Raw genomic sequence first — 262,120 nt, 5'->3', positions numbered from 1 at the left:
CAGGGTGAGAATGAAGGACGGGGGGCTGCACAGAGGAGGACAGGGGCTGCACAGAGATCGGGGGCTGCACAGAGGAGGAAGGGGGCTGAACAGAGGAAGTCGGGGGCTGCACAGAGGACGGGGGCTGCACAGAAGAGGACGGGGGCTGAACAGAGGAGACCGGGGGTTGCACAGAGGTCGGGGGCTGCACAGAGGAGGTCGGGGGTTGCATAGAGGAGGACGGGGGCTGCAGAAAGGAGGTTGGGGGCTGCACAGAGTAGGTCGGGGGCTGCACAGAGGAGGTCAGGGGCAAATATTGTTTTGCAAAAAAAGCCCTGCATATCGGTGAGTCATAAGCACAACCAGATTGTTCAAGTTAGTATCTATATGGCTCAAACTGACTAGTTGCAAACCCTTTGAGGCAGTTCTTGCTTGTTAAGATAACTGTTTTCTCACACAGGTCTGACTTCTTTCCACCATTTTCATTGTTTTTACCATCCATTTTGTGAGTATTCAGTCTATTTGCACTTTATTTAATTAAGCATTGCTTTGCAATTTGTCCTGACCTGAGTATGCTGATACCCCATATGTGCCGGTAAACCACTGTTTGTGTGCTTGGTAGAGCTCGGAAGGGAAGAAGCACCAATTGACTTTTCAATGCAAAATTGGCTGGAATTTAGATCGGATGCCATGTCTCACTTGGAGAGCTCCTGATGTACCTAAACAGTAGAAACCACCTACAAGTGACCCCATTTTGGAAACTAGACCCCCCAAGGAACTTATCTTGATGTGAGGTTAGCACTTTGCACCCCCAAGTGCTTCACAGTAATTTATAATGTAGAACCGTAAAAATAAATATTCTAATTTTTTTCACAAAATTATCTTTTTGCCCCCAATTTTTTATTTTCCCAAGGCTAATAGACTTTGCACCCCAAAAGTTCTTGTGCAATTTGTCCTGAGTATGCTGAAACCCTATATGTGGGGGTAAACCACTGTTTGGGTGCATGGTAGAGCTCGGAAGGGACGAAGCGCAGATTGACTTTTCAATGCAAAATTGGCTGGAATTGAGATCGGACGACATGTCGCGTTTGCAAAGCCCCTGATGTGCCTAAACAGTGGAAACCGCCCACTAGTGACACCATTTTGGAAACTAGACTCCCCAAGGAACTTATCTAGATGTGTGGTGAGCACTTTGAACCCTCAAGTGCATCACAGAAGTTAATAACGTAGAGCCGTGGAAATAAAAAACATATTTTTTCCAAAAAAATGATTTTTTCGCCCCTAATTTTTGATTTTCCCAAGGGTAAGAAAAGTTATTGTGCAATTTGTCCTGAGTATGCCAGTGTAAAGGGGTTAAGTAAGATGTTCAATGTTATATTTATTACTCATTGCTAAATGGTACTGCTACATGTTCACATGTATTACCACACATATAAAATGGTACTGCTACACCTTTCTGGGTATTACCATTGTTCGTATTTATGTTCTATTGTCATTGTTGCTTTTATTTGCACATACAGTGCCTACAAGTAGTATTCAACCCCCTGCAGATTTAGCAGGTTTACACATTCGGAATTAACTTGGCATTGTGACATTTGGACTGTAGATCAGCCTGGAAGTGTGAAATGCACTGCAGCAAAAAAGAATGTTATTTCTTTGTTTAATTTTTTTTTAAATTGTGAAAAGTTTATTCAGAGGGTCATTTATTATTCAACCCCTCAAACCACCAGAATACTGTTTGGTTCCCCTAAAGTATTAAGAAGTATTTCAGGCACAAAGAACAATGAGCTTCTCATGTTTGGATTAATTATCTCTTTTTCCAGCCTTTTCTGACTATTTAAGACCCTCCCCAAACTTGTGAACAGCACTCATACATGGTCAACATGGGAAAGACAAAGGAGCATTCCAAGGCCATCAGAGACAAGATAAGGAGGGTCAAAAGGCTGGCAAGGGGTACAAAACCCTTTCCAAGGAGTTGGGCCTACCTATCTCCACTGTTGGGAGCATCATCCGGAAGTGGAAGGCTTATTGAACTACTGTAAGCCTTCCACGGCCTGGACAGCCTTTGAAAGTTTCCTCCCGTGCCGAGGCCAGGCTTGTCCGAAGAGTCAAGGCTAACCCAAGGACAACAAGGAAGGAACTCCGGGAAGATCTCATGGCAGTGGGGACATTGGTTTCAGTCAATACCATAAGTAACGTACTCCACCGCAATGGTCTCCGTTCCAGACGAGCCCGTAAGGTACCTTTACTTTCAAAGCGTCATGTCAAGGCTCATCTACAGTTTGCTCATGATCACTTGGAGGACTCTGAGGCAGACTGGTTCAAGGTTCTCTGGTCTGATGAGACCAAGATCGAGATCTTTGGTGCCAACCACACACGTGACGTTTGGAGACTGGATGGCACTGCATACGACCCCAAGAATACCATCCCTACAGTCAAGCATGGTGGTGGCAGCATCATGCTGTGGGGCTGTTTCTCAGCCAAGGGGCCTGGCCATCTGGTCTGCATCCATGGGAAGATGGATAGCACGGCCTACCTGGAGATTTTGGCCAAGAACCTCCGCTCCTCCATCAAGGATCTTAAGATGGGTCGTCATTTCATCTTCCAACAAGACAGCGACCCAAAGCACACAGCCAAGAAAACCAAGGCCTGGTTCAAGAGGCAAAAAATCAAGGTGTTGGAGTGGCCTAGTCAGTCTCCTGACCTTAACCCAATTGAAAACTTGTGGAAGGAGCTCAAGATTAAAGTCCACATGAGACACCCAAAGAACCTAGATAACTTGGAGAAGATCTGCATGGAGGAGTGGGCCAAGATAACTCCAGAGACCTGTGCCGGCCTGATCAGGTCTTATAAAAGACGATTATTAGCTGTAATTGCAAACAAGGGTTATTCCACAAAATATTAAACCTAGGGGTTGAATAATAATTGACCCACACTTGTATGTTTAAAATTTATTAAAATTTAACTGAGCAACATAACTTTTTGGTTTGTAAGATTTATGCATCTGTTAATAAATCCTGCTCTTGTGTGAAGTTTGAAGGCTCTAACTTATTTGCATCTTATCAAACCTGCTAAATCTGCAGGGGGTTGAATACTACTTGTAGGCACTGTAGTAGGGCAGCACGGTGGCTCAGTGGTTAGCGCTGCAGCTTTGCAGCGCTGGGGTCCTGGGTTCGAATCCCACCAAGGACAACATCTGCAAGGAGTTTGTATGTTCTCCCCGTGTTTGCGTTTCCTCCGGGCACTCCGGTTTCCTCCCACACTCCAAAGACATACTGATAGGGAATTTAGATTGTGAGCCCCATCGGGGACAGTCATCGGGGACAGTGATGAAATGTGTGCAAACTGTAAAGCGCTGCGGAATATGTTAGCGCTATATAAAAATAAAGATTATAATGTTTAGTGTGTTGCAAGGTTTGTCATTTACAGAATAGGGAAAGTGTAGTGCTCCCTTTGGACACTAGAGGGAGCACTCTAGGATACAGAGCTTTTAGTAGGATAGGGTTAAGTGTAGGAGGGGCTTCTGGGAGTTAAGGTTAGATGAGAAGGAAGTTAGTTCAGACGGGGCCAGGGTGCCCAAAGTGTCCACATTGGCTATAGACCCAGGACGGCTCGGCAGCCATGCAACGTTAAGCAGCGACAGTTGAAGTTATCAATGCCTATTGGACATCAGTATATTGGTTAAAGCAGTAGAGAAGATGACTTGTAGCCAGGGCTGTTATGAGTGGGTCCTCCGAGGAAAACAAGACCAAGCTAAGTCACAGAAAACCAGAGAGGTTGGTAACTACGCGGATTGCAGACCCCTGATCATAACCACACAACTAACAGCAGCCGTGGAGCGTACCGCGTACCTATGATGATTCTAGACACCTCTTCACAGCTGGAGGACTAAATAAGCCTAAAGCAAGAAAAGGGGAAATCTAAACTGCCCCAGAGCAGACCCCAAAGGAATAGACAGCACCCACACATGTATTGACGGTGAGACAAGATGAAAGCACAAACACAGGTAGGAAAATAGGCTGAGCAAATGATGGGGCCCACACTAATTAGAAAGGACAGGAAAGATACTGTCTGCAATCACGCCAAAAAACCCTGCAAAAATGTCCAACACTTCTGATATCAAAAAATACCCTGAATTCACTAGACTTCTCCCACTATATCAGCACTCTGGCATATTCTGAGAACAGAGCAAAAAGAGGCCAATCTAATAAGGGACAAAAAGCAAACTAGCACATACAATGACATAAGAGTGGAAATTCAGCAGAGCCCCAGCCGGGGCTGGCTGACCACACAAAAAACTGAATAGACCAATCCAAATCAAATGTGAACATAAGCAGAGAACAACTTAGCTTGAGAAGGCAGGAACTGAGCTGGAAACTAAGACCTCAGGAGGCAGGAAAAAATCACCAGCATGGGAATAGGGAGTCGGCTGTCTTAAATCCAGTCTGAGACTCCAGATGTCCACTCCTCATCCTCATTATCAGGTGACAGTTCTCTGTTAATTAGATCAGCTTCATTACCTCCTGCCACCACAAGAGGGAGCCCGGAAAGAGAACTCACAACTCCTCTGTCAGCACAACCAGCTCCTTCGCCAGAAACCAGAGGCAGACCAGAAAATGAGTTCACAATACTGGGCGGACGCTCTAAGGGCGGAAGTCGGACAAAGTGAAGAACAGAAGTATGCTGTAACTTCGCAGGAAGTGATAGAGATGAGTCGTATGCTTTTCCAGAGGCAACCAAACCAGGTGGCGGATGATTTCAAGTCTGGGGTGAAACAGGCAGAAGGAATGGTCCGGTCCAGGTACGTGCCGTATAGAAGCGTCAGCAAAGTAGGGAAAGCTGATGAAGCAAGAAAAGACTAATGTGTTATCTATAATGTGCCAACTGTGGATATATTGTGTGAAGTTGTCAGTAAAGAAACCGTTCAAGTTAATATGGACTGTGTCTCAACTACTGGGAGTCACCTCGGAGAGGGGCCATCGCCACTTGGGAAGTACCCAGGGGGACCCGAACCTGGAGATGCAGGTACACCGAACAGTGAATTGTAATTTTCTGTGAGGGAAGGCCTGGACACTGATGCTTTAGTGTCTCTGGCCACAACAATAGTCCTGGCTGACCCTTACACCGATACCCCATATGAAGGGGAATACTACTTTTGAGGCACAGTGCAAGACTCAGAAGGGAAGAGGCGCCAAATTGGAGTTCAGATTTTGCTGAAATAGTTTGAGGGTGCCATGTCACATTGGCAGAGCTCCTGAGATGCCAGGACAACAGAAACCCCTATATGTGAACTCATTTTACAAACTACACTCCCCAATGAATTCATCTAGGGGTGCAGTGATCATATTGACAACACATGTGCCTCATAGAATTTTATACCACTGAGCAGTGAAGAAAGAATAAATTACATTTTTACCACTATAATGTTCTTTTAGCCCCAAGTTTTTATTTTGTCTAAGGGCTAATAGGAAATTGTTTTACAACAAACTGGGGTCTATTTTTTTCCTGAGTGTGTCAATACCCTACACGTAAATCGAGAAATATTTTTCAGGCACAGTTCAAAGCTCAGAAGTAGTGTTGAGCATTCCGATACCGCAAGTATCGGGTATCGGCCGATACTTGCTGTATCGGAATTCCGATACCGACTTCCGATATTTTTTCAATATCGGAATTCGGCATCGGAATCGGAAGTTCAGTTGATTGACAGCCTGACGTCATCATGATGCGCGGTGTGTGCGCATCATGATGCGCCGTCATTTCGGGCCTTCCGGGGGTCTCTGCCGGCCTGCCGGGGGGCTGTGCCGGCCTGCCGGGGGGCTGTGTGGACTGCCCGGGGTCTGTACCGGCCTGCCGGGGGGCTGTGCCGGCCTGCCGGTGGTCTGTGCACCCTGTGGGGGTCTGTACCGGCCTGCCGGGGGGCTGTGCCGGCCTGCCGGTGGTCTGTGCACCCTGTGGGGGTCTGTACCGGCCTGCCGGGGGGCTGTGCCGGCCTGCCGGTGGTCTGTGCACCCTGTGGGGGTCTGTACCGGCCTGCCGGGGGGCTGTGCCGGCCTGCCGGGGGGCTGTGCTGATGTCCGGGGGTCTGTGCAAGCATCGTCCGATGGGACTACAAGTCCCATCTGGCGATGCCTGCTACCATGACAGTGATTGACACATTAGCCAATGATGGGACAGTAGTAGTCCCATCATCCGGCTAATGTGTTAAATGTTAAAAAAAAAAAAAATACTACATACATACTACATGCATGCTACATACATACTAAATGCTACATACATACTACATATATACTACATACATGCTACATACATGCTGCATGCTACATACATACTACATACATACTACATGCATGCTACATGCATGCTACATACATACTACATGCATGATACATACATACTACATGCTACATACATACCACATACATACTACATACATACTACATGCATGCTACATACATACTACATGCTACATACATACCACATACATACTACATACATGCTACATGCTACATACATACTACATATATACTACATACATACTACATACATGCATGCTACATACATACTACATACATACTACATGCATGCTACATACATACTACATGCATGCTACATACTACATGCTACATACATACCACATACATACATACTACATGCTACATACATACTACATATATACTACATGCATGCTACATACATACTACATGCTACATACATACCACATACATACTACATACATGCTACATATATACTACATGCATGCTACATATATACTACATGCATGCTACATACATACTGCATGCTACATGCATGCTACATACATACTACATACATACTACATGCTACATACATACCACATATATACTACATACATACAATACATTCATACAATACATACATAGACATACAGTACATATAACATAGAGTAGCATACTTACCAATACTTGTCACATTGTTCCCCGAAGCCATTGTCTTTTCCGGAATAAATATTAACATAACAAACCACAAAAATACTCACCCACGATCCGAAGCAGTCCACGAGTGTGTCCCACGACGATCTTGGGTAGAGAACTGCAGCATCAGATGATGCTGCCGTTCTCTACGGGCTGCAGGAATCCAATGACGGAAGGTAGGTATCCTTCCGCACTGTATTCCTCCGCCACTTAAAAAAAAAAAAGTCCCTAGTCTCACTTTATGCCATTGCTGTGTGGGAATTTCCAGGCAAAACTCACAGCTGGGGGCTGCAACGCTCAGCTTCAGCAAGGTTGGTTATCAAGAATAGAGGGGTCCCCACACTGGGCTTTTTTAAAATTATTTAAATTAACAATTTTTGACAAATAGGCTTGCTAGAGCTCACAGCTGGTGGCTGGTATTCTCAGGTTGGTAAGGGGCCATGGATATTGACCCCTCCATCCTAAGAATAGCAGCTCTCACCTGCCCAGAAAAGGCACATCTATAAGATGCGCTAATTCTGGCGCTTTGCCCAGCTCTTCTCACTTACCCTGTAGCGGTGGCAAGTGGGGTTAATATTTGTGGGGTTGAGGTCATCTTTGTATTGTCAGGTGACATCAAGCCAATGGCTTAGTAATGGACAGCGTCTATAAGACACCTATCCATTACTAATCCTATAGTTACATGGTAAATAAAGGCACACCCAAAAGAATGGTTTTATTTCTAATAAAAGACTAACATTTTTTCTTTTTTATTTAAAAATAAATCATTTATACTCACCAAATACCTATTCCACCGAAACCCTCGTTTTCCTGTAATAAAAGTAAATAAAAAAACAACAATATACCATACCTGTCCGTAGTTCTGTCCCACGCTGTAATCCATATCTGTGGGATAATTAGTTATCAACCTGGACGGTGCCAAGATGCGACTGTCCATGCTGAGAATCACTGGTGAATGAGCTGCTGGGAACGCAGCATCAGTGACCGGAGGTGACGTCGCTTTTTTATTTTATTTTTATTTCAAGAGAATGAGGGGTTCGATGGAATTAGGCGAGGTTGTAAATATGGTTTAATTAAGATTATTAAAGGAGTCTGTTATTTTTTCAATTAAAGGACTTTATTGTTGGTGTGTGTGTTTTTATACAATGTGACTATGGAGTTAGTAATAGATAGGTGTCTTACTGACGCATCTCCATTACTAACCTTGGGGCTTGATGTAACCTGACAATACAAAAGTAACATCAACCACTCAAATATGAACAACACTTGCAACCACTACAGGGCAAGTGGGAAGAGCCGGGCAAAGCACCAGAATTGGCACATCTAATAGATGTGCCTTTTCTGGGCAGCTGCAGCCTGCTGTTTTTAAGCTGGGGGGGGTTAATATTGATAGCCCCTTACCAGCCTGAGAATACCAGCCCCCAGCTGTGAGCTTTAGCAAGGCTGGTTGTCAAAAATGGGGGACCTCACGCCGTTTCTTTAAATTATTTATTTAAATAATTAAAAGAACAGCGTGGGGACCCCTCTATTCTTGATAACCAACCTTGCTGAAGCTGATAGCTGAGGGTTGCAACTCTCAGTTCTGAGTTTTGGCAAGCCTGTTATAGAAAATACAGGGGTGTCCACGCCGTTTATTTCATTTATTTATTTATAACACAGGCAGCGGCTGATGAATACCTCCATCAGCCGCTCCTGTGTTCACTATTATTAGCAGTAGCAGGGGTAGGCTGATGAAAGTAATAGTACCATCAGCCACCACCTGCTGTCTCTTTTATCACTTATCATCGCCGGCAGAGCAGGGGAGAATGATGAGAGCCGTGTTCAGCACTCGGCGCCAGGGAACAGCGCTTACTGCAACGCTTCTTCCCTGGCACATGTCCGTGTGCTACTGATGCGGCAAATGCATGCCACGTGTTTGCCACAAGAATTACAGACACAGACACTGACAGCTCCAGTACCGTAAATATCAGGACATGTGAAAGAGACCTTATAGTGGGTTTTTTATTTGGCTGCTGTCACACACTAAAAGACGCTTTTTATTGCAAAAAGTTTTTGCATCACCACATTTTGAGAGCTATAATTTTTCCATATTTTGGACCACAGAGTCATGTGAGGGCTTGTTTTTTGCAGGACGAGTTGCTGTTTTTATTGATACCATTTTTGGGCACGTGACTTTTTTGATTACTTTCTATTGCGATTTTTGGAAGACAAAATGAACAAAAACCAGCAATTCATGAATTTCTTTTGGGGGGGCGTTTATACCATTCCGCGTGTGGTAAAATTGATAAAACAGTTTTATTCTTCAGGTCAGTACGATTACAGCAATACCTCATTTATATTGTTTTTTATGTTCTGACACTTTTATACAATAAAAACTATTTTATCGAAAAAATAACTATTTTTCCTCCCTTTATTCTAGGAGCTATAACTTGTATTTTTTCAGTGATGGAGCTGTATGGCAGCTTGTTCATTACGGGACAAGATGACGTTTTCAGCGGTACCATGGTTATATATATCCGTCTTTTTGATCGCGTGCTATTCCACTTTTTGTTCGGCGGTATGATGATAAAGCATTGTTTTTTGCCTTGTTTTTTAAATTTTTATGGTGTTCACTAAAGGGGTTAACAAGTGGGACAGTTTTATAGGTCGGGTCTTTGTGGACACAGTGATATCAAATATGTATGCTTGTATTGTTTAGATTTTTTTTCAACTATTTATTTAGAGATAGAATATATATTGATTTTTTATAAAAAATTTTTAATATTTTTACAATTATTTTAATTTTTTTTTTACTTTTTTCTTTCTAAATTAGTCCCACTATGGACAATCATTTTTTGAAGGCTGGTCGCTTCTACAGCATGCAGATGAAGCAGCTGTCAGCGCTGCATTGACAGAGAGACTTGCAGAACATGCACTGCGTATGATCAGCAAGTTTGCTAAGTCTGGTGAGCCGGATGTCGTCATAACGATGTCGGATCTCCATGGCAACAATCGGGACACCGCATCACGCCGCGGGGTCTCTAATCCAAAGGCAGAGGGGCTGTCAGCCCTGTGCCGACTTCCAGAATGATGCGATCGTGTTCGATCACAGCATTTCAGGGGTTAAAGTGCCAAGAGCGTCTGTGACCATTCCTGGCACCTAGTGCTGGGTGTCAGCTGTCAGAATCAGCGGCGATCGCCCACGCACCCTCGGTGTGCGCGGCAATCGCAATGACGTAATATTCCGTACCTGGTCAGATAGGCCCAGGTCACATGGACAGAATATTACTTCAGATGTCAGAAAGGGGTTAAAGAGGGGGGGCAATCACTTTTTCACACAGGGTCCTGTAGGCTTGGATTTCTTTTTCACTTAATAATAAAGACCTTCTTTTAAAAACTGCATTTTGTATTTACTTGTCTTATCTTTGCCCAATATTTATATTTGTTTGGTGATCTGAAACATTTAAGTGTGACAAACATGAAGAATAGGAAATTAGAAGAACGGAAACACTTTTTCACACAACTGTACACAACTGCTTTCTGTGAGTGAAATTTTCCAAAAGAGGACAGCTCCTTTAAGCTTGGTGCTGTATTAATGATGGTTCTGGTGTTTTATTCCTGTACTACTGATGGTTCTGGGGTTATATTTATGAACCCTTTGGGCTCTGACAGACATAGTGACCCCTGAGCATTCCAATATCTTGGGTTTTTTTAACTTGGCATATTCCTGGGCATCTTGTAAGGCCGAGTCATATTGACTTCTGGAGCCCGACAGTTAGATAGGGGCCAGAATTTCTATGCCCACTGGTCTGGCCGTAGTTTCTCTTGCTCATCTACTCGCTCAAAAACGCTTCCACATCAGCCCCCAGGGTCATCTTTTGCATCGCTTGTCTTACCGATTCCTGGACGTACATGTCATCACCTTGATGTGGGGGAGGGATGGTTTGGCACCCATCTCTGTAGCACCACAAAATGCCTGCGTGTGATATACTTATATACAGTATGTATTGCCAACTTGAAGGCTGGTTTCTCTGATGGGAAAAACTGCATTCACACATTTTACCTGATCCCTTACTGGAAGATTGTGCACTTTTGCCTGAACCAGGAAGTGTGCATCATCCCTCAGGGGGGAGGAGGTGCTTCTGAGAGGTTGCAATGTGCTCAGCAGTGAAGATGCAGGAAGAGGTAGGAACATGATTGTCCGCAGACAGAGGAGAGGTGTGTGCTCTCCCTGTCAGGACAAGCTGCACAAAGCAGAGTATCAGTCCCTAGAGCACCAAGACTTCCAGGGTCCGGGCTAAACTGAAAGACTGCTCGGTTTCATATGACAAGCAGGAGTGCGCTTTTGCCCAGGTGCTCAGCAGCAATTAGAATCAGGGACAGTGCTGCAAAAGTGTTTTCCAGAAGACTTGAGCTGCCTGCTCACTGGAAGGGATCACAGATCCAGCAACTGTTTACTTTGGAACCCTGGGGTCCAAGGAATCATTTACCAGAGGTATAATTAGCAGCAGGAAGGCTACACTACATCACAGCAGAGAAACTGAACTCTTAGGCCAGGTTCACATTGTGTTAACACAGCCCGTTCAACGCATAGCGCTGACGGGCTGCATTAACGCTATAGCATAACACAATATGGTTAGGTTGTTGCTACATTAGCATTTTTGTCTATCATGTGTATCCTACCTAACATTTCTAGTTGAATTCACATTTTTCCAAGGTTGAATAAATGCAGTTATACTTTTTTGTAACAATTATACTTGTGTCCAAAATATATGCAAAATAAAAAGGTGAACTGGCAACAGACGTATAGTGGAATTTTTGAAAACAAAAATGTGGAAGCCACTAGCAGCAGCAGCAGCACCGGCACGGCTGGCACCAGCCAACCTGGCAATAGCTGTACCAAAGCCAGGTCACACTTGGTCTCCTTTGCCTTTAACATGCAGACTTGTGAGCAGGAAGGAGGTGTAATGGAAGTAGAGCCTGCTTTGTGCTGTCATGTGCAGGAGAATGTGGGCCGATCGGTCAACTTATCTTTGAGCTCCAAATTGTACTGCATCGTACTGGAGTAACAGCTATAGGCAGGGACCATACATGAATTTCACTGCCAACTTGGTGAGTGTTTTGAGTGGCAACGCAGCACCCCTGCAACTGGGTCAGATGGTGAAGCTTTTTAAGTTCACAGAAGAGTCCAATTAATTCACAATGTTAAAAAACTTATTTATCAACCTAAAATTACCAATCAGTGCAATCAACACAGTACCATCACCAATTAATCAAAAAGACACAAAATAGAGAAGGCGGAAGTGTGCCTACCCCTACTCTATATCTATATCAGACCTACCTATCAGCGGAGGTGGGCACCCTACTCCTGCGCATTTGGCACCCCCCACACCACTACGACATTCTGGTCTCCACTGCTGAGAGACTTCATGTCATGTGCAGTGATGACCAGGAAGTCTTTCAGGTCAGTGTGCAACTCCGTGCAGCGCTGACAGCTTCTATAGCATGCAGATCTGCATGCTATATAAGCGATCAGCCTGCACAAAATGAGTGTCCCATAGTGGGATACAGTGTAAAAGTGAGAATTAAATTAAAAAAAGTAAATAATTGTAAAAATATTTAAAAAAATAATAAAAAAATCAATATGTATTCAATCAATAAATATTTAAATAAAAAAATCTACACAACAAAAGTACACATATTTAATATTGCCATGTCCGTAATGGCCCGCCCTATAAAACTATCCCACTAGTTAACCCCTTTAGTGAACACCATAAAAAACCAAGGCAAAAAAACATTGGTTTATCATCATACCACCAAACAAAAAGTGGAATAATACGCGATCAAAAAGGCGCATATATATAAACATGGTACCGCTGAAAATGTCATCTTGTCCCACAAAAAAAAACAAGTCCCCACACAGCGTCATCAGCGAAAAAATAAAAAAGGTACAGCTCTCAAAATGAAGCGATGCAAAAATAATTTTTTATATAAAATAGTTTTTATTGTATAAAAGCGTCAAAACATTAAAAAATTATATAAATGAGGCATCGCTCTATTCGTACTAACCCGAAGAATAGAACCACTTCATCAATTTTACCATACGCAGAACGGTATAAACGCCAACCCCAAAAGAAATTCATGAATTGCTGGTTTTTGCTCATTCTGCCTCACAAAAATCGGAATAAAAAGTGATCAAAAAATGTCATGTGCCCAAAAATGGTACCAATAAAAACATCAACTCATTCCGCAAAAAAGAAGCTCTCACATGACGCTGTGGGGCAAAATATGGAAAAATTATAGCTCTTAAAATATGGTGATGCAAAAACTATTTTTTGCAACAAAAAGCGTAGTGTGTGACAGCTGACAAACATAAAAACCCACTATAAAAACCCATTATAAATAGTAAATCAAACCCCCTTTATCACTCCCTTAGCTAGGGAAAATTAATTAAGTAAAAACATGTATTTATTTTCATTTTCTCATTAGGGTTAAAGTTATGGTTGGGGCTAAAGTTAGGGTTAAAGTTAGAGTTACGGTTAGGATTAGGGTTGTAATTAGAGTTAGGGATGTGTTAGGGTTAGGTTTGTGGTTAGGGTTATGATTAGGGCTAGGGTTAGGGGTGTGTTGGGGTTACGGTTGGAGTTAGAATTGGGGGGTTTCCACTGTTTAGGCACATCAGGGGCTCTTCAAATGCGACATGGCATCTGATCTCATATCCAGTCAATTTTGCATTGAAAAGTCAAATGGAGCTCTTTTCCTTTTGAGCTCTGCCATGCGCCCAAACAGTGGTTTACCCCCACATATGGGGTATCAGCATACTCTGGACAAATTGCACAACATTTAGGGTTCAATTTTCCCTGTTACTCTTGGGTAAATAAAAAATTGGGGGCAAAAAGATTTTTGGGAAAAAAAATAGGATTTTTTATTTTTACAGCTCTACATTATAAACTTCTGTGAAGGACTTTGGGGTTAAAAGTGCTCACCACACATCTAGATAAGTTCCTTAGGGGGTCTACTTTCCAAAATGGTGTCACTTGTGGGGGGTTTCCACTGTTTAGGCACATCAGGGGCTCTCCAAACATGACATGGCGTCCAATCTCAATTCCAGCCAATTTTGCATTGAAAAGTCAAATGGCGCTCATTCCCTTCCGAGCTCTGCCATGCGCCCAGTGGTTTACTTGCATATAGAGTACTCAGGACAAATTGTACAACAAATTTTGGGGTCCAATTTCTCCTATTACCCTTGGTAAAATACAACAAATTGAATCTGAAGTAAATTTTTTGGGAAAAAGTTAAATGTTCATTTTTTTTAAACATTCCAAAAATTCCTGTGAAGCACCTGAAGCGTTAATAAACTTCTTGAATGGTTTTGAGCACCTTGAAGTGTGCAGTTTTTAGAATGGTGTCACTTTTGGGTATTTCCTATCATATAGACCCCTCAAATTGACTTCAAATGTGATGTAGTTCCTAAAAAAAAAAAATGGTGTTGTAAACTGAGAAATCGCTGGTCAACTTTTAACCCTTATAACTTCCTAAGAAAAAAAAAATGTTGGCTCCAAAATTGTGCTGATGTAAAGTAAACATGTGGGAAATGTTATTTACTAACTATTTTGTGTGACATATTTCTCTGTTTTAAGGGCATGAAAATTCAAATTTGGAAAATTGAGAAATTTTAGCCAAGTCATATCAAAGAAATTTTACCTCTATCATGAAGTACAATATGTTACGAGAAAAACAATGTCAGAATCACAGAGATCCATGGACGCGTTCCAGAGTTATTACCTCATAAAGGGAAAGTGGTCAGAATTGTAAAAATTGACCCGGTCATTAACATGCAAACCACCTTTGGGAGTAAAGGGGTCAAGTTTAATCTTCATTTCCTAAATATTTCATTGGATAGGTGACTTTTCTACCATACCCACCCACCACTGTCTATGTACTTAGGATTTATTTTCCTTTTACCATTGTCTTAAATAAGTGACCTTAGAAACTATACTCTTGTTGGATAGAACTAGGTTCCCACTACTGGGCACAATGTTGCTATTTGTTTTTTGTTTTTTTATTTCTCTATTTTAGTTTTATGTCTTGATATTGTCTTGATATTAAAAATCTTTTTTTTTAATCTTTATAATGGTTCTCTTCTTCCGGCAAGCTATTTGTACTAGATCTGTCGTTATTCATTGTTTGAAGTGCCATAGTTGTTTTACAAGGACATTACTGGATAAATTCATTTTGTTTGTACTTGCGTATAATTGTTTGTACAGATGAACGAGCCACCTTCAGGTATCTTGAAATTATGCCCAAGGAAGAGCCAGACTTGTTCAAGTCCAAAATTCTATTCCTGATATCTAGACTTTCCCACGATGCTACACAATGAAGCAGTGTTTCAGGTGTGCATTAAAATACATCCACAGGTGTCTATAATTAAGTCAGATATTGCCAAACACATGACATCATCATATGGGCAGTCCATAATTGTTTAAAGGCATAGTAAACTTAGTGTATGTAATGTCATGATCCAGTCCCGGGATTGTTTCGGATTATTCTCGCCCCGGGATGGTCATGCGGGGGTTAATCTTCTCTGCCTCGTTTTGGTATCTGTCTGGCTATTTCAGTCTGCTGTTACCTGAAAGCTGTGCCAGTTATAGTTCCTGTCTCTGGCTTGAGCAGCTGACGCCGTTATACCCTGATTTGTCCTCTGCCCGTTTACCTAGGTCCCGTTCCTGTTTTCCCCTGAGACTTCACTCGTCATAGTACTCGCTCTCTCTGTTTTGACCTCTTGGTATTTGACTCGTCTTGTCTTCTGACCTGTTTGACTGTCTTCCGTCTCTGACTTTCCTACTCCCAACCAGCGCTGACTTCTTTGGCTTGTTTCTGACCATGTGTATTGCTGTGACCTCTGGTACTTCGTTCCCTCTCTGTTGCTGACCCGGCTTGTCTGACTACTCTTCAGCCACCTAGTGGCTCTTGCCTGCTGCTCTGTGTTTTCACTGTGAGTGTACCTTTTTTCCTTCACCCGCACCCCCTGGTGGAGGTTGTGTGCTACTGCTCTCCAGTAGGCATTACATGTAAATTTTTGACTTTGCATTAAGTAATAAAAATGCCTTAAAACATTCTCTCTCATTATTCTGGCATTTGGCAAATATTACTAACTATGGTAATCCTAATTGACCTAAAACGGGAAAAGTTTGTTCTTTTTTCATGTCAGATATTGAGAAAAACATGCATGTGTGTCTTTTTTCATATATTGGATATAAATTTCCGGTTTCAACTGTACATAGATATTTTATATACGGACTGGAATCACCTTCAATATATACTGTGTAAATAGAAGTCACTCAAGAGGTGAAATGATATAAAAGTCACTTTAATGACATAGAAATTCAAATGGTGAAGAAGGCCAGGACTTACATCAGAAAAAGAATAACGGTTATCATGTCACAGCACCGCTCGGAACAATTGCAGTAAATTTTGATTTTTCCTACTAAATGGCCACCTCCATTGTTCTTAGGCACTTGGGCCACACGACAAACTTTTGTTTAGACAATTCCAGAAGTAACAGACAATATTCCACGTAGAAAGGTCCAGAATCTGAATTAAAAAAAAAATCCAAGATGTGTTTTGGCAGCGGAACGTGTGAAAAGGAAACATAATAAACATCGTAAAACAAAAAATGCATAAAAACTAAAATATACACAAATCCAAGCCACTTAAGCAGATTAAAGGAAGCCTGTCGGCACAAAATGACTGTTCAAACCAAGCACAGATGCTTGATTTCAACCACAATTACTTGTTTCCCATCTATCCCCGTCATTCTCTCCCTCCTGAAGAGCCACAGCTGTCAGTCAACACAGAGGAGGACAGAGACAGATGTAAAACAAGCAGGTGGGAAAGTGAACGGTTTGGCCACACCAAGGGGGAACCAAGCGCTGTGGTTGGTTTGAACAGTCACTTTGTGCTGACAGACACTGAGTCACTGTAGAGTAAATTTATATTGACACGAGAAGTTTTATTGAGATCACAATAAAGTATGTATAATTTAAAGATAACATTTGTGAACTCCTCAGGTCTTATCTAGTTGAAAAACAAAGCAAAAAGAAAAACACTACTCACCGCTTCCAACCCGCGCTGATCCAGGTCAGATACTCAGTTGGTCCACCACACATGTAACCCCGCCAGCCAATCAGTGGCCACAGCTCTCACATGAAGAGCTGCTGGCACCGGTGATATGTGGTGCTAGGCACATGACCACTGCAGCTACTGATTGGCTGCAGGGGTCACATGCTGGTTGGCCCGAGGAGAACCAACAGAGCATCAACGCTGCCGACTGAAGAGGTATTTTTGGCAGCATTTTTTTGCACGTGTTATAACAGGAACATAGCGGGTGTGTGTAGCTTTTTCCTAGCACACCTAACTAGTCTACAAATTATACCACTCTAAGGCTGGTTTCACACTTGTGTTTTTTTTGCGGGATTTTAGGCCGGTTTCACATTAGCGCTTTTTAAGCGCACGCACGGCCGGGGGTAGCTCCGCCCCCGAGCCGGCTCTCTGCCCGGCGTGCCCGCCCCTTGCTTGTAGCGCCGCCTACTAGCGGACAGCGGCGCCTGCGATCGGCGCACCCTATCTTTAGCATAGGGTGCGCAGATCGTGCGCAGGCCGTGCGCTAGTTGCGCTTTGACCTGCGCTGCGCACTTTTGACGGTGCGCCGTGCGCGCCAAAATCCGAAAAGTTTGATTTTGGCGCGCACGGCGCACTGTCAAAAGTGCGCAGCGCAGGTCAAAGCGCAACTAGCGCACGGCCTGCGCACGATCTGCGCACCCTATGCTAAAGATAGGGTGCGCCGATCGCAGGCGCCGCTGTCCGCTAGTAGGCGGCGCTACAAGCAAGGGGCGGGCACGCCGGGCAGAGAGCCGGCTCGGGGGCGGAGCTACCCCCGGCCGTGCGTGCGCTTAAAAAGCGCTAATGTGAAACCGGCCTTAGCGCTAAAAAACGCATGCGTTTTTTTTTCCTATATTTTGCATGGGATGCGCTTATGTGCGCATACACATGCGTTTGTATGCGTTTTTTTGCGGTATGCGCTCGGGCGCACAAAATGCATCCTGTTGCATTTTTTGGGCGTCCGACTTGCCTCAAAAAAACGCATGCGCGCGCAATGCGTTTTTTTACAGCAAGACACCCATTATAAGTCTATGGTGAGCATATGTGCGCATTGGCATGCTTATGTATGCGTTTTTTTGCACATGCGTTTTTTTTTTTACTATTAGTTAGACAATGGAATTTAGGGGTTTGGGTTAGAGTTAGGGTTAGTTAAGGGGGTTTAGGGTTAGGGTTGGGGTTAGCTAGGGTTTAGGGTTAGAGTTAGGGTTAGTAGGGTTTGGTTAAGGGTTAGGGTTAGTATGGTTTGGTTAAGGGTTAGGGTCAGGGTTAGGGTCAGGGTTAGGGTTAGGGTCAGGGTTAGGGTTAGGGTTAGTAAAGTCATGGTTTGGGTTAGTGTGAGGGGCCACCTAATGTTGGAAAAAAACGCAAACGCGGTAAAAACGCACTAAAAACGCATACAAACGCATAAAAACGCTGCGTTTTTTTCATGCATGCTCATAAAAATGCTTGAAAAAAACGCAGCATCTGTATGCGTTTGTATGCGTTTTTTCAATGCGTTTTTTTGCGGGAAAAACGCGCTGCAAAAAAAAGCAAGTGTGAAACTAGCCTAACCTGATTTCCATAACTCTGGTTAAAGACACTATAGAAATGCTCATGCGTTCGAATAGTGTCTAATTATAATTTAATTAAAGGGTTATTCCGATCTCAACAGATCTTGAGACTGTAGCACCTATGGATACGTTAAAACTTGCTAGGATGGAAACAAAAAACACTTTTCATTAGGACTTTTAGATTTTTAAGTATTTAATCAGAAAATGGACTATTGTTTAAATCAGGTTTTACGTTAGGTGTAAAAATACATTTAATAAAAACCTAACAAATGGGTCATTTTCTTATAACACATTCACTTTGAGTCATCCGTACAGAAATTCAGAAAGTTCATAAACATTTTCTCACAATTGCTATTTGCGATTTTTTTTTTATCTCGCATTTGGTGGCATTAATGGGGAAGAAGATTCCTAGAAACCAAGACAGAAATACGGTAATCTGTATGGTTCAAGGCCGGATTCATACATCTCTGTGTGTTACGATCCGAGTATAGATCACGATGTATGGACTAATCGCAGGTCTCTTGTCACGAAGTTGACAGCCTCATATATGCCTATGAGACTGCTGAGTTCGGTTAAGGAGGCTCGGGGACAGTCCGTGCATCATGCAGTTACATATCGGTGTGTTAATGTAGTTTAAAGGGAATCTGTCAGCAGGTTTAGCCATTTTTGATCGGAGAGAAGCATGATTTACGGGCTGAGACCCTGATTGGAGCGATGTGTCACTTACTGGTCCACATGCTGTCACTGATACAATCACTTTTTTCTCTGCTGTAGATCTAGCAGTGCTCAAATGATGAGTTGTATAGCTCCACCCACACCACTGATTGGCAGATTTCTATGTAGAATGCATATTGACAGAAAGCTGATAATCAGTGGTGGGGGCGGAGTTACATGGAGAAGTTGACTAGGAGGCACGAGACACCTAGTCCTGTAGTGATAATCTCCCGCTGATAAAACACTGATTTTATTTAAACAGTAAAACAGCCCAGTATGCGACACATTGCTGGAAACAGGGTCTCAGACCCTTATCGTGCTCTCAGATCACATAGCAGAAACCTTCTAAAAGATTCCATTAAAGGTTGTGACACGGTAACAAGCACCTTGATGCCACACATTATCTGTGACCTGACAGACAATACAGAAGTACCTTCTAAAGAAAAGCTCAGCACACACTCTCCTTCCCACCCATGACTCCTCCATAGCAAACATAGAAATATGAAAAAATAAGACTTATCGGGTAATCCATCTGTAATTTGTAGACAACATGTTCCCTTTACGCAGGTGAAAAGTTTCAGCTCTAAAACTAATCACAAATGACTGGAACGAGGTATTCAAGGTATCATGAAATCAACAGCTGCCTGCAAACTTTTTGAGGTTTTTTCATCTGGCTGGTCCAGAAAAGTCACATTAGCTCACCAGCGGCGATTTAACAGACTAAAGTACACTGTTCATTATTGGGTTCCTCCCATCATAAAAATTAATGGCATATTACTAGAAGTCATCACTTTCTGATCGGTGACTGCTTAGAATGAATAGTTCTCTACTGAGCAATCAATATTCCCTCCATTTCCTGTATCACTGGTGGTCCGAGAGGTTGAACTATCACTGTTCAAAATACAGAGGAGCAACAGGATTTGCACTACCCTGGATTGGCAACTAGTTTGGTCTTTTATGGCAGCCAGATCGGGGCAATGTTCACGTCTGTGCCAGAAACCATTAAGTACATCTTCATTCCTGGAGTGATTTCCCTTTCCCCTTCTTCAGGATCATTTGCAGCTTTAGAGATTCTGTCCTAACCTGAATGTTCCCACCTTTCTTCTTTCTGACTTCCTGTATACAACCTGGTCCCTCTGCTTTATATAGACATGAGTGAATCGGCTGAAATTTGAATTGGGAGGTCTGCTTGAATTTGGTTAGAAGATTCGATTTACATCAAATTTATTCAATGCAAAGTAAATGTTCCTTATTATCCTCTGAGGCCTGTCTAAACCTCAGCCAGAGAAAATTAACACGGATTAAAAATTTGTTTAAAAATTCTACACACCTCTCCCTGACCCCACCTATCCAACCAAGCAACCCTTCTCCCGTCCACGTTCTGCTCCAGTCATCACTCATCTCCTCCTGCAGAGTCATGGCACCTTTGGTTCCTTCAAACGGACTATGCCTCGAAACGTCAAGACGTCAGGATGACTCATGACATTACAGGGCGACGTCATGATATTTGAAGGCAAAGTGTATAATTTTTTTCAGGGCTATTCGGCATGGAGGGGCCGAAAACGCAGTGGTAGAAAGGTGCAGCAAAGCTAAACATGGCCAAAAAAAGGTGGGTAGAATTAAGCAAATTGCATAACATTTGGATTCACCTGAATGCACAAATTTTAGGAAATTCTAAATTAATCGGATTTAGTTGGAATCAATTTGCTCACCTCTGGCTCTCTATAACAGTGAAAGTATGTGCAGAGTTTTTGGGTCTTCCTTGGCGTCTTTTAGTTCATTTTCTCAGCGGCCAGGCCGACAGCGTCTTTTTCTTTAATTGTGTATATAAACTACTCAGCAGCTTCCAAGCAGAAGAATGGACCAGTCACGTTTTTCGAAACCTGAAGGGGTTTAAAAAGCCCAAAAGGACGAAATGTGCGCACGACAAGTCGTTTTGACATTGCAGTGCATAAGGTAATTTGTTTTGTAATATTTTTTAGGGCTTTGTCAGGCGAATTCCAATCCGAATCTCTTTGATAAAAACGTATGGCGCACATAAGGAAAAAATTCCCAAAAATTCAAAAAAAGCACATTTGAAAGGTTGACTCACCAAAACCCTGACTAATGCACTAGCAGGATGCAGCAGACCTCCATTGGTAAAGGCTGGGGCAGCACAAGTGCATTCCACTGATGAGGACAGCCAGTAACCCAAGAGGGTCTGGCTGCCCAGTGGAAAAAATGCACTCAAATAGGGCTTGCATAGGACATCAGTCACACAGATAAGTGTGGTGCAAAGTGTCTGAACAGCCTATTAATGACGCCCATAGTATTAGCAGGCGGGCCGCTCAGCACTGTATACATGCATCACACAGGAAAAACCAAGCCAACATGAAGAGGTCTAGCTGCATCCCGCAAAAATGATAAAAAGTGCAAAAAGATGAAAAGATATGGGGTATTAGTTACTATTTTGGCCAAAGCAGATTAGCCAGGGTTTGGTGAGTCAACCTTTCAAATGTGTTTTTTTTTTTAATTTTTGGGAATTTTTTCCTTATGTGCGCTGTTCAGATTTAGTGTTAGGGACTCACAAAATTTGGGGACCCTTGACGTTGGGTTGTGAGCTAATCTGCTTTGGCCAAAATATGTTCCCTATGAAAGAGCCTCTGCCAGCCTGCTTTGGCAGTGTCTTATGTAATAATGAGGACCACAGCTATAGAAGTGTGCTCTCACGTGAGACGAGCCATAGTGGCATGTAACAGTAAAACAGCAAAATCTATGTAAATTGGATTAAATTTTTTACTTTTTGCTCAATTTTTTCTATTTTTTTTGTAGCAATTCTCACTTTGGTAAATCCAGACTGCAGGAAACGTGAAGCTTGGTGCATTGCGTACTCTGTGATATAAAACAAGGAATTAATCTACAGCAATGCACAGCTTCAGAACAATGCACAGCTTCAGAACAATGCACAGCTTCAGAACAATGCACAGCTTCAGAACAATGCACAGCTTCAGAACAATGCACAGCTTCAGAACAATGCACAGCTTCAGAACAATGCACTTTAAGAAATAGACAGCATTTCACAACAAAAAGAAAAGATACAAATGAAGGTAAAACTCAGGAATGGCACAGAAGATACTAAGCTTAAAAACAGTTTAAAACAGGACCGGCAGGACCAGAACTGACGTCGGACCAAACAACTGTTATGTGGATGAATAATATTATCTGTACATTGTGCGACTTATCCTCCTCAGTCACCACGATCCTGGAGTGACGTCAGGAGCGCCGAGGACACGAGATCTCACTAGAATGGCACAGTTTACTGTATGTCCTGGGAAGCTGGTTCAGCCGAGGCTACAACGTGTCCCAAGAGTGACGCAGCCTTCAGCAGTTCGGCCTGGGACGCTGGGGAAATCCACAACACGCTCCTCAGCATTAAGTTGGCAGCGGGTCATCATCTCCTTTACTGCATTTACATTTGCAGCACAAAACAAACGGTGTGGCCAGTAAGAGGAAGGGGGAGGCTACTAAAAGAAGGAGGCCGAATCCCGCAAATATTCCAACCACCTGTGGAGGAAAGATGAAGATTAAAAGAGGTTTAAAGGTAAGTCAGTGACATCTAGATATGTCATAATATCTATCTACATCAAAATATATCGTTCTCTTTCATTTATTCATCTTTCTACCATCTGTCATCCATCTATCTCTATATATCTATGTATTTATAATCATGTGTCTTATCTATTATCTCTCTAGATCAAGTCTATCAATTGTATCAATGAATATTACTGTATCATCTCTATTTCAAATCTAGATAGATAGATATGAGATAGATAGATAGATAGATAGATATATGATGGATAGATAGATAGATAGATAGATATATGATGGATAGATAGATATGAGATAGATAGATATGAGATAGATAGATATGAGATAGATAGAAGGATAGATATATGATAGATAGATATGAGATAGATAGATAGATATATGATGGATAGATAGATAGATATATGATGGATAGATAGATATGAGATAGATATGAGATAGATAGATAGATATGAGAGACAGATATATGATAGATAGAAGGTTAGAAGGATAGATATATGATAGATAGATAGATAGATAGATATGAGATAGATAGAGATAGATAGATATGAGATAGATAGAAGGTTAGAAGGATAGATAGATAGATATTAGATAGATAGATATTAGATAGATAGATAGATAGATAGATATGAGAGATAGATATATGATAGATAGATAGATAGCAATGTAATAAATAGGGAATTCAGATAACACTGCATGAACCTGTCACCAGCCACTATCTGCACAGTACAGATATAAAGAACAATTACAGTAAGTGCAATAAGGGGGTGTAAACAGATGCTATGAGTGATCAGATTTGGAAGAAAATTTTGGAAGTGCAGAACTGGAAGAAAATCACTTTTTTATTTTCAAAGAAAAAAATATTAAAATATCCAGCGCATGGCTATACTATGATCAAGAGCACAGTACGTGCTCGAAACGCGTTTTCCATGTGTTGGATTTTTTTATATTTTTTTCTTTGAAGTGCATTCCAGTGAATTGGCACAGTATGTGAGAAGTCATGGATACGGGAGTTCAGAGGTTGAGATTATTGAGAATGTTAATCTTAGGTCATTAGCAAAACGGAGGGCACAGGTAGAATAGCAGAATGAGATGAGGGGACGAAAAGCAGAGGGGTGCTGAACCGTGGAGCACTTTGTGTGTGAAAGTAATACGTTTATACGTTTATATTAGACTCTGTAGCAGATGGGCAACCAGTGCAAAGACTGGCACAGGGTGGAGGCATCGGTGTAGCGGCTGGAAAGAAATATGATCCTGGCTGCTGCATTCAGGATGGATTGAAGAGGGGAGACTTTAGTGAGAGGAAGACCAATTAATAGAGAGTCGCAATAGTCCAGATGAGAATGATTACGAGCGACAGTCCAACAGGAGCAGTATATAGGGAGAAGAGGAGGGGGCCAGGGAAGAACCCTGAGGAACCCCGACAGTAAGAGGAACGGAAGATATTAGATAGATATATAACAGATTAGACACATAGATTCTATCGATCTAAATATTTATTTTATGTATCTTTAGGGCCTGTTCACATGTTGCAGATTAGCTGCTTTTTTTTCCTGCACAGATTTGCAACAAAAACCTGAAGATTTTCCTGACGCCAGCTGAGTGAATGAGAATCCTGCAGTCTCTTGCACATATAGCTTATTTTTTCCTTGCAGATTTGGTGCATCAAAAACACTCCTATTTTATGCTGCATTTTTTCCTGCCAGGAGATGCAGAAATGGTGCAGAACTTTCTGCACCAAATACTTAAAGGGGTATTCCCATCTTCAAATTCCTATTCCAATATGTAGTAGGTGTAATAATAATATTATCAAATACCTTCAATTAGAAATGTAGGATAGTTCTTCTGATTTGCTTTTGTTACATTACTTACCGTATGTACAGGGCATTGAAGTAGCTTAGAAATCCATGTTCACAACCACTAACCGCTAACTAACTGCCAGTATACGAGTGACCGTAAAAATGGAAAATTAAGCTACTACAATGCCCTGGGGTAAGCAACATGGTGAATCAGAAGAACTATACTACATTTCTAATTGGAGGTACTTGCTAATATATTACTACATACTGGCATATGATCTTGGAGATGGGAATACCCCATTAACATGTGCACATACCCTAAGATTTACACTACTTTATTAAAGTACGGTAATTCATTCTAATAGTCGTTAAGTTCATTAGGAATAATCAGTGTTAGCCTAACATGAAATATTAATGATTTAATACTTATTTTAATTAAGCATTCATCTATATTTCATGCATCGGTCATTAGTACAATCTTCAATTATCAGCAGCTTTATTGACCAGAACTACTGCTGTTTCAACACCAGGGGGCAGAAGTTACATAGAAAATGACACACATCCTACTATGACACACAGAAATAGAAGATTAAGGTTTTCCTTCTTGTCTTTAATTCTAATCTTTGTTTTACCTTTGATATGTTTCTACAACGCAAAGCTTTAACCCCTTAATGACCTGAGAAATAAAATAATAGGGCCCAGCGACAGGCGAAAATGCAGTGGGTTCTAGGTATATACGATAGCTGACACTATGTTGCTACGATATGTGCTAGCACCGACATTGTGGCCATATTGCTCCCATAGACGTGGCTGTCAATAGCGACAGTGGCATCTACGTGGTTAACAGAGGAAGGGTGCTCTTCCCTTAACTCCATCAGCAACCCGCAATCGTGATTTTATAGTACAGATGGTTGCCATGGCAACCTGATGCCAAAAACTGTCCTCAGGGACTGCGAGTTATGGTGATCTGCTTAACAACAGTTTAGTGGGAAAAAAATTAATTTTTCATTCTAATCATTCCATTTAGCGTTAATTTCTTTGCAGCATCTGAAGGGTTAACAAGCTGCCTAACAGCAGTTTTGAATATTTTCGAGGGGTTCTGGTTATAAAATGGTATACCTTTGGTGGGGTTTACAATATATAAGCACCCCAAAGTCACTTCAACTCTGAATAGGTCCCTAGAAAATAAGTTTACAAATTTTTTTTTAAGAAAAATTAAAAAGTTGCTAAATTTTGAACCCTTCTAACACTGTAAGAAAATTAGAGGACATTTGCAAAAATGATGCCGACGTAAAGTAGATATACAAGAAATGCTATTTCAGAACTTTTTATTCTGTACTATGACTAGCTGGTTTAAGGGTAAAACATTCAAAGATTAAAAATGGCTATTTGAAATTTTCAGCAAGTTTCCATTATTTTCACAAAGAAGTGCACTAACATAAAGTACAATGTGTCACAAACAAAAAAAATAATCTCAGAATCATTGGTGTACGCAGACGCGTTCCAGAATTAATACCACTTAAAGGGAATCTGTCACCCCTTTTTTTGACTATCAGCTGCCGGCTCCGACATCAGGGGCTTATCTACAGCATTCTGTAATGCTGTAGGTAAGCCCCCAAAGTAACCTGAAAGATAAGAAAAAAAGAGTTAGATTATACTCACCGGAGGGGGCGGTTCGGTCCGATGGGTGTCGCGGTCCGGCGCCTCCCATCTTCACACGATGACGTCCTCTTTTTTCCCTCCTGTCGTGGCTCCGGTCTGGCGCCTCCCATCTTCACACGATGCCGTCCTCTTCTTTCCCTCCTGTCGTGGCTCTGACGCAGAGCAGAATAATGTAGTGCGCAGGTGCCAGACCCGGAGCCACGACAGGAGGGAAAAAAGAGGACGGCATCGTGTGAAGATGGGAGGCGCCAGACCGGAGCCACGACAGGAGGGAAAGAAGAGGACGGCATCGTGTGAAGATGGGAGGCGCCAGACCGGAGCCACGACAGGAGGGAAAGAAGAGGATGGCATCGTGTGAAGATGGGAGGCGCCAGACCGGAGCCACGACAGGAGGGAAAGAAGAGGACGGCATCGTGTGAAGATGGGAGGCGCCAGACCGGAGCCACGACAGAAGGGAAAGAAGAGGACGGCATCGTGTGAAGATGGGAGGCGCCAGACCGGAGCCACGACAGGAGGGAAAGAAGAGGACGGCATCGTGTGAAGATGGGAGGCGCCAGACCGGAGCCACGACAGGAGGGAAAGAAGAGGACGGCATCGTGGCATAATATGGGTATGTGGACACAACGTCTTTTTCAGGTGCATTCCGCCTGAAAAAGCGCCGAAAAAAAAATCACGTAATGTCTATGTTCAGTCCTTTGTTACTTCTTTTAATCGCTTTACGGTTTGGAAACTGTAAAGCATGTAAAAGAAGAGACCTGCTCATACACTTTGTGCCGTCATAGTTGAAAACACAGGAAAAAGACACCGGAAACAGAAAAAGAACAACGACGGAACTGTCAGCGAAGCCACATCAGGAAAAAGACTGTTAGCTTTCTCCTCAAGCATCTTCGCCTAAGAAAATCTCACCGGCTCTTCAGTCGGAATTAAGATGCGGTGTGCACATATAGCAGAGACCTGGGCAAAGTGCGACCCATGGGACAAATCTGGCCCTCTGGATGTCCCAGTCCAAGCTGCAGACCGAGACAGCCAAGGGGCTGAAACAGTGACCCACTGCCCGCACTGTGCCCTCCCCCAACCACTGTCACGGCTCTCCGAAACCTCTGGATGCAGATGGCGGTGAGTTAACTGGTGGAGATGCTGGTTCCATCTTCCACCAATCAGCGTGTGAGACAGCAGTCGTGATGATGTCATTTCATAGCATCAGCTGTGCACTGCGGAGAGACAGTGCACAATAGACAGCAGAGGTAAAGCTCTAGGGTAATGGAATCACGGTAAGGGTTGTTGGCCTTTTCATGTGTATGGGACTATGGGATATTTGTATATGACTAGAGGTCTGTGTGGGGCTAATACTGTATATATGCCTGGGTCGGACTCCACCGAGCCGGGGCATAATGGACGCCAATGATCACAGTGGTCTCACCGGCTGGCAGGTCGTCCTCAGCAGACTAAAAAGGGCAAAGTTGTGGAATGGATGCAGGATCATTGTCCAGGTACGCTGTTTTACTGGAGCAGTTGATGATTACAGCATTCCACAGTTATTGAGTACACTGAGCCAAAAGCCCCTCATGGTGTGATGACCCCAGCTCTTTTCTGGCAATGTGTAGCAGCTCCTCACTCCCGCTGATTATAGCACTATACGTGCACTAAAACTTCTCCCCTCAGCCTGGACCTTGGCATTCATGACTCCTCAGGCTTACAGGAAAGTACCCCAGCTCTCTTCCTACTGCTGACAAGTAAGGATCGTATCGAAACGTCCGTCTTCTAATCCCTAACGGATGTCGTCTGATAGTTGGGCACTTCTTGAACCGTGCAAAACACTATGTCCCATGTGGCTGCACAGATGTCGCTGGAGTCCCGACAGCGACTATAGCAAAGGTACTGGCTGGTCTCCTTGATCTCCAGCATCACTCAATCCCAGTGGTGCATGGTTGCTTCTCCTGGGCTCGGTGGATCTCCTGCGGTGGGGCTGCTACCCACCTGACTTCACAATAGCCCTTACGATAATTACATGTGTGTGTGTAAATATGGCTGAAGAGCAGGCTTCTCACACCATCAGAGTTCACAGACATTTGTGACGCTTCACTTTACACGGCGCCACACATAGAGGCTATGTGCAGCCCTTGCTATATATAGAGAAGCTATGCGATGCTCATACTGTATAAAGGGGTCTACGTGGGGCACACGCTGTATAAAAAAGGCTATGTGAGGGCTAATGCTGTATATTGTGGCTATGTGGGTCATATGCTGTATATAGCGGGCTACATGGGGCAAGTGCTGTATATAAGAGGCTATATGGGGTACATGCTGTATATTGGAAGCTATGTGGAGCACATGCTGTATATCAGAGGATATGTGGAGCTCATACCAGATCTGGGCAAAGTGCGGCCTGCTGGCCACATCCGGCCCTCTGGCTGTTTCAGTCTGGCCTGCGGACTGAGACAGCTGTGGGGCTGGAAACCTGAGGTCCACAGGCCGCACCGTGCCCGCCCGCTGACTGCCTCCCTAGGCGCAAAAAGCATCGGTGGAGGCCTCCGGCCACTTCCTCCACCAATCACCGTGTGAAACAGCTGACGCGATGACATCATTTCATTGTGTCAGCTGTGTACCGCCGGACAGTCAACGCATCAGAGACGGCAACAGAAGCAGAAGCAGAGCGTCTGGGAACGGGATGGAGGTGAGTATGCAGTGTTTTTTTGGTGTGTTTTTTTTCATGCTTATGAACATGGGGATTCTATGGAAGTGAATATGGGGATTTCATGGGGGTGAACATGGGGATTCTATGGTGGTGAACATGGGGATTCTATGGGGTGAACATGGGGATTCTATGGGGTGAACATGGGGATTCTATGGGGTGGACATGGGGAGTCTATGGAAGTGAACATGGGGATTCTATGGGGGTGGACATGGGGATTCTATAGGGTTGAACATGGAGATTCTATGAGGGTGAACATGGGGATTCTATGGGGGTGAACAAGGGGATTCTATGGGGGTGAATATTGGGATTCTATGGGGGTGGACATGGGGATTCTATAGGGGTGAACATGGAGATTCTATGAGGGTGAACATGGGAATTCTATGGGGTTGAACAAGGGGATTCTATGGGGGTGAACATGGGGATTCTATGGGGGTGAACATGGGGATTCTATGGAGGTGACCATGGGGATTCTATGGGGGTGGACATGGGGATTCTATGGAAGTGAACATGGGGATTCTATGGGGGTGAACATGGGGATTCTATGGGGGTTGACATGGGGAGTCTATGGAAGTGAACATAGGGATTCTATGGGGTGGACATGGGGATTTTATGGGGGTGGACATGGGGACTATATGGGAGTGAACATGGGGATTCTATGGGGGTAAACATGGGGATTCTATGGGGGTGGACATGGGGATTCTATGGAAGTGAACATGGGGATTCTATGGGGGTGAACATGGGGATTCTTTGGGGGTGAACATGGGGATTGTATGGGGGTGAACATGGGAATTCTATGGAAGTGAACATGGGGATTCTATGGGGGTGAACATGGTATTCTATGGATGTAAACATGGGGATTCTATATGGTGAACATGGGGATTCTATGGGGGTGAACATGGGGATTCTATGGGGGTGAACATGGGGATTCTATGGGGGTGAACATGGGGATTCTAGGGAAGTGAACATGGGGATTCTATGGGGGTGAACACGGGGATTCTATAGGGGTGAACATGGGGATTCTATGGGGGTGAACATGGGGATTCTATGGGGGTGAACATGGGGATTCTATGGGGGTGAACATGGGGATTCTACAAAAGTGAACATGGGGATTCTATGGGGGTAAACATGGGGATTCTATAGGGGTGAACATGGGGATTCTATGGGGGTGACCATGAGGATTCTATGGGGGTGGACATGGGGATTCTATGGAAGTGAACATGGGGATTCTATGGGGGTGAGCATGGGGAATCTATAGGGGTGAACATGGGGATTCTATGGGGGTGAACATGGGGATTCTATAGGGGTAAACATGGGGATTCTATAGGGGTAAACATGGGGATTCTATGGGGGTGGACATGGGGATTCTATGGAAGAGAACATGGGGATTCTATGGGGGTGAACATGGGGATTCTTTGGGGGTGAACATGGGGATTGTATGGGGTGAACATGGGAATTCTATGGGGGTGAACATGGGGATTCTGTGGGGGTAAACATGCGGATTCTATGGAAGTGAACATGGGGATTCTATGGGGGTAAACATGGGGATTCTATGGAAATGAACATGGGGATTCTATGGGGGTGGACATGGGGATTCTATGAGGGTAAACATGGGGATTCTATGGAAATGAACATGGGGATTCTATGGGGGTGGACATGGGGATTCTATAGGGTTGAACATGGAGATTCTATGAGGGTGAACATGGGGATTCTATGGGGGTGAACAAGGGGATTCTATGGGGGTGAATATTGGGATTCTATGGGGGTGGACATGGGGATTCTATAGGGGTGAACATGGAGATTCTATGAGGGTGAACATGGGAATTCTATGGGGTTGAACAAGGGGATTCTATGGGGGTGAACATGGGGATTCTATGGGGGTGAACATGGGGATTCTATGGGGGTGACCATGGGGATTCTATGGGGGTGGACATGGGGATTCTATGGAAGTGAACATGGGGATTCTATGGGGGTGAACATGGGGATTCTATGGGGGTTGACATGGGGAGTCTATGGAAGTGAACATAGGGATTCTATGGGGTGGACATGGGGATTTTATGGGGGTGGACATGGGGACTATATGGGAGTGAACATGGGGATTCTATGGGGGTAAACATGGGGATTCTATGGGGGTGGACATGGGGATTCTATGGAAGTGTACATGGGGATTCTATGGGGGTGAACATGGGGATTCTTTGGGGGTGAACATGGGGATTGTATGGGGGTGAACATGGGAATTCTATGGAAGTGAACATGGGGATTCTATGGGGGTGAACATGGGGATTCTATGGGGGTAAACATGGGGATTCTATGGAAGTGAACATGGGATTCTATGGATGTAAACATGGGGATTCTATAGGGTGAACATGGGGATTCTATGGGGGTGAACATGGGGATTCTATGGGGGTGAACATGGGGATTCTATGGGGGTGAACATGGGGATTCTAGGGAAGTGAACATGGGGATTCTATGGGGGTGAACACGGGGATTCTATAGGGGTGAACATGGGGATTCTATGGGGGTGAACATGGGGATTCTATGGGGGTGAACATGGGGATTCTATGGGGGGGAACATGGGGATTCTATGGGGGTGAACATGGGGATTCTACAAAAGTGAACATGGGGATTCTATGGGGGTAAACATGGGGATTCTATAGGGGTGAACATGGGGATTCTATGGGGGTGACCATGGGGATTCTATGGGGGTGGACATGGGGATTCTATGGAAGTGAACATGGGGATTCTATGGGGGTGAGCATGGGGAATCTATAGGGGTGAACATGGGGATTCTATGGGGGTGAACATGGGGATTCTATAGGGGTAAACATGGGGATTCTATAGGGGTAAACATGGGGATTCTATGGGGGTGGACATGGGGATTCTATGGAAGTGAACATGGGGATTCTATGGGGGTGAACATGGGGATTCTTTGGGGGTGAACATGGGGATTGTATGGGGTGAACATGGGAATTCTATGGGGGTGAACATGGGGATTCTGTGGGGGTAAACATGCGGATTCTATGGAAGTGAACATGGGGATTCTATGGGGGTAAACATGGGGATTCTATTGAAGTGAACATGGGGATTCTACGGGGGTGAACATGGGTATTCTATGGGGGTGGACATGGGGATTCTATGGAAGTGAACATGGGGATTCTATGGTGTTGATCATGGGGATTACATGGGGGTGAACATGGGGATTCTATAGGGGCGAACATGGGGATTCTATGGGGGTGAACATGGGGATTCTATGGGGGTGGACATGGGGATTCTATGGAAGTGAATATTGGGATTCTATGGGGGTGAACATGGGGAATCTATGGGGGTGGATATGGGGATTCTATGGAAGTGAAAATGGGGATTCTATGGGGGTGAACATGGGGAATCTATGGGGGTGGACATGGGGATTCTATGGGGGTAAATATGGGAATTCTATAGGGGTAACATGGGGATTCTATTTCTATAGGGGTAAACATGGGGATTCTATAGGGGTGAACATGGGGATTCTATGGGGGTGAACATGGGGATTCTATGGGGGTGAACATGGGGATTCTATGGGGGTGGACATAGGGATTCTATTGAAGTGAACATGGGGATTCTATGGGGGTGAACACGGGGATTCTATGGGGGTGGACATGGGGATTCTATGGGGGGTAAACACGGGGATTCTATGGGGGTGGACAGGGGGATTCTATGGGGGTGAACATGGGGATTCTATGGAAGTGAACATGGGATTCTATGGAGGTAAACATGGGGATTCTATAGGGTGAACATGGGGATTCTATGGGGGTGAACATGGGGATTCTATGGGGGTGAACATGGGGATTCTATGGGGGTGAACATGGGATTCTATAGGGGTGAACATGGGGATTCTATAGGGGTGAACATGGGGATTCTATAGGGGTGAACATGGGGATTTTATAGGGGTGAACATGGGGTTTCTATGGGGGTAAACACGGGGATTCTATAGGGGTGGACATGGGGATTCAATGGGGGTGAACATGGGGATTCTATGGGGGTGAACATGGGGTTTCTATGGGGGTGAACATGGGGATTCTATGGGGGTGGACATGGGGATTCTATGGGGGTGGACATGGGGATTCTATAGGGGTGGACATGGGGTTTCTATAGGGGTGAACATGGGGATTCTATAGGGGTGGACATGGGGATTCTATGGGGGTAAACATGGGGATTCTATAGGGTGAACATGGGGATTCTATGGGGGTGAACATGGGGATTCTATGGGGGTGGACATGGGGATTCTAGGGAAGTGAACATGGGGATTCTATGGGGGTGAACATGGGGATTCTATGGGGGTGAAAATGGGGATTCTATGGGGGTGAACTTGGGGATTCTATAGGGGTGAACAAGGAGTTTTTATGGGGGTGGACATTGGGATTCTATGGAAGTGATCATGGGGATTCTATGGAAGTGAACATGCGGATTCTATGGAAGTAAACATGGGGATTCTATGGGGGGTGAACATGGGGAATCTATGGGGGTGAACATGGGGATTCTATGGGTGTGAACATGGGGATTCTATAGGGGTGAACATGTGAATTCTATGGGGGTGGACATGGGGAGTCTATGGAAGTGAACATAGGGATTCTATGGGGTGGACATGGGGATTTTATGGAGGTGGACATGGGGACTATATGGGAATGAACATGGGCATTCTATGGGGGTAAACATGAGGATTCTATGGAAGTGAACATGGGGTTTCTATGGGGGTGAACATGGGGAATCTATAGGGGTGGACATGGGGATTCTATGGGGGTGAACATGGGGATTCTATGGGGGTAAACATGAGGATTCTATGGAAGTGAACATGGGGTTTCAATGGGGGTAAACATGGGGATTCTATAGGGGTGGATATGGGGTTTCTATGGGGGTGGACATGGGGATTCTATGGGGGTGAACATGGGAATTCTATGGGGGTGAACATGGGGATTCTATAGGGGTGAACATGTGAATTCTATGGGGGTGGACATGGGGAGTCTATGGAAGTGAACATAGGGATTCTATGGGGTGGACATGGGGATTTTATGGAGGTGGACATGGGGACTATATGGGAATGAACATGGGCATTCTATGGGGGTAAACATGAGGATTCTATGGAAGTGAACATGGGGTTTCTATGGGGGTGAACATGGGGAATCTATAGGGGTGGACATGGGGATTCTATGGGGGTGAACATGGGGATTCTATGGGGGTAAACATGAGGATTCTATGGAAGTGAACATGGGGTTTCTATGGGGGTAAACATGGGGATTCTATAGGGGTGGATATGGGGTTTCTATGGGGGTGGACATGGGGATTCTATGGGGGTAAACATGGGGATTCTATAGGGTGAACATGGGGATTCTATGGGGGTGAACATGGGGATTCTATGGGGGTGGACATGTGGATTCTATGGAAGTGAACATGGGGTTTCTATGGGGGTGAACATGGGGATTCTATGGGTGTGAACATGGGGATTCTATAGGGGTGAACATGGAGATTCTATGGGGGTGAACATGGGGATTCTATGGGGGTGAACATGGGGATTCTATGGGGGTGAACATGGGGATTCTATGGGGGTGAACATGGGGATTCTATAGGGGTGAACATGGGGATTCTATAGGGGTGAACATGGGGATTCTATAGGGGTGAACATGGGGATTTTATAGGGGTGAACATGGGGTTTCTATGGGGGTAAACACGGGGATTCTATAGGGGTGGACATGGGGATTCTATGGGGGTGAACATGGGGATTCTATGGGGGTGAACATGGGGTTTCTATGGGGGTGAACATGGGGATTCTATGGGGGTGGACATGGGGATTCTATAGGGGTGGACATGGGGTTTCTATAGGGGTGAACATGGGGATTCTATAGGGGTGGACATGGGGATTCTATGGGGGTAAACATGGGGATTCTATAGGGTGAACATGGGGATTCTATGGGGGTGAACATGGGGATTCTATGGGGGTGGACATGGGGATTCTAGGGAAGTGAACATGGGGATTCTATGGGGGTGAACATGGGGATTCTATGGGTGTGAACATGGGGATTCTATAGGGGTGAACATGGGGATTCTATGGGGGTGAACATGGGGATTCTATGGGGGTGAACATGGGGATTCTATGGCGGTGAAAATGGGGATTCTATGGGGGTGAACTTGGGGATTCTATAGGGGTGAACAAGGAGTTTTTATGGGGGTGGACATTGGGATTCTATGGAAGTGATCATGGGGATTCTATGGAAGTGAACATGCGGATTCTATGGAAGTAAACATGGGGATTCTATGGGGGGGTGAACATGGGGAATCTATGGGGGTGAACATGGGGATTCTATGGGGGTGAACATGGGGATTCTATGGGGGTGAACAAGGGGATTCAATGGAAGTGAACATGGCGATTCTATGGGGGTGACGTACAGCACATGGGGATTATATGAGGGTGACATGCTGCACATGAGGAGGCTATGGGAAGGCTGTATAAAAATTATATAAATTAATTATAATTAATATGTGAATATTATTAGTGAGCAGAATTTTAGACTATTGGTTTTGCACTCCACACCAGTCACCGTGTTTCATGTGGCCCCTCGTGAAAATTAATTGCCCACCCCTGCTCTAGCAGCACATAGGGTGTGTGCACACGCTGCGGATTCTGCTGTGGTTCCGCAACGGATTTGGCCGCTGCGGATCCGCAGCAGTTTTTGCTGCAGTGTACAGTACAATAATATCCTATGGATATTAAAAACTGCAGTGCAGACGGTGCGGATTTTTCCGCGCGGTTTTCCTGCGGTTTCTAAACCGCAGAAAGAACTGACATGTCAATTCTTTCTGCGGATTCCGCTGCGGTTTGCCATCTGCTCCATTGTGGAGATGAAAAACCGCAGGACAAAACCGCAGAGCAATCCGCAGGTAAAACCGCAGGTCTTTTGACCTGCAGATTTACCTGCGGATTTTACAAAATCCGAGCGGCCAAATCCGCACCCCAATCCGCAGCGTGTGCACGTACCCATAAAGTCCTTGACACATCATTGTTGTTTCTCCAGTTTTCTGGACTTATTTGCTCCTTTTTAGCATCTTTAGTATTTTTTGTGTTTTAATCATTTTTTAACGTTGTCTTTCTTTTATGATTTTTCCTCGACAACTTTGCCTAATGTTTAATTTTTATGGAACATCTCACTCCCGTATCTGCTCGGAGCAAATGTTTCTGGTGGAGATATTCATTGGTCGCCTTTTTAGTCACAAAAAATACGGTTAAAGAGAACAAATAAAGAACATTTTACAACTTGGGCCAATTTCATGAACGCTGAAGAATTTGGCGCAAAAAAAAACTTCAAAAAATACAAGTAAAAGAAAAGAGACTTAAAAATATCACAAATGACGAATCTGGGCCAAAGTTCTCACAGTTGTGTCATATGGAACGACAGGAGACAACATGTGCGCAGTACTGTACCCGGGCACAAGGCCTTGCCATGTGCATGAGGCTCTATTGCTTTGTCTGCCATGCACAATGCAGTATATCAATAGTTCCCTGCTGACAAGAGGCACTTGCAATATGTTACCAGACGTCAAAACAGCTATTTAATGGATCAGCTATAACGTTTCCACCTACCTGTGTCCTGTGCCATATGACTGATGCCCTGGAATGACCTAACTTGTTTCGACACGGTCCCTTATCATAATGTATAAGTAAGAAATCGTCCTGGTGAAACAGAAATATACATCAGATAAAATTTACAAGACCTTTGGAAATGATGGCAATGAATCCATAAAAATTGGGGGCAATAGGGAGGATACGGGAGTGGAGTGCTGCTGCAGGCCGCAGGCTGGGATGACGGGGTGATGTGCGGTGCGCCGCTGCGGGTGTTCGGTGCTACGGGGGCTCTGCCGACATCTTGTAAAAGGAAAAGCCCACAGCCCTGGCAGTTACATAGTTTCCTACGCAGTGGACTGGTCTTCGGGAAAATGGCTGCCGGCCTGGGGTGTCGCATTCGCAGATGGAGATCTTGGCACCAAGGTCTCAGGAGATGATATCTCAGCTTTCACAAGATGTTGGCAGAGCCCCCCGCGGCACCGAACACCGCAGCGACACGCCGCACCGCACATCCGAACACCCCCTCATCCCAGCACGCAGCCGATAAGGTATATCTGAATTATAAGACACACCCCCATTTTCTCCCCAAATTTGCGTCTTATAATCTGAAAAATTCGGTCATTGATCTGTGCACCATTCAAGCTTCGTCAATTTTTTCCACAGAGATTATTGAAGTCAAAAATATGGTCATATGAACGCAGACAATATGTGAATTGTTTTCTGCACAGATTTTGTGGTGGTTAGCGGTATCCAGATTAGGGACATTGAAAGAGAGTAATCCCCTAGTGGACCAATAGTAGTTTAATGCCCCACTCCAACGTTTGATTTTGATTTCAGAGCTGGAGTAGTACCAATAATCTAAGTATGATAATTACCAGCTGCCGTCTTCAGCTCTTCCCAGGGCCACTCCGGTTCTGCGCTGCCATCTTGTTACCGCTTCTAACTGAACGGAAATCAGAGGTAACGGTCACGAACGAGCGCTCAGTGTAAGTCTATGGGAGCCACGTTCTGGCTCTCATAGACTTACATTGAGTTGTGACTTCTGGGTCGCCCAGCAAACACTGGAGAGATCCGGCACGTCACAACCTGCAGAAGATGACCAGAGCGGCACTGAGAGCAGTAGAAGTATTAGTGGTAAGTATGAGAGTAGGGGCAGGGATCTTATATTAGTGATACCAATAAAAAAAAAAAAAGCTTGAGTGATGCTTTAGGGCTCGCTCACACAAGCATATAACATGGTCGAGTGCTATCCGATGTTATACTATGGGGCAGTGGCGACTAGCACTTTCTTTCGCATGTCGATTCGGCAGGAGGAAAAAAAAAATTGAGTGGATCTGATAATCAGACCATGTGTCTATGGATGTGGGTAAAATATTGGACTGCACTTGGATGTCAGTCGAATGCAGTCAGACACAGACAATGGAGAAGATGGAGAAATTAAGTTCCCCGTCTTCTCCGCATTTGTCATACGATTCTCTCATGCGAGGGCATCGGATCACACTAAGGTGTCATTTACATAATTTATCTAGTTGTCTCGCACAGGAGAATCCTCGCTCGTGCCAGCCTTAAACTGCAAATTTCCTTCTTCTTTCTGAAGGGGATTTTCACTAAATTTAACATACTTAGCACTACAAGATGGAAAATACAATTCTTTGTGATATATAAAAATGTCATGTTCAACTTTCTCTACAGGCAGTTCGATAACTGCGATACCAAATTTATAGGGATCCAAGGGGTAATGTTTCCCCATGTGGAGAGTGAAAAGCCAGGCCTGGCATGTCAGAGCGATGACACTTATATGCCATGCAAGTGCCTCCTGGAAATTAAATATGTAAATTGTCTCTTCACAGAGAAAGAATACAAGAACTCTAGCGCCACCTATTGCAAGTAGCAATATTAAGTCTAAGTCTATGAATTACACCCAGAGTACTGAAGGAGATAGCAGAAAAAATTTTTGAACCCCTCTCCATAATCTTTGAAAATTCTTGGAGAACAGGAGAAGTGCCAGAAGACTGGAGAAGAGCAAATGTTGTTCCTATCTTCAAAAAGGGGAAGAAGGTGGACCCAGGCAACTATAGGCCGGTGAGTCTGACTTCTATACCAGGAAAGATCTTTGAACAAATTATTAAACAACATGTATGTCAATACCTGGATAAGAATGAAGTGATTAAACAGAGTCAGCATGGGTTTGTAACTAATAAGTCATGTCAGACTAACTTAATTTCCTTCTATGACGGTATCACTGATTGGGTGGATCAGGGAAATGCTGTAGATATAGTATATCTTGACTTCAGCAAAGCATTTGACAAAGTATCTCATACAATCCTTATTGAAAAAATGACTAAGTATGGAATGGACAAGGCAACTGTTAGGTATATTCATAACTGGCTTAGTGATCGGACACAAAGAGTGGTCGTAAATGGCTGCACATCCAGTTGGAAGAATGTCTCAAGTGGGGTACCACAGGGCTCTGTCCTGGGCCCTGTATTGTTCAACATCTTTATCAATGATTTAGATGAAGGAATTGAGGGTAATCTGATTAAATTTGCTGATGACACAAAGCTAGGAGGGATAGCTAATACTAGAGAAGAGAGAGAGAGGATTCAGAAAGATATAAATAAACTGGAGCAGTGGGCAGCAACTAACAGAATGGTTTTTAACAGGGAAAAATCCAAAGTACTACATCTGGGCAATAAAAATGAAAAAAACATATACAGAATGGGAGGAATAGGGCTAAGCAACAGCACATGTGAAAAAGACTTGGGTATACTAATAGATCACAGACTGAATACGAGTCAGCAGTGTGATGCAGCAGCAAAAAAAGGCAAATGCAATTCTAGGATGTATTAACAGAAACATACAGTCTAGATCACGTGAAGTCATTATTGCCCTCTACTCCTCTTTGGTCAGGCCTCATCTGGAATACTGTGTCTAGTTTTGGGCGCCACATTTTAAAAAACACATCAACAAACTGGAGCAAGTTCAGAAAAGAGCAACCAGAATGGTGACCGGTCTGCAAGCCCTGTCTTATGAGGAAAGGTTGCAGGATTTGGGAATGTTTAGCTTGCAGAAGAGAAGACTGAGAGGAGACTTAATAGCGGTCTATAAATATCTCAAGGGCTGTCACATTGTAGAAGGATCATCTTTATTCTCATTTGCACAAGGAAAGACTAGAAGCAATGGGATGAAACTGAATGGGAGGAGACACAATGATTAGATATTAGAAAAAACTTTTTGACAGTTAGAGTGATCAATGAGTGGAACAAGCTGCCACGAGAGGTGGTGAGTTCTCCTTCAATAGAAGTCTTCAAACAGAGGCTGGACAGACATCTGTCTGGGATGATTTAGTGAATCCTGCTTTGAGCAGGGGGTTGGACCAGATGGCCCAGGAGGTCCCTTCCAACTCTACGATTCTATGATTCTAAGTCTCCTCACTCTGACATGCCAGGCTTGGCTTGTCACTCTCCACAAGAAGAAATGTTAACCCTTAGATACCAGTCTTAAACCTCTCATCTAGCGAAATCAGACCTCATACTTTTCACTGATGAGGGGCAATACCCTGAAACATATGTTTGTAAACTGAGATTTTAGCAAAGGATGAGGCAGCAAAAGCAAAGACAAAATGCAATTGGTACAGTGGGGAAAATAAGTATTTGATACACTGCCGATTTTGAAAGTTTTCCCACCTACAAAGAATGGAGAGGTCTGTAATTTTTATCGTAGGTATACTTCACCTGTGAGAGACAGAATCTAAAAATAAAAACCATAAAATTACATTGTATGATTTTTACATAATTAATTTGCATTTTATTGCATGAAATAAGTATTTGATCACCTACCAACCAGCAAGAATTCTGGCTCTCACAGACCTGTTAGTTTTTCTTTAAGAAACCGTCCTAATCTGCACTCATTAACTGTATTAATTGCACCTGTTTGAATTTGTCACCTGTATGTAAGATAGCTGTCCACACACTCAATCAATCACACTCCAACCTCTCCACCATGGGACAAAATTGTATACCTGGACAAGGCTGAGCTGGGCTAAAGGACAATAGGCAAGCAGCTTGGCGAGAAGGCAACAACTGTTGGCACAATTATCAGAAAATGGAAGAAACACAAGATGACTGTCAATCTTCCTTGGTCTGGGGATCCATGCAGGATCTCGCCTCGTGGGGTAAGGATGACTATGATAAAGGTCAGGAATCAGCCCAGAACTACACGGGAAGATCTGGTCTATGATTTGAAGAGAGCTAGGACCACAGTCTCAAACATTACAGTTAGTAACACACTATGCCGTCATGGATTAAAATTCTGAAGGGCACACAAGGTCCACCTGCTCACGCCAGCACATGTTCATGCCTGTTTGAAGTTCGCCAATGGCCATCTGGATGATCCAAAGGAGGCATGGAAGAAGGTCATGTGGTCAGATGAGACCAAAATAGAACTTTTTGGTATGAACTCCACTAGCTGTGTTTGGAAGACTAAGGATAAGTACAACTTCAAGAACACAGTCCCAACCGTGAAGCATGGTGGAGAAACATCATACTTTGGAAATGCTTTTAAGCAAAGGGGAATGGATGACTGCACCATATTGCAGGCTATCAGTGTGGTCAACATCCAACTTCCCTCAGTAAGAGCATTAAAGATGGGTTCACACTTGAACCCATTAGAAAATCTTTGGAGGGAGATGAAACTCAATGTTGCCCAGTGACAGCCCCAAAACCTGAAAGATCTGCAGAAGATCTGTATGGAGGAGGGGGCCAAAATTCCTGCTGCAGTGTGTACTAACTTGTTCAAGAACTACAGGAAACGTCTGACCTCTGTAATTGCAAACAAGGGTTTCTGTATCAAATATTTAAGTTCTGTTTTTCTATTGTATCAAATATTTAATTCATGCAATAAAATGCAAATTAATTATGTAATAATCATACAATGTAATTTTCTAGGTGAGGTGTACCTACGATAAAAAATTACAGACCTCTCCATTCTTTGTAGGTGGGAAAACTTGCAAAATTGGCAGAGTATCAAATACTTATTTTCCCCACTGTAAGTGCCGGCAAGTAGATTACAGTCCAGTAACTAATATAAACACTTGACAAACGCTCTTTGTAGACGAAACGTTTCCGTCTTTGCTCACATGGCAAATTAAATGTTTGTTCACGTTTTTGATACTCCTATAGTGTGCTGCCTGCTTTTTTTTTTTAATAATTTTTATATAGAGAGAGAGGCTGAGAGAGCTGGTATACTGTATGTGAGAGCGGCACATGTGTGGTGTATGATGTTAGTAATTAAACAGTGTATGAAATAATCACATTGACTATGGCACGACGTTAAAAAGGACCATTTATGGCACCATCCAATGAAAAGCATGCCTTGCTCCTAAAAACTTACATCTGTCTCTAACTTCCACAATAATATAATCAAATTGCCTCTTCAGACGGGAAGAGGACTTGAACGTCACCTGTTGGAAGCAGCAATCCTACAAGTCACTATCGACCCTTTAACAGGCCTTGAAATATGACTTAGGATAAAATCAAAATTGGAATCTCAATTTGCAGACACGGTGTTTTGTGGTATTGCCCCTCATCAGTGCAAAGTATGAGAACTGATTTGCCTAGGTGAGAGGCTCTGGACTGAGGTCTAAGGGGTAACGTTTCTCCTTGCAAAGAATGACATACCGGCTCTGGCATGCTTAGGAAAGGAGGCTTATTCGCCATGCCATGTTCTTATGGGAAATTTAATATGAAAATTGCCTCTTCACAGAGGAAGATGACTTGAACTCTATGGAGCTATCTGTTGGAAGCAGCAATCCTACAAGTCACTATCGACCCTTTAACGGGCCTTGAAATATAATTTAGGATAATGTCAAATCAGAATCTCAATATGGAGAAATGGTGTTTTGGGGTATTGCCCCTCATCAGTGCAAAGTATGAGAACCGATTTGGCTAGTTGGGAGGTTCTGGACTGAGGTCTAAGAAGTAATATTTCTCCTTTTGGAGAGTGACATACCATCTCTGGCACGCCAAGGTAAAGAGACTTATCCGCCTTGCCATGCTCTTCTGGGAATTTTAATATGTAAATTGCCGTTTCAACATGACATTTGCGTGCAGCCCAATATTGACCTACATGACTGAGTCCGGGTGCGATCTGATGTGTTGTCGGATCGAACTTGGACCAACAATTTTGACGTTTGCCCGAGCCCTAAAATGCTTTCAGGCACTATGGGATAACCTGCTTAGGCCAGGTTCTGATTGCATTAGGGCAGTCTGTTCAACTTATGCATTAAACGGACTGCGCTAGTGCAACTGCCTTTTGTGGAACGCGTTACGTGATCCCGCTAGCGCTTCATCTGCGCTAGCAGTGACGGACCCTCGGACGCTGCAGACCGGGTCCGAGTGTCCGTCACAGAATGACGGCACATCGCTAATGCATGCCGATTATGACATGTGTTAGCGATGCGCTCGTCTATAGCAGTCTATGGATGCGTTAATGCCGCTATGTAACGGACGCGTTAAATGCTGCCCACAAACACAATGTGGACGAGCCTCAGAAAACACAAAAATGTTAAACTCACATCAAGTGACTCTAGGCAGTACCAGCAGAAAGCGTGCTTGCAGTTTTTACACATCATTTGCGCGCAGCCTTCATCTCTTTCTATGTAGACCTTACACTTAGGGCACCGTTTGATCGGAATGTCGTCTTCCACCATTTTTAATGCTGAACTGAAAAGACAAAAATAGTCTGACTTGTAATTTCTATTATGAATACAGTTCTGTATTTCTTGGTATATAAGAACATCTCGGTATCCCACAAATATGGGATCAGGCACCTCTAGAAGAAATATGAATATGCCCAATAAGGTTTACCCAATAAACTGGCAATGGAAGGGCACGTCTACATGGGATCTAATATCAACCACAGATTGCCATCAAAATCTCCTGGAGAATGTTATTGCGGATTCTCCACAATTTTTACCCAATTTACTGAAAGGGGCGACATCCGCACTGAAAAATCCGTGACCTAAACTTACATGAAAACTGCGCCGTGGATCAATTTCCACAGATTTACATTCTGAATCATGACTTCCCTTGTCTCCCTTTCAGCAACACAACATTGGGGATGTAGCGAGAAGATCCCCTATATGTTGTCCTCAAAATTGACCGCCCAGGGGTCGTCTTGACTGAGGATCCGTTCTGAAGTCTATAATATGTAATAAAAGCATTTGGAAAAATCCAGTACGCAGTATTACAGATCTGGGAACGGACACAGAGGAGCGTTCACCTACGGAGGTACACGCAGATCACGTAAAGAAGACCCTGATCCCAGAAGGCTCGGGAAGATCAGAGGAGGTATAGGCAAGGCAAATCACTTCATTTATCTTCCGCCTTTCATGCCTTGAAAAATACGCCATAAGGTGAGATGAGCAAATCAAGCGAAATTTGAGTTTTTCCCAGGAAATTCAATTTGTTAACAAGTTATTCTCTGCAATTGTAATGTCTCTCCCCGGAACATAAGTATTATAATATGCAAAATATTAAAAAAATAATACTTATACTCACCTTACTGCTCACCTCACCAACTCTCCACTCCTCACCATCACCAGATTCACGTGTGCCAAAGGTCAAAGCGTCAGGACAAGCTCCATGACCTCACACACGTATGCACAGAACCCTCCCAGGCCTAATCATAGCTAGAAGACCAGGCCACGCATGAGACCCCAGGGGAATTTAACGCGAGTAACGGTGATCAAAAGAGCCAAAACAAGGATCATGTAGGAGAAGGTGAGGAGTGGAAACCCTGATTTCAATGATACATCACTTACTGGGCTGCTTGATGTAGTTTTGATAAAATTTCTGTTTTCTCTGCTATATATTTAAAAGTTCTCTGAATGCTGAGCTCCGTATAACCCCTCCCACCTCACTAATTGGCTGCTTTCTGTGTACACTGTGCATAGACAGAAATCTGCTGAACAGCGGTGTGGGTGTGGTTAGATAAAGCTCATGAATATGGAGGACTACATGGCATCAGGTTTACTAGTCCTCCGGTGATAATCTCCTACAGATAGAACATTGATTTTATCAAACTACAAAAAGCAGCTCTGTAAGTGATACATTGCTGGAATCAGGGTCTTTGGATATACATTATGATGCTCTCAGATTAGGTAGTAAAAACCTGGTGACAGAATCTTCTTAATAAACTCAATTTCCTTAGGATGAGGTGGGTGGGGTAAGACTTTCTAAGGGGTCTTATACGGGATTGTGCACGATTAAAATTTTCACAGATTGTTCCAGGTAACACTTTTCATCCTTGTGCTGACATGACGAATAGTCTGTACCTTGACTCTCCTGGGAGAAAGGTAATCGGCATATTTTCCTGACAGCCTTGTCCTGGGTGCCAGTTGGACTTGCATGACGAGCAGAACTCTATGTCACACGATGTGCACTGGACCAGCTGTGGATTCTGGGGACCTTTCTCCTGTAATTTACATACTGCTTGGCAGGAGGAGGATGGACACCAAGTTCTACAAGGATCCAGAAGAACTTCTGAATAAAAAGAAAAAAGTATCAGGAAGTTATCCAAGGTGATTTACAAGTCGGGACATTGCTACATCTGGTGACATTTTACATCAAGTATGTCTTTAAAGGGAATCTGTCATGTTAAATATTGTATATGAGCAGCAGGCAGTAAAGTATAAAGCAGGAGAAGCAGAGTGCATTAATATATAGTATTATAAGAAGAGATCCTGGATAACCTGCATTCCATTAAAGGGAATCTGTCACCAGGTTTGGCCGATCTAAGATACGGCCACTGCCTTTCAGGGCTTTTCTACAGCATTCTATGATGATGAGAAAGGGGGGGGGGAAAGAACACAAACCGACCATAGAGTCCAAAAATTAAAATTTTTATTAATTATAGTTGGTAAAAAAAATACAGGTAGCAATAACAGGACAAATACAATGCATTAAAAATCTTCAAAAGTCCAATAAGGGGAAGCACACCCCGGTATAGATATTGCAAGATAAAACGGGGGTGAAATGTCCAAAAAGATGCTGTCAAATACACTTACACAAAACCATATAATAAAAACGATGAAAAATAATTACCAATCAATAATATGAGATAGAAGTGAATGAAAGTGCAGGTGCAGTATAGCTGGTCGGTGTTACTAACCAGCAACAGCAACCAGTATAAGTATTTACCATGTACTAGTGAGAGCATAAGAAACATAAGACAAATGTGTGCAGAAAAGTATGAGCAGAGGATATTTTGTGTAGATGGTATAAAAATATACCATAAGTTGGTGTGAACAATGAATCACAACCTAGCTAAAAGTGTACTGCGGATCAGAGAACGTAGTGAAAAAGTAAAATGATGAACAAAACGTGGGGACATACTCACAGTGGAGATGTGGATCTCTGGCTCTTGGACGGCGTCTACCCTGACGCGCGTTTCGGCATGTTGCCTTCGTTGTCTTTTTATAATAGTCTGTAAAGATTTGGAAAGTGAGGAGACAATTGCTGGAGTTTTGGGAGAGGATTGCTGTCCCCTTCTTGTCTGATGTAGGACTCTCTCTGCTTCTAGTCCGGGTTTTTTTGACCAATTTTTCATTTCATAATGAGCCAAATGTTTTTTCTTGGTGAATGGTCCTGACAGCAGGTGGCCAATTCATCAGCCAAACTCCTCTTCTGGGAAGCCATGCTGTTGTGATGGATGCAGTATGTGGTTTACCATTGTCTTGCTGAAATATTCAAGGCCTTCCCTGAAATAGACAATGTCTCTATGGAAGAATATGTTGTTCTAATCCTTTATATAATAATCAGCACTGATTGTGCCTCTCATGTGTAAGCTCCCCATGCCATAGGCAATGTAGGCCAGACCATCAGAGACTGAGGAACTGTGCGCTGATACCATGCTGAATGTTCCCTATTCTCGAGTCCCCAGGACATGGCGTCTGTGGTTTTCATAAAGAATTTCACATTATGATTCACCTGACCACAGAACACTTTTCCCTCTGTGCATTTCAAATGATCTTGGCCCAGAGAAGATGGCATTTTTGGATGACGTTTATATTTGGCTTCTGCTTTGGATGATAGAACTTTCTCTTGCATTTGTGGATTGCACGGAAGTGTATTCACAGAAAATTATTTCTAGAAGTATTCCTGAGACAAATGCAGGGATTTCCAACATCGAATCATGTCTGTTTATAATGTGATGCTGACTGGTGGTCGATAGATCACAAGCATCCAATATTGACCGTTGGTCTTGTCCTTTGTGCACATGGATTTCTCCAGAATCTCTGAATTTTTTGATGATATTATGTACTGTAGATGGTGAGATATTCAATGTCTTTACAATTTTATATTGAAAATTTTTCTGAAATTGCTACACAATTTGATGCGGTTGTTCATTCCATTGCTTCTCGAGTTTCCATGTGCAAATGAGAATAAGAATGATCCCTCTACACTTTGACATCCCTTTAGATATGTGTAGACAGCTATTAAGTCTCTATGCTTCTCTTAATACATCCCAGAACTGTGTTTGCCTTTTTTTGCTGCTGCATCACACTGTTATCTATTATAACAAGTCTTTTTCACTCGTGCTGTTGCTTAGTTCTATTCCTCCCATTCTGTAGATGTAATTTTTGTTTTTCTTGCCTAAATGTAGAATTTTGCATTTTGCCCTGTTAAATACCATTCTATTAATCGCTGCCTATTGTGCAAGCTTTTCTAGATCTTTCTGAATCCTTTCTCTGTCTTTTCTAGTGTTAGTTATCCCTCCTAGCTTTGCATAGTCTGCAAATTTGATTAATTTACCTTCAGTTCCCTATCAATGTAATTTATAAAAATGTTGAACACTGGATCCAAGACAGAGCCTTGTGGTACGCCACTCTTCCAATTGGATGTGCAACCATTTATTACCACTTTTGAGTAGATCATTGAGTCAGTTATGAATTAACCAGTCATGTGACTTAGTTGAAAATTCACCCTTCGGTTGCTTTTCGTTAGTACCACTTTTCCAGCCTTTTGTTAAGCGTCACAACTTTTTTTCTCCTGAGAAGTGTTGCTGCTCTAAATGAGTTAATTTTCCTTCCCCTTCCTGATTTCCTATTCTTTTGCATATTTGTCATACTTACATGTTTCAGATGACCAAACAAATATAAATGACAAAGATAACACAAGTAATCACAAAATGCAGTTTTTAAATGAAGGTCTTTGTTATGAAGGGAAAATAGAAATCCAAACCAACAGGGCCCTATGTGAACAAATGTTTGTCCCCTAAACCTAATAAGTTGTCAGGTCATCCTAAGCAGCAACAACTGCAATCAAGCATTCAATGAGTCTTTTACAACACTCTGGAGGAATATTGGCCCACTCATCTTTGCAGAATTGTTGTAATTCAGCCACATTGGCGAGTTTCCGAGCATGAACCGCCTTTTTAAGTTTATGCCACATAATCTCAATTGGATTAAGGCCAGGACTTTGACTAGGCCACTCCAAAGTCTTAATTTTGTTTTTCTTAAGCCATTCAGAGGTGGTCTTGCTGGTGTGCTTTGGAATATTGTCCTGCTACATAACCCAAGTGCACTTCAGCTTGAGGTTACGAACAGATGACCGGACATTCTCCTTCAGGATTTTTTGGTAGACAGCAAAATTCATGGTTCCATTTACCACAGCAAATCTTCTAGGTCCTGAAACAGCAAAACAGCCCCAGACCATCACACTACCACCACCATATTTTACTGCTGGTATGATGTTCCTTTTCTGAAATGCTGTCTTACTTCTATGCCAGATGTAATGCGACATACACCTTCCAAAAAGTTGAACTTTTGTCTCATTAGTCAACAGAGTATTCTCCCAAAAGTCTTGGGGATCATCAAGATGTTTTCTGGCAAAACTGAGATGAGCCTTTATGTTTTAATTGCTCAGCAGTGGTTTCCGTCTTGGAACTCTGCCATGCAGGCCATTTTTGCCCAGTCTCTTTCTTATGGTGGAGTCATGAACACTGACCTTAACTGGGGCAAGGGAGGCCTGCAGTTCTTTGGATGCTGTGGTAGAATTTTTTGTAATAATAATAATAAATTTTATTTCTATAGCGCCGATATATTCCGCAGCACTTTACATTTCAGATGGGACATGTACAGACAATAGACGTTACAGCATAACAATAATCACATAGATCATAACAGATACCAAGAGGAATGAGGGCCCTGCTCGCAAGCTTACAATCTATGAGAAAAAAAAGGGAGACACGAAAGGTGGGTGGTAACAGTTGCCCTGAATGTATGGACCAGCCATAATGTTAAGTGTGTAACAGTACAGATGCAGAGGGCTAATGGATGCATAAAGCATGTGGGAACATGATGCGGGGAACCTGGTTATGTGACCTCTTGGGGAAATTTTGGTTGGTCAGCCACTCCTGGGAAGGTTCACCACTCTTCCATGGCTTTATAACCTTTTCCAGACTGTTAGATCTCAATTACTTGGCTTCTCATTTGTTCCAGAATTTCTTTGGATAGCACCATGATGTCTAGCTTTTGAGGATCTTTTGGTCTACATCACTTTGTCAGGCAGGTCCTATTTAAGTGATTTCTTGACTGAGGACAGGTGTGTCAGTAATCAGGCCTGGGTGTGTCTAGGGAGTTTGAACTTTGCTTCCCAAAGATGTGATAAACCACAGCTAATTAATGTTTTAAAGGGGGGCAACCACATTTTCACGTTAAAGGGTTTGAGTGTCCTTATAATACTGATAACCTATCCCAAGGATCTGTCATTACCATCAGATCAATGAGGGTTTTGGATATCGGATAGGTCATCAATATCATTTGTGGCACATTTGAAATAGTAAATCAGACCCGGTGATACACTTTTATTTTCATTGCTGCAAATTTTCATGGACTCGGTCAATAAAAGACTGCAGCGTGAGCAAATCCAAGTAGGAACACTACGAGTCCTTAACATGAGACCTTTCTTGGGCATCACCGTCATCACTTGGAGTAGTAGCGCCCTCTAACTACTGGTCTTGAATGTTACTTATGGTAAGTAGAAGATTTTGCTGAAAATTTCTCACGTAAGTGAATTAACCCTTGAAATAATGCTATTTAGATCAATATTATATCATGCCCTGAAAAGGTTTACTACTAAATCAATTACTTTTTTTTTCAACACAAAGATGAAAGGACAGGCTGGCACAATCTAAGGGCCCCGTCACACATAGCGATCTCGGCAGCGAGATCGCTGCGGAGTCATAAGTTTTGTGACACAACAGCGATCTCACCAGCGAGACGCTGTGTGTGACACTTATCAGCGACCGGCCCCCCTGCCGGTATCGCTGATCGTTGATGGAAAGCCCTGGACATTTTTTTGGTCGCTGGTCTCTCGCTGGCCAGCACGCATCGCTGTGTGACAGGCGGGAGACCAGCGCGCTGGTAACTAAGGTAAACGCAGGGTTTCTAAGCACTGGGCGCACTCCCCTTAGAAACCCGATGTGTACCTTAGTTACCAGCTCCCTGCATCAGCGCGCTGGTAACTAAAGTACACAGTGACGCCGCGCGCTCGGCGTTGCTGGTGCTGATCGCTGGTGAAGCTGTTTGACAGCTCACCAGCGATCATGTAGCGACTCACCAGCGATCCTGACACGTTGATATCGTTGTTGGGATCGCTGGTGAGTCGCTATGTGTGACGGGGCCCTAAGACCTGGCTGGTAATTAGGGAGATAGGTTTAGATGCTTGTGATTTCCTAATCTTTGATGTGATTCTGGCTGGAAAGACAATAATAGAAAACCTTCTGCGAGGGAACAAAGCTTCAATTCATGGCTTCCTTGCTTTGGTAATTATTATGCAATTGTTCTGGTACCAAGGCACAGGTTTTCAGATAACGAGGTACCTATTAAAGTCCAGAAATGATGTGCCGTACTCATCACTGGTCAAGACGAGAAGTTAATCAAAACTCATTCCAACTTTCCGCTTTGTTTTGGTCATTAGCAATGAACCCAGTAGCTTAAAGCCTTTTTACACCTTTGCAGATATTTTTTTTTAAATGCTCATTTGCTTCCTAAGTGCAAAGTTCAGCAAGACTGTCTTCACTAATCTTCATTAACCCCTTCACACTGTGGCCATTTTCCATTTTTTTTCCTCTTATTTTCCTCCCTTCATTCCAGGAGCAATATCTTTTTTATTTTTCCATCAATATAGCCATATCTGGGCTTGTTTTTTTGGTTGGACAAGTTGAACTTTTGAATAACACCATTCACTCCTTCTACATCATGTACTGGAAAACGGGAAAAAATCAAAGTGCGCTAACATTGCAAAAAAAAGTGCAATTTCACAATAGTTTTTAGAGTTTTTTTTATTTACCATGTTCATTAGTTGATAAGAATGACTGGGTAGTATGATTGTCCAGGTCATTGCGAGTACGCAGATACCAAACATTTATATATTTTTTTATTTAAGTGATGAAAAAAAAAAAAAATTGGAAATTTATAAGAAAACATATTTTGCGTTTTCATTTTTCGGGATCTGTGACTGGGTGATGGCATATTTTTTGTGCCCTGAACTGACATTTTTACTGATATCATTTTGGGGTAGATCTGATGCTTTTATTCATTCTTATTGCTTTATATTGCAATAGCCAAAAAAACGTAGTTCATTTTGATTTTTTTTTACATTACACTGCTTAATGATCAGATCAATTTATTCTATATTTTTTTAGATCGGGAAAGCGATACCAAATATGTGTATTTTTTATTTAATATTTTTTAAATTGTTTTATTTTTATGGCGCAAAAAGGGGGTCAATTTGAACTTTTGCATTTTTAAATTTATTTAGAAACATTTTTTTTTTACTTTGGATTGCATTTATTGGTCCCCTTAGGGGACTTGTAGCTGCGACCATCTGACCGTTTGTACAATACATAGCCGTGCATTAGCATGGCTCTGTATAGAGAAAACCACAACCACAGGAGAATCATAATGACAATTTTTATTAGAAATGGCTGTCATGACGCGAGGTTTGACAGGCAACCTGTCTGTGTATGTTAACTGCTGTTGTCAGAGACTGACAGTGGGATTCAACAGGCTAAGAGCCGCAGGGACACAACATATGATGTATGTTTAAAGCGGGTTCTCCAGGCTTTTTGTATGTTTTGTATGTGTACCTAGGATGCAGAATTCTGACAGTTTGTAATATACTCCCTGTTAGTATTCTGCATGGTGTCCTAGATACACACACAGTCATGTAAGTAGCTGTGTCCTGATTCTAACAGAAGGGTCATAACAGCCCCCAGTCTCTGCCAGACCCTTCCCCTCCTGCCTCCTGTGCAGCACACTGTGCAGGAAGCAGGGCAATGACTCAGCTGACTGGAGGAACCAGGAAGGAAAAGGTATCTACATAGGTGAGTATAATGGGCTGTGTGCATCCTTCCCTCCCTCATCCATGTGTCCATCCATCCATACGCACATTACTATGCACTGAGGTTCTGCAGCAGCTGAAGTGTATTATGTGGTATATATGTAGATATACACACACATCACAGTAGACTTTTTACAGTACTAGTATGTCAGGAGTAATGTGGGGAAATGTGATGCTCTATCACCACTGTGGAGGTGGTGTGGAAACATGTGGAGCTCTGTCCCCACTGTGGAGGTGATGTGGTGGACATGTGGAGCTCTATCACCACTGTGGAGGTGATGTGGTGGACATGTGGAGCTCTATCAGCACTGTGGACGTGGTGTGGAAACATGTGGAGCTCTATCACCACTGTGGAGGTGATGTGGTGGACATGTGGAGATCTATCACCACTGTGGAGGTGATGTGGTGGACATGTGGAGCTCTATCACCACTGTGGAGGTGATGTGGTGGACATGTGGAGCTCTATCACCACTGTGGAGGTGATGTGGTGGACATGTGGAGCTCTATCACCACTGTGGAGGTGATGTGGTGGACATGTGGAGATCTATCACCACTGTGGAGGTGATGTGGTGGACATGTGGAGCTCTATCACCACTGTGGAGGTGGTGTGGTGGACATGTGGAGCTCTATCACCACTGTCGAGGTGATGTGGTGGACATGAGGAGCTCTGTCACCACTGTGGAAGTGGTGTGGAAACATGTGGAGCTCTGTCCCCACTGCGGATGTGATGTGGAGTGCAGTGATTGTGCTGCTTTCCATAGATGAGGTCACTGCTGCCCTTTCCAATACTGGAGTGATGACAGAGATGAGCGCAGGGGCAGATAGTGACAGCCAATCAGTGTGCAGAGGGCGGGGCTAGAGATTGAAGCCAGGCGGTGCCATCTCTGGCTGTCAGGTTAGATAAAGCACAGGGAGCTGTCAAGTTTGGTAGAGCCGCAGGTGGACAAAGTGGGTGCAGGGAATGAAATAGAATTCAGGAGGAATAGAAGGCAGAAACCCCAAAAAATTCTAGAGGTGTTGTATATCACAATACATCACAGATTATCTTAAAAAAAATTGTGCTTTTGTGGTCGGACAACCTTTTTAAGTCATATGTCGTGAAGGTGGTAAAAAATTTTATACCATCTGCTGCAGAGTGTCTGTAAAGGTCCGCATACATATTCAACTAAAGTCACCCGAATGTGCAAGAATTGGCAGAATTGTCCGTCAGTCTAATGTAAATAGGAACCTCCAGACTCTTCCTCCAACACTATCTCTACAAATGAAGAAGCTCTTCCTACTGTGGCTCTCTACACCTTTCTCAACTCTCTCAGTGTTAGAGATAGCAGCAGGGACCGGAAGGGGTTATATACAGAGTTCCATTGGCTGAAGAAGGGAGAAAGCATTTCAAGGAGGGCAAATACAACTGGCTTTAGTAACGGAGAGAAGCACAATTTAGCGGAAATTGCAGGACAGAAGCTGTGACCATATATTAGCAAGTGAAAAGCTCAGCGCCCTGGAGACACAGACCTCATCTCCAGCCTGTACTACTGGGAGGGGCACTCCCACAAGAGAACATTCTGAAACTTGGATCAGGCTGCAAACTGCATTCAAACAAGGAGAGAGAATTGCAGACCGAAAATTAGCACAACTTTATTAACTAAAAGGTACACACTCACAGTGTTAGAGATAGCAGCAGGGACGGGAAGAGGTTGAACACAGAACTCCACAGCGTCTCAAGGACGGTAAATAAAATGGGCTGTAGTAAAGTGGTCAAGCACATGGAGAGAAAATTGCAGAACAGGAACTATGATATTATACAATATTAGCTAGTGAAAATGTCAGAGCCATGGAGACACAGATCAGCCTGTACTACTGGGAGGGGCACTTCCATAAGGCCAGGTTCACATAGCGTTAATGCAGTCCGCTCAACGGGGAGGACTACCATTGCACTTCTAGGAGGAAGAATTACCTCAGGGCAGAAGCAAAGCACAGTGCTGAAGAACAAATATTCAGACTTAATAAAATCAGAGGTTACTAAGATCTGCCTGTCTGAAGGTACAAAGCAATCATCAACCATGAGTGTAATCCTGTACCTCAGTTTCCCGCTGTTTGTAAATAATAATTTGCCCCATTACCTTCAGTAAAAAGACTTCTGTTTTAAATTCTTATAGCTGCTTCATGACTAGGGCTCAAATGCACCAACTACTACCACCACCATCATCATGTTCTGCCTAGAGGCAGTTACTGTGCAAACATTGCATTGTGGAGTTTCCTGTGCGTGTGTAATTTGAGAAGGAAAGACTCTTCTCCTGACAGAAAGCTTGGCCACCATAAGATACGTCATACCCTTTCAGGAGTACAACCCTCAGCCATACACCACATGAGAACGCCACACTTATGCAAAGAGAAACCCCTAATGTCAACCTAATAGCCACATATGTATAGAATGCAGCATGTGCAAATGAGGGTCCTCATTAGAGCCTCTCACACAGATAGTGTGCCCCTATAGCCAGACATGTTAATGGTACAACATAGTGCTAAAGTGCATGTGCTTAATTGCAATAGTTCCTCTGACAGGGACACACCCCCAGAAAGAAGCATGAGCAAAACGCGCGTCGGGGTGAGGAGATACGGCGTGCCACTCGGTATTTACTTCTGGAGCACTGCAAACTCAGGTTATATATGCAAGTCTTTATTGTGAGCATGACAATATGAAGTCTCAGTTTCAATAGTTGCTAGGGTTGTCGTCTATCGTTGGTACATTGTCCCTGTCAGTAATAAGTCCCTGACCATAGTAAGCATCACTTATTGGGTCCAGTGACTCATCATCTGCCCCCCGCTGTACCTGAGGTATGGACACCTACTCGCTCAATCAAACTCTGATCTATTGGAACATTTTTTATGATTGGCTATAAAAAGATTTAGAATTAAAAATCAGTTACCTCTTTCGAACTGTAATTTCTTGTATCTTTGCATTATTTCCACTGCAACCATGCATTCAATCTGTGAAAAAATAAAAATATATTAAGTAAAGGAAGCCATACATCTGAAATAGCCATCAGCCAAAGAGCTATTCTTCCTGATTCTATCCCATATAAACATGCATGCCCGGCTCAACAGGGAGAGGGGATTGAGCCTTCGATAGACCTCTCTGGTCTGACAGCAGCTTAATTCCTTTCAGAATAATGGATAGGGCATATTGAAATCCAACATGCCCAATCCTTCTTTCCATCAACATCTGCTGGGGAGAGCCACAAGGAGAACATACAAACTTCTTGCAGAAGTTGTCCTTGGTGGGATTTGAACCCAGGTCCCCAGCGTTGCAATGCTAACCACTGAGCCACCGTGCTGCCCATCGTTTTTCATATAAGAGGAGAAACAATTGGCTGAAACACACATCCGAGAATAAACGCCTGCTGTTACTGACAGACTTACAGATGAGAGGTCACTTAGGCAAGAACCTGAGTAACTGCATTACTAACGCAGTTCTGCATCACTTTTGTCTCACCCTCTCATATCAGTTAAATTTCAAAATTCTTGTTCAAACGAGTAAATTTGTAATATACCTCTTATTAAAAAATTATTTCCCTTCCTAAGAATGAAGGATTTTTCATTCTATTGTGCCCTGGCCATTGACTAAGTTACAGGCCAGCTCTGCAGGCCATCAGAGGAGACTAGACTCTTAGCGGGGGCTTATTTTAAGGGAGTGCTCTTTATGGGAAAGTTATGGATAGATATATGGAGGGGTCCTGCCATGCTAATAGGGTGGGCTAGACGTGCACTGAGCCCTGGGCCATGCCAGGAGAGCTACAGACAACCTAATTCCCATTTTGATTAAAAAGTGTTGTATGGACACTTAATGGAAGGGTTAATATGCTAGATGTATGCTTTTTATGGGGGCTAATCCACTTACATAACTGTTAACTGTGCACCCAGTTACACAGAATGTGTCAGCAGGTTTTCGCTACCTAATCTGAGAGCAGCATAATGTAGAGTCAGAGACCCTGATTCCAGCGATGTGCTTTAGTTGTGATAAAATCACTGTTTAATTAGCAGGAGATTATCACTAAAGGACTAGTAACCCTGCTGCCATGTAGTCCTTAATATTCTCAGTAACCCCGCCCCCATCACTGATTGGCAGCTTTTTCCTATGTACACAGAAAGCAGCCAATCACTGGTGTGGGCAGGGGTTATACACAGCCCAACTGGTAGCTCTACAGCAGATAAAACAAGGATTTTATCAAAACTGCAACAAGCAGCCCAGTAAGTGACACATTGCTGGAATCTGGATCTCTGCCTCTACATTAGGCTGCACTCAGATAGGGCAGTAAAAGCCAGGTGACAGAATCCCTTTAAATTTGTATTTAGGTGGGGAGGATGACCTCTAATGCATGCGTATCCCAGCTGCTCTTTGCCTGTAGTCGCGTTATGCTCTCTCTATATACAAGCAGGGGAGATGCACTGTATATAGTCATTACAAAGTGCAATGCCGAAGCCTGAATCTCGTATTATTGCATCAGAATTATGTCTGGAAATTCTGGCAGGCTTAATGACCGGAACTAGTGGCGTCGTAGGAATCAGAAGATCTGCGGTGTGGCTGGGACTTGCAGCCGTAGTGCTAAGTTTGTATTAAGTGCCTACTTAGTGACTTTTATTGCCCATTTTAGTCTACCAGAATTGATTCCCTCTATTTCCACCAGCAAATTACAAAGTGCGGAAAGTTTTGGAGACTACTTGCCTCGTTCTCTTGTAAATGGCCTCTCTTCGGACAACCGGCATCAGGGCAGCTGATAGCAGTCTCTAAACCTTCCTTGATCAGAAGTTCTACGTATTGTTTTAAACACTGTTATAAGAAAGAAGAGAAAAGGAAAACAACTTCATCTCATTACGTGCTGTGATATTAGTGTATGTATCAAATATAAAAGCTAGGAAACATCTTAAAGAGACATGTATTAATCAGGGGTGACTTGGACATTGCTGCTTCAACCAGGCCCGCCATCAGGGCATTATTAGCCTTACTGGTGTAAGGGGCCCGGGGGCTGGAGGGGCCCGCGGTCAGAATTTTCATAAACCGGAGCGCTGTGTGTATGGAGGAGAAGGAGTCATTGTGACAGACAGGTGGGAGAGGCAGCCAGTGCTGAGCAACAGGAAGGCGGGACTTTCCAGCATCCAATCCTGGCTGAGCGCGGGCTTAGTGTAGTTACAGTATTCTCCCCTGTCACACAGTCAGGAGTGAGTCACTAAGGCCTGTTTCACACATCAGTTTTTTTGTCAGTTAAAATCCGCTAAAATGGGGGATAGCGGATCCGTTCCTGTACTGACCACAACGTTTGGCACCGGACCGTTATTTTAACGGATCCATCAAAGGAAGAATTTTAAAGGAACCGCTGCCTGGGGAAGGAGAGAGAGAGAGAATTTTTCAGCCGCCAGAACAGAGTTTAGGGTTAAATTTCCGGCTGAGTGAAGTCTTTCGGGCATGCGCAGTGAGAAATGCGGATCTGGCCGCCCGAAAAAACGTTGCATGGTCCGTTCGGGCATGTCGGCGGACCTCAAAATTTTGGCAGATCCGCAAAAAAACGGATCCAACGGATGGCCATCCGTCAAGATCCGCCGGTAATGCAAATCAATGGGGAAAAAAACGGATTCGCTAAGAAAAATGGCGGATCCGTTTTTTTGCAAAACGGCGGATTTTGACTGATGGACACAAACGGATGTGTGAAACAGGCCTAAGCAGCAGGAGCAGCGTAGCCCCATAGTGAGTGTCTGAGCCTGTGTTGTTTAATGTATGGCCGGTCTCCTGACAGGTTCCAGTCCAGTCCCTGCAGCCCAGCATCCTCAGTGAGCCGGCTGTGTGCTCAGTGACAGCGGCAGCCATACTATCAGCACACCAGCCGCTCACCGAGGACACTGCTATGTCCTGAGTCTGACCCCGGTTTGTATCAGCTATAGAAAAGAGCAGAGCTGAGTGCCCCCTTCACCTCCTGCAGAGAAGCATAAGACCGCTGAGCCCAGCCTGCCCCCTGACAGGACACAGCAGCCCCCTCTCAAGATTCCCTGCATTTACTCTCCAAACTTGTCTAAAAAACTTCAGTCTTCAAAATGGAGCTGTGGTGTCCTGTCAGGGGGCAGAGGGGGCACAGCAGCCTTATCCTTCTCTGGAGGGAGCAGGGGGCCAGGACACTGCTCATCACGATTTATAGCTGATGAATAGCCTCACCTTCTGGAGATGTTATGTAACAACCACACACTACATATATATATATATATATCGTACATATTAGGGTATGTGCACACGTTGCGGATCTGCAGCAGATTCTGCTGCGTTGTACAGTACCATTAAAGTCTGTCTAAAACCAAAAATGTGGTGCACATGCTCCGGATTTTTCCACACGGATTTTCTGCGGATTTAAATTGGCAGCATGTCAATCCTTTGCGCGGATCCGCAGCGTTTTGAGACCTGCTCCTTTATAGGAATACGCAGGTGTCAAAGCGCAGGGGAAATCCGCACTAAATCTGCAGAAAATCCGCAGGTGAAACGCAGGTCTTTACATGTGGATTTAGTCAAATCTACGTGGAAAAATCTGCAGCAGAATCCGCAACGTGTGCACATACCCTAAAAGTATGCAAAAATTCCACAGTATTACAGAAAAGTAACTAAGGCCAGACTCCAGCATGAGAGGCTAATGAGAGAAGATCTGCAGGGGGAATGAAGAGTCTTAGGGCCCCGTCACGCATTGCGACGCACCAGCGATCCCGACAACGATATGACCTTGTCAGGATCGCTGGTGTGTCGCTACATGATCGCTGGTGAGCTGTCAGACAGGCAGATCTCACCAGCGATGATCACCAGCGACATGTGGGTAACAAGCGACGCACGTCGCTTAGTTACCCACTGTGTACCTTAGTTACCAGCGCGCTGGTGCAGGGAGCTGGTAACCAAGGTACACATCGGATTTCTAAGCGCTGCGCGCCGCTTAGAAACCCGGTGTTTACCTTAGTTACCAGCGGCAGCTCGCTGATCGCTGGTCTCCCGCCTGTCACACGCACCGATGTATGCTGGCCAGCGGGAGACGAGCGATCAAAAAAATGTCCTGGCCATTCCAGGACGATCAGCGATAAGTGGCAAGGGGGCCGGTCGCTGGTCAGTGTCACACATAGCGATCTCACTGGTGAGATCGCTGTTGCATCACAAAACTTGTGACTCAGCAGCGATCTCGCTAGCGAGATCGCTATGTGTGACGGGGGCTTTAGTCCTTGCTCACAAGAGCGTATAACACGGCTGAGTGCTGCTATGTAATGTTTTATTGCAGAACACTCGGCACAGTGTTACACTATGGGGCATCACAGATCTGTGATTTTTTTCTACAGACTGAATTCGTCTGTGGAAAAATGATCTGCAGCACGCCGTGAGTGGCTCTGGCATTCGGATCACACGGACCCATTGAAATCTATGGATGTGTGTGAAACATCAGGCTGAACTCAGACAATGGAGAAGATGGAGAAATGAAGTTCCCTGTCTTCTCAATGTGCTCCGATTATCTCATGCAAGAGAATCAGATGACACTCAGATGAGAGTTTGGGCCGAGTGTCAGTAGCATAATTGAGCCGATTCTCTCACATGAGAGAATCATCACTCGTGTGACCCCGGCCTTACACTTTTTTCAGCTGGACAATTCTTTTATATACTTTAATTATCCCTAATATTCCAGAAGACTTTATAATATAAGTATCCTTCCCAAACCCACTGACCTAAGCAGGGCCGCTATCAGGGCATTACTGTCCTTACTGGATGGGGCCGGACGAGCAGAGGGGGCCCCGGTCACTATGTGGTGGTAAAATGTGGTCTGGTCATGGCGTGATGGTATTTCTTCCTTGTACTGTATGTGGGATTTTAGTTCACCATGTGGTGGTATTTGTCACTTGTATGTGGCATTATTGGTAATTTTAAAAATGGAAAAATTTACAAAAATATACCAACATTGTATTGGATATCTTAGCAACTGTTTAGTAAGTTACAGTAGAATAGGGCCCGGCCAAAAGAGTCTACTTTGTCGTGGTGGTGGATTAAAAACTCTTTTGGTCAAAACAAAAGCTGCCTGCTATGTATGTGGTGATGGGAACTGTCAATGTGTGATTGGTGAGGACATGGTGCAGAAGTGGAGTTGTTCCAAGAAAGGGCAGTGGGACTTTGAAAGGTTCGAGGGGTTGAGGCGGAGCTAGGGTGGAGCCTGGGCGGAGTTTCAAGGGGCCACCGAAAATTTTGCCAGTATGGGGCCCCGAAATTCCTAGTGGCAGCCCTGGGTTCAACCACCGATACCAAGACTTCAGCAAACATCCAAGTCGCCTGTGTACATGTTACTCTCAGGTCAGAAGAGATGACGTGAAAAAGTAATATATGAGATCATGCCAATCGGTGACAAACAGCGTTTCAGCGAAAAGTCATTTTTAACCCCTACTTGCTTTTTAATCGCGGTATATACTGTAAAATATATAAAAATTATGTATATGATGCTAAGGCTGCATTCACACCACCTTATTTTTGGTACACTGAAAAAATTGACCTCACTAGGACCAATGTCATTCAATCGAGCTGTTCAGATTGCAGTGTATGTTTAACACCGAGTGAATGTACACGTGAAAAAAAATATTTAGGCCAGGGAGGATTCTATAAGAATACGTTCATGCTTACAGCCACCTGCACTTCTATATGTTGCCAATCGGCTCTACATGACCAACAGTACAATATCTAAGGCATAATCTTATAAGCAAAATAGTACAAGTATATAATCCGTAGATAGAATGTATAGTTATCTGTTAGGCGTCGGGTTCCTGCAGCGACTCAGCAGGAATCCAGAGCCTCACATTCTGCGCTCTCTCATTATCTATCGACTGCAGAGGAGATTGCTCAGCAGTCTCAGCGTCCCAGATGCTCTGCCCAGACCTCCTCTGTGGGTCTGGCTCTAGCTGCCACCTTTGGGTCAGCAATAGCAATGCAGGCTGCTTTGCAGCAAAACGCTCCAGAGGCTAAGTCCTCTCGTCGCGCTACTGGTCATGCTCACGAGACGATCTCTCATTGGAGATCGGGAGTCACATGCTCAGGTCCTTCTCCTGATCTCATTGGTCCATCTCAGAGATCTGGAAGGTCCCGGAAGGGCACGGCTATAAAAGGTCCACATGGCCGCTTGGCCACGCGCTAGTATAGACTCTAATTGCTACTGTGTGAATGGTGATGGATGTATGGACTGCAAATGACTCATTAAGATTCCCCTCCCTCTGATATTACGAGTGCATATAGGGATCTAGTTATAGAGTCAGCTCCAGTCAGTGGCAAGTTACTGGCCACACGGCACATCCTCCACAGTACTAGCGTCCGACAGTGCGCCCCTCTTGGGCACTGTCGCATTGCGGCTGGGTCAGTCGCCGCGCTGCTGTAGCAGCACTAGTTGGCGTCCGCGGTAGCGACGCCGCACGCACGATATGTCTAGACGGACATCGCCCCGAGTCTTGGGTTTAGTCCTGTGACCACATACCGTGCGTGCACTCCGCTGAGTCCTGTGAGGTCAACAGGCTCGGCATTTATGTTCATGCCTTAAACGACTCTGTGAATCAACAGAGTACGCCCAGCACACATCGGGTGACGTTATAACCCATGTGTGCTATACCGTCATATAGCGCGTCTGCCATTGTCTAGCAGCAGGTTTAACTCTTACTGCACGGTGGACCCCGGGCGGCGAACGCACTTTCTATTATTTAATATTTAGTGCGTTCCACCGTCCCTAACAGTTATCTACAAACAAATAACACCAATGGGTTCAAGTCCTTGGATGGACATGCTCCCACCCGAACGCGCGTTTCAGCAATGATTTCGTTAAGGGGGGACGATCATAAGAAGAAAGGAGGATATACAGTTGTGGTCAAAAGTATTGACACCCCTGAAATTCTGTCAGATAATACTCAGTTTCTTCCTGAAAATGATTGCAAACACAAATTCTTTGGTATTATTATCTTCATTTAATTTGTCTTAAATGAAAAAACACAAAAGAGAATGAAGCAAAAAGGAAAACATTGATCATTTCACACAAAACTCCAAAAATGGGCCAGACAAAAGTATTGGCACCCTCAGCCTAATACTTGGTTGCACAACCTTTAGCCAAAATAACTGCGAACAACTGCTTCCGGTAACCATCAATGAGTTTCTTACAATGCTCTGCTGGAATTTTAGACCATTCTTATTTGGAAAGGGTGCCTTCTCCAAACTGCCATTTTTAGATCTCTCCACAGCTGTTCTATGGGATTCAGGTCTGGACTCATTGCTGGCCACCTTAGAAGTCTCCAGTGCTTTCTCTCAAACCATTTGCTATTGCTTTTTGAAGTGTGTTTTGGGTCATTGTCCTGCTGGAAGACCCATGACCTCTGAGGGAGACCCAGCTTTCTCACACTGGGCCCTACATTATGCTGCAAAATTTGTTGGTAGTCTTCAGACTTCATAATGCCTTGCACACGGTCAAGCAGTCCAGTGCCAGAGGCAGCAAAGCAACCCCAAAACATCAGGGAACCTCCGCCATGTTTGACTGTAGGGACCGTGTTCTTTTCTTTGCATGCCTCTTTTTTCTCCTTAAACTCTATGTTGATGCCTTTGCCCAAAAAGCTCTACTTTTGTCTCATCTGACCAGAGAACATTCTTCCAAAACGTTTTAGGCTTTTTCAGGTAAGTTTTGGCAAACTCCAGCCAGGCTTTTTTATGTCTCGGGGTAAGAAGTGGGGTCTTCCTGGGTCTCCTACCATTCAGTCCCTATTCATTCAGACGCCGACGGATAGTTCAGGTTGAAACTGTTGTACTCTCGGACTGCAGGGCAGCTTGAACTTGTTTGGATGTTAGTCAAGGTTCTTTATCCAACATCCGCACAATCTTGCGATGAAATCTCTTGTCAATTTTTCTTTTCCGTCCACATCTAGGGAGGTTAGCCACAGTGCCATGGGCTTTAAACTTCTTGATGACACTGCGCATGGTAGACACAGGAACATTCTGGTCTTTGGAGATGGACTTGTAGCCTTGAGATTGCTCATGCTTCCTCACAATTTGGTTTCTCAAGTCCTCAAACAGTTCTTTGGTCATCTTTCTTTTCTCCATGCTCAATGTGGTACACACAAGGACACAGGACAGAGGTTGAGTCAACTTTAATCCATGTCAACTGGCTGCAAGTGTGATTTAGTTATTGCCAACACCTGTTAGGTGCCACAGGTAAGTTACAGGTGCTGTTAATTACACAAATTAGAGAAGCATCACATGATTTTTCGAACAGTGCCAATACTTTTGTCCACCCTCTTTTTTATGTTTGGTGTGGAATTATATCCAATTTGGCTTTCGGACAATTCTTTTTGTGTTTTTTCATTTAAGACAAATTAAATGAAGATAATAATACGAAATAATTTGTGTTTGCAATCATTTTCAGGAAGAAACTGAGTATTATCTGACAGAATTGCAGGGGTGTCAATACTTTTGGCCACAACTGTAAAAAAGGAACTCCAACCAACAGAATCACAACGCGGACCGGAAGTGACGTTTGCGTCACCATGGTAACTGGAATGCCCCCTATACATACAAGTTCAGTATTTTCAGTTGAGGAAAAGAAGTAAGCTCAGGAATCAATTTATAATCCCTGATAAAAATAAACACATAAAAATTTGGGGATGACTGGAAGAGGAGTTTATCCACTCTCCGCACTTTCTTATGGAAGGGTGATCAATGTCTGCTCATCAGGAGTCTGTCAGCTGTATCCCCAACAGTCATCTAGAGCACATGTCCCAATTAGAGATGAACAATCTTGTTCGGAAAACGATCGCTAAACATAAATTCGGCACGAATATGGCACATCTAGATTCGGCGACCGTTTTCAGATAGAGTTCGCTCATCTCTAGTCCCAATGTTTAAAGTTGGGAATCTTGAAGAACAACAACCCCCCCCCCCCCCTTGAAAGTACAATCAATGATTAGGGGAATTAATTGGCACCTGACAACTCTCCCAGGTAGTCTTCTCTTTTTCCACGGGTCTACCGGATGCTCTCAAAGTTCATGCTAAAACGGGGACAACCTCTATTCCTCCGTTAGTGATTGACAAGGAGGGGAAAAAAAGAGTAATAGCAAATTATACCTTTAGTGACTGTCATATTTTTTTTTTCTAAAGAGTCTCGAAAGATGAAGTTGAATTATACAGCGCATCCCACCTACGTCCTAGGAGTGGACTATGGACAACTCCAACACCAGACTTCGTCCATGAAAGTCTAAGCATTGTCATAATGTATTACTCTAAAACAAAAGAGCATGGACCGCGCCTCCAAAAAAAAATCATACAATGATCTAATGCTGCTAGGCGAAAATATATACCGTAAAACTGAATATGAGGTTCATGATCACAGTGTTAAACTAAGAGCCTCATGTTCAATTTTATATATTTTTGCCTAGCGGCATTCGATCAATGTATGATTCTTTGGAGGTGCGGTCCATGCTCTCTTTTTTTTTTAGGATATTGTCATAATGCATGACTGTAAGAAAGTGCTTTGTGATTGCTTTGTACGCCAAGAAAAACTTGGCCGAATAACACGAGGTTTATTATCCTGGCACCGAGAAGTGGCAGATTCCTGGAGATTAGCACCACAGCTCATTTATATACCGCTTGTGCCTCTTGCAAGTCGGAGTCCTGCCTCAAATCTCATGGCAACCAAAATATAAGTAATTTCCATATGATTAACCAGAGGCAACACATTTAGACTCTACCCGGTCAGTTAAATTACTATTAGGCCCCCTTCATACATCCGAATATTACCGCTAGTGGAAAAAAACAGTACCGATGCTATCCGTGTCCATGTGTGTGTGACATACAATGCCGATTTTGCAAATTTTCCCACCTACAAAGTAGGGTACAACTCTGAGAGACAGAATCTAAAGATAAAATCCAAAAAAATAGTAAGATTTTTAAATAATTAAATTGCATTTTATTGCATAAAATTGCAAAATTGCAGCCCCCCATGGGGGCCAATATCCATGGAGCCGTTCTATCCTATTAATATCAGCCCACATTTATCAGTTTAGCCTTTGCTACTTAGTAAATATAGTCATTTTTGGGGGGTTCCCGCCCTATAATAACTAGTGAAGGCTAAGTAAACAGCCGAGTGCCGAGGAGCAGAGGGAATAAAAGTCACCAACGCTCTGCTGACTCCATAACTGCACAGTCCAAACTTACTCAGGTATTAACATCAGCAAAAACACTGCGCCCCCGCCTGGAGCTTCATGGCTGGAGAGCTTCATTGCCGAGCAGCTCCATGCAGCCTTACATCACCAAACACAATGTCAGTGGTCGGATGGAGTGGTGTAAAGCTGCCGCCACAAAGCAAGGGTCATAAAGACATAGTTGGGTGGGTTTGGTGTGGAAGAACACGACAAGACGCACAGAGCCCCAACCTCAACCCTATCTAATACTTTTGGATGAAATAAAACGGAGGTTGTGAGCTCACTGACTCTCAAATGCTCTTCTGCATGAATGGGCAAAAATTCCCACAATCACTCATCCCCAAGTCTTGTATAAATAAAGTCTTCCCACAAGAATGGAAGCTGTTATAGCTGTAAAGGGAACAACTTTGTGTTAAAGGGGTTATCCACTATTTTCCCCCTACTGGAGCCATTCCATGATGGAACGTTTCCAATAGGGGCATGTTTGTGTGACAAACAGACACCTGGAAGACGTGAGACCTGCTGCTACTTTCTCACTTCCCCGCAATATCAGTTACGTCTGGAGAAAATGAGAGTGAATCGACTGCTGATAGCCAATGACAACGGAGAGGAGCAAAGGTTGTTATCTCATTCATTTTACTCCCTTGCATAGCACCATTATTTCCATAGAGTGTTACAAACAATAGCAGTGTCCCCATTGGGGCTCATAATCTACTGTACATTCTCTATCGGTAGGTCTTTGGAGTGTTTAAGGAAGCCAGAGGAAACTCACGGAAACACGGGGAGAACATACAAACTCCTTGCAGATGTCGTCCTTGGTGGGATTTGACCCTAGGACCCAGCACTGTAAGGGTACCGTTACACTTAGCGATGCACCAGCGATCCCGACCAGTGATATGACGCGGTCAGGTTCGCTGGTGCATCGCTAAGTGGTCGCTAGTGAGCTGCCACACAGGCAGATCTCACCGCGACATCGCTGGGGTCGGGGGTCGCTACTTACCTGTCAGACGCGGCAATCCTGACGTCCTCCCGCGTCCACGCGTCGCTCGTCAGCGCCACAGGAAGCCCAGCAGGAAGCTGACGACGAGAAATGATCCAGGACCTTCTCGCGTGACCAGCGATAACCAGCGGGGGAGCCGGTCGGAGGTATCAGACACAGCGATATCGCTAGCAATATCACTGTAAAGTCACCGATTTTGTGTAACGGGGGCTTTAGGCTGCAGTGCTAATTACTGAAGGGGAATTTATCAATTGAATCGGGGAAGTCTGAGTAGTGGGCAACCCCTTTAATGTCTATATATGTAGAGTGGGAGGTCATAAAAGCTCCTGGAAGTGCGATATGGGGGGATCCTAATACGCTATGTGGAACAAAGTATGATTTTCTATAGGAGCTGCAAGGTCCACCCAACAAACCCTGACAGAGATCCAAGCCAGCAACATCTCTGACTCCCCCACCCCCCACTAGTAAGAGCTGAGAATGAGAAAAGCTTTGTGTATGGGACAATTAGCCCTGGGAACCGGCCTGTTTACCCTGGTTATCAGCCTGGCCGGCATGCCAAACAGCATAAGAGATTGGTGCCAGGGAGAAGTGTTGACATGGTGTCCAGGGTTGCCTGGGAAGTACAGATTACTTCTTAATATGCAGCGAGCGAGCGCTGCGGAGTCTGTTCCTTCGCTGATCCAGCTGGAAATTTCGTCTCTGTCCATACAAGCTGCACGTCCTCGGTGAATTACTGCAATTAACCGTAATTAACGAGTGAAATCTATTCAGGCCGGTTACCATACAGGGGAGATATATGGGGTCCCGCAGATTTCAGCGTCATCTGCCCCATGGAATATAGGCTCCCCATATTTCTATTATGAATGTGTGCAGCTGTCCTGCTCCGAAAAGAAAACAACATCAGGGATTCTCTGTGAGGGAAAAGAAAAAAAAAAAGAAGCAAAAACAACTGGCGCCTATACAAAAAGAGATTATTTCAGGATATAATTGCTGCGATAAGAGAGCGGACATCTGCCAGATGATGCCCATTGATTTAGAGGCGCTGCCAGACTCTCTTCACGAAGGAATCCTTTTTTTTGCAGTCAGAATTTCTGAAGAGCGCTCGTATAGATGGGGGCAGTAATGGGCGCAGCTAAATGAAGGCTCCCCATGACTGCGTTGGCAAAATGGGTTTTCTTTCAAATGAAGAAGTCTGAGGTTCGGATTAGTTATAAGGGTGTGGGGGGGGGAGTCTTGGGGGGGTGCTGGATTTTGTTGTAAGGGAAAAAGTGCGGGAAAATCGGCAGTTAACCTCAGGAAGTTGGAGAAGACAGACCCACCCACCATCCCTCTTTTTTGGATGGGTATGTGGTGGGTTTCAATGTTTTTGTTTATGGGATTATACTGTAGGTACATTTTGTGTATTATAGATCATACTGTTGTCACAGCGGCAGGTTTGGCAGGGGGTGGGGTTCTTGGAGTTGACGCTGATTTATCGGGGGAAGGAACTGTATGTTAAATTCTGATAATCTGAAATTATTTGGGGCTGATTTGGCTTTTGGTTCGGGCTCTGGACGGGGTTTTTACCTCGGGAGCTTTGGTGATGAGTCTGCCCTAAAAGGGTTACATGGTGCCCTCAAGCTGGTGGTTACAGCTGAGGGTAAAGGTGGTGGTTGATATTTGTTGGTGTTTTGCTATTATTATTCCAGATCTTTGGCTCCAAGCACCCTCCCCTCAGGTTTTTGCATATCTATTTATACATGTTTTTATGCAATTGTTTGTTAATAAACTGGCCGCTGTGGCCAAAATTATCCAAAGAATAAGGAGTTGTGTTTTTATTGTGTGAAAGGGGGTGGTGTTTTTGGTACAATATGGTGGTAAAAGAGTGGTGTCAAGGAAAAACACATACGCGGTCAAGGCACTACCATGTCCGTCATATAATAATACAAATATAGCAGCTGCTCCCGGGCTTCTAAAAAGCTTCTAAAAGGATGCAAACTGGAAAATAATGATAATTGCAGTCAAAATAATCTATACAAGTTTCTTTAGCTTAAAAAAAAAACAAGAGGTGGTGAGTTCTCCTTCAATAGAAGTCTTCTAACAGGGGCTGGACAGACATCTGTCTGGGATGATTTAGCGAATCCTGCTTTGAGCAGGGGGTTGGACCAGATGGCCCAGGAGGTCCCTTCCAACTCTACCATTCTATGATTTTTAAAAAAAACTGCGGACTCCTTTTTTTTTACGGACAGGGCAGATATGGCCCTATTTTTACGGACTGTCCTGAAATTTCTGGCAACCAATGGTGAAGATCATGTGGCTGACAAACCAAAGCCGTAGGTTTCCATTTTTTCCCTACAAACTTTTAAGCGCACCCACTAAGAGAAATGGGTTCTCCAAAGGGGTTGTCCACTGCTTTGCTTCAATTAAAAACAGTCCAATGGTGGTTTTAACATAAAAAAACACAAATATTCACCTATTGGATATTCCGCTGTATGGCTGCCGCTATCCCCCGTTGGTCTCCTGCCTTCTTTTTTCAGCAGGGACAATAGATTACTGCTGCAGTTAATCAGTGGTTACCGGTTACGTTCCTCCTGAGCTAGACGAAAACATTCTCCTACATCTTTCTTCTTACTCAGACGAAAAATGAGTGCCGCGTTCAATCACTAGTTGTTGACTGGCTGCAGTGGTGGTGCCAGAAGAAGAAGCCAGGATACCATTAGGAGACATCAATAGCAGTACAGAGGATTGGTGGTGTGTGTTTTCTGGGGGCATATGTGTTGCTTTATGTTATTTTCACCATGCACCATTTTTTTCAAATTAGGTCAAATTAGTGCAGGGGGCATTTATGCACATGTAATCTAAGTAAATGTATCAAAGTACTGGCAGTTATACCATGGCAGTTAGACAGGGCTTGAGACAGGTAAGACATTTATATACATCTACTCCCTGTACATTTGGAGTACAACAAATATATACCATATGCATTTGTGTAATTTATATCCTGGCCGCTGCGTTCACACACATCCACCGCCCTGGCATTAACTCTCTACACTCCATCCATATCGGCCCCTCACTTCTTTCCTCTCCTATGTATAGCACTCACGCTCTTTTCACAATGTTAAATTGAACAGATCCAGTCAGTCCCACCATTCAACATAAGAGACGCTCTCACAAATCACTTAACCATCTGCTCACTCTTTCTATCCTTCTCCTCCTAGTCGCAGGAGACATTGCTCCCAACCCTGGTCCCCCATGTTATAGAAAGTCAAACCCCCCAACTGCTACACTCAGAAACCCCTCTAATCTTATTAATATTCCCTGCATGCCATCTGTCTCTCTTAATTGTGCATTTTGGAATTCTCGCTCAGTGTGTAACAAACTCTCCTTCACTCATGACTTTTTCCTTTCTAATTCTCTTAACCTCCTGGCTCTTACTGAAACCTGGATCCAGCAGTCAGACACTACCGCTGCTGCTGCTCTTTCATATGGGGGACTACACTTCTCTCATACCCCAAGATCAGACAATAAGAGCAGGTGGAGGCGTTGGTCTGCTCCTATCACCAAAATGTACCTTTCAGATTATCCCTCAACTACCCTCACTAGTCTTCCCTTCTTTTGAGGTCCATGCCGTCAGACTCTACACCCCCTTTTCCATGCGAGTGGCGGTGGTATATCATCCTCCCGGCCCCTCCCATCAGTTCCTGGATCATTTTGCCACTTGGCTTCCACATTTTCTCTCCTGTGACATTCCTACCCTCATTATGGAAGATTTCAACATCCCCATTGCTCTTTCCCTCTCCCCATTTGCTACTCACCTTTTATCTCTAACCTCCTCGTTTGGCCTTTCGCAGCTTACTAATTCTCCAACGCATGAAGATGGAAACTCCCTCGACTTGGTCTTCTCTCGGCTTTGAACAGTGGATGATTTTGCAAACTCCCCTCTCCCGCTCTCTGACCACAATCTTCTTTCATTCTCTATCAAGAACTGCCAGGCCACTCGGGTCACCCCCACTGTCCATACTTATATAAACATACAGGCCATTTACACCCAGAAACTTATGAAGAATTTGCTGTCTTCATTGGCCCCTATCTCCTCCCTCTCATGTTCTGATTCTGCATTGAAGCATTACAATGAAACACTTCAAAGTGCCCTGGATGAATTTGCACCCCCTATAAATAGAACACCACAACACAGACGGCTACAACCCTGGCACACCCTGCAAACACGTTTCCTGCAGCGGTGCTCCAGGTGCGCCCAACGTCTGCGGAGAAAATCCAATCTACACGAAGATTTCATCCATTATAAGTTTATGCTTAGAACATACAACACTGCCCTTCACCTCTCCAAACAAACCTATTTCAACACCCTCATCACCTCACTTTCCAATAACCCGAATCGTCTCTTTGACACTTTTCATTCTCTACTCAACCCAAGAGTACAGGCCCCAACCACGGAGCTCCAAGCTGACGATCTGGCCAATTACTTCAAAGAAAAAATTGACCAGATTCGACAGGAAATTATCTCCCAATCACCTCATACCATGCACCGTCCTTCCTCCCACACTGCATCTAGCTCACTTTCTGATTTTGAACCAGTCACAGAAGAAGTAAGCAGGCTCCTTGCATTTTCTCGCCCAACCACTTGCACCAGTGACCCATTTCCGTCACATCTCCTCCAGTCCCTTTCCCCTGCTGTCACCCCTCACCTAACTAAAATATTTAACCTCTCTCTTCTGGTATCTTTCCCTCCTCATTTAAGTATGCCATCATACATTCACTACTTAAAAAACCATATCTCGACCAAAACTGTGCCGCTAACTATAGACCTGTCTCTAACCTTCCCTTCATCTCTAAACTCCTTGAATGCCTGGTCCACTCCCGTCTTATCCGCTATCTCTTTGATAACTCTCTTCTCGACCCTCTCCAATCCAGTTTCCGCTCTTTACACTCTACTGAAACTGCCCTCACTAAAGTCTCTAATGATCTACTAACAGCTAAATTAAATGGTCATTACTCCATGCTAATTCTCTTGGATCTCTCTGCAGCATTTGACACTGTGGATCATCAGCTCCTCCTCACTATGCTCCGTTCCATTAGCCTCAAGGACACCGTTCTCTCCTGGTTCTCCTCCTATCTCTCTGACCGCTCCTTTACTGTATCTTTTGCCGGTTCCTCCTCCACTCACCTTCCCCTTACTGTTGGGGTTCCTCAAGGATCGGTTCTAGGCCCCTTCCTCTTCTCCTTGTACACTGCCCCTATTGGTCAAACAATCAGTAGATTTGGTTTCCAGTACCATCTCTATGCTGATGACACCCAATTATACGCTTCTTCTCCTGACATCACGCCAGCCTTTCTAGAAAACATCGGCGATTGTCTAAACGCTGTGTCTAACATCATGTCCTCACTATATCTGAAACTGAACCTGTCAAAGACTGAACTCCTTGTGTTTCCACCCTCTACAAAATGTACCTATACCCGATATTGCCATTTCTGTGTGGTTCCACTATTACTCCCCAGCAACATGCCCGCTGTCTTGGGGTCATACTTGACTCCGAACTTTCCTTTGCCCCCCACATACGATCACTGGCTCGCTCTTGTCATCTGCACCTCAAAATCATTTCTAGAATTCGACCTTTTCTTACTTTCGACTCTGCAAAAACTCTTACTGTTTCTCTTATTCATTCTCGTCTCAACTATTGTAACTCTCTTCTAATCGGTCTCCCTCTTACCAAACTCTCCCCTCTCCAATCTGTCTTGAATGCTGCAGCCAGGATCATATTCCTCACCAATCGTTACACCGATGCCTCTACCTTGTGCCAGTCATTACACTGGCTACCCATCCACTCCAGAATTCAGTATAAACTTATTACCCTCACCCACAAAGCCCTCCATGGCTCAGCACCACCCTACATCTCCTCCCTTGTTTCAGTATACGACCCTACCCACGCCCTCCATTCTGCTGATGACCTGAGGTTAGCATCCTCAATAATCAGAACCTCCCACTCCCGTCTCCAAGACTTTACATGTGCTGCGCCAACTCTTTGGAATGCACTTCTCAGGTCAATGCAATTAGTCCCCAATCCCCACAATTTTAAGCGTGCGCATTTTTTCAGACTGGCCTATCGCCTCAACACATTAACCTAATCTATCCCTGTGTGGCACAGCCAAAAGTTTTACCATAACCAGGTTCCCCGCATCATGTTCCCACATGCTCTATGCATCCATTAGCCCTCTGTGTCTGTACTGTTACACACTTAACATTATGGCTGGTCCATACAATCAGGGCAACTGTTACCACCCACCTTTTGTGTCTACCTCTTTCCTCATACGAGACTATAAGCTTGCGAGCAGGGCCCTCATTCCTCTTGGTATTTGTTATAATCTTTGTGATTATTGTTATGCTGTAATGTCTATTGTCTGTACAAATCCCCTCTGAAATGTAAAGTGCTACGGAATATGTCGGCGCTATAGAAATAAAATTTATTAGTATTATAAATTTATTAATTAGTGCAAAAGCCCTTTTCACAAGTTCACACAATGTCTGCACCAGGAAAACTCCAGGGACATAAATTAAATTAATCCATAGGACCCAATTGACCAGACTGGACTCAAAGCAGGTTTCCGTCTATAAGGCTTAAGATGGAGTGCAACATTATACGTCCTAAAAAGCCCAAGAGATCCTGATCCCATAGGTGATGGACAGGTCTTTGCATTCCTTTAGCAATACAGACCCCTCCATACTCCTTAAGTCACTGACTGAACAATGGTTTGCCCATTATTCGGCCGGCAGCTGTCTCGCCCCTCACTCTCCTACACAGGGAGTGATCGTTCAGCTGATGAGAGATAGCTGCCACTAAACATGTCTAGCGGAGACTTATCTCTGAGGCAACAAAAGAATTAGAAGTCCGAAATCTGGCATGCCGGATCCTTAACTTCCCAACAATCATCTGTTTGGGAAGCCTATATACATTTGATAGTTGGCCAAACGCATTGATATTGGCGGGTATATCTAAACCGACACCCCCCAATGGCTGGGTTACTGCCAATTGCTTAGACCTATACAAGCCCTAATCATTCACAATCATCTATGACCGCAGGACGTGACTTCAAATAGCACTGAAGTATTTACAGAAGTGAAGGAAAACTGATGATTTATGGCAAAGGCGTCTGCACTTGACTCTAAGGACCACATCTGTCAATGTAATCAGAGCTATATAACACAATCGTATTCTCTGTTCTCTCATCCTTCTTTTGTTTCCTGTACATATTGTGAGGAATTGTGGTTTTTACAAGATCTCAGCGCTAGTTTTCATGAAGACAATATACAGTAGCTATGAAGTTTTATTCCAAGGTTCAGAACGTTGACTCCTCGTCAACGCCCAGAATTGTACGCTTTATGTATTTCCTTCAAGTGCACACAACTAAATTCTGCAATTAATTTAAAGGGAAGCTGTCACCAGGTTTGGCCGATACAAGTTACGGCCCCCGCCTTTCAGGGCTTATCTACAACATTCTATAATACTGTAGATAAGCCCCCAACCGACCTGCAAGAGAAGAAAAATAACTTTTATTATACTCACCTGTAGGGCAGTCCGGGCCGAGGGATGTCGCTCTTCTTGGTCCGGCGCCGCCCATCTTCTTGCAATGTCGTTCTCTTTCTTTGTTCGTGTGGATGACGCAACCCTGCATCGTCCAAACAGGCTCCCCGTCATCGCGCTCTTGCGCAGGCGTGCTTCTCTGCTCTGTGGAGGGCAGAGCAAACTACTGCAATACGCAGGCACCGGGAAAGGTCAGAGAGGCCCAGCGCCTGCACACTGCAGGATTTTGGTCTGCCCTCAACATATCAGATAAGTACGCCTGCGCAAGAGCGCGATGCGGGGGAGTCTGCGTGGATGATGCAAGGTTGCGACATCCACACGAACCAAGAAGGAGGACGACATTGCAAGAAGATGGGCGGCGCCGGACCAAAAAGAGCGACACCCCTCGGACGGGACCGCCCCACACAGGTGGAGTATAATAAAATTTATTTTTCTGCTCTTCCAGGTTGGGTTGGGGGCAGATAAACAGCATTATAGAATGCTGTAGATAAGCCCTGAAAGGCGGGGGCCGTAACTCTTATCGGCCAAACCTGGTAACAGGTTCACTTTAAGGAGTTTGTAGATAATTTGTTATAAGTTACATAGCCAAGGTTCATAGGTCCAGGAGCTGGAAAAATCACAAACATACTAGACAATTGTGTCCCATTCCTCTAGACATAGGGAACCTTACATATATCCATGTATTAGTAGAAGTCTTTTAAAAACAGACATTAGTTGGTGGACCTGCGTTCCTGAGCAGGAAGACTAGCGGTGGACCTGGTTAACGCTTGAAGAGGAGCATTGGAGGATTGTTAAGGTGGGTACACAATTATTTTTAAAGCTTTTCTTTTTTTTTTTTTTTTTGTAAATTCAGGGGTGGACAACTCACTTCAAAATATAGGAGCCATCTCACTTTTAACATCTGTACCCATAAGCCTCCATGAGAAAGGAGAGTCAACTGCTGCCACACACCTCTATTGGTGTGTCTACTGGAGGCAAGAAACGATTGGTCACTAAACCCATATAATTCTTCTTTCCGACATCATTATATGACAGGGAAAAGTTGGTATATCTCACAATTTGTATGGTGAGCTGTAGACCCAATGAAATATGCTTTAGGTTGTCGGTACCTGACAAGTGTTTGTCTATGCCCCTCACTGATAACATTGCCATTACTTCTCGGCCTTTTGGCTAAGATCAAGTGTAGTATCTTTCAAAAAGGGAACTCCGGTCCAGCAGTTCTGGTAGACTGTTACGTTATGCACACTACATTTGGTGCAATGTTTATTATGTTGGGTGGCTTGGGTGGCTTGTATAGTCATCAGGTGGACAACATGGCCCCCAAGTAACTAAGCCACTAGATTTGAAACCGGTTTGAAAGCACAAGGTGCAAAGTGCCCAAGGAGTGGTGACCCTTGGGTGCCCTAATTGACTGGGATTTTGAACCCCATTTGAATTTTGGAACATTGCCTTTCAAATGTTCTCACTTTTTGAGCACTAACCCTTTTTAAGGATGGGGAACATTTAAAATTCCCAGTCAAAAGTACAACCAGTATTACACTGGAAAATCCTTCATTATTTATTTTGATTGTTTCACTGTGTCTCACCGTTTTCACTGTGTGTCTGTGTACTTGGATTTGTTGGATGCAGTTCCCTTATGGGTTCCCTTCTGATAGGTCCAGAAGTGTGTGGGGTGAGAGTGTGTGAGCATCAGGGTCCGCTCCCCCATGAACCCTATTTCTCCTGTCTAAGGAGGAGAGCTGACAGTCATCGGCGCATAGTCCTATCTTGGGTGGGAGCCAAGGCAGATGCTAGGAATGAGATTGGGTCTTTCTTGGCTTCAGCTAGGGGAGGCTACTTGTTCCTGACCCTCATTGTGGTCTTCTTTCTTGGAGGAACGGGAATTGGTCTTTGGGTGCCTTTCTTCTGTCAGAGAGGGTTACAACTGACCGCATCCATGTGCACTTTTCTGTGGCACCTTTTAGTCATCTTTTAGTGCACTATGGGGACACTGAACGATCTTGGGTTTTCAACAAAAAAAAAATTGCCATACGTTTCTGAGTTGCCTCAGGAATTGCCTCCCAAACACTAAAATACAAACGTGATATTGTGACTGTCATCCTACTAAAAAAAACACTGGCTAAAATTCCATGCCTGATTTTACCGTTCACCTGAATGGGAGAATTCTGTCCGAAAAACTGACCACAGTAGGAAAATACAAATTTTTAATGTGGATTATTAGTGAGGGAAAAAATGTCCATGTGAAAAGCCCCATATAATATTATGCACCATATAATATTTGCCATACAAGGAAAAACAGATAACACAAATGTGTGAATATGGCCTAAACATTCTTGTGCCACCATTCCTTATACAGAATGAAGATTGACCACATTTCATCCAAAGATACATCATATTACCAGACAGTGAGACATGACCGCAATATGGGAAAAATATTACCGTGCGTGACCAGCAGCAACAGGCGCTCATGGTAACCATACATGACACTTAAAGAATTTCAAAAAAGTTCACAGGGGGACCCAAAAGCAGCAGTGGAGAAAATAAACAAATTTGGAATATGAGTCTACATCCATGGACAAGTTATGAGACTGATACAAATTTTGATTTTCACTAAGTTTGCTGGATCAGTCCTTGTGGTGGCAGTCTGCATTATCTCTAGATTGTTACGAAGAATGAACAGATGAAATGTCATTATTGTCATGAAAAATAACTTAATTACAAAAGAAAATATTTCCACTGAAATCTAGCCCTACAACAAAATGACCTGCTTTCAGCATTTCAGTGATCTTCTTATTAACTCAGGAGAAAGTATTAACCCCTTCACCCCCAAGGGTGGTTTGCACGTTCATGACCGGGCCAATTTTTACAATTCTGACCACTGTACCTTTATGAGGTCATAACTCTGGAACGCTAACATGGATCCCGGTGATTCTGACATTGTTTTCTCGTGACATATTGTACTTCATGTTAGTGGTAAAATTTCATTCAAATAACTTGCGTTTATTTGTGAAAAAAATGGAAATTTGGCAAAAATTTTGAAAATTTCGCAATTTTCCAACTTTGAATTTTTATGCTCTTAAATCACAGAGATAGGGCACACAAAAAACTTGATAAGTAACATTTCCCACATGTTTACTTTACATCAGCACAATTTTGGAACCAAAATTTTTTTTTGTTAGGAAGTTATAAGGGTTAAAAGTTGACCAGCGATTTCTCATTTTTACAACACCATTTTATTTTTAGGACCACATCACATTTGAAGCCACTTTGAGTGGTCTATATGATAGAAAATACCCAAAAGTGACACCATTCTAAAAACTGAACCCCTTAAGGTGCTCAAAACCACATTCAAGAAGTTTATTAACCCATTAGGTGCATCACAGGAATTTTTTTGAATATTTAAAAAGAAATGAACATCTAACTTTTTTTCACAAAAAAAATATTTCAGGTTCAATTTTTTTTATTTTACCAAGGGTAACAGGAGAAATTGGACTGCAAAAGTTATTGTGCAATTTGTCCTGAGTACGCTGATACCTGATTTGTGGGGGGGAACGACTGTTTCGGCGCATGGCAGAGCTCAGAATGGAAGGAGCGCCGTTTGACTTTTTCAATGCAAAATTGGCTGGAATTCAGATCGGACGCCATGTCACGTTTGGAGAGTCCCTGAACAGTGGAAACCCCCTACAAGTGACCCCATTTTGGAAACTAGACCCCCCAAGGAACTTATCTAGATATGTGGTGAGAACTTTGAACCCACAAGGGCTTTACAGAAGTTTATAATGTACAGCGGTACAATTAAAAAATCATATTTTTTCCACAAAAATGATCTTTTCACCCCAATTTTTATTTTACCAAGGGTAACAGGACCCTAAAAGTTATTGTGCAATTTGTCCTGAGTACGCTGATACCCCACATGTGGGGGTAAACCACTATTTGGGCGCATGGCAGAGCTCGGAAGGGAAGCAATGCCATTTGACGTTTTTGGCTGGAATTGAGATCGGACACCATGTCGCGTTTGGAAAACCCCTGATGTACCAAAACAGTGGAAACCCCCCACAAATGACACCATTTTGGAAACTAGACCCCCTAAGGAACTTATCTAGATGTGTGGTGAGAACTTTGACCCCCCCCAGTGCTTCACAGAAGTTTATAATGCCCGGGCGTGAAAATAAATAATTCGGATTTTTTCCACAAACATGATCTTTTAGTCACCATTTTTTTATTTTCCCAAGGGTACCAGGAGAAATTGGACCCCAAAAGTTGTTGTCCAATTTGTCCTGAGTATGCTGATACCCCATATGTGGGAGAAAACTACTGTATGGGCACACGTCGGGGCTCGGAAGGGAAGTAGTGACGTTTTGGAATGCAGACTTTGATGGAATGGTCTGCGGGTGTCATGTTGCCTTTGGAGAGCCCCTAATGTACCTAAACAGTGGAAACCCCCCACAAATGACACCATTTTGTAAACTAGACCCCCCCAAGGAACTTATCTAGATGTGTGGTGAGCACTTTGAACCCCCCAGTGCTTCACAGAAGTTTATAACGCCCGGGCGTGAAAATAAAAAATTCGTATTTTTTCCACAAACATGATCTTTTAGTCACCATTTTTTTATTTTCCCAAGGGTAACAGGAGAAATTGGACCCCAAAAGTTGTTGTCCAATTTGTCCTGAGTATGCTGATACCCCATATGTGGGTGAAAACTACTGTATGGGCACACGTCGGGGCTCGGAAGGGAAGTAGTGACGTTTTGGTATGCAGACTTTGATGGAATGGTCTGCGAGTGTCATGTTGCCTTTGGAGAGCCCCTAATGTACCTAAACAGTGGAAACCCCCCACAAATGACCCCATTTTGAAAACTAGACCCACTAAGGAACTTATCCAGATGTGAGGTGAGCACTTTGAACCCCCAAGGGCTTCACAGAAGTTTATAATGCCAGGGCATGAAAATAAAAAAATCGTATTTTTTCCAGAAACATGATCAATTAGTCCCCAATTTTTTCATTTTCCCAAGGGTAACAGGAGAAATTGGACCCCAAAAGTTGTTGTCCAATTTGTCCTGAGTATGCTGATACCCCATATGTGGGAGAAAACTACTGTATGGGCACACGTCGGGGCTCGGAAGGGAAGTAGTGACGTTTTGGAATGCAGACTTTGATGGAATGGTCTGCGGGTGTCATGTTGCCTTTGGAGAGCCCCTAATGTACCTAAACAGTGGAAACCCCCCACAAATGACACCATTTTGTAAACTAGACCCCCCAAGGAACTTATCTAGATGTGTGGTGAGCACTTTGAACCCCCCAGTGCTTCACAGAAGTTTATAACGCCCAGGCGTGAAAATAAAAAATTCGTATTTTTTCCACAAACATGATATTTTAGTCACCATTTTTTTATTTTCCCAAGGGTACCAGGAGAAATTGGACCCCAAAAGTTGTTGTCCAATTTGTCCTGAGTATGCTGATACCCCATATGTGGGTGAAAACTACTGTATGGGCACACGTCGGGGCTCGGAAGGGAAGTAGTGACGTTTTGGTATGCAGACTTTGATGGAATGGTCTGCGAGTGTCATGTTGCCTTTGGAGAGCCCCTAATGTACCTAAACAGTGGAAACCCCCCACAAATGACCCCATTTTGAAAACTAGACCCACTAAGGAACTTATCCAGATGTGAGGTGAGCACTTTGAACCCCCAAGGGCTTCACAGAAGTTTATAATGCCAGGGCATGAAAATAAAAAAATCGTATTTTTTCCAGAAACATGATCAATTAGTCCCCAATTTTTTCATTTTCCCAAGGGTAACAGGAGAAATTGGACCCCAAAAGTTGTTGTCCAATTTGTCCTGAGTATGCTGATACCCCATATGTGGGAGAAAACTACTGTATGGGCACACGTCGGGGCTCGGAAGGGAAGTAGTGACGTTTTGGAATGCAGACTTTGATGGAATGGTCTGCGGGTGTCATGTTGCCTTTGGAGAGCCCCTAATGTACCTAAACAGTGGAAACCCCCCACAAATGACACCATTTTGTAAACTAGACCCCCCAAGGAACTTATCTAGATGTGTGGTGAGCACTTTGAACCCCCCAGTGCTTCACAGAAGTTTATAACGCCCAGGCGTGAAAATAAAAAATTCGTATTTTTTCCACAAACATGATATTTTAGTCACCATTTTTTTATTTTCCCAAGGGTACCAGGAGAAATTGGACCCCAAAAGTTGTTGTCCAATTTGTCCTGAGTATGCTGATACCCCATATGTGGGTGAAAACTACTGTATGGGCACACGTCGGGGCTCGGAAGGGAAGTAGTGACGTTTTGGTATGCAGACTTTGATGGAATGGTCTGCGAGTGTCATGTTGCCTTTGGAGAGCCCCTAATGTACCTAAACAGTGGAAACCCCCCACAAATGACCCCATTTTGAAAACTAGACCCACTAAGGAACTTATCTAGATGTGAGGTGAGCACTTTGAACCCCCAAGGGCTTCACAGAAGTTTATAATGCCAGGGCATGAAAATAAAAAAATCGTATTTTTTCCAGAAACATGATCAATTAGTCCCCAATTTTTTCATTTTCCCAAGGGTAACAGGAGAAATTGGACCCCAAAAGTTGTTGTCCAATTTGGCCTGAGTACGATGACACCCCATATGTGGGAGAAAACTACTGTATGGACACACGTCGGGGCTCGGAAGGGAAGCAGTGACGTTTTGGAATGCAGACTTTGATGGAATGGTCTGCGGGTGTCATGTGCGTTTGGAGAGCCCCTGATGTACCTAAACTATTGAAACTCCCCACAAGTGACCCCATTTTGGACACTAGACCCCCCACGGAACTTATCTAGATGTGTGGTGAGCACTTTGAACCCCCAAGTGCTTCACAGAAGTTTATAACACTCGGACGTGAAAATAAAAAAATCATTTTTTTCCACAAAAATGATATTTTTGCCCCCAATTTTTTATTTTCCTAAGGGTAACAGGAGAAATTGGACCCCAAAAATTGTTTTGCAATTTGTCCTGAGTAGGCTGATACCCTAAATGTTGGGGTAAAACACTGTTTGGGCGCATGGCAGAGCTTGGAAGGGAAGGAGCACCATTTGACTTTTTCAACTCAGAATTGGCTGGAATTGAGATCAGACGCCATATTGCATTTGGAGAGCCCCTGATGTGCCCAAACAGTGGAAACCCCCAATTATAACTCCAACCCTAACCCCAACACACCCCTAACCCTAATCTGAGCCCTAACCCTAGCCCTAACCCTAGCCCTAACCCTAGCCCTAACCCTAGCCCTAACCCTAAGGCTGTGTGCACACGCTGCGGATTTTGCTGCGGTTCCGCAGCGGTTTTGGCTGCTGCGGACCCCAGTACCATGATTCCCTATGGGAATCAAAAACCGCAGTGCAGACGGTGCGGAATTTTCCGCGCGGATTATTTGCGGTTTTCAATCCGCAGAAAGAATTGACATGTCAATTCTTTCTGCGGATTCTCCTGCGGTTTGCCATCTCCTCTAATGAGGAGATGAAAAACCGCAGGACAAAACCGCAGAGCAATCTGCAGGTAAAACCGCAGGTCTTTTGACCTGCGGTTTCACCTGCGGATTTTACAAAATCCGCGCGGATGAATCCGCACCTAATCCGCAGCGTGTGCACACAGCCTTACCCTAACGGGAAAATGGAGATAAATACTTTTTTAGTTTTATTATTTTTCCCTAACTAAGGGGGTGATAACGGGGGGTTTGACTTACTATTTATGGTGGTTTTTTTGTTTGGCGGCTGTCACACGCTAAAAGACGCTTTTTATTGTAAAATAGTTTTTGCATCACCACATTTTGAGAGCTATAATTTTTCCGTATTTTGACCCACTGAGTCATGTGAGGTCTTATTTTTTGCGGGACGAGTTGACGTTTTTATTGGTACCATTTTCGGGCACGTGACATTTTTTGATCGCTTTTTATTCCTATTTTTGGGACGCAGAATGAACAAAAACCAGCGTTTCATGAATTTCTTTTGGGGGGGTGCGTTTACACCGTTCCGCGGGCGGTAAAATCGATAAAGCGGTTTTATTCTTCGGGTCAGTACGGTTACAGCGATACCTCATTTAGGTCGTTTTTTTATGTTTTTGTCGGTTTTATGCAATGAAAACTATTTTATATAAAAAATAATTATTTTTGCATCGCTTTATTCTGCGAGCTATAACTTTTTTATTTTTTCGCTGATGATGCTGTGTGGCGGCTCGTTTTTTGCGGGACAAGATGACGTTTTCAGCGGTACCATGGATATTTATATGCGTCTTTTTGATCGCGCGTTATTACACTTTTTGTTTGGCGGTATGATAATAAATCATTATTTTTTGCTTCGTTTTTTATTTTATTTTTTAAGGGGTTCGCTAAAAGGGTTAACTAATGGGACAGTTTTATAGGGCGGGTCATTACGGACGCGGCGATACCTAATATGTGTACTTTTATTGTTTTTTTTATTATTATTTTCAAAAAATGAATTTATTGGGGAATATTTTTTTTTTTTTTTTACTAATTTATTTGGCGATTTTTTTTAATTTATTTTTACATTTTTTTTTTTTTTTTTTTTTACTTTATTACATAGTCCCAGGTGGGACATCACTGTCCTGTGACAGATCGCTGATCTGTCACATCACAGATCACTGTGACAGATCAGCAATCTGTCACAGGCATTGAAGCAGACTTCCTCTTGCCTGCGCTTTGCAGGCACTGAGGAAGCCAGCTTCCTCATGTCCCCGAAGGCCCCCGTCGCCATCTTGGATTCGGGGGCCTGGAGGATAGGAGCCCCCCGCAGCAGCGCTGCACATTGCACTGCCGTGGGGGGCTCAGGGAAGCAAGGAGGGAGCCCCCTCCCTGCCGATGCTTCCCTTTAACTCCCGGTACACCGCGATCATGTTTGATCGCGGTGTGCAAGGGGTTAACGTGTCGGGGGCGGTCCGTGACCGCCCCTGACACATAGTGCCGGGTGTCAGCTGTGATAATCAGCTGACACCCGGCCGCGATCAGCGGCGCTCACCACGTGGGCGCCGCTGATCGCGGTAGACATACTATCCCGTCCATGGGCATAGGGGCCTGGGCCCCATGGACGGGATAGTACGTCTGATGTCAGGAAGGGGTTAATGAGGACAAGCAAGCCATGTTGGAATATGTTTGGTGCAACAATTCCATTCCTGTATATGAGTGTTTAGTTGCTAGATTTGTATGCTGTTCATAAAGTTAGAACAAAAAAAATAAAAAACTCCAAGAGGCTCACACAGGGAGAACATGTGACTGTAGTTCCTGTTTTTCCTGTGTCTGTGTATGAGAGAAGCAGCCTGCTGTAGATGATGCACAGATACAGACACAAATGATTTACTGCTGATCTGTTAAGCTTATCATATATTGTTCCTGTTTGTTCCTGAATAAAGCTCTGCTGTCACAAGCTTGGAGAGTATCCTGAATAATCCGAAGCCAGCAGGTTATGGGCCCAGAGTGAAACAGAACCCCAGAGTAACACAGCAACAGAATCCCAGAGTAAAAGCAGCACAGAGCAACAGAGAAGATGTCCACTAGCAGCAATCCTGTCAAGTTCTCAGTGCCAAGCCTCACTAACCAGAACTACCAGTCCTGGAAATTCAAGGTGAAGATGCTGCTCATAAGAGAAGGTACGTGGAAATATACTCAGGAACAAGTGCCTCATCCATTACCAGATGATTGGATAGAGAAGGATGTCAAAGCACAATCTCCCTCAGTGTAGATGATAATCAGATTGTGCATGTATGCAAGTGTGCAACTACAAAGGAGATGTGGGATGAGTTACAGAAAGTGCATGAAAGATCAAATCTCAGCAATAATCTTTATCTCATGAGAAAGCTGTATCAGTCTAAGCTAAGTGATGTACAGAATATGCAGGACTATATAAGAAACACCCTAGAGATTGTGGAGCATCTCAGGGGTATTGGAGAAGAAATTAAAGATTTTCATATTGCTGCACTTCTATTAAGTGGTCTTCCGGAAAGTTATGACACACTCGTGACTGCACTAGATGCACGGCCAGATGATGAGCTGACACTAGAGAATGTTAAAGGCAAACTTGTGGATGAATTCAAGAGAAAAATGCAGTATGTAAGAAGCAGTAATGAATCCAGAGCATCTGCAAAGCATACATGGCATACAGATTCTGGTGCAAGAAGTCATATGGCAAATAACAAGGATTTCTTCACTGACCTTAATGAAAGCAAGTCAGAAAAGGTCATCTTAGCTAATAGTCACTATATGACTTCAGAAGGAGTAGGAGACTACTACCTCCACTGTCCAGTTTTCTCAGCACAAAGCAGAAAGATCCCAATAAAGGATGTTCTCTATGTTCCTAGCCTTGAAAGCAATCTTCGGTCAATAAAGAAGCTCACGCAAAAGAGGAATGTAGTTACTTTTAAAGATAACGGCTGCATCATCTCAAAGAAGGGTCACGCTCTTGAAAAAAAAAATCCAAGATGAACTTTATCAGCTAGAATGCAAAGAGAGAGTGTACAGTGCTAGACAAGATCTACATAAGAACTGTATCCATGTATGGCTATAGCGAAACTCAAAAGGGATACAGAATCCTGCACCCAGAGACCAACACAGTAACAATCAGCAGAGAAGTAGTGATTGATGAAAACTCTGTATCGCTCAAATTCCATGAAGTTACACCAGTTATTCAACCTAAGAAGCAAGAACAAGAATCTCAATAACCAAACCCTGACACCGAAAAGGAAAACACTGAAGTGTGGATAAGCTCTGAAGCCACCAAGGAAGACACAGAAGGAAGAACCAAGTCAACCTCTAATCAGTGCATATATGGGTGTGACCGCCCTCTTTTGAGCTGGGAAAACACTTCTTGCCTGGTCTAAGCTTTTACTAGTGAGTCAGTCACTCGATCCTTGTTCACATTCACGTCACTTGGCAAGTGAAAAGGTTTTAAATACTAGAGTAGGGACTGTCCCACAAGGGTTGCCGTGACGTAGCGGGATGGCTTGTACATTATTTTGATCAAAATTATGTTTACTAAATACCCTTATTATTATTATTACCTTTATGCATTATTTGCAGTTTATTTTTTACTTTTTAGCTCAGGATATTTGTGTTTTTGCTTTTTGTTTTCTCCAATCAGGAGATCAGAAAGGCCAAAAAAAGGTATCCCTGCTAGACGCCATTCTTATATGGTCAGAACACTTCCTGAACCAGACCCACAGTCATGGCAAGAGATGCAAAAGCTGCCTGTCCACGAGAAGCAGAAGTGGATAAATGTCACTAATGAGGAGACGGAGTCCCTTCACCAACTCCAGACATGGGAGCTTACTGAGCTACCACAATGAAAAGGGAAATTGCAAAGCTAGGTGAAATTCTCAACCAGCACTTTGAGACTAAGGACCTTGGAAATGTGACATATTATTTGGGAATTCAAATCCAGAGAGAGGAAGATGGGAGTTTTCTTCTCAACCAAAGTTCTAAAATTTCCACAATACTAAACCAGTTTGGAATGTTAGAAGCAAAAGGTGCGTCAACACCAATCGACCCGTCCTACTTAAAAGTTGAACGGAGAAGATCTGCTACCCAGCAATGAGAGTTACAGGCAAGCAGTGGGGGCGCTTCTGTACATAGCAACCACAACTCGTCCGGATATCACAGCCACACTCGGAATTCTCTGCCGACGTGTAAGCAAGCCACTCCAAAGAGACTGCAATGCAATTAAGAGAATTCTTAAATATCTTAAACTCAAAGGCTAAATCTTAAGATATCTGCATCAGGAGATCTCATTCTCGGAGGTTGTGGATGCAGATTGGCCTGAGATTCAAGTGATCGGAAATCAACAAGTAATTACTTTTTCAAGTTAGGAGAAAATTCAATTTCTTGGTCCAGCAGAAAACAAGTGTCAGTCACATTATCTTCTACAGAAGCAGAATATATGTCCACTGCTTATGCAAATCAAGAAGTAATTTGGTTGAAACAACTTTTGGAAGGTTTCGGCAAGCCATTAGCTCAACCAACAGTTATCTATGCGGACACCAAGGATGCATTAAACTTGCCAGCAATGAGAAGATTAGTGCAAGGACTAAGCACGTTGATTAAAAATGTCACCACTTACGTGACTTAGTGGAACGTGGTATACTTGAGTTTGTTTATTGCGAGTCTGACAAGATGATAGCTGATGATATGATAAAGCCATTATCAAGAGCCAAGTTTGTGGATTTCAGAACCGCTATGGGACTAACAGAATAAGTAGTTGTTGGGTGGGGATGTATGAATATGTTTGGTGCAACAACTCCATTCCTGTCTACGAGTGTTTAGTTGCTAGATTTCTATTCTGTTCATAAAGTTAGAACAAAAAAAAAAACTCCTAGAGGCTCACACAGGGAGAGCATGTGACTGTATTTCCTGTTCTTCCTGTGTCTGTGTATGAGAAAAGCAGCCTGCTGTAGATGCTGCACAGATAGAAACACAAAAATGATTTATTCCTGATCTATTAAACTTATCATATATTGTTTCTCATTGTTCCTGAATAAATAACCTCTGTTGTCACACGCTTGGAGAGTATCCTGAATAATCTACTGCCAACAAGCCAACTGCATTATAAGAGTAAGTTCACACTAGGCGTTTTTTCACTTTTTTTTCCTGCAGCAAAACATGATCTGTTGTTAGGAAAGAATCTGAAGAAGAAAAAAATAAAAAAAAAAGCATGTTTTCTTATTTTTTCTTGCGTTTTTGCTGAATTTTGTGTCCTTTTTTGCTGCGATTTTGGCATGCTAGATTTGTCACTTGCGCAAGCTGTTAAAAAAAGTCCTATTCTATAGAATCAGATTTTGTCACAAAAACACAGCAAAACCTGATACCTGCGTTTTTTCTGCGTTTTTTTCACCATCCATTCATTTCGATGCGTGAAAAACGCTGAAAAAACTCTGAAAGAAGTGACATGCTCCATTAGGCCTCTTTCACACATCCATCTGTCACCATGAGTCAAAATCCGCCGTTTTGCCAAAAAACGGATCCGCCATTTTTATTGGCCAATCCGTTTTTTTCCCCATCGACTTGCATTATCGGCGCATCTTGACGGATGGTCATCCGTTGGATCCGTTTTTTTACGGATCCGCCAAAATTTTGGCGTCCGCAGACATGACAGGGAGGACACTGCAATGTTTTTTTGCTGGCCGGATTCGCATTTGTACACTGCGCATGCCTGGAAGAATTGCCTCTGGCGGAAATTTAACGCTGAAAAAAATTCTCTCTCTCTCGCACACGTTGCTTTCAAAACAGTTGCGGATCCGTGTCCCGCCATTTTCTTGGATTGCAACTGATGAAAAAAATGTATGTGTGAAACAGGCCTTATGCAAAGCACAAAATCTTGATGATAAAAAAAAAAAAATGTGTGTGCGCCTGAGATTTTTGAAATCTCAAAGACTTTTCTGGTACTGTAAAACACAGCTGACTTTTTGCATTAAAATATGCATTAAAAAAATGCTGCAAAAACGCCCAGTGTGAACTTAGCCTAAGAGCAGACTGGTTACTTTAACAGGGGACTCAAGCTTGCAATCATTGTCCTCTTCTGTTCACCATGGCTACCATCAAGGAAACACATGCAGTCATCATTGCGCTGCATCAACAGCTTTACAGGCAAAGACATTGCTGCATGCAAAATTGCCCCTAAATTAACTATTTATCTGATCAACAAGAACTTCAAAGAGAGAGGTTCAATTGCTGTGAAGAAGGCTTTAGAGACCCCAAGAAAGGAAAGTCTCCTAAAGAGGATTTAGCTTCAGGATCATTTCAACACCAGGTCAGAGCTTGCTCAAGAATATCAGCAAGCAACTGTCAGTACATCGGCATGCTGTGAGGCAAAGGCTTTTGGAGGCTGGCCAGATTTCTAGAAGCGCAGCAAAGAAGCCACTTCTCTAAAAGAAAACCACTAAGGGCGGATTAACATACTGTAGGAAGTAAAGGGACTGCCTGCAAAGAACTGGGGTAAAATAATTTTCTCTGATGAAGCCCCAATCAGGCTGTTTGGGACTTATGGAAGAATGAATGTCCAGAGAAGAAATGGTGAGCACTACCAGTCCTGTGTCATGCCAATTAACCATTTTTCTAATTAACAAGAATTTGAAAGAGAGGGATTCAATTGCTATGAAGAAGGCTTCAGAGTCCCCAAGAAAGGACCATCTCCTAAAGAGGATGCAGCTTCAGGATCAGCTCAACTTACAAGTGCAGAGCTTGCTCAAGAATGACAGCAGGCAAAAGTCCGCACATCTGAATGCACAATGCAGTGGCATTTGGAGGCTGGCCTGGTGTCAAGAAGAGCAGCAAAGAAGTCACTTTTCTCAAAGAAAATCATCAAGGTTGGACTGCTATACTGCATGAAGTTAAGAGACTGACAAGCAGAGGACTGGGGTAAAGTTACTTTTTCTGATGAAGCCTCCTTCGGACTATGAAGGGGGCTTCATCACATAAAAATAACTTGACCCAATCCTCTACAATCCAATCCCTGTACTAAGCTATTTTCTGCGATTAAGCCCCATTCAGGTTGTTTGGGACAATCTGGAAGAATGACTGTCCGGAGAAGTAAAGGTATTACCATGAGTCCTGTGTCATGCCAACAATAAAGCATCCTGAGACCAGTCATGTGTGGGGTCACTTTCAGTAATGGAGTGGAGCTCATTCAACATTTTGCCGATGTACACGGCCATGAATAAAGAATGGTTTCTAATCATCTTCCAAAAGCAATTTCTCCCAAAGATCCAGGAAAGATTTGGCAATGAACAGTGCTTTTTCCAGCATGATGGAGACTATGTCACAAGGCACTGTGAACAAAACATTGAAGTTTTGGATACATGGCAAGGAAAATCTATAGATCTCAATCCCAATGAGAACCTGTGGTCAAACCCCACAAAGTGGTTGGATCAACAAAAACACAAAAATTGTGATAAACTCAGAGCACTGATGAGGCAAGAATGGGCGGTCATAAGTGATTTGGCCCAGATGCTGATACCCATCTGCCAGGGCGAAGGTCATCAGTCAGGATTTGCCAGGGCGAAGGGCAGAAGTCATGAAAAATAAGGGTCAACACCATAAATACTGAGTCTTTCCATAAACGATGTATTTGTCACGAAAAGTTTAAAAACTCTCACAAATTACTGTACTTCAGGAACCATAGAAACATCTTAGTAAAAGAACTAAAAAACACAAACAATAAACTCTGTGAAAACCAAAACTTGAATCAGTCTCAAAGCTTTTGGCCTTGACGGTATTAGAAATATATATATTATTTATTATATTAGGTGGAGAGTTTAAAGTGCAAAAATCCTGTGTTGGGCTGTATAGAAATGTAATATTTACATAAGCCATTGTTATTATAAGGCCAGTTCCATTCCCCTTCTCATAGAGAAATAATGCGAGGAAATCCATGCATACCAGAGTACAGAAGATGCATTGGCATTGTGATATTGTGGTCATTTGTTCCACTGGATACTCTCCAAGGCAAAGTTTGCAGGAAACTAGTGGGTCTAAAGCCAAATCCCACGTAGGCCGGTATCTTGCTGTAGTCATGGCAGGTTAATCTAAGAGCAAAAAAAACAATGCATCAGTTAAAGAACATCCATAGAAATAACAGTACAGCTATATGTATAGGCCGCAGAGAAGGATACTGTACTGCTACATGCCTGGCATCCCTGGTCCTGTATGTTCCAAAGTATTATTGTGAATATATAAGCAATGGGGCACTGATCTCATGAACTATACAAGTCGGGTTAGGACGATTTCTATAGGCAAAGACATACTGCAATATTGAAAACTTTGAAAAATATCACTCAGGATATGAGCCACCTGTATAAAATAGCCTTCCTCCTCGGTTAACAGAAGAATATATTGAATGAGGGACCCTTCTCTGATACTTCTAAAGTTGCCTTCCGAAATCAAGCCCTTGAAGAAAATGTGTCATCAGAAAATGAGCTGCTGTTTAAATCAGGTTTTTACGTTAAAAAAATTGTCCACTACTTGGCCAAACCCTTCTCACACCCAACAGCCCCGATAAAATTAAAAAGCTTATACTTGTCTCCCATGCGGGCGCCGTTCCGGCAGTGCCGGCACTCGCATTCCTGGGGCTCTAGAGCGGTTGTTATGACACGTGAGCCCGGCGGCCAATCAGCACTGGCGTCACTGTCCACGCCTTCGTACGAATTCATGAAGAGCAAGTCAGAGATCAGCCGCAGCCTTCATTTCCTCTTCATGTTCAATTTGAACGAAAGTAGGGACAGTGACGTCAGCGCTGACTGGGTGCCGGGCTCATGTGTCAAGAGAAATGCACGTGAGTCCCAGGAACGCGAGTGCTGCTGGGAATCTTGGGCATGCGCAGGCGTTCTCTGCGGCTCTCATGCCCAAGATTCCCAGCCCCGCAGTGTGAATAAATCATAAGCGACTGCGGGCGGGATCTCTGGCAGCGCGTCCACGCAGGTGCGATAGCCAGGCCATGAAGTGATGTGAGAACGGGCAGCGCTAACTGCGCATGCCCAAGAAAATATATTACAGGGCAGGCGCCAGCATTTGAAATTGAACAGAGGAGGCGGAGCAAAGCATAAGGACGAAATGAATGATGGATGCGAGGCGCCTGTGTCAGAGGGGGAAAGACCTGCCCCCCGGTCAAAATTCTGGTATGTCTGACCAATTTTATAAACGATTATTTCTGCGGTGGAAGGGGAGCTAAATAAAAGAGCCACCTAGACAGAATGCAGCATTTGTGCTGCACAAGGTGGCTCTTTTACTTTAAAACGCTTGGGTGGGTGACAGGTTCCCTTTAAGTATAAGTTTATCAGGGACAAACATTTAGATCAAGAAGGGGTTGTCCTAGTAATGGACAACCCCTTTAAATGTATTTTATTTTTATTTTTTTTCTCAACATCACAATCCGTACTAACATTTTCACACTACACCCTGCACCGGATTGTGATAGGTGCACATACAGTGCCCAAAACTCTCTTGGTCATCAGTGTCCAGTCATATCTGGAGATATCACAGCCACCACTGCACTCCATCACTAGTAATCTTTTGGCCCACTCTCCCTCACATAATCTTTGTCTAATTTTTTTTTTGAGTCATGTGTTTAAAGTTTCACCTAGCAGTACTTCCCTCTTTTCAAACTCCCCTGATGAAGCTGGGTGAAACACATGAAGGGGTGTTTCTTATCCTTAACTATTTAGCATGTGGTTTGTCAGCTATAGAATACATTGCAGCATATTTATACTTTCTTCTTTTATATCTTTGCATAGGGCCAGCGTCTTTGTGCTTTTTTTAATTGTGATTTATTTTATTCTGTAAATCCATAGCCATTTTTTTAATTTGGCTTTTATAATAAGTAGGAATAAAAGGTGTCACCGGTCATTGTATTCCTGCCTGTGATGAGAATGAGACATGTGAAAACATTTAGTACAAAATAGCCCTATAGGCCGGCGTAGAAAATGCAAGATTTCTATTTTTTTTCTTCAATACAAATTAAGATATGAAAAAAATGTCCAAAATATTTTTAAAAGAAATGTGTCGTCATTTTCGCTTGATACTTTCCCTTTTCATTAAAGAGGACCTGTCGCCAAATCAAAAGTAGCAAGATTTTTGTGCTGCAGATGGGCTGCGGTATGTAAACTTTTGAGCTCACCTGCATGTATACAGGGTCTTCACACACAAAATATATCATGATAAAGAAAGTTAACAGTTAATACAACACATCAAAATTAATTGAATTTATATAGTGTCGAGCTTTACGTGTATGCAATGGGAACGTTTGTCATTTTAAAGAAGATATCCTTGACTTAAAAAAAAAAAAAAAAAGGCATGTAGTTGCTAGCAGAGGTAACTATCTATCTGTTGTACCCAGCACCGGTCACTGACGGCTCCTGCCAAAGATTCAGCTGCTCCCTGTCAACAGAGCAGCAGTTTCTCTTTCTGTTGACTGAGCGGGACTACTAATGTCATGCTGACTGAAAGCCAGGTTCCCCCAATTAGGCAGCAGGGAGCCAGCTGTCAATCAGCAAGATACCAGTAGTCCCGCCCTGTCAACAGAAAGAGAAACTGCTGCTGTTGACAGGGAGCTGCTGAATCTCAGGCAGGAGCGGTCAGTGACCGGCGCCGGGGACAACAGGCAGGTAGTTGCCTCTGGATATCCCCATTAAGGCTACATCTGTAGATCTATATAACATGTATCTATATAATATGTATCTATACTGTAGAAAGTGAGTTACTTGGTAAAATCATTGCATGAGCAGATCTGAATTCAGAATTCTGCAAGATTAATAGGACTAAAATATCCTAGCATTCCCTTCTGGCTCAGTGCTTGCATAAAGCTCCTCTGTGTTTGGAGAAGTGGAGTTTTTACATCATGCATGGTGTGTCATGAAGTATTAGGTTAGAAAAATGTTTTTTGGACAAAATATATTTTGTCTGACACATAAACATGATCTTTCAGTAGAGATGAGACTATGGATTTGGAGGACCCTTGTCCAGCAACCAGGCCAGTTTTCCATGACCATTGGACGGGAGCCATGCAAACCACCTCCAATCTCTCGATATTATAGGTTGCTCTTTCATTAGTTAACCTAGTGGCCATGGTTGTGGCGTGATACATATGTGGCACAGCGTCAGGCCGGATGAAGAAAACAAAAGGAGCCAAGGATGGCAATAGGTATCGGGAAATTCACAGGGCTCTCGCTCAGTGGCCACAGAATACTGACCTGTCTGCGGGAACGGGGCCTTGCAAATTTATTTGCTTGTCTTTATTATTCAGGTTTCAACTGATTTTGAAGGACATTTAGTAAGTATGTGACAGTAAAGAAACTACAAAGGATCAGAGGGGTAGCAATCCAACACACTGTATTCCCCCTACTCAGTGTGATTATCTAAGAACCCCTTAACGACCAGAGAAGTTTTTGGTTTTGCATTTTCATTATTTGCTCCCCTTCTTCCCAGAAGCCATAACTTTTTTATTTTTGGTCAATATGGCCATGTGAGGGTTTGTTTTTTGTGGGACGAGTTGCACTTTTGAACAACACCATTGGTTTACCATGTTGTGTAGTCGAAAACGGGGAAAAAAAAGTGCAATTCCACACTTATGTTTTGTTTTGCTTTTTTACTAGGTTCACTAAATGCTAAAACTGACCTTCCATTATGATTCTCCAGGTCATTACAAGTCCATAGACACCAAGCATGTCTAGGTTCTGCTTTATCTAAATGGTGAAAAAAAAATTCGGACCAACAGGTGGCGCTCTCAGCAATCCGGCAGTGACAAGCATAGAGGTCTCCAGGAGACCTCTGGTAGTCATGCCAACCCATCGGTGACCCACGATCAGGTGACAGGGGTCACCGATGGGCGGATTTCTGGCACGATTGCTGGAACAGCATGCTAAATGCCGCTGTCATGAGTTTGACAGCGGCATTTAACGGGTTAATAGCCGCGGGTGGATCGCAGTTCAAAACAGCTGACATGTGCAGGGAAAGATCTTGGCTGGCTCACCGCCGAAGCCCACATCAAAGGGAGTACGACATTGCCGTAAATTTACGCCCGATATCGGAAAGGGGTTAAAGGGATTTTCCTGGTCAACTAATTTTTTTTATCACTATGGGCCTAAGAACCAACAAAGGCAGCCATGCCAGAAACGCGTTAGGATCACTTTGTATGTTTTAATTATGGATATCCCTGTTTTAAATAGACAAAATAAATGGAAGAAATACAAAACAAAAAAAGCCATTATAGAAAATATTTTTTGATTGCTCAAACATTATTCTATTTTGAGAAACCTTGTAGAATTTCAAGCGTAAATAAATCTCATACCAGGAGTGGGGTTTGAACCCACGAGGATACATATCATACCATTGGATCTTAAGTCCAACGCCTTAACCACTCGGCCATCCTGGTGAATAAAATAGTATTTGTCGGGAATCTCTGGAGTATATCACATGAGGGATCTGGCGCCTAAACGAAAGGGGTTTTCCAGTTTTGAAAAATACCTGTCAATTGGCTGCAGTTTGTTAAAAAAAAAGTTACTCACCCTCCCCTGGTCCAACGCTGAGTCTTAGACACTGGGGGCAGCGATAGTTATTGTCTGAATTGCTGGTGTCACATAGACAGCGCTGCAGACAATGACAGATCTCAGAAGCTCTGCCTGAGTTGATGACACAAGCTGCCGAACCCACAGATTAGCTGCTGACGTGACTTGGGTACTGCAGACAATAACTGGCACCAGAAGCAGCAGCGAAGACTCAGTTCTGGACCTGGGAAGGGTGAGTAAAGAATGTTTATTTTTTTTTTAAAAGGAATTGAAGCCAAGAATAAGATCTTTCTAAAACTAGAAGACTCCTTAAATTTTGCATTCAGCCCCTATGATAATCTACAGAATTGACAGATTGTGGTTCGGTTACATAGGACTCCGGTTTTGTTAAGAATGTTGACCTTCGGGATGTTCCAGTTATACAAGTATGTTCTCCGTGCCATTCAGTGCTCACAGATACATCATTGTCTGTAGAGGTAGAGTACGGGCATCACTGATACACAGCACAATACCCTATTTTCGGAGTCAATGACGATCGCCGTCCTTTATTGATTGCATTGCCTTCTCGGTTTTGACGCACTTGTCCTTCTCATTTGGGAAAGAGTCAAGGCTTTGCTTTGTATAAGGATCGGATGTTATGTGTAAGACAGAGTACAGTGAGCACGACTTGTGTGGATGAACCAACTCACATGATCTATCTGCAATGAGGAGTCGACGTACGTATGCCGAATACTAACCAGCCGTTGGGTGCAGTCATACGGAGCATCGCGGATGGTGGGCAGCTGTTTTCCCCCTACTGCTTATGTGACTGAATTAAAACCTACTCTTGAGATAGACTATCGATTGGTGGAAGTCTAGGCTCAGAACTTCCGAAAATCAGAAGAAAAAAACTGTTTATAGGGTCTTAGCAGCTCATTGTAAGAGCCAAGGTGCCTAGTACTTAAGCACCGCCACGTTCAACTAAAGGGAATCTATCAGCAGGTTTTTGCTACATAATCTGAGAGCAGCATGATGTAGGCAAAGAGATCCCGATTCCAGCGATGTGTCACTTACTAGGCTGCGTGTTGTTGTTCTAATAACATCAGTGTTTTATTAGCAGGAGATCATCACTACAGGACTAGTTGTCTCATGCCTCCAAGTCAGCTGCTCATGTAACTCCGCCCCATAACGGATTGGCAGCTTTTTGTACAGTAGACACAAAAAGCTGCCAATCAGTTATGGGGGAGGGGTTATACAGGGTTCATCATTCTGAGCTCTGCTAGATCTACAGCAGAGAAGACTGTGATTGCATCAAAATGACAGCATGCAGCCCAGTGAGTGGCTCATCACTGGAATCAGGGTCTCAGCCTCTACAGCATGCTGCTCTCAGATTACATAGCAAAAACCTGATGAAAGATTCCCTTTAATATCAGATATCTCCTTTACGAGCTCACAGTAGGCCAATAATGTCCATTTAGTTTCTTAGATTCACTTTTTTTTTCTGCATACACTCACACATTCATGCAGTGGCACAGTTTACTACCCAGTAATGCTTGGCTCTGTTATAGAGGAGATGTCATCACTGACTCCCTGTGAAATAGATGGAGATCAGAAAGTACATAAGAGTCCTGGGAAGGATGCTTAAAATCAAAATCTAAAGAAGTATCTAAGCCCAGAATCTTCCTGATGCTAATGACATTATGCTTGGAGGAATCCCCAGCAGAGAAGAGTGGAACATAGCTGTCACCAAAGGCACATCAGATTTGTCTGTACTGTAAGGGAGAGCACTAGAGAAGAAGCTGCACAGTACAAATACTGATTCTGTAGAGTCTGAAACGTATTAAGCTTTTCAAATGCAAGTACCAAAATACTCTGGTAGATATTATTCATCATTAAAAGGACATTGTAATTCATTAACCCCTTAAGGACCAGGGAAATTTCCGTTTTTGCGCTTCCATTTTTTTTTGCTCCCCTTCTTCCCAGAGCCATAACTCTGTTATGTTTCTGTCAATAGGGCCATGTGAGGACTTTTGTTTTGCCGGACGAGTTTTACTTTTAACAGCACCGTAGAATTTATCACACCGTGTACTGGGAAAACAGGAATAAAATTCAAAGTGTGGTAAAACTGGAAAAAAAGAGCAATTGCGCAATTGGTTTTTGTTTTTTATACCATGTTCACTAAATGCTAAAACTGACCTGCCATTATGATTCTTCCGGTTATTACAAGTTCGTAGATACTAAACATCTATAGGTTCTTTTTTAAATGGTGAAAACAAAAACTAAAGTTTGCTAATAAAAAAAGTCCCCATTTTCTGAGACCTGTAGCATGTCCATTTTTCAGGATTTGGGGCCGGGTAGGGGGGATTTTTTTTTGTGCACCGAGCTGATGTTCTCATTGATACCATTTTGGTGCAGGTACGATCTTTTGATCGCCCATTATTGCATTTTAATGCAATGTTGCAGAAGCCAAAAAAAAAAAAAAACGTAATTCTGGCATTTTGATTTTTCTTTGTCGTTACGTCGTTTACCGATTGGATTATTTTTATATACTGATAGATCGGGTGATTCTGAACACGTCGATACCAAATAAGTGTATTTTTTATTTTTTTTTTAAGTGGTTTTATTTTGAATGGGGCAAATGGGGGGGTGATCTGAATGTTCATTTTACTTTTTTAAAAACATTTTTTTTCACTTGCTTCAATAGTCTCCATGGTAGACTAGAAGCTGCGATCACTTGATCGCTTGTGCTACATAGAGAAGGGCTCTATGTAGCAGAAATGCTTACTTGCTAGGAGCGCCGAATGCTGGGAGGCGCTCATAGCGATCCAGCAATGGCAACGACAGGGGTCTTCTGCAGACCTCGGGTTGTCATGCCAACCTAATGTCAATCCGCAATTTATTCCCATCAGCATGGCAAGAAAAATTGTATTTTTGCCCTGCACATGTAGGATATACTAGACCGGCTACAATCCCTATAGTTCACTTAATGGTTACGGTATAACATAGAAGCTACGTTCCCTGTTGGTATCTCTCTTTTTTTGCCAGAATGTCAGTATTTACTGCAATTCTGGAACGTTATTCCTAAGCCACAAAAGTATGTGACGCCGTGGAATAGTTTAAATATTATATGCAAATAGTCAGAGGAGCATTACATGGCCTTTAAGTCTCTCTACTAGTGATGAGCGATTGTGCTCGGATAACGTCTTATCCGAGCATCTGGTCGTGCTTGTATATCATGTTCGAGTCCCTGCAGCTGCAGGATTCATGGCTGTTAGGGACCCGTCACACATAGCGAGAGCGCTGATTTTGTGACGCATCAGCGATCTCGCTAACGATGTCTCTGTGTGTGACATCCATCAGCGACCGGCCCCCCCGCCGGGTATCGCTGATCGTGCAGGAATGTCCTGGGCCATTTTTTGATAGTTAGTCTCCCGCTGGCCAGCGCTGCATGTGGCAGCAGGAGACCAACGATCAGCGAGCTCCCAGCGCTGTAAGCAGACACTGGGAGCTGGTATCCAAGGTAAATATCGGGTAACTAAGCGTGCGGCGCTTAGTTACCCGCTGTGTACCTTGGATACCAGCGTGCTCGTGCTGGGAGCTGGTATCCAAGGTACACAGCAGGTAACAAAGTGCCGCGCGTGCTTAGTTACCCCATATTTACCTTGGATACCAGCATCCTCGCTGGTCCTGATTGCTGGTGTGTCTGCCTGTTTGACAGCTCACCAGCGATCATGTAGCGATGCACCAGCGATCCTGACCAGGACGTATCGTTGTTGGGATCGCTGGTGCTGGTGACAGGATCCTTAGACACAACACATGCAGGGATTCCCTAACAAACAGGCAATTCCCACAGGTGTTGTGGCTGTCTAACAGCTGCAAATCATGCAGCTGCTGGGACTCGAGCATAATATATGAGCGCTACCAGATAATCGGATAAGACGCTATCCGAGCACTTTCGCCCATCACTACTCCCTACACCACAAGAAGAAACCTTACCCATAACATTTTGTAAAAATCTATTATTATATATTATAGGAATAACAATAAAAAATATTCTAGGAATGAAAAATAAAACCTGCTGCTCAACAGTAAGTAATGCTGCATTTATGGCTACAATCCAGAGAACCGCGACGGAACAGTTCATCAAAAATGCATTTCTCTTATCTCATTTCAGCAGAGTGGAAATTGTCATCTACTTAAACTGCAGAACATGAAATATTACTGAGACTTCCAAGCGAATTAATTACACAGTTTACGACAGACTTCTCCAGACAGCATTGATATATATAGAAAATACCTAAATACCCGTCACTGCTGTAAAGTTCCCTGACAAGAAATGATCAAATGCAGCTGAAGGTAACAAACTGTACAACCTAATCATTTATTCATTGAGTTATAGCCAGAATATGAGAGTGTTAAGTAAGTTTTTATTGGTTCTTTCGGGGCGAGGAGAGACCTGATTGGACAGGAAGTTGGAGCCCTTAAAGCCAACTCAACCGGCTGATCCCACACAAGAATGAGCAACTTGATGACACTCAAGATGGTGGTCAAGAAAGTTCAACCTGGTTCTCATTCACAATACTGACTCACAGTGACATTGTGGTAAAAGGATGAAAGTCCCCATACATCAGCCGACATCTCCTTACTCCCGACATTCCTCCCATACAAAGGAACGCTCGACTCAGCGAAGAGGTTGCGTTTTCTGTGAAAGAGCCGCTGTCAGACTCATCAGGCAATGGTGAATCTCCTGGTAGAACAAAATGATCCTTCCTCATCTGCTCTCTGATAACTTCATGATCCTTATTTTTCTGATCTCGTCTGTCGGAGGATAAAAGGGAGGCCCCCAAATACATTAGATAGCCAGCTGATCGCGCCTCCCCCTCTAATCTGTTTCCAGTAGGACAAAACATTGCTATGTCTCGCCCCCGTGGGTAATGGGTGGGACATCAGACAGCCACAAGCTGAAGATGGAACAGATCAGCAGAAGACTAAAGGGAGTCTGTCAGTACAGTTTGACCGTCCAAACCAAGTACATGCATTCGGTGCACCCTTGGTGTGGCCAAACAGTTCAGTGCACTTTCACAAGTATTTATTTTCCATCTATCTCTGGGAGGGAAGGTGCCCTGAACTGTTTGGCCACACCAAGGGTGCTCAAAGTGCCTGTGCTTACTTTGAACAGCCATTCTGTGCTGACTGACTCCCTTTAACCTTCAGGTCTGATGCAGGATTTCTACAAGACCTACTGTAAGATCTTACGTAGACTGTTTGTCAGCACTTTTGACCCGAGTGTGACAGCTGCATAGAAGTACATGATGTCACGATCGGGTCAGCATAGCCGACGGCCAGTCCGAGCACTGCGATGTGATCCTCGGCCGAGTTATAAGGCTGTCTGTCTGTGCTCTTATTCTGCAGCATTTTCTAAATGATCCTAAAATAGTGATGAAAACACATTTCTAGCATTATCTAATTTTTTTTCAGATTTATCATTTCATTTTATGTGAATACCTCTCAATTAGAGACTTTTTGATTTGTCAGAAATCCAAACGATTTGAGCCTATTCTCAAGTTCTCCTTTGTGGTGTCAGTAGTTTTCTGATGTTTATGGTAACGTGGCTTTTCCTACGCATTTTCACTGCGTCACACATACAGCGTCTTACGGTTCCAGCAAAGTGGATGAGATTGATAGAAAGCTCCTGCCCACTGTAATCCGCACATGAACGTATCAAAGTTTTGTCAAAGCCAAATACCAGGAAGTATCAAAAACAAAGCAGCTTTATACAGAACAGGACACACAAAGAGACAAAAAATACAGCGTCAAAAACGCAACAAAAACACAATATACTTAATAGCAGAAAATGTACAATATCAAAAACTTGCCACCAAATACTCATTGTGAGAAAGGTTTCAAAACCAGTTAAAGACAGGAAGAAAAAAAATAAAAAGATAATTTTGGTCTTTGTGCAAATACCTTGAATCACATACGCCCTTTTGATGAATTTGAAAAAAAAAAAACAGTTGCGTAAACCACCAGTCAAAAAAGAAAAATGACTTTAAAAAACCCCTGAAATGATGAAATCGGGATCTTAGTTTTTCTTTAAACATCATGACCCTCCATCTGCATCCTGAAGGTTCAAATAAGATAGTATGGCAGAGATAAGTCTAGTTGGAAAATGTGAAATCCAGTGTACCGTAAATTGTCCTGTGTCATCAAGAAAATGATAGTTGTCCATGCAGCCTGTATCTCCCCGGCTTCCGTCATTATCCCCTGTATGGAGGTGATTATCTGCTGCTATTACCCTGCACTGCCCTATAGTGTATATGGACCTTATCATTAAGGATCTCCAGGTCTCAGCTCATCCTTTCCCTTCCACATTCAGACTTCAAAGAAAATAATGTAGGTTTGCAATCTACTCATACATCCTGTATAACACCAGTGAATATCTCTATTCTCTTCCAATACCATCCTCATGTGGTCACAATAACTACCTACATTCATATTCAAGTTATACATGGCATGGAATTAACATTCATCTTCTTTCTTCACACAGGTAATCAACTGAGGCACGCTGCATGTATTTACTCCATTCACAGCTAGCAAGCAGCCTGAATGATACAACTTCCCACCTCTGCTGCCTCTATTTTCTGCTGCAATATATCCAAATGGTACAAATCCATACTTCTGCTGCTTTACCATTTTGCTGCATATTTTAATGTGCTTGCTAAAGCTTTGGTATAATTCATTTGTTGCACTGTATGTAATAGTAAAGGGCCCGTCACACTAAGCGATATCGCTAGCAATATCGCTATAACATCACTGGTTTTTGTGACGTAGCAGCGATATTGCTAGCGATATCGCTATGTCTGATACTTACCTCCGACCGGCTCCCCCGCTGGTTATCGCTGATCGCGCGAGAACGGCCTGGACCATTTCTCGTCATCAGCTTCCTGCTGGGCTTCCTGTGGCGCCGACGAGCGACGCGTGGACGCGAGCGGGAGGACGTCAGGATCGTCTCGTCTGACAGGTAAGTAACGACCCCCGACCCCTGCTATGTCGCTGGTGAGATCTGCCTGTGTGGCAGCTCACTAGCGACCACTTAGCGATGCACCAGCGATACTGACCGCGTCATATCACTGGTCGGGATCGCTGGTGCATAGATAAGTGTGACAGTACCTTTACTGCTTTAGATCCATGACTGGGGCCTCTCTAGATCTTATCAGGTGGAAGGTGCTAAAGCATATTGACACAGCCTGGTCTAGTGCCTTTGATCATCTAACCATCCCCTGGTGTGCTGGCCCCAGCTGCCAAATTATCCCCAACCAGCTCCCACAATCCCTCTCTCCTGACCCTGTAGTGTGGCCTATATATGTAGTAGTTCCTAAGGGGAAGCACGCAGTGTGGGGTGCAGCACGGAAGCATCCCATAAGCAAAGCATCACAGAAGCTAAGCATCAAGCAAAACGGCAGTTATACATGGCAGTTAGTCAGGGCAGGAGTCAGGTAACCCACACTTTCCTCTCCCCTTTAACCATGTGCTTTATTTTTATCCTCCTGTGTTCCCTTGCCATCCACATTCACCACCCTATCCCCCTCCCATCACGACTCATACACATCAGCCCCTCTATACTTCCCTTTCCAATGTACAGCTCCCATGCACTCCTCACCTTCCTGAGAAACCTCAGCCCATCTTGCTCAAACACATCGCAGAAAAAAACTACTTACAATTCCAACAACTATTTGCTCTTTATCTTCCTACTCCTACTGATTTCAGGGGACATCTCCCCCAACCCTGGTCCACCATCCCCCAACCTCAATCCCTACCTTACCTCATATCGAAACCATAATAATCTTATTAATATTACTTGCACTCCCTCATCTCAATCTTTTAATTGTGCCCTCTGGAATCCACGGTCTGCTTGTAACAAGCTTCCTTTCCTACACAACTACTTTCTGAACAACTCTTTTAATCTGTTGGCCCTCACTGAAACCTGGAGTCGGCATACTCCTGTCCCCACAATGCACTTTCCAGGTCATCCCCCCAGTTCCATCACTCTTATTCCCTTCTTTTGACTTTTGAGGTCCACACCATCAGGCTCTTCCGTCCCCTCCCCCTCAGGGTAGCGGTCATATACCGGCCCCCACGCTCACCCACCCACTTCCTTGACCACTTTTCAGCCTGGCTGTCGCACTTCATGTCCTCAGAACTTCCAACCCTCATCCTGGGAGACTTCAACATCCCCATTAACAGCCCTACTTCCACATCTGCATCCCAGCTTCTATCACTAACCACCTCTCTAGGCCTCTCGCAGCTTTCAACCTCTGAGACACACAAGGATGGTAACACCCTTGATCTGGTCTTCGGCCGGCTCTGTTCAATCTCCCACCTAAATAACTCACCGCTTCCACTCTCTGACCACAACATTCTCTCCTTCATGCTCACAAATCCTCGCCCACCTCAGCACACTCCTACCTACCACACAGTCAGAAATCTACAAGCCATTAACCCTCAGACACTTTCAGATTCCCTACACTCATCACTGTCCCCAATCTCCTCTTTTTCCTGTCCTAATCTAGCTGTTCATCACTACAATGACACTCTTAGAAGCACCCTTGACCAAGTAGCTCCCCTCACCCTCAGAACCTCCAAGCACAGAGTAAAACAGCCCTGGCTCACATCGCAAACTCAACTTCTCCTGCTTCTCCTGCTGAACGCCTATGGAGAAAAACCTGCACACCAGAAGACTTCATCCACTTCAAATTTATGTTAAGAACCTATAACGCTGCCCCTCACATCGCCAAACAGACCTACTTCACCACCCTGATCTCCTCACTAGCCAAAAACCCGAAGAAACTTTTTGACACTTTTCACTCCCTCCTCAGGCCAAAAGCACAAGCCCCTATCACAGACATTTGTGCTGATGACCTCGCCTCCCACTTTACAGAAAAAATAGATAATATCTATCAGGAAATCTGCTCCCAACCACCAAGTGCTGTGACTCCCATCCCTTCCTGCATCTCCCCTGGCTCACTTTCCACATTTGATCCCATCACAGAAGAAGAAGTCTCCAGACTCCTCTCTTCTTCTTGTCCGACTACATGCACTACCGACCCCATTCCCTCACATCTCCTTCAGTCTCTCTCTCCAGTCGTCACAACCCACCTAACTACAATCTTTAATCTCTCCCTCTCCTCGGGCATTTTCCCATCCTCCTTCAAACATGCATTACTAAAGAAGCCCGCTCTCGACCCATCCTGCACAAACAACTACAGACCAGTCTCCAATCTCCCCTTCATCTCTAAACTTTTGGAATGCCTAGTTTACTCCCGTCTTACCGGTTAACTCTCCACTCACTCCCTTCTAGACCCTTCACAGTCCGGCTTCCGCCCCCTAGATTCGATTGAAATTGCACTCATCAAAGTGACCAATGACCTTCTGACAGCAAAACTTAACGGTTACCACTCTCTGCTATCTGCAGCTTTCGATACTGTTGCCCATCATCTCCTACTCTCTAGGCTCCAGTCACTAGGCATTAAAGACACTGCTCTCTCCTGGTTCTCTTCCTATCTCTCTGACCGCTCCTTCAGTGTTTTGTTCTCTGGCTCAAAGTCATCTCCTCTTCCTCTTGCTGTCAGGGTACCTCAGGGCTCAGTCCTTGGCCCCCTTCTTTTCTCTCTCTACACGGCCCCAATTGGACAGACCATCAGCAGATTTGGCTTTCAGTACCATCTTTATGCTGATGACACACAACTATATACGTCTTCCCCCGACCTTACCCCCGCTGTACTACAGAACGCCAGTGACTGTCTGTCCACAGCCTCCAATATCATGTCCACTCTCTATCTGAAACTCAACCTCTCCAAAACTGAATTTCTTCTGCTCCCGCCGTCTACTAACCTCCCTAAATCTGACATTTCCCTCTCTGTGGGTGGTGCCACAATAACACCCAGGCAGCAGGCGCGCTGTCTGGGTGTTATGTTTGACACCAATCTCTCCTTCCCATATACAATCTCTTGCCCGCTCTTGCCGCTTACACCTAAAGAACATCTCTAGAATCCGTCCTTTTCTCACCATGGAAACAACAAAAACCCTCACTGTAGCATTGATCCACTCCCGCCTGGATTACTGCAACGCTCTATTAATTGGCCTCCCCGTCACTTGACTATCCCCTCTCCAGTCCATAATGCAGCGGCCAGGGTCCATGTTATATAGTTTTCATGCTAGGACCCTAATAAGCCCAGATAGCAAGGATAAGGGGAATGAGAAGTTAACTCCACATGTCAGTGGTGCCAGGACACGTAGTAAGGCAAAACAATATCTAAAACTGCCACCAAGACAATCAATAGTCGCAATGGAAATAAAGATACATGGATGCCATACCCAGGACCATTACCCCACGCGCATCGCCGTAACCTGTACGGCTTACTACGTGTCCTGGCACCACTGACATGTGGAAATAACTTCTCTTTCCCTTTCTCCTTGCTATGTGGGCTTATTAGGTTCCTAGCATGAAAACTATATAATATGGATTTTTGTTTGTGGTTGCTTTATTATGGGCTGGGCTTTGTTTAGGGTTATTTAGTCCTCATGAGCCTGGGTATAGGGAGGTATACTGCTATAGTGCTATAGTGTTGCTTGATTATGTGCTCACATTATATGTTCTTATACGTATGACATTTTTGTATTGATATGCATTTTAGGTACCATGGACATCATAGTTTTGTGATTTTATCATGTTTTTACTGTGTATAACTCTTTTGTATCAATAAAAATTACTTATTTCAGTCGTCACTTTAATTGGTGCAGTGTGCACTTTTTTTTGCAGTGGTGCTTTTTTCTTTTCCTGTTACTTACCTTTCAGACGCGGCGATCCTGACGTCCTCCCGCCCGCGTCCACACGTCGCTGGTCGGCGCCACAGGAAGCCCAGTAGGAAGCGCCCGACGAGAAATGGACCCGGCCGTTCTCGCGCGATCAGCGACAGACAGCGGGGGAGCCGGTCGGAGTTAAGTATCACACATAGCGATATCGCTAGCAATATCGCTGCTGCGTCTCAAAATCGGTGACGCTTAAGCAATATTGCTAGCGGTATCGCTATGTGTAAAACCCCCTTTACACAGTATGTTAAATAGCATATCAGCTTGCAAGACTGTCTTCTTGACCCACCAGACAAACACTTAAATCCACAAGCCAATATACAGATAAAAAAACAACTCCCCTTGGCTTGCAAAAACACAGTTGTCTGGGTAATTAAGATATAATCTGGTTTCTTCACAGGGACTAAAGGTGGTTTTACACATAGCGATACCGCTAGCAATATCGCTAAAGCGTCACCGATTTCTCGTCGGACGCTTCCTGCTGGCGCCGACGAGCGACGCGTGGACGCAGACAGGAGGACGTCAGGATCGCCTCGTCTGAAAGGTAAGTAACGACCGCTAGATCGCTGCTGCATCGCTGTGAGATCTGCCTGTGTGACAGCCCACTAGCGACCATTTAGCGATGCACCAGCGATCCTGACCGGGTCGTATCGTTGTCGGGATCGTTGGTGCATTGCTAAATGTAAAGGGGCCTTTAATAAGAGGGATGAAAAGGGTTTTGTCCAAGGAGTGGACAACCCCTTTAAAGGGGACCTTCTCTAATTAGTGATGCTTCAGTGATTCTGGAACAGTTTTTCTTTTTTTTAGTTCTAAAGTTGTCCTCCTTCCTCAATAATAAAAAAAAGTCCCTTCCACGAATTGGTCATTTGTCTTTTCCCCTCTTATGCTAGGGAATCAGAAGTTCTGTGCAAAACCCCTTCATCCAAATGGGTGTAATATGTTTCTTTATTACCAAGGGGCATAACTTTGGAATGGAGGGGCACAGCCAAAAAAAAACAAATAAACAAAACATAATGCTCTAGAATCAGTGAAACAGTGGAAAATGAGGAGGTACTAAGTTTACATTTTTAAAAATCCAGTGAAAGTTCCTCTTTAGGCTGACCATAAAAATTTGATTATTGAGTATATCGGCCTACTGGAATCTCATTTACAGATGTCTGGGAGAGAGGATTATGGTACTGTCACACTTAGCGATGCACCAGCGATCCCGACCAGCGATATGACCCGGTCAGGATCGCTGGCGCATCGCTAAGTGGTCGCTAGTGAGCTGCCACACAGGCAGATCTCACCAGCAACATCGCTGGGGACGGGGGTCGCTACTTACCTGTCAGACAAGGCGATGAAGACGTCCTCCCACCCGTGTCCAAGCTTCGCTCGTCGGCGCCACAGGAAGCCCCAGCAGGAAGCTGACGAGAAACGGTCCAGGACGTTCTCGCGCGATCAGCGATAACCCGCGGGGGAGCGGGTCGGAGGTAAGTATCAGACATAGCGATATCGCTGCTGCGTCACAAAACCAGTGACGTTATGGCGATATTGCTAGCGATATCGCTTAATGTGACGGGGCCTTTAGACATGCTTGATTTCAACGCCTGACCCTTTTGTTACCAGAGAAGATTAGACGTGTCTGCAGCAGTTAACTACCCTCTCTCTATTCAGAACAAATTAATTTTCGGTTCATCTAAGAATTAAAAGGAAACTATCAAAAATGTACCTATTCTTTAATGCCTTAACCCCCCCAGCGGTATTTTCATTTTTGCACTTTCGTTTTTCGCTTCCCTTCTTCTCAGAGCCATAACTTTTTTATTTTTCTGTCAATATGGTCGTGTGAGGGCTTATTTTTTGCAGGACGAGTTGTACTTTTCAACAACCACATTGGTTTTACTATGTCGTGTACTACAAAACGGGAAAAAAGTGAAACTGCAAAAAAAGTGCAATCCACACATGTTTTTTGTTTGGCTTTTTTACTAGGTTCACTACATGATAAAACTGACCTGCCATTATGATTCTCCAGATCATTACGAGTTCATAGACACCAAACATGTCTAGGTTGTTTTCTATCTAAGTGGTGAAAAGAAATTCCAAACATTGTTAAAAAAAAAAAAAAAGATGCACCATTTTCCAATACCCGTAGTGACTACATTTTTCGGGATCTGGGGCTAGGTGAGGGCTTTTTTTTTGCGTGCCGAGCTGACGTTTTTAATGATACCATTTTGGTGCAGATACGATCTTTTGATTGCTCGTTATTGCATTTTAATGCAATGTCGCGGCGATGAAAAAAAACTTAATTTTGGCGCTTAGACTTTTTTTCTCGCTATGCCATTTAGCGATCGGGTTAATGCTTTTCTAATTGATAGATCGGGCGATACCAAATATGTGTATGTTTGATTTTTCTCATTATTGTTTTATTTTGAATGGGGCGAAAGAGGGGTGATTTGAACTTTTTTACTTTTTTTATGTTTTCAAAAACTTATTTTTCTACTTTTTGTATGCTTCGATAGTCTCTATGGGAGACTAGAAGCTGCCATAACCCGATCGGCTCTACTATATACAGGCGATGATCAGTTTGCCTATATGTAGCTGAATTACTCACTTGCTATGAGTGTCAACCACTGGGCGGCGCTCACAGCAAGCCGGCAGTGACAACCATAGAGGTCTCCATGAGACCTCTGGTTGTCATGCTAACCCACCGGTGATCCACAATTAAGTGACCGGAGTCACCGGTGGGCGTATTTCTGGCACGATTGCCGGAATCGCATGTTAAATGCCGCTGTCAGCGTTTGACAGTGGCATTTAACGGGTTAATAGCCTAGGGTGGATCGCGATTCCATCCGCGGCTGTTCCGGGCACGTCAGCTGTTCAAAACAGCTAACATGTACCGGAAAAGATTTGGGCTCACCGACGGAGCCCACATTAAAGGAAGGGAGTCTGACATCGACTATTACTCCCGGTGTAGGAAAGGGGTTAAATCAGGTTTTTGTGTTACATGTACTTTTTTGGCAATGTTTGTGTTTCCTTATCACAATCTGTATTAAAAATAAAAAAACAGAAATCTTGCCATTTTCACATTGGTGACCAGTAGAGTTGAGCGACTTTGGTTGGATCGGGTTTCGTGAAACCCGACTGAAACAAAATTTGAGTCGGGTGAAACTGGTCCGACTAGTCAAGTCAACGGGGAATAAAAGTCGGCATTGAGTGGATGAATGTCATCCCTCCCTTTGATGTGGGCTCCGGCGGTGAGCCCAAATCTACCTCTCTGGCCCAGATGTCACCTCTTTGCTGTCCAGAATCTCAGAGTGTCTATCAATCACATCCTCCTTCTTCTCATCATGCTTCCTAAAGCTCAATGTGGACAAAACTGAACTCATCATCTTTCCTACATCTCATGTAACCACCCCAAAATAAATAATAGCTCACATTTTCTCCTGTACCGGATATCCTTGGAGTTACCCTCAACACTGACCTGTTCTTCAAACCACACATCCAAGCAACCTCCTGACGCTTCCAACTCAACAATATTTCCAGAATCCATCAGGGGAGGAGAGAAGGAGAATAAGCCCCAACCATCGCACCGGACCACAGAGATTTACATACACCGCAGGAGAGCTAAAAACGGTATTTATGCATCAAAGGTGGGGAGTCAGGGGGTATCAAAAGTAGTGCTGTAATGCTTATGTGACCCAGAGGTATATACGCCATAATGTTTTCTAGTATGCTACTCCCATAACATTAATAATCAGTACTAATTATTTTCTATGTCTTTATCTCCAATTAAAATGATGCCTCACATATACCGGTATTAGTGTTGTGGCCTCAGATTGTTTTTTTCCGTTCCATGTGCGCAACGGACATTATATGCACTAATTGCAACCTTAGATGCTGGTGCATAAGGGCAATTTTTCAGATGACCCTCAAGTCCATATGGAAAAAAACTTACTGCATGCACTTGCTTAGTCCGCATTTAGGTGACTTTGGCCACCACCCAGGTCACGCTAAATGCCGCTGTGGTATCAAACTATACTGCAGGTGAAATAGGGTTACATGGCGACCTACTAGGTACCGCAGCCTTGGCAAGAAAGTAGCAAAAGTTGTAAGTCCCAGCCTCAAGGGCTCCTGTACCCATCCACGATGCAGACGAGAGCACACAGGTGCACAAGGACCTCGTGAGGTCCACAAGGTCCTGGTCAGGTCAACAAGGTCCTGGTCAGGTCAACAAAGACATGATCAGTTCCACAATTTTGGAACCTGACTGGTCTGTATATTACAATGACCAATTGAACCCGTCCTAAAGAAAATGTTCACCAGATAGTATCTCACATTGAAAAGTGAAAGAAAAAAAACATGAAGGCTTTCAGCTACAAAACTTCCAAATGCTGAAAGCCTATAATTCCAAGCATTGATAGTCAGGGCAGGGTGGGAGTTGTAGTTTTACAATATATGAAGAATCACAGCTTGCACAATTCTGATTTACAACAAGTCCACAAATCCCAATACTAACAATGTAATCATGAAAGCCGGTCACCCTAAATCACTGAGCTAAGTCAATTTTACCAGGCTACTGCTTTGCTTTACGGCAGAAAACCCTACCAATTACAAGGCCCTGTATTTGTCAAATGACCCCACAGCCTTCAATTAGCCAGAGGGTGGCAGGCCCAGGAATGTGTTAATGCACACACAGCCACTGCTGGAACAATGTACACTGGCGGCTCTGTGTAAGGTCTGGCATGTCAACCCCTCTCCCTTCGTGAGACAAAACCGCTAATTGTGTGCAGACAATAAAGCTGGAACCATGACAAGATAGTAAATACATCCAGGCTGCAATATCACATCTACATGCTAATGGCAGAAAGGGCCCACAGGCTGGCAAGGGCAGCGTCTGCCAGAGTAGGCCCTGCTTGCGTCTGCATGAGGTTCATCCAGGTCTTCAGCCTACAAAAGTCCTACAAGGTCCAGCAGATCGGCGGTCGTCCTGCTGCTCGGAGACCACAAGTTGCTACATGATCATTTTGCATGCAGGGACGCCGTTAAGGGTTTTTCTTGCTTAAATTTTTTGGGCAGACAGAGAGTGGTCTGAGAGTGGTTGGTCCCAGTTTCTGGCAGAAAAGTTACGTTTCCCATAAGGTCAATGGGGGATATAGAAACAGCTGGTGGCCACTTGTTTTCTAGATCCTCTAGATCTAAAACCTACACTGGATGCTGTTTTCAGAATGAGGGTCCTGAGTAGGAGACCCCACTACTAGTAACAATAAAAAGGCTTTTTTATCACTGTAATGTGGAGATTCTTAGGATATGGGAAAACCGGGGGGGCCGATATATCATTGATGAAACCTGTGCCCAAATGTTATGGGGCCCATTTCCACCCCCAAATCAGGTGAAATTGTGCATTATTTAGTTATTTTACTCACTTATATATCGTCATTAATTCCACAGCGCTCATCACTGTCCCCGATGGGGCTCACAATCTAAATTCCCTATCAGTATGTCTTTGGAATGTGGAAGGAAACCAGAGAACCTGTAGGAAGCCCACTGAGAAAATACAGACTCCTTGCAGATGTTGTCCTGGGTGGGATTTGAACTCAGGGCCCCTGCGGAGTAACAGTGCTGACCACTGAGCCACCGTGCTGAATTATGATGAGCTGCAAAGGGCCCATGTATTGTTCTTACACAGGGGTCCTCTCTGTGGCCAATAGTGGGGAAAATGATTTCTTTGTACCGTGATAGTCATAAAATAGAAAAATAATCAAAAATTGACGGTCCTCAGTGGTTGATACCTTACAATTGGTAACTGAAAAGATGATAACACCTAGCAGCTTCGGAGGCGGCTCCAGACTCGGGCGGAGTATAACACAAAATCTGAAGTCACAGATTTCTACACAGCAAAACAGTGCAGCAAATACGACAAGTGACGAGAAGCAGAACCATCAGCATGGGAAGGGGAGGAAAAGTTACGCAGTGAATCTTGGAGCAGCTCATAGATAAGGAGCGTGGAGGTCCAGTCCATGGTCGTGAGGCGCACACTCCTTAGTACCACATAAATCCATGGACACATTCAGTCCTGTCCTCACTGAATCACAGGTCCTCAGGAGTGTGTATCCCAGACTCGTTTGTTGCTTGCTATTATCATATTTGCACTTCACTATTAAAAGGTATAAACCACCAAGGACTCTCCGTTTGGATTATTAATTCATCCATTTATCTCAATTTACCTAATATTCGATTATCTATCTGATATCAGAAAGCAGCGGCAATAAGATGGGTGGAAATCCCAGAATCTTCAGCTAGATCTTCCAGACAATATGAACAATTGCCAGCGCCCCCAAGAGATCAAGCAAGGCGATATTCTCCCATAGAAATCACGCAATATCTCAGTTCCACGTGGAAATTTTTTTGAAAAAGGTTTAATACAGAACTGAATCATTGCATGATTTCTATGGGAGATCTAATCACTCGATCTCATGGGAGCGCTGTTTATAGATAGAGATAATATAATCTAACTCCAGAAAACCCTAAACCCCTTGCTAATAATACACAATATCCATCCATTACTGCTACATTTACAACTTTGTGAGCTCAGTCCAGGATTATTTAGTTGCAGATGTCTGATGAAATAGGACCGCAGCCCACCAGCAGTGTGTCCAGGCTGCCCCTCAGGGAGTTCTCGCTCCCATCAGATCTGTGACACAATCACATAATCAACATCACAAGTTTTTTTTTTCTTTAAATTAGGAACATAAACAGGTAACAGGATTGGCAATATAGATGTACTGATTATTGGTGCACAGGAGAGCAGCATCCACACATTTCTCCAGCTGTTTCCTTGGTGCAGACCCCTTTGCCCCTTAGCTACATCAGCCTTATGCACCCTTCTCCCCAACACTGTGCCCCTTCCCCCCAGCTCTCTGCCTCATCCCCCCAGCCCCCTGCCCCTTCCCCCCAGCACTGTGCCCCTTCTCCCCTCCCCTGCCAACACTGTACCCCTTCTCCCCTGCACTCTGCCCCTTCCCCCCAGCTCTCTGCCCCTTCTCCCCAGCACTCTGCCCCTTGTCCCCAGCACTCTGCCCCTTCTCCCCAGCACTCTGCCCCTTCTCCCCAGCACTCTGCCCCTTCTCCCCAGCACTCTGCCCCTTCTCCCCAGCACTCTACCCCCTCTCCCCAGCACTCTGCCCCTTCTCCCCAGCATTGTGCCCCTTCTCCCCAGCACTCTGCCCCTTCTCCCCAGCACTCTGCCCCTTCTCCCCAGCACTGTGCCCCTTCTCCCCAGCATTGTGCCCCTTCTCCCCAGCACTCTGCCCCTTCTCTCCAGCACTCTGCCCCTTCTCCCCAGCACTCTGCCCCTTCTCCCCAGCACTCTGCCCCTTCTCCCCAGCATTGTGCCCCTTCTCCCCAGCACTCTGCCCCTTCTCTCCAGCACTCTGCCCCTTCTCCCAGCACTCTGCCCCTTCTCCCCAGCACTCTGCCCCTTCTCCCCAGCACTCTGCCCCTTCTCCCAGCACTCTGCCCCTTCTCCCCAGCACTCTGCCCCTTCTCCCCAGCACTCTGCCCCTTCCCCCCAGCACTCTGCCCCTTCTCCCCAGCACTCTGCCCCTTCCCCCCAGCACTCTGCCCCTTCTCCCCAGCACTCTGCCCCTTCCCCCCAGCACTCTGCCCCTTCTCCCCAGCACTCTGCCCCTTCCCCCCAGCACTCTGCCCCTTCTCCACAGCACAGGTCTCTTACCCCACAGCACTCTGCCCCTTCCCCCCAGCACTCTGCCCCTTCCCCCCAGCACTCTGCCCCTTCTACCAGCACTCTGCCCCTTCTACCAGCACTCTGCCCCTTCTCCCCAGCACTCTGCCCCTTCCCCCCAGCACTCTGCCCCTTCTCCCCAGCACAGGTCTCTTACCCCACAGCACTCTGCCCCTTCCCCCCAGCACTCTGCCCCTTCCCCCCAGCACTCTGCCCCTTCTCCCAGCACTCTGCCCCTTCTCCCAGCACTCTGCCCCTTCTCCCCAGCACTCTGCCCCTTCCCCCAAGCACTCTGCCCCTTCCCCCCAGCACTCTGCCCCTTCTCCCCAGCACAGGTCTCTTACCCCACAGCACTCTGCCCCTTCTCCCCAGCACTCTGCCCCTTCTCCCCAGCACTCTGCCCCTTCTCCCCAGCATTGTGCCCCTTCTCCCCAGCACTCTGCCCCTTCTCTCCAGCACTCTGCCCCTTCTCCCAGCACTCTGCCCCTTCTCCCCAGCATTGTGCCCCTTCTCCCCAGCACTCTGCCCCTTCCCCCCAGCACTCTGCCCCTTCCCCCCAGCACTCTGCCCCTTCCCCCCAGCACTCTGCCCCTTCTCCCCAGCACTCTGCCCCTTCCCCCCAGCACTCTGCCCCTTCTCCCCAGCACTCTGCCCCTTCTCCCCAGCACTCTGCCCCTTCCCCCCAGCACTCTGCCCCTTCCCCCCAGCACTCTGCCCCTTCTCCCAGCACTCTGCCCCTTCTCCCAGCACTCTGCCCCTTCCCCCCAGCACTCTGCCCCTTCTCCCCAGCACTCTGCCCCTTCTCCCCAGCACTCTGCCCCTTCTCCCCAGCACTCTGCCCCTTCCCCCCAGCACTCTGCCCCTTCCCCCCAGCACTCTGCCCCTTCTCCCCAGCACTCTGCCCCTTCTCCCAGCACTCTGCCCCTTCTCCCCAGCACTCTGCCCCTTCCCCCCAGCACTCTGCCCCTTCTCCCAGCACTCTGCCCCTTCTCCCCAGCACTCTGCCCCTTCCCCCCAGCACTCTGCCCCTTCCCCCCAGCACTCTGCCCCTTCCCCCCAGCACTTTGCCCCTTCTCCCAGCACTCTGCCCCTTCTCCCAAGCACTCTGCCCCTTCTCCCAGCACTCTGCCCCTTCTCCCAGCACTCTGCCCCTTCCCCCCAGCACTCTGCCCCTTCTCCCCAGCACTCTGCCCCTTCTCCCCAGCACTCTTCCCCTTCTCCCCAGCACTCTGCCCCTTCTCCCCAGCACTCTGCCCCTTCCCCCCAGCACTCTACCCCTTCCCCCCAGCACTCTGCCCCTTCTCCCCAGCACTCTGCCCCTTCTCCCAGCACTCTGCCCCTTCTCCCCAGCACTCTGCCCCTTCCCCCCAGCACTCTGCCCCTTCCCCCCAGCACTCTGCCCCTTCCCCCCAGCACTCTGCCCCTTCTCCCAGCACTCTGCCCCTTCTCCCAGCACTCTGCCCCTTCTCCCCAGCACTCTGCCCCTTCCCCCCAGCACTCTGCCCCTTACCCCCAGCACTCTGCCCCTTCCCCCCAGCACTTTGCCCCTTCTCCCAGCACTCTGCCCCTTCTCCCAGCACTCTGCCCCTTCTCCCAGCACTCTGCCCCTTCTCCCAGCACTCTGCCCCTTCTCCCCAGCACTCTGCCCCTTCTCCCCAGCACAGGTCTCTTACCCCACAGCACTCTGCCCCTTCTCCCCAGCACTCTGCCCCTTCCCCCCAGCACTCTGCCCCTTCTCCCAGCACTCTGCCCCTTCTCCCCAGCACAGGTCTCTTACCCCACAGCCGGCTCCTATGGTGAGGGCTACCGCACACAGCACTGAGCTCTCTCCTCCCTCTTCCTCCGTATCTGTGACCAGCCTCAGGAGGAGGGGAGAGAGCACAGAGCCTGGCAGCCTCCAAGCCGGGGAGGGGGCGCACGATGTGGATGTGATGAGCAACATCCCCGCCACTGACCATGGATCACACAGCACCGATGATGCAATGCTTTGTAGTGACCGCAGTATAAGGCCGGAGATTACTGCAAGGAGACTACAAGACAAAGCGGCCATGTATGCAACCTACAGCAATGTCTGACGACGCCCTGCCCTCAGATCACTGATCACAGGGGTGTACTTACTTTTAAGGACAGAGCTGCATAGAGCCTCTTGACAGCAACTCTGAGAGCTTGATGCGGTCTACCAGCTGCGCATGCGTAGTGTAGGATGCTGGGATGATAACGTGCCTGATGGTGAGCTGAGCAGCAAGAAGTCTGGAGGAGGCTGACACCAGAGAGACTGACAGGGGGAGGGCACCAGTGTGCGTCCGCGCAGGAGCCGTGTGAGTGTGTAGTAGCTGTGTGCAGGAGCCGTGAGTGTGTGTAGTACCTGTATACAGGAGCCGTGTGTGTGTGTAGTACCTGTGTGCAGGAGCCGTGTGTGTGTGTAGTACCTGTGTGCAGGAGCCGTGAGTGTGTGTAGTACCTGTGTGCAGGAGCCGTGAGTGTGTGTAGTACCTGTGTGCAGGAGCCGTGTGTGTGTGTAGTACCTGTGTGCAGGAGCCGTGAGTGTGTGTAGTACCTGTGTGCAGGAGCCGTGAGTGTGTGTAGTACCTGTGTGCAGGAGCCGTGTGTGTGTGTAGTACCTGTATACAGGAGCCGTGTGTGTGTGTAGTACCTGTGTGCAGGAGCCGTGTGTGTGTGTAGTACCTGTGTGCAGGAGCCGTGAGTGTGTGTAGTACCTGTATACAGGAGCCGTGTGAGTGTGTAGTAGCTGTGTGCAGGAGCCGTGAGTGTGTGTAGTACCTGTATACAGGAGCCGTGTGTGTGTGTAGTAGCTGTGTGCAGGAGCCGTGAGTGTGTGTAGTACCTGTGTGCAGGAGCCGTGTGTGTGTGTAGTACCTGTGTGCAGGAGCCGTGAGTGTGTGTAGTACCTGTGTGCAGGAGCCGTGAGTGTGTGTAGTACCTGTGTGCAGGAGCCGTGTGTGTGTGTAGTACCTGTATACAGGAGCCGTGTGTGTGTGTAGTACCTGTGTGCAGGAGCCGTGTGTGTGTGTAGTACCTGTGTGCAGGAGCCGTGTGTGTGTGTAGTACCTGTATACAGGAGCCGTGTGTGTGTGTAGTACCTGTGTGCAGGAGCCGTGTGTGTGTGTGTAGTAGCTGTGTGCAGGAGCCGTGTGTGTGTGTTGTAGCTGCGTGCAGGAGCCGTGAGTGTGTGTAGTACCTGTGTGCAGGAGCCGTGAGTGTGTGTAGTACCTGTATACAGGAGCTGTGTGTTTGTGTAGTACCTGTGTGCAGGAGCAGTGTGTGTGTGTAGTAGCTGTGTGCAGGAGCCGTGTGTGTGTGTGTAGTAGCTGTGTGCAGGAGCCGTGTGTGTGTGTTGTAGCTGCGTGCAGGAGCCGTGAGTGTGTGTAGTACCTGTGTGCAGGAGCCGTGAGTGTGTGTAGTACCTGTATACAGGAGCCGTGTGTGTGTGTAGTACCTGTATACAGGAGCCATGTGTGTGTGTAGTAGCTGTGTGCAGGAGCCGTGTGTGTGTGTGTAGTAGCTGTGTGCAGGAGCCGTGTGTGTGTGTTGTAGCTGCGTGCAGGAGCCGTGAGTGTGTGTAGTACCTGTGTGCAGGAGCCGTGTGTGTGTGTGTAGTAGCTGTGTGCAGGAGCCGTGTGTGTGTGTTGTAGCTGCGTGCAGGAGCCGTGAGTGTGTGTAGTACCTGTGTGCAGGAGCCGTGTGTGTGTGTAGTACCTGTATACAGGAGCCGTGTGTGTGTGTAGTACCTGTGTGCAGGAGCCGTGTGTGTGTGTGTAGTAGCTGTGTGCAGGAGCCGTGTGTGTGTGTTGTAGCTGCGTGCAGGAGCCGTGAGTGTGTGTAGTACCTGTGTGCAGGAGCCGTGTGTGTGTGTAGTACCTGTATACAGGAGCCGTGTGTGTGTGTAGTAGCTGTGTGCAGGAGCCGTGTGTGTGTGTGTAGTAGCTGTGTGCAGGAGCCGTGTGTGTGTGTTGTAGCTGCGTGCAGGAGCCGTGAGTGTGTGTAGTACCTGTGTGCAGGAGCCGTGAGTGTGTGTAGTACCTGTGTGCAGGAGCCGTGTGTGTGTGTAGTACCTGTATACAGGAGCCGTGTGTGTGTGTAGTAGCTGTGTGCAGGAGCCGTGTGTGTGTGTGTAGTAGCTGTGTGCAGGAGCCGTGTGTGTGTGTTGTAGCTGCGTGCAGGAGCCGTGAGTGTGTGTAGTACCTGTGTGCAGGAGCCGTGAGTGTGTGTAGTACCTGTGTGCAGGAGCCGTGAGTGTGTGTAGTAGCTGTGTGCAGGAGCCGTGTGTGTGTGTAGTAGCTGTGTGCAGGAGCCGTGTGTGTGTGTGTGGTAGCTGTGTGCAGGAGCCGTGTGTGTGTGTTGTAGCTGTGTGCAGGAGCCGTGTGTGTGTGTGTGGTAGCTGTGTGCAGGAGCCGTGTGTGTGTAGTAGCTGTGTTCAGGAGCCGTGTGTGTGTAGTAGCTGTGTGCAGGAGCCGTGAGTGTGTGTAGGAGCTGCGTGTGTGTGTAGTAGCTGTGTGCAGGAGCTGTGTGTGTAGTAGCTGTGTGCAGGAGCCGTGTGTGTGTAGTAGCTGTGTGCAGGAGCCGTGTGTGTAGTACCTGTGTGCAGGAGCCGTGTGTGTGTGTAGTAGCTGTGTGTGTGTAGTACCTGTATGCATGAGCCGTGATTGTGTGTAGTACCTGTATGCATGAGCCATGAGTGTGTGTAGTACCTGTGTGCAGGAGCCGTGTGTGTGTGTAGTAGCTGCGTGCAGGAGCCGTGTGTGTTGTAGCTTTGTGCAGGAGCCGTGTGTGTTGTAGCTGTGTGCAGGAGCCGTGTGTGTGTGTAGTAGCTGTGTTCAGGAGCCGAGTGTGTAGTAGCTGTGTGCAGGAGCCGTTTGTGTGTAGTAGCTGTGTGCTGGCCCGTGAGTGTGTGTAGGAGCTGCGTGTGTGTAGTAGATGTGTGCAGGAGCTGTGTGTGTAGTAGCTGTGTGCAGGAGCCGTGTGTGTGTAGTAGCTGTGTGCAAGCCCGTGAGTGTGTGTAGGAGCTGTGTTCAGGAGCCGTGTCTGTGTGTTGTAGCTGTGTGCAGGAGCCGTGTGTGTGTAGTAGCTGTGTGCAGGAGCCGTGTGTGTGTTGTAGCTGTGTGCAGGAGCCGTGTGTGTAGTACCTGTGTGCAGGAGCCGTGTGTGTGTGTAGCTGCTGTGTGCAGGAACTGTGTGTGTGTGTGTGTAGCAGCTGTGTGCAGGAGCCGTGTGTGTGTGTAGTAGCTGTGTGCTGGCCCGTGAGTGTGTGTAGGAGCTGTGTGTGTGTTGTAGCTGTGTGCAGGAGCCGTGTGTGTAGTACCTGTTTGCAGGAGCCGTGTGTGTGTGCGCGGGTGTGTGTGTAGTAGCTGTATGCATGAGCCGTGAGTGTGTGTAGTACCTGTATGCATGAGCCGTGATTGTGTGTAGTACCTGTGTGCAGGAGCCGTGTGTGTGTGTGTAGTAGCTGTGTGCAGGAGCTGTGTGTGTTGTAGCTGTGTGCAGGAGCCGTGTGTGTGTGTTGTAGCTGTGTGCAGGAGCCGTGTGTGTGTGTGTAGTAGCTGTGTTCAGGAGCCGTGTGTGTAGTAGCTGTGTGCAGTAGCCATGTGTGTGTAGTAGCTGTGTGCGGGAGCCGTTTGTGTGTAGTAGCTGTGTGCTGGCCCGTGAGTGTGTGTAGGAGCTGCGTGTGTGTGTAGTAGCTGTGTGCAGGAGCTGTGTGTGTAGTAGCTGTGTGCAGGAGCCGTGTGTGTAGTAGCTGTGTGCAGTAGCCATGTGTGTGTAGTAGCTGTGTGCGGGAGCCGTTTGTGTGTAGTAGCTGTGTGCTGGCCCGTGAGTGTGTGTAGGAGCTGCGTGTGTGTGTAGTAGCTGTGTGCAGGAGCTGTGTGTGTAGTAGCTGTGTGCAGGAGCCGTGTGTGTGTAGTAGCTGTGTGCAAGCCCGTGAGTGTGTGTAGGAGCTGTGTGTGTGTAGTAGCTGTGTTCAGGAGCCGTGTGTGTGTGTTGTAGCTGTGTGCAGGAGCCGTGTGTGTAGTACCTGTTTGCAGGAGCCGTGTGTGTGCGCGGTTGTGTGTGTGTGTGTAGTAGCTGTATGTATGAGCCGTGAGTGTGTGTAGTACCTGTATGCATGAGCCGTGAGTGTGTGTAGTACCTGTATGCATGAGCCTTGAGTGTGTGTAGTACCTGTGTGCAGGAGCCGTGTGTGTGTGTAGTAGCTGCGTGCAGGAGCCGTGTGTGTTGTAGCTGTGTGCAGGAGCCGAGTGTGTAGTAGCTGTGTGCAGGAGCCGTTTGTGTGTAGTAGCTGTGTGCTGGCCCGTGAGTGTGTGTAGGAGCTGCGTGTGTGTGTAGTAGATGTGTGCAGGAGCTGTGTGTGTAGTAGCTGTGTGCAGGAGCCGTGTGTGTAGTACCTGTGTGCAGGAGCCGTGTGTGTGTAGTAGCTGTGTGCAAGCCCGTGAGTGTGTGTAGGAGCTGTGTGTGTGTTGTAGCTGTGTTCAGGAGCCGTGTCTGTGTGTTGTAGCTGTGTGCAGGAGCCGTGTGTGTAGTACCTGTGTGCAGGAGCCATGTGTGTGTGTGTGTGTGTAGTAGCTGTATGCATGAGCCGTGAGTGTGTGTAGTACCTGTATGCATGAGCCGTGAGTGTGTGTAGTACCTGTGTGCGGGAGCCGTGTGTGTGTGTAGTAGCTGTGTGCAGGAGCCGTGTGTGTTGTAGCTGTGTGCAGGAGCCGTGTGTGTAGTAGCTGAGTGCAGGAGCCGTGTGTGTAGTACATGTGTGCAGGAGCCGTGTGTGTGTGTTGTAGCTGTGTGCAGGAGCTGTGTGTTTAGTACCTGTGTGCAGGAGCCGTGTGTGTGTGTAGTAGCTGTATGCAGGCCCGTGAGTGTGTGTAGGAGCTGCGTGTGTGTGTAGTAGCTGTGTGCAGGAGCTGTGTGCAGGAGCCGTGAGTGTGTGTATTAGCTTTGTGTTTGCGTAGCTGCTGTGTGCAGGAACCGTGTGTGTAGTACCTGTGTGCAGGAGCCGTGTGTGTAGTAGCTGTGTGCACGAGCCGTGTGTGTGTGTAGTAGCTGTGTTCAGGAGCCGTGTGTGTTGTAGCTGTGTGCAGAAGCCGTGTGTGTAGTACCTGTGTGCAGGGGCCGTGTGTGTGTGTAGTAGCTGTGTGCAGGAGCCGTGTTTGTAGTACCTGTGTGCAGGAGCCGTGTGTGTACTAGCTGTGTGTAGTACATGTGTGCAGGAGCCGTGTGTGTGTGTAGTAGCTGTGTGCAGCTGCCGTGTTGTGCAGGAGCCGTGTGTGTGTGTAGTAGGTGTGTGTGTAGTAGCTGTGTGCAGAAGCCGTGTGCATGTGTAGTAGCTGTGTGCAGGAGCCGTGTGTGTGTGTAGTAGCTGTGTGTGTGTAGTACCTGTGTGCAGGAGCCGTGTGTGTGTGTGGTACCTGTGTACAGGAGCCGTGTGTGTGTGTAGTAGCTGTGTGCAGGAGCCGTGTGTGTAGTACCTGTGTGCAGGAGCCGTGTGTGTGTGTGTAGTAGCTGTGTTCAGGAGCCGTGTGTGTTGTAGCTGTGTGCAGGAGCCGTGTGTGTGGTAGCTGTGTGCAGGCCCGTGAGTGTGTGTAGTAGCTGTGTACAGGAGCTGTGTGTTGTATATTAGCTGTGTGCAGGAGACGTGAGTGTGTGTAGTAGCTTTGTGTTTGCATAACTGCTGTGTGCAGGAACCGTGTGTATAGTACCTGTGTGCAGGAACCGTGTGTGTAGTAGCTGTGTGCACGAGCCGTGTGTGTGTGTAGTAGCTGTGTTCAGGAGCCGTGTGTGTTGTAGCTGTGTGCAGGAGCCGTGTGTGTAGTACCTGTGTGCAGGGGCCGTGTGTGTGTGTAGCAGCTGTGTGCAGGAGCCGTGTTTGTAGTACCTGTGTGCAGGAGCCGTGTGTGTGTACTAGCTGTGTGTAGTACCTGTGTGCAGGAGCCGTGTGTGTGTGTGTGTAGTAGCTGTGTGCAGGTTCCGTGTTGTGCAGTAGCCGTGTGTGTGTGTAGTAGGTGTTTGTGTGTAGTAGCTGTGTGCAGGAGCCGTGTGCATGTGTAGTAGCTGTGTGCAGGAGCCGTGTGTGTGTAGTAGCTGTGTGCAGGAGCCGTGTGTGTGTGTAGTAGCTGTGTGCAGGAGCCATGTGTGTAGTACCTGTGTGCAGGGGCCGTGTGTGTGTGTAGTAGCTGTGTGTGTGTAGTACCTGTGTGCAGGAGCCGTGTGTGTGTAGTACCTGTATACAGGAGCCGTGTGTGTGTGTAGTAGCTGTGTGCAGGAGCCGTGTGTGTAGAACCTGTGTGCAGGAGCCGTGTGTGTGTTGTACCTGTGTGCAGGAGCCGTGTGTGTGTGTAGTACCTGTGTGCAGGAGCCGTTTGTGTAGTACCTGTGTGCAGGAGCCATGTGTGTGTGTAGTAGCTGTGTGTGTAGTACCTGTGTGCAGGAGCCGTGTGTGTGTGTAGTACCTGTGTGCAGGAGCCGTGTGTGTGTAGTAGCTGTGTGCAGGAGCCGTCTGTGTAGTACCTGTGTGCAGGAGCCGTGTGTGTGTAGTAGCTGTGTTCAGGAGCCGTGTGTGTGTGTACTAGCTGTTTTCAGGAGCCGTGTGTGTGTGTAGTAGCTGTGTGCAGGAGCCGTGTGTGTGTGTAGTAGCTGTGTGCAGGAGCCATGTGTGTAGTACCTGTGTGCAGGAGCCGTGTGTGTGTACTAGATGTGTTCAGGAGCTGTGTGTGTGTAGTAGTAGCTGTGTTCAGGAGCCGTGTGTGTGTAGTAGCTGTGTTCAGTAGCCGTGTGTGTGTAGTAGCTGTGTGCAGGAGCCGTGTGTGTAGTACCTGTGTGCAGGAGCCGTGTGTGTGTACTAGCTGTGTGCAGGAGCCGTGTGTGTAGTACCTGTGTGCAGGAGCTGTGTGTGTGTAGTAGCTGTGTTCAGTAGCCGTGTGTGTGTAGTAGCTGTGTGCAGGAGCCGTGTGTGTAGTGCCTGTGTGCAGGAGCCGTGTGTGTGTACTAGCTGTGTTCAGGAGCCGTGTGTGTGTGTAGTAGCTGTGCTCAAGAGCCGTGTGTGTGTAGTAGCTGTGTTCAGGAGCCGTGTGTGTTTAGTAGCTGTGTGCAGGAGCCGGGTGTGTGTGTGTGTAGTAGCTGTGTGCAGGAGCCGTGTGTGTGTGTGTAGTAGCTGTGTGCAGGAGCCATGTGTGTGTGTAGTAGCTGTTTTCAAGAGCCGTGTGTTTGTGTAGTAGCTTTGTGCTGGAGCCATGTGTGTGTAGTAGCTGTGTTCAGGAGCCGTGTGTCTTGTAGCTGTGTGCAGGAGCCGTGTGTGAAGTACCTGTGTGCAGGAGCCGTGTGTGTGTGTAGTAGCTGTGTGCAGGAGCCGTGTGTGTGTGTGTGTAGTAGCTGTGTTCAGGAGCCGTGTGTGTGTGTGTAGTAGCTGTGTGCACGAGACGTGTGTGTGTAGTAGCTGTGTTCAGGAGCCGTGTGTGTGTGTAGTAGCTGTGTGCAGGAGGTGTGTTTGTGTATAGTACCTGTGTGCAGGAGCCGTGTGTGTGTAGTAGCTGTGTTCAGGAGCCGTGTGTGTGTGGGTTTAGTAGCTGTGTTTAGGAGCCGTGTGTGTGTAGTAGCTGTGCTTAGGAGCCGTGTGTGTGTTGTAGCTGTGTGCAGGAGCCATGTGTGTAGTACCTGTGTGCAGGAGCCATGTGTGTGTGTAGTAGCTGTGTGCATGAACCGTGAGTGTGTGTAGTACCTGTGTGCAGGAGCCGTGTGTGTGTGTAGTAGCTGTGTGCAGGAGCCGTGTGTGTAGTACCTGTGTGCAGGAGCTGTGTGTGTATGTTGTAGCTGTGTGCAGGAGCTGTGTGTTTAGCACCTGTGCGCAGGAGCCGTGTGTGTGTGTAGTAGCTGTGTTCAGGAGCCGTGTGTTGTAGCTGTGTGCAGGCCCGTGAGTGTGTGTAGGAGCTGCGTGTGTGTAGTAGCTGTGTGCAGGATCTGTGTGCAGGAGCTGTGTGTGTAGTAGCTGTGTGAAGGAGCCGTGAGTGTGTGTAGTAGCTGTGTGTTTGCGTAGCTGCTGTGTGCAGGAACCGTGTGTGTGTGTAGTACCTGTGTGCAGGAGTCGTGTGTAGTAGCTGTGTGCACGAGCCGTGTGTGTGTAGTAGCTGTGTGCAGGCCCGTGAGTGTGTGTAGGAACTGTGTGTGTGTGTAGTAGCTGTGTTCAGGAGCCGTGTCTGTGTGTTGTAGTTGTGTGCAGGAGCCGTATGTGTAGTACCTGTGTGCAGGAGCCATGTGTGTGTGCGCGGGTGTGTGTGTAGTAGCTGTGTGCAGTAGCCATGTGTGTGTAGTAGCTGTGTGCGGGAGCCGTTTGTGTGTAGTAGCTGTGTGCTGGCCCGTGAGTGTGTGTAGGAGCTGCGTGTGTGTGTAGTAGCTGTGTGCAGGAGCTGTGTGCGTAGTAGCTGTGTGCAGGAGCCGTGTGTGTGTAGTAGCTGTGTGCAAGCCCGTGAGTGTGTGTAGGAGCTGTGTGTGTGTAGTAGCTGTGTTCAGGAGCCGTGTGTGTGTGTTGTAGCTGTGTGCAGGAGCCGTGTGTGTAGTACCTGTTTGCAGGAGCCGTGTGTGTGCGCGGTTGTGTGTGTGTGTAGTAGCTGTATGTATGAGCCGTGAGTGTGTGTAGTACCTGTATGCATGAGCCGTGAGTGTGTGTAGTACCTGTATGCATGAGCCATGAGTGTGTGTAGTACCTGTGTGCAGGAGCCGTGTGTGTGTGTAGTAGCTGCGTGCAGGAGCCGTGTGTGTTGTAGCTGTGTGCAGGAGCCGTGTGTGTGTGTAGTAGCTGTGTTCAGGAGCCGAGTGTGTAGTAGCTGTGTGCAGGAGCCGTTTGTGTGTAGTAGCTGTGTGCTGGCCCGTGAGTGTGTGTAGGAGCTGCGTGTGTGTAGTAGATGTGTGCAGGAGCTGTGTGTGTAGTAGCTGTGTGCAGGAGCCGTGTGTGTAGTACCTGTGTGCAGGAGCTGTGAGTGTGTAGTAGCTGTGTGCAAGCCCGTGAGTGTGTGTAGGAGCTGTGTGTGTGTTGTAGCTGTGTTCAGGAGCCGTGTCTGTGTGTTGTAGCTGTGTGCAGGAGCCGTGTGTGTAGTACCTGTGTGCAGGAGCCATGTGTGTGTGCGCGGGTGTGTGTGTGTGTGTAGTAGCTGTATGCATGAGCCGTGAGTGTGTGTAGTACCTGTATGCATGAGCTGTGAGTGTGTGTAGTACCTGTGTGCGGGAGCCGTGTGTGTGTGTAGTAGCTGTGTGCAGGAGCCGTGTGTGTTGTAGCTGTGTGCAGGAGCCGTGTGTGTAGTAGCTGAGTGCAGGAGCCGTGTGTGTAGTACATGTGTGCAGGAGCCGTGTGTGTGTTGTAGCTGTGTGCAGGAGCTGTGTGTTTAGTACCTGTGTGCAGGAGCCGTGTGTGTGTGTAGTAGCTGTATGCAGGCCCGTGAGTGTGTGTAGGAGCTGCGTGTGTGTGTAGTAGCTGTGTGCAGGAGCTGTGTGTGTAGTAGCTGTGTGCAGGAGCCGTGAGTGTGTGTATTAGCTTTGTGTTTGCGTAGCTGCTGTGTGCAGGAACCGTGTGTGTAGTACCTGTGTGCAGGAGCTGTGTGTGTAGTAGCTGTGTGCACGAGCCGTGTGTGTGTGTAGTAGCTGTGTTCAGGAGCCGTGTGTGTTGTAGCTGTGTGCAGAAGCCGTGTGTGTAGTACCTGTGTGCAGGGGCCGTGTGTGTGTGTAGTAGCTGTGTGCAGGAGCCGTGTTTGTAGTACCTGTGTGCAGGAGCCGTGTGTGTACTAGCTGTGTGTAGTACATGTGTGCAGGAGCCGTGTGTGTGTGTAGTAGCTGTGTGCAGCTGCCGTGTTGTGCAGGAGCCGTGTGTGTGTGTAGTAGGTGTGTGCATGTGTAGTAGCTGTGTGCAGGAGCCGTGTGTGTGTGTAGTAGCTGTGTGTGTGTAGTACCTGTGTGCAGGAGCCGTGTGTGTGTGTAGTACCTGTGTACAGGAGCCGTGTGTGTGTGTAGTAGCTGTGTGCAGGAGCCGTGTGTGTAGTACCTGTGTGCAGGAGCCGTGTGTGTGTGTAGTAGCTGTGTTCAGGAGCCGTGTGTGTTGTAGCTGTGTGCAGGAGCCGTGTGTGTGGTAGCTGTGTGCAGGCCCGTGAGTGTGTGTAGTAGCTGTGTACAGGAGCTGTGTGTTGTATATTAGCTGTGTGCAGGAGACGTGAGTGTGTGTAGTAGCTTTGTGTTTGCATAACTGCTGTGTGCAGGAACCGTGTGTGTAGTACCTGTGTGCAGGAGCTGTGTGTGTAGTAGCTGTGTGCACGAGCCGTGTGTGTGTGTATTAGCTGTGTTCAGGAGCCGTGTGTGTTGTAGCTGTGTGCAGGAGCCGTGTGTGTAGTACCTGTGTGCAGGGGCCGTGTGTGTGTGTAGCAGCTGTGTGCAGGAGCCGTGTTTGTAGTACCTGTGTGCAGGAGCCGTGTGTGTGTACTAGCTGTGTGTAGTACCTGTGTGCAGGAGCCGTGTGTGTGTGTGTAGTAGCTGTGTGCAGGTGCCGTGTTGTGCAGTAGCCGTGTGTGTGTGTAGTAGGTGTTTGTGTGTAGTAGCTGTGTGCAGGAGCCGCGTGCATGTGTAGTAGCTGTGTGCAGGAGCCGTGTGTGTGTGTAGTAGCTGTGTGCAGGAGCCGTGTGTGTGTAGTAGCTGTGTGCAGGAGCCATGTGTGTAGTACCTGTGTGCAGGAGCCGTGTGTGTGTGTAGTAGCTGTGTGTGTGTAGTACCTGTGTGCAGGAGCCGTGTGTGTGTAGTACCTGTATACAGGAGCCGTGTGTGTGTGTAGTAGCTGTGTGCAGGAGTCGTGTGTGTAGTACCTGTGTGCAGGAGCCGTGTGTGTGTTGTACCTGTGTGCAGGAGCCGTGTGTGTGTAGTACCTGTGTGCAGGAGCCGTTTGTGTAGTACCTGTGTGCAGGAGCCGTGTGTGTGTGTAGTAGCTGTGTGTGTAGTACCTGTGCGCAGGAGCCGTGTGTGTGTGTAGTACCTGTGTGCAGGAGCCGTGTGTGTGTAGTAGCTGTGTGCAGGAGCCGTCTGTGTAGTACCTGTGTGCAGGAGCCGTGTGTGTGTAGTAGCTGTGTTCAGGAGCCGTGTGTGTGTGTACTAGCTGTTTTCAGGAGCCGTGTGTGTGTAGTAGCTGTGTGCAGGAGCCGTGTGTGTGTGTGTAGTAGCTGTGTGCAGGAGCCATGTGTGTAGTACCTGTGTGCAGGAGCCGTGTGTGTGTACTAGATGTGTTCAGGAGCTGTGTGTGTGTAGTAGTAGCTGTGTTCAGGAGCCGTGTGTGTGTAGTAGCTGTGTTCAGTAGCCGTGTGTGTGTAGTAGCTGTGTGCAGGAGCCGTGTGTGTAGTACCTGTGTGCAGGAGCCGTGTGTGTGTACTAGCTGTGTGCAGGAGCCGTGTGTGTAGTACCTGTGTGCAGGAGCTGTGTGTGTGTAGTAGCTGTGTTCAGTAGCCGTGTGTGTGTAGTAGCTGTGTGCAGGAGCCGTGTGTGTAGTACCTGTGTGCAGGAGCCGTGTGTGTGTACTAGCTGTGTTCAGGAGCCGTGTGTGTGTGTAGTAGCTGTGCTCAAGAGCCGTGTGTGTGTAGTAGCTGTGTTCAGGAGCCGTGTGTGTTTAGTAGCTGTGTGCAGGAGCCGGGTGTGTGTGTGTGTAGTAGCTGTGTGCAGGAGCCGTGTGTGTGTAGTAGCTGTGTGCAGGAGCCATGTGTGTGTGTAGTAGCTGTTTTCAAGAGCCGTGTGTTTGTGTAGTAGCTTTGTGCTGGAGCCGTGTGTGTGTAGTAGCTGTGTTCAGGAGCCGTGTGTCTTGTAGCTGTGTGCAGGAGCCATGTGTGAAGTACCTGTGTGCAGGAGCCGTGTGTGTGTGTGTAGTAGCTGTGTGCAGGAGCCGTGTGTGTGTGTAGTAGCTGTGTTCAGGAGCCGTGTGTGTGTGTAGTAGCTGTGTGCACGAGACGTGTGTGTGTGTAGTAGCTGTGTTCAGGAGCCGTGTGTGTGTGTAGTAGCTGTGTGCAGGAGGTGTGTTTGTGTATAGTACCTGTGTGCAGGAGCCGTGTGTGTGTGTGTGTAGTAGCTGTGTTCAGGAGCCGTGTGTGTGTGGGTTTAGTAGCTGTGTTTAGGAGCCGTGTGTGTGTAGTAGCTGTGCTCAGGAGCCGTGTGTGTGTTGTAGCTGTGTGCAGGAGCCATGTGTGTAGTACCTGTGTGCAGGAGCCATGTGTGTGTGTAGTAGCTGTGTGCATGAACCGTGAGTGTGTGTAGTACCTGTGTGCAGGAGCCGTGTGTGTGTGTAGTAGCTGTGTGCAGGAGCCTTGTGTGCAGGAGCCGTGTGTGTAGTACCTGTGTGCAGGAGCTGTGTGTGTATGTTGTAGCTGTGTGCAGGAGCTGTGTGTTTAGTACCTGTGTGCAGGAGCCGTGTGTGTGTGTAGTAGCTGTGTTCAGGAGCCGTGTGTTGTAGCTGTGTGCAGGAGCCGTGTGTGTAGTAGCTGTGTGCAGGAGCCGTGTGTGTAGTAGCTGTGTGCAGGAGCCGTGTGTGTGTAGTAGCTGTGTACAGGCCCGTGAGTGTGTGTAGGAGCTGCGTGTGTGTAGTAGCTGTGTGCAGGAGCTGTGTATGTAGTAGCTGTGTGCAGGAGCCGTGAGTGTGTGTAGTAGCTGTGTGCTTGCGTAGCTGCTGTGTGCAGGAACCGTGTGTGTGTGTAGTACCTGTGTGCAGGAGTCGTGTGTAGTAGCTGTGTGCACGAGCCGTGTGTGTGTAGTAGCTGTGTGCAGGCCCGTGAGTGTATGTAGGAACTGTGTGTGTGTGTAGTAGCTGTGTTCAGGAGCCGTGTCTGTGTGTTGTAGTTGTGTGCAGGAGCCGTATGTGTAGTACCTGTGTGTAGGAGCCATGTGTGTGTGCGCGGGTGTGTGTGTAGTAGCTGTGTGCATGAGCCGTGAGTGTGTGTAGTACCTGTGTGCAGGAGCCGTGTGTGTGTAGTAGCTGTGTGCAGGAGCCGTGTTTGTTGTAGCTGTGTGCAGGAGCCGTGTGTGTAGTACCTGTGTGCAGGAGCCGTGTGTGTGTGTTTTAGCTGTGTGCAGGAGCTGTGTGTTTAGTACCTGTGTGCAGGAGCCGTGTGTGTGTGTAGTAGCTGTGTTCAGGAGCCGTGTGTGTTGTAGCTGTGTGCAGGTGCCATGTGTGTAGTAGCTGTGTGCAGGAGCTGTGTGCAGGAGCCATGAGTGTGTATAGTAGCTGTGTGTTTGCGTAGCTGCTGTGTACAGGAACCGTGTGTGTGTGTGTAGCAGCTGTGTGCAGAAACCGTGTGTGTGTAGTAGCTGTGTGCAGGAACCGTGTGTGTAGTTGCTGTGTGCAGAAGGAGCCGTGTATGTTGTAGCTGTGTGCAGGAGCTGTGTGCAGGAGCTGTGTGTGTGTAGCTGCTGTGTGCAGGAGCTGTGTGTGTAGTAGCTGTGTGCAGGAGCCGTGTGTGTGTGTAGTAGTTGTGTGTTTGCGTAGCTGCTGTGTGCAGGAACTGTGTGTGCGTGTGTGTGTGTAGCAGCTGTGTGCAGGAGGTGTGAGTGTGTGTAGCAGCTGTGTGTGTAGTAGCTGTGTGTGTGTGTAGTTGCTGTGTGCAGGAGCCATGTGTGTGTGTGTAGTTGCTGTGTGCAGAAGCCGTGTGTGTAGTTGCTGTGTACAGGAGCCGTGTGTGTAGTAGCTGTATGTTTGCGTAGCAGCTGTGTGCAGTAGTTGTGTGTGTGTTCAGTACCTGTGTGCAGGAGCCGTGTTTGTGTGTAGTAGCTGTGTGCAGGAACCGTGTGCGTGCATGGTAGCTGTGTGCAAGAGCCATGTGCGTGCGTGGTAGCTGTGTGCAGGAGCCCTATGCGTGCGTGGTAGCTGTGTGCAGGAGCCATATGCGTGCATGGTAGCTGTGTGCAGGAGCCATATGCGTGCGAGGTAGCTGTGTGCATGAGCCGTGTTTGGTGTGTAGTACCTGTGTGCAGGAGCCGTGTGCTTGCGTGGTAGCTGTGTGCAGGAGCTGTGTGCCTGTGCGGTAGCTGTGTGCAGGAGCCGTGTGCATGCGTGGTAGCTGTGTGCAGGAGCCGTGTGCGTGCGTGGTAGCTGTGTGCAGGAGCCGTTTGCGTGCGTGGTAGCTGTGTGCAGGAGCCGTGTGCGTGCGTGGTAGCTGTGCATGAGCCGTGTGCGTGCATGGTAACTGTGTGCAGGAGCTGTGTGCATGCGTGGTAGCTGTGTGCAGGAGCCGTGTGCGTGCGTGGTAGCTGTGTGCAGGAGCCGTTTGCGTGCGTGGTAGCTGTGTGCAGGAGCCGTGTGCGTGCGTCTTAGCTGTGCAGGAGCCGTGTGCGTGCATGGTAGCTGTGTGCAGGAGCCGTTTGCGTGCATGGTAGCTGTGTGCAGGAGCCGTGTTCGTTCGTGGTAGCTGTGTGCAGGAGTCGTTTGCGTGCGTGGTAGCTGTGTGCAGGAGCCGTTTGCGTGCGTGGTAGCTGTGTGCAGGAGGCATGTGTGTGTGTGTACAGGGGCTGTGTGAGTGTGTGCAGGAGCTGTGTGTGTAGTAGCTGTATGTTTGTGTAGCAGCTGTGTGCAGGAGCCATGCGTGTGCAGTAGTTGTGTGTGTGTGTTTAGTACCTGTGTGCAGGAACCATTTGTGTAGTAGCTGTGTGCAGGAACCGTGTGCGTGCGTGGTAGCTGTGTGCAGGAGCCGTGTGCGTTCGTGGTAGCTGTGTGCAGGAGCCGTGTTTGGTGTGTAGTACCTGTGTGCAGGAGCCGTATGCATGCGTGATAGCTGTGTGCAGGAGCCGTGTGCCTGTGCGTTAGCTGTGTGCAGGAGCCGTGTGCGTGCGTGGTAGCTGTGTGCAGGAGCCGTGTGAGTGCGTGGTAGCTGTGTGCAGGAGCCGTTTGTGTGCGTGGTAGCTGTGTGCAGGAGCCATTTGCGTGCGTGGTAGCTGTGTGCAGGAGGCATGTGTGTGTGCAGGAGGCATGTGTGTGTGCAGGAGCCATGTGTGTAGTAGCTGTATGTTTGCGTAGCAGCTGTGTGCAGGAGCCATGCGTGTGTAGTAGTTGTGTGTGTGTGTGTTTAGTACCTGTGTGCAGGAACCGTGTGTGTAGTAGCTGTGTGCAGGAACCGTGTGCGTGCGTGGTAGCTGTGTGCAGGAGCCGTGTGCGATCGTTGTAGCTGTGTGCAGGAGCCGTTTGCGTGCGTGGTAGCTGTGTGCAGGAACCGTGTGCGTGCGAGGTAGCTGTGTGCAGGAGCCGTGTGCGTGCGCGGTAGCTGTGTGCAGGAGCCGTGTGCGTGCGCGGTAGCTGTGTGCAGGAGCCGTATGCGTGCGCGGTAGCTGTGTGCAGGAACCATGTGCGTGCGCGGTAGCTGTGTGCAGGAGCCTTTTGCGGGCGTGGTAGCTGCAGGAGCCGTGTGCGTGCGTGGTAGCTGTGTGCAGGAGCCGTGTACGTGCGTGGTAGCTGTGTGCAGGAGCCGTGTGCGTGCGTGGTAGCTGTGTGCAGGAGCCGTATGCGTGCGTGGTAGCTGTGTGCAGGAGCCGTATGCGTGCGTGGTAGCTGTGTGCAGGAGCGTGTGCGTGCGCGGTAGCTGTGTGCAGGAGCCGTGTGCGTGCGTGGTAGCTGTGTGCCGGAGCTGTATGCGTGGGTGATAGCTGTGTGCAGGAGCCGTGTGCGTGCGTGGTAACTGTGTGCAGGAGCCTTTTGCGTGCGTGGTAGCTGTGTGCAGGAACCGTGTACGTGCGTGGTAGCTGTTTGCAGGAGCCTTTTGCGGGCGTGGTAGCTGTGTGCAGCATTCGGGTGTGTGCGTGTGTGGTACCCGTTTGTGCAGGAGCCGTGTGCGTGCGTGGTAGCTGTGTGCAGGAGCTGTATGCGTGCGTTATAGCTGTGTGCAGGAGCCGTGTGCGTGCGTGATAGCTGTGTGCAGGAGCCGTGTGCGTGCGTGGTAGCTGTGTGCAGGAGCTGTAAGCGTGCGTGATAGCTGTGTGCAGGAGCCGTGTGCGTGTGTGATAGCTGTGTGCAGGAGCCGTGTGCGTGCGTGGTAGCTGTGTGCAGGAGCCTTTTGCGGGCGTTGTAGCTGTGTGCAGGAACCGTGTGCGGTAGCTGTGTGCAGGAGCAGTGTGCGTTCGCGGAAGCTGTGTGCAGGAGCCGTGTGTGTGCAGGAGCCGTATGCGTGCGTGGTAGCTGTGTGCAGGAGCCGTGTGCGTGCGTGGTAGCTGTGTACAGGGGCTGTGTGCGTGTGTGCAGGAGCCGTGTGCGTGCGTGGTGTGTGTATAGCTGTGTACAGGGGCTGTGTGAGTGTGTGCAGGAGCCTTTTGCGGGCGTGGTAGCTGTGTGCAGGAACCGTGTGCGTGCGCGGTAGCTGTGTGCAGGAGCCGTGTGCGTGCGCGGAAGCTGTGTGCAGGAGCCGTGTGCGTGCGTGGTACCTGTGTGCAGGAGCCGTATGCGTGCGTGGTAGCTGTGTGCAGGAGCCGTGTGCGTGCGTGGTAGCTGTGTGCAGGAGCCGTTTGTGTGCATGGTAGCTGTGCAGGAGCCGTTTGTGTGCGTGGTAGCTGTGTACAGGGGCTGTGTGAGTGTGTGCAGGAGCCGTGTGCGTGCGTGGTAGCTGTGTGCAGGAGCTGTATGCGTGCGTGATAGCTGTGTGCAGGAGCCGTGTGCGTGTGTGATAGCTGTGTGCAGGAGCCGTGTGCGTGCGTGGTAGCTGTGTGCAGGAGCCTTTTGCGGGCGTTGTAGCTGTGTGCAGGAACCGTGTGCGGTAGCTGTGTGCAGGAGCCGTGTGCGTGCGCGGAAGCTGTGTGCAGGAGCCGTGTGTGTGCAGGAGCCGTATGCGTGCGTGGTAGCTGTGTGCAGGAGCCGTGTGCGTGCGCGGTAGCTGTGTACAGGGGCTGTGTGCGTGTGTGCAGGAGCCGTGTGCGTGCGTGGTGTGTGCGTAGCTGTGTACAGGGGCTGTGTGAGTGTGTGCAGGAGCCTTTTGCGGGCGTGGTAGCTGTGTGCAGGAACCGTGTGCGTGCGCGGTAGCTGTGTGCAGGAGCCGTGTGTGTGCGGGGAAGCTGTGTGCAGGAGCCGTGTGCGTGGTACCTGTGTGCAGGAGCCGTATGCGTGCATGGTAGCTGTGTGCAGGAGCCGTGTGCATGCGTGGTAGCTGTGTGCAGGAGCCGTTTGTGTGCATGGTAGCTGTGCAGGAGCCGTGTGCGTGCGCGGTAGCTGTGTGCAGGAGCCGTGTGCGTGCGGGGAAGCTGTGTGCAGGAGCCGTGTGCGTGCGTGGTACCTGTGTGCAGGAGCCGTATGCGTGCGTGGTAGCTGTGTGCAGGAGGCATGTGTGTGTGCAGGAGCCATGTGTGTAGTAGCTGTATGTTTGCATAGCAGCTGTGTGCAGGAGCCATGCGTGTGTAGTAGTTGTGTGTGTGTGTGTTTAGTACCTGTGTGCAGGAACCGTGTGTGTAGTAGCTGTGTGCAGGAGCCGTGTGCGTGCGTGGTAGCTGTGTGCAGGAGCCGTTTGTGTGCATGGTAGCTGTGCAGGAGCCGTTTGTGTGCATGGTAGCTGTGCAGGAGCCGTTTGTGTGCGTGGTAGCTGTGTACAGGGGCTGTGTGAGTGTGTGCAGGAGCCGTATGTGCGCGGTAGCTGTGTGCAGGAGCCGTGTGCGTGCGTGGTATTTGTGTGCAGGAGCCTTTTGCGGGCGTGGTAGCTGTGTGCAGGAGCCGTGTGCGTGCGTGGTAGCTGTGTGCAGGAGGCATATGTGTGTGTACAGGGGCTCTGTGAGTGTGTGCAGGAGCCGTGTGAATCCTCACAGTGCGCAGTGTACACTCTGTGAGGATCCTCCAGTGTTGGTGGCAGGCACATGGCCACAAATATATGATTTGCATACATCCGTTCACATGCCAACTAGACGTCCTCGGCCTTGTTCAATACAAGTGTATGAGTGAGGCCGAACATGTCTAGATAAGATGTAGCTGGAAGTATGCAAATCACATACTTGCGGTCACATGACCGGCTGTTTCCGACACTGTAGAACTTCCACAGTGCGCACTGTGAGGATTCACAAGTCTGCAGTCGCATGGAGTGACTGCAGAGGATGCGGCATGTCTTATTTCTGACTTCCAGTCTATTTGTTCTCCGTGAGATGTGTGTCTGGCTGCGGCTCTTTCATAGAGGACATATGAGAGCTCTATTGAGTGATTGCTCCTGTGTATGGGAGAGACTGCTGAGATATCATCCTTCAGCAGAGCACCCATTTAAGGTGTATTGGTGGGGGGGGCATAAGAATCACTTTGGCCGACAGTCTAATATGCATGGTGGTATCAGCAGACTGATTATCGGGAGAAATGTCGATCTGTCATGTCTGATTTCGGACTGCCAATCATACTGGATAATCCTTTGGTAGAGAAGCCTGACATCGGCTCTATAATGGCGCATACTCATCTGTGTATAAATCGGATGTGTGCAATCCGATAAAAAAGTCTTATTGCACCCTGACTAATGTTATTCCCTCATTCTGCGCTCTGCTGTGAGGTTTTTTCTCAGCTGGAATTTGGGTTTGAAAAAAAAAATCTCAGCATGCTGCAAGTGGCCACGTATATCGGACGCAAGTCAACAGGTGCGAGAAAAAAAGCGGAACAGCACCCAGACAATGCGTACGTCGTTCAATTTTTACGGATACGTTACCATTCTGTAGCATAGAACATAATAGTTGCAGAGAGAGAAACCGCACTGCATACGGATGTCATACGGATGCTAGATGAGAAAAAAAATCATACACTCACATGACACATGGAATACCAGAGAGAACACAGGAGCGCTCGTCTAAACAAGTGCACCTGCGTATGGAAGAGATGGCCAAGATGGCTGCCAATCGAAAGACCAGTCGAAGTGTCGTTTGACCAACAGCCTTCTAATCTGTACAGCTGGATTAAGCATCACTAGAGCTAAGAATCAGAGAATCACTCAGGTTTGACTCCAAGCTCCTAAATAAATAGATTCTTCATTTGTTATTTGGAGGACTGAGACTTGGCGGATCCACACGGTAAACACCATGTGCAATGAACGATGGATGTCACGGACATTGCCTGGGTCTCTCAGCAACAGAGTTCTTAATCATTAGAAGACATAAAAATATTCCATGCGCCGGCTTACCGCGGATCATCTGGTAACCAGTTTTGTTGCTTCGACATTTCATTGGCGCCTATAGATCAAAAAAGATCAAAATCCAAAAATTAGGAAATTAACTTAATTCCATTTAAACACTTTTGCAGCCCCTACTGATAAAACTAATGCGGCTTATTTGTAGTTTATTATGCAGCTTATTTATAGTTTATTATGGATGCAGGCATGACATACAAAAAAACCTTCTGAATGTAGTGCTGCGTTTTTTAGGCATTAAACCAGTACTATTGCAGTAGCGCATAAGAAAACATCATTGTTATAAAAAGGCAGCGCTCAAGTGGTGATGTTAATCGGTTCTTGTCCTTCCACATAAAACCTGAAGGAAAGCATCATCGTGCTACAGTCTCCTTCCGGAAGCAGTTAGAATTTTTTTTTAGTACACATACCAGTCTAGTATGCAAAAAACTGCCCTCGTTCTCACGTTCTATAATTCTTTTTGATTGATTAGTCTATTCCTGCAAATTGGGAGTCATCACATTCTTTGCCTCGCAAAGTGAGAGGTCCCCCTGAGCAAAGCTGGTTATAGGCTTTCATTCTCCCAGGTCAAATGTTCTGGTTGCGACCCTATCCCTGTATCTATGGCAGCAGGTTTTGACACCCCCTAGCATCAACATACCCCAGTTGACCACAAGGTATCCCACTGACCCATTGGAATGATTAAATCTGAATCTGAAACATGTTTGCTTATTTTACTGGTGATGGCAACCATGTATTTTTTTACAATGTTCAATAAAAAGTGATTTTAGAAGAGGATCTGATTGCTGGATATATTAATTTTAACTGGAGAAATCGGAAACTAATTATAACTGGGGAAGTGAGCTAGAGCTGACACTTCAACCTCCATTGACGTAGGGACTTCCTGCAGTGACCAGGTAATTACGACAGGAGATTTGCTCTGATATCCAGACATTAAGACTGGGATCCGTTTACTCAGAGGTGGGGAAGTACACTTCCCAGGCCAGAACTTCCTCTGATCAAAGCACTGTTCTGAGACGTTTTGGAGCCAGTGATGAATATTGGATTTTGCATTGATCCGATATTTATGGGAGCTGTATTTTCTGGGTTGTAGCAAAGGGACAAATGTATCACATTCACTCACATCACCGTAAGGCCATTATAACCCCTCCAACCTAATATTGCGCCTACGGATGGTGCTAGCCATGCCATGTTTCATCTCTATAGAAAAAACAACAATATCTACCGGCTAGGACTTTCAGTGCCGAAGATATCCTGAAGGCGGGGGATCTCATATACTTCTAAAAGACCTAGCACATCTCACAAACAGCCCCCATATTACTCACCAAGGGGAGATATGAGGGTGTAATCTTGATATAATAAAAATGAAAGTTTGGGTGTCTGTCATTGTCATTCTGGAATAGTTCGCTGTGAGAGTGTTCCATTTTTCCAATCTGAGCGCTTCTTGCCATAAAGATAAGAGCCATTCATGCAACATAAGGTTTAGTATGTCTCTTTCATTATTTCTTTTTATTTAATTTAATTGTATGTACCATATTGTTTTGTCTTCATTTTGTATCACCTTTGTATATTTTTATAAACACTGCCTATTTTTCTGGATTAAATATATAACATTTAATAGCTCTGTTCCTTTTGCTCTGTAAACCGCACCCCTGAAACCATACACTACCTGTAATGGGTGTCCAATCGACCTTTATTAACAATTGGTGGTGGCAGCTAGTAGTTCCTTTTGTTATTTTGAATTTGACAGTGAACGTAACAGGGTAGATACATATATTCCATGCAATGGAACCAGAGGTGTATATACCATACACTTACAGTGAGTTCCCCAATAGCCAGTCTAGTAGTGGAAGCAGCTGCAACCTCTTCCATCACTCATCAGTCAATTGCATAATTGTCCTGACGATTAGGGGCTTGGAAGTTACATCTCCAGGTATATAGGTGGCAACGATGGGATCTTTGTGACCATCCCAGTGTCATTCCTGAGGCTAAGTGCACACGTACCGGAACTCTCGCGGAAATTACCGCGAGAATTCCGGAATTCCATTCCGCGGGAAAATCGCATTTTAAATTCCCGCGATTTTCCCACGAAAAACTAGCATTTTGCAAGCGTATTTAGCTTGCAAAATGCTAGCGTTCTCCAAGCGATCTGTAGCATCGCTTGGAGAACTGATTGACAGGTTGGTCACACTCGTCAAACATAGTGTTTGACGAGTGTGACCAACTTTTTACTACTGAGGCCGCCTATGCGGCATCAATAGTAAAAGATAGAATGTAAAAAAAAATAAAAAATGGTTTTATTCTTACCCTCCGACGTCTCGCGCATCCGTTCCCAGTAATCCTTTGCGAAAATGCCCGCGATGACGTCTGTTCTCGCGAGACTTCGCGATCCCGCGAGAACGGACGTCATCGCGGGCATTTTCGCAAAGGATTACTGGGAACGGATGCGTGGAGAGAGGCGGGAAGGCTGCGCGGGACGTCAGAAGGTAAGAATAACAATATTTTTTATTTTAAATTCTATTTTTTACAGGGATATGGTACCCAAAGCCCGGAGGACAGTCTCCTCTCCTCCGGACCGTGGGTACCATCCGCAAATGTTCTGCTTACTTTCCGCATGGTGTGCACAGCCACATGCGGGAAGTAAGCGGAACAATGCATTCCTATGGGTGCGGGATCGCCGCGATTCCGCAAATTAATGAGCATGCTGCGCTTTTTACCGCGAAGCGATTCCGTGTTAGGTGCTGCGACTTTTTATTTCCAGAAGTAAACACTGATGGGTGAGCAAAATAATTTAAAATGCAAAGTAGACTGGTTGGAGTGTATCTTTGCAGATTGGGACTGGTGCGCCAATGAATACAGATTTGACTTGTCGAATAATTACTTGTTTTAACCCCTTCCCGACCCATGACGCCTACATTGGCATCATGAAAAGCTGTGCCATTATGACCCATGACGCCTAAGTAGGCGTCGTGGTATAAATCGCCCTCCTGCAGCTCAGGTGACCGGGGTCAATGAAAGGTCACCCGACCCTTAGGCACAGGACCCGTTGTGCTTCACCACAGGGGGGGTGGCTTAGCCCCCCCCATGGCTACGATCGCTCTGATTGGCTGTAGAAAGTGAAACAGCCAATCAGTGATAGTAATATTTCATCAATGAAATCTGATGAAATATTACAATCCAGCCATGGCCGAATTATTTTCACGGCTCTACGTTATAAACTTCTGTGAAGCACCTGGGGGTTCAAAGTGGTCACTATGCATCTAGATAAGTTCCTTAGGGAGTCTAGTTTCCAAAATGGGGTCATTTGTGGGGGAGCTCCAAAGTTTAGGCACACAGGGACATGGTGTCCGCTAACGATTGGAGCTAATTTTCCATTCAAAAAGTCAAATGGCGCTCCTTCCCTTCCGAGCTCTGCCGTGCGCCCAAACAGTGGTTCCCCCCCACATATCGGGTACCAGCGTACTCAGGACAAACTGGACAACTTTTGGGGTCCAATTTATCCTGCTACTCTTGAGAAAATAAAAAATAGCGGGCTAAAAAATCATTTATGAGGAAAAAAATGATTTTTTATTTTCACTGCTCTGCGTTATAAACTTCTGTGAAGCACTTGGTGGTTCAAAGTGCTCACTACACATCTAGATAAGCTCCTAATTTCCAAAATGGGGTCACTTGTGGGGAGTTTCTACTGTTTAGGCACATCAGGGGCTCTGCAAATGCAACATGACGCCCGCAGAACATTCCATCAAAGTCTGCATTCCAAAATGGCGCTCCTTCCCTTCTAAGCTCTCCCATGCTCCCAAACAATGGTTCCCCCCACATATAGGGTATTGGTGTACTCAGGACAAATTGCACAACAACTTTGTGGTCCAATTTCTCCTGCTAGCTTTGTGAAAATAAAAAATTGCGGGCTAAAAAATCATTTTTGAGGAAAAAAATGACTTTATTTTCACTGCTCTGCTTTTGTGAAGCACTTGGGGGTTCAAAGTGCTCACTACACATCTAGATAAGTTCCTTAAGGGGTCTAGTTTCCAAAATGGTGTCACTTGTGGGGGTTTTTCACTGTTTAGGCACACAGGAGCTCTCCAAACGCGACATGGTGTCCGCTAACGATTGGAGCTAATTTTCCATTCAAAAAGTCAAATGGCGCTCCTTCCCTTCCAGGTCCTGCCAAAAATTTTTGTGAAAAAAAAAAGTACCTTTTTTTTACGGATCAATTTGTGAAGCACCTGGGGGTTCAAGGTGCTCACTATTCATCTAGATAAGTTCCTTGGGGGGTCTAGTTTCCAAAATGGGGTCACTTGTGGGGGAGCGCCAATGTTTAGGCACACAGGGGCTCTCCAAATGCGACATGGAAACCGCTAAATATTCCAGGATACTTTCCATTCAAAAAGTCAAATGGCGCTCCTTCCCTTCTGAGCCCTGCCGTGCACCCAAACAGTGGTTTATGACCAAATATGAGGTATCGGTGCACTCAGGAGATATTGCCCAACGAATTTTAGGATCCATTTTATCCAGTTGCCCATGTGAAAATAAAAAAATTGATGCTAAAAAAAAATTTTTGTTGGAAAAATTAAAATGTCCATTAGTTCCTTCCACTAATAACTTCCTAAGAAAAAAAAATGTTGTTTCCAAAATTGTGCTGATGTAAAGTAGACATGTGGGAAATGTTATTTATTAACTATTTTGTGTCACATAACTGTCTGGTTTACCGGAATAAAAATTTGAAAATTGCGAAATTTTCAAAATTTTCACCAAATTTCCATTTTTTTCACAAATAAACGCAAAAATTATTGACCTAAATTTACCACTAGCATGAAGCCCAATATGTCGCTAAAAAACAATCTCAGAATCGTTAGGATCCATTGAAGCGTTCCTGAATTATTACCTCATAAAGGGACACTGGTCAGAATTGCAAACAATGGCCAGGTAATTAAGGTCAAAATAGGCCGGATCATGAAGGTGTTAATGTGTGCAATCATTGTACACAATGTGTCTCCACACACAGACGGTCATCCTAGATCCGGCCTTAGAAGGTCATTGCGATTAGCTCTTCTTGATTTTTCCATCTCTGTTATGGAGTGATATTCTTCTCCCTCTAGGACCCAACAGTTACCTCTACCTGCTGCTGCTAATTAGCACACCATTGCTGAAGGTTAAAATACATTCAGTATCTTCAGCAGGGTGCTGGTGTTAGCTCAATTTCCCTCTGTTTTGTTGGAAGTACTAGCAATGGGCTAGTGTCTCCTCGGAGTACTTTTGGAGGATTGCTGGTGTGATATCTCAGTTGTCTTCTCAAGCTAAGTGTATTCCCTAGTTCATCCACCCTCTGTCTTTAGTGGTAGTGGATCTGACTAGAACACAGCCCGTCCCCTCCCTATCCAGGGCCTATCCCTAAGGTCAGGCAAAGATTAGATTCCTGCTGTCAGGAACACCGCACTGCACTTGCTCACTGAGCCAGTGTGAGTGTCCTGGGTACAAAGACAGTACTCACAGATACCTGTGGAGCAGGGCAGCAGCGGTGACGATGCGTGCTTCAGAGTATCAGGACCTGAAGCACATGACTGCTGGGGGCGTGGCCTAAGCTCCACAGATCTAGGAGCTGCAGGGAAACTCCTAGAAAGGTAACTACGGGGCAATGTTACCAAGGGGCATAGACAGAGACAGAAACCAGACGAAGCCAGGGTCAAAGCACCAGATAGCAATACAGTACCACGGGGTTTAGACAGAAAGGATAGTCAGGACGTAGCAATAAGTCAGAAAACCAGAACGGGCAATAGACGGTACAATAGGGACAAACTGTAACGGAGTAACGATAGCCAAGCCAGGAGGTCAGATCCGGAGAAGACTGTAGTACCAAAGCGAGAGACGGAGTACAGAGTGAGGGAACAGGCCGGGTCATACACGAGAAGCAAACAAGCAACGCAGAATACACGCACACCAGGAGTCAGACACACCAGAACAACAGTATAGCTGACAGAGAACCCTGGTAAAGAGTGAGTATAAATACCCCTCCCAGATCCAGAAAGAGGCCACGAACACTTTACCCTGTGAGTGCAGGGCAAGAACCCTGTTCAAACCATGACACCTGCTTGGCGATAGGTGGGGAACCTGTTTAGGGCAGACAGGGTGTTGTTAGATGTGCCTAGGGGTCTCCACTCCCCCCTTCCCTAGTGATTCGGCTTCACCCTCCCTCTCCCTGTTGTGCACCTTACTTCTCCCTCACCCAGCATGACACAATGGTTCTGAACAATTGAGGTCGGGAGGAGGGGTCCTTGTAAAGATTTTGCATCAAGCCCTATGAGTGTCAATGTAAAGGTACTGTGGCATGTAAAGTTTGGGCACGTCTGGATAAAAATGTATGTAATTGTGAACAGTTAAGCAAGTTGAAGATTAAATTATCTCTAAAAGGGCTAAAGATAAAGATGATACATTTCCTTTGTATTTTAGGAAAGAAAAAGTATATTGTCATTTTACATTTTACAAATTACAAAAAGGAAAATGTGCCAATGCAAAAGTTTGGGCACCCTGAATGTTTAGTACCTAGTAGCACCACGTTTTACCAGAATTATAGCTTGTAAATTCTTTTTGTAGGCAGACAAGAGTGTTTCAATTCTTGTTTGAGGGATTTCCAGTTATGTCAGATTCTTGGGTCGTCTTGCATGCACTGCTATTTTGAGGTCTAGACACAGATTTTCAATGATGTTCAGATCAGGAGACTTGGAGGGCCATTGTAAAAACTTCAGCTTGCGCCTTTTGAGGTCGTCTAGTGTGGATTTTGATATGTGTTTATAAGATCATTATCCATTTGTAGAAGCCATCCTCTTTTTTACAGATGGTGTTATGTTTGCATCAAGCATTTGTTGAAATTTCATTTAATCCATTCTCTCCACCCATGCAATATTCCCCGTGCCATTGGCTGCAACACAACCACAAAGCATGATTGATCTACCAACATGTTTAAAGTGAACATGTCACCAGATTTGACTGACATGAGATACGACCACCACCTTTCAGGTTCACCCAACCTGACCTACAAGGCAAGAAAAAGACCTTTTATTATGCTCTGCTGCGGGGCGGTCTGTTCGGATGGGTGTCACTGATCTTGGTCTGGCACCTGCCATCTTCTTGTAATGCTGTCCTTAGTGTGGATGACTCATCCCTACATCATCCACACATTCTCCCCGGCATTGCGCTACTGCACAGGTGTACTTCTCTGCCCTGGTGAGGGTAGAGCAAAGTATTGCTGTGCGCATGCTCTGGAGCTCTTTAACCTTTCCCAGCACCTGTGCACTGCAGTAATTTCTTATGCCCTCATCAACGCAGAGAAGTACGCCTGCACAGGAGCGTGATGCCAAGGAGCCTGTGTGGATGACGTAGGGATGAGTCATCCACACAAAGCAAGAATAAGGATGGCATTGCAAGGAAAAGGGAGGCTTGGACCAAGACAGCGACGCCTCTTGGACCGGACTGCCCTGCAGGTGAGTACAATGAAAGGTCTTTTTCTTGTGTTGCAGGTCGGGGTGGAGGCACAGCATTGTATAATGCTGTATATCAGGCCTGAAAGGTGCTGGTTTTCTTACTTATTGTTAAACCTGGTTACAGATTCCTTTTAATGGTTGGCAAGATGTTCTTTTCCTGAACTTCTGTGCCCTTTTTCCTCCACACATACCTTTGTTAATTTTGGCCAAAGAGTTCTATTTTAACCTTATCAGTCCACAGGACTTGTTTCCTAAATGCATCAGGCTTGTTTAGATGTTATTTTGCATACTTCTCACACTGAATTTTATAATGAGGATGCAGGAGTTTTCTTTTGATGACTTTTTCATGAAGTGCAGGTGTCTCTGAACAGTTGAACAATGGACCTCAACTCCAGAGTCCACTAAATCTTTCTGAAGAATTTTTGCAGTCAAACGGGGGTTCTGATTTACCTCTAGTAATCCTACGAGCAGCTCTTACTGAAATATTGCTTGGCTTTCCAGACCTTATCTTGACCTTCACTGTTAACTGCCATTTCTTAATCACATTTATAACTGAGGAAAGGGCAACTTGAAAACGCTTTTCTATCTTATAGGCTTCTCCTGCTTTGTGGGCCTCAACCATTTTCAGAGTGCTAGGCAGCTTCTTAGAAGAACGCATGGTTGCTGCTTCTTGGCACAAGGTTAAAGGAGGCTGGGTTTTTATAAAGGTGGGAAGTTTGCATCACCTGACCTTTCCTAATGGTGATGATGAATAAGCTATACCCCTAACAGACTAATTAAGGTCTGAAATTTTAGTCAAACTTACCTGAACACACAAAACTCCAAGGGTGCCAAAACTTTTGAATCTGCCCATTTTCCTTTTTGTAATCTTTAAAATTTAAAAGCAGAAAATATATGTATATTTTTGCCTAAAACACAAATGAACACTAAGGAAATGTGTCATCTTTAACTTTAGGTGTTTTAGAGATCATTTCATCTCCAATTTGCTTAAAGCGAACCTGTCAGCAGGATTTTGCGAAGTAAACTGCAGGCATTGTCAGGTTGGCGCTGTTATACTGACTAAAATACTTTCTAGGATGAAGAAATCCATCTTGTGGCTCTTCTGTAATCAGCATTAGAAGTTTTCAGTTAATGAGATTCTTGCGCTCTGTGACAGGACTGTAGGCAGAGTCTTATCTTTCTGCTCTAAAGGCCCCGTTACATTTAGCGATGCACCAGCGATCCCGACCACGATATGACCCGGTCAGGATCGCTGGTGCATCGCTAAATGGTCGCTAGTGAGCTGCCAAACAGGCAGATCTCACTAGCGATGCAGCAGCGGTCGGCGGTCGATATTTACCTGTCAAATGCGGCGAGGGTGACATCTTCCGCCAGCATCCATGGAGTCGTTCGTCAGCGCCAGCAGGAAGCCGACGACGAGAAATGGACCAGGCCGATCTCGCGCGATCAACGATAGCCAGCGGGGGAGCCGGTTGGAGGTGAGTATCACATGTAGTGAGATCGCTAGTGAGATCGCTGCTGCGTCACAAAATCGGTGACGCTTTAGCGATAGCGCTAGCGATATCGCTACGTATAAAAGGCCCTTAAGCCAGAGAAACCAAGGAGAGACCTGCTCACAGGCTGCCCTAAAGCACAAACCAGCTTTCTCTATAATGAGGAACATGTTTGTGCTTTGGGGCGGCCTGTGAGCAGGACTTTTTTTGGTTTCTCTCTCCAAGAGCACCAAGACATCTGAAAACTTCTAACACTGATTATGCAAGAACCCCAAGATATATTTCTTCTCTCCAGGTATCACTTTAATCAGTGTAACAGCGGCAACCTGACAGTGTCTATAGTTTATTTAGCAAAATCCTGCTGACAGTTTCGCTTTAACTGTTCCCAATAACTGTAATTCTGACCAGGGGTGCCCATCTTTTACATGCGTATGTGCACACATTAAGTATTTAAAGCAGAAAAATTGGCTGCAATTACTAATGTACAAAAGCAGAGATTGAATCCCTAGCGAATTATGCTAATAATAATCAACAATAATTATGTGTTGGCAGGAAAAACGCAGCAAAAAATACATTCATTTTTGTGTGTGTTTGTAATGCGTATTTCCTAATTAATTAAAATGGGTGAAAATCGCTGAAAGAATTGAGCTGCTTCAAATCTGCAATCCAAAACTCGCTGCATATGCAGGAGATTTCAGAATTTGAGACTTGCTACTGTAAAACGATGCGTTTTTTTTTTTGCAAAAAGGCTCAGGAAAAATGCTGCAAAAGCGCAACATGTGCACATACCTTACCCTGCTGGATTCTGTAACAAAAATTACATACAGTGGGTACGGAAAGTTTTGAGACCCCTTTAAATTTTTCACTCATTGTTTCATTGCAGTCATTTGGTCTGTTCAAAAAAGTTCAGTTTTTTTCTCATTAATGTACACTTTGCACCCCATGTTGACTGAAAAAAACAAATGTAGAATTTTTTGAAAATTTATTAAAAAAGGAAAAACTGAAATATCACATGGTCATAAGTATTCAGACATCTTGCTCACTATTGAGTAGAAGCATCCTTTTGAGCTAGTACAGCCATGATTCTTCTTGGGAATGTTGCAACAAGTTTTTCACACCTGGATTTGGGGATCCTCTGCCATTCTTCCTTGCAGATCCTCTCCAGTTCCGTCAGATTGGATGGTGAACGTTGGTGGACAGTCATTTTCAGGTCTCTCCAGAGATGCTCAATTGAGTTTAGGTCAGGGCTCTGCCTGGGCCAGTCAAGAATGGTCACAGAGTTGTTCTAAAGCCACTCCTTTTAGCTGCGTGCTTAGGGTCGTTGTCTTGTTGGAAGGTGAATCTTCGGCCAAGTCTGAGGTCCAGAGGTTTTCATCCAGGATATCTCTGTATTTGGACGCATTCATGATTCCTTCAGGTGCAACCTGTCATCCTGTCTCTACTGCTGAAAAACACTCCCATAGCATGATTTTGCCACCACCATGTTTCACTGTTGGGATTGTAATGGGCAGGTGATGAGCAGTGCCTGGTTTTCTCCAGACTTTCAGCTTAGAATTATCACCAAAAAGTTCTATCTTTGTCTCATCAGACCAGAGAATCTTATTCCTCATAATCTGGGAGACCTTCATGTGTTTTTAAGCAAACTCCATGAGGACTTTCAGATGTCTTGCACTGAGGACAGGCTTCTGTCAGGCCACTCTGCCATAAAGGCCCAACTGGAGGAGGGCTGCAGTGATAGTTGACTTTGTGGATCTTTCTCCCATCTCCCTACTGCATCTGTGGAGCTCAGCCACAGTGATCTTGGAGTTCTTCTTTACCTCTCTCACCAAGGCTCTTCTCCCACGATTGCTCTGTTTGGCTGGACAGCCAGGTCTAGGAAGACTTCTGGTGGGCCCAAAATTTTTCCATTTAAGGATTATAGAGGCCACTGTGCTCTTAGGAACCTTGAGTACTGCAGAAATTCTTTTGTAACCTTGGCCAGATGTGTGCATTGCCACAATTCTGTCTCTGAGCTCCTTGGTCAGTTCCTTTGACCTCATGATTCTCATTTGGTCACACATGCAACTGTGACCTCTTATATAAAAAGGTGTGTGCCTTTACAAATCAAGTCCTATCAGTTTAATTAAACACAGCTGGACTCCAATGAAAGAGTATAACCACCTCAAGGAGGATCACAAGGAAATGGACAGCATGTGACTTAAATATGAGTGTCTGAGCAAAGGATTTGAATACTTCTGACCATGTGATGTTTCAGTTTTTATTTTTTAATAAATTTGCAAGAATTTCTACATTTGTTATCAGTCAAGATGGGGTGCAGAGTGTACATTAATGAGAAAAAATTAATTTTTTTTTTAATTTACCAAATGGCTGCAATGAAACAAAGAGTGAAAAATTTAAAGGAGTCTGAATACTTTTTGTACCCACTGTAACTGCTGTACGTAACCCTGCAATCTTATGACTACAGCACTAAAAACACTACTCAGATATGATTCACTCTCTAGAGGTGGTTGACTCATAAACACTAATGGGTTATTGAAATGCAAGATGAGACACTGACAGAAAATTCACTGCATGTTTTCCTACCATAGATTTTTGTGGTATGTGATTACAATAGATAAATATAAAATAAAATTACAATCCATAGGACCTCACCCCGCACCAATTTCAAGAATATTAGTGCCCAACAACTACATTTTTAATGGTCAAGTTAAAAAATATGGATGGAAGATGGTTGAAAAAGTCAAGTAAGAGTCATAGTTTATTAAAGTAGCTTCATCTGTAAAGGTATATAAGTCAGCTTCTGCTGCTTTGTAACTGGAGGAAAATCTGAAGAATATGTAGAAATGGACAAACCATAGTTGGAGGGCTGCACTGCTGGACTGAAGTTGCTACTGCAGTGCAGTATAGCGCAACCTCCACCAGGGGATGCTGGTGAGGGAAGAGAGGTTGCACACACAGCGTAGCAACACTGAGCAGCAGCACATGCACCACCAGGTGGCGAAAGAGTGGTCAGTCGAGCCGAGTCAGAAACAGGAGCAGAAGTACCAGAGATCACAGCAGTACACGTGGTCAGAAACAAGCCAGGGGATCAGCAATGGTCAGAATCAGATAAGACAAAGACAGAAGCAGGTCCGAATGCAAGCCAATTCAAAACGATGGAGTCAACAAACTTACAGGGAAACACTGAGTAAGGACAGACAGAGGGAATAAACAGACAAGGGGCAAGTCAGGGATTACAGCAGGACAAATCAAGATATACCAGAGTCAGATACACACGCCGAAGGCAAGACTATAGCTGACACCGCCTGCAGGATACAGCAGAGCTAAACAGCAAACCTGAAACCGGACTGAGGCTGAGAAAAGTCAACCCCTGAAATGACCCGACCGGTAACATGGAAAGACAGGACTCAAAATCCGGTCTGGATCATGACAGTACCCTCCTCTCAAGGAGGGGCCACCGGACCCCCAGGCTTCCCAGGATAACGTGTATGAAACGCCCAAACCAATTGATCAGCATGGATAGATTGTGCAGGGACCCAAGATCGATCCTCAGGACCGTAACCCCTCCAATGGACCAAATACTGAAGTGAAGTGCGGGCCATGCAGGAATCCACAATCCGTTCCTCTTCATACTCAGTCTGACCATCCACAGAGACTGGAGGTGGAGGGGATGGGGACCCAGCAGAGGATGGTACAAATGCCTTAAGAAGTGACTTATGAAACACATTGAGGATCCAAAGCGACAGAGTAAGGCGTAAGTGAAAGGCAACTGGATTGACAACCTCAATGATCTCGTAAGGACCATTAAACCTGGGACCTAGCTTAGCAGAAGGAAGTTTTAGACGAACCACACTTTATCTCCCACCAGGAACATAGGTCTTACAGACGGTCACTTCTCAGCAAATGTTTATACTTGCTCTGAGCTTCCCCAATGTTCTTCTGGACCTCCCTGCACATCTCCCCCAACCGTTGAACTGCCGTATCAGCCCCTGGATATCCTGGATCCAGCCTAGAAAATTAGCCAAAATGGAGGTGAAAACCAAAGTAACAGAAGAACAGAGAGGTGCCAGTGGACTGGTAAATCCGATTGTAAAATGCAAACTCAGCCACGAGCAACGAAGAACACCAATCATCCTGCTGAGACATAGCAAGACACTGCAAAATCTGTTCAAGTGACTGATTGGTCCTCTCTGTCCGGTCGTTGGTCTTGGGACAGTAGGCAGAGGAGAAAGTTAAGCAAATACCCAATCTTTTACAAAATGCCCTCCAAAATTTGGACACAAATTATACCCCTCTATCAGAAACCACTCTCAAATGTACGCCATGCAGCCGTACAACATGCTCAACAAATAACTTAGTGTTTCTGCATTAGGCAATCCTGTCAAAGGTACAAAATGCACCTGTTTTCTGAATCTGTCAACCACTACCCAGATAAAAGTTTTGCCATTGGAAGGAGGGAGGTCAGTGATAAAATCCATGGACAAATGAGTCCAAGGTCTATCCGGAATTGGCAATGGCACCAAATCCCCAGCCAGACAGTAATGGGAGCTCTTAGCACGGGCACAGGTATCACAAGCAGACACAAACCTAGTGACATCAGAGGTCATGGAGGACCACCAAAACAGCCTAGCAATGGCTTTCTGGGTGGCTAAGATCCCCGGGTGCCCACTAAGAGCAGAATCGTGGAACTCTTGGAGAACCCTCAAACGGTAATGAACTGGGACAAAGAGCTTATCAGGCAAAGATTGAGGAGCAAGAGACTGAGCCTCCCAAATTTCATGCTCCAATTCAGAGGATCCCGCAGCAACAACCATCCCGTGCTGAAGAATGGAGGAAGGAGGTTCGGTGGGTGATATCGGATTAAAACTGCGAGATAAGGCATCTGCCTTGACATTCTTGGAACCAGGTCAAAAAGTGATAGAAAAATGAAAGCAAAAATAAAAAAGTGACCTCCTAGCCTGTCTAGGTGTTAACCGCTTGGCAGATTCAATGTAAGACAAGTTCTTGTGGTCCGTAATCACCGTGATCCGATGAACCGCCCCTCCAAAAAATGTCTCCATTCTTCAAAAGCCAATTTTATGGCCAATAACTCCCGGTAACCAACATCATAGTTCCTCTCTGCAGAAGAAAATTTCTTGGAGAAAAAGGCACATGTTCTTAAATTGGTCAAAGTAACAGGTCCCTGAGACAACACCGCCCCTAAACCCACTTCCGATGTGTCCACCTCTACGATGAACGGTTGAACCAATGCAGGAGCAGACATGTAACACTTTAATGTAGTAAATGCTTCAATTGCCAATGGTGACCAGACTTTGAGATCAGCCCCCTTGCGAGTGAGATCAATGAGTGGATTGACCACCTGAGAAAACCCCTTGATGAATTTTCAATAATAATTGGCAAAACTCAGAAAACGTTGCAGACCCTTGAGGTCTCTGGGTTGCAACCAATCAAAAATGGCATGTACCTTTCTGGGATCATCCGAAACCCATTGGCAGAAAGGATGATCCCCAGAAAGGAAAGCTCCCGGACACAAAACAAACATTTCTCAGATTTAGTGAACAGAGAATTTCCCCATAACCTTTGAAGGACAGCACATAAATGACCAATGTGGGATTCCTTGTCAGGCGAGAAAACCGGGAAATCATCCAGGCATAGAACCATAAAGCACCCTATAAAATCAGAAAAAACATCATTCATGAAGTTCTGAAACACAGCGGGTGCGTTCGTGAGACCATGTCACGATCCAAAACCATGTCACGATCCATGTTTGGATAGATGTCAGATCTGGATCCTCATATATAACCTTTTTTCCTTTCAGGCCATCGGGGGTTAATGACAGTTGTTGCCCCCCGGAGGCCGCTGGTGTTACTACAACTTTACCTAGTCTGCTGGTGGTTTTCCCCTCCCCGGTGGCCGGTGGTGTTACTGCATTGTGAATAATTATCCATGCAGGCGGAAACCACTCCCACCTTCCTATTTAAGCTCACCAGGTGCACCAACTAACTGTTGGTGATATTGTTCCTCTTTGGAAACCAACTAAGCTGGAGTTCAAGAGCTGACAGAGTTCTGTGGTGCTACAGTTGTATCCTGTTTTCAAGTGGCTATCTCTGCTGTCCTGGAGCATTGTAGCAGAGCAAGATAAGTCTTATCTTTCAGTTTATTTAACCCCCAGGTTTCTATATTACCCCTTCCCTGGTTTTTGGTGCAGTTTACTTTATTCCCTGTCTCATCTCCTGGGGAGGGGGTTGGGTGTTTAGCTCAGGGCTGAACAGGAGATAGGGACAGGTCGGAGACTTGGGCCTCACTACCATTAAGTGTACCCCCAAGTTAAGGAAAGTCAGGGCACCCCCTTAGTCTTAGGGGCAGTTCAGGGGCCCTGGTTCCACATCCCCTGTTTTCCCCTTACTGCCCTGTGACAGACCATGACCAAATTTTCAAACAGACCCTCGGAGGTGAGAAATGCCATTTTCCACTCATCCCTGCCCCGAATGCGGATAAGGTTAGATGCTCCCCTGAGATCAAGTTTGGAAAACCACTTAACCCTTGACAATTGGTTATAGAGATCAGGAATGAGTGTGAGAGGGTAGGTATTTCTCACCGTAATTTTAATTAGTTCCCGGAAATCGAGGGATGGGTGTAAAACACCATCTTTTTTCTTGACGAAAAAGAATCCAGCAGCCACAGGTGAGACAGAGGGATGGATGTGACCTTTGCGTAGACTATCAGAGATCTACTTTTTCATAGCAGTGCTTTCCGGGCCAGAAAGATTGTACAAACGGGCCTTGGGCAATTTAGAACTCGGAATAAGATTAATGGTACAATCATAAGGACGATGTGGTGGTGAAAACTCAGCCTCTTTTTCGGAGAATACATCCCAAAAGACCTCCAGGTACTCCGGAATACCCTCCGGACCATTGGCAGACACAAAAACAGCAGAAATACAACCATTGGAACAATTAGGACTCCATTTAACAATATCATGAGATCCCCAGACTATAACAGGATTATGCCTCTGTAACCAGGGGAACCCCAACACCAGTCTTGCAGGAAGATTATTTATAACATAACATGAAATTTTTTCCTGGTACAAGGAACCCACCTTGAGAAGGAACTCCTCAGAGACATACTTAATAACATTTTGAGCCAACGGTGTCTTATCAATGGCAATGATATGGATGGGATGGGAGTCTCTAGCCTAACTGTCCTTAACTTTAACTTGGACACCAGACTAGAGTCAATGAAGTTCATGGAAGATCCACAGTCCACAAAAGCTAAAGTGGATGTGAAACCACCTGCAAAACACAGTTCCACCTCTAACAATTTGAAATGATGAAAATGGTAGCTGAGAGACTAGGTGACCTCCTTGACAATCACCCAGACTCAGCAACTTGTTACTCGATGGACAAGAGGGGCAGTCCTTCTTCCAATGTACCGCCTCTCCACAAAAAAACATAATTTCCCATCACGTTGTCACTTCCTCTCTTTTTCCTTGAAGTTGGTGGAAGCAACCTTCATAGTCTCCGTAAATAGCATCACTTCAGATTTGCCAGGCAATGCAGGAATCTCATGCTGCATAATTCCTCTCTCCTGTAACCTCCGGTCCTTCTGAATGGCCTGGGCAATGGCCTCCTCCTAGAAACTGGGTGGCGGATGGAGAGCCAGCACATCCTTGAGATAATCAGAAAGTCCTCTCCTGAACTGGCATCTCAAAGCAGAGTCATCCTAAGACACCTCAGTAGACCACCGTCTAAACTCAGAACAATACCGTTCATCAGTGAGGTCCCTTCCAACTCTACGATTCTATGATTCTATGATTCTATGATTCTATGATCATGTCCTCTGCTACCCTGACCTCGTCTGGTTTGTCATAAATCAGTCATAAAGCATCATAAAGCCTCAAAGAACCTTTCCACAGATGTACTTTCAGGGGCAGAAGCAGGTAAAGAAAAAGCACAGGTTACTAAATAATTATCCCCACCCATTGACTCTCATCTACAAAGGATATGGGTCTAAGGGAAAAAAATAGCTTACAACTTTCTCTGAATGCAAGTAACCTCTCCTCTCCAGAGAAAGTATCAGGGAGTCTGACCATAGGAGAGTGTAAGGACACATCATTGAGGTTAGACTGCCTAACAGCTGATTTAGTCATGGAATCCTGAAAAGATTTAACAGCCTGAATAAGCTCCCTCTGGAGTTGGTTGTGAGAGGAAGCAAAAGTCCTATGTTCCACTGACAAATCCTGCATCATTTGGGTCAGATTGGACACCTGATCCACCAAGTTACAAAGCGGATCCATGATCAGAGAAAAAAAAATGCAAAATCCCCTTTCACTGTATTGGTCAGCTATAATGTCATGCTACTGCAGTGCAGTATAGCGCAACCTCCACCAGGGGATGCTGTTGAGGGAAGAGAGGTTGCACACACAGCGTAGCAACACTGAGCAGCAGCACAAGCACCACCAGGGGGTCAGACGAGCCGAGTCAGAAACAGTCAGGAGCATAAGTACCAGAGGTCACAGCAGTACATGTGGTCAGAAACAAGCCAGGGGATCAGTAACGGTCAGAAGTGGATAAGACAAAATACAGAAGCAGGTCCGAACGCAAGCCAAGTCAAAACCAGGGAGTCAAAAAACTTACAGGGAAACACTGAGTAAGGACAGACAGTGGGAATAAACAGACACTTTACAAGTCAGGTATCACAGCAGGACAAATCACGATATACCAGAGACAGATACACACACCGAAGGCAGAACTATAGCTGACACTGCCTGCAGGATACAGCGGATCTAAATAGCAAACCTGAAACCAGACTGAGGCTGAGAAAAGTTAACCCCTGAAATGACCAGACTGGGAACAAGGAAAGACAGGACTTAAAACCCGGTCTGGATCATGACAGAAGTATTTTCAAGCAAATGATTTAAGATTTTTTTTGTTGACACATTTCCATGCTGGGCAAGCACCTTTCCACCTTTCTCAAGACAAAAAAAAATATTTTTTGTCTACAGAAAGTTGCATTTCCAGCAGGGCCTGGACAACGCAGATCAAGCCGATGTCACTACCCCATCACACCCCCAATGAGCACTCAAGTAAAGGAATAGGTCAGAGACAAAGGTAACAGGACCTCTAACGCATGATGCCTTCCCCTCCATTGTAGTAACAAACTCCTGATACCACTTCCACTAGAAATCTTACCTTTTTCACCAAAAAATGCAAGCAGCAGTAAAAAATTTTTAAGGGATCAGTGCTTTTTCAAAGTTAGATATAGAAAAATTCATTGTTTGAGAACCATTTAAACAAAACCAGGGACAAGTAATGACATTCATCCCTATATTTTAAATGTCAATGCAAAGGATGGTCATAACTTAACTATACTGCTGAAAAAAATAAAGGGAACACTTAAACATAGGCTCCTATGTTTAAGTGTTCCCTTTATTTTTTGAGCAGTATACTGTACATTGAAGGCCATTTGGTTTCAATTAATCTGTTCAGCATTTGGCAGATACTCAAATGGAAACTGAACAGACCCCATTATAGATAATGGGATCCATATGATTGTTTTTATGTACGTCATGTGACAAATACAGTTTGGAACAAAACTGATGGTGATTCTGGTGATGTATGCCTGTACTTATGGTGGCTCTGGCACCATATTCCTTTACTGATGGTGGTTCTGGTGACATATTCATGTACTGAAGATGATTCCTGTGTGCTGATGGTTGTTTGAGTGTTGTATTCATTAACTAATGATGGCTCTAGTCAGCGCCGCCATCAGGACATTACTGCCATTACTGGTGTATGGGGCCCTGTGAGCAAAAACAAAGAAAGGGGGCCCGGACTGTGTGAGAAATCCTGCGCAGCCTGTGCTGAGGCAGCACGACTGAGCCACTGTATAAAGGGTCTGTGTGGCACACTGGAGCCCGGACTAATTATTTTGCTTCATTTAGCCCCAAGGCACCAATCACTCACAACTGCAGCTACTTACATTGTATGGCTGCGGCAGATGGAGTAAGCTGCATCTGACATCAATGACGTCAAACGCTGCCGGCCCGACCTCTGTTCCTAAGCTGCCTGCGCACCCCAAGCCCTTGCGTTACATTATATGCAGGAATGAGGGCCAAAAAGTGATGTGGTGCATGTGCCCACCCACTTGCCCATCCAACCTCCCATCCCCCCATCGGATCTCTCATTCGCCCACGTTCAGTCCCAATAATAAATAGAAAATCTTTTTCAAATAGACTGACACATCCAGAAGAGATCCCTGTTCAGCAGTCACCTCATCATTACAAGCAGGATTACAATGAGAGATAACAGAATACATCATTCACAGTAGGTAGTGTCACAGCTCACCTCTTCACCCTTCCTTCACAATGACATCTGCATGTCACTAGACATGAGAACATGCATAGAAAACCCTCCCAAGGAAATAGAGTCCCCTATAATGTCTTGTGATATACATGCATATGTCCATATCTCCAAACAGGCTAAAGAGCAGCTTCCATAAATGTACAGAAAACAGAATAAAATAATCTGCAACCAGAAATACAGATTATTAAAAAAAAAATGAAAATTTGGCTTTAATTAGGTTAAAAAATGTATGTGACTCATTCCCTAAAGAAAAAAATAAATAAAAATATATATAAAAAGAGTATTGGATATTTTAAGAAATGTTTCATAGGTTATAGTAGAAGAGGGCCCTGCCAAAACAGTCTACATTATCGTGGTGTCAGGCTTAAAAAATCTTTTGGCCAAAACAAAAGCTGTGGCTGTGTATGTGATATGGTGTTTGATGGGAACTATTAATGAGTGATTTGTGAGGATGTGGTGCAGAAGTGGAGTTTTTCCAAGATTGGGTGGTGGGACTGTGGACTGTTCGAAGGGTGGAGGCGGAGCTGGGTTGGATACTGATATGTGTCTTAAGGAGGCCCAATAATTTTGCCAGTATGGAGCCCTGAAATTCCTGGTGGCAGCCCTGGCTCTGGTGATGTATGTCTTTAATTTTATGGCATGATAAAGGCCCTGCACTGCCAAAACATTGTGATTTTTCTGTACCAATAAATTTACCAAAGGAGGACGTCTGGTGCTGGGTTCCTGGATTTCTCAGCTCTGGTGATGTATTTGTGTAGTGATAATGGTTCTGGTGTTGTATTCATCACCAGAACTATCATAAGGACATGAATACAAAACCAAAAACACAATCACCTCATAAATAGAACACCAGAGCCATCAATAGTGTATAAATACAGCAACATAATTGGTAAATAAATAGATCACTAGAACAACCATGAGTACATGAATACATCACCAGATCCACCATCAGTACATTAATGCATCTCCAGAACCTCAATCAGTATTTGAATACATAAAGAGAGCCTGTCATGGTCACACGTGGCTGAACACAGTGCCTCCAGCAGGGCGGATTTAGATGACACGCATGACCCTGGATACACCGCCTCCAGTTGGGCGAATTTAAATAATAATAAAACGTGCAGCTGGATACGCCGCCTCCAACAGGCGAATTTCAGAAATACATGTATGTCTGGAAACCCCGCCTCCAGTAAGGCAAATTTAAACAATAAAAGGGAAAACCTGGGTAACAATAACAATGGTGGCCCTGCGATAGAGAACGGGGAAGTGGAGACCTCCTGCACTCCCCTGAGTCAGTGTCTCTACACTCCTAACGTTCCCTAGGCTGTTTCCGCACCGGACACCACTCAGGATACCTTTAAACCCTAGCTCGCCCTCCACCTACCCCTTTCTAGTGTAATGGCCGGTGCGGAAACTAATCCCACCACTGCACTAAAACACACATAAGGAAAAGAGACAAAACAGGGAAACACCACTTAGCTTTGCTCTGTTGCTTACGCTCCCAGCAACAGAGCCCACAACCTGCGTGCATCTTTTCCTCCAACCGAATCCAACACCATAGTGCAGCCTTGGAGCAAACAGAGTCCACCACGTGGATGCAGCTGTCCAGAAACATAGTCCAGCATATGAGTCCAGCTTTCCAGCAAAAGAGTCCACCATCTTGAGTCCAGCTTTCCAGCAACCGAGTCCAGCATCATGAGTGCAGCTCTACACCATAGCTGCAACTCCACCAAGCCTTGCAAGAACTCCTTGCTGACACCATAGCTGCAACTCCACCAAGCCATGCCAGCCCTCCTCGCAGACACCATAGCTGCCACTCCAGGACTCTCACTGAGCTGCCCGGGACTCTCCTTCAGCTCCATCCTTCACCCAGGCTTGCTTGTAACTGAGGACTATCACCAACGCTGATTGCAACACTTGTGACTCTTTTATAGCAGAGCCAGCAATCACACCTGCATAATCATGGGCACTAAACTAAAGAAACAGAGTGCAATGACGCTCACCACTACCGGGGGCAAACTTAGAACAAAGGACACCACAGTGCAATAATCCCAATGGCCACCGGGGGCAAAAACCACACCAAAGCACACATATTCAGGAAAAAAAAAGGTTACATGTGCATTTTCTCTGTCATATCCTACCTGGATCATGACAGAGCCACTGTCAGTAGAAACATACACCAGTACATCATCAGTACATGTATACATCACCAAAACCACCATCAGTACATTAATGCATCACCAAAACCTCAATCAGTACATGAATAAATCACGAGAACCACCATCATAAATACATCACCACTACCATCATCAGCACATGTATACATTACCATAACCACAATCAGTACATGAATACATCACCAAGCTTAGTACAACAATCAATTGTAATGTCAAGGCAAGACTAAATACATCTGTATTTCATGAATCTGCAATTCCGAGTATGTCCTTAATAACAAGGAAGGCGAAGAGATGAGCGAACCCATGGTTGTAAATAAAAATAAATAAGTAAAATGTTTGGGTTCTGTGAACAATTTATAAAAAGCTCAGTTTGGGTCCCAGAACAGTCCCCAAGTCCGAACCCGGATCCCAATCACTTGAATTGGGGGGCCAGAACATCCAGTGTTTGCCACGCAGTCATGTGCATGACAGCGCAGCAAATACTGCCTTTGATCAGTGGTAAAATCATAACCACCAGTGAGACAGTGGCAGTTCTCATGCTGTCAAATGATCGAAGATAAAAAGTTTACCTCCAGTCACTGGCATCAACTGATGGTACTGCTATTCTCATTAGCTGACGACTGCTGCTGCTACTAACAGCGAGAGCAGGAGCGGCTGATGGGAGTATTCATCAGTCGGCGCCTGCGTTCTCAATAAATGAAACAAAAACAGCGTCGGTTCCCCTGTATTTTTGATAACCAGCCATGCAAAACTGACAGCTGTGGGCTGCAACCCTCAGCTGTCAGCGTTAGCACAACAGGTTATCAAGAGTAGAGGGATCCTCAAGGCGTATTTTTAAATCATTTAAATAAATAATTTAAAAAACGGCGTGGAGTCCCCCTATTTTTGACAACCAGCCTTGTTAAAGCAGAGCCTAAAAAAGTAGTCTGCAGCTACCCAGAAAAGGCACATCTATTAGATGAGCCAATTCTGGCACTTTGCACTGTTTTTCCCACTTGCCCTGTGGTGGTGGAAAGTGGGGTTCATATTTGTGGAGTTGATGTCACCTTTGAATTGTCTGGTGACATCAAGCCCATGGATGAGTAATGGAGAGCCAGAGTAAAGTCTTTTATTTGAAGTAAAAACAAAACACACTTTTCCACTTTTATTTAAAAATAACATACACAGCTATACTCACCTAATGACAATTCCATTGAAGTACATGTCTCCTGTAATAAATAGAAAATAAAAAAAACATATCCCTCACCTGTCCGACGTTCTGTCCCATCCATGTCTGGGTACCAAGATGCAACCATCCAGGCTGAGAGCTACTGATGAATGAGCTGCTGCGAGAGGTGACGTCATTGAGGTTAACACAAGCTACTGACGCTGTGTTCCCTGCCGTGCTGAACTGCGGTCAGCCCAGCACCATGAAAAAAAGCCAGTGAGTTCACCGCAGATCGCCATCAGAAATTTCTCATGGTAATCTGTGGTGAACTCACTAGTTTTTTCTCACATTGCTGAGATCAGTGCAGTTCAGACCAGCTGGGAATGCAGCTTGCTGCAGCTCATTTTTATTTTAAATTATTTATTTATAGCACAGGTGCGGCTGATGAATACTCCCATCTGCCGCTCCTGCACTCACTGTTATTAGAGGCAGCAGCTGTTGGGAGTAGTAGTCCCATCAGCTAACGCCAGCGACCAGATGTAAACTTTTTACCTCGGATCACAGCTGCGGCCTCACGCTGTCAAATGACAGCATGGCAACCGTGGCTGTCTGACCGATGGTAATGATTTAGCGTACTGCCGGTCGCAGACACAACTGCGGGACAGGCTGACATCTGACAGCGTGTACCCGCAGTTCTCTGACCGACAGTAATGATCTTACTGGCGGTAAGATCACAGTCTTAGTAGAAACTCGATCATTTACTGAATTTTCCGGAAATACTCATACTGCTCATCATGTTGTTGTCTCCAAACTGTAGTCCCTCCTCACATTGTCCCCCTACATGGTATGATGGTAGTAATTTCATCGCTCCATCTAATGTTCCATGTGTGCATGGTCTCCAGCAAGCTACAGGCAGGAAGTGGTCTTCATTTTTTTGAAGTTCCAGGTGGAGCTGGGAGTTGATTACAGCTCCTATGGTGGAGGTGTTCACTTCTATTTTATGTGCGCCTTATAAACACTAATACAATTTAATTCAGCAATGGAGCGACAACACTGCTCACCTGTGTGCCAGTGCCTCAGCCATCGGAGTGTTGAATGCTTGCGACCATAGAAAGACACCGGGCGGACTCAGGCATTTCATAATGTCACATTTTTTTCCCAAAGTGCACCCCCCATAAGGCAGGAGGTAGCACTCTAGGCGGGTGTCTAGCCTGCCTACCCCTGTCCCGGCCCTGCTGTCCAGCGCCAAATGTGTTAGCAAGTAAAAAAATCCATAATAATCCTCTTTAAGATTCTTCAAACTAGCAATGCACTGCCTCCAACCATATTTTAGCCATTTCTACACCTTCTCAGTTAAGACAGCGCCAATCAGTTGTCAGAATTGGTGGGGGCTCCACTTATTATATTCCCTCAATTTTAGGCTATGTGCACACATCTGGAATTCCCGTGCATTTTATGCGTTTTTGCCACGTTTAAACGCTGCGAAAACGCATAAAATAAGCAAGCCATTGCATTCATTGGCTTTCCGCACATGCTGTACTAATGCTGCATATTTTTATGCGGCAAAATCACATCACGTAAAAAAAATATGCAGCAGGCTCATTCTTTGCGTGGATTGCAGGAATTCCGCACACATAGGAATGCATTGTTCCGCTTACTTTCCACATGTGGCTGTGCCCACCTTGTGCAAAGTGAGCGGAAACTGTGCGGATGGTACCCACGGTCTGGAGGAGAGGCCTCAGTGATGCTCCCAGCAAGTCGTGTTCCCAGCGATGCCTTGCGACAATGACCTTTGATGACATAACAGTCTTGCGAGACCGCTACGTCATCAAAGGTCAATGTCGCAAGGCATCGCTGGGAACACAACTTGCTGGGAGCATCGCGAGGCTCGGGAACGCTGCGTGGGACGCTGGAAGGTGAGAAAAACACCATTTTTTATTTTTTTTATTATTTTAAACTTTATATCTTTTTACTACTGATGCTGCATAGGCGGCCTCAATAGTAAAAAGTTGGTCATACTAGTCAAACACTATGTTATACAAGTGTGACCAACCTGTCAGTTTTCCAAGTGATGCTACAGATCGCTTGGAAAACGCTAGCATTCTGCAAGCTAATTACGCTTGCAAAACGCTAGTTAAAACGCGGCAGGGAGTTGCAGAATTCCCGTGGAAATATCCGCGGCAATTCCGCAACATCTGCACATAGCCTTATGGTGTAACAAGATGTTTCGCTAAAAAGCAGAAAACTTTTATTTTTACTTAAATGCATGAATTTTGGGCTAAAAAGAAAATGCAATTTTCAATTGGGGTTTATTAAACATTTTGCATCTTTTGGCTTCTAATGATGGACTCTCAGTTTACACATCCTGCAGCCAGCAAACAGTGCAATTCAGCAGCTGTAGAAGGCAATTTGTAAAACATTTTTAAAGAAACCCGGCTTCAGAAATGATTTTTAGCCACAAGTGTCTGCATTTTAGTAAAAAAAAAAAAAGCAAAATGTCTCCAAAAATGGACATCCCCTTTAATAATAATAATAATAATAATAATAATAATAACTAGATGGGCATTTCCTAAAGGAAACACATGGTGCTTGAACAGCGCTGCCAGCTTTACAGCAGTGTATCAGGTGTCGACTGTCTGAAAGTAAAGTTAGAATATGAATGTTGTGTATAGCCACTGTGGCACATTCGACACCTCAGTAGCCACTTTGGTAACTTGGTAGCCACTTTGGCACATTTGGCCCCTCGGTAGCCACTTTGGCACATTCGGCACCACAGTAGCCACTTTGGCCACTTGGTCGCCACTTTGGCACATTTGTCACCTCGGTAGCCACTTTGGCCACTTGGTAGCCACTTTAGCCATGTTGACACATGCTGCCACTTTGCCTCGGGGGCCGCTTTGGCACTCTGGGCCCCTCAGGGGCCACTTTGGCACACTGGGCTTCTAAAGCCAGTTTGGCGTCCGACTGCAGTGATGGCGAACCTTGGCACTCCAGCCGTTGGAGAACTACAACTCCCAGCATGCCTCAACTGCTGCAGGTTGTAAGGGCATGCTGGGAGTTGTAGTTTTACAACAGCTGGAGTGCCAAGGTTAGCCATTACTGGGTGGGGCTTTTCAGAAGCCATTGGCGCACTGCACCTTTAAGACCTTGAATCAGTGATCTGTCAGCTTCTATTAGCTAATACGGGTCATGTGTGGAAGCTGCATTTGCATAGCTGCCATCTTTGTAAAGGTACTGTCACACTTAGCGATGCACCAGCGATCCCGACCAGCGATATGACGCTGTCAGGATCGCTGGTGCATCGCTAAGTGGTCCCTAGTGAGCTGCCACACAGGCAGATCTCACCAGCGACATAGCAGGGGTCGGGGATCGCTACTTACCTGTCAGGCGAGGCGATCCTGACGTCCCCCCGCCCGCATCCACGCGTCGCTCGTCTCCTGGAAGCCCCAACAGGAAGCTGATGACGAGAAACGGTCCAGGACGTTCTCGCGCGATCAGCGATAACCAGCGGGGGAGCGGTCGGAGGTAAGTATCAGACATAGGGATATCGCTAGCAATATCACTATAATGTCACAAAAACCAGTGACGTTATAGCGATATTGCTAGCGATATCGCTTAGTGTGACAGGCCCTTAAGGTCACTGCACCTGCGCTGTGGCTTCAATCCATGTCAGTTGGGGTCATGGAAAGGTCGCTATTATGGGGAAATTTTTGCTTAAAATGTGATTTTTTTAAAAAACTGCATATCGGATCGACTCCAAAAATACATTTCACACCTGTCCCCACCGAGGGCTTCGAAACGCCGCCTGAACGGGGTCTCTGCGCCGAGCAGTTCGGGCCTCATTAATTACAGAAAACGCGGAGAAGTGGAATAATAATAATAAAACGTAAAAAATCGGATTACGATATGTTGCTTGAACCTAGAGGTTCAAGCACCATAATAATATCAATACTACATAGGGGACATACAGAGCAACAAGGAGGGAGGATCTGGTGGAGAAGGAGATAGGTCAGAGAGCTGCAAGGATATAATGATGACATTCTGTAGTCAGACTGACTTCCTGTCTACACTGGAGACCATGTGCTGTACTGGTGGCAGACAGGAGATAAAAGGACAAAACTGCTCATAGAGAAAGGAGTAAAATGTACAGATGCAATTGAGCTGGCATGAAACAAATTACGCAGTCGGAATATTACTGTTGAGCTACTCTTATTATTATTATTATGCATTTATATAGCGCCATTTATTCCATGGCGCTTTACATGTGAAAAGGGGAAATATAGACAGGTATAATAAACATGTGTAAGACAAGGGACACACAAGTACATAAGGAGCGGGGACCCTGCCCGCGAGGGCTCACAGTCTACAGGGATTGATGAGGATACAGTAGGAGAGGGTAGAGCAGGTCGTACGGTGGTTCAGTAGACCGAGGATCATTGCAGGCTGTAGGCTTGTCTGAACAGGTGGGTCTTCAGGTTCTTCTTGAAGGTTTCCACTGATGGTGAGAGTCTGATGTGTTGTGGCAGAGAGTTCCAGAGTATGGGGGAAGCACGGGAGAAGTCTTGTATGCGGTTGTGGGAAGTAGAGATAAGGGGGGAGTAGAGAAGGAGATCTTGAGATGATCGAAGGTTGCGTGCGGGTAGGTACCTAGAGACCATCTCACTGATGTATGGACAAGACAGGTTGTGGATGGCTTTGTAATGTCATGGTTAGGGTTTTGAATTGGAGCCTCTGGGCAATAGGAAGCCAGTGAAGGGCCTGGCATAGGGGGGACACTGGGGAATAGCGGGGAGACAGGTGGATTAGTTGGACAGCAGAGTGTAGGATGGACTGGAGCGGTGCCAGAGTGCTAGAGGGGAGACCAGAGAGAAGGAGGTTGCAGTAGTTGAGGCGGGAGATGATAAGAGCATGCACTAGTGTTTTTGTGGTTTCGTGGTTGAGGAATGAGCGGATCCGGGAAATATTTTTGAGTTTGAGGCGGCAGGAGGAGGCGAGGGCTTGGATATGTGGTTTGAAAGAGAGCGCAGAGTCGAGGATCACCCCAAGGCACCGAGCATGTGGGACTGGGGAAAGAGAGCAGCCATTGACATTGTATAGGTCTGGTGGAGGGGTAGAGTGATATGGGGAAAAGATGATGAATTCTGTTTTGTCCATGTTCAGTTTGAGAAAGCGAGCAGAGAAGAAGGCTGAGATAGCAGACAGACATTGTGGGATTTCAGTCAGTGCTCTTATATGTGCAAAAAGGAATTTTGGTGGAATGCTACCTTAATTTATAAAGTTATTCATTATTTCTACGATTCTGGTTGCCATTGAAAGCTTGAAAAAGGATCCTCACATTTGGTTATTAGGCTATGGTCACACTATCAGTTTTTGGTCAGTATTTTGCATCTGTATTTGTAAGTCAAAATCAGGAGTGGAACAATCAGAGGAAAAGTATAATAGAAACGTCACCACTTCTGTATTTATCACCCACTCCTGGTTTTGGCTTGCAAATACTGATGTAAAATACTGACCAAATACTGATAGCGTGACCATGGCCTTAAGTTACCACTTTGATGGGAACATATAATTTAGGATCGACCTATAGTAGACGTATGCGCAGAGTTACGGTTCCCGATACAGTGACAGCAAATAAGGCGATGTGGACAACAATCCAGTCTGAACGTGGACAACAATCTAGTCTGAACGTGGACAACAACCCAGTCTGAACATGGACAACCCAGTCTGAACATGGACAACAACCCAGTCCGAACGTGAACAACAACCCAGTCTGAACATGGACAACAACCAAGTCCGAACGTGGACAACAACCCAATCTGAACATGAACAACAATCCAGTCTGCACGTGGACAACAATCCAGCCTGAACGTGGACAACAACCCAGTCTGAACGTGGACAACAACCCAGTCCGAACGTGGACAACAACCCAGTCTGAACATGGACAACAACCCAGTCTGAACGTGGACAACAACCTAGTCCGAACGTGAGCAACCACCCAGTCTGAACGTGGACAACAACCCAGTCCGAACGTGGACAACAACCCAGGCTGAACGTGGACAACAACCCAGTCTGAACGTGGACAACAACCCAGTCAGAATGTGGACAACAACCCAGGCTGAACGTGGATAACAACCCAGTCCGAACGTGGACAACAACCCAGTCTGAATGTGGACAACAACCCAGTCTGAACGTGGAAAACAACCCAGTCTGAACGTGGACAGCAACCCAGTCTGAACGTGGACAACAACCCAGTCTGAACGTGGACAACAATCCAGTCTGATGATATTATCACATTTACCAGATCTGAGGTCAGTTTTGTGTTTTCATGTTTTAGGGTTTAATTTAGAGACTTATATTTTGATCGGTGACCGGAGAATGCTCCCGGTCCTGTCACAATTGCCCGAGCGCAGCTGGCAGTTATAAATACATGTTCAGTCCTTATGAGCCATGACTCAGAGAAGCTCCTGTGCTAGATATTACCTTAGAAACAGGTCTCTTCCTATTGACGTCAGTACTCGCTATGGAACGAGTACATTTATGGTTACTCTGATGAGGAATATAATACCGACTTCATGGTTCCAGTCCTCCACAACTGCCTTCAGGATTATTATGTGAATTATTGAAATAGTCATGTTCCAGACTGGAAATTGAATTGTATCTACCGTAATTGAACACGTTTTTATGTAAGAATAGTACAAGTTAGATCAACCTGCCCCATGGATGTATAGACGAAGTACAGTAATGTGCAAATGTTATAAGTTGGTCAGGAAAAAAGGCTTCAAAGTAGGAATGCTTTCATAAAAATAAGTGTTAATTGTTAATTTTTATCAATTAATAAAATGCAATTTTGCCCTTTCAAAATTTTCATCCAAATCTAGTCCCTTGTAGCATCTGTTCACACACCGTCCATGCACTTAATAGCAATTTTTTCTGCACTTATACAGATAATGGCTTGTTACCAGTTCATGCAGCATTATGTGAATACCTTACTTATTATATTGATGACTGGACCATACAATATAAACGCTTTTACCATGCACCATTTGTGTCCCTCTATTTCCTCATAAATTGTAATCTTGCAAGCAAGACCCTCACTCATCCTGGTATCTGTTGAATTACGTGTTATGCTGTGTGCACACGTTGCGGATTTATTGTGGATCCGTAGCGGATTTGCCACTGCAGATCGACAATAAATCCGCAAGTGTGAATCAGAAAAATGTTAAGCTATGGAAAAAAAATTGCTGTGCACATGCTGTGGAAAAAAACGTGCAGATTCGCAGCATTTTACTTTCCACAGCATGTCAGTTCTTTTTGCGGATCTGCAGCGTTTCTGAACCCATTGACGTCCATTGAGTCAGGCAAATCCGCAGCAAAACTGCAGATGTAAAAAAGTTCTGTGGTTTTGCTGCAGATGAAACACTGCAGATCGGGAGGAGGGAAGTATGTGGGCGGAGTGTGGGCGGTGACTGGATGCGTGTGTGTGCAGCCGGGGAATGCTGGGCTGTGTATGTGCGGGCCTGTGTGTATATGTGTGTGTGTCTGTGTGTGTGCATGTGTTCCTTTGTGTGTGTGCTGGTGTGTGCATGTCTGTGTTAGCATCCATTGTCTTATGGTACTACTGCTCCCATCCGGCTATGAATGCTCACAATGACAGCATTGCCGATGATGGGAAAGTAGTCTCATCAGACAATGGCTGTGTTCAGTGGTAAAAAAAATACACATACAGAACATACAACACATAACATACAGAACATACACGTAACATACAACACATAACATAGAGTACATACTTACCAATCACCTAGTCCCCAATGCCCTCATCTCCTTTAATAAAAATAAAATAAAAAAACAACCTATGCTTACCTTTCCGCTGTAGTCCAATTATTAACAAATGTCCCACGATGATCTCCAGTGTGGAACACTGACATCGGGCGATGTCAGTGCTCTACAGGGGCTCCACGATGCACTGACAGCGGAGGTAATTCTCCGTGATATATATCCTTCCACCGCCGGGAGAGAGAGGTCACTTAAGTTCATTCTCTCACTGGCAAAGCTGTGTGACAAAATTCTCATGCAGTATTGCCGGAAAGTGAGAGGATGAACTCAGGTAACCTCAGTGATGCACTGCAGGAGCCATTGTCTCCTGTTAGTGCATCGTGGGAGGCCCTATAGAGCAGTGACATCACCTGATGTCACTGTTCTATAGGGGAAAACGTTGTGGGACACTCGTTATTAATCGGACTGCGTTGGACAGGGAGTATACTGTTGGTTTATTATTTTACTTTCTATTACAGGAGAACGAGGGTGTTGCATGGATTAGGTGTGCAATAAAAACATGAAAACCGTGTTGTGCTTTATTTCATTAAAATACTTTATTGTTATGTGTGTGTTTTTTAACCTCTTCATAGTATAAGGTTAATAATGGATACGTGTCTTATTGACGCCTCTCCATTATTAACCAGGCTTAACGTCACCTTACAATACAAAGGTGATATTAACCCCTTATTACTCCATATGCCACCACTACACGGCAGTGGGAAGAAAGTGGCTAAGTGCCGGAATTGGCGCATCTTAGAGATGCGCCATTTCTGGGGCGGCTGCGGGCTGGTGTATGTAGCCAGGGGGGGGGCAATATCCATGGCCCCTTCCTTGGCTATGAATATCAGCCCGCAGCTGTCTGCATAGCCTTTGTGGCTAATAGTTATAGGGGGACCCCACGTTAATTTTTTTGGGGCCCCCTGTTTTAATAGCCAGTAAAGGATATGCAAACAGCTGCGGGCTGATATTCATAGCCTGGGAAGGGGCCATGGGTATTACCCTCTTCCCAGGCTATAACCATCAGCCCCCAGTCGCTGGCTTTCCCTCTCTGGATGTGAAAATTGTGCGGGAGCACACACAATTTTTTTCAATTTTTTTTAACTTAAACAGATATTGCATTTAAGACCGGGGTCACACTTTACGAGAAACTCACACGAGTCTCGCACCTCAATATCCGGCACTGCCGCCGGCACTCTGGACCGGAGTGTGTGGCTGCATATATTTCTATGCAGCTGAACGCTCGGGTCCGTGTGCCAGGTACTGAAGTGTAAAACTCGTGCGAGTTTCTCGCAAGTGTGACCCCGGCCTAGCGCAGATTTTCTATATCTATAGATCTATCTATCTATCTATCTATAGATATATCTATCCCATATCTATCTATCTATAGATAGATAGATAGACAGACAGATGGAATAAGATAGATAGATAATAGATAGGTAGCTAGATAGCTAGATAGATAGATAGCTAGCTAGATATATAGATAGATATGGGATAGATCTATAGATAGATCTATCTATCTGTCGATCTGTGTGTAATGGAGTGTGGGTTGGACAAATGTAAAAGAGGAGGTTGGACAAGAAGTGACATCACAAATCTTTTTTTAAATTACATATCTTTATATGGTTTACAAAAACACATACAATCCGCATGAAAAAAACGCATGAAAATCCGCATCAAAACCGCATAAAAACCATGAGGATTTTTATCTGCCGAGGTGCAGATTCTCTGCAGAAAATTCCGCAGACCAATCTGCAACGTGTGCACATACCCTTACTCTTTTTTTTTTTTGTCTGTACAAGTCTGCTCTGAATTGTAAAATTATGCGAAATATTTTGGTTCTATGCAAATAAAAGAAAAAAAAAATCTAGTAGGCTACTTGAAAAGGCTCTCTCTCTGGCTTTGAACCAGTCACAGAAAAAGAAGTGATCAGACTCCTTGCATCCTCTCGCCCTACTACCTGCACCAGTGACCCTATTCCGTCACATCTCCTCCAGTCCCTTTCCCTGATGTCACCACTCGCCTAACAAAAATATTCAACCTCTCTCTCTCTTTCAGTATCTTTTCCTCCTCATTTAAGCATTCCATCATACATCAATTACTTAAAAAAACATCCCTCGACCAAAATTGTGCTTCTAACTATAGACCTGTCTCTAATCTTCCCTTCATTTCTAAACTCCTGGAGCGCCTGGTCCACTCCTGTCTTATTCGCTATCTCTCATATTACTTTCATCTAAACCCTCTTCAATCCAGTTTCCGCTCTCTACACTCCACTGAAACTGCCCTCACTAAAGTCTCTAATGATCTACTAACAGCTAAATCTTGTAAAAATCCGCAGGTAAAATCTCAGGTCAAAAGACCTGCGGTTTAGCCCTGCGATTTCACACCTCTAAAATGGAGGTGTGAAACCGCAGCGGAATCCGCACAAAGAATTGACATGCTGCTGAGTTGAACTCGCAGCAAATCCGCGCGGAAAAATCCGCAGCATGTGCACAGCGTTTTTCAGTTTAACATTGAAAACAATGGTACTGTACGACACACCTAAATCTGCTGCGTACCCGCAGCTCCTGAAACACTGCGGATCCGCAGCAGAATCCACACCGTGTGCACATAGCCTAATGGTCACTACTCCATGCGAACTTAACTGTATTTTTTGCTGGCTTCTCCGCTTCACATCTTCCCCTTACTGTTGAGGTTCCTCAAGGATCTGTCCCAGGCCCCCTCCTCTTCTCCTTGTATTTTGCCCCTATTGGACAATCAGTAGATTTGACTTCCAGTACCATCTCTATGCTGATGACACCCAATTACACACATCTATTCCTGACATCTCCCCTGCATTATTCCAAAACACCAGTGATTGTCTTACCGCAGTCTCCAACATCATGTCCTCCCTCTATCTGAAATTCAACCTGTCAAAAACTGAACTCCTTGTGTTTCTTCCCTCTACTAACCTAGCTATGCCCGACATTGCCATTTCCTTGTGCAGGTCTACCATTACTCCCCAGCAACATGCCCGTTGTCTTGGGGTCATACTTGATTCAGAGCTTTCATTCCTCTTTGGTCAGACCTCATCTGGGATATTGTGTCCAGTTTTGGGCACCACATTTTAAAAAAGACATCAACAAACTGGAGCAAGTTCAGAAAAAAGCGACCAGAATGGTGACCGGTCTGCAAACCCTGTCTTATGAGGAAAGGTTGCAGGATTTGGGAATGTTTAGTTTGCAAAAGAGAAGACTGAGAGGAGACTTAATAGCTGTCTACAAATATCTCAAGGGCTGTCACATTGTAGAAGGATCAACTTTATTCTCATTTGCACAAGGAAAGACTAGAAGCAATGGGATGAAACTGAATGGGAGGAGATACAGATTAGATATTAGAAAAAACTTTTTGACAGTTAGAGTGATCTATGAGTGAAACAAGCTGCCATGAGAAGTGGTGAGTTCTCCTTCAATGGAAGTCTTCAAACAGAGGCTGGACAGACATCTGACTGGGATGATTTAGCGAATCCTGCTTTGAGCAGGGGGTTGGACCAGATGGCCCAGGAGGTCCCTTCCAACTCTACGATTCTATGATTCTATGATTCACCCCCCACATCTGATCACTGGCTCGCTCTTATTATCTCCTCCTCAAAAACATTTCCAAAATTTGTCCTTTTCTTACTTTTGACTATGCAAAAGCTCTCACTGCTTCTCTTATTTATTCTCGTCCGGACTATTGTAACTCTACTAATCGGTCTCCCTCTTACCAAACTCTTGCCTCTCCAATCTGTCTTGAATGCTGCAGCCAGGATCATATTCCTCACTAACCATTAGACCGATGCCTCTACCTTGTGCCAGTCATTGCACTTGTTACCCATCCACTCCTGAATTCAATCTAAACTTATCATTCTCATCTACAAAGCACTCCACGGTTCAGCACCACCCTATATCTCTACCCTTGTCTCAGTCTACCACCCTATCTGAGCCCTCCGGTCTGCTAAAGACCTGAGGTTAACATCCTTAATAATCAGAACCTCCTACTCCCGTCTCCAAGACTTCTCACGTGCTGCGCCAATTCTTTGGAATGCACTACCCAGGATAATTTGATTAATCCCCAATACCCCCAGTTTCAAGTGTGCCCTAAAAACGCGTTTCTTCAGACTGGTCTATCACCTCAATACATTTATTTAACTATCCCTGTGTTGCCCATTCCACATTTTCACCATAACCAGGTTCCTCGCATCATGCTCTCATGCGCTTTATGCATTTAATAGCCTTCTGTGTCTGTACTTTTACATATTCTGGCTGATAATCGATTCATGCAGCATTATTTGAACACCCGATTTCTTACATTATGACTGGTCAGAACATTGAAAGCAATTGTTACCATCCACTTTTCGTTTCTCCCCTATTTCCTCATAGATTGCAAGCTTGAGAGCAGGGTCCTCATTCCTCTTGGTAAATGTTGATTTATGTGATTATTCTTATGTTGAAATGTCTTTTATTGTCTGTACAAGTCCCCTCTAAAATGTAAAGTGCTGCGGAATATGTTATTATTATTATTATTATTACTACTACTATGAAGGCAGGTCCCAAGCAACTTCTACCCACCTGCTGGAAATAACAGGTCTCTTCCTACACATGCACACAGGGAGAGACCCGTCAGGAGAGCAAGCAGGGAGAAGCCAGCAGTCACATAGACAGTGATTGAGTAGAGGCCAAGCATGCACTCCTCTGCTCCATTGAAAATAATCCCTTACCTAATACACACACAGTGGGTGAAATAAGTAATTAGAAAGCAATCCTGACACTTAGTGAAAAGTAATATCACCTGGTTCAACTGATGGTGTATAAAAAGGTGCCTCATTACCAAGGTAAGACCTATGCAAGATTTACTGATTGCATTGGTTACAGAAGAACTTCTAAACTGCTGAAGGTTCCAGTGAGCACTGTTTTAGAAATAATACAGAAGTGTAAAGAAAATCATTTTACCAGGTGCTCCCCCAATGATTTCAGACAGAAGAATGAAAAGAATGATCAGAATTATCATTATTCAAGAGCCAAAGACCACCTGTGGAGAGCTACAGAAAGATCTGGAATCAGCAAGTACAATTGTTTCAAAGAAAACAATAAGTAATACATTCAACCTCTATGGCTGTATGTAAGCTCAACAAGCAAGACTCCATTGCTGAACAAAAAGCATGTTGAAGCGCGTTTTAAAGTTTGCTCAACAACTTTTAGGCAAACCTGTATAATATTGGGAGAATATAGTCTGGTCAGATGAGATCAAAATTGAACTCTTTGGATTCAATAATACACACGATGTTTGGAGGCCAAAGGGCAGGGGAGTAACTATCACGGTCACAGCAGTCGCCACTGTGACTGGGCCCGGGGGGAATCAGGGTCCCAGTAGGTCAGACCTGACAGACCATGATATCTCCCATCCGTCCCGATTCTCATGGCACAGTCCCGTTTTTGACCCCCCCGCGTTCTGCCCGGGAGTCTATTCTTCCTGCACTGCACTGAGCCACCACGCCCCCATGCACCCCACCCTCGCCCTCCCAGATAAACCCAACGCAGCCCCCCACAGCTTGCAATGACGTCCTAGGCTGTTCTTTTCTGTGCACACAGGACCTGTGATGAGGTCACAGGAGGGGAGAAGTCAGGGGTCACATGATCAGGGGCCTCGTAGTCTGCAGGACTCTGCTGTGCTGGTTACAGCATCCGTTCCGGGTGAAAAATAGCTTTATTTTGCCAATCAGAGATACAATGTTTCGACCAAAACGGTCTTTATCAAGGTCTTTATGCTTGATAAAGACCTTTTTGGTCGAAACGTTGTATCTCTGATTGGCAAAATAAAGCTATTTTTCACCCGGAACGGATGCTGCTCCCTTTTTGCTATTTGGTTGCCTTTTTGAACCCATTGGGTCCTGGGAGCGTGCATTCCATTTAGTTCAAGTGCTGTTGGCTGTTTTTCTTTTTTTTTCTGCTGTGCTGGTTGTCATGGTGCTGGATGAGGTAAAGTTTCTGTGTGGGGTCTAGAGGGGTTTACAGGGAGGATGTAGCAGAATTGTGTGTGTACAAGGTGTATGGAGCTGAGCCATGTGTGTGCGAGGTGTACGGAGCAGAGCCGTGTGTACGAAGTGCACAGAGCAGAGCCATGTGTGAACGAGGTGTACGGAGCGGAGCCACGTGTCTACAAGGTGTATGGAGCGGAGCCGTGTGTGTGCAAGGTGTACAGAGCGGAGCCGTTAGTGTACGAGGTGTACGGAGCGGAGCCATGTGTGTACGAGGTGTACGGAGCGGAGCCACTTGTCTGCAAGGTGTATGGAGCAGAGCTGTGTGTGTACGAGGTGTACGGAGGGGAGCCGTGTGTTTACGAGGTGTACGGAGTGGAGCCATGTGTGTACGAGGTGTACGGAGCAGAACCGCGTGTGTACGAGGAGGACGGAGAGGAGTCAATTGTGCACGGAGCGGAGCCGCGTGTGTACGAGGTGTACGGAGCGGAGTCGTGTGTGTACGAGGTGTACGGAGCGGAGATGTGTGTGTATTTTGGCATGGGGGGCCCCATTTGAAAGTTCGCACCAGGGCCCATAACTTTGTAGTTACGCCACTGCCAAAAGGCACTGCATATCAATCCAAAAATACCATATCAACAGTAAAGTTTCAAAGTGGGAACATCATAGTGTGGGGCTGTTTTTCAGCATACAGTTTTGGCAAACTACATGTAATTGAAGGAAAGATGCATGGAGAAATATACTGAGACATTCTTGAAAAAAAATCTGCTGACATCTACCAGGATGATGAAGATGAAACGAGGGTGGAAATTTCAGAAAGAAAGTGATTACATACACACAGCCAAGGAAACTCTCATTTTGTTTAAGAGAAAGAAAATAAGGCTGCTAGAATGGCCGAGCCAATCACCTGACCTGAATCCAATAGAAAATGTATGGAAGGGTCTAAAGTTCAGAGCTCATAGAAGGAGCCCAGAGAACCTTCAGGATTTGAAGAGTGTTTGTGTGGAAGAATAGGCTAAAATCACACCTGAGCAATGTATGCGACTAGTTTCTCCATACAAGCTGTCATCACCAACAAAGGCTTGTGTACGAAATATAAATTACATTTCAGCAAGCATATTCAAAACTTTTTTTTCCTGTGTAATTTCTCATTATTACACATAATTTATGGACATCTATGGTTTGAATTCTTTGACTGTGTGGATTGGATGAGTTATTATGACATCTATTGAGAATTTCATGTCAATAGCACCTTTAGGAATGTATTTAATTAGAAAATTGGTGACGTGTTCAATACGTATTTCACTCGCTGGATGCTGCTGCAATTTATGATGTCAGCCTGGGCAAAAAGGATTGCGATTTACTCAAATATTCATTTTTTTTTCTTCAAAAGATTCTATTGAGTTAAATAACATTTGGTGTAATGTAATTTCCATTCATATTCCTGAGGCCTCACGAATAGCTGAAACTGCATAAGACTATATAGCTTTCTGTGTACACCAAGGTTTTTGTCATTGGTCATTTTCAGAGAGCAGGATTAATAGGTAGCACCTAGATTCTAAAGTTGGAAACAGATAACATAGGATTACACCACTGATAATGGGTAATTTAGGTGCCACCTTTCCCCCCTCTCTGCACAGTAACCTCTACACAGGACAAACTGACAACACCGTTATATAACTCAATGAGACACAGGTCTAGGTGCTTACTGAAAAGCAAAAATATACAGGAGATGAAAATATACAGGTGATAAAAATATATAGGAGATAAAAATATACAGGAGACAAAAACAAATGAAGAGAATATAAAAATAATACAGAGTATTAAAAGAAATCAAATAATCTGGAAACATAGTAAAAATTTGCCTTTAAACACAGTAAAAAGTGTGTTCAGTCTTTTTTTTCACCTCTATTTCTGTGCAATGGTTTTTAGGGAAATGACAGTTTCCAGCTGCATGAAAGAGACCGCAGCGCTGGACATTTTACAAAAATAACTACTTTTCTATAAACTGTAGTTGGTAGCTTTCCTGCCCCGCTTTCATTACTGGTTAAAGTAAAATGTCCAGTTTCCCTCTGATTTCAGATAGACTGAAAGCTGAAAATAGGATGCGGTGGTGGTGATGGTGGTGGGCCTCCAGCAGTCAGCCGTAGATCATGCGGAGAGAAGAATTCACAGAGCGGTATTACTCTGACTCATCCATAGCTCTATAAAAGGAAAACGAAAATATTTCCTTCTGTCGTCTGTCCAAGAATTCCACATCTGCTTAATCCAGTTTTTATCAGAGGCTGGTAACAGTGGCCTCTGTTCCAGGACTTCAGCAAAGAACCGCTGTACATAATCTGCTCTGGATTTTTTACCCTAACATCTAGGAAATCTTTTTTTCACATTTCATATGCATCCAAAGCACAACTATCTGATCCTTAGAAATGACCCATAAACAGCGTGGTGCCAGCGCCCAGGAAAAGGTAAGTATTCTGCCACCTGAGCAATGCCTACTGAATGCCCCTTTCAAACAAATAAAGCTCCCTGAGTGCCCCCTTTAGTAAGTATTATTGCTTCCTTTTTTTTCTTCTTAAGGGTATGTACACACATTGCATTTTTTACAGTTTTTTTACAGTTTTTTGGGTGCAGTTTTGCCACAAAAGATGCAGCGTTTTACTGTACCAGCAAAGTGAACAAGATTCCTGAAGTCTCATGCACACACTGCTGTTTAAAAACTGCAGTAGGTGAATTATTTTAGCGTTTTTGCAGCTTTTCACACGCTGAAAAAAATTCCTCAAAAACACTGCATAAACAGCATATTTTGCTCTGCTTTTTTCCTGCCAACACTTCAATATTTGCAGCAGAAATGTCTGTAGTAAATACTTAACTTGTGCACATGCCCTTCCCTAAAAACTAATGTACCTTAAAACCAGGGGTCGACATACTGTCTGTGCAGCCCACAGCCCTTCCTCTGTTGCTGGTCTCAACGGCGTGCTTGTGCGTAGCCGCCCGTGGTACTTTGCGGTGCTGCGCACACACCTGCTCTGCCACCGCTGGTGCTTATTTTTGTCATGCCACCTGCTTCTGGGTCACAAGGTCTGTCCGGTCCCCTATTCTTTCCCCCGGACAACCTGGGTCACAGCCTCGACAGTTCCGGACCCAGTGCAGTACAGGTGCCCATAGCCTGGTCTTCTTCCTTACACTAGTATTATGGATGTGTGAAGGGGACCTTACAAAGTATTTATGCCCCCTAAGGCCACATGTACATGGTCAGTATTTGGACAGTATTTTACATCAGCATGTGGAAGGCAAAACCTGGAGTGAAACAATCAGAGGAAAACTATAACATAAACGCGTCACCACCATACCTCCCAACTTTTGAAGAAGGGAAAGATGGACAAAGGCTGGGGCTCGTGCAGCACGCCACTGCAAATTTTAGACCACACCCCTGACCACACTCATTTCACAACTAGTCACACCAATGTCCATGCCCAACCGCACCCATTTAGCACTGCTGATCAGACTGACTGGTACTGAGGGCACAGTGGCTGGCATTATGGGCACAGTGGCTGGTACTGTGGGCAAACTGACTGGAACTGAGGAAAGGAAAGAGAGAAAACAGAGAGAGAAAAAGAAAACAGAGAGAGAAAGAAAGAAAGAAAGAAAGAAAGAAAGAAAGAAAGAAAGAAAGGAGAGAAAGAAAGAAAGAACAGAGAGAGAAAAAACAAAGAAAGAAAGAAGAAAAAACAGAGAGAAAGAAAGAGGGAAAAAAGAGAACAGGGAGCAAAGGAAAGAACAGAGAGAGAGAAAGAAAGGGGAAAGAAAGAAAGAACAGAAAGTGAAAGAAAGAATAGAGAGAGAAAGAGGAATGAAAGAAAGAAAGAAAAGAGAAAAATAAAGAGGTGAAAGAAAGAAAGAACAGGGAAAAAGAAAGAAAGGGAATGAAAAAAAGAACACAGGGAGAAAGAAAGAAGAGACAGAAAAAAGAACAAAGAGAAAGAAAGAACAGAGAGAGAAAGAAAAAAGGGATGGAAAGAAAGAAAGAAAGAGAGGAAAGAAAAAAGAAAGAACAGAGAGAGAAAGAAAGAACAGAGATAGAAAGAAAGAGGGGAAAGAAAGAACAGAGAGAGAAAGAGGGGACAGAAAAAAACAGAAGGAGAGTGAAAGAAAGAGGGGAAAGAAAGAAGAGAGAGAAATAGGGGAAAGAAAGAAAGAACAGAGAGAAAGAAAGAAAGAAGTAAAGAAAGAGAAAGAACAGAGAAAGAAAGAGGGGAAAGAAATAGAAAGAAAGATGGGAAAGAAAGAACAGAGAGAGAAAGAACAGAGAGAGAAAGAAAGGAGAGAAAAGAAAGAACAGAGAAAAAGAAAAAGAGAAAGGAGAATGACAGAAAGAGGGGACAGAAAAAAGAACAGAGAGAGAAAGAAAGAAAAGAGCGAGAAAGAAAGAGGGGAAAGAAAGAGGGGAAAGAAAGAACAGAGAGAGAACAGACAGGAAGAAAGAACAGAGAGAGAAAGGAAGAACAGAGAGAGAAAGAAAGAGGGGAAAGAAAGGAAGGACAGAGAGCGAACGAAAGAACAGAGAGAGAGAGAAAGAAAGGGGAAAGAAAATGCAGAGAGGAAGAAAGAAAGAGGGGAAATAAAAAAAACAAAGAACAGAGAGAGAGAAAGAAAGAACAGAGACAGAAGGAAAGAGGGGACAGAAAAAAAGAACAGAGTGAGAGCAAAAGAAAGAGGGGAAAGAGAGAAAGAAAGAGGGGAAAGAAAGAAAGAATAGAGAGAGAAAGAAAGAGAAAAGAAAGAAAGACGGAAAAGAAAGAAAGAACAGAGCGATAGAAAGAAAGAAAGAAAGAAAGAAAGAAAGAGGGGAAAGAAAGAACAGAGAGAGAAAGAAAGAAAGAAAGAAAGAAAGAGAAAAAGAAAGAAAGAACAGAGAGAGAGAGAAAGAAAGAAAGAAAGAGGGGAAAGAAAGAACAGAGCGATAGAGAGAAAGAGGGGAAAGAAAGAACAGAGAGAGACAGAGAAAGAACAGAGATAGAAAGAAATAAGTAAAGAAAGAAAGAGAAAGAACAGAGAGAAATAAAGAAAGAGAGGAAAGAAAAAGAAAGAAAGAAAGAAAGAAAGAGGGGAGTGAAAGAACAGAGAGAGAAAGAAAGAACAGAGAGAGAAAGAAAAAAAGAAAGATTAGAGAGAGAAAGAAAGATCAGAGAGAGAGAAAGAAAAAGAGAGGGAAAGACAGAACAGAGAATGAGAAAGAAAGAGAGAGAAAGAACAGAGAAAGAAAGAAAAAAAGATTCTATAAAGATACTGTAGCAGCTCGGCTCCCATTGTAGTGCCCACCTGAGCCTCCCAGTGCAGGACATATCATGATCCGCTCACATGGCCGTCATCCCCAATTCCAAGGTGATCCCGCTGTCCGAGCTGTCAGAGGTGGACACAGTGATGGATCTGAAGCATTACCTGAAGTGCCTCCATGGTTCCGTCACAATCTCCTCATGAAATGACCTCATTTCTGGTCAGCTTCCAGCACATCACTTCCGGTGGACCGTCATGTGCGAGTTTTAAAGTGCACCTTGGGGCTCCGCTGTGTACTCCTGTGTCCGTGGGAAAAGCCCACTTTGTATGCCTCGTACACACTTGGCTCCTCTCTGTACATCCCGTACACACATGGCTCCACTCCGTACACACACAGCTCCCCTCCCTATACCCCATACACACGCGGCTCTGCCCCGTACACCAAGTACACCCACGACTCCGCTCCGTACACCTCATACACGCACGGCTCCGATCCGTACACCTCGCACACGCGCAGCTCTTTTGTATATTTTAAGATACAAAGGTTAAGTACATATAAAGATTGAATACATATAATGAATAAGTATATATAAAGATTAACTATATACAGTATACTCACATCATCAATCACCAAGAGGCTTTTAAACATCATCCATCTGGAATATCAGAGAAGCAACACCAAGACAGAGAACCTCTGGAAGATTCACAACACTGCACAGGTGTCCCCACTTATGCAGATATCAACATTGTACACATACAGGTGTCCAGTTTTGATTCTGTCTTAGTCATGTTTCTCTGGATTTATATAATAAATTACACTTATGTGTAAGTTGCTTCACCCAATCCTTCTAGTGGCCAGCCTTCAAGGTCGGATGAAACAGACCAGATGGTATCATCAGACAATGGGTTGTAAACCCTTACAATATAAAAGCCACATGGTTTTAGATAAAACCACCAAAGACAGAGGTTAAAAAAACCTTAATGTTTTACAATGACAAATATAGAAACTTAGAACTATTTGTGAAACAACCGTTCTCAAGATTGTGTCACTTGGGAGCATTTTCTGTCACATCAGAAATGCAGCTATCTAATGGTCTGATAAACCCACCACAGACAGAGGTTACGTTATTGTCTGTCTGTAACTGTTAATGTTTGATCAGAAATGCAGCTATGTAATATATAAAATTCATTCTATATATTTCAATATGGACTCAAAAATAGCCATTTTTATATTTGCACTACACCAGTGTAATGACTGGCACAAGATGGACGCATCGGAAATATGACCCTGGCTGCCGCATTCAAGATGGATTGGAGAGGAGAAAGTTTGGTAAGAGGGAGACCAATCAGAAGAGAGTTGCAGTAGTCCAGACGAGAATGAATAAGAGCGACAGTAAGAGTCTTAGCAGTTTCAAAGGTGAGAAAAGGTCGGATTCTGGAGATGTTTTTAAGATGCAGGTGACAAGAGCGAGTGAGTGATCAGATATAGGGAGTAAAGGAAAGTTCGGTGTCGAATATGACCCCAAGACAGCGGGCATACTGCTTGGGAGTTATGGTCTAACCCTCCAGGGTTATTTCGATGTTAGGTAGAGTGAGCTTAGCAGAGGGGAGAAACACAAGAAGTTCAGTTTTGGAGAGATTTAGTTTCAGATAGAGGGAGGACATGATATTAGAGACAGCAGACAGAAAATCCTTGATATTTTGAATTAGGGTAGGGGTGATGTCAGGGGAAGAAGTGTATAATTGGGTGTCATCAGCATAGAGATGATACTGGAACCCAAATCTGCTGATTGTTTGTCCAATAGGGGCAGTGTATAGAGAGAAGAGGAGGAGGTCTAGGACTGAGCCCTCAAGACCTCGATAGTAAGATGACGAGGAGAGGAATAGGAGCCGACAAAAGATACAGTGAAGGAGCGGTCAGAGAGGTAGGAGGAGAACCAGGAGAGGGCTGTGTCCTTGAGGCCTATAGAGTGGAGCATAGCGAGGAAGAGCTGATGATCCACAGTGTCAAATGCGGCAGAGAGATCCAGGAGAATCAGCAGGGAGCAATGACCTTTTGATTTAGCTGTTATTAGATCATTAGAGACTTTAGTGAGGGCAGTTTCAGTGGAGTGTAAATAGCGGAAACCAGATTGTAAGGGGTCGAGAAGAGAGTTATCCGAGAGATAGCGGATCAGACGGGAGTGGACCAAGCGTTCCAGTTTAGAGATGAAGGAAAGGTTAGAGACAGGTCTGCAGTTAGCAGTGCAGTTCTGGTCCAGGGATGGCTTTTTAAGTAAAAGGGTTATGATGGCATGCTTAAATGAGGAGGGAAATATACCTGAAGAAAGAGAGAGGTTAAATATTTTAGTCAGGTGAGTGGTGACCACTGGTGAGAGAGACTGCAGGAGATGTGAAGGAATGGGGTCACTGTTGCAAGTTGTAGGCCGAGCAGAAGCAAGGAGCTTGGAAACTTCTAATTCTGAAACAGGCTCAAAGATGTCTAGTGATTTTGAGGTGCGGCAGGGAAGGGGATCCAGGCACTGAGGAGATTGGGCTGAGATATCCTGATGGATGTGGTTGATTTTTTCTAGGAAATAAGTGGCCAGATCCTCACCGCTGAGGCTGGTGATGGGGGCCTGTACTTTAGGTTTACACCTCGTACACGCGTGGCTCCGCTCCATACACCTCGTACAAACACGACTCTGCTCCGTACAGCTCGTACACACTCAGCTCCGCTCTGTACACCTCGTACACGCGCGGCTCTGCTCCGTACACCTCGTACACACATGGCTGCGCTCCATACACCTCGTAAATGCGTGGCTCTGCTCCGTACTCCTCATACACACAGCTCTGCTACATCCACATGTAAACCCCTCCTGACCCCACACAGAAACTTCACCTCATCCAGCACCATGACAACCGGCACAGCAGAGTCGTGCAGACACGTAGGCTCCTGATCATGTGACCCCTGACTCCTCTCCTCCTGTGACCTCATCATAGGTCCTGTGCGCACAGCCACAGAACAGTCCAGCCACATCATTGCAGGCTGCAGTGGGTCTCTGGGAGGGCGAGGATGGGGTCGGTGCAAGGGGGGGCATGGCGGCTCAGTGCAATGCAGGAAAAATAGCATCCCAGGCGGGACGCGGGTGAGGGGTGTCAAAAACGGGACTGTCCCAAGAAAATGGGGACAGTTGGGAGCTATGGTCACCACTTCTGTATTTATCACCCACTCCTGGTTTTGGCTTACAAATACAGATGTAAAATACTGACCAAATACTGAACTTGTGAATGTGGCCTTAAAAAGTAATGATTGCTCCTCCAGAAGTAATAATGCCCACCCCACAAATTGAGAAAAGTGTACATTCAATTATTGCGAGTGACATCGCTGTCGCCCCAGAACACAGAACGGGCTGGCAGGGACAGTACATTGCCGTGATATCATTGTGCCAGGGTACTGCTGTAATGCAGATCTTCAGCAGTCTGTGGCCTATAAGACAGAGGATAGTGGGCCACAGAGCCCATGACTCCAAATCATGCAGCCGCGGCGACACAAACCAAATCTCCGAGCATGCCCAGGATACTCAGAGAACACCCGAGCATGCTCGGAAATCTTGAGTAACGAGCATACTCGCTCATGACTAATGGCCAATAATTTGAGAATATAACATTGAGAGGTAATAAATATCAGAAAAAAGAAGGGGGATCTTTTTGGCTAAAACAATTTACCTTTATTTAAATTACATATATAGAAAAGTTTGTTAAATAGTCAAAAATGTACAAGACAGCAATGTCCAGCTCGCTGGCAGCCTAGCAATGCATATATAAAAAAATGAAATAGGTACATTGAAAGATGTACAATTTACAAAATTTACAAATAGACACAATGGTTAAAAAGGAACTACATTCTCAACATGTATCTATTGCACATATATACGGCAAAATTCGCCTATATCCATAATATGATGCATCATTTTTAACACACTGACCGGCTAGCAATGCAAATATAAACAGGTGGGATCGGCACATGGAAAATGTGTTAGTGTATAAATAATAAACACAGTGGTCAAAAGGGACTACATTTCCAACAGGTACCCATTCACATACAGTATATTTTGTGAAGAATGCCCTTATCCATAATAAAATGCGCTTAGCCTGGTCACCAGAGATAAATTATGTATCTCATTATGCATCTCTGGTGACCAGGCTAGGTGCATTACATTATAGGTAAGGGTAATACAGAACTGGGCAGCTTCTTTAGATGTTTGTGGCAAAGTCTAAACTGGCTTTTCTATTTTTAATGGTTTGCTCCTTGTGGTGAACCCTCTGTATTTGCTCTAATTAATTCTTCTCTCTATGGTTGACTTAGATACTGAAACACTTTCTGGGGAGTGTTCTTCACTTGGGTGGATGTTGTGAAGGATATTTTCTTCACCATGGAAAGGATTCTGTGATTATCCGCCAGTTGTCTTCCATGAACGTCCAGGCCACCAGTATGCTTTTTTTTTGCAGAATGCACCAAACTTTTGATTTCGCTACTCTTAACACCTGCTATCTCTCTGATGGATTTCTTCTTTTTTTCAGCCTAATGATCTGTTTTACTTCCAAGGAGAGCTCCTTTGACAGCATGTTGGGGGTTTACAGCAACAGCTTCTAAATGCAAATGCCACACCTCGAATCAGCTCTAGACCTTTTAACTGCTTAAATGATGGAATAATGAGGTAAAAGCCTAAGTAGCCCATTAGCCACTTACAATCTCTGACAGTGGCATTTAAAAAACACTGGAAAAAGGGCGTGTCATTCCACATGGCCGTTTGCGTGCCCATAACATGATTGTGGAGCGCCAATGGCACTAATGCACTGACGCTCTGTTATGCTATGTATAGCACAAGTGATTGGACGATCGCAGCTTCAAGTCTCCAAATAAGAATAATGACTCCAGTAAAAAGTGAAAAAAGTTTTAAATAATAAGCAAAATGTTTTTAAAAAACACAAAAGTTCAAATCACCCTTTTGTCCCATTAAAAATGAAACAATAAAAAAAAACACATATTTGGTATTGTTGCTTTCATAAAAGTTAGGTCTACCAAAATATAAAATACAATAATCCAATCAATAAACAGTGTAACAAGAAAAGAAATTGAAACACCAGAATTACGTTTTTTTGGCTGCCACAACATATCAATAAAATGCAATGAGAGGCGATCAAAACATCATATAAATCCAGAAATGGTATAATTAAAAATGTAGCTCAGTGGACAAAAAAATTAGCCCTCACACAGCCACATGTCCCAAAAATTGAAAGCGTTATGGGTCTCGCAAAATGACACTTTCTTTTTTTAATAAATTCACAAATTTTTTTCATCACTTAAAGGGAATCTTTCACCACCTATCTAAACTATTAATATGGGCATACAGGCTAAAGACTGCTAAATCAGTCCTACCTGTATGTCTCATATCAGATGTGCTGTTGAGAAATCATCTTTTATCACTTTTACAGGCTGGAGAGGATGGTGCCTGGAAGATAACTCTGCCTCCGGAGCTTATTTTACATGATGAGGGAGTTACCAGTGTGAGACAAATAACAAACACAGAACAGGAGAAACTAAATTTATCTGCTTGCAAACACATTTTTGGCTTCTCAGCTCTGTTGTATTGTAATATTGTTACAACCCTGTCTGCCGCTGAGCTGGAAGCTAAGAGGAACCTGCAAAAGTGTCAGGTATAATCACACACAGCTCTGCAGTGAGATCAGAAGAGTACAGTGGGACCCCCAAATGCTCACATATTGCACCATCACACAAACATTTTGGTTGCATTTACATGCCCTGAGTTCAGGCTCTTAAATGAGCATGATCGACAAAATTGAAGTCATTCGATGCTTGTTTCCCACCCATCTTTACACGGGATGAAGAAGGACGATGGGGACAGAAAAATCACTAATGGATGAATCTGTCTACATGCTGTTTAAATCAGCGATCCAGCAGCTGGTCTCACGACTGCATGGGACAGACTAGATAAAGGTTTTGGCAGTACTAAAACTATAGAAGACGCACTGCTCAAGCACTGCTCTTGATTCGCTTTATGAATCGTGGTCCCAGCCACCTGATCAGAAGGTTCAGCTCTTCAGCAGCAGTAATGCCGAGGTCACTATTTGCAGTTTTACAGGCACACTTCCACCCTCTGTAGTTTTCGGGTTGGTTGTCGAATGTTGTGAGACGGGTGTTGGTGAGATCTTGGCGAATCATGTACCTCGCAAAATCGGACATGTCTGTTCTTTCTGACTTTGGGAGCACACTTGCTGGCTGAGTAGTGCTGTTTGCTTTGGCTGTAGTTTCTTGGTTCAAAAACATGGGTAGGTATGGAGCGGCATAAGCGTTTAACCAAGTAACCGATTTGGTGTATACAGTCTCTGTCATATGCGAGGCTGGAGCCAAGCAGTTATCAAAGGTATAGTGACTTGCCTTCATGTTAGGTTGCATGTAGACGTTGGCTTATGGAGTTTGCTGAGGTGCAGTGTTTGGCTGCGTGTTGGAGCGTGAATGAGATTCAGGTTTGAACATTGGTTGTGTTAGACTGACCTTGAAAGCTGGGAGCTGCAAGCAGATCAGCGTCTTGGTGCCTTGGAGAAGTGTCGGAACTGACAGGAATGTTAGTGGTGATCGGTTGTTCGTTGTTTTGGCTTAGTACATAGTCTCTTGTGCGCTTAAGGGGGTCTTCTGTATCGATCTCGCACAAGTTGATACTGTCCCTTTGACTCCCACTTAGAGCTTGTTCAAAGACCTTTAACCTTGCCATGGCTGTCACATGTTCGCATTCCTGCTCTAGGACTTTTATTTCTACCTTCTTATGTGCAGCCTTGGCTTCTGCCCTTGCTGTCAAGGCATCCATGTCTGCCTTCTTGCGTACAGATTCACCTTCCATGTCTGCTGTGGTGCTAATAAAAATATGGATATCTTATAGCCTACATATTGTAATATATTGTTTAAATGCTTTGATATAGTGTGGTCACTAGACCAAGGGTGGAATGTATTGCAAATATGAAATATGGTTGTTTGAATCCAAACACTATATATTGCAATATACTACGGTGTAATATCATTGATACTGAGCCACAAAGTGTTTGCTCTGTGTTAATACTGTAAGACAAGGTTAAAAATAACAACTGTACAGATAATGAATATTTATGCTGCTTGAACAAGGAAGTCTTGTGTCCAATAATAGTATGATGCTCGGAGACAAGGGAGACCAAAATGTTTTGGTGGTTTCATGTAGCAATGGTCATGCATGACATCAATAATCGAGGACCGATTGTGATACAAATGAGACGAATATGAGTGTGTGACTGGGTTACGATAGGGATCCAGTTTTCAGAATAGGTGATTATGGAAATCATGCTGCCCATATAGCTACCATCTTAGAGCGTTATGCTATGATCATGAAGAGTTAACTTTGTAACAAGCAACATATGTTGAACTTTGAACAGTGACAGACAATCAGTGACAGACAATCTTGATTGTTAGAAGACATGCCAGTGGTAAATAAATCTTTGGTTGGTGCAAACAAACTTTAAGATTGTAGGAGTCTATAACAAATAGACCATGAAGTCTTGTGCTGTTATCAAGACAACAACCAACTGTGCAATAGCAAGATACTGATGATTCAGCCTAAACATACTGCACAGATGTAATAGGGGAGGATGTGGGAGTTGTGTACAAAAAGGTGGACCCTGTGTCAGTGAGGTAGGGACATTTCCAGAAGGTATCATGGATGCACGGTTTCTGTGATGACAAGACCAGAGTATTTCCTTCTCGTTGACACTGTGGTCCCTCCAGGGGAGAAGTGATGTTACAATACTTGGTAATGTATAGTATTAATGCTTATTTCTCTATATACTATAATTCAAATTAATTGTATGATTCACATGAAATTAATTAACAAAACAGGGTACTATTATATCTGCGATTCACTAATTCCGCATTAATGTTAGGGCTGGCGGAACGCACCAAATTATAAAATAATAGTCCTTCTAGGCCCACTGAACGCGTGGCGTGGCTGCCGCAAACGCCGCTATAGACGCTGGCTATGGAGCACGTGTGGGTCGCCCTCCGTCCCAGGGCTGTGGGGTACTCGGTACCGGGCCGGTGTCAGGGGAATGTGTCATAGCAGCGGTGACCCGGTCCGTGGCCCTGGGCGCCCAAATCAATGGTGGTTTGTAGTTAATGAAATGGAATAGTTCGTGATGCCACCTGTGGTGTTTGGCAAGCAAGATGTTAAGCCAACACTGCGTGCAGATCCTCTGGGGCTGATGGTGTGTTGCAGCATAGATGGTGTAGCTCCCCACAGGTGAAGCTGTAACCCCAGGGCAGTGTATAGGCGCAGGCAGTGTGAGGAATGTTGGTACCCAGATGTAGCAGTGCTGACGGTGTTGGCGCACAAATGAATTAAAGACACCAGGGCTTGCAGTTCCAAAGCTTTACTCACAATTCGTGGTACACCCTGGTGCCTGCCTCCGTGCCGTGTCCTCCGGGGCAGAGACTCAATCAACCTCCCGGGCAAGTCAGGATTCTCCTCTCCAACACCCCGCCAACATGTACCTTTCCTGAATGACTCCTCTATTGCGCCTTGTAGTGAGAAGAGCTCCAGTATCGTGGTACTCTGAAGTTCCTCCTGTCAGATGTTCCTAACAACTCTCCTTGTACGGCAGACAGCTGTAGCCTACTTCGGGAACTCCCTTTATCCTGAGTCCTGGCTCTCTATACAGATGCTGTTGTGCCCCAAGTCTTGGATGGGAGAAGTGCATTTACAGCCAACTACTCCACCAGTGTCTCCTGCAGAACCATAAGCAGGGCCGGCGTTAGGGGCAGGCAGACCAGGCAGCTGCCTAGGGCCCCTGCTCCTCCAGGGGCCCCCAGCCAGCGGCACATCACACAGCCGCTATGGGGCCCCTGTGAGGCAGGGGGGCCTGCCTGCCCCCAGCGCCTACTCCCGCCGCCGCCGCATTGAAGGAGGCAGTGTTGGAGGAGAGAGCGTCAGCTGACGCTCCCTCTCCCATCACTCCCTGCTCTGCCTCTGACACAGCGGGGGGCGCGATGACGTCATTGCGCTCTCACAGTGTGCCAGACAGAGCAGGAAGAGATAGGCGCAGCCAGCAGCGTGGGCACGAGGAGAAGGTGAGGAGTGTTTTGTTTTGTTTTTTTAAGTCAGTGTGAGTGCTGGACTGTGGGGCCACTCTGGGGGGGCTATATACCACGCTCAGCTGTATCATACCATGCTGGGGGGGCTATATTCCATGCTGGGCTGTATTACACCATTCTGGGGGGGCTATATACCATGCTGGGCTGTATCATATCATGCTGGGGGGGCTATATTCCATGCTGGGCTGTATTACACCATTCTGGGGGGGCTATATACCATGCTGGGCTGTATCATATCATGCTGGGGGGGCTATATACCATGCTGGGCCATATTATACCATGCTGGGCTGTATTACACCATTCTGGGGGGGCTATATACCATACTGGGCCGTATTATAACATGCTGGGCTGTATCATACCATGATGGGGGGACTATAAACCATGCTGGGCCATATTATACCATGCTGGGCCGTATTATAACATGCTGGGCTGTATCATACCATGATGGGGGGACTATAAACCATGCTGGGCCATATTATACCATGCTGGGCTGTATTACACCATTCTGGGGGGGCTATATACCATGCTGGGCTGTTTTATACCATGCTGGGGGGAGCTACAGTATATACCATGCTGGGCTGTATTACACCATTCTGGGGGGGCTATATACCATGCTGGGCTGTATCATACCATGCTGGGGGGAGCTATATACCATGCTGGGCTGTATCATACCATGCTGGGGGGCTATATACCATGCTGGGCTGTATTACACCATTCTGGGGGGCTATATACCATGCTGGGCTGTATCATATCATGCTGGGGGGGCTATATACCATGCTGGGCCGTATTATACCAAGCTGGGATGTATTACACCATTCTGGGGCGCTATATAACATGCTGGGCTGTATTATATCATGCTGGGCTGTATTATACCATGCTGGGCTGTATTACACCATTCTGGGGGGGCTATAAACCATGCTGGGCTGTATTATATCAGGCTGGGCTGTATCATACCATGCTGGGGGGGCTATATACCATGCTGGGCCGTATTATACCATGCTGGGCTGTATTACACCATTCTGGGGGGGCTATATACCATGCTGAGCTGTATTATACCGTGCTGGGCTGTATTATACCATTCTGGGGGGGTATATACCATGCTGGGCTGTATTATACCTTGCTGGGCTGTATTATACCATTCTAGGGGGGCTATATACCATGCTGGGCTGTATTATACTGTACTGGGCTATATTATACCATTCTGGGGGGGCTATGTACCATGCTGGGCTGTATCATACCATGCTGGGGGGGCTATATACCATGCTGGGCTGTATTACACCATTCTGGGGGGACTATATACCATGCTCGGCTGTATCATACCATGCTGGGGAGGCTATATACCATGCTGGGCTGTATTACACCATTTTGGGGGGCTTTATACCATGCTGGGCTGTATCATATCATGCTGGGGGGGGCTATATACCATGCTGGTCCGTATTATACCAAGCTGGGATGTATTACACCATTCTGGGGTGCTATATACCATGCTGGGCCGTATTATATCATGCTGGGCTGTATTATACCATGTTGGGCTGTATTACACCATTCTGGGGGGGCTATAAACCATGCTGGGCTGTATTATACCGTGCTGGGCTGTATCATACCATGCTGGGGGGGCTATATACCATGCTGGGCGGTATTATACCATGCTGGGCTGTATTACACCATTCTGGGGGGGCTATATACCATACTGGGCTGTATTATACCGTGCTGGGCTGTATTATACCATTCTGGGGGGCTATATACCATGCTGGGCTGTATTATACCTTGCTGGGCTGTATTATACCATTCTGGGGGGGCTATATACCATGCTGGGCTGTATTATACCATGCTGGACTGTATTATACCATTCTGGGGGGCTATATACCATGCTGGGCTGTATTATACCGTGCTGGGCTGTATTATACCATTCTGGGGGGGCTATATACTATGCTTGGCTGTATTCTACCATGTTGGGCTGTATTATACTATTCTAGGGGGCTATATACCATACTGGGCTGTATTATACCATTCTGAGGGGGCTATATACCATGCTGGGCTGTATTATACCATGCTGGACTGTATTATTCCATTCTGGGGGTGCTATATACCATGCTGGGCTGTATTATACCATGGTGGGCTGTATACCATGCTGGGCTGTATTGTACCATGCTGTGCTGTATACCATGGTGGGCTGTGCTGTATACCATGGTGGGCTGGGCTGTATACCATGTGGTGCTGGGCTATATACCATGTGGTGCTGGGCTATATACTATGTGGCTGTGATATATACCATGGGGTACATTTTACATTATATTCTATAGGGGGAGGCTGTGTTATATAATATGGGGGGCTACATTATATTCTATGGGGAGGTGGGCTGTATTATATTATATTTGTGGCTACATAATATTCTATGGGGGGGCTGTATTATATTATATTCGATGGAGACTGCATTATACTATATGAGGAGGGCTACATTGTATTCTATGGAGGGGCTACATTATACTATATAAGGGGCTGCATTATATCCTATGAGGGGGTTGCCATATATTCTGTGGAGGGGCTGCATTATACTATATGGGGGTGGGGCTGCATTATTTTCTATGGGGGTTACATTATATTCTGTGGAGTGGCTGCATTATACTCTGGGGTAGCTGCATTATTCTCTAAGGGGTGGCTGCATTATACTATAAGAGGTGGGCTGCATTATATTCTATGGGGGTTACATTATATTTTATGGCGGGGCTGCATTATACTCTGTGGGGTGGCTGCATTATGCTCTATGGGGTGGCTGCATTATACTATATGTGGGCTGCGTTATACCGTATTGAGGACTATGGGGAATACATTATATGAAGAACTATGGGTGACTATGGCGGTGCATTATACTATATGGAGAACTATGACGAGTGTATTATACTATATGGAGGACTGAGCAGTGTATTTTAATATATGGAGGGCTATGAGAAGTTTATTATACTATATGGAGGACTGAGGAGTGTATTATACTATATGGAGGACTATGGGGCAGATTATATTATATGGAGGACTATGGGGTGTAAACTGTAGATGTGCTGCTGATAACATGATACTGTATGGTGCTTTGTTAGGGTGTGTGCACACGTTGCGGATTAGTCTGCGGCTTTTTCTGCAGAGAATCCATATATCTTGGCCGAAACCGCATTTTTCCTGCGGATTCCTAGCATGTGTACAGTGGATTTGATGCAGGTTCTAGTGCGGTTTGGCAGTGCGGATGAGAGAGAGAGATTGATTTGTATGTCCCGGAACGTACACTGCAGCTGCGGTTCCGCAAAAAAGAAGTAACATGCTGTGGAAAATAAACCGCAGCAAATCTGTGTGGAATTTTCCGCAGCATGTGCATGGCGAATTTGGTTTTCCATAGGTTTACATGGTACTGTAAACCGCATGGAAACTGCTGCGGATCCGCAGGACCAAATCCGCTACGGATCCGCAGCAAAAACCGCAACGTGTGCACACACCCTTAGTAATCCATTAGTGATCGTTCTGTTCCCATCATTCTTTCTCAGACGGTGGAAAGAGGCCGGGAAACAAGGGTTGAATGACTTGTATTGTCGATCACACTCATTTAGCGGACTGAACTCAGCACATGTAAATACAATCGAAATGCTTCTGTGATGTGCTATATGTCAGCATTTGGGGCCCCATTTTAAACTTTGCCTAAAACCGGCCCTGACCATAAGTGTCCATACAACCTCGGGGACCGGGCCCTGGCCTTGCGCTGAGAACCTATAGGCAGGGTTCCTCTTCCTACCCACAACTCCTCTCTGTTCGTCTACTCCTTCATTCCGCGCTGTTCCTTCTCTCTCTTATGGAAGCTTAGGTTGCAGTTCTACGTCTTTCTCCTTCTGTTCCTCTCCCGTGCCAGCTGGCTCAGGTCACTGAGGCAGCTGCAGCACTCCTTCCTCTCTTTCTCTCTCTCGGACCTGTCCTCAGACTCTCCTGACTGACTGTCCTTCTCCCGCCTGACCACCCGTCAGACTGACTTGTCATTCTAAACCTTCCCAACCTTTTATACAGTCATGGCCAAAAGTATTGACACCCCTGCAATTCTGTCAGATAATACTCAGTTTCTTCCTGAAAATGATTGCAAACACAAATTCTTTGGTATTATTATCTTCATTTAATTTGTCTTAAATGAAAAAACACAAAAGAGAATGAAGCAAAAAGCAAAACATTGATCATTTCACACAAAACTCCAAAAATGGGCCGGACAAAAGTATTGGCACCCTCAGCCTAATACTTGGTTGCACAACCTTTAGCCAAAATAACTGCGACCAACTGCTTCCGGTAACCATCAATGAGTTTCTTACAATGCTCTGCTGGAATTTTAGACCATTCTTCTTTGGCAAACTGCTCCAGGTCCCTGATATTTGAAGGGTGCCTTCTCCAAACTGCCATTTTTAGATCTCTCCACAGGTGTTCTATGGGATTCAGGTCTGGACTCATTGCTGGCCACCTTAGAAGTCTCCAGTGCTTTCTCTCAAACCATTTTCTAGTGCTTTTTGAAGTGTTTTGGGTTATTGTCCTGCTGGAAGACCCATGACCTCTGAGGTAGATCCAGCTTTCTCACACTGGGCCCTAAATTATGCTGCAAAATTTGTTGGTAGTCTTCTGACTTCATAATGCCATGCACACGGTCAAGCAGTCCAGTGCCAGAGGCAGCAAAGCAACCCCAAAACATCAGGGAACCTCCGCCATGTTTGACTGTAGGGACCGTGTACTTTTCTTTGAATGCCTCTTTTTTCTCCTGTAAACTCTATGTTGATGCTTTTACCCTAAAAGCTCTACTTTTGTCTCATCTGACCAGAGACCATTCTTCCAAAATGTTTTAGGCTTTTTCAGGTAAGTTTTGGCAAACTCCAGCCTGGCTTTTTTATGTCTCGGGGTAAGAAGTGGAGTCTTCCTGGGTCTCCTACCATACAGTCCCTTTTCATTCAGATGCCGACGGATAGTACGGGTTGACACCGTTGTACCCTCGGACTGCAGGGCAGCTTGAACTTGTTTGGATGTTAGTGGAGGTTCTTTATCCAATATCCGCACAATCTTGCATTGAAATCTCTTGTCAATTTTTCTTTTCTGGCCACATCTAGAGAGGTTAGCCACAGTGCCATGGGCTTTAAACTCCTTGATGACACTGCGCACGGTAGACACAGGAACATTCAGGTCTTTGGAGATGGACTTGTATCCTTGATATTGCTCATGCTTCCTCACAATTTGGTTTCTCAAGTCCTCAGACAGTTCTTTGGTCTTCTTTCTTTTGTCCATGCTCAATGTGGTACACACAAGGACACAGGACAGAGGTTGAGTCAACTTTAATCCATGTCAACTGGCTGCAAGTGTGATTTAGTTATTGCCAACACCTGTTCGGTGCCACAGGTAAGTTATAGGTGCTGTTAATTACACAAATTAGAGAAGCATCACATGATTTTTCGAACAGTGCCAATACTTTTGTCCACCCTCTTTGTTATGTTTGGTGTGGAATTATATCCAATTTGGCTTTAGGACAATTCTTTTTGTGTTTTTTCATTTAAGACAAATTAAATGAAGATAATAATACCAAAGAATTTGTGTTTGCAATAATTTTCAGGAAGAAACTGAGTATTATCTGACAGAATTGCAGGGGTGTCAATACTTTTGGCCATGACTGTATATCTCAACTCCACCCACCTCCCAGCACATCTCGTGTTACGAAGCAAGGACCCACGAAAGGTGCTCTGCTACCTTCTAAGCATGGAGCCGCAATCTGGTCCATTGCTGAACTATCCTGTGTGTAGGTGCAGATGTTGGAGTGTGGAAAGGAGTTCCCAACTTACCTAGGTGGTGGGGCACTACACCTTAGGAGAAGGTGCAGTACCTCTGTGGCGACTGAGCCTCAGGGGCACAACACGTGCACTGAGGCGTGCCGAGTCCCTGGTGAGGACTGATGCCTGACTCAACCTCTGTCCTACCTACGCCTAAGCTTGGGCACTAGCAGGCTAGGCTGCACAACACATGCGTACCAAGGGTAGAGGTTTCTTAATGAGTCATTCACCAGAGACATTCATGCGCGCATACATCACTCACTCCACATAGTCTGTAAATACAGTCTTATCCTAGCGCATAGTCGAGCGGCCATGCGAACCTTTTATAGCCGCGAGCGTCCGGGATCTTCCTGGCTTCTCGGATGGGCCAATCCGAACAGGAGCAGGACCTGAGCATGTGACCTTCAATCTCCAATGGGAGATCACTCCACAGGCCTGCTCAGCGGCCCGACATGGGGACTTAGTTCCTGGAGAATCTCGCTGCTGAGCAGCATGTATTGTTCTAGCACCAGAGGTGGCAGCAGCAAGCAAACCCACGGAGCTGGTCTGGGCTGAGCACCTGGGCTGAGCACCTGGACTGGCGTATTTGCTGAGTAACCTCCTCTGTGGCTGGAGAGGAATGGGAGACCGCTGGAAGTAAGGCTCTGGATTCTTGCTGTGCAGCGATAGAAATCTGACGCCTAACAATTATCTTGATGTAATCTTAATAAATTGTGTCATATCCAAGTGGTTCCTTCTTTAAAGCTGTATCCTTCTTGCATGCAGATTTAGCTTCCATACCTGCCTTCTTGCGTGCAGATTCAACTTCCATCTCTGCTTTCTTTTGGGTGAAGACGGCTTGCACTTTCATAGTTTCCGTTTCGGCACGCGCTTTTATAAGTTGTTCACTGAGGGTAGAGAATTTTGATGCACTTGATCTGGATGAGTGCTTTGAGTACTTAGCGGACCAGGATTTGTGAGATGATACTTCCGACATGTGCGATTTTTACTTCTGTTTTATTCACGATGTTGTGCACAGTGCAGTCTCATTCAGAATTGAGTTGAAAGCTCTGAAGTTCCTTTAGAGACTCTGGCGTGTTTAGTCTATCCAAGCTGGAGGTACAGTATATTTCTTACAAGTATCCTTGATAGACTGATATGCTGAGCACACTCGTTGCAGGGCTCCCTCTGGTGGTATCTCATGAGCGCCAGGCATAAATAAGACAGTCATTTGATTCTGCACCCTTTGCCATAGAGAAGATACACTGGAAAGTAAATCACATTTGGCAGTTTCTAGATTGTCGTTGACCTTCTGTTAGGAATCTGGGTTCTATAATGCCTATGCGGGAATCCAGATTCACACATTTGTCTCCAGAGGCTAAGTCCTTTTTCCCAGCTTCTGAGCATGCCCACGGGACGAGCTCCCATTGGAGTCCAGGAGTCAGGTGCTCAGGTCCTGCTCCTGATTTCATTGGCTTTCATTCATTCAGGTCCCGTTCACTATAAAAAGTGCGCATGGCCGTTATGCCATGCGCTAGTATTTTTATACTGCTGCTGTGTGTATGGTGACAGATGCTTGGACTGGTGACTGACTCATTAACAAACCCCTTCCCTCAGTTATTACGTCTGTGTGAGTGAGTGGTATACTCTCAGCACCTGCGCTAGTGCCAGCTCGCACAAGCTCCATCTTTCCAGCAGCTTAGCGTCCTGCATCGCGCTTGCTATAATTGCGGTTGCAGCCTGTCCAGGCGTGCGCAGTTGCGACGCCGAGCACACGTGTACACGGTAAATCCGCTCGGTTGTAGTGACTGTATTTAACTACTCCGATTTCTGGCTACCGCACTTGTGAGATCCTGTGCTGTTAACAGGCTCAGCGATACTTTTGGTATTATTTTTCCCTGCAGCTCTGTGTCATTTAACAGAGCTTGCCTTTTTGCACCTGGGTGAGTTAGAACCCTGTGCATATTACCGCTTTAGTGATCTGCCTCTCTCAGCAGCGGTTTTGTCATCTACTGCACGGTGGACCCCGAGTGGCGAAGGCACTTTAATTATTTATTTTTTTTAGTGCCTTCCGCCACTCTTATCACCTTCCATGTAGGTTTTGTCAAGCGTTTGGATCTTTCACTGAAGGCTGAGTAAGATCCTATGTCTTTAGAGATCCTTCCAGTCTTTGCCATTGTGCACAGGAATGGAGGGCTATTCTGCTCCTAGCTGCAGAGGAGCTCACATACAATGTTGCTGTTTATAAGCAGCACTAGCAGTGTTTGCAGACTCTATGAAGCTACTGTGTCTTCACAATTAGCTTGATAGATGTTCCTTTCTCTGGATTGTATGCTGTATACTGTTCTTAGTGGCAGGCCACTCTTTTCACTATTCTGACTCTTCAAGGCAGTATGAGTCTCTAAATCCTTAGCCATCAATCCCTTAGATAACTGTATGATTGTTGAACTCACATGCGATGCGTCCTCAGATAGTTCCAACTCAACCACACTGACTTGTAACAAGAGTCCAGGAGAAACAGAGTTGATATTCTCTGAAATCTCATATTTAAGCACAATGCAGAAGGTGGAAAGAGTAATCCAAACAGAGAAGTAACAACATGTGCATCCAAAAATGGCTACAGCAAACTGATAATGAGAAAGAAGGTAGGAGCAAAGGCTAATATCATCAACTGCAGAAGGGAAGAAGGGACAATCGTCAAGGGGCAGGGCTTCTCCCTAACAAAAGCAGAACGCAATGTATGACATAGAGAATACATAACAAGTTGTTCCCATTCATGGGACACAACAGCAACTATATATTGAACAGGTGTAATTCCTAAACCCTTAAATTAGACCCCTCAAATTGAGGCTGGGGTTACACACTCTATATTTTCTCATGTGAGACAATCTGGCTGATAATGCTAATGTCATTCAAATCCAACTCTGATCAGAGTGTGAGTGGAGTGTCATCTAACTGTGGCCTGATTCTCTCACATAAGAGAATCGTATCACAGGTGAGGAGAAGATGGAGAACTTAATTTCTCCATCTTCTCCATTGTCTGTGTCCGTGTACATCGGACTGCACTCAGATGGCATCAGAGTGCAGGAAAGAAGCAGCCAACAGCACATGAATTGAATGGGATGCATGTTCCAAAGATCCGAGGACCCAAAGGGACCAACATATAGCCAAAAGACAAAAGGGGAACAGCATCCACTCCTGGTGAAGAGGTAAATATCTTTTATTCCGCCAAAAATAGACACAACGTTTTGACCATAAGGTCTTTATCAAGTACAACAAATGGCAACATGAGCGGCCATATATGGTGTGGACAAACCAATCACCATATTGGAAACGCCCCTATATCAAAATACATACACAACATTTCAAACAAAACATCAAGTGTATAAAATAGGTAATAAAATATAAAAAAAACACAGTATGCACCAACCAATAAAGGCGCTCTAAACCATTAGCGCCAAAATTGTGACCAATCCTTACAATCATTATACGACACATAACAGAGACGCTGTCATAGATACCTGTGCATTACATAGCCAATAGCTGGCAGTGGCGCCGCATCACCGCAGGAAAAGCCCAGACACCTTCTGGCGCCATGTCCGGGCCTGGTGGCACTACATCGATGACATTTTCTGCATATGGGAGGGTAGCTGTGATGATCTGTTGAAATTTCAGGAGGAACTCAATGGTGCTATTCCTGAATTGAAATTTACTTTGACATAATCCATTGATCGAGTTCAATTCCTTGACACTATGGTGTATAAACAAGACGATGTTTTATGTACGGATCTTTATGTTAACGAAACGGATAGGAACAGTCTTCTCTTGTACAATAGCAATCACCCAAGGAGAATGGATGAGTCATTACCGTGGAGCCAGATGCTACGAGTTAGGAGAACTGTGAAAGATGAGAACTTGGTTAATTCTAGACTTGAGGAAATGTGTGATAAACTTGTTTGAAGGGGCTATCCGATCAAAGAGGTTAAACGCTACAAAGAAAAAGCATTGATCTTGGCCCCTGATGAAATTGGACACAAACGTAATGTGGGGACTCATAAACGGATCCCATTTGTATCCACCTTTTGCCCAATGAGTGGTAGAATAGGGGGGATTTTGAATAGACACTGGAGTCTCTTGCAGAAAGGCTTACCACATGTTAGTGAATTCAATAGTAAACCGATTTTATCTTATAGACGAGGCCGGAATTTGAAAGACAAGCTAGTAAAGACGGATATAGGATCTGTTAAAAAAGAGTCATTACAGTTGACATTATGTCCACCAAAGTTTGGTAATTTCCCATGTTTGGGATGGCGAGTTGTGGGAACATGATTAAAGGTGATAGTTTTAGTCATCCACAATCGGGTAAAAAGATTTATATCAAAGAGAGATATACATGGTCCTCCAATTTTGTAATCTATTTGATTACCTGTCCTTGTGGGCTCATGTATGTTGGTGAGACATCTATGGAGATCAGGACGAGGATCAGTAAACATAAGAGCACTATCAGGACTAAACTCGTTGATTTACCGGTACCAAAGCATTTTGTTGATTGTAAACATTCAGTCAACCAATTAAGATTCAGAGTGATTGATGGGGTTCCATTGTTGAGACGTGGTGGTGATAGGGTTAAACTTTTGAAGAAAAAATAATTAAGATGGATATCCACTTTAGACACTCTACAACCGAGGGGTCTGAACGTGGATTACAATTTACATATATGTACCCGATAATATTCACCTATTCTCTTAGAGTGTTGACATCCTCTTCTTTTTATCGAGTTTTTCTATGAAGGAATTTTTTAATTTCTTTCTTGTTTTTAATTTGCATTTTTTTGTATTTTTCTATATTGCAGTGGGCGTTTGGGGAGTGATTGGAGGACATAGGGACTGAACAGTCCTGAAGGCACTGAAGTGGGTTCATGAGGGCCTGATGTTGGGTCCCTGTGCCCTCTATTCCCTTAGGCGCCGCTGCTGAATTCTCTTATGAGACTATGTTGTATCCTGTATGAGTAAATAAAGTTTGTTACAATTTTTATATGTGATTGGCTCTCCTAGATACCTTAGGCAATTTGGTGCTTTTCCGGTGGCGGTGGATTGTTTACATGATGGTCCATGTGACTGCACACATGACCGGCCATGTGACGTCTCTGCCTCTGGGTGGCTTCCTTAACTGAATCGATATATTAGTGCTATGGATATGGCACTTTGATATGGGGGTCGCTTGTGCGCATGCGCGGCTGCGGGTGGGCCTGGTGGGGCGGGCTCTCGGTGATGACGTCTCGTCTGTGAGATTGCACTCGCGCGATACTCCTGACGTTGACTTCTCGCGAGACTTCGCCGTGTCTGGGCTTCTCCTGCGGCGACGCGGCGCCACCGCCAGCTATTGGCTATGTCATGCACAGGTATCTATGACAGCGTCTCTGTTATGTGTCCTATAATGATTGCAAGGATTGGTCACAATTTTGGCGCTAATGGTTTAGAGCGCCTTTATTGGTTGGTGCAGGTGGGCCATGTTAGGATCATAGCGATTGGATCATTGTGGTCATAGCAACAATGATGCTGGGAGTTGATTGGGTGATCGCTTTGGTCTCTGTGTGTACCTTCGCCTTCTTTCCTCTATTTATGGGATTATTTGGATCCATATAACTGCATACTGTGTTTTTTATATTTTATTACCTATTTTATACACTTGATGTTTTGTTTGAAATGTGTATGTATTTTGATATAGGGGCGTTTCCAATATGGTGATTGGTTCGTCCACACCATATGTGGCCGCTCATGTTGCCATTTGTTGTACTTGATAAAGACCTTATGGTCGAAACGTTGTATCTATTTTTGGCAGCATAAAAGATATTTACCTCTTCACCTGGAGTGGATGCTGTTCCCCTTTCGTCTTTTGGCATCAGAGTGCAGTCTTATGTTTCACATCTATAGACTTGGCGAACTGGCATGCGAAGAAAAGCGCTGGTGAGCCCTGCCCCATAGTATAACACTGAGCCAAGTGCCTACAATAAAACATCAGAGAGCACACAGCCATGTTATATGCTCATGTGAGTGAGCCCTAAAACTGAGAATCTGCAGTCATAATATAATGGTGTTTAGGGAGCAGAAAAGTGATAATATTTCATTGTACATTCTTTTTGTATGTGATTAAAAAGTGAATGTACATTTGTTACAAAATCAAAAAAATGTCCACGGGACCAGGGAAAAAATATCAAAATCATCATATAATCCCTTTAAAAATCCCTTTTTGATTAACTAAATTGGAATGGCGAGTTTTTTGTCGGGCCCTATTAACACTGAATTGTGGGCACAGGATGCTAATATAGTTTTTTCAACAAGTGGGACACCTCTCGAAAGTACAGAAAATCCATCTTTAAAAACCCTGTTTAATGATATTTATCTGTTTTATAAAGAGAACATTAAGGCTTGGTGGGAGATCAAGGGGTTAGAAAATTATATAAAAATCAAAATGGTGCCAAGAGGTCTCCGCATAACAGTTAGACCCTCACCCCGTACTACAAATTCTGCTGTATTGGCAGCCTGGACCAAGGAATCAATTGAGTCCTCTGTTCGCTTTATGCAAATTTTGCTTACAGAGGAGAAAAAACTATTTGAAGAGTCCAGTAAAAAATTAAGTCAACTGATTGAACAAGTGCAAAAATTTAAATCTGATCCTGATTTCACCAGACGAGAGAACCTCCTTCAGACATCTGCAGAAAAATTTCAGAACAGATTAAAGGAGAGAAAACACAGTTTACATGAGATTTGGGGGAATTTAATGAAAACAAGGCCTATGACTTCCAAACACAGAATACTGTGGAAGTATCCTCATCTAATATTGATACGTCAGACACTGAGCGGTCTGAACAGGGCCTTGCTACTTATCATGACAGAACACAAAACAGATGAAATAAGCCAAGAAACCAATACAGACAAAGGGGAGGGGAAGGGGAAATCAAGGAACTTTTGACACTTCTATCACCCCTATGCCGTCATCTTCATCACAAGCGCCTTCTTCGTCTTTTTTAGACAAAAGACCATCCATAAATTACGACCAGAGGAGAAGGCCCTAATAACACAGAGTCAGATAATTAATTTGACATCTTATGTACTTTCGAGAGAGGAATATGCTGTCTTACAAAAAGGGCTTAATTTTGTCCCAACAAATTCATTCAAATGTTTTACCTGGGTGAAGGACATCTATCTGTTTGGGCGTAATTTAAAATGGAAGCTATTCTTCCAAAAACATGACCTAGAACCATGCAGGGAACAGGGACTCTCTGAGGAGGATCTAGAGAGCTACAGTATCAAGCTCTGGTTGGCCTACTACGAGAGAATCAGAGTAATAGAGGCCAAAGGCCATTTACTAATTTAAAAAGAAAAAGTACTAGAATGCCTCCATGTATTGACATTACTAGTGTTGATATATTCATGAAATTGGTTGAAACAGGCTTATGTCAAATCTCCAGTACCTGTTTTGGCAACCAAATAATGAATAATCTAACGGTTAATGAGTCTCTGGCCCTGAGAAGGCTGGAAAAGAACAACAATTTAATTTTTAAGCCATCAGACAAAGGGGGGACCTGGTAGTCATGGACCACCCCAAATATCTGGAAATGTGTGTGCTACTCCTTAATGATAAGGAGACATATGAAATATTATCAAAAGACCCCACAAAAAGTTTTTCTAATGACTTAATTTGTATTTTGAATCCAGCCAGGGAAATGGGTTTAATATCACAGAATGAATTTACCTTTCTTACTCATGTTACTCCGGTCATACCATCCTTTTACGCCCTCCCCAAAGTTCATAAAGGTTTAATACCCCTAAAGGGTCGCCCAATTGTGGCAGGTATAGACTCTCTCTCACAGAATGTTGGTGTTTACATTGATCAAATTTTGAGACCATTTGTGGTATCACTCCCGTCCTATGTGAGCGATACGTCTCATCTACTGGGTCTACTTGAGGATGTTGTTGTGGAGCCTCATGTCAAGCTGGCATCTATCGATGTGGAGGCTCTGTACAGCAGCATTCCACACGACATTGGGATTTGTACAGTGGACCATTTATTTGAAGACCAGAGCTGTGGAATGTTTAGAGCATAATAACTTTATCAGACAGCTCCTTCAGTTTACCCTCACTAGTAATTATTTTATTTTTAGTTTCAACAGTTTTATTGAAATGAAAGCATCATTTAACATGAGATACATTCATATTAAAGTACAAGGATCCCCTTGCAGGGGTTAATATATAGAAAAAAAAGGCACTTAAGGTCATACGGTATCCTTGACTACAAAATCTTCGCTTAGAATATGTGTAGAAAAACAATTATAACACAACTAAGTTAGACTTAATGGGATGGGGAGGGAAAGTGGGGGGTTCAAAGTGAGTGTCGATAATGCGAGATACACAAACGTGGGGCGCCAGTGTACCTGTTTCAGAGTCTCTAATTGTATGGAGCTACTACCATGCCAATATATTATATAGATAAAGATATCATTTTGGAAAGATCATCGTCTTTATGTGCCTGAATCCAAGGATCCCAGATACCTCGAAAAGTTATCAAAAGAATCAGATCTAATAGCTTCTATTTTCTCATATAACATTATCAAATTGACCCTATTCTTCACCTGTGTTAAAGAGAGCGCACTGGTTTTCCATCTGCTAGCCATGTGGTTTCTCGTCGACATAGCAATAAAATCAATGAGACGGCAAGTTTTATTGTTGGCATTGGTTGGTCTGTCCCCCAGCAGAAGAACTGACGGTGACAGAGGTAGTTTCCTACCCAAGATATTAGCAATTAATTTTACTACATCTTTCCACAGTGACTTTATTATCGGACATGTCCACCAAATATGGAGAGTGTCTCCATCGTCAATGCACCCTCTACAACAATTGCCAGGGACTGAATGGTAAATATTGTGCAGGAATCTAGGTACATAGTGTATTTAAAAGGATAATTTAAGAGATGTCTCAGTAAGTGAAACTTGATTACTACCCCTCATTATATTTTCATAACATCTGAACCATCTTTGAGGTGTGAGGAAGATTCATAGATCTGCCTCCCATTGTTCCATGGTCTTAAATTTTGAGCCATCCCTGGGTTTGTTAAATATAGAATAAAGATGAGATATGAGACCATTGCCCAATTGGTCATATAGACATTTTAATTAGTGCGTTGTAGGTTGTACGTTTGAAGAACCAACCGTTAGACTTTGCAGAAAATGAAAAATTTGTTCAAGTCGGAATGTCTCAGACCTCGGGACTTTATATTTTGCGATGAACTCTTGTTTTGACATTAGCTTAAAATGGGTAGTTAGATTTTGTAGCCTAGTTAGCTTATTCTGCTGCCACCATACGTGATTTCGAGATGCAACTCCTGGCGGGAACATGGGATTATGAAACAGGTTCAGGAGAGGAGAGGGATGAGACTGCAACACAAATTGGAATCTATTCTCTCTCCAGATTTGTAGGGAGTGAAAGGTATACGGAGAATGTAGAGCCAGATCTTTCGGTAAAGGAACCGTGGCCCAAATTAGAGGTGCTATTTGGGAGATTTCTATTTGTGGCCATATGGGTGTGTTTTGTTCCGCTTTTACCCCTGCCAGCTGGGCGATCTGAGCTGCCCTATAATAGAGAGTAAGGCTATGTGCCCATGTTGCGTGTTAAAACGCACACTAAAAACCGGACTCCTTCCCAGAAATCGCGCGTTTTTTTCCGCGCGATTTCACAGCGATTTTACCGCGATTCTGTTCGCGATTTTGCCGCAATTTTCTCAAGCACTTTCCAAGCGATTTGAAGCATCACTTGGAAAGTGATTGACAAGTTGGTCACACTCGTCAAACATAGTGTTTGACAAGTGTGACCAGCTTTTTACTATTGAGGCTGCCTATGCGGCCTCAATAGTAAAAGATAAAATGTTAAAAATGATAAAAAAAATAAAAAATCGGGGTATATTTACCTTTCGACGTCCCGCGCTGCCATCCCGGGCCACAGCGTTCCCAGTAATGCCTTGCGAGACCTGTGATGACGTTGGTCTCGCGTTACTATAGCGATCTTGCGAGACCACGTCATCACAGGACCTTGCCGCAAGGCATTACTGGGAACGCTTAGGCCGGGAATGCAGCGCGGGACGTCGGAATGTACTGTAAATATACCCGATTTTTTTTTTTTTTTTTTACAGGGGTATGGTGCCCAGGGCCTGGAGGACAGTCTCCTCTCCTCCACACCGTGGGTACCAACCGCACATGAGACGCTTAACTTCCCGCATGGTGGGCATAGCCACATGCGGGAAGTCAGCGATTCTCATGCATTCCTATGGGTGCGGAATCGCAGCAATTCTTTGCGATTCTGCACAAAAGAATGATCACGCTGCGATTTTTTCTGCGATGCGATTCCGCCGCGGAAAAAAGCGCAGCATTAGCACAGCATGTGCGGAATGCCATAGGAATGCATGGGGGGCGTTCTGTACACGGTTTTTAAACGTTTTCGCAGCATTTTCGCACCGAAAATCGCGGCAGAAACGCTTAAAAATCGCATCGTGGGCACACAGCCTAAAGTTTGGTAGCGAAACTCCTCCCTGTCTTTTGTGTCTAAACAGGATTTGCTGGGAGATGCGGGGCTTTTTATTATTCCAGATAAAACGTACCGCGTATTGAAATAGGCAAGGATCGGAACAGATATAGAAATTGAGGTAAGGTAACCATTTTAATCGAGTGCACCCTTCCCAAAAAGGAAAGATGGGGAGGACCATTTTGACAAAGATTGCGTTAGTTTTTGGAGGAGGGGAGCATAATTATATTTAAATAGTGTCACGGTCACGTGTATCTGGACGCAGCGAGTACCGCAAGGCGAACCCATGACACGCGTGACCCTGGATACACCGCCTCCAGTAGGGTGAATTTAAATAATAAAATGTGCAGCTGGATACACCGCCTCCAACTGGCGAATTTAGGTAATACACGTCATATATACAGCAGTCTGGAAACCCCGCCTCCAGTAAGGCGAATTTAAATAATAAAGGGGAAACCTGGGTAACAATAACAATGGTGGGCCCTGGGATAGGGAATAGGGACGTGGAGACCTCCTGTACTCCCCTGAGCTAGTGTCCCTGCACTCTTAACGTTCCCTATGCCGGTTCCGCACCGGGCGACGCACACGTACCTCAAACCCTGACTCGTCCTGCACCTAAACCCTCACTAGGGAATTGGTCGGTGTGGAAACTAATCCCACCACTGCACTAAACACACATAAGGGAAAATGACAATACAGGGGGAACACCACTTAGCTTTGCTCTGTTGTGTACGCTCCTAGCAACAGAGCCCACCACCTGCATGCATCTTCTCCTCCAACCGGATCCATCACCATAACCGCATCCATCACCCTAGTGCAGCCTTGGAGCAGAGTCCACCACCAGTTGCAGCTGCCCAGTAAACAGAGTCCCAAAGATGAGTCCAGCTTCTGCCAAAAAGTCCAGCATGCTTGAGTCCAACTTTTCTGCCAATAAGTCCAGAATGCTTGAGTCCAGTTTTCAGCAACCAAGTCCAGCATGCTGAGTGCAACTCTCACCATAGTCGCCACTCCACCAAGCCATGCAAGCACTTCCTGCTGACACCATAAACTGCGACTCCACCATGCCATGCCAGCCCTTCCTGCAGACCACATCGTTGGACTCCACCAATCCATGCCAGCACTCCCTGCAGACTCCATAGCTGACTCAACCCCTCTGGCTGGGCTGCCCAGGACTCTCATTCAGTTACTTCATCACCCAGGCTTGCTTCCCAAATGACGAACTATCAATATCACCAACGATCATCAAACACACCTGAAACTCTTTTATAGAGCCTCACACCTGATTTGTAATACGTGCACATTAAAACTAAAGTGTAATACCACTCACCACCATCAGGGCAACTTAGAACAAATGACCCCACGTGTAATAATTCTAATGGCCACTGGGGGCAATCAATCCACTTTGGCACCAAGCCAAAGGAAAAATAGTTCACTTTGTCCATTTACTTGTCAGATCCACCTTGGATCATGACAGTACCACCTCCTTAATGAGGGGCCTCTGGACCCTCAAGACCACTCCTCATAAGGTAAACACCTACATCTGGGACGCCCAGATCCTGGGTTCACCCCACCACCACCTGAAACTTCAGGTTTATGACAAACGCACCGCTGGTATTGGCAATACATATTCTGGAGGCACCACTCATCTCCACAGCGCTGGCCTGGGGAACGAGTTTATGTATGTGTATGTTTGCTATGAATTGATCAGACTCCGCAACACACTTCCACAAGATGTTTTTTGGTGGCCACCCATACATGCTCGTTCACACACAGGTCCGGACCTGAACGTTTATTGCCACACATTCGTTTGTCATATTTTGGTGAACTCATTCTGGACTCGACAACAGAGGTGTCCCCCTGTGTCACCACATTCACACCCCCGCTATTCACCAAGGGACACCACCCTCCTACTCTTTCACCATGAGGTCTGCGCATCCCAGGGTTGGCTAATGGCGAGGGTTGAGATTTGTCCCTACTCCCCCGCAGTGCACCTGCTGCTCACACCTGGAGGAGAAGGGGACAGGAATAAGGAGGAAATATACACTCGCTGGTCGCCATCCTCCACATGACCAGGAGGGGGCGGCTTCTTCGACGGTATAGAAGATTTGGCGTGAACCCCGCGGGCTATAACACCAGTCTGCTCACTACAGGGAATTACCCCTTCACCTCAGGGAACCACAGACAGCACCATGGGGATCACCAACTCCACCCACCTGTCTGGGTGCGTCCGCCAGTATGAACAAGTCCCGCTCCCCAGCAGCGACTCTAGGGGCTTTTTGCCAGACCGCAGCCACCATTTGATTGTCTGGTGAAGCCAATGGGAAGGCCCCAGACCCTGATAACTACTGCTGCAGTGGCTCTAACACACCATGCCGCTCCTCACTCACCTCAGTGAGGCCCGGCAGCAATTACTCAGAGGTCTACACATGGCCAAGGCAAACCAGAAAAAAAAGTAGGGTTGGTGATAATGTCACGGTCACATGTGTCTGGATGCAGCAAGTACCGCAAGGCGAACCCATGAAACGCCTGACCCTGGATACACCGCCTCCAGTAGGGTGAATTTAAATAACAAAACGTGCAGCTGGATACACTGCCTCCAACTGGTGAATTTAGGTAATGCACGTTATATACAGTAGTCTGGAAACCCCGCCTCCAGTAAGGCGAATTTAAATAATATAGGGGAAACCTGGGTAACAATAACAATGGTGGGCCCTGCGATAGGGAATAGGGACATGGAGACCTCCTGTACTCCTGTACTCCCCTGAGCCAGTGTCCCTGCACTCTTAACGTTCCTTATGCCGGTTCTGCCCCGGCGACGCACGCGTACCTCAAACCCTGACTCGCCCTGCACCTAAACCCTCACTAGGGAATTGGTCGGTGCGGAAACTAATCCCACCACTGCACTAAGCACACATAAGGGAAAATGACAATACAGGGGGAACACCACTTAGCTTTGCTCTGTTGCGTATGCTCCTAGCAACAGAGCCCACCACCTGCGTGCATCTTCTCCTCCAACCGGATCCATCACCATAACCGATCCATCACCATAGAGCAGCCTTGAAGCAGAGTCCATCACCAGTTGCAGCTACCCAGTAAACAGAGTCCCAAAGATGAGTCCAGCTTCTGCCAAAAAGTCCAGCATGCTTGAGTCCAACTTTTCTGCCAATAAGTCCAGCATGCTTGAGTCCAGTTTTCAGCAACCAAGTCCAGCATGCTGAGTGCAACTCTCACCATAGTCGCCACTCCACCAAGCCATGCAAGCACTTCCTGCTGACACCATAAACTGCAACTCCACCATGCCATGCCAGCCCTTCCTGCAGACCACATCATTGGACTCCACCAATCCATGCCAGCACTCCCTGCAGACTCCATAGCTGGCTCAACCCCTCTGGCTGGGCTGCCCAGGACTCTCATTCAGCTCCTTCATCACACAGGCTTGCTTCCCAAATGACAAACTATCAATATCACCAACGATCATCAAACACACCTGAAACTCTTTTATAGAGCCTCACACCTGATTTGTAATACGTGCACATTAAAACTAATGTGTAATACCACTCACCACCACCGGGGCAACTTAGAACAAATGACACCACGTGTAATAATTCTAATGGCCACTGGGGGCAATCAACCCACTTTGGCACCAAGCCAAAGGAAAAAAGTTCACTTTGTCCATTTACTTGTCAGATCCACCTTGGATCATGACAAATAGCATGGATTTAGATAATGTAAGGTTTATTCCTAGGTATGTAATATAATGTTTTGCATGTCGGAAATGAAAGTTCTATACCAGTGAGCTTTGTTCAGCAGGAGGGTGTTCAGAAACATAATCTCTGATTTATCGATATTGACCTTTAAGCCTGAGATTTCCTCAAAGGATTTATGTGTATCTAAAAGATTAGGTAGGGATATATGAGGATTTGTCAAAGTCAAAGGAAGGTCGTTGGCAAACAGACTGACCCTGTATTCATGTCTACCTATTGTTTGGCCTGTGATATCGGGGTGCAGACGGATCTTGTGCGCCAGTAGTTCCATCACCAAAGTGAATAGGGCCGGAGATAGGGGGCACCATTGCCTGGTTCCTCTGCTGATAATTATTGGCTCTGGAGTGGTCGAAGGTAATTTTAAATAAGCAATCGGGGTATTATATAGAAGTTTAAGTGAATCGATTAATTGTTGTGAAATCCCCATTTTACGCAAGATTTTAAACATGTATGTCCAAGATATGGTATCGAAAGCTTTTTCTATATCTCAAGCTAGCAAAGTTAATGGGGTTTTACGTTTGTTGGCATTATGTATGAGGTTTAGGTTTTTACGGATATTATCCGGAGCTTGTCTAGTTGGGATGAATCCAACCTGATCTTTATGGACAAGACCAGGCAGAAAGGTCCACGTTCAAAAGGGATATTGGCCTGTAGTTTTTTGTGGGCAATGGGTCTCTCCCTTGTTTTCTGATGACAGTGATATGCGCCGTATAGAATTCCGGCGGCATTGTTTGGCCAGTTAGCATATTATTGCAGTATGTTTGTATATGCTTTAATAAAATATTTGAAAACTTTTTATAGTATAGTGCGGTCAGCCCGTCGGGGCCCGAGCCTTCCCAGCTTTTAGATGATTTATAGTAGATGTGATTTCCTCTTCAGTGATAGGAGAATGCAATTTAGCAGCGTAAGCCGGAGTTAGGGAAGGTAGTGGTACATTAGTTAGGAAGTCATTCAATTTGGGCAATGAAAAATTCGTGCTATCAGTGTATAGTTTTTGATAATAAGTTTGAAATATTTTGTAGATTTTGTTTGGGTTAAAATTTGTTTGGGATTGTTCGTCTTTTACGGAGAAGATAGAGTTTAATCGCTCTTTCTGTTTTAATTTTTGGGCAAGCATTAGGTCCATTTTATTAGAGAACCGATACAATGTCGCTTGCGTCCACCTGATTGCTCTTTCCGTACGAGTTGTTAGCAAGGTATTTATTTGTAGTTTTAAGTCATAGATTCGTTTAGTTAAGTATAGGGAGGGGTGTGACTGATTGGCGGTTTCTAATTTATAAAGTTCATTCTTGAGAGTCAATTGCTCCTTAAGACGATTCCTCTTTTTTGGGATGCTATCCTAATGAGTACACCAGTGATATATTTTTTATGGGCCATCCATATATTACCCATAGAGGTGTCCGGGGTGATATTAGAGTGGAAGAAGGCCTTGAGCTCTTGTTCGACCATTATTCGCGTTTGAGGGTCAGAAAGCAAGGATTCATTCAGTCTCCACGTATACAGGCATGCAGTCTTCATGCCTAATTTAAACTCAGAGAGTACGCTATCATGGTCGGACCAAGAGAAGGGGACATGTCTGGAATACATCAATGATGGTATGTTTTCCGAATTAGCTAGAATCCAGTCAATCCTGGAGTATGAATGGAAACAGGGTTGGACTGGCCCACCAGAGAACCGGAGAATCCTCCGGTGGGCCCTCACTTCTCCTTCAGGAGATTACATAGAGCAAACCTTGCTGCTGCAATTGGGCTCTTGAGTGGGGAAGAAAGGTGGGCCTTCAGAACCAAATCCTCTGGTGGGCCCAATGTTCTTCAGTCTGATGCTGAATGGAAAGCTCTAGAAAAATAGGTATAACTTCTGAATTGTCCATGAGACTCTCTCCATGAATCCACCAGATGATGAGCTTGCAAGATACCATCAAAGATAGTTTTTTTTTCTTCCTTGTCATGTCAGGCCTCCCCTTATTAGATCTATCAAGGGTTGGGTTTACAGTCAGGTTAAAATCGCGCCCCCATATAATAGTATCATAGGGTATAGACCTTAGGGATCTTGCAATAGATTTAAATGTTTTCATTTGAAGTGTCGGGGGTGCATAGCAGTTAACAAGACAGAATCGCTTCTCCTGGACCGTGCCCCAAAGGATTATATATCTACCTTCTGCGTCTGTAACCAAACCCTCCTGCACAAATGGAAAAGAATTATGTAGCAATATGGCGACACCTCTCTTTTTTTATCATGAGTAGCAAGAAAAAATCTCGAGTTGAGCTTATGGAAAAATTTGGGAGATGAGTTATTAGAGAAATGAGTTTCCTGTAGGAATAGCACATCAGGGGAATGTTTCTGGTAATCAATAAAGGCGCGTTTTCTTTTTATCGGGGAATTGAATCCCCTAACATTGTGTGATAGTACCTTATACATTAAGTATGCATAAAGAGACTCTAATGAAATTTCTAATTAAACTACGGCCTGGAACAGGCACTTTCACCTTAGTCACATATCCAAAAATATTTTTACATCTCATCGACACTCTTGTAGGGAAAAGAGGGAAGGGAGGGTAACAAAAAATACAATAACAAGAAAAATGGTCGCAACCAAAGACCAATTTGTGGGCTATAATGTGCTGGTCCACTATCAGTAGGAACAGAGGCAGTAATAGCCCAAAATGGAGTGGCATACTTACTCCAGGGGCACAACACTCCACTAGTAGAAAAAGAAAACAATATTATTCATAAATTGTCATTAGAAACATCAAATAGCAATACTATCAGAACGATAACTCAGCATTTTGGTCGTTCTTTGAGAATATTCCAGCACATTTGTCGATAGTGGACTCAAGAATTAGACTATTTGTTGTGCTGCGATTTATTGAGTCTGGTATGACGAACTTCCATCCACTCTCTGCGCGGTCTCTGTCTCTGTGGTAGGGCTCCCGAATCAGAAATCGAGATGCCTGCTTTCTCCAGTGCTTTTCTCTCTTCCTCGAGATTTCTTGGAGAATAGGTGGTGTTGCCATAGGAAAAAAATTAAAGCATGTGGGAATCCCCATCTGTACTCAATCTTTGCTTTTATTAAGGCCAGAGTTATGTCTTTCATGGCTATTCTCCTTATCAAGGTTGCGGGGCAGATGTCAGGGAACAGAGATACAGTATCTGGGACACCTGGTAAATTGTTCAGTTTACGAGCTGTGGATAGAATCAGGTCTCTGGATTCCTCATGATGCATTTTAAGGGCAACGTCCCTAGATGAGGCATCAGATTTGGGACCTCCCAAAGCCCTGTGAATTCTGGTTATTTTTAAAGAATTAGGATCTGCTTGGGGCAGGAGGGTACAGAAGAGGTTTGAGGCAACCTCCATTAGATTGGAGCTACTTTCCGGTAGTCCTTTAATTCTGATATTACCTCGGCGAGATCGATTTTCCAAGTCTTCACACTTTAGCTCTAGGAACTCGAGTCTAGCATCTTGTTCCTGTAGTTGTTCACTATTATGTTCAGCGGCATCTGCTGTGTCATCCATTCTTTCCAAATCGTTGGTTCTTTGAGCAATATCCTGAATTTGCTGCGTGAAGTTGCTTACAGCAGAGGATAATTCGGCTCTGAACGTTTTCTGAATGGTAGTCAGGAGATCCTCCATTGTCATTGGGATCATGTTGGTTGGAGTAGTCAAGTTAGTTTGCTGTGACCTCTGGGGGGAGCTCCCGGTGTTCAGTGAGGTGGATTGTGATGCTGACATAGTGTGACTAGCTGATCTTGTACGTTGAGTCAGTTGTGTGATCGGACGGGTATTGTCTTCTGATGAAAAAGACTTTTTGGGACCCATTGCTCAGTGACCTCTTGCGATCTGAAAGTTATCGCATGACAATTACTCATATAGGTGGGTGCATATTTATGCCCATGGTGACAGATCTAGTGTTCCATAATTAGGGTATGTGCACACGCTGTGGATTCCCCTGCGGTTCCGCAGCGGTTTTGGCCGCTGCGGACCCGCAGCAGTTTTAGCTGCGGTGTACAGTACCATTCAAATGAATGGTAAACAAAAACCGCTGTGTAGACGGTGCGGATAAATCCGCGCGGATTTGCTGCGGTTTTGAAACCGCAGAAAGAATTGACATGTCAATTCTTTCTGCGGAATCCGCAGCGGGTTCCTATCTCCACCATTGTGGAGATGGTGAATCTGCAGGACCAAACCGCAGGCAAAACCGCAGATAATCTGCAGGTCTTTTGACCTGCGGTTTTATCTGCAGTTTTTGCAAAATCCATGCGGATTAATCCGCAGCGGATTCCGCAGCGTCTGCACACACCCTTATAGTCCACCAGGATCGTCCATGCCCTCCGTGTTGGATATTAGCAAGATATGGGGTAAATTTTATAGAACAGAGTATGCCTCTGGTGCAGTTCAGCTGCAATACCCCTTTAATATCACAAGAGCAAGTGGGCACGTGAGCCTATAAGTCAGAGCAACATCCCAAAACAGGGGAAAGAAAAAAAAAACTCTCTCTTCCTTCTTTTTAAGTATGGGCAATTGCATCAAATGGCCAGCAGAGGGAGTCACACACCTTTATACATACAATAAGGTATCTATGGAGATTGTATTAACTCTTATAGTCTTGTAGCTTCTCCTTTAGCTGGGGACAAGATAGAACACACAGCCCCCTAACAGTCAGGCCTGGGAGAGACAGCAAGGCTCCTGCAACCACCTCAGGTGCTCTGCTGAGCAGGGAGGATCCTACAAGTGGTCCACAACCTGGCTCCCGCTGTCCTTCCCGCTATTAATTAAATGAGATTTTCCCCTATTTGTTAAGGTTAAATACCTGTTTGCTGGAGGGTCCAGTGTTTTGTGCCTGAGGTAATTTTCCTGTTGTGGCCTGGTGGGGCCTCCAGTGAAGCAGATGGTTGTCCCTGTTGTTTTTCAATCCAGAGCGGTGTCTCTTATGTCTCACGCCGTTCCTGTGGTGCCGGAAGGAAAGCTTTAGGTCCGGGTACTATGGCAATGCCTATGTAATTATAGCACAAATGTATGAGCTCTGTATATGATCCATTAGCCGGCAGGGCCTAGATGAGGCCTGTAGCAGTGAGTAGAGCCCTAGGCCTCAGTCCTGAATTCTCTCTCCAGTTCCAAGTAAAAAATCTCTGCTTGTAAATATCCGAAACAGTCCAAATTGGGCTCAAAATGCTCTGTATCAAATCCTTAATAGGATCCAAAAGAAAAATTGAGTTTGAGTGATTTTTGGTTGGGATGGGAGTAGGTTCTGGTTAACTCGTATAATGATGCCCTTGGTAGAAACAGGTCTGCGCTCCTAAGGCCTCTTTTACACTTCAGTTATTTGCATGTTAAAATCCGCCAAAAAGGCAGACAAGCGGATCCGTTCTCAACTGATGTGAACGGATGGCACAGGATCCGTTTTTAGACGGATCCTGAAAATGAGGAAATTTAAAGGAATCGCTGGCCGGGGGGGGGAGAGAGAGGGAGAGAGAGAGAGATTTTTTTGTCCAGCACCCAGACAGATTTTGGGGTTAATTCAGCGTCTGGAGGATCCGCCGGGTAAAAAAACGTTGCAAGCTCCGTTTGGAAATCTTTGAGGATGTTGACGGACAGCCAATAATGAAAGTCAATGGGGGAAAAAACGGATCTGCAAAGAAAAATGGCGGATCCATTTTTTTTCAAAATTGGCGGATCGTGACTGATTGTCACAAACGGAAGTGTGAAAGAGGCCTAAGAGAAAAAAATACCCCTAGGGCTAAACCCGAGATGGTAAGGATGATTGGTACCTATGACAATCAAGCTGAGAGGGTGTAGCAGATCATGAAAAAACACTGGGGTGTACTGCTGGCAAACCCCTCTCTAAAAAACCTAGTTTCACTAAAACCAAGCATTACATACAGGAGGGGCAGATCTATCGGGGATAGGCGGGTTCACAGTCTTTACCAGAAACCCGAAAAAACTGGAACATGGCTGGACCGAAAACCCTTAGGCTTTTTTAAGTGTGGAAACTGCTCGAAATGTCGCTATATGTCACAGTGCAAGTGTTTTTCCAGTGCGGCCAATGGAGGATTCTATATAAAAGACTTTGGCAATTGTAGAACCATGGGGGATGGTGTAAAAAGCAACTTGCACATGCCCCCTGGACTACATTGGAAAAACAAGTAGGGAACTGAGGACTAGGGTTGGTGAGCACTTGGGCGACATTAGAAATAAAAGGGACACCCCGATTGCCTGTCATGTTAATGAAAAACATGACGGACATTTGAAGGAAATTTCCTTCTCTGTGATTGAATTGGTTAAACCCAAGCTAAGGGGAGGAGATTTTGATAAGGCAATTCTAAAACGTGAGGCCGAGTGGATATTGAGGCTGTGTGCACACGCTGCGGATTTTGCTGCGGTTCCGCAGCGGTTTTGGCCGCTGCGGACCCGCAGCAGTTTTTGCTGCGGTGTACAGTACAATGATTCCCTATGGGAATCAAAAACCGCAGTGCAGACGGTGCGGAATTTTCCGCGCGGATTATCTGCGGTTTTCAATCCGCAGAAAGAATTGACATGTCAATTCTTTCTGCGGATTCTCCTGCGGTTTGCCATCTCCTCCATTGAGGAGATGAAAAACCACAGGGCAAAACCGCAGAGCAATCCGCAGGTAAAACCGCAGGTCTTTTGACCTGCGGTTTCACCTGCGGATTGTACAAAATCCGCGCGGATGAATCCGCACCTTTTCCGCAGCGTGTGCACACAGCCTTAGAACGCAATCTGTATCACCACGGGGGTTAAATGAATCCCTTACTTATGCCTGCTTTGTTTAGTATAGTTGTTCTGATTTTCCCATTTTTACATCCTGTTGTCTAGACTGTCTTACTTCTTCTACTCCAAGTGTTGATGGTGGATCCTTTACTAGACCCCATTCTTTAATCTTAATATAATATTAAGTACCTATTATGGCCAATGAATCTAGGTATCTTCTATTTCCCCTATCATCTATATGATTTGGATGCCACTAAAACACGCTAAGGCCTCTTTCACACTTCAGTTTTTTGCATCAGTTCAAATCCGTCAAAAAGTTAGAGAAGCGGATCCGTTGTCAACTGATGTGAACGGATGGCACAGGATCCGTTTTTAGAGAGAGAGAGAGAGAGAATTTTTTTTTGTCCGGCAGCCAGAAAGAATTTCGGGTTAAATGAGTGTCTGGAGGATCCGCCACAGAAAAAAACGTTACAAGCTCCGTTTTGAAATCTTTGAGGATGGTGACGGACAGCAACTTTTGGTGGATCCTCAAAAAAAACGGATGCAACGGACAGCAATCCGTCACAATCCGCCAATAATGGAAGTCAATGGGGAAAAAAACGGATCCTCAAAAGAAAATTGAGGATCCGTTTTTTTTCAAAACCTGGCGGATTGTGACTGATTGTAAAAAACTGAAGTGTGAAAGAGGCCTAATAATAACAACTCCTTAGGCTATTTTAACTACAAAAAGGGGGGACAATGGCTAAATCATTCCGCACCATGAACAACATCATGTGCAGTTTTGTCCTATATAATGAGATGTGGACACACCTATGTATGCAGTTCACATTATGCAGCTAGATAGTGCGTTCTAAGGCTGTTTTTGGAATGTTCATACATGCGCAAAGTAAGGGTTAAAAACGCTCCATATTGGAGTGCAGTAAAATATTGCAGTAGGTGGACATGTCCATATATGGGGTCCGCATTGGTATGCAGCTACATAGTGCGGTTTAAGACTGACCCTGAAATATCTATACAAGTGCAAAGGAAGGGTTAAAAGCGCTCCTTATTGGAGCGCAGTGAAGTATTGCGTTATATCGAACGAAGTCCGCCGCCTAAAACCTCCATTGTTCATGTCCAAAAACATGCTGTCTCCTAGCATGCAGAAAGTGGCTTGCGTTCCACACTGGAGCGCACGCCTGCAATCATCAAGTATGAGACGCCGGCCTGCGCTTGCCCAGAGGAGCGCCACAGGACCCTGGGTGCACACCATGTTAGAGCGCTCAGCTTGTATTCTAATCATCTGGAGCGCACGTCTATAACTGTTTAGAAGTGTTATATTTATTTTATGAACGTTTATGCAAACATCACAGTGAATCGATTTTGAAACACTCAGCGTGGATTTCAGGTATTCATTCTGTGTCTCCTGCTTTTTACATAATATCATTCTATCCCCTTTTTGAATCATACCGCTGGAAATAGGGTTTGATGTGTGGGGTTTATTTTTTCTTTGAGCAAATTCATTAAGGAAACTCTATCTATGACCTAGTGCGACCTGGGAAATGTGGGTGTGTCTGTCTTGGCTGGACATGATTGGTCCTTGGACTCCATTTTAGGATATATAAACCAGTCCTATATGGTGTTTGGACAGGTTTGCCTCTCTATCTGGACACCTCACATCCATGAATTGGCTGGTTCCTTATTGTGCCTCCTGATGAACCGTGTGGACGGGAAACACGTCGAGGCTGGAGTCTAAGTTTGGGTCTTTTATATATTGTACATTAATAGCCTGTGTATTATATTAAGGCTAGTTTCACACTAGCGTTTATTCGACGCAGCGCATGGCGCCGCTAAGCCCCGCCCCCTGCCGGCTCCCTGCCCGCCCCATCCGGTCATCGCCGCCTACTATCGCACATGGACGCTTGCGATCTGCGCACCCTATCTTTAGCATAGGGTACGCAGATCGTGCGCTGGCCGTGCGCTAGTAGGATTTTGGCGTGCGCTGTGCACTTTTGAAGGTGCGCCGTGCGCGTCGAAATGCAACATGCTGCGTTCGGCGCACACGGGCACAGTTTCAAAAGTGCGCAGCGCACGCCAAAATCCTACTAGCGCACGGCTAGAGCATGATCTGCGCACCCTATGTTAAAGATAGGGTGTGCAGATCGCAAGCGTCCATGTGCGATAGTAGGCAGCGAGGACCGGATGGGGCAGGCAGGGAGCCAGCAGGGGGCAGGGCTTAGCTGCGCCGTGCGCTGCGTCGAATAAACGCTAGTGTGAAACTAGCCTATGCACTACCTTTCATCTCTTTTATTTGCTTATTGTTTTCCCACCTGTAGTTTATAAAGGTCATTTAGGGCGAGTCTGGGACAGCCGCCGCGGAGTGGGGGCGCGAAATCGTACCTTTAGAGTGCCAACCTCTACTGTCAGGAAGGGATAGCAGGCTAGTGTAGGGCTATCGTAGGTTATTAATGTATAGAGTTTGATAGTTGTGTTATTGCACTAGGGGGGTGTTTTTAACCTCAATTTATTAAAGTTTCATATTTTTAAAGGGATTATATAATTGCACATTTGTTACAAAGTAATAAATAATAAACAATAAAACATATTTTTACATATTTTGTTACATAGTAAAAATATACACATACATTAGCTGAAAAAAACAAGCCCTTCATCTGGCCTCTTTACTTTTTAAAAGTATCACTGTACCACTCGGTGGCCAGCGTAATAATTATTCATAACCCAAAAAGAAATTCAGGCGAAAAAAAATCAAAGTTTTGAGATATGATATATTTCTGAATATCACATTCACGAGATCTATAAATCTGAACCAAAAACAATAACTAGAATGAAGACGCTCATGGCAGCTGAAACCCTTTGGTGCTGCTCAAAGGTTTCACTTATAATAAACACGGAAAGCATAGCGCCACTTACCTGTGTAATTCTATTGTACAGTGAATTTAGGAGAATTTCCAATGGGGTTTGGGTGCTTTATAGAGATTTGGGGTCACACAGACTCTACTGTAGAAGCCTCTGGATCAAAGGGTGTATAAATGGGTGGACGTATCATTGGTGCAACCTGGTGCCCAAGAAGTAGGGGGTCCATTTCAACCTCCAATACAGGTGGAATCATGAATTATGATGGGCTACTAGACTGCAAAGAGTCCATATATTGATATAGCACTAGGGCCCTTTTCTGTCTGTGTCCACCAATGGGTGTACTGTATTGTAGGTAGAAATTGTGGAATGGTTGGAGGCTTCAAGATTTGACAAAGGACCATGCAAGTGAGAAATATCTTGCCTGTGAAAAAGTTTCAAAGAAGTATGCAAATGCTATGGGATCCCCTTATCAGGATAATAAGTTTATTCAATATAAAAAAAATACACAAAAAACAGTGAAATAATACACAAATTAATTAAAAAAAAAAACTATTAAAAAGGCAAAAAGTGCCCAAACAATGTATAAACACTGGTGGAAGACCATAATAGCGCTTAACACTCATTAGCCGCCAATAATATAGAAGGTTTTTATAAACCAGACTCACTATATACCAGTATACAGATATTTATTTTCAAATAATTGGTATGGTATAAGAAATACACAATATGGGGCTGAATATGTGCGCTATGACAGCCGAATGGACAGCTTATCTAAACGAGAGTATCATGCATGAGTCCTGGTAATGGGAATAAAGGTTAAACAACAATATACCTATCAAACCCAAAAATGATTGGTGAAAAAAAAAACCTTGCACCTTGTATAAGGCATAGTAGTAGAATGAGAACCAGAGACCTCACACGTTTCGCCACACATGTTGTTGGTTTCCTCAGGGGTAAGGCTGAATGTGTAAGCCACATGGTGTCAGCTTTACATGTGTACATAGGTTAGTCAAATAGAAACCAGTCAAGGACAGCAGGTCGGTATCCGGAAGTAGTCATTGGGCAAGCGCAATTGTCTAAGGTAAAGAATGATCTTCACAGTGCAGAAGTGCACAAGAGCGATTGCTGACATATCCATACCAATGAAACATTCAATACACATGCACCCTAGAGGTCAGGAAATCAAGTTTTGGGTCTGTGAGTTTCACAACTCTATCTTTCTGCCAGATTGTTCTATCTGCTGCCACCTTACTAGGACCTTAAGGTCCTGCTACGGGACCTTTTTCCATCAATATAGCCATGTGAGGGCTTTTTTTTTTTGCGGGACAAATTGTACTCTTGAATGACACCATTGGTTTTACCATGTTGTGTAGTAGAAAACGGTAAAAAAAATTCCAAGTGCGGTGAAATTGTAAAAAAAGTACAATCCCACACTTGTTTTTTTTTTTGACCTGCCATTATGATTCTCCAGTTTATAGATACCAAACATGTCTAGGTTCTTTTTTATCTAAGTGGTGAAAAAAAATTCCAAACTTTGTTAAAAAAAAATTGCTCTATTTTCCGATACCCGTAGCGTCTCCATTTTCCATGATCTCGGGTTGGGTGAGGGCTTATTTTTTGCGTGCCAAGCTGACATTGTTAGACACCATTTTGGTGCAGATAAGATCTTTTGGTTGCCTGTTATTGCATATTAATGCAATGTCGCGGCGACCAAAAAAATGTAATTCTGGCGTTTTTTACTTTTTTCTCGCTACGTCGCTTAGCGATCAGGTTACTCCATTTTTTCATTGATTGGGCGATTCTGAAGGTGGCGAAACCAAATACTTGTATGGTTTTTTTTTATTGTTTTATTTTGAATGGGGCAAAAGGGGGGTGATTTGAACTTTTATATTTTTAAAAACATTTTTTTTACTTTTGGCATGCTTCGATAGTCTCCATGATCAGATCGTGTTATGATCCAGGTTGGATCATGACAGTTTAAAGCACAGGTAGCCTTTTTTTTTTCCTTAAGCTTAAGTTTGGTTTTGCCCCCGGTGGCCATTAGGATTATTACAGTGGTGTCTTTTGTTCTAGTTTGCCCCCAGTGGTGGTTAGCATTATTACTTGGGAATCACTAACAGGTGTGATTCCTCTGGCTTAACTACAAAGGTGTCATGTGCTCTCACTGGTGTTGGTGATAGTGTTCATTTCAACCATCCTTGGTGGAGGAAGGATCTAGAGAGAGGTCCTGGCAGCTTAGTCAGAGCCCTCGTGTGGAAGGAGTCAGAGGGGACTTCCTTGCAGCTCTGACAGAGCTTGGTGGCAGCTATTCAGGAGGAAAGCTGCATTCTGGTGGTGGACTCTGTTGCTGGGAGCAAGAGCAACAGAGCAAAGCTAAGTGGTGTTTCCCTGTTTGTGCCTTTCCTTTTTGTGTGTTTCAGTGCAGTGGTGGGACTAATTGTGATTGTTTCCCCTTTTTATTTAAATTCGCCCTGCTGGAGGCGGTGTATCCGGCTGCACGTCTTATTTAAATTCGCCCTACTGGAGGTGGTATATCCAGAGTCGCGTGTGTCATATAAATTCGCCCTGCTGGAGGCGGTGTGTCCAGTCACACATTGACCATTACAGATCGCCTCTATGTAGCAGAATTACTCGCTTGTTATGAGCTCCGACCCCTGGGTGGCGCTCACAGCAATCTGGCACTGACAACCATGTCATGCCAATGAATCGGTGACCCGCGATCACGTGACGGGGTCACCGGTGGGCGACTTTCCGGCCGATGGCTGTAAGCGTGAGTTAAATACCACTGTCAGCGTTTAACAGCGGCATTTAACAGGTTAATAGCCTCGGGTGGATCGCGATTCCACCCACCGCTATTGCGGGCACATGTAAGCTGTTCAATACAGCTGAAATGTCCCAGGAAAGATGTGGGCTCACCGCACCTTAGCGGATTTGGACAGGAATCCTGGTATGAACTGGTCTTTTATCATTTTATCAGGCCTTCGGATGCTTCCAGTATCAGTTTGCTGGATATCCCTCAGGGCCTCCTGCAGATTTAGTGCATATTCCCTTATAGTCTCCTGAGGTCTCTGTTTGCAGTTGAAAAACCTCATTTTAATTTTTGCTGCAGTGCAAGTATCAAAGGTGTCTCTTAACCTAGTGAGCACAGCTTCTACAGTTTGTTTGGCAGCATCAGGCCTGGACTTGGGTCTCACTGTGCAGCACCAGTGAGTTCACTGAATAGAATAGTAATCTTTTGTGCTTCTGTGAAAGGCTGGATTCACACACAATGTATAAAAATAAGGTCCGTTTTACACGGACGAGAATTGCAGAAATGTTCCCTGAACAGTGATTCCTATGTCATCCGTGTGCAATGCGAGGATGCAATTTTCTCGCATTTAAGCATCCATGTGACATCCGTATGGCATCCATAAGGTGAGATTTTCTCGCTGGCTTGCAAAATGGACATATAATGCATCCGTAGCCTCAAATATTCGTGAAAACATATATACAGTCTACATATATTTATATATAGATGGGACGCCCTCCCAGAGCCGTGGGGTACTCGGTACCGGGCCGGTGTCAGCAGGATGTGTCACAGCAGCAGTGACCCGGTCCGTGGCCCTGGGCGCCCAATTAATGGGGGAATTGAAATGGTGAGATGTGGTGAATGGAATAGTTTGTGACGCCACCTGTGGTGTTCGGCAAGTGAGATGTTAGGCCGACGCTGCTTGCAGATCCTCCGGGAATGGTGGTGTGTTGCAGCCAAGATGGTGAAGCTCCCCACAGGGGAAGCTGTAGCCCCAGGGCAGTGTAGATATAGGGGGAGAGGAGAGGCACAGGCAGTGTAGAAGCTGGTACCCAGATGTAGCGGTGCTGGGTGTGTTGGCGTAAGAATCAATGGAGGACCCCAGGGCTTGTAGTTCCAAAGCTTTACTCACATTCTGTAGTACACACAGGTGCCGGCCTCCGTGCTGTGTCCTCCGGGTCAGGGACTAAGTCAACCTCCAGGCAAGATGGAATACTCCCTTCCAACGCTCCGCCAACATGTGCCTTTCTGAACGTCTCCTCTTATAGCGCCTTTTAGTGTGAAGATCTCCTAGTACTGAGTTACACTGGAGTTCCTCCTAACAGATGTTCCCAAGAACTCTACTTGTTCGGCACACAGCTGTAGCCTGCTTCGGGGACTCCTTACTCCTGAGTCCCGGCTCTCTATCCGTGTTGCTGTTGTGCCCCCAAGTCTTAGATGGGAGTAGTGCATTTACAGCCCACTACTCCACCGGTATCTGCTGCAGAACCGTTAGTGTCCATACAACCTCGGGGACCGGGCCCCGGCCTTGCGCTTAGAACGTCTAGGCAGGGTTCTTCCTCTAACCCACGTCCTCTGTGTTCCCTTTTTCTCCTACGTTCCGTACTTGTCTTTCTTTCCTATGGAAGCTCAGGCTTCAGTTCAACGTCTTTCTCCTTCATTCCTTTCCTGTGCCAGCTGGCTCAGATCACTGAGGCAGCTGCAGCACTGCTTCCTCCATCCCTCTTCCAGGGATCTCCTTCCCTCACTCCTCTCTGAGTGACTTCCTCTCTCAGACTGACCTGTAATTCTAAACCTCCCCACTCTTTTATGTATTCTCAACTCCACCCGCCTCCCAGCACGTTTTGTGTTCCAAGCAGGGAGCCACCAAAGGTGCTCTGCTACACTCTAAGCAAGGAGCCGCAATGTGACTTTGCTGAACTACCCTGTTGTGTGGGGTGCGAGTGTTGAAGCGTGGTCAGGAGGTCCCACCTTACCTGGATGGTGGGGTACCACACCTCAGGAAGAGGTGCAGTACCTCTGTGGCGACTGAGCCTCAGGGGCGCCACATATGTATGTATGTGTATGTGTGTGTGTGTATATATATATATATATATATATATATATATATATATATATATATAATGTCAGTGAGACAAACATATATATTTCATGCAGAGGTACATAACAGAGTAGCCGATAATTCAATTTTCAGCTTCTGCAAAATCATTACAGAACCCGACAGGATATGAGACATGGTTTACATACAGGAAATGAATGAATGAACGAATGAATGAAATGAAAAGCTGCCTGTGCAACCTCCCCACCTGACCGGACATGAACTCGTTAGCGTGGGAAAGTTTCTGAACATTTTCCCACACTGTCAGTTCACCATGGTGAACAATGGTCCCTCTCTAGGCTATTAATTTCTGCGCTCAGTTTTCTGCAATTTGTATGCTAGCTTTCTGACTGAGCACTCCTCCCTTCACCATGCTGTGATTTTAATTCCATCCAATCACATTTTGTTCCGACCTTCCTATAAATACTGGCTTTACCAAGTCATTAGCCAGAGGTAAGTGTTCACATTAGGCAGTCAGGTCAGGGACTCATTCAATGAGATCACCTTGACGTTGGTGAATGGGCTCACATTTGTTGGCCAAATTTTGTGCTAAGTATCTCATGTGTTATTTCTAAATTTCAAAAGCCATTACGCTATTCACACTTCTTGTATTTCACATTGATATACCTTAATGCAGCTGAGTGCAACCATTTCCTTATTTTGAATAGTGTATACATGTATTCTATCTAGTCTATTTTAACCTGTCAGTGTGATTTTACAGTATAGCGCACTGAATTGCCGGTGTGTATTTCTCGCAAGTCACACGTATGGTCCATGTGTAAACCATTTTTTTCTCGCATCCATAGACTTGCATTGGCGAAAAAAATGGTGATGGGAGCTGACTCATAGGTTAACATTGGTCCGAGTGTTATGCGATTTTTTTTCTTGCATAGCACTCGTCCGTATTACTCTCTAGTGTGACTCCGGCCAAAGGGTATAGCTCAAAGAAATTCTGCGGCCTGTCTTTAAATTATGACAGAGCGTGGGGCCCACCAGTATACTGCGGTAGCCAGTGGCCACCAGGGATATCTTTCCTGGTGAGTGGCAAGATGGACTGGTGGTATTGCTGCCATGGAAACTGCGGTTATTAGCGTATCACATAGCTATCCCCTCCTTTTACAGCTAATACTATTCACTTTCCTGATGTTGCAGTCTCTCACTAGCCTCTGTGTCACAATTCTGAGGCAGGTCTTCAGGTAGGTGGCACAGCAGGCTGCGATCCTGTTCGCGACGCTCATTTTTTGTCTGGGTCAGCCTACACTGAGCCCAGGCGAAATGGCGACCAACAGTCAAGGCGTAATGACAGGCCGTCCTCAGCATGCTAAAAAAGGTAAAATTATGGAAGGGATGCAAGATCAGCCCGTCTCAATAAGCAATGTCCAGACTTCAGGTGCGAGAGGAAAAAAATCACTTTGACTGGAGCAGTTGACGATGATGATTACAGCTCTCCACAGTTACTGAGTACACTGAGCCAAAAGCCCCTCATGGTGTGATGATCCCAGCTCTTTTCTGGCAATGTGTATCAGCTCCTCACTCCCGCTACATATAGCACTATACGTGCACTAAAACTTCTCCCCTCAGCCTGGACCTTGGCATTCACGACACTTCATGCTTACAGGGAAGTACCCCAGCTCTCTTCCTACTGCGGACAAGTAAGGATCGTGTCTAGACATCTCTCCTCCTATCCCTAACTGACGTCATCTGGCAGTTGGAGACTTCTTGATCCACGCAGGACACCATGTCTCATGCAACTACACAGATTTCACGTGGAGTCCCGACAGCACATTTTTAATGCCTGACTTTGCAGGACGCCACATACTGTATGTATTCCAGCTTATACTCAAGTTTTTATTTATTTGGTTTGCCTTTGATTAGCAATGAGCAGATCCCATAGAGTGCCTCCTCTTATCGGGTCTTCAACCACCTGGCCCATAAAATTGTCCTTCAACAAGCTTTGAAGGAATTTTCTCCCCTATGAGGTTGAAGAAGAACTGCGACCCCCAGTCACAGTACCTGGGTTGTTATAATCTCCCATAATCACCACGGTGCAGCCCACGCCATCTGATTATGCAGTTGACTCTGCATTGGGGTCTATAGATTACTCCAAAAATTACTTAGCTTCCTATGTAATTCCACCTGCAAAGTTTAAACTTCTCCCTACCCTTCCTCCCCTGTTGCCCCTGTCTCACCCCTTTCCCATTTGACCGGCGTAAAACCAGTAAAATTTACAGCCCGATTACAAATAGTCCAACCATGTCTCAGCAACACCAGTATATCACGTGTTCCTCCATTACCAAGGCCTCAATCTCTCCCATATCGTTTGTCAGACTCCTATAATAACAACAACAGAAAGAACATCAAGACTTTATTCTGCAAAACATCAGTGAAAAATACAATACATACAGTACAAAAAAATACAAACTCTTCATGGTAAAGTGCAGTTAAGCAAACATAAATTATAATGAAAAATAAATACAATAGATTTTAGGTTCAAAAATATTGGTCTTTTTTTCTGTTCAACCTCAACGTTTCCAATACTTGTAATTCCCTAACATTTACTGTAACACATATTCCTTGCTACCCTGCAAAATATTGAATGAAACGTACTTCTGCTAATTGGAAACCATCAGCAAGGTTCATTTAATGGTTTATTCTTATTGTGTGTCCATAAAAGTATTCTCGTAAAAGGATCGTCCACTAATGTGCAACCCCTTTAAATATGACAATTGTTGCATTTATGCTATTTATACTCATCATAGAAAAAAACTCATGCAAATTCATAATATTTTCCACAATACTTGTATAAATAATTTTTATATCACACTAAAGATATTTCGTGACAATGCCTTTTCCCAACGAGCATAATTAAAAATTGGAATTTTCTTCAAGTCGTAGAGAAAACTTTAGATTTATGACCAGATGAGTGTGTAATATTCATCTATAAACTGTGCAGCCCCATTTATCCTCGCAAAATGTATCTGGAATAGAAATAAAGCCATATAAAGATCCGTCAGCAGAATCTAGCCTGCTTACTGATGGTTTTCGGGTATGAGCATTATGTGCTACGCTGCCGAGAGCCAAAATTAAGTGGAAAAGTGAAAACAGCAAAATTTTACTAAACATATTTTTAAAAGCAGTTATAAAATCTATCAAAAGCAAAAAAAAAAAAAATTTTGGAAAGTCGATTTCACAACTGTAGACCTGAAGGGTGACCATCACTGCTGGTGGCCATATAAGACACATCTCAATGGGAGAGAATAATATCTGACATTTTAAACAAGATCCAAGTAAAAGCGAAGAATGAGGAAAGGAGGGGAAGCGGGTGCATTTAGTTTAAAGAGGTAGTCCCACTTCAGTTATGGTATATCCAGAGGTTATACAGCTCAACTTCAGGGACCAGCCTATCTGGATAACAGGGCCGCTGTGGCTGAAGATGTTGCTGTGCACACATGGCTATATCCATTAACTTCTAAGGGAGTACTTAATATAGCCAAGTGTGGCTGGGAATACTTCTATGTTACATTAGTGGTTTTTTTTTACAAAATTCCGATTTTTACACAATAATTTCAGTTAAAATGCATATTGTTCTATTGCTGTGGTCTTTTGTGATATTTGAGGTTTATGTAAGTTGGTCTTGTTTAGAGTTCATGTTCCATTCCTGGACTAACTTCAACTAAATGATATCATAATGATGGACGATTCTAAATGACATTGAGGAATCCTCTAGTGAAGGCATTGCTTATTGTTCAGCGGCAATACTTGACCCCAGCTAGAAGCCACCAATCGTTGATCGCCAGTCCAGTCCCAGATCTGCTCTGATCATCAGTCCAGTCCCGAATCTGCGCTGATCACCAGTCCAGTCTCAGATCTGCTTTGCTCCACACGTATTTCCCTCCTCTCTTAAAAAACATCTTCTCATCAAAACCACTAAACTTTATGGCATTTCTGACTCCAACATCCAAGATTGACTTTGAAGGATCTTTTCTTCCATTTCTGCAGTCAAGGAAACGCATCTAGAATAAAAGTGAGATTACAATAATGAACACGATTAGAATATTGGAGTCCCTTTAGGTATGAACACATTAGGGTTATTTCGAATGGGTTTTGACCTATTCGCACTTTGGTCTATTAGCACATAGCTATTCCGCTCCTCTATTTACTGCAGTTTTTGTTGAGTAACTCTGTACTGTTTATGTATTGATCCTGGGTTTCAGCCTTCATTATACTTATATTACACTCCAGAGCTGAATTCACAGTTCTGCTGGTTGTTATTGGAAATAGTTACTATACTTGTCAGCACAGTCTTATGAGGTGGGGCTGATGTTAGTTTTTTTCCTCCATTAGATTACTATTAGTGATGAGCGAGAATACTCGGATAAGGTGTGATCTGAACACGCTCGTGTTCTAATGGAGTATTTTCGGCATGTTTGAAAAAAATGCTGAAGTCGCTGTGGCTCCATGCGCAGTTGTTCAAGAGCCGCAACACAGGAAGGGATTGCCTGTAAAGGGCCCGTCACACTAAGCAATATCGCTAGCAATATCGCTATAACGTCACTGGTTTTTGTGACGTTATAGCGATATCGCTATGTCTGATACTTACCTTCCGACCGGCTCCCCCCCTTGGTTATCGCTGATCGCGCGAGAACGTCCTGGACTGTTTCTCGTTGTCAGCTTCCTGCTGGGGCTTCCTGCTGTGGAGGCGAGCAACGCGTGGACGCGGGCGGGAGGAAGTCAAGATCGCCTCGTCTGACAGGTAAGTAGCGACCCCCGACCCCTGCGATGTCGCTGGTGAGATCTGCCTGTGTGGCAGCTCACTAGCGACCACTTAGCGATGCCCCAGCGATCCTGACCGGGTCATATCACTGGTCGGGATCGCTGGTGCATCGCTAAGTGTGACAGTACCTTTAGGCGATCACTGCCTGTGTTGTGGCTGTCGAACAGCCGCGAGACATGCAGGAGTGGAAACTCGAGCATTTTTTTTCAAACACATCGAAAATACTCCATTGGGAGACGAGCGTGTTCAGATCACACCTTATCCGAATACGCTCGCTCATCACTAATTACTATACTACATTAATCTCCAGCCTGTGACTTTCCAGGAAATGTGAATGTAAAGTGGGAATTGTGTTATACTTCATTTACGTGATGGTGAGAGAATGTGAGAATTCTAATATGTACCGTAAAGTTTATGTACAAAGTCACACTCTCCTGTGATCAGCCTGTTATTGGGCGACCATTTTTACAAAAAGGATTGTCTGAGCCCGACATCTCCTTTATTCCCTCACAGAGAGGGCAAAATCTAATAATGAGAACATCGTTATTACATTACACAAAATACATTAATATGGCATCAACTTACATATTCATCCAAAATGAGGTATGAATCCCGCATCTAGAAAAGTAGAGAACACGTTAGACGATCACATGGGGAGGTTTGTGATTAAAATAGGAGACAAGGTTAAGAATGGGAATAAATACCTGCTGGTTGGATTCTGGAACCAAACATTTGATGTCCTTATGACGATTCAGGAAACCCTTAAACTCTTCATCGCTTATGACAAACTTCTCAGCCTGTCTCAGCGCTTCTTCTCCAGAATTCTCCCCATCAATAATGAGACACTGGAACACCTAACAAATAATGAAAATGACAAGATGGAAACTCGGGTGCTGAGCGGTCATTTTATTTTTCTCTCGACATGAGGGCCCTAGATTTTTGCAGGACAAATTCTAACAAATTCTAATGAAAAATAAATTCCAAATGAAGGGGGAAATAAATCAAACAAAAGAGCAGTGTGCTTTTTATCGGTGACATTCTGGGTGCATACACCGTTCTAATTGCTTTTTATAGCATTTTGGAAGTAAAGGTGTCCGGCAACAAAAAAACATCAATTTTAACTTAACAATTTTTTTTTTCTTTATGACGTATAACTTACGGGTTAAATAAATTTATACTCTCAGATACCTAACATAGTTTTTTTTTTTTAGTTAATTTATGGGGGGCAATTCTTATATTTATGCTTTTTGGGTTATTTTTCAAAACAGTTTTTTATACTTTTTGCTGCCCTTTTAATCACTTGCACTACAGTACAATAGTATTGCTGTATATAGTGAACCTTATGGTCTCCTACGAAGCCCGGCCTGTAGCTAGGCTTCTCAGGAGGATGAAGATGGCAGGGACAGGGTCTTCGATAGGACCCTGGCATCTCATTAGCATCCTTTGATTACCGTATGTCACGGACTGCCAATGGGAGCCGGCGCACACAGAATGTGGCATGTCTTAGAAAGTCTTAAATACTAAGGCTCCGATTTATCAACGTGTTTTCACCAAATTTCTGGAGGAATATACTTTTAAAAGCCTCAAAACATTGGCAAAGTTATGAAAAGAATTTTGTGACTTTTGGAGGTTTTATGCCAATTCTGGACAAATCCACCAATGTGGGCAGAGCATGAGCAGGCAAAGACCAATTGACAAATTCTTCAAAAGTTTTGTCACCGTAGTTGGGTAACTTTCGCCAGAAACGTGCATCAGGACGACACGGAGGTGTATGAGAAATAAGATGCACCTAAATCGTGAATTAGGTCTTTCTTACATCTTCATGCCCATTATTAAGACGGAAGAGTACAACGCGAGTCCTAATGAATCGGTACCAAAGTTCCTGATTTCCCGCGCAGCCATTCTTCACTGCAGCCTACCTTCCAGCGTACTGGGCTGATCATGGTAATTTCGTCTCTCATGTCGTCTTCCACATTGTAACTGTTGATGACCGAGTTGATTTTAAAGGCAACATTGTAGTCACGGCACCACTGTCTGATCTTCATCAGCTTCTCCACGTGATTTCTGTTTCCTTGTCCTCGGCCAATGAGCTTGTTGACGTCTTCATTGAAACTGTCACAGGACACGGCAAGAATATCCAAATGTTCTCCTAGAAAACACAGAATTTAATAAGTTGTGCTCCGGAATCAGAAATTCTGGTTTAACCCCTTCACTACCAAGGGTGGTTTGCACGTTAACTACCGGGCCAATTTTTACAATTCTGACCACTGTCCCTTTATGAGGTCATAACTCTGGAACGCTTCCATGGATCCCGGTGATTCTGACATTGTTTTCTCGTGACATATTGTACTTCATGTTAGTGGTAAAATTGCATTCAAATAACTTGCGTTTATTTGTGAAAAAAATGGAAATTTGGCGAAAATTTTGAAAATTTCGCAATTTTCCAACTTTGAATTTTTATGCCCTTAAATCACAGCGATACGGCACACAAAAAACTTAATACATAACATTTCCCACATGTTTACTTTACATGAGCACAATTTTGGAACCAAAATTTTTTTTTGTTAGGAAGTTATAAGGGTTAAAAATTGACCAGCGATTTCTCATTTTTGCAACACCATTTTATTTTTAGGGACCACTTCACATTTGAAGCCACTTTGAGGGGTCTATATGATAGAAAATACCCAAAAGTGACACCATTCTAAAAAATGCACCCCTTAAGGTGCTTAAAACCACATTCAAGAAGTTTATTAACTCTTTAGGTGCGTCACAGGAATTTTTTGAATATTAAAAAAAAAAATGAACATTTAACTTTTTTTCACAAAAAAAATACTTCAGGTTCAATTTTCTTTATTTTACCAAGGGTAACAGGAGAAATTGGACTGCAAAAGTTATTGTGCAATTTGTCCTGAGTACGCTGATACCTGATATGTGGGGGGGAACCACTGTTTCGGCGCATGGCAGACCTCAGTAGGGAGGAGCGCCGTTTGACTTTTTCAATGCAAAATTGGCTGGAATTCAGATCGGACGCCATGCCGCGTTTGGAGAGCCCCTGATGTACCTAAACACTGGAAACCCCCCAAGTGACCCCATTTTGGAAACTAGACCCCCCAAGGAACTTATCTAGATATGTGGTGAGAACTTTGAACCCACAAGGGCTTCACAGAAGTTTATAACGTACAGCGGTACAATTAAAAAATCATATTTTTTCCACAAAAATGATCTTTTCACCCCCAATTTTTATTTTTCTAAGGGTAACAGGACCCTAAAAGTTATTGTGCAATTTGTCCTGAGTACGCTGATACCCCACATGTGGGGGTAAACCACTATTTGGGCGCATGGCAGAGCTCGGAAGGGAAGCAGCGCCATTTGACGTTTTTGGCTGGAATTGAGATCGGACATCATGTCGCGATTGGAAAACCCCTGATGTACCAAAACACTAGAAACCCCCCACAAATGACACCATTTTGGAAACTAGACCCCCCAAGGAACTTATCTAGATGTGTGGTGAGCACTTTGAACCCCCCAGTGCTTCACTGAAGTTTATAACGTACAGCAGTACAATTAAAAAATCATATTTTTTCCACAAAAATGATCTTTTCACCCTCAATTCTTATTTTTCCAAAAGTAACAGGACCCTAAAAGATATTGTGCAATTTATCCTGAGTACGCTGATACCCCACATGTGGGTGTAAACCACTATTTGGGCGCATGGCAGAGCTCAGAAGGGAAGCAGCGCCATTTGACGTTTTTGGCTGGAATTGAGATCGGACACCATGTCGCGTTAGGAAAGCCCCTGATGTACCAAAACAGTAGAAACTCCCCACAAATGACACCATTTTGGAAACTAGACCCCCCAAGGAACTTATCTAGATGTGTGGTGAGCACTTTGAACCCCCCAGTGCTTCACTGAAGTTTATAACGTCCGGGCGTGAAAATAAAAAAAATCGTATTTTTTCCACAAACATCATCTTTTAGTCCCCATTTTTTTATTTTCCCAAGGGTAACAGGAGAAATTGGACCCCAAAAGTTGTTGTCCAATTTGTTCTGAGTACGCTGACACCCCATATGTGGGAGAAAACTACTGTATGGACACACGTCAGGGCTCGGAAGGGAAGTAGTGACGTTTTGGAATGCAGACTTTGATGGAATGGTCTGTGGGTGTCATGTTGCCTTTGGAGAGCCCCTAATGTACCTAAACAGTGAAAACCCCCCACAAATGATCCCATTTTGGAAACTAGACCCCCTGAGGAACTTATCTAGATGTGTGGTGAGCACTTTGAACCACCAAGGGCTTCACAGAAGTTTATAATGCCCAGGCATGAAAATAAAAAAATCGTATTCTTTCCACAAACATGATCAATTAGTCCCCAATTTTTTTATTTTCCCAAGGGTAACAGGAGAAATTGGACCCCAAAAGTTGTTGTCCAATTTGTCCTGAGTACGCTGATACCTCATATGTGGGAGAAAACTACTGTATGGGCACACGTCAGGGCTCGGAAGGGAAGTAGTGACGTTTTGGAATGCAGACTTTGATGGATTGGTCTGCGGGTGTCATGTGTGTTTGGAGAGCCCCTGATGTACCTAAACTATTGAAACTCCCCACAAGTGACCCCATTTTGGAAACTAGACCCCCCACGGAGCTTATCTAGATGGAGAGCACTTTGAACCCCCAAGTGCTTCACAGAAGTTTATAACGCCTGGGCGTGAAAATAAAAAAAACATTTTTTTCCGCAAAATTATATTTTTGCCCCCAATTTTTTATTTTCCTAAGGGTAACAGGAGAAATTGGACCCCAAAAGTTGTTTTGTAATTTGTCCTGAGTAGGCTGATACCCTACATGTGGGGGTAAAACACTGTTTGGGCGCATGGCAGAGCTTGGAAGGGAAGGAGCACCATTTGACTTTTTCAACGCAGAATTGGCTGGAATTGAGATCAGACGCCATGTTGCCTTTGGAGAGCACCTGATGTGCCCAAACAGTGGAAACCCCCCAATTATAACTCCAACCCTAACCTCAACACACCCCTAACCCTAATCTGAGCCCTAGCCCTAACCCTAGCCCTAACCCTAGCCCTAACCCTAGCCCTAACCCTAGCCCTAACCCTAGCCCTAGCGGGAAAATGGAAATAAATACATTTTCTTTTAGTTTTATTATTTTTCCCTAACTAAGGGGGTGATAACGGGGGGTTTGATTTACTATTTATGGCGGTTTTTATGTTTGGCGGCTGTCACACGCTAAAAGACGCTTTTTATTGTAAAAGTAGTTTTTGCATCACCACATATTGAGAGCTAGAATTTTTCCGTATTTTGACCCACCGAGTCATGTGAGGTCTTATTTTTTGCGGGACGAGTTGACGTTTTTATTGGTACCATTTTCGGGCACGTGACATTTTTTGATCGCTTTTTATTCCGATTTTTGGGACGCAGAATGAACAAAAACCAGCGTTTTATGAATTTCTTTTGGGGGGGTGCGTTTACACCGTTCCGCGTGCGGTAAAATTGATAAAGCGGTTTTATTTTTTGGGTCAGTACGGTTACAGCGATACCTCATTTAGGTCATTTTTTATGTTTTGTCGGTTTTTTGCAATGAAAATAATTTTATATAAAAAATAATTATTTTTGTATCGCTTTATTCTGCGAGCTATAACTTTTTTATTTTTTTGCGGATGACGCTGTGTGGCGGCTCGTTTTTTGTGGGACAAGATGACGTTTTCAGCGGTACCATGGATATTTATATGTGTCTTTTTGATCGCGCGTTATTGCACTTTTTGTTCGGTGGTATGATAATAAATCATTATTTTTTGCTTCGTTTTTTATTTTTATTTTTTAAGGGGTTCGCTAAAGGGGTTAACTAATGGGACAGTTTTATAGGGCAGGTCGTTACGGACGCGGCGATACCAAATATGTGTACTTTTATTGTTTTTGTTTTTTTTATTTTGAAAAAATGGATTTATTGGGGAATATTTTTTTTTTTACTAATTTATTTAGCGATTTTTTTTTTTAATTATTTTTAACACTTTTTTTTTTTTACTTTATTACCTTGTCCCAGGTGGGACATCACTGTCCTGTGACAGATCGCTGATCTGTCACATCACAGATCACTGTGACAGATCAGCAATCTGTCACAGGCACTGCTGCAGACTTCCTCATGCCTGCGCTTTGCAGGCACTGAGGAAGCCAGCTTCCTCAGGCCCCCGAAGGCCCCCGTCGCCATCTTGGATTCGGGGGCCTGGAGGAAAGGAGCCCCCCGCAGCAGCGCTGCACATTGCGCTGCTGTGGGGGGCTCAGGGAAGCACGGAGGGAGCCCCCTCCCTGCCGATGCTTCCCTTTAACCCCCGGTACACCGCGATCGCGTTTGATCGCGGTGTGCAAGGGGTTAACGTGTCGGGGGCGGTCCGTGACCGCCCCTGACACATTGTGCCGGGTGTCAGCTATGATAATTAGCTGACACCCGGCCGCGATCAGCGGCGCTCACCACGTGGGCGCCGCTGATCATGGTGACGTAATATTCCGTCCATAGTAATTAGGTCCATGGTCACATGGACGGAATATTACGTCAATTGTAGGTAAGGGGTTAAAAAGTAAACGTCAGTTTTAATTTTTTTTTTTTCATAAATCAATTGATAGTACATGTAAAAAATATAAACTTTATAATATATCTTATTGGAGAAATCTGCTTCATTTTCATTCTGGACTGAGCATCCACTCTCAAAATTCTCAGTTCATAAATAATATCTGTCTGCAATAAATTTACACCTTCCCATTACTGAGATAGGAGATGAGAGTTGGTGCTCATAAAGTTCTATAGAGAACTGTCATTTCAGTAGAACTTGCAGCAGAATTTCTACATGCAGAATGTCTTTGTTTGCCTCTCGCTCCTCCTCTCCCAAGCACTGAATACAGATTTTACCCCTGAATTGAGAAGGAAAGATCAGTCCTGGTGGAGAAAAGAGCAAAATGACGATTACTCTGTTATCTACAGAGTTCAACACCTGATGCTCCCACCGATCAGCTGTTTGCTGGTCCTGAGCTGGCTAGATAGAAGCAGTGTGTGAAACAGTCACAAAGCAGCTTTGTACGCTAAATAGTGGTCATTCTTGGGCACTGCAGCTCACTCCCTAATGCCACTACCCAGTGCTGGGTAGTGTCGGATTAAACACTATTCACATCCGGCCGCTGTTGGAGAAGAAAACTGTTGAACGGTGGGAGTTCCCAGTGTCAGACCCCACCATGGTACCTGATATTGATGACCTATCCTAAAAATCACTCATCAATATCATAAGCCCATAATATTTAAAGAAACACTCCCATCTATATTTTTTTATTTAATTGTCTATGTATGTAATTGTAATATAGTGTGAGGTTATTAATAGTGAGAAGCGAGTGTGCCCGGATAAGGTGTTATCTGAGCATGCTCGTGTCCTTATCGAGTATTGTTGAAAAATATGCTAGAGTTGCCACAGCTGTTTGACAGCCGCAACACAGCCTGTTTTTCAGGCAACCACTGCATGTGTTGCGGCTGTCGAACAGCTGTGAGAAATGTAGGCGCGGGGACTCAAACATATTATTCGAGCATGCCGAAAAAACTCTGTTAGCACCCGAGCATGGTCAGATAACATTCTATCCTATCACAATCGCTCATCACTAGTTATTAATATACTCATCTATCGCTGCTCTTTTGAAGATTCAGGGACGTTCTCTTTTTCTCCGCTCTACAGACTGGCTGTTCACTACGTTACCCAGAAGTGCCTTTTACAATGTTAGCCTACGGAGTGTAAAATCGAGCCTCCGCAAGAGGCTTCCAGCTCACACACAGAGCGTAGAGTTAGCCGTATAGTCGTAATTGTGGTGACGTTACTGAGAAGAGGAGCAGAAGGGCGCAGGACACCGGAGTGAGCAGCGGTAGGTGAGTATAATAATTCACTCACCATGCACTACTTGCACATATACACACATTTAAGGCTGGTTTCACACTAGCGTATGGAGGAGCTGCGGAGGGATGCGGACTTCCTCCGTGAAGCTCCGCCCACCGCCGCACCTCCTCCGGTCAGCTTTGCCTCCATCGGCATGCTTACCTTATCTTTAGCATTAGGTACGCAGGCCATGCCGATGTATGCGGATGCCTCCACATGCGTCATTTTGACGGTGCGGCGACCTGTTGCATTTTGGTGCGGTCGCTGCACCGTCAAAACAACGCATGAGGAGGCATCCGCAAACATCGGCACGGCCTAATGCTAAAGATAGGGTACGCAGGCCGCATGCCGACGGAGGCAGTGCTGATTGGAGGAGGTGCGGCTGTGGGCGGAGCTTCACGGAGGAAGTCCGCATCCCTCCGCAGCTCCTCCATACGCTAGTGTGAAACTAGCCTAATACAAAAAATATAGATGGGAGGCTTCTTTAATAACATTTATTAACCGTGCCCCTTTTTAAATGATTCTCCTACTGATGAGTGCCGGTCACTTACCGTAGCTTTTAAACCATTTCTCAGTGATCTGGCTTCCATTGCTCACAACGCTGACACTGGGCAGCTTCAGCTCTTTTTTGCAGTACTCAACCAGTTTGCCTAGAAAGTTTCCTCTTTCCTGAAGAAATGGTTCACCTCCAGAAAAGTTGATTTTCTCCATACCTTGAAAGAAAAAACATACAGCAATTTAGATACAAGAGTTATAAAGTTTCATTTCTTCTTTCTGCAAGTTCAATAAATCTTCAGACCAAGCCTGGCACTGTGATGTACTCACTATGGCTGATACTATTATAGATGCCTCCATTAGCGAGAACTGGCTACACATGATCACCCCGACAGACAAAAAATATGTTGTAGGCAAAGGTTACCCCATAATGACGGCCCCTAAACGGTGATTCGGACAAATATGCTTATAGACAAAATATAAGATAGAAATAGAAGCAAAATGAGCAGATATAAATAGATTATAATAATAAATGCCATCCAACCGCAACAAGGTGACCCCCAATCGGTACAGTTCTATCCTCTAGTATTAACCTCACCTTGTGCCATTCAACCACTATGTAGATGGGGCAGAGAAGGACCCAGGTCCGACTGGTCAGACAACTGGCCATACAAAGTTTTATAAATGAAATTTTTAGCTTAAAAAAGGAGAAGCCACACAGCTGTTTGTAAAAAGTACAAGAAACTACAGCAAAACCAAAGAAATGAGCCGGAGCATAAGTTGCTATACATTCAATGTATAAGAGCATGTTCACACTGTAACCAAAAATCTAACCCCACTGCCAACAGTGCCTCCATAAGAGTGAAATCTATGTTACTTGCTATGATGTATGACCCAATAACCAAAGATGACTGCATTACACAGGGCCAGCCAAAGTTGATCTCTAAACAACATGAGCCACAGATGACCCTATAATAAACAAGTGACTCAAGATGGCTCAATAACAATGCCTCGGAAAAAATATTCCCCCATAACATGATGTCAGTCTAAAGTAACCCAAAAACACTGCAGCATAAAAAGGTGACCCCATGAAATGCTTGCACCAAGACTGACATTGTTTTGTGCTCGATATAGCTGGTACTACTACTGGTGCACCCATAACAAAGTGTCGGCCACGGATGATGCCGATATAGGGTGTCACAAAAAGACCACAAAGCAAGGTGTCCGACAATGATTATGCCATAACACACTGCACTAAGCCAAACAAGACCCCAGGGGCTCAGCTATAACAGGTTCAGGGGTTGCAGAAGCACCTGGGCCCAAAAGTTCCTAAACATCTCAGGACCTGAGATAGTTGGGGTCCCTGTTGGACATGTTGCATTGGGGCCCACGAGCTTCAAGTTACACTAATGATCACCCCATAAGATTACCTGAAACCATCGCAGCCCCATACCCTGTGATGACAGTGGAGACAGCTACAAATGTCCTGATATCTCCACCCTTTGACAAAACCCAGAAGTTGTCTGAAAATGTCAACGGCCAAACACCAAGAGAGGAAAAATTTAGTTTTGGCGGACTGGGGGTTTAGCGGTAAAAGTGGAAAAAAAATTGTACAAAATCTTCATCTTGCATTTTAAGATACATCACCCATCAGTGACTCACCTGCATCTTTCAACATGGACAGTCCTTTCTTGGCTTCTTCTATGGGTAACACGAAAGACGTCTTTGCCGTGTGGAAGCAGAAGCCACATTTGTAATTGCACTGCCTTGTGAAGTGATAATTCACACTAAGAGGCTTTACTCGCCCAGAACCTTGGGGTGCATTCATTTTTGAAGAAGAAATATTTTTTGTCCCAAAAACCCCCAGCCAGCACCAGGACGAAAGCATCTTCATACATTCCATCAGGAATGTCATATTCCTCCAGACTGCTGTCAGAATCTCCATGATGGGGAACAAACACAGGGACATCATCTTGGAAATTTGGCTAATTCTGGATGCAGCCTACTCCTTATATATGCTGCTTTGTGTCCTCCTCCATGGGCTGACATGAGATGTTTCTGTTTCCATTCATGAGAAATCCAAAATCTGAAACCTGCTCACCTGCACCTCTAGTGGCACAGTTTATTATTACATTTAAAGAAACTTCACAATGTTCTTCCTTTATTACACAACATATTATTGTAAAGAACAATACTTCCAGGATAAAATCTTTTTTTAATTTTTCCATGAACTTATAAGCTTGTGAGGGTTTGTTTGTGAGATGATTGGTACTTTTTAATGAGCCCATTCACTTTACCACAGAATGTATTGACAAATTCTAAGTAGGTTAAGATAGTGAAAAACAATCGCAATTCTGCCATTTTTTTTTTTTTATTTTTTTTTTTACAGCATTCATTGCATGATAAAAATGATCTGGCAGTATTATTCTTCAGGTCAGTATGATTAAAGCATTATCTAACACAAATTTTTATATTTAGTGGCTACATTTTTTTTCAAACCTTGTAAAATTAAAATAAAAAAATTTGGTTTGTCACTATTTTCTGAGATCAATTACTTTTTTTATTCTTCCATCGATGGATCTGTGTGAGGGATTCTTTTTATTACAATTTTTGGGCGGAGGTGCTGTAAGAGGAGATCAAGCAGGAACGTGGGATGCAGTGACGGGACGCAAGCAGAGCAGGGGTTAACAGGCTTATTTACAGTGGAAATTACTCTACGCAGGGAGGTAAAAGGTTAAACAATATAAATGACAACGGATTTTGCAAGGTGTACAGTTAATGGCGGTTCGGTAGCAAGCGTGTTAGGAAGTCCTAAACCTGCAGCTCCGGCTGCGTACTCAATTGCGCTGACGGCGGCTGGCGCGATATCCTTTCCAGTGTGGTCACATCATGCGCTTTTTCCTTTTATGCCTCTGCTGCTGTGCACCCTTTTCTGGCTTTCCCCACCCTTCTCCGTCCCCAGGAAGGTCCTCCTTGCTCAGGCTTCCCCCAAACAGCAAGGGAAGGTCCACCCTATTCAGGCTTCCCTCCAGGAACAAAGTATGCAACCTTTCTAGTTCCGGACCCGGTGTAACAGGCCAGATTAAACCCCCGCCCAGAATACACCCAGGGTTAAAGTGGCCTAGACCAGATTATACCCCAGGTATATTCTGTGCTAGGTCAAACTATACCCCGAGGTATAAATTGACCTAGGCCAGTTTATACCCCTCTGGGCCAAAATATACCCCAGCTGCTGTAGATCAGATTTTTCATGCCTTTGAGAACCATTGGGTGATATACTCAATAACAGGGCTCCAGGCAGCACACGGGGCCCCAGGCAGCACACGGGGGGTGCAGAGACAGTGAACGGGGTCCCAGGCAGCACATGGGGGGCAGAGACAGGTAACGGGGCCCCAGGCAGCACACAGGGAGCATAGACAGCGAACGGTGCCTCAGGCAGCATACAGGGGGGCAGAGATAGTGAACGGGGCCCCAGGCAGCACACGGGTGGGCAGAGACAGCGAACGGGGCCCCAGGCAGCACACGGGTGGGCAGAGACAGCGAACGGGGCCCCAGGCAGCACACGGGTGGGCAGAGACAGCGAACGGGGCCCCAGGCAGCACACAGGGGGGCAGAGACAGGGAACGGGGCTCCAGACAGCACACGGGTGGGCAGAGAGGGAACGGTTCCCCAGACAGCACACGGGTGGGCAGAGACAGGGAACAGAGTCCCAGGCAGCACACGGGGCCCCAGGCAGCACACGGGGGTGCAGAGACAATGAACAGGGTCCCAGGCAGCACATGGGGGAGGCAGAGACAGGTAACGGGGCCCCAGGGGAGCATAGACAGCGAACGGTGCCCCAGGCAGCATACAGGGGGGGCAGAGACAGCGAATGGGGCCCCAGGCAGCACACGGGTGGGCAGAGACAGCGACCGGGGCCCCAGGCAGCACACAGGGGGGCAGAGACAGGGAACGGGACCCCAGACAGCACACAGGTGGGCAGAGACAGGGAACGGGCTACCAAGCAGCATACGAGGCCCCAGGCAGCACACGGGGGCCCCAGGCAGAGTACAGAGACCCAGGTAGCACACGGGGGCCCCAGGCAGTGCACAGGGTCTCAGGCAGCACACGGGGACAAAGACAGCATACGGGGGGCCCCAGGCAGCATACGGGGGGGCCCCAGGCAGCATACGGGGGGGCCCCAGGCAGCATACGGGGGGGCCCCAGGCAGCATACGGGGGGCCCCAGGCAGCATACGGGGGGGCCCCAGGCAGCACACGGGGAGCAGACAGTGAACGGGGTCCCAGGCAGCACACGAGGCCCCAGGCAGCTCATGTGGGCCCCAGGCAGCACACGAGGCCCCAGGCAGCTCATGTGGGCCCCAGGCAGCACACAGGGGGTAGAGACAATGCACAGGGCCCCAAACAGCACACAGGGGGCAGAGACAGTGCACAAGGGGGGAAGAGACAGAGTGCAGGGCCCCTGTGCGCTGTTTGGAACCCCCTGTGTGATGTGTGGGACCCAGTTCTTGAGTATATCACTCAATCCTGTGCGATGTCTGGGGCCCTTGTGCGATGTCTGGGGCCCTTGTGCGATGTCTGGGGCCCCATGTGCTGTCTCTGCCCCCTGTGCGCTGCCTGAGGCCCCTGTGCACTGTTTGGGGCCCCTATGTTCTGCCTGAGGCCCCCGTGCACTGAATGGGGCCCCGTTATTAAGTGTATCTCTCAATGGTTCTCAAAAGCATGAAAAATCTGATCTGCAGCAGCTGGGGTATATTCTGGCCCATAGGGGTATAATCTGGCCTAGGCCACTTAAACCCCAGGTATATTCTGGTACATCGACATGCAGGTACCCGTGGTCCTATCTCCTTACAGTGCAGCGAGAAAAAAATGGGTGATTTTGTAATTAGAATTTCTTTCTTCTTATATTTATATTATGGGTTTATTGAATTTATATTATTATGAATTGGACTTTTACAGCCCAAGAGCAGACACAGGCAGTAGAGGACCCTGTGGAAGAACAAGATATGGGCTATTTGCAGTCCTATAGTTCATCATAATGTACAATTTCACCTGCTTGGGATGTGGAAGTGGGACCCCTTACCTTTTGGGCTCCTCTGTGGCTGCACAGGTTGGATTGCATCAATGGTTTGTCCGGCCCTGACACAACTCTCACCTGCACCGAACGTCAGGATGGGCTACCGGGAGTAATCCCATCTCAGATCTCATCTCATTTGCCATAGATGTCTTATAGGTATGGGTCTCACCTCTGAAACATGCACCATTGTGAAAAACGGGTCCATAACCTATATCCGGCTTGGAGAGGTTACTGCCGAAAGTATGAAGACCATGCATTGGAGTGTTTCTGGTTATTCACCTCTGTGGAACAGAAAGAAAACTTCTTCACATGTGCAAGGTGCCTTTCCATTTTTTCTCTGCCTGGATGCGGTGGCTGGTGAACTTCCTAATGGCAGTGACGGGTTTATCATTCTTTACAAACCTACAGGCTTAAAAGATGGAACTCAAAGTTAAATGATTTAAATGGGGATAGATAAAAAAAAAAATGAAATCCCTGTGCACACGTTGTGGATTGTGCTGCGGATTTTTCTAAATCCGCAGGTCAAATGACCTGCGTTTTACCTGTGGAATAGCCAGCAGTTTTTCCCTGTTTTGACACCTGGACAATGGATAAGGTGTGAAACCGCTGCGGATTCCGCACAAAGAATTGACATGCTGCAGCTTTTAATCTGCAGCTAATCTGCGTTGAAAAATCTGCGGCATGTGCACTGTGTTTTTCCTTTTCCATAGACTGTAATGGTGCTGTACAACGCAGCAGAAACTGCTGCGGATCTTCAGGGCCAAATCCACTGTGGATCTGCTGCAGAATCCGCAACGTGTGCACACACCTTCACAGATGTATTGGGAAGCATGATTTTGCGGCACTTACTAATATATAGGTGTTTCAGGTCCTCCTTCCTTACAGACTGAACAGTTCTCCTCTTCTCAGAATGTACAGTGATGGAGGATCCTGTGAACAGACCTGTCAATTAGTCTCCTCCAATAGAAAAACACTGCACATATTCTGTCCCCGGGGCCTGTGGCTGCAAATATGGCTTTGTGAGATGCTGGATCCCTTCACCTTACTTAAAATTGGCGACGGTCACAGATAAATCAACTTAGCTGCCGGCACACATGTTATGAAGAATTCAGAAAAGATTTTGATTTCTTTAAGAATTCTTGTTGAATGCATACAAACAGAAGATAAAAATGACTTTCTTCAGACAGGTTGAAAACACATGTGCTTCTAATGAAGCCAAGATGGAGAATGAGACACAGGGGGAAGAAGGAAGTGACATCACATCCAGAAGAGGGAGACAGGGAGACAGAAGGAACAAACTTGATGGAAAGGGAGGATTTCAGCTATGCAAAACACAGGATACATAGCAACAGTGAACAATATGAGAGACTGCAATACAGCATGTAAAATGCACAGGACCGTCTGTAAAATGTCTCATTCATGGGACATAACTCTCCCCCCGTCTGAAATCTATAGATTTCATAATTTTTATGATGTCCTCTGGATTGTCATTGTAGACCTGAAAAACAAAGGGAAAAAGAAGCATGCAAGTAATAACAACAGTTGTAGTCCAATTGGCATGGTCCAGTCTTCAGTTGGAGGCATGAAGTTCTCAACAGCGGAATAGTCCGAGTCAAATCGTAAACCATCTTCAGATTGGGGAAGCCGCATTGTGCAAACACTTCCACCAACCCAATAATCCGCTGGAGAAAGTTAAAATGTTCCAACACAGCTGGAGGAGTATATGTGTCCATAAATAAGACTGTCATGTGATGTCCTCCTTTGGTAAAAGTAGCACAAGCTCAGTGACTGGATGGAAGAAAATAAGAGTAGAACCGCCTTTCGTAACCTTGACTTCTACCTTACGGATCTTCCCGTCATCGCTTGGTGTAACCTTGGTAATAATACCCATTGGCCAGTCGTTGCAATGTGCTTCTTTATCTTCAAGGAGGACGAGGTCTGCCTCTTGTAGATTAGGTTTTGCAGTCTGCCATTTGTGACGGCTTTGAAGCAAGTGCAAGTATTTGGTTTTCCAGCGGTGCCAAAAGACATTGGACTAGTGTTGCACCTGTTTCCACTGACGTTTGTAAATGTCCCTGTCCACAAACTTCCCTGGAGGAATTGCGGCAGCTTCAACCTTCTGAGTAGGAAGTGTAGCAGGAGCAAGGATCATTGGTGCATCAGGGTCCGATGTTACTGGTATCACTATACTGTCTGTGTAGACGGTAAATGAATCAATAGCAAGTCCATTTCATCCTTTATAGCTTCAGCTATCTCCACTGCCAGAACGGCGGCACAAAGTTCGAGTCTTGGAACAGAGTGAGCAGGTTTCGGGGTTAGTTTTGCCTTACTGAGGAAAAATCCACAATGCACCTTGTTACCTTCTTCCAAAGTCTTCAGGTAGGCTATAGCCTCTGTAGAAGCGTTGGAGAAAATGTGGACTTCTCTTCTGATGGTGGCTGAAAGGGTGCCTGGGGAATTACAACGTGGGACTTGGAAATGCTCTAAGACCTTCAGAGACTTCTTCCACGCCTCCCCATTTGTTGTTTCTGGGATGGTAGTGGAGTGTCCCAATCCGTACTCTCGGCGATCAACTGTCTCAACAGTATCTTGCCTTGAACGGTGATGGGTGCAATAGACCCGAGAGGATCATAGATGCTGTCTACAACAGATAGGACTCCTCGTTTAGTGAAAGGTTTATCGCAAGCTGACACCTGGAAAGTGAACGTGTCCTGCTTAATATCCCAAAGCAGACCGAGGCTGCGTTGCGTGGGAGGAACGTGAGAACCCAGAACAAGATCCCTTACACCAGCAGCGTGATCCTCAGATGGAAATGCTTTCATTACCTTTTCACTGTTGGAGATGATTTTGTGGAGTCTAAGGTTCGCTGTTGACAGCATTACCTGAGTCCAAGAGAGCAGATCGATAGTCTCTTCACTTGTGGGAAGAGACTTAAGCCCATCATCTACGTAGAAGTTTCTTTCGACAAATAGACGAGCATCAGACCTATACTCTCTCTCACCTTCCCGTGCTGTCTGTCTTAGTCCATAGATGGCCACTGCAGGCGAGAGGCTGTTCCCAAAGATGTGCACCTTCATCCTGTAGTCTATGACCTTGTTGCGGATGTCGTTGTCTTTGTGCCATAGGAATCTGAGGTAGTTTCTGCTGTCTTCTCTCATGTTAAAGCAATGAAACATTTGTTGAACGTCGGCCATTAATGCGACAGATTCTTGTCTGAAGCGAATCAGTACTCCTATAATGCTGTTATTTAGATTAGGTCCAGTGAGGAGCAGGCTATTTCGGGAGATGCCTTCATACTGAGCACTGGAGTCAAACACCACCCTAATTTGGTCAGGTTTGCGAGGATGGTAGACACCAAAGGATGGAAGATACCAGCATTCTTCACCTTCTTTTAGCGGGGGTGTGGGTTCCGCGTGACCTCTATCGAAGATATTCTGCATGAAAAATGTTTCTCCATCTCCGGCCTTCTCTTTAAGGTGCGTTTTAGGGATGAAAACCTTGCAGTTGCTTGTTTCAGATTATCAGGTAGCCTTGCTTTGGAGAACGAAAAGGTAAAGGTGCTACCCAGCTATTTGAATCTTCTTGGGTGAATTCCTTTTCCATAATCTTTATAAATTCTTTGTCCTTCCTTGCAGGTGCTAGCTGGTTGTCTTCTCTTGTAGAGATGAACATTGTTGACCCGAGGTCATCATTACGGGACAGGAATATGTTCGTGTTGTCAGAGGTTTCATCTTTCACCCAGTAATGATGTGGGCATGGTTGAAAGTGCTGCGACCATTCGGTAGGACTTGAGTCTTAAATGAGGAAATCCTCGTGGATCTCCATCTTTTCTATACAGACATTGCCTATGATAACCCAGCCTAGGTCAAGGCGTTGAGCAAATGGAGCGTCGTGTGACCCGTTGATTTGCTGACGTACCTTGTGAAGTCGCAGAATGTCTCTGCCATGCAAGATCAGGATGTTTGCGCTGTTGTCAAGAGCTGGTATCTTGCCTGCCAAAGTCTTTAGATGAGGGTGATGGAGTGCAGCCTCTGGAGTTGGAATTTCCCCTCTGTTGGACGGTATCTGGTCGCATTCGACCAGAGTGGGTAAGGGTATCTCCACATTGTTCTCAAGAGAAGACACCATGAGTCCATTGGCTCTTCTCCCAGAGACCTAGGGGTACCTAGGGTGTAGGGGTGTTTCCCTTTAAGTCAAACATGTCAAAGAGTTCTGACCTTGCAAGTGATCAGTTGCTCTGATCGTCAAGGATAACATACACCCTTGCGGTTTTCTCTGGTTGACCCTTGGGATACACATTCACCAGGCATATCTTCGCACACATTAAAACCATTTTTTAAATGGAGGAGGCAGAAAGACAGGTCTGGTCACGTGCTTCTCCAGCAAATATGATTAGAATTATTTAAAAAGAGAAAACACAGTAGTCTAACAATAAATGTCTCACCCAACCACTAACCATGAGTGGAGAAAAAGTTTTGGTGTCATCATTCATATTCTCTGAAAAAAAGGACAAGAAAGCAAAAATTCTGCTGGAGGATGGAAACTATGGAGCACAACTGCATGTGTGGGGAATCATATTGTGAGGTGGGTACCTTGGACATCATACTGTATGTTGTGGGGGCATCATACTATATGTGGTAGGCACTGTGGGGGCCATAATAGGGACATATTCTCTGGGCTACCAATAGGCTTCAATTATAGTAATATTTCTGTATGGACACATATAAAGAAGTGGGTGAGGTTAAGGAAATGGCTTAATATAAACTAACAATTGTCACTGCACACTGTGCTATGTCGCTCTTCAATAACTTCCAGGCTTGGGAGGTATGCTTACACATTAGTAAATGCCACAAAATCATACCCCAACAGATATGTTAAAGTACAGATAAATCCTTCAAGTGTCCCTTCACCAGGTTTGAGGGCAACGACATAAGGAACACGTAAGGCATAAGTCATTGTGCTTGGTTTCTTTCCTTTAATCACATGTAATAATCTGCTGTCAGATAAGCAGCTGCACACACAGAACAGCTCAGCTGGGAAAATGAAAGTCAGCAGCATGAGGTCATCAGTCAGGAAACAGAAACCAGCCTGGAAGCAAACACCGGTATGTCACCAATCCATGTGAGTTTCTATTCTCCTCCTCACTAGTTGCAGTTTCTCTTCTCCCTAGTGATGACATGAGCCCCTCTCATAAGTGGATGCTTTTATATAAGATGTTCCTGATGCCAGGCTGGAGAAGACACCAACTTCTCCTGCAGCTTCCCTTCTATGTAAGCTCTGGACTTGCAGACAGTAAAGGGATGGCCAGCGATTCCACATCCCGTATGTTTGCTGTGGAACCAAACAGATATTCTCCTAATCCCTTTTATTTCCAATCACACAATCACGGATTTCAGGTTCCATCCATGACCCTCAATGACTGGCCGGTTCAGGGAGGGCTTGCCTTTACGGTATGTCTCACTGGTGCAGGTAGGGTAAAATCTGCTAGACTGCACAAGTCTTTAGGACAACAGCTATCTCACCAGCTTCCAGGAAGCGAGATCTTCAAAATGATCTCCTACTGTCCAGAGGACCTTCATGGGTCTCTACAGAAGGGGTTCTTCATCTCGCCCCTTCATTGCTGCCCTGATGTCCAGAGGAGACTATGTGACGTCCTTATGGCGTACCAAGAGGACATCCAGCTGTGCAGCTACAGTCCAGAAGAAGAAGACATCTGGCAACACGTATGGGAGCTGAATGGAGAAGCGAAGAAGACTACAAGGTCCCGAGTATTAAGAGTAGAGGAGCCTATGTCATCTCCATTTGTGGACACCATTAAAGGTTCTGCTGTGTTCTACTCTCTGCAAGATGCATGTGGTGTACTGGAAGAGGTGAGAGGACATTCTGTATATTCTGTATTTATTTTTATCATACAAAGGTGAGCTGCACTCCATGGGCACCACTTATCTCTGCCAGTAGAAGCATTAACTGACATTTGTTTTTCATAAAGAAGTTCTTCAGTAGCTACAGAATACATTATACAGTCCTGTATTTCTACTGCTGCAAGACATGATAATACAGACCTTATCTGCTGCAGTTCCTCAAAATACAGACCTCTGCTGCTGCAGAACATCATAATACACCTCAGCTGCTGTAGAACATAATACCCACTGCATCTGCAGCAGAACCTCATAATACACACTGCATCTGCAGCTGAACCTCATAATAAACGCCTAAGCTGCCGCAGAACCTCATAATACATGCCTCATCTGCTGCAGAACCTCATAAATACTATGCTGCTGCAGAACCTCATAGTATACTCAGCTGCTGCAGGGCCTAAGAATATACACCTCAACTGGTGTAGGACATCATAGTACACTCCTCAGCTGCTGTAGGACAACAAAATACACACCGCAAATACTGCAAGACACACCTCGGCTACAGCCGAACGTCATAACGCCGCCCCAGATCACGCAGCTGCTGCAGAACATCATAACACAAACCACAGCTGCAAACCTTCATAATAAACTGGTGCTACATTCTGTGATGGGGCGTTGATCCAGGGAGCTAGTATGATTATTGTATATGGAGTTGGAATGGAATTTTTTGACCAATATGGAACTGTCCGTCTCGTGGGGTTTGTTCCTTTTTCTGGTCAACATGGAAGGTTAAAGGTTGAACCTGATGGACTTAAGTCTACCTTCAATGGAGAGGCTCTGCAGCAGCTGAGGTGTATAAAATAAGACCTACTGTACTTGATACTATAATTTATAGAGAGTTTCCGCACCTGTGCTGATACTATATAAACCTGAGGCAGAACCCACGGACATGTATGTCTCCTTTCTCCCGCAGTGTTCCTCAGTTATCCCTGAAGCTCGGAAGGTTTTGGCCTCAATGGAGCTGCACAGAATCCCAGACAGAGGACGCTTTCCCATCATTGTTATTGAGGGGCTTGATGCTACAGGTAAGAACATTTATTGGTTCCACATCTTCAGCTAGTTGTTTCCATGTTATTATAAAACTTTAGGAATTGAATACAATTTCAATGATTTTCTCTGAGAGCAAAAGCAGCTTGTGTTGGTCGCCAACTACTATAAACCAAATGTTACCTAATTTTTATGTTGTGCTCCGTACTAAATAGTTCATCATCTAGTATCACGGGCTATGGAGTCATTGCCTGTCTGTGTGAAGTGTGAAAGATCACTCTATTCCATATGTACATTGGATGACTTTGCAGATCTCCAGTTCCAAGAGCTAAACGTAACACTCAGATATTTATGCCTACCAACATTTAGGTGACCCAAATAAGGACATCTAACCCTTTAATAAAATAATAATTTTATTTATATACCAAATAATTCCACAGCACTTTACAATTGAGCTTGGACTTGTACAGATAATAAAGACATCAGAGTAACACAACAGTTACAGGAGGAGTGAGGGTCCTGCTCGCAAGCTTACAATCTATAAGTAAATAGGAGGACAGAATAGGTAGAATGTGTTTGTTATGTAAGGTCCGGCCATCATTATAATAAATAGGGGTTAAAATATAAAGCTCAATGATCCGGTCATCAGCAAGTATCTAATTGCAGTTACCTGTTCTATTGGGTGCATGGAGGGTGTGGAGACAGGTGAATAAGAGGGAGCAGATTCTTAGTAAAATTTAGAAAGAGGGAACAGTAGGGAGTTAGATGTCTAAAGAGGTGCGTTTTTAAAGTATACTTAAAAACATGGGGCTAGATATTAGTCGGATTGTCTAGGGTAGTGCATTCCAGAAAACTGGTGCAGCACGAGAAAAGTCTTGGAGATGGATGTGGGAGGTTCTGGTTAAGGAGTATGTTAGACTTAGATCAGTTGCATAACAGAGAGCATGGGTACCGTGATAGACAGAAATGAGATGAGATATAGGGCTGTATTGAACTGTGGACACTGAGCGTTGTGGGTGAGAGAGATAAGTTTATATTGTATTCTGTAGCGAATGGGTAACCAGTGGAATGACTGGTTACCCATTACTGGCACAGGGTAGAGGCAACAGTGTAGAGGTTGGCTAATTAATTTTATATTTTGATAGCCCAATCTTTTACAGATGCGGCAATGTCAGATATGATTGTTTTTATTAATTTTGTTTAATTTTTAACAGGGGAAAAGAGATGATTCACATTTTTAAAACTTTATTTATTAATGTATTTTTTTTAGTTCCTTTATGGGACTAAAGATCCACAGTATTGCAGTATCTTGTGGAAATCAAAGTCTATTATGAAGATTTGGCTGTGAATGATCAAGATGGCAACTATGGGGTCCTTCAGCAGGGACCTTCTTGCAATCACGTTACTAGGAGTTGATTGATTCTGGTGCATGTGAGCACTAGCCACCATTCTATTTACTGTCAGAGATTGACAGTAAGATCTAGATGCCTATCAGAAGAAACAGAAGTTCAACCTTGGGTGCCATGGGCTCAGTTCTTGAGCCTGCTCTGCATACATTGGCCTGTTCCATGACAAATTTATATATCTATACTTATATCTACAGAGTCAAAATCTTAGGTCCAAAACACTATATTGAGGTTAGGCACTTCAAAAGAGTCATCAAATACCAAAAATCAAGTGGTAAGTCCTTCCACCTGATAAGAGATTGCCAACAGATAATGTAAAACAAAGAAGCGAAACGGCGCCCATCGGGTCTGAGGGGAACACTGCACGCCATCCTGACACTATTGACCATCTTTGGACAGGTAAACATTGAACATATATTTTTCACCTATATGTTTCTTTGAATGTATCACTCAGGGTAGAGAGAGGATCAAATAACTTCCCTCTGTTTTTCCTGTGGATTTCTTGGTGGAAAGTGCCTTGGTACCGCATTTTTAGGACCATAAGACGCACATTTTTCCCCAAAAATTTTGGGGAAAAATGGGGCTGTGTCTTATGGTCCAGATGCACTTACCAGGAGACACCATCTGAGGCTGATGGGCGGCGATTTGGCAGATGATTGGTGGTGCGGGGGCTCCGCCGGCATTGGTGGAAATCCCGGAGCCCCCGCACATCCATCCCGGGCTGGTGCGGCACTTTTGCAGGTGATTGGCGGTGCAGGGGCTCCGCCGGCATTTTGAGAAAGGAGCCCCCGCACTTCCATTGTTGTAATGCTGAATTGAAAATGGCTGCGCATAGTGAGATCTCGGGAGACAAGATGTCATCCCGGGAGACGAGATCTCGTCTCCTGAGCTCTCATTCTGCGCTTGCGCCGCCTCCGGCGGCCATTTTCCTGAAGCTCAATTCAGGATTACAACAATGTAATTGTCATGATCCCAGTGCATGTTTTTGAGCTGCACGTCAGGGGTTAATGTCTGGAGCTCAGTGCAGGTTTTGACCTGCACACCTGGGATTAATGATTGTGGCCTCTTTTTGGTTCTGGGAGAGCTTCTTAAACCCCTGGGAAGCTCCAATCCCTGCCAGTTATACTTTTGCCTTTGGCCGAGTGTGCTGACCTCTGTGTGCCTGTGCCTGTTCATTGTTATATCTTGTTTATATGGTTCTGACCCGGTTCTGTTTCCCGTTGTGGGTTTGCCTGTTGATTCTGTACTGCGCTACCCTCTCTGTGTATGACTCGTTGCCTGTGATCTGACTAGTCTCTGGTCGCCCCTGTTGTACCTTGCAGCTATCTCTGTGTATGACTCATTGGCTACGTCCTGACTATCCTCCCTGTCTATGCCCCTTGGTAACTTTTTCTCGCAGTTACCCTGCTAGGAGTTCTCTTGCAGCTCCTAGCTCTCTGGAATTTAGGCCAAGCCCCTAGTAGTCATGTGCTTCAGGTCCTGCTGTTCTGAAGTACGCATCTACTCGGCTGCTGCCCGCTCCACAGGTATCTTTGAACACAGTTCGTTTTACTCAGGACACACGCACTGGCTCAGTGAGCAAGTTCAGTGCGGTGTTCCTGACAATTATAACTGGCCTTGAATTTTTTTTCTTTCCTCACTTCTGCAGCATGGACCCAATGTGTGCTTTATCTGAGCAGGTGAAATGCTTGACTCAGTCACTGCAGAAGCTTAGTTTGGAACACCAGCTCTGGCCCAGTCCCAAGGGGTGCTTTCCGCAGGCTTCCAGCAGGTGGGGAATAGAGAAGTAATTTTAGTCCCACCCGAATCCACGGTTAAATAGCCAGATATGTTTTCTGGTAGCAAAGATGAATTCAGAGCATTTAAGGAGGGCTGTAAGCTCTTTTTCTCTTTGAGACCTCGCTCCTCTGGGGATGAGAAACAGAGGGTGGGGGTGGTTATGTCCCTGCTTAGGGGGTCCCCACAAGCCTGGGCATTTTCGCTTTCCTCTTCTGCCCCTGAGAGAATGTCTGTGGATGCGTTTTTTGAAGCCTTAGGGCTTATTTATGATGAGCCTGATAGAGTGCGTTTGGCTGAGGACAAGGTGATGAGTGTCTGTCAGGGGGAGCACTCGGCCGCGTGGTTCTGTACTGAATTCAGACGTCGGGCAGCCGAGATTTCTTGGAGTGATGCCGCCCTTCGGGGGCTCTTCCGTAGAGGCCTGTGTGAACTTCTGAAGGATGCCTTGGCACTCCAGCCTCCGCCTGACTCCCTGGAGGATGCCATGACCCAAGCGGATCGCAGACTGCGGGCTAGAGGCGTTATGCAACTGGAAACACCATTATTCTTCAGTGGAGATGAGACCCGGACTCTTCCTGTGGCTATGGAGGTGAGCGCTGTCACCTGTGAGGAAAAGTAAAGAAGATGCCGCCGGGAGAAGCAGTTGTGCTTCTATTGTGGGGAATCTGGCCTCCAAGATGGCGGGAAACGACTAGGTCTGGGTAGTAGTCGAGGAGGCTACCCAGACCTTCAGGTACAATTTTCCTCACGTGCAAAAATGGTGCTGCAGGTGGAACTGGAACTTGGTAATGGTCCAGTTCAGACTACTGCTTTTGTTGACTGTGGTTCTGCTGTGAACCTGATTGATACCAAAATTATGACTTAATAAGATAGGGACAGTCAGGCTTCAGGATCCTGTTAAACTTGTGGCAATTGACTCATCCCCTCTTACCCAGGATGGTATCTGTTGCAGGTCTGAACTTTTTTCTCTAAAAGTGGGTTCCACTCATGTGGAAAAACTAAGTTGTCTTGTGCTAAATAACTTGCCTGCAGGACTGGTACTGGGGATGCCTTGGCTTCAATGCCATAATCCTACCATTGATTGGGTTACAGGGGAGATCACTCAATGGGGATGCAAGGATAAATGTGGTAACCTGGGACATCTTGTTAACGCTGTTAAATCCGTATCTGTGTCGTCTGTCGGTCTGGAAGGTATTCCGGAGTACCTGAAGGATTTCGAAGACGTTTTTTTCCGAAAGTGAGGCTGAGGCGCTGCCACCACATAGACCCTACAATTGTGCCATTGATTTAGTACCCGGAGTCAAGTTACCTAATGCTCGATTGTTCAATTTGTCTGTGCCTGAGCGCCAAGCCATGAAGGAGTGCATAGCTGAGAGTCTCTGCAAGGGGCATATCAGGCCTTCTGTGTCACCTGTGCAGCAGGATTCTTCTTTGTGAAGAAGAAAGATGGTGGTTTGCGGCCGTGCCTCGACTTTCGGGAACTGAACAAGATAACGGTTAGGAACACTTACCCGCTTCCCCTCATCCCAGACTTACGTAACCAGTTAGCTGGGGCCCAATGGTTTTCCAAGTTAGATCTCTGTGGGGCCTACAATCTGATAAGGTTTCGGGAAGGGGATGAGTGGAAAACTGCATTCCTCACATCAGAAGGACTCTTTGAAAACCTGGCAATGTCGTTTGGGTTAACTAATGCACCCGCTATTTTCCAGAATTTCATCAATGTTGTGTTTTCTGACCAGATAGGCCGTTTTGTTATTATTTATTTGGATGACATTTTGGTGTATTCCCTGGACAGCCAATCTCACTTGCAACATCTACAGACAGTTCTCCAGAGACTCAGGGAAAACCAATTGTTCGCTGAATTGGAAAAATGTTAGTTTTTTGTACAGGAATTGTCTTTTTTGGGGTTGATTGTGTCCTGTGAGGGGTTTCGTATGGATCCTAAGAAAGTGCTGGCGATCGCTGACTGGGTTCAGCCTCGAGATCTCAAGGGGCTCCAGCGCTTTTTAAGATTTGCAAACTATTATCGAAGACTCATTAAAGGTTTCTCACAAGTGGTTAAACCACTCACAGATCTTACCCAGAAGGGCACTGCTGTAAAAAATTGGTCTGTACTCACTAAGGAGTCCTCAGCTATTAAGAAATGTTTCATGTCTGCCCCGGTGTTGGTACAACCAGACCCGTCCAGACCGTTCATTGTGGAGGTGGATGCTTCTGAAGTGGGGGTGGGGGCTGTGCTGTCCCAGGATCCGGCCACCCTTACCAATCTCAAACCCTGTGCATTCTTCTCCAAGAAGTTCTCTTCAGCCGAGAAAAACTATGATGTAGGCAATAGAGAACTTCTTGCTGTCAAGCTGGCGTTTGAGGAATGGAGGCACTTTTTGGAATGGGCGGCTGACCCTATCACGGTTGTCACGGATCACAAAAATTTGGCATACCTTGAATCTGCTAAGAGGCTTACTCCTAGACAAGCCTGTTGGTCACTTTTTTTTTCACGATTTCAGTTCTCCTTTACTTTTCGAACGGGGTCCAAAAATGTTAAAGCGGATGCCCTGTCCAGAAGTTTTGACCCAGTGTCTCCCCCTGAGCCGCCATCCTCCATTCTTCCCCCAGGGGCGGTAGTGGCGGGGGTCTCAACTGAGTTGGAACAAGAAATTCTAAAGGACTCAGGCCCTAGCTCCGGCAACCAGGCCAGGGGATAAACTGTTTGTTCCAAATTCATTGCGGCCTAGACTTCTGCAGGAGTTTCATGAGTCTAGGCTGAGTGCTCATCCAGGTATCAAGGCCACTAGAGAGGCAGTAGCCAGGGGTTTTTCGTGGCCTTCACTAAGGTCCGATGTCAAGAAATTTGTTTCTGCTTGTGGTGTGTGTGCCCGTTCCAAAAGCTTGCATAACCGGCCGTCTAGGGAACTCATACCTTTACTGGTTCCTGATAGGCCATGGACTCATCTTTCCATGGATTTTATTACCGGCCTTCCACCTTCCAGGGGCAATACCGTGATCTGGGTGGTGGTGGATAGGTTTTCTAAACAGGCCCATTTCATTCCCTTGGCAGCATTACCCTCAGCAGAAACATTGTCACGGTTGTTTGTGCAGCTTGTGGTCCGATTGCATGGGGTACCCCTGAATGTTGTGTCTAACAGAGGTGTGCAGTTTGTGGCCAAATTTTGGAGGGCGTTCTGTATGAAATTGGGCATCTCACTCTCCTTCTCGTCGGCATATCACCCGGAGAGTAATGGTCAGACAGAACGCACCAATTAATCCCTGGAACAAATTCTCAGGTGTCTGACCTCCGCCAGACAGGAGGATTGGTGTGATGCGTTACCGTTGGCGGAATTCGCTTTTAACAACCAGGTGAGTCAGTCCACCAACATGTCCCAATTCCTGATTAACTATGGGTTTAATCCGCATTTTGGGGAGTTTTCACGGGTGGATTCCAGTTGTCCAGGGGTAGAGGGGTCCGTTCAACGGTTAAAAAACCTCTGGGCTGAAGTCCAGCGTAATATCTCTCGGGCCCAGGGAGGTACAAATATTTTGCTGACAAAAAGAGAGCCTCGGGAGACATGTTTCAGGTGGGAGAGAAGGTTTGGCTTTCCACACGTAACATCAACTTAAAGGTACCATCAGCTAAGTTGGGACCAAAGTTCATTGGTCCGTACGAGATTATGGAGATAGTCAACCCAGTGGCATATAGGTTGTGTCTCCCCGCCTCCTTAAAAATATCCAATGTGTTCCATAAATCTCTGTTGAAATCCGTAGGGTCTGTCAAAGAGGACTCCGAGCCTGTTGTTCCTCCAGTGCTGGTGGAGGGTCAAGTGGAGTATGAGGTTGGACATATTGTGGACTCTCGGCGGTTGCGCCGCTCTTTGCAGTTCCTGGTCCACTGGAAGGGATATGGACCAGAGGAGTGCTCATGGGTCCCTGCTCGCTCTCTACATGCAGATCGCCTGGATTGGGCTTTCCATGTCAAGTACCCGGGGAAGCCTGGGGGTCCAGAGGTCCCCCGTTGAGAGGGGGGTACTGTCCTGATCCCAGTGCAGGTTTTTGAGCTGCACGTCAGGGGTTAATGTCTGGAGCTCAGTGCAGGTTTTGACCTGCACACCTGGGGTTAATGATTGTGGCCTCTTTTTGGTTCTGGGAGAGCTTCTTAAACCCCTGGGAAGCTCCAATCCCTGCCAGTTAAACTTTTGCCTTTGGCCGAGTGTGCTGACCTCTGTGTGCCTGTTCGTTGTTATAGCTTGTTTATATGGTTCTGACCCGGTTCTGTTTCCCGTTGTGAGTTTGCCTGTTGATTCTGTACTGCGCTACCCTCTCTGTGTATGACTCGTTGCCTGTGATCTGACTACTCTCTGGTCGCCCCTCTTGTACCTTGCAGCTATCTCTGTGCATCACTCATTGGCTGCGTCCTGACTATCCTCCCTGTCTATGCCCCTTGGTAACTTTGTCTCGCAGTTACCCTGCTAGGAGTTCTCTTGCAGCTCCTAGCTCTCTGGAGTTTAGGCCACACCCCTAGCAGTCACGTGCTTCAGGTCCTGCTGTTCTGAAGTACGCATCTACTCGGTTGCTGCCCGCTCCACAGGTATCTTTGAGCACAGTTCGCTTTACTCAGGACACGCGCACTGGCTCAGTGAGCAAGTTCAGTGCGGTGTTCCTGACAGTAATGCTGAATTGAGCTTCAGGAAAAAGGCCGCAATGTAATGCTGAATTGAGCTTCAGGAAAATGGCCGCCGGAGGCGGCGCATGCACAGAATGAGATCTCAGGAGACGAGATCTCATCTCCCGGGACGACATCTTGTCTCCCGAGATCTCACTATGCACGGCCATTTTCAAATCAGCATTACAACAATGGAAGTGCGGGGGCTCCTTTCACAAAATGCCGGCGGAGCCCCTGCACCACCGATCACCTGCAAAAGTGCCGCACCAGCCCGGGATGGATGTGCTGCGGCTCTGGGATTTCCACCAATTTCCCTGTCTTTTTGATTTGCTCTTTTAACCTTGTTTATTAATAAAAGTACATTATTTTACCTTATCTGTTGGGAATCTCTTCTTATAAGGTGGAAGGTCCTACCACTTGATATTTGGTATTTGATATATCTATAGAGGAATTAAGCACATGATGTCCGAGTCTAATCAGGACACCATATATTTCGCTACTTGTTAGCAGATTCTACTAATCAAAAGAGATTGCCAATAGTGCACCACCCCTTTAATGAATATTATTAATTCCTCCAGCTTCTAAGTGGAATGGTTTACATACTGTACTTTTTATATGCCCTTTTCATATGTAAAGCGCCATGGAATAAATGGCGCTATAATAATAATATATACAAAAAATGTATAAAGAATTAGTTTCTCAGCTTCTAGGTAGTTCCAGACTGAAGCTTTAATTTGATTTCTTCAAGATGTTTGGTTATTGATTATAATTAGACATGCAATCAGTATGTTTTTTTTTTTAAGGTAAGTCCACTCTAACAGAGTCTCTTAAGAGTCACCTGAATGCAACATTACTTAAATCCCCCCCTGACTCCATCAGCCAATGGAGGAAAATTTTCGATTCAGAGTCATCGTTGGTAAAAAGAGCCTACTACGCCATAGGCAATTACATTGGAGCTGCGGAAATAGCAAAAGCATCCAAAACTTCCCCTGTTATTGTGGACAGGTAAGTGTAAGATGGCATTCAGATTTAGAGATGACTCTCAAACTTTAGTAGATAAAGTGTATGCTTGGTCTTTGTAGGTTCTGGTACAGTACAGCTGCCTATGCTATCGCCACCGAGGTGGGAGGCGGTATCGGCAACCTGCCAGATCCCCACCATGATGTCTACTATTGGCCACAGGATCTTCTTCAGCCTAACCTTGTTATTCTGCTGACAGTTTATGATGAGGAGAGAATCCGTCGAATCCGCAAACGAGGACATGAGGAGACGAAGGAAGAGAAGGAATTAGAAGAGAACAACATTTTTAGACAAAAGTATGTGTCCTCATTTTCCCAATGATATTAAAGGACTGTCTGAAATCCCTGTTGTTATCTGGTGCCACAGGGGGCTCAAAACTCATGGGATTGCAGGCACCAAACCCCCCCACCCCTTAACACCTTTCCATCTAACTAACTAAGTGAAACACGACACATGGTGTGCAGATAAAAGGCTGTGGTATTTATTAATGGTTACTCAAATATTAAATATACAGTGGGGCAAAAAAGTATTTAGTCAGTCAGCAATAGTGCAAGTTCCACCACTTAAAAAGATGAGAGGCGTCTGTAATTTACATCATAGGTAGACCTCAACTATGGGAGACAAACTGAGAAAAAAAAATCCAGACAATCACATTGTCTGTTTTTTTTTTCATTTTATTTGCATATTATGGTGGAAAATAAGTATTTGGTCAGAAACAAAATTTCATCTCAATACTTTGTGATATATCCTTTGTTGGCAATGACAGAGGTCAAACGTTTTCTGTAAGTCTTCACAAGGTTGCCACACACTGTTGTTGGTATGTTGGCCCATTCCTCCATGCAGATCTCCTCTAGAGCAGTGATGTTTTTGGCTTTTCGCTTGGCAACACAGACTTTCAACTCCCTCCAAAGGTTTTCTATAGGGTTGAGATCTGGAGACTGGCTAGGCCACTCCAGGACCTTGAAATGCTTCTCACGAAGCCACTCCTTCATTGCCCTGGCGGTGTGCTTTGGATCATTGTCATGTTGAAAGACTCAGCCACGTTTCATATTCAATGCCCTTGCTGATGGAAGGAGGTTTGCACTCAAAATCTCACGATACATGGCCCCATTCATTCTTTCATGTACCCGGATCAGTCGTCCTGGCCCCTTTGCAGAGAAACAGCCCCAAAGCATGATGTTTCCACCACCATGCTTTACAGTAGGTATGGTGTTTGATGAATGCAACTCAGTATTCTTTTTCCTCCAAACACGACAAGTTGTGCTTCTACCAAACAGTTCCAGTTTGGTTTCATCAGACCATAGGACATTCTCCCAAAACTCCTCTGGATCATCCAAATGCTCTCTAGCAAACTTCAGACGGGCCTGGACATGTACAGGCTTAAGCAGTGGGACACGTCTGGCACTGCAGGATCTGAGTCCATGGTGGCGTAGTGTGTTACTTATGGTAGGCCTTGTTACATTGGTCCCAGCTCTCTGCAGTTCATTCACTAGGTCCCCCCGCGTGGTTCTGGGATTTTTGCTCACCGTTCTTGTGATCATTTTGACCCCACGGGGTGGGATTTTGCGTGGAGCACCAGATCGAGGGAGATTATCAGTGGTCTTGTATGTCTTCCATTTTCTAATTATTGCTCCCACAGTTGATTTCTTCACTCCAAGCTGGTTGGCTATTGCAGATTCAGTCTTCCCAGCCTGGTGCAGGGCTACAATTTTGTTTCTGGTGTCCTTTGACAGCTCTTTGGTCTTCACCATAGTGGAGTTTGGAGTCAGACTGTTTGAGGGTGTGCACAGGTGTCTTTTTATACTGATAACAAGTTTAAACAGGTTCCATTACTACAGGTAATGAGTGGAGGAAAGAGGAGACTCTTAAAGAAGAAGGTACAGGTCTGTGAGAGCCAGAAATCTTGATTGCTTGTTTCTGACCAAATACTTATTTTCCACCATAATATGCAAATAAAATGAAAAAAAAAACAGACAATGTGATTTTCTGGATTTTTTTTTCTCAGTTTGTCTCCCATAGTTGAGGTCTACCTATGACGTAAATTACAGACGCCTCTCATCTTTTTAAGTGGTGAAACTTTCACTATTGCTGACTGACTAAATACTTTTTTGCCCCACTGTATAAAGCCAATAACCAACCATAGAAATTAATTACTCCATAGCAACTTAAAGGGAATCTGTCACCTCGTTTCTGGCTTATGAAATGCTGCCACCGCCATCAGGGGCTTATCTACAGCATTCTGTAATGCTGTAGATAAGCCCCCGATGTAACCTGAAAGATAAGAAAAACGAGTTAGATTATTCTCACCCGGGGGTCCGATCTGGTCGGATGGGTGTTGTGGCCTGGCGCCTCCCATCTTCTAGAGATGACATCCTCCTTACTTCTGCCACGGCTCCGGCGCAGGTGTACTTTACCTGCCCTGTTGAGGGCAGAGCAGAGTACTGCAGTGCGCAGGCACCGTACGTCTATGACTTTTCCTGGTGCTTGCGCACTGCAGTACTCTGCTCTGCCCTCAACAGGGCAGACAAAGTACGCCTGCGCAGGAGCCGTGGCAGAAGTAAGGAGGATGTCATCTCTAGAAGATGGGAGGTGCCGGACCGCGACACCCATCGTACCGGTCCACCGGGTGAGTATAATTAACTCGTTTTTCTTATCTTTCAGGTTACATCGGGGGCTTATCTACAGCATTACAGAATGCTGTAGATAAGCCCCTGATGGTGGTGGCTGCAGCTTATATGCGAAAAATGAGGTGACAGATTCCCTTTAAAACCATCCAATCTCCACCGAACATAGCTTGGTGAACACCCATCTAATAAAAACCAAAACAACATTATACATAAGGGATGGCTGGCTGGAAGCTGTTTCTTCAAAATCCCAGGTGCTGTGAAACCGCTGACAGGAATGCCTAGCTTAAAAAGGCTCTAATGTTTGGCGCTGAAATCTGTCCACCAATCAGGCTCCTGTCGCTCATTTCTGCCTGGTACCTGGAGACTAAGAAACCAATCTAGAGAAGGTAAGTACCATTAGACATTACATAAGAAAAGGGGGGGGGGACAAGGAATAGAAGCCCACTACTAAGAGAAATAATGGGACATGCCAAGACTCAACCCTTCCTAGACTAGACTGTAGTCAACAGGTGAAGTTGGTGCCGCAATCCCATGAAGCCCCCATGCTATTTGCTCTTAAAGAGGGATTGGATATTCCCAAGTTTGCATTCTAACAGCAATGTAGGGGTGTATCTATAGGGGGTGTCCAAAAGAATAGTCCAATGAACATAGTGGATGGAAAAAATAGAAATTTTATAATGGACACAGCCACAATCTCACATATCCACCACAATAAGGACAGTAGAAGACCAACTGCAATGTTAAACTCACAAACAACAAGCAAATACAGTCATAAGGTCAAACACCAAGTAAAAACAACTTTATTGGTATATAAAAAATTGTACAGACAAACATGCACAGAAAAATGCTGGAAGATGGAAAATGGCTATAACAACCACATACAGAAAGCCCAAGGTAGGTATGTCACAAGGGAGTATCAATAAACAACAGAGTATTATGACTATATCAATCACTCATAATATTGTGCCAAATAGTAATAGATACAAGGTACCCATTCAGGCAATCATCTTATCCCCCCTGATGAAGGCACGCTGAAACGCGCGTTGGGGTTGGTAGGTCTGTCCGGGAGGGTCGCTCTCTTGTTTACAAGGTACCTGTATACTTTCATGATTTGATGTGTCATTAGTGGTATTATCCTGTTAGATGGATGTGACCCGGTTTTGGTCATGGCAATTTTGCCTGAATGGGTACCTTGCATCTATTACCATTTGGCACAATATTATGAGTGATTGATATATTCATAATACTCTGTTGTTTATTGATACTCCCTTGTGACATACCTACCTTGGGCTTTTTGTATGTGGTTGTTATAGCCATTTTCCATCTTCCAGCCTTTTTCTGTGCATGTTTGTCTGTACAATTTTTTATATACCAATCAAGTTGTTTTTACTTGGTGTTTGACCTTATGACTGTATTTGCTTGTTGTTTAGGGGGTGTACAAAGAATAGACACCTCCAGCCTTGGTGTTTCACGAAGTCCAAAAATCAGTTCACTACCGAGAAGACACAAGTGCAGGTTCTCCTGTAGATTTTGCATTAGGGCCCAGAAGCTTCAAGTTACATCTCTGGTTCTTATAGCAGTTAGACTTTGGTTAGCCAGATACCTGTCAGTAAAAGGAACCTGTCAAGTCCATCAAGCCTCCCAAACCACCGCCCTAAGGTTATACAGTCCAAATCCTAACAAAGTTCTTGACATCCAAGATATACATTAATAACTCTTCATTTGATATTTAGCTAGGATTTGTCAGGTGAGCTGTCACTTCCCCCAAAATACTAATTGAGGATTGGGTGTTATCTTCCAGATCCTGTAGTGACACTTTTATTCTTAGCATGATTGACATCTTCCGCACTATCCCCATGTCTCTTCAGTACTGGACGTTGAGTCCATGTTGAATCTGAAGCAAGAATAGTCCGGGAAAAGCAACATCTTTCTCTTCTAGAATCCCTGATTCCGTAAATTGGCACATTCACTGACCTGTTTTTCATGGATACAGATCTGTCATAGCCTTTTGTACTGAACCAATGTAGATGTCAATAACAAACATAACCCCACAACTTCCATCATGTTGCTTGGCACTATAATAATAACTGTCCATTCTTGGGAAGTTCTCAGAAAAAGAGATGGTAAATCTATTGGGTGCCCACTTAAAGGGAATCTGTCACAACCTAGATGTTTTCATGCTATTACTATGGACATACAAGAGAAATAGAGTTTTAATGGCTCCAGGGTGTGCGGTTCTTGGAAGAAATCTCTGCACTCACGCTGTTCTGCGTACCTTATCTGCCCTTGCAATGACAGGGTCTTCATACTGCTTCTGCGCAGTAGCAGTGACTTGCTGGTGCCTGAGAAGAAGCAGGTTGAAGACACTGCCCAAAGAAGGGCGGATAAGGTACCCAGAACAGCATGAGTACAGGGTGCAGGTGCGGGATTATGGTGCCAAAACTGCATGTCACAGGGTGGTGTCACATGCATGAGAGGGGGTGGTATTATAATGAAGTCGGGAGGCAGAGATTTCTTCCAGGCACCGCCACTCGCCCCGGATCCTGAAAGAAATCAATAATATAAAACATTAGATTAGAACTTCATTTCTCCACAACTAGACTGCAACTATGAGGCATACAGTTAAGAATATTTTAACCATTCTATCACCTGTATGCCCATAGTAATAGCTTGAAAGCGTCCAGGGCGGTGACAGATTCCCTTTAAGCCAACCATAATCTCCTGTAAAGCACCACTTTTGGATAGTTTCTTGTGCATTAGGGGTTGGAAACCACCTGGAGAATGGGAGGAAAGTTATTCTTGACCTATAAAATCTGGTGTGCTACACTTGGTAATCTCCCAAACCTCTAAATCTTGTCAAATATGATATAATTCAATGGCCCATCTCATCATTTTCGTTTTCCACTGCTACCTGTGCAAAATGTAACAAAGAAAAAGAAACAAAAGCAAATCCTAACTAATTGGACAAGGGCAAACTTTTCTGGCATCCAAAGTGGCCCAGTCCATGACTTACAGGGCTCGAAACGTTTGGGCCATCTCACGAAATACAGCCAAGAACAGTTGGGACTCCCAGCAAATTCTGACCATTTCAACTATTGTTGTTCTAGAGTGGAAGAAGTATACAAGAGGATGGAGAACCCCGGATGTGTTATTATTGATGCCAGCCCCTCCACGGAGACTGTTTTACAGGAGGCGTTGTCTGTTATAAAGAAATACTGTGACCTCTAATTGTGATTAAAAGGACAGCACAGTGGCTCAGTGGTTAACACTGGGGCCCTGGGTTCAAATCCCATCAAGGGCAACATCTGCAACTAGTCTGAAGGTTCTCCCCATGTTTGTGTGGGTTTCTCCCGGGTTTTCCGGTTTCTTCCCACTCTCCAATATATACTGATAGGGAATCTAGATTGTGAGCCCCAATGGGGGCAGTGATGATAATGTCTGTAAAGTGCTGTGGAATTAATGACGCTATATAAAGTGATTAAAATAAATAGAAATAAAATGATTATATACTGAATATATACTATTGTAAACATATATATTGACGTACAGTTATGATGGTGACAAGGAAAAAAATAAAAAACACCCCAACATTGAAAAAAAAAAATAGTTGAATCTAGAAATGTAATTCAAATGTCATTTATACTCGCAAAAGCTGCTAAAAATACGATGGGCACTGACAAATTGCCCACTGGGAATGCCTAGGGCTTACGGACAATCGTACCTCAAGAGATTATTTTTAATCAGTTTGTTTCAAATATATTGTGGTTGATATAATATGTGTATCCTCGCTCACCAAGACCTCCAAGTCATTGATCTGCAACTCGTCCTGTTTGGGGGCAAGCTTAAGCAGATTGTGGCATGAATTTAAAAAAACTCCAGAAAAGATGTCAATCGTAGGGCGTCTCCTAACAAAACACAAAGACGTCATCCACATAGAGAAGTTAAAGCTTTATGCAGTTTTTACAACTACAATTCATTACATGTATACCCTCCCACCAGGACATAGCTTGGCGATACAAAGGACCCAATTTCAGGCACTGTTATAAAGGCATTCCTATTAACTGTTATACATGTACAGTACATGATGGCAAGAGCGCTGAGTCTGACGCTGTCAGCAGTGGATTGTCAGGAGCATATAACAGTTTCCACTCTGCTGCAACTATCGGGATCAGAGATGACTCTGATCCTGGTCATTTACCCCTTAGATGGTAGGGTCGGTGCTGACCACTGACATCAGTTGCTCACAGAGGAAGGGGGCTTGTACCATCACTTCTGCTCCAAATACGCTTTTTTGGGGGCTTGCATCATCACCTCTGCTCCAAATACGCTTTATCGGTGCAACAGTTTGATCATACAATAACTGTTCTTTCTAAACTGTGAGCTCATGAATCATTATTATGTTGTTTTCATTATTTCCTCATCAATAATAATAGTAATAACCTTATGACAGGTTCCTTTTAACTTTATACATCACACTGTCTGCTGTTATCAACTATAAATACCATACTGTCCCTCCTTATGAATTATAACTTCCATATTGTCCACTGTTATAAAATATTGACACCAAACCGTTCCCCTTATTAACAATGAAAACCACAATGTCTCCACCTTATCTAATATATAATTGCCAGTGGGCTCTGTCACAGCTTCTGGTGATTGTGTCGCTATCCCACAATCCACCGCGGCCGGAAGCTGTGACAGAAATGGCACTGCCATATTGGGACACCCAAGTTATGGGTATTCCAAATTGGCGGCCAGGATTCAATGAGCAGAGTGGGATTCAAATCCCCCGCCCCGCAGGCTGAGTTAATGAGCGTTGCCGCGCAGGATTCAAATACCATGATATGGGGGTTCAGGGACCATGCATATCAGGATAGGGGTGTGAGGGGACCATGCATACCAGGATAGGGAGGTTCGGGGACCATGCATACCGGGATAGGGGGGTGAGAGGACCATGTGTAGGAGGAGAGGCCTCCGCCGAGTACCCTGGCCGGAACCGAGGGGACCGTCTTCTAGGTTCCTGGGGTATCTGTTTCCAAGGAGCAGAACTAGGGCATGGACCGCTGAGACTGACAGGGCAGTTGGGGGAGGAGTCCAGAGAAGAGGGGCAGAGAGGGCCAGACTGTGAGTCAGCAGAACGAGAGAGAAGGAAGTGGAGACTTGGTGAGGGCCAAGGAATGAGAGCCACGAGCAGCTACGATAGAGGAGGACAGCGACAGGAGGGAGACTCGGTGGACCGCAGGGAGACGCCGCCGAGCTTACCGACAAAAGAAGACTGCTGCCTGTGCCTGCTGCGGATCCTCCAGTGCCCCCGCAGACTGCGCCTGTGGCCTATCAAACGCCACTTATCACCGCTGCTGCCAGTCCCTGTCAAGGAGTTGTGACCTCCACTCTCCCATTCCCAGGCAGTATCCCGCTGCCTCCGCTGGGGGACATCCCGCCAAAGAACTCTCCGCGGGCTTGTTGTGCCCCTGCTCCTCCTGAGCATCGGAACGCCCAGATCTTCAGGGGCTGGGCTCAGTGGCTGCGACGCAGACACCGTGGAACAGAACGCCGAGGGACGTTAGGACGGATAAGTGATACATAGTAACTAAGGACCCTTAGTCGGCCATTCCGCGGCCCTATAGTGACCGGTCTTTGCCGGATTAGTCGTGTTCTCCCCATCCTTGTTTATGTGTATTGGCTCCCTGTGAGGACAACTCTTATTCTGTTGGTTGCGTAACAATAGCCCTAACGGCATTTATCTATAAAAGTTAACGTTTAAAGTCATATCTGTCTCGCGTCTCGTCATTGCATCCTGCGTACGTACTATTACCTAACATGCATACCAGGATAGGGGGGGGAGAGGACCATGCAAACCAGGATACAGGGGTGAGGGGACCATGCAAACCAGGATAAGGGTGAGGGGACCATGCATACCAGGATAGGGGGGTGAGAGGACCATGCATACCAGGATAGGGGGGTGAGGGGACCATGCATACCAGGAAAAGGGGGGTGAGGGGACCATGCAAACCAGGATTGGGCTGTGAGAGAACCATGCATACCAGTATTGGCGGGGTGAGGGGACCATGCATACCATGATTGGGTAGTGAGGGGACCATGCATATCAGGATAGGGGGGTGAGAGGACCATACTTACCAGGATAGGAGGGTGAAAGGGCCATGCATACCAGGAAAGGGGGGTGAGGGGAACATGCATATCAGGATTGGGGGGTGATAGGACCATGCATACCAGGATAGGGGGGTGAGGGGACCATGCATACCAGGAAAGGGGGGTGAGAGGACCATGCATACCAGGATAGGGGGGTGAGAGGACCATGCATACCAGGATAGGGAGGTTAGAGGACCATGCATGCAT

The 262,120-nt window shown here is 45.1% G+C and overlaps 3 protein-coding genes, 1 non-coding gene and 1 pseudogene across 10 annotated transcripts; 2 read left to right on the top strand and 3 right to left on the bottom strand.

Annotated features, from left to right (window-relative positions):
- Positions 1-18,794: 18,794 nt before the first annotated feature.
- On the bottom strand, positions 18,795-209,647 carry RNF144A (ring finger protein 144A). 7 transcript variants are annotated; one of them, XM_073568171.1, is made up of 9 exons: positions 209,453-209,647; positions 133,580-133,628; positions 89,277-89,422; positions 56,790-56,894; positions 54,994-55,054; positions 44,998-45,205; positions 43,237-43,384; positions 36,681-36,770; positions 18,795-22,876 (listed from the first exon to the last, which is right to left on the bottom strand). In XM_073568171.1, exons 3-9 carry the CDS (start codon positions 89,409-89,411, stop codon positions 22,745-22,747), a joined length of 879 nt encoding a protein of 292 aa, XP_073424272.1. In that variant the 5' UTR covers positions 89,412-89,422; positions 133,580-133,628; positions 209,453-209,647; the 3' UTR covers positions 18,795-22,744. The 7 variants fall into 7 exon arrangements, with proteins under 7 accessions (XP_073424272.1, XP_073424273.1, XP_073424271.1 ...); XM_073568172.1 differs by lacking the exon at positions 209,453-209,647 and adding an exon at positions 190,649-190,721; XM_073568170.1 differs by lacking the exons at positions 133,580-133,628; positions 209,453-209,647 and adding an exon at positions 114,582-114,715.
- Positions 75,006-75,106, top strand: LOC141083877 (U2 spliceosomal RNA; annotated as a pseudogene).
- TRNAL-UAA (transfer RNA leucine (anticodon UAA)) lies at positions 93,676-93,762 on the bottom strand. Its single transcript has one exon. It is a non-coding gene; the product is annotated as a tRNA-Leu (tRNA).
- An 11,818-nt stretch (positions 209,648-221,465) lies between the features above and the next one.
- RSAD2 (radical S-adenosyl methionine domain containing 2) lies at positions 221,466-234,368 on the bottom strand. Its single transcript, XM_073568165.1, has 6 exons — positions 233,959-234,368; positions 232,353-232,514; positions 225,807-226,036; positions 224,592-224,741; positions 224,473-224,505; positions 221,466-223,126 (listed from the first exon to the last, which is right to left on the bottom strand). Exons 1-6 carry the CDS (start codon positions 234,266-234,268, stop codon positions 222,962-222,964), a joined length of 1,050 nt encoding a protein of 349 aa, XP_073424266.1. The 5' UTR covers positions 234,269-234,368; the 3' UTR covers positions 221,466-222,961.
- An 8,080-nt stretch (positions 234,369-242,448) lies between these two features.
- CMPK2 (cytidine/uridine monophosphate kinase 2) lies at positions 242,449-259,277 on the top strand. Its single transcript, XM_073568164.1, has 5 exons — positions 242,449-243,242; positions 244,204-244,315; positions 252,920-253,121; positions 253,199-253,432; positions 258,871-259,277. The coding sequence occupies exons 1-5, from the start codon at positions 242,550-242,552 to the stop codon at positions 258,989-258,991; spliced, it is 1,362 nt and encodes a 453-aa protein (XP_073424265.1). The 5' UTR covers positions 242,449-242,549; the 3' UTR covers positions 258,992-259,277.
- The last annotated feature ends 2,843 nt before the right edge of the window (positions 259,278-262,120 follow it).

The sequence above is a fragment of the Dendrobates tinctorius genome, unplaced genomic scaffold, assembly GCF_039654945.1.
Source record: "Dendrobates tinctorius isolate UK_male_01 unplaced genomic scaffold, ASM3965494v1 ptg000021l, whole genome shotgun sequence".
NCBI classification, from domain to species: domain Eukaryota; kingdom Metazoa; phylum Chordata; class Amphibia; order Anura; family Dendrobatidae; genus Dendrobates; species Dendrobates tinctorius.
Note: the sequence above shows the minus strand (reverse complement) of the source record. Positions and strands in the feature narration are given on the sequence as shown.

Bases quoted from the DNA above. Each gene is read 5' to 3' on its own strand.
- RNF144A (XM_073568167.1), bottom strand. From the start codon at position 114,513: ATGGCCGCTTTGTCTTGTAGTCTCCTTGCAGTAATCTCCGGCCTTATA. The intron at 55,055-56,789 runs GCAAGTAGTCTC...ATTTTTTCACAG, and splicing joins GCCATTTACAAGAGAACGAG to ATTGAATGCATGGTTGCAGT. The intron at 43,385-44,997 runs GTACAGACTATT...TTGTCTTTTCAG, and splicing joins TTTCTCCCAGGAGAGTCAAG to TTCAGCATTAAAAATGGTGG.
- RSAD2 (XM_073568165.1), bottom strand. From the start codon at position 234,268: ATGATGTCCCTGTGTTTGTTCCCCATCATGGAGATTCTGACAGCAGTC. The intron at 226,037-232,352 runs GTAAGTGACCGG...TGTGTTTTCTAG, and splicing joins GAAATGGTTTAAAAGCTACG to GAGAACATTTGGATATTCTT. The intron at 224,506-224,591 runs GTATTTATTCCC...CTACTTTTCTAG, and splicing joins TTCCAGAATCCAACCAGCAG to ATGCGGGATTCATACCTCAT.
- CMPK2 (XM_073568164.1), top strand. From the start codon at position 242,550: ATGAGCCCCTCTCATAAGTGGATGCTTTTATATAAGATGTTCCTGATG. The intron at 243,243-244,203 runs GTGAGAGGACAT...TTTCTCCCGCAG, and splicing joins CATGTGGTGTACTGGAAGAG to TGTTCCTCAGTTATCCCTGA. The intron at 244,316-252,919 runs GTAAGAACATTT...TTTTTTTTTAAG, and splicing joins TGAGGGGCTTGATGCTACAG to GTAAGTCCACTCTAACAGAG.